This window comes from Onthophagus taurus, chromosome 7, assembly GCF_036711975.1.
Source record: "Onthophagus taurus isolate NC chromosome 7, IU_Otau_3.0, whole genome shotgun sequence".
Classification (NCBI taxonomy): Eukaryota; Metazoa; Arthropoda; class Insecta; order Coleoptera; family Scarabaeidae; genus Onthophagus; species Onthophagus taurus.
In genome coordinates, this window is record NC_091972.1 from 27888572 (window position 1) to 28176929 (window position 288358).

General features: G+C 33.6%; 8 protein-coding genes, 3 long non-coding RNA genes and 10 other non-coding genes across 30 annotated transcripts; 17 read left to right on the plus strand and 4 right to left on the minus strand.

Annotated features, from left to right (window-relative positions):
* The first annotated feature begins 21432 nt into the window (after nt 1-21432).
* Nucleotides 21433-21846, plus strand: LOC111418619 (piggyBac transposable element-derived protein 4-like). Its single transcript, XM_023051214.1, has one exon. It carries the CDS (start codon nt 21433-21435, stop codon nt 21844-21846), a length of 414 nt encoding a protein of 137 aa, XP_022906982.1.
* Nucleotides 21847-22032: 186 nt separating this feature from the next.
* LOC139430820 (uncharacterized) lies at nt 22033-22797 on the plus strand. 2 transcript variants are annotated; one of them, XR_011641186.1, is made up of 4 exons: nt 22033-22113; nt 22243-22333; nt 22398-22677; nt 22742-22797. It is a non-coding gene; the product is annotated as an uncharacterized lncRNA (long non-coding RNA). The 2 variants fall into 2 exon arrangements; XR_011641185.1 differs by having other exon boundaries at nt 22037-22333.
* Nucleotides 22798-27060: 4263 nt separating this feature from the next.
* On the minus strand, nt 27061-48780 carry LOC111418618 (uncharacterized). Its single transcript, XM_071197710.1, has 6 exons — nt 48673-48780; nt 48412-48567; nt 42759-43724; nt 41243-41755; nt 31639-32973; nt 27061-27499 (listed from the first exon to the last, which is right to left on the minus strand). Exons 2-6 carry the CDS (start codon nt 48558-48560, stop codon nt 27124-27126), a joined length of 3339 nt encoding a protein of 1112 aa, XP_071053811.1. The 5' UTR covers nt 48561-48567; nt 48673-48780; the 3' UTR covers nt 27061-27123.
* On the plus strand, nt 41463-42769 carry LOC139430560 (uncharacterized). Its single transcript, XR_011640965.1, has 2 exons — nt 41463-41980; nt 42031-42769. It is a non-coding gene; the product is annotated as an uncharacterized lncRNA (long non-coding RNA).
* Nucleotides 48781-66177: 17397 nt separating the features above from the next.
* LOC111422534 (proteoglycan-like sulfated glycoprotein papilin) lies at nt 66178-210118 on the minus strand. Of its 4 annotated transcripts, XM_023055738.2 has the most exons (31): nt 209818-210118; nt 99020-99077; nt 80187-80420; nt 79927-80006; nt 79724-79874; nt 79545-79668; nt 79395-79475; nt 79118-79290; nt 78913-79051; nt 78515-78852; nt 78278-78460; nt 78042-78221; nt 77800-77985; nt 75788-77747; nt 75530-75728; nt 75196-75476; nt 74562-75140; nt 74147-74500; nt 73905-74084; nt 73594-73764; nt 73031-73462; nt 72558-72971; nt 72298-72495; nt 71970-72158; nt 71411-71659; nt 71134-71355; nt 70935-71068; nt 67990-68143; nt 67323-67829; nt 66837-67106; nt 66178-66782 (listed from the first exon to the last, which is right to left on the minus strand). In XM_023055738.2, exons 1-31 carry the CDS (start codon nt 209844-209846, stop codon nt 66595-66597), a joined length of 8637 nt encoding a protein of 2878 aa, XP_022911506.1. In that variant the 5' UTR covers nt 209847-210118; the 3' UTR covers nt 66178-66594. The 4 variants fall into 4 exon arrangements, with proteins under 4 accessions (XP_022911506.1, XP_022911513.1, XP_022911517.1 ...); XM_023055745.2 differs by lacking the exon at nt 73594-73764; XM_023055749.2 differs by lacking the exon at nt 71970-72158.
* On the plus strand, nt 84513-85861 carry LOC139430707 (uncharacterized). Its single transcript, XM_071197919.1, has 2 exons — nt 84513-84583; nt 84652-85861. The coding sequence occupies exon 2, from the start codon at nt 84669-84671 to the stop codon at nt 85794-85796; it is 1128 nt and encodes a 375-aa protein (XP_071054020.1). The 5' UTR covers nt 84513-84583; nt 84652-84668; the 3' UTR covers nt 85797-85861.
* Nucleotides 103283-103356, plus strand: TRNAV-UAC (transfer RNA valine (anticodon UAC)). The gene has a single exon. It is a non-coding gene; the product is annotated as a tRNA-Val (tRNA).
* On the plus strand, nt 103607-103680 carry TRNAV-UAC (transfer RNA valine (anticodon UAC)). Its single transcript has one exon. It is a non-coding gene; the product is annotated as a tRNA-Val (tRNA).
* Nucleotides 103765-103838, plus strand: TRNAV-AAC (transfer RNA valine (anticodon AAC)). The gene has a single exon. It is a non-coding gene; the product is annotated as a tRNA-Val (tRNA).
* Nucleotides 107218-107291, plus strand: TRNAV-AAC (transfer RNA valine (anticodon AAC)). Its single transcript has one exon. It is a non-coding gene; the product is annotated as a tRNA-Val (tRNA).
* Nucleotides 107382-107455, plus strand: TRNAV-UAC (transfer RNA valine (anticodon UAC)). The gene has a single exon. It is a non-coding gene; the product is annotated as a tRNA-Val (tRNA).
* Nucleotides 107542-107615, plus strand: TRNAV-AAC (transfer RNA valine (anticodon AAC)). The gene has a single exon. It is a non-coding gene; the product is annotated as a tRNA-Val (tRNA).
* On the plus strand, nt 107706-107779 carry TRNAV-UAC (transfer RNA valine (anticodon UAC)). Its single transcript has one exon. It is a non-coding gene; the product is annotated as a tRNA-Val (tRNA).
* On the plus strand, nt 107867-107940 carry TRNAV-AAC (transfer RNA valine (anticodon AAC)). Its single transcript has one exon. It is a non-coding gene; the product is annotated as a tRNA-Val (tRNA).
* Nucleotides 109292-109365, plus strand: TRNAV-UAC (transfer RNA valine (anticodon UAC)). The gene has a single exon. It is a non-coding gene; the product is annotated as a tRNA-Val (tRNA).
* Nucleotides 109453-109526, plus strand: TRNAV-AAC (transfer RNA valine (anticodon AAC)). The gene has a single exon. It is a non-coding gene; the product is annotated as a tRNA-Val (tRNA).
* LOC111422562 (uncharacterized) lies at nt 192740-203935 on the plus strand. Of its 2 annotated transcripts, none has more exons than XM_023055765.2 (2): nt 192740-194802; nt 203094-203183. In XM_023055765.2, exon 1 carries the CDS (start codon nt 192926-192928, stop codon nt 194786-194788), a length of 1863 nt encoding a protein of 620 aa, XP_022911533.1. In that variant the 5' UTR covers nt 192740-192925; the 3' UTR covers nt 194789-194802; nt 203094-203183. The 2 variants fall into 2 exon arrangements, with proteins under 2 accessions (XP_022911533.1, XP_022911542.1); XM_023055774.2 differs by lacking the exon at nt 192740-194802 and adding an exon at nt 202041-203034 and having other exon boundaries at nt 203094-203935.
* Nucleotides 206177-207423, plus strand: LOC139430822 (uncharacterized). The gene is made up of 3 exons (XR_011641188.1): nt 206177-206949; nt 207004-207187; nt 207233-207423. It is a non-coding gene; the product is annotated as an uncharacterized lncRNA (long non-coding RNA).
* Nucleotides 210119-231586: 21468 nt separating the features above from the next.
* Nucleotides 231587-249405, minus strand: LOC111422589 (uncharacterized). 5 transcript variants are annotated; one of them, XM_071197589.1, is made up of 7 exons: nt 249245-249402; nt 248752-249178; nt 244531-244677; nt 240774-240920; nt 232152-232253; nt 231844-232010; nt 231587-231756 (listed from the first exon to the last, which is right to left on the minus strand). In XM_071197589.1, exons 1-6 carry the CDS (start codon nt 249290-249292, stop codon nt 231973-231975), a joined length of 909 nt encoding a protein of 302 aa, XP_071053690.1. In that variant the 5' UTR covers nt 249293-249402; the 3' UTR covers nt 231587-231756; nt 231844-231972. The 5 variants fall into 5 exon arrangements, with proteins under 5 accessions (XP_071053690.1, XP_071053691.1, XP_071053692.1 ...); XM_071197590.1 differs by having other exon boundaries at nt 248752-249087; nt 249241-249402; XM_071197591.1 differs by having other exon boundaries at nt 249241-249401.
* A 250-nt stretch (nt 249406-249655) lies between these two features.
* Nucleotides 249656-258514, plus strand: LOC111422629 (Cell division cycle 6). The gene is made up of 3 exons (XM_023055841.2): nt 249656-250261; nt 250325-250491; nt 257553-258514. The coding sequence occupies exons 1-3, from the start codon at nt 249740-249742 to the stop codon at nt 258412-258414; spliced, it is 1551 nt and encodes a 516-aa protein (XP_022911609.2). The 5' UTR covers nt 249656-249739; the 3' UTR covers nt 258415-258514.
* Nucleotides 258515-266432: 7918 nt separating this feature from the next.
* LOC111422619 (insulinoma-associated protein 1-like) lies at nt 266433-268994 on the minus strand. The gene has a single exon (XM_023055831.2). The coding sequence runs from the start codon at nt 268973-268975 to the stop codon at nt 268160-268162; it is 816 nt and encodes a 271-aa protein (XP_022911599.1). The 5' UTR covers nt 268976-268994; the 3' UTR covers nt 266433-268159.
* Nucleotides 268995-288358: the final 19364 nt, after the last annotated feature.

The following is a 288358-nucleotide window of genomic DNA, read 5'->3' on the forward strand; positions in this document are numbered from 1 at the left end:
ATTCTATTACGTTTCTCTTAATCACCTTAGTTTCTACTAAATAATTTTAATTAAAATTTAATTACTTATTTATGTTATATATTTATTCTCTTATTGTTTTGTATGTTTCTAGCAACGGAATTCGAGATTCCTACTCCTTTCACTTTCCCTATTCGTTACGAGAGGTCGCGGATGATCGGCTAAAGTTTAGATTCCTTCTTGATATATTTCACTCACATCGTTTTGGTCAATTTTACGACATTTTGGGGGTTTTTAAAATTTTTGGGTCGGTTGTTGAACGCGATGTTCTTTGACTTATTGAATAAGAACCATATTCATTTTGTTATCTCTATCCATTTTATCCAACCCCAAAAACTTAAACGTCCATAAGTCCCTACAGATTGGGTACGTTCCTAAACACTCCCCCGCAATTTTGGTATTAAAGTTAAACTACAATTGTTTTAAACGTATTCCCGTCTTAAAGTATTCTAATCTGTCTTAACCTTTAGTCACAACCTTTGTTAGTACATCTGGAAAATTTTCATTTGTAGTATGTAGTCATTTAACTTTTGTAAGATTCCCTTCAAATGTACTATCGCTCGTGCTGCTCTTGCTGCAGCTATACAGTATGTCTCCGGATCGAGTTACAAAGAGGGAAAAAAATATATTACTGATTTTTCAAACTTATCGCAGCATAAATAATGCGTCGGATATGCTCAAACCACTAAATCGCACGAACTTTATATTCTAACTATAGAAGTTTTTTATTCCCATTTTTGTGTAAAAATTATACTTTTCCTAAATTAAAAATTGTTCAAGTTCAATTTACAATATGTAACCATAGAAACCAATAAAATAAAATAAAAGTTACAACTTATGTTAGTGAAAAATATACGGACAAATCAAATTAAAATATGGTCAATTAGGGTCAATTGCATAAAATATTTTAAATGTAAATTTATGTAATAACACACTATGTTATTCCTCCCAATTCGGCACACATTTGAAGACGACTTCTAAATTCTTTATAAGAAGTACGAATTGCCGCCAGTGGTCTTTTATACCCAAAAATCGAAAATATCAAAAAAAATTACGTCTGCGCAAGATAGAACGATCATGAATTTACGACACCCTCTCAAAAGCAAAAAGGAGAATTTTAAAGTGATAGGAGTTAAAAAGAAAAAAAAAAGGAATATGGAATACTCAGAATATGTTGCTGAAAGAGAATACAATAAAATGTTATAAACAAACAAAATGTAAACAAAGTAAATAAACATAATAAATAAGTTTCCGAATGTATGCAACTCATAACCCATAACCCATTACACATAAACAAGTCACCCACACATAACATAAAAATTTCGGAATGTAACAACATTTTTCCAAATATCTTAAACACTATTTACAGTAAAGCGCTGAAATTTGGTACAGTATAAATCAATGTCATGTAAAATTTGTGAAGCAATTTATGAGTTGGATCGGTCCACGGGAACAATGCTATACAGACTGTTCCTAAAGTTTGTTTGCCCAGAACTTTTTTATTCTGTCATAACCCTACATTTATTTTTGCAGTTTCTAATAGTAAATTTAGTTTAGAAACGTTTATTACTCTTAGATAATATTGATAAAAATCACCATTTCTGTGTTAAATGCAAAAATGTTCTGTTCCGGTTTCAATAGTAGCACTAAAACAAAAGAAATCTAAGTTTTTGAACATTTCCTTTAGTATTTTTTATTACTTATCTTGTTATTTTATGTACTTTTTTTATTATTCCTGTTAGTGTTGTCGTTTTTTTGTTGATTTTTAATTTATTGTTTTTGGATTCTTTTATTAAACCAACTAAAAGAAATTAAAAATGTGATTTATCTAAATCTACACTTGGACATGTTGCATACATAATAGTTATGACAGCTGAGTTCGATTTTCACTTCTCATTGCCAATTCAGATTCAGATTTATTTATTTTTTTTTTTTAGTGTTATTGAATTCAGAGCCTAACATTTTTGCATTTAATGCGAAAACCGTGGTTTTTATCAATATTCTCTACGAGTGATAAAAGTTTCTAAACTAAATTTACTATTAGAAACTGCAAAAATAAATGTAGGGTTATGATAGAATAAAAAAGTTCTGAGCGAATAAACTTTAGGAACAGCTTGATTAGCATTGTTCCCGAGTACCGATCCAACTCACAAATTGCCTAATGATTTTCTGTGATATTAGTTTACACTGTACCAAATTTCAACGCTTTACCATAAATAATGTTTAAGATATTTAGAAAAACGTGTTAAAATTTCCTAACTTTGATGGTCTGTATCTTTGAGGACTTTTACTAATTCTTTTTTACATGAATTATCATCATTTTCACTCTAGTATATGTGGTTACATTTGTTCCCCCAGTCACCGAAACACCCTGTATAATGTTACTGCTGTGCAATGGCCTGATAGTGAAAAACTTCTCCCAAAACAATTTTTATGTGCTGTGTGCTTAGCTTCAGTAGTAACAAATTGGAAATGAAAAAAAGTCAGCAGATTAGAATTTTTATATAAACTTTATGCATTGCTTTTTTTTTGTTTTTATTTAAGAATATATTAGTTTTTAGTTACCAGATTTTGATTTTCATTTCTCTTTTGATTTAAATTATTGATTGATATAAAAAAATTACTTGATTGAAAATTCTAGAGGCGAGAAAACATTATAGAAATTGCATACTGAAAATTAAAAATTTAAAAAAAAAATTATATTTAATACATACCACTTGATAATAAACAAGACTGAATAAAAATCCTTTCTTCACTGCATTGGAGATGTCCAGAAATACATGTAGTACGGTTTCATCACTTGATCTACTAAAACAACAAAAACATTCATAAAATATATTTATAATTAAACCTTGATGATAAAAACTTGGAATATTGCAATCTTACTCTCAAGTTGCGTTGGATGATCGCTTGAAAATATCCATTTTACTTCCTTTTTGTTTGGATTTATGTAAAGGCTGAGGTCATCTTCTTTATCCAGGCATCCTTCTTAATCAATAAATAACCAGAATCCTTTTAAAAATAAATAATTAGATGGAGTTATAATTTAAAAGAAACAAATTATTACTTCAACATTTCTTTATCATACATTATATGTATGTACATCAGCAAAGAACTGTATCATTTCAGCAGTAGCTGCTTTCTCGTCCAATTCATATTCACTCGTCTCAATTATGGAAGTGGCCAATTCTTTTTAAATAAACGTAATAAAATCTAACGTAATTAATTACGCAGTAAGAAGCGTACTCACCTCAACACAATTTGGATCCATTATTACAATAACAATAATAAACGAGGTTTAAAGAAATTTAATTCCTCTCCGGTGTTTGTACTCTCAAATACTCTTTGAGGTTCTAAATGAAGATTAAAAAAAATTATTTGAAAAATTGAATTATGTAGAACAGCCTGTACAAAGAAAACTGTCATCCATTTTCGACAACACAAATCAAAGCAATGATACCAACCGTAAATAAATAAAATTACCAACCCCAACAGAATTTATAAAAAGATTTAAACCCTTTTAAACGTTTTAACGCGATCAACTATTAATCGAACGAAAACCTTTTATTAAAAAATTCTAACCTCACATCGCCAATCCTGTAGGGTTGCAATAAAATAAGAAGTAGGAGTTAGAGATAAGTAGCTTCTATATAATTAGATGCACCACTACAATTAATTAAGTCTACTTTTAATCGCTGTACCGTGCGCGTCGGGTCATATGTTAATTTTCCAATAAAATAAAACAAATAAGTTTCAAGTTCAAAAGTTGTTTTGACTTAATTTGAATTTAAATAAAATAAACTCTTTTTAAAAACCTTAACCGCTCGACACGATTTGAAACTAAGGTGAGTGAAAACTGTATACTCATGATGGAAGAATTTCTAAAAGTTCAGATAGAAAACATAACTCTCTTAAACAAACAATTACAAGATATGCAGAGCCAAATAAATAGTTTAAATTCAACAAACGAAAATACAAATGTTCCTTGGCCTAAGCCATTACAGATCGACGGAAATCTTACAGAAAATTTCGAATTATTTAAAAATAATTGGGAAAATTACGAAAAAGCCACAGGAATGGTTAAATGGGTAGATAAGGAAGGTCAAAAAGTTGGAATATTACTAGCAGTAATCGGAGATGCAGCTAAGGTAAAATATAATAATTTTGGATTAACGGAACAGGATAAAGGTACCGTAAAATCAGTTTTCAACAAAATGGCTGAAAAAATTTTGCTTAAAAGAAACACAATGTATGAAAGATACAATTTCTTTCACTGCAATCAATTAGATAATGAAAGTTTTGATAATTATTTAATTAGATTATCCCGATATATAGATAATTGTGATTTTAGTAAGGTAGAACCTACGACAATTAAAGATGTGATGTTAAGAGATGGTATTGCATTTGGTATTAAAGATCAAGAACTAACAAAGAAGTTTCTTAAAGATGATCCCGAGAAGTTAACTTTGGATGATGTTATTAAAGCATGTGAAATAAATGAAATCACAAATGACAGATTCAAGAGTCTAAATACAAATGAAGTTAATAAGATTGAAAGACGAAGTCAGGAAAATGACAGAAAATGTAAATTTTGTGGTAAACAACATCCAGTTAAGAAAGATGTATGTCCAGCATTAAAACATTTTTGTAAAATTTGTAAACGTAAAGGTCATTTTGAAATATGTTGCTATCAAAAGAACAAAAAATTCAATGATAGAAATTCAGAAAAGGGTCAAAAGAAGAGGATTTTACAGTTTATAAAATTCAAGATAATTCTGCAATTGGTGGAAACGTGACTGCAAATTTAAATTTGAAGTTTGACAACATTTGGAAACAAGTTTCATGCGATGTTGATACAGGATCAAATGTTTGTTTGATGGGATATGAATATTTAATAAAACAATTTAAAAATGAAAAACCAGGTTTACGAAATTCTAATTACAAGTTGAAAGGATTTGGAGGACCAATAACGGTTAAAGGGGAAACAACAATACCTTGCAAATATAAGAATAAAATTTATAATATTGTTTTTCAAATTGTTGATGTGGAACACGGACCGTTATTATCTGCAAATGCTAGTAAAGTTTTGGGACTAGTTATTCATAAACAGGAAGATAACCAGAATCTTATAAAGGATGCTGAAAACATTGTAAAGGAATATGATGATCTATTTGAAGGCTATGGAGAATTACTTGGGGAAGTTGATTTGGAAGTAGACCCGATGGTAAAACCAACAATCCAACCAGCAAGAAGAATTACTCTAAGTTTACGTAAAGAAGTTAAAGAAGAATTGGATAAACTAGAAAAAGATGGAATTATTGTTAAAGAAGAACAAAACACAAACTGGGTGAGTAATCTTTTAGTTGTAAAGAAACAAAAAACCTTGCGTGTTTGTCTCGATCCGATTCCATTAAACAAAGCACTCAAAAGACCTCATTATCAATTCACGGCAATAGACGAAGTACTGCCTGAGTTAGGTAAGGCGAAGGTATTTTCGACAGTTGATACGAAAAAAGGCTTTTGGCAACTTAAACTTAATACAAAATGTAGCAAATTAACGTTCTTTTGGACACCTTACGGTCGTTACAGATGGGTAAAATTACCATTTGGTTTATCAACAAATCCTGAAATATTTCAAATGAAAATGTATGAAATTACACATGATTTAAAAGGTGCAGAAGTTATGGCCGTTGATATTTTGATTTATGGAGCAGGAGATACTATGAAAGACGCAATAATTGATCATAATTCTAATCTTAGAAAATTGTTCGAAAGACTAAGAAAATACAACTGTAAATTAAATAAGTCAAAATTGAAATTGTGTCAAAATTCGGTAAAATTTTATGGTTATGTTTTAAGTAATTCCGGATTAAGAGCTGACGAGCAAAAGATTGAAGCAATTCAAAATATGCCTAAACCAGTAAATAAAGAAGATCTTTATAGGTTTTTGGGAATGGTTACATATCTTAGCAGGTTTATAAAAAATCTAAGTACAAGTTCAGTTTATTTACGAAAGCTATTACAAAATAATCAAAAGTGGATTTGGGGAAAAAATGAAGATGAAGAATTCGAAAAGCTTAAAAAGAAAGTAGCAAATATTGAAACGTTAAAATATTACAACCCAAATGAACCAATTGTTATGGAATGTGATTCAAGTTCATCGGGATTAGGAGTAGTTTTATTTCAAGAAAATCAAGTGGTAGCATACGCATCTAGAACACTTACAAAAGCAGAAAAAACTATGCTATGATAGAGAAAGAACTTCTATCGGTGGTTTTTGGTTGTTTACGATTTGATCAGCTACTAGTAGGAAATCCTAAGGTGACAGTGAGGACAGACCATAAGCCATTGATAAATATTTTTCAGAAGCCACTTTTAAAAGCACCTAAAAGACTGCAACTAATGTTAATGATATTGCAAAGGTACAATATACACTTGGTATATATTCAAGGAAAAGAAAATGTTGTGGCTGACGCTTTATCAAGAGCAACTATAAATTACAAAGACAAAGATTGTGAACAAGAAATGAATAGATTTAATATATATGAAGTTAAAGGTACAGCATATGAACGTGTAACGAAAATGGTGGAAAAGATTAAATTGGTTTCTGTAGTTCATTTTACAGACGAAAGACTTAACAGCATAAAAATTGAAATGGAAAAAGATCAGTGTTTACAAAAAATGAAACAATTCATTGTAGAGGGTTGGCCAAAATATATAAAAGACATACCGGATGAAATAAAAATTTATTTTAAATTTGAAGACAATTTAGCTTACCAAGACGGTTTAATATTTTAGACAGAGTGTTAATACCTCAAACGTTAAGAAAACTAATTACAGGAAAATTACACATAGGACACAGCGGAGTGGAGAATAGTTTAAAATTAGCGAAACAAAACGTGTTCTGGCCTGGTATGACTCAATCCATAATAAACGCAATAAGAGAATGTGAAGCTTGCGGAAAATATGCAAAAGCACAACAAAAATTACCAATGATGTCACACCAAATTCCAGAATATCCTTTTCAAATAATTTCTATGGACATATGTTTCGTCAAATATCAAGAAAAATCATTAAAAGTTTTAGTCATAGTAGATCATTATTCTGACTACTTCGAAATATATTTTTTAAAAGACTTAAGTCCAAAATCAGTTATAACTAGAATGAAAGAAACATTTAGTCGATATGGAGTTCCTGAATTAGTTATATCTGACAATGGAACGCATTTTGTTAACAAACAAATGCAGGATTTTTCAAAAGATTATGAGTTCAAACATTCAACATCATCACCATATCATCAGCAAGGAAATGGTAAAGCAGAATCGGCAGTAAAAATTGCTAAAACACTGATTAAAAAGAGTGGTGAAGATATCTATTGGACATTGCTTCATTGGAGAAATACACCAAACAAAATGAATTCGAGTCCAGTTCAAAGGTTAATGTCAAGAAAAACCAGATGTAGCCTACCAGTAAAAACATCTAATTACAAACCTACTGTCATAGAAGATGTATCCGAAAAAATTGAACTCAATAAGAAATACAATAAACTATATTATGATAAAGAAACTAGAAACTTGCCTGATTTAATAATTGGACAACCAGTAGAAAAAATAACCAAGGAAAAATAGACGAAAAACTTTTAGATAGAGCATTCATGATCGATGTGGGTGGAACATCTTATCGAAGAGACAGAATACATATAAAGGAAAGAAAAGAAGAGTGCGGGGCTAATGCTTTGATAGTAGCGAGAGGAAGTTTTAGGAAAACCAATGTCTTCAACAACAAAATTTTATTTACAACAATAATAACAATAATGTAAGTGCGGACGCGAAAAGGGTTACTGCTGACTGATCTGCCGATGGTAACTGACAACTGATAACTGATGGTAACTGACTGAACTCTCTGGGCCGATCCTGGTTCCTTTTATCCCCGAGTCCAGTAACATCCCCGGTGAAAGCTCTCTTCGAGTCCTTGTCTGGACCAAAAGGATCTGCTGTCCAGATGTACGGAGAGAGTTCTTCTAAATAGTTTCGAACGCTTTCTGGCGACCAGATGTTTGCCACGGAGAGCGTCCAGTAATATCTCCGGTGAAAGTTTTCCGGGAACCCTTTGCCTGGACCAAAAGGGTGTCCTGCCCAGATGACCGGAGAGAGATTTTTTTGAACGGTTTAGAAGGTTCTCTGGCGTCCAGATGTTCGCCACAGAGACCCCCCTGCCAGTGTTTGACCATGGATTGGGAAACACGATACTAGAGACCTGCCTGGAAATGGTCAGGGAATCTAACGCGTCTTCCATATCGCGTTGTTGGTGGAGCAAGGTCTGTCTGCTGGGGTCCTGGATTATTCCGCGTAGCCTCTGGGCGTTGTGGATCCTCCTGGCGTTGTTCCTCTCCCGACAAGATGTAGGCTGGTTTCAAGCGGTCGATTGAAACGGTAATTTCCTTTCCTTTCTTCTCCAGGGTGAACGTCCTGTCGTTCCGGTTGGTGACGGGATATGGGCCCTCGTATGGGACTTCCAACGACGAGTGGTGTTCTCCACCCAAGCGAATCCAAACATGTGTACAGGTGGCTAGGTCTCTGAAGACAAAGATCTTTTTACTTCCGTACCTGGTTCCGTGAACAGGTTGAAGCTGTTGAAAATGCTTTTTCAATTCTTGGGTGAAGTTCGTCGCACCTTCCTCGTTCCTGCGCGATTCTCTAGGTGCCAAGAATTCGCCCGGGAGTCTGAGAGGTTCGCCGTAGACTAATTCTGCTGTCGTTGCTGAGAGATCGTCTCGCCAGGCTGACCTGATGCCCAGCAGGACCACGGGTAATATATCGACCCATTTTTCAGTGGCTTGGCATCGGATGGCGCCTTTGAGTTGACGGTGGAATCTTTCCACGAGACCGTTGGCAGCAGGGTGGTAAGCGGTCGTCCGAAAGTGCTTGGTACCTAGCGTGGCGTTAAGCTCCATGAAAAGCTGTGACTGGAATTGCCTGCCTTGATCCGTTGTTATTCGCAACGGCGTTCCGAATCGGGATACCCATCCGGTCACGAAAGCTTTTGCGATGGTGGATGCCTCTATATTCTCGACGGGGATCACTTCGGGCCAGCGCGAGAAACGGTCCACACACGTTAAAGCGTACCTGTATCCTCTTGACATAGGTAGTGGACCCACCAGGTCAATGTGGATGTGCTCGAACCTGCCACTGGGTAATGTAAAGTTTCCAGTGGGGGCTGACGTATGTCGGGTTATTTTGGCTCGCTGACAATCAAAACAGTGCCGGGCCCACTTCCTACAATCCGCCTTAATCGACGGCCACACGTAACGTTGAGTTACGAGCTTGACCGTGGCGTTAATTCCGGGGTGTGATAGTTGATGTAGTGAATTGAACGCTGCCCGTCTGAATTCGCGGGTGACGAAAGGTCGGGCATTAGGCGTAGAGATGTCGCAGTACACACTTTCACTGGTTCCTGGGATTGTTACCTTCTTCAAGTTGAAAACAGAATCTGATTCCAGGAATTGAGACAGCTCATCGTCGTTTGTTTGAGCCCGTGCTAATGCCTCGAAATCCAACGCGGGTGATAACTCTTCCACTCGCGATAGTGCGTCGGCCAGCACATTGTCTTTTCCCGCCACGTGATGTATATCCGTTGTAAATTGTCCGATAAAGTCTAAATAACGGAACTGTCGCGGCGAGTACTTGTCCGGTTTCTGTTGAAAGGCGAACGTAATTGGTTTATGGTCCGTGAATATTACGAACGTTCGCCCTTCCACCATGTGCCGAAAGTATCGAATGGCTTTGTAGATGGCTAGCAATTCTCTATCGTAGGCACCGTATTTCCTTTCTGCGGCGCTCAACTTTCTAGAGAAGAAACCCAGTGGTTGCCAAACTCCATCTACTAGTTGCTCCAAGGCAGCTCCGACGGCGAAATCGGAGGCGTCGCACGAAATGGCAAGCGGAACATCCGGTGCTGGGTATGCCAACAAGGTAGCTTGTGCCAATGCTTCCTTGCAGTCGTCGAAAGCTTGAACCGCTGCCTCCGTCCAGACGATTGGTAGTTTCCCTTTTAGGTTCCCCTTTAACAAATCGTTCAGGGGCGATTGTAGTTCGGCCGCTCTCGGTACGGCCTGCCTCGAGAAGTTGAATGCTCCTATGAATCTCCGCAGTTCCTTTGCCGTCTTACTTGCGGTTTCCCGAAAATGCACTTCGCAGGGTTTATCAGGATTCCGTATTCCTTTAAGCGTTGGAAAATCTGCTTCAGGTGTTCCAGGTGCTCTTCTTCCGAGGCCGAGGCGATGAGGATATCGTCGATATACACGTAGGCGAAATCCAGACCTCGTAGAACTTCGTCCATTAGACTCTGGCAGGTTTGTGCCGCGTTGCGAAGACCAAAGGACATGAACGTAAATTCGTACAAGCCGAAGGGTGTGGTTATCGCCGTTTTTGGGATATCTTCCTGGGCGACCGGAATTTGGTTGTAGGCGCGCACCATGGTGGAGAAGATTTTCTTCCCATGTAGGGACTGCGAGAAGTCCTGCATGTGAGGTATCGGATATTTGTCCGGCACCGTTCTCGCGTTTAATGCGCGGTAATCTCCGCAGGGCCTCCAAAGGTCGCCTTTCTTGGGGACCATGTGCAGGGGCGATGACCAACTACTTTTGGATGGACGAATTATCTTCATCTGCAGCATGGTCTCGAACTCCTTCTTGGCAGCCTCGTACCTTTGGGGGTTTAGGCGTCGAAATCGACTCGCGACGGGTTGTCCAGGGGTCGTGTGGATATAGTGTTCCACTCCGTGTTTCAGGTTAACCCCTTGCGGAACTCCGGAAGGTCTCGTTATTTCGGGGTATTCGGCGAGGAGGTTGTGGAAAATGGATCCGCCCGCCACAACCCGGATATGAGCACCTTCGCCAGCCGTTCCGCGTCCCTGGACTTTCAGCGATGTTACGCTGTCCACCAGCCGTCGATTGCGTACGTCGACCAGCAATCCGTAGTGGTCCAGGAAGTCGACTCCAATGATGGGTTTCGACACGTCGGTGACAATGAAACGCCACGTGAAATACCCTCACCACCCCAAATTTTTTTTTGCAAGTACTGCTTATCAATTTTGGTGCAATTTAGCATGTGATTTCTTTATACGTTAAGTAGTACTTTTGAAAGAACTAATAAGGGTTAGTAGTTTGGTATAGAAAATATATTTCGCTAATAATTAAAAAAATAAAAGATAATAATAATAATAATTGATGAATACTAAAAAACGCTACTAAAAAAACATTCTGCGATAATTTCATTTTCCACGAGTATTTCGCTGACAACCTCCTGTTCGTCTATTTCAAATATTATACACTTTTTTTATAAAAATCTGTTCGTTGGGACCACGGTTTATACACTTTTCTGACCTGCACTAAGTTGACATGACATTGCATTGACTTACACTTCATTGCACTATGACGTCATACGAGTGCCATGTCGTGCAGAGGAGTGCAGTCCCAACGAACAAAGCTATAATAAATAGTATATTTGTAACGCCATCTAGTGGTGAATTAGTAGAATGATAGAGACAAGTTGTAACGGAAAAGAATAAAATACGTTATCGTTAAGAACATGTTGTTCTTTGTTCCTAAATAAAACCCAAAATTAAACATATTGTAAACAAGATAATACCTAAATAAAAGAAACAGTTTTGTGAAACATTTTTGTGTATGAAAAGTTTAATGATCAAGCATAGAACGTAAGCTATTTGCCTATTTCTTATTCTTTTTTTAATCATAACGAGTAATCTGCATCATTAAATTCGCGAATCCTTGTCGTGACTGTACTACAACTCTGTCTCCAACCGTGTGTAGTGGTAAAATAAGTTAATATTAAGTATTGATAGTGTAAGCATTGCAATTAATGTAAACTCAGGTGTTTTCGACGCTTCGTATTGCGAATTGAACGTCGTTGATAGACATTACATGATAGACATTAATACGTCTACAAAAATAAAACTTCAAAAATAATATGAATACGTCTACGATATAACCTCTAAAACCACAGCAAACGCATAGAGCTGGGCGTGGCAAATGGTATGACGTAGTTTGCGGGCAGGTTGTCACAACAATGGATGTAGCAGTCCTGTTAGATTCTACTGTCCTTGAAAAATATGTATATTTTTTATTCATGAAATAGTCTAGCCATATACAACACGACAATACTCGAATCTCGACGTATTGCCTTAAAAAACACCTCTCGTATTATCGAGTATTTTCGATCGTCTTGTTGTATAATATATGAATATTTCTAAAATTATAATGTCTCCTGAAACAATATAACCAGCGCAATTAAAATAAGTAATTAAATTATTTTTTTAGTAAACGAAGAAACAGAACTACGGCTGGTTTCTGAAACAAATTAACCGCTAACTAACCGATACCAGTCAGTGTTGACTAAGTAAGGAGTACGTCCTTATTCATAGTCAATGGAAACAGAGACAACGCTATATTCAATAAATATGGTTTAATGTCCAATATCTTTCGTTTCAGAAACCAACCATTGGTTTTCTTAAATCTTAGCAATAAAATTGTAACTAATGTAAACAATTTTAAATGCTATTGTAAGGTTGATATTTATTTTAAAATGTAAAATACTCGCCTGTTTCGGACAGCGTGGTTTTTTCAATTCCAACACAGAATTCTGAGTAGAACCGGTGATCAGGTAGGTGTAAACTTTGGGCGATAACTTCATTAAAGTTAGTACGGTCCATAATTTTTGTGTCTTCTATTTGAATCATTGACAACTTTTTATATCGTGGCGTACAACCATAGTTACATTGAGTTGTTTCTTTAAATAATATGCCAGCTAAATACCCTACATTCGTTTCAGAATTTATGTTTTTACACTCTCCTATATCAGATACCGGATATGTTTCCAATAAAATTTGCGCGCGCAATTTATAAATATACTGGCTAATGCCGTTGTTTATCGCATGAATAATTAATTTGAAAAACAAGTTTCTGCGTTCATTTGCGTCTATGTTCTGAAAAATATTAGACAAATCATGCCCCGCTGCAAATAAAATTTGGAATATGCTATCAAATGCACAAGTGTTACTAACGGTGTAACTGGTAATTTTGCGTCTTTATTTTATGTGGATTTTTTCCAAGGTATAAATTCTTATTTTTATTTTGTTTTATCTGCCCACGCCAATTTTCTTGTTGACGGCTTCCGATTATGACTTTCGCATTTCGCACATTATGCATATACGACATTGATCATAGCCATCTTCAAAATTGTCATACGGTGTGGAGCATTGAGATAATGCATGGACAGATTTCTTACAGATTTGACAAAGGTGTGTACCGGACGGTTTATTATTATTTTTGCATGCAGGACATGAATTATTCAGATCTGATGTTAAACTGACGTTGGAATCTTCCGAATCTGCAGGCGATATATATGTATTGTTAGTATTGCTTTCCGCGTCAACAATTTTCAGTGCACCACGTAAATATTGTACGTGTTTCTGTATAAAAGCATCAATGCGTAGTAATGAACAGTTTTTTAGTAATAATGTTTTTAATTTATTAAACCCACTTTCCACTGGTGCACTTGAAGCTGGTATGCAACCGTAACCAATTTCGTCTCTGAAAATGTTAGTCCAGAGTGGTAATAGTTTAATATCATTCATAAGATATGGGACAATTGCTGGAAAATAATGAGGATTAATTCTATTGCCCATTTCAGAAGCGACTATAGACTGCACTTCAGATAGAATATCTTGGCCCCACGCGTACCAAGTATTTTCAGGTACGATATTTAAATCAGTAGGAGTCCGGTTTTGATCGCTGTGCAAAGCACACGTGTTTTCTGCTGGTGCATTATAAATTGGGTATTTGTTTGAATATTCTTACGAATATTGGTGTTGTTGAAAATGCGTTCATAAACGCTAATTGGTGAGTGTTTCTCACGCTGAATATTCGATTTTCGAATTAATTTTCTAATTATTTAATTTTCTGGGTGAGTTTTTCCTTTTTTCCACCTCCACTCGTATTGATACGAGTGGGGGAGCTGTTTTCCTATTTCGGTGCTCTGCTGCACGTTGCAGTATGAGTTTTACCGCTGATAACATCTCCAGTCCGGTTACTTTCGTGGAGGAAGGTAACGCGGATCATTCTGAATCTATTATAAATAACCAACCATCTGATGTTACTACCATGTCTCAAAAACAATCTTTCGCAACCGTACTCAAAGAAAATAGTTTTGCTTTCCCTGAACGTGAACAAGGAATTGTCTTAGATGGAATAGATGATCACAAAAAATGAATACATTATAGCAGTGGGAGAATGAATTGGTCCAACAAAAATTATTTTTGCTTCTCGTATCTCAAATAATAGAATCTGTATTTATCTCAACTCTAAAGCTGCTGTTGATGAATTTATGACTTCCTTTGGAGGTATGTCATTGAATAAACAATTTATCGCTGCTCGTAGATTAGTTTCACCTGCAAAACGTGTTGTACTATCAAACGTTTCACCTTCATTACCACACGAAGTTATTCAAAAACATCTCACCTCCTTAAATTTAAAGTTAATATTCCCAATACATTTTATTGGAGCTGGTTTAAGTCAACCTGAATATAAACATATACTAAGTTTTCGCCGTCAAGTTTATATTGTACCTGATGAAAATAACGCATTACCATCTTCTATCTTAATAGAGCATAAAGAGTTTTCTTTTAGAATTTTTTTAGCCACTGATGACATTCGCTGCTTTACCTGTAAAAAATTTGGTCATATTGCTAGTAAATTCCCGTCAAAAAACGAAAATGAAACAATCATAACAACTATTGATCTTATATCAACCTCATCTACTGAACCAACGCTTCCTGTAATTAACACAAATATTGTACAAGAAACAACAATTAACACAAAAGAAAACGCTATGACGGGGAAAAATGATTTTATAATTGTTAAAAAACGGCGAGCGCCTTCTTCCTCCACATGTGATTCTAATAATACATTAGGAAAAAACAACTTGGATACCATTTCTCTAGCTTCCGATAACCTAGAATCATCACAGGCCATATTTATAAAACCCAAAGCAAAAAAATTGAAAGGAGAACCTAACACTCAACCTGGCAATGATCCATTATTCTTTCATGAATTTAAAAATCTTTTTGATGAAGGTTTCGACTTTATATCATATGAACACTTCTGCAATTTTATTACTGAATCCAACGGCAAACAAGACATCTTACCGGACGCCTTAAAATACTGCAAAGATTTACCCTCTTTAAAAGATCTATTAATTAGAGTCATTCAAACAGTTAAAAATAACACACTAAAATCACGCTTGAAACGTATTGCTAACAAGCTGCCTATGGATCCTTCAACTGAGCAATTTGAATTTAGCTCCCAGGAGAGCGTCTCATCGGACGCTTCTTATTATTAACTGTACCAAACCTTCCGATATCAACCTCTATTTCCTCTTCATCAATCCAATGAATAAAATGTCTAAAATAATCCTAAAATAATAAATAATAAATAAAGTGGAACTGTAACGGTATTATAGCACATTATTGCGATCTTAAATTAATCTTACACGAATATAATCCCTTATGCATGTGCTTACTAGAAACTCATTTACAACCTAATCAACTCTATAAAAGGTTATACTATATAAAAGGTTACAATATGTTTCGATACGATCATCCAACTCAAATTAAAGCTAAAGGGGAGCATCATGATTACTAATACAATCAGAGCAAATTCTTTAAACCTAGTCACCGACCTACAAGCGGTTGCAGTTTCTATTGATGTACCCTTTAAACTTTAACGATTTGTAACATATATTTACCAGATTTTGACTGGCAGTTCCATGATCTACACAATCTCATTGAACAACTACCACCCCCTATATGCCTGGTTGGGGATTTTAACACTCATGATCCATTGTGGGGTTCTAAAAATAAAGATGCCCGTGGAGCCATTATAGAAAAGTTATTGGAAGAAGATAATTTAATTCTTTTAAACAATGGTTCCATGACCCACTTATCCGCGAGGTCGAGTACGTTTTCTGCGCTTGACTTATCAATTGTATCTCCTCAAATCTCAATGCGGATGATAATACTCAACCAATTCTTTCACTGCGTAAAGAATGATGTACCAAAAAAGCTGACTGGGATCTATATAGATTATCCCTAATTATTCCTGCTATAACTAACTCTATCGATGACAATATTTTGAATCTTAACGCAATGATTAATAATGCAGCTACGAAATCAGTTCCTCGTACTTCGGGGAAAATATTTAGAAAAAGGGTTCCCTGGTGGAATGATGATATTGCCATTTCCATTCGCAACAAAATGCAACATGCTTTAAATTATTTTCGCAAACATTCCACACAAGAAAATTTAATCACATTAAAACGATTAAGAGCAATAGCAAAACGTAAAATCTTAGAAGGTCTCTTACCTTACTTTCATGGAATAAGTATGTTTCCACAATTTCAACCAGTACACCTAATAAAGAAATATGGCGAAAAATGAAAAGGGTATCAAATGCAACACCGCAGTTTGTAATAAAGCACTTAAGTGATGACAAAAACATCATCTTATCCTCCAACTTAGAAATAGCTAACCTTCAGCTGCCAGTAGTTCAAAAAATTTGAATCCTCAATTCTTGTCCAGCACGATTGATTTAAACGTCTCTCCGGATTTTACAACAGACACTGAATATGATTACAATTTACCTTTCAAATTTAGTGAATTGGAGCGCGCACTAAAAAATTTAAAAGAATCTTCAGCAGGTTTAGATGAAATATCATATTCACTTATTTCAAATTTGACATTTAATGCAAAAATTCTTCTACTTGAAATCTATAACCACATCTGGGCCGCGGGCATCTACCCAATGTCATGGAAGAAAGCTGTAATTATTCCTATTTTAAAGGAAAATAAAAATCCTACTTCACCTAACAACTACCGACCCATTAGTTTAACATCTTGTCTTGGAAAAATACTTGAAAAAATGGTTAATTATCGTCTAATGTATACATTAGAGAAACAAAATCTTATTTCCAGTTATCAATGAGGTTATAGACAAGGGCGCTCAACTATAGACAATATTGTGCTTCTGGAAAATGCTATTCAAAAGGCCTTTTTACAACGTCAAATTCTAATCGCTGTTTTTTTCGATATTGAAAAAGCATATGATACCACCTGGCGGCCAAGTATCTTGCAGAAATTACATGATTGGGGTTTTCGTGGAAATATGCCCACTTTCATCAAATCATTTCTTTCGGATCGATCATTCAGTGTGAGGGTAGGAAATTGTTTATAAACAGAACATGCATTAGAAAATGGAGTACCTCAAGGCTCTAATTTGAGTGTAACACTATTTCTTATAGCAATAAACGATATTGCCGCGCGTTTAGATCCGGAAATACAAAGATCTTTATACGTAGACGATTTATGTATCTATGCAAGTGGTAATTCGACTGAAGAGATTAATGGGAAACTTCAGGAATCCATCAATATTATATTGGAAAATGCAGTATCGGTGGGGTTTAAAGTTTCTAAACAAAAGACAGCTTACATAATATTTTCTAGATTGTATAGACACTTCGAAGAACCTTTGCTTCAGTTGCACGATTCGCCTATTAATAGAGTTTCACAAATAAAGATTCTGGGTGTTATTTTTGATGCAAAATTAAGGTGGCTTTCTCACATACAATACATTAAGGAACGTTGCCATAAAGCACTTAATCTACTGCGTATGCTGTCAGGTACAAGGTGGGGGGCAGATACTAAGATATTAATGCAACTATATACAGCAACAGTACTACCTATCTTGGACCATGGTTCCGAAGCTTATGGTTCAGCGAGAAAAGGTGTACTTAATAAACTTAATACCATACATCATTTGGGTATAAGATATGTACTTGGTGCCTTTTCTACAAGCCCTATTAATAGTCTATATAGTGAATCAGGTTTACCTCCCTTGAACTATAGACGAGATATACAATTAGTAAACTACTATCTTAGACTCCTAGCTGAACCAAATAATCCAATTTTCGCAATAATCCAACAACAAACACTTACCTTTAGATTGACAGCTACCAGACCAACTATCGTTCGTGCACAAGAATTGATACAATCTTTAGATATGGCATTACCTCAGGTATTTACCTACCAATAGGTTGGATCTCACTAAATTTTCAAAATCAAACGCCCCCCATGCAATGTTTCTTGCTGATTTTCACAACATAGTGCATACTTATCCTGATGCCTTTTGTGTTTACACTGATGGATCAAAAAAAGAAAACGGTGTTAGTAGTGCAATATCAGTCGATAATACAGAACATTCCTGGACGCTTCAACCATGTTCCTCAATATTTCTTGCAGAGTTATATGCAATATTCCAAGCACTACTATACATAAATATGAACCTCAATAACCGCAATTTTCTAATAATAAGTTTCTAATATTCACTTAGTAGTATCAAATCCTTACAAAACCTGTACACAAAAAAAGCAATACTTCAACAAATCTTAGGCACACTAGACAGTATCACAAAACAAAATCATAAAGTTATTTTTATATGGGTGCCAAGTCACGTTGGAATTGGGGGGAATGAACGTGCTGATTGTGTAGCATCCGAGGCTGCAGATAAAGCAACAATGAATGTGAACTTTTGCAAACATAAAGATATTGCAAAACATGTAAGATCCTTGATTTATAACAGCTGGGAAGAACAATGGCAAAATACTCCAAGTTTCTTGAGAAAAATCAAACCCCATGTCTATCGAATAAGTTCCGAAAGGGAATTAAGCAGGTCAGAACAAGTGAAACTAAGTAGATTGCGCATTGGCCATACATCGTTGACCTCCAAATATATGTTAAAAGGGGAGCAGAGACCCATGTGTTCAAATTGTAATAGGGAACTCACTTTAGAACACATCATTGTAGAATGTACATTATATGAACAAGCAAGAAATATTTATAATATAACAAGCATAGAGTCTGTCTATGAAAACTCATTGAATCTGATTAAATATTTTAAAGACATACAACTATTCGACCAACTTTGAATACTCTTAATGTGCTACTATGTGGTCCTGAGTGAAATTATTGTGAGTGCTAATGGCCTGACGTCGAAGCGCTTTTTTTTTTCTTTTTTTCAATAATAATAATAATTTAAATCAGTATTAGATTCATTATTTATGTTTTCTATTTTAAAAACAATACTATAATTAGACTCACTTATTAAATTTTCTAAATTTAAATTAGTAGTTCTTATTAAATTAATTAATTTTGTACGTTCCAGATCGCATTGCGTTGCGCTACCGCTTTGTACATTTCTGGAAAGCACTAATTGCCCGATTGCAAAAAAAAAATTTTACTTTTTCATTTATAATTTTACAATAATTTGAATATATTTTTAAAAAATGTGCAACGTCAATTCTTATGTAACATTTCGGTAAATTAGAATTTATAAATGCATCTGCGTAATCGTCTATGGTAAGATTTCCTGTAAAAGCTCGCGCAATTGCAATTAAAAGCGCTCAGGACGAATCGCATACAATTTCTTTGGGCATCGGTGCACCAGAACGTACCCACTCTGTCAGCCAAAAATGAATAGCATTGACGTTGTGATTTTCGCTTATCATTTGGCAAACCGATACCTTTCCATTTTTGCAATTAATCACGCAATGGTATAAAAATATACGTTTGGAAATTGTGCCATCAGGTTTACGTAATTGTTTTACGACATTTCCGGCGTCGTTTTGTGCGGAATATTTTTCCACTTCTTCAGTTCAATAGATATGAACTGCTTTTCATAGCAGTTCTTTGCCGATTATTTTCCACGTTGGATTTCGTAAATATCTTTTTCCGCAAACAGCGTTTCCTTCTGTAGAGGTGTAATTTAATTTTACACAATTATTGGCTGAATCTAAATCCTCTATAATACACTTTAGTGTACTACCACATCTACAAGTTCCTGAACAAAAAAATGCATCAATCTATATTATGTATAACACTCTTGAATTAAAAAATTTATTAATTGCTTAAACATTTATGTTAATGCAGGTGCCACAATACCCTACAAACCTTAACTCCTTTGTTTACATTTTGATTAGTTTAATTGCTATTTTTCAGAGTACATTTAAATGTTTCTAATGCCACATCTGATTTCAACCGATCGAAAACTATTTTTTTTAATTGAATGTAAACAATAATTAGTACTCTAAATACTGTTTAAGCGTTTTAAATTTAAAACAAAATAAAAAAAGAAGTGCGTCCCTGGACCTAGTTCGCTATGAGGGCCTATCATAAATCACGTAACGAGTTACAAAAGTATGCAAATGATATTATGACGGAAGACAGTGAAGAAGAAATTTTACAAGATGGCGCAATAGATACAGAGAGTTCTGACGAAATTTTTGATGAAGACAGTGAAGATAGCGTAAGAGACCATAACTACGTTTTTGGTTCCAAAGGGGTATCTGATCAACATACTATACCCGATTCAAGTAGTGAAGAGGAAAATCTTGAAAGCAATCAACATGATGCTGAAGTTCAAGAAGATATTTCAGAGTGGTCTTCCCACGTCAAAATTCTAAAGCGATTGCCCTTTTCAGGATCTACTGGTGTGCAAATTACGTTTACAACAGATGAGAATATATCAGCTTTGGATGTTTTTTCGCGTATAATTGATGATAATGTGTTGCAATTTATGGTGGACGAAACAAATCGATACGCAAGTCAATTAATTAACAGCAAGAGAGAGATACTGACAAAGATTAAATAAAAAAATTTCTTGGGCTCATAATGTTTATGGGAATTGTAAAATACCAAAAAATAGAATATTATTGAAAGAATATTGGAAGAAAGATCTATTTCCACCCATTACTGCATAACAATATGATGAGTTACAATCGATTTTCAACACTTTTACGTTGCTTACATTTTGTAGATGACAGTAAAATAAGAGAAAATGCTGATACATTATATAAAATTAACCCGATAATAGAAAAGGTCATGGCAAATATCAAGAAAAATTACATACCGGGTGATACCGTGGTAGTGAATAAAACAACGGTTTCATTTTGTGGCAGATTGAAGTTTACTCAGTACAATCCCTCTAAATTCATAAGCTTTGTACCACTAATGGTTTTGTTTGGTCTTTCCACGTTTACTCTGGTCAGGATCCATCCTTGCATAATTTAGATAAACCAGGATCAGTCGTATTAAATCTAGGAAAAGCTTTGCTCCATGCAGGACGTCTTTTTATAACAGACAATTATTATATATACCAGCATACCGCTTGCCTAATATTTAGGAACATTGAGAAAAAATACGAAAGGAATTCCAAAGCAGCTTTTGACATAAAAATTAAAAAAGTAGTAGTTATAGCAACGCAAGCCAATGAATTAGCCAATTACTATCATGAAATGGCACGATAAACGTGACGTCCTAATGTTATCAACTTGTCATAAGGATGATCAGGAAGAAGTAACAAGGGTAAGAGGTAATATTGTAAAACCAAAAATGGTGTTACAATACAATAAAGGAAAGCAGGGCATAGATATTTCTGACCAAATGAGCAGCTATTATAGTGCTCTTCGAAAATCATTGGTATGGTATAAAAACATTGCTGTCGAACTTATATTTGGCACGGTGGTAGTAAATAACCATAATATATACAACGAAGTAAATCCAAATAACCGCATAAGTCTACTTACATTTACGGAAAATTTAAGTCGTGAGCTGGTAAATGTTTCAGTTCAAAATAATACGCCAGTTCAAAATCATGCGCCGTCAAGTGCTAAACATCATTTACAACAGATTCCTACGGACTAATATGCAGAAAGAGTTGTCATAAATGTTATGAAATAAACAAGGAGGGATATAGCACTGAAATAGCCAGAAAAAAGACAAAACAAGTGTCTACTGAATGTTGCACATGCAAAAAACCGTACTGCCTGGAATGTTTTAGTAAAACATTATATATGTATATATATATATATATATATATGTTACAGGCCGTACATGAAATCAGACCGTAAGTATACGGTTTAGGCGGTATCTATACGGTCTAGATGGCACAGACCGTATGGAAATGACGAGGTATTTTATATACGGACTAGACCATTTACATACGGACTACCGTAATTTAGACTGTATGTTCAATCGCAAGTGTCTAGTTGCTGTTTAGTTTTTGTCTCGTTTTGCTCCAATTTACAAAATATTTTGCAGCAAAATAAGCACAGTGGTGACATTCGTTAAAATTTAAACGTTTTTACTGTTTAATGCAATAGATTTCCACAATGGAATTACACAAACAAAGGTACGTTAATATTATAGTTACTTGTTACATAGTAATATAACCTAAAATTAAAAAAATAAAATAGGTTTTATGAACAACTGTATGAACGAAGAAAAGACGTTGCCGATAACAACCGCGGCTTAACGAGAGAAAAATATAGTAGTCTCATTGAAGAAGTAAAAATTGCTAAGGCTGCTAAAAAAAAAGTCCAAGAATGCACTGGCTCTTAAAGCATTATGATGTGTTATCTGTTCAGGGGATAGAAAAACTGATAGTGCCTCTTAACAATGATTTAGTTGATGTAATATATTACGTCCATGACGACAAGTTGTTTAACATTCTTCAAGAACTACACACATCCACAGGTATGTTCTGTAATTGGAGTCATATATGGAGTAGGTAATTAATAAAATCACTTTTTACTTGCAGGTCATGGTGGTAGAGATCGCATGATGAAAAAAACAAAGGAAAAATACAAGAATATAATGCGTACTGAAATATTATTGTTTATTAACTTGTGCGCTCCATGTCAAATGAAACAAAAAAGGGAAAAGAAGGGAATTATATCAAAACCGATGATCTTCAATGATCTGAATTCCAGATGTCAAGTAGACTTAATCGATTATCAGTCGCATGCTGATGGTAAATAGAGATTTGTCCTGGTGTACCAGGACCACTTAACAAAAATTGTTATTCTGCGACCACTTGAAAATAAACGCGCAGAAGAAGTCGCTTACCACCTTGTAGACATCTTTACCACTTTTGGGGCTCCTGTAGTTTTGCAATCTGACAATGGACGCGAATTTTGCAATAGAATTATTGAAGAATTAAAAAGTTTGTGGCCTGAACTAAAACTGGTCCATGGAAAACCGCGTCACAGTCAAAGTCAGGGTAGCGTCGAACGCGCTAATCAAGACGTGGAGAACATGTTAACAACTTGGATGTTGGAAAACGAAACAGAGTCAAAACAGATTGGAGTCAAGGTCTACGATTCATACAATTTATGAAGAACACATCTTTGCACTCTGGAATAAAAAGGGCTCCATATGAGGCCATGTTCGGGGACAAACCGAAATATGGATTAAAAACTTTTAATATTCCATTAGAAGCAATGTGATTAATTCTATTCTGATTGAAAACACAGAAACCGTTCAACTGGAAACAGAGCAACCAGCGCTGGAAGGTGTTTCAACAGAAAAAGATTTAGAAGAAGTGGTTACGTTGGTTGTTACTGAAAACACACAAACCGGACAATCCCAATTGCACCAAACAGCAACGACCGAAAATGTACCACTAGAAAATAACAATAACACTCAAACACTCTCGTATGAAATATGCGGTAGTTGTTTCAATCCCACTAATCGTGATGCCTCACATGCTGAGAGCACGTCCTTGGAAAATATTTGCAATTTTTGCAATAGAAACAGAAACATAGCAAATGCCAGAAAGTGCGCTTACGATGGATTACAAGCACAGGCAAAACGAATGAAATTATTATCAGATAGCACCCATCCAAAACCACAGATTGGATCAACTGTGAGGATTCCTGTTCCAGATGTCGATCGTGGCAGGGGAGATGCTCGGTCAGTTTTAGCGGTAGTGTTAGAAGCTACAGAAGATGGTTTTTACCGCTTGGGTACAAAACTAGGAGTCATTTCAAAATACTACAGTCGTTCAGAATTTAGTATATCTCCTGCTAACATTTTGAAAATTGAAGAAATCACCAAAGATAAGGAAGTTTCTCTTAGATCGGTGGCTACAAGTCAATCTACTGGGCATGGGCAAGGTTTCAAAAAATGTTACTGTAAGACTAAATGTCAGTCAAACAAATGTGCTTGTCGAAAAAATAATGTATTATGTAACTCAAAATGTCACAATAGTCTAACTTGTACAAATAAATAAAAGATGCATTTTTTTCTTTGTTTAAAATATTACAGTAATATGTATATCGTCTATTTGCAGATGGACCGTTTATAAATAGACTAGTCCTTTTTCAAACCGACTTGTCCGTTTATTAAAGAACAAGCTTCTTACACATATAGACTAATAATTTCAGTCCATTTACATATGGACTAGTCCTTTTGTATACGGTCTTGTTTACATATATAGTCTGTAACATATATATATATATATATATATATATATATATATATATATATACAGCAGGATGTCCCGAAACTCAACGTCAAGCAGGCACCGCGTGGGAGACCAACCTATACCCGTTCTGGTAAAAATGAGAAAAAAATTCCATGTCTCTTAGTTAAGTGGTAATAGACATACTTTTGAAAATGTTAAAAATCGGTTCCGTACATCATATCTTTAGGTACTACGGTCAGAAATGTTCGCAATTTAATATTGATTTTTTTAATAATCTATTCCTTGCGAACCATGCTACTGCAGAAGTCACAAATCAAACAACAAAAGTCGTTAGTTTTGCAAAAAAATATATTAATTTGATTGAGTTAAGGTTGAAAGAATTTATGTCTATCAAGTTCAACACGCGATTTCTAAAAAAAAGGAGTAGTACAACACCCTTCGCAAGTTATTTTTAAAAATGGCCTGTTTAGTCAAGTTTCCAAAATGGTACAACACTTGCCATTTTTCTTGTCATAAAAAATATTATTGCCTGTTTATCTGCAAAAAAACACGTTATTTAAGCAATTGATACTTTTGTATGTTATTTGAATTTACTTTTTATTTCCTCTTAACTTTGTTAGAAGATGTGCAAGTCAATATCTACGAACTACAAAATGTGGTTTCAACAAGATGGTTGCCCTTATGTCTTGGAAAAAGACTCTTTCAAATGAGGTTAATCTAAAGACAAAATTAAACAAACAAATTTATTTATTATTAATTTTACAGTATTATTTTCTTAAAACTAAGGCAAATGCTCAAATTATTTGCCGTCGGCACTAATACAAGCTCTGCATCGTAACAGAAAAGATGTTTTTACTAGTTGTGCAAATCTCTTTGCATTTAATTCTTCTGCTACTGTATAAATATTGTGGCTCAGTTCAGCAAGATTTTCAATCGGTTTTTAACACACTGTTTCTTTTATGCAATCCTAATAAGAAAATCAAAGGGATTTAGGCCCATGAGGAGGCCACGTAATCGAACCACGACATCCAATCCATCTTTGTGGGTATTCTGTATGCAATCCCATACAGGACAAGCATAATGAGCTGGGCAACCATCTTGTTGAAACCACATTTCTCTGTAGATATTGAATGGCACATCTTCTAACAAAGTTGTTAAATCATTTTGGAGGAAATACAAATAACATATGAAAGTGTGAATTTTTTAAATAACGCGTTTTTTGCAGAAAAACAGGCAATCATATTTTTTAGGTAAAGAAAAATGGCAAGTGTTATACCATTTTGGAATCTTGACTAAACAGGCCATCTTTTAAAATAACTTGCCAACGGTGTTGTACTACTCCTTTGTTTAGAAATTGTGTGTCAAACTTAATAGACATAAATTCTTTCAACCTTAACTCAATCAAACTAATACTTTTTTTTGCAAAACTAACGACTTTTGTTGTTCGATTTGTGACTGCTATAGTAGCATAGTTCATTAGGAATACATTATTAAAAAAATCACTATTAAATTGCGAACATTTCTGACCATAGTACCTAAAGATATGATGTACTGGAACGATTTTTAACATTTTCAAAAATATGTCTATTACCACTTAACTAAGAGATAAAGAATTTTTTTCTTATTTTTACCAGAACAGGTATGGGTTGGCCTCTCACCCGGTGCCCGCTTGACGTTGAGTTTCGGGACATTCTGTATATATATATATTTGTTTGCTACGTCGAAGCTGTACATGGGCGTCCATAGCCAACGTCCCGTGCATTACATGTGATGCACCGGCCAGTGAACATGTTAAAAAAGGTATAAGCTGTATTTAAGGCATATGAAGTGGACTGATTAATGGTGGATAATAATGTACCCATCAAAAAACCTTAATCGAAATATATCTGGTTATAGACTGATTATAGAGAGGAAATGGTTGAACAACATTCTTGACATAAACGTCAAAACTTTATCTTACTTTTAACTGATTAGTCAAAAGTGTGCACCCAAGATATATTGAATCTACCAAAACGCTGGTGGACCAACCTGTACGGAAATCACGTTTACAACATACCCAACACCAAAAAGTTCATCACTACCCAAAACGAGAATTCCATTCTGCAAACTATTCATGGATGAAATGAAGAAGGTTAATTATGCAATCGGATTATTTTAAAAACATTAATTCGTTTCTTGTGAAGTGGCTCATTTCTAGTTAGACACTGAAGTTAATTTTTAAGATTATCCACTTTCTTAATGTATAAAAGACACGTTATGTCATTCACTTAATGTTTATGTTATAGGGATTCAGCTAAATGAAGACTGGAAAACTAGACAAGATTAATTAAGGCGAGAATTTCCCATGTGACTAGGAATAGTATTGATCAGTACTGGAAAATGCAGGAGTTCCGAGGTGGTGTAAATGCGCCAAGAGTATTATTACTTATTACATATGCTATTGACTCATCCAGTGTATAGGTAAATATATCTCACGGATGGAGAAGTACGTCTTATTGTGGTCGATCCGAGATTTCTGACAGTCTGCTGACAGGAAACTTCGACAACGCACTGAAGATGCCAGGTGAGATCTTTTCGAAACGTCTGCCCCTTTGCAAAGTGAACCAACAAGAAGAAATCTCGGATTGACCACAACAACATATCTCAGTATGTTACTAGTAAAAATATATTTATTATTTTTTTTAATAAAATTAAAATACTAACAATTATTGTACTTAATTATCTGACCAAATAGGCTCGAAATATTTTATCATATCTCCCAATTTATTTTTCCAATTATTCTTGTGACCTCTTTTAACCGGAATCGGTTTGATGATTCGTTCAGTTTTCCTAACGATTTCGTGTTCTATAAGTCTCTGTTGAGCGTCGTACATACGTTTAATTATTTTACCAGAAAACTTTAAACCGTACAACTCCTTGACAATATTCATTATTTCCGGTGCCTCTACAATACTTGTAATATCCTTTTTAACAGCTTGAACATTTTTTAACTCCTCCATTAGAATCTCTTTTTCAGATTCATAAATTGCTATGAGACTTTCATAGTTTGCTATTACTTGTGGTCTTGCTAGGTTTCCAAGATTTCTTTCTCTACAACAGAATATATTTAGTATTTTTAAATACAGTAATATTAGCCAAATAGCAGTAATACCGTTATAGCCAAATATCATTATCCAAATATAATTTTTTATGTATATAAAAAATTTTTAATTTGCACTTTAAACTGTTTGAATGAATAATTTGAATGCAGACAAATTCGATGCACACCATTGCGTATTTTTTTATATAGTTAGTTTTGTTATAGTTGTATATTTTCATTAAACTAAAATCGGAACTAACACTAGCCCTAGAACTAGAAACATTCGCCATCTTAAGAGACGTATGGCTAAACCTGAATGTTTCTAGTTCTAAATCTACTGTTAGTTGTACTTTTAGTTCAATACAAATATCAATCAATAGCAATTAAAACTAAAACTACCGTCCTTGCTTTATACAGCGTATAGACAACTTGGGGAATACCCCGAGTTTATCTACGATACCCAAATGTTAGACGACCATACTTACACCCATCTACACATTATTTTATTGTCGACTTGTCCGCTTGACTCGTTCGAGAGTTCTATTATGAATGTCGTTCGAGAGACACGCATTTTTGTAGTTTGGTCCTTTTATGCGAATATAATTAAGTTAAACGTGAACCGGTGTATTATTTCGACTACGAAACCTAACATAGCAGCGGTGCGATAAAGAATTCGCGAAAATTGGTGTTAAAGAGTACGTAAAAAGTGCGTAAAAGTTAACGTTGAGTGGGTCAGCGCAACGGCTGGACTGGCGCCATTTGCGTGATGTTATCGGTTCTTGGGAGAGACAGAACAAAGTTTGAAGCGGTTTTTGCGTAAAAGAATAAAAATGGATCCTGAACGAAGCGATTTCGAAGGGAACTCCCATGTTCCCTTCTAGGTGCTAATTCTACAACTTTAGATGAGTATAGAACGATAGTTAGAACTGGACAAACAATTAGTTGCATGTGTTGGGAGCGAGAATTGTTAGAAAGAGAAAGAGAGTTATTAATGCGAGAACGAATGTTGCTAGAGAGAGAAAAAGTAGCGATCATTCGAATGCGAGTTTTACCGGGAAGAGGATTTCTCAATTCAATAACATAAATAATGGGACCGTTCTGCCAGAATTTAATCCAGATACGGTAAATTCGTTGACCGCGTCACAATGGGTGGTCAAACTACAGAACACTAGCACAGTTTTTGGGCGGGAGCAAGATGTCTTATTATTTAATGATTTTGAAGCTTGGTGGACCGTCAAAATTGTGGCATGATGGAATTCAAAGCAAAATTCAAAGTTGGGAAAGTTTTGAGACTGAGCTTGTTTGTGATTTTCCTACTATAATAGATGAGGCAGATATTCATTTTCAATTGAGTAACCAGAAGAAGCGATCAGACGAATCTTATGAAAGTTACGAAGTTATGAAGTTTGAATTGAAAGCGTTTGCGAGCAGGGGATTGGTAAGCGAAAAAGCTGTTGTTAAATACATTGTAAATGGCATATAGTATATGCCATTTACGATAAAGATTTGTCGAGGGCACTTATAATGAGCGCACCAGAAACCGTTCGAGATGCGCTGGTTAAAATTAAACATTTTGAAACTATGATTCGGAGTACAACAAAACCAATTGTTCACAAATCGGCTAGTGGAGAACCGTCTATCTCTACTAAAAACTGCTATAATTGAGGCGCAGCGGGACATCTAGCAAATAAATGTGAAAAACCGAAAAAACCAAAATGTTTTAAATGTAATCGGTTGGGCCATATTGCAAAAGACTGTAAAGACAATAGAAATGTACATCTTGTTGAGAAATTGCTAGAACCGGTGGATGAATACCATAAAATTATTGAATTGGATGGCAGAAAGTTTATGGCTTTTATTGATATGAGTAGCGATGTTATCACCATGAGAAAAGTGGACGCTCATAGAACCAACCTTTTGTACGGACTTTCAGAAGTGAGATTAGGTGGATTTGGTCGTGATGGTTGTCGGGTATTGGGAAGCACAAGTTGTACTATCAAAGTCGATGACGTGATCGTTGATGTAAAATCGATGTAGTGGTATTCATTGTTCCTGATTATGCTCAAAAGAAAGCGGTTATTGTCGGTAGAAGTTTATTAGATATGCCTAGGTTGTACATCACTAAATCGTACAAAGAATTGCGAATTAGCCGCAAACCAGATTCCGATATTGAAGAATCGTTAAATATTGCGGAAGAAGCACAGCAGAAAGAAGAATCCCCCAAATTACAAGAGGATATCATGGACCTTCATGTAAATGTAGTCACCAAAAAAGAGTATGTACCCATAAATAATTTGGAGGAAAACCTTGATCAGTTGGCTGGAAATAATTATTTTACCACACTGGACCTTGCAAGTGGATAAGAAAAAAAAGAAAGCTAGAAAGGGTATTAAACATATTAAAAGAAGAAAATCTGACATTAAACTTGAAAAAGTGTAAATTTCTGATGCAGAGTTGATTATTTGGGGTTCGAGGTGAGTAGCGATGGCATTCAGCCAGGGGAATTGAAGATTGATGCCGTAAAGGGATTTAAACGACCAACGAATGTACATGAAATACGACAATTCCTGGGATTATCTGTATTTTTCGGAAGACTTATTTTGCAGTATGCAGCAATGGTGAAACCTTTAACAATCTTGACACATAAGAACATTGAATGGCATTGAAATGAAGATCAAGAGAATGCTTTTCAGAAGATAAAAGGGGAGTTAGGGAAAACCACCCATACTTGCGTTGTATGATCCTTATGCAGAACTAGAAGTCCACAGCGACGCTTGCAAGACGGGCCTAGAAGGTATACTTTTTCAGAAGAAGGGCGATGAACCGTTACGTGTGGTATCTTACTATAGCCGTCAAATATCATCTATCGAACAAAAGTACCATAGCTAGGACCTAGAAGCTCTTGCTATAGTGGAATCTTTGGATCGTTTCCGCATGTATTTTCTTGGAAAGAAATTTCGAGTGATTACTGATTGCAACTCATTAAGAATCATAATAAAGCAAAAAGAGCCAATACCTCGTGTTGCACGTTGGACACTTAGATTGCAGGAATACGACTTTGATATCGAATATCGTCCTGGAACAAGGATGGCACATGTGGATGCACTCAGTAGAAATCCGAATGATCCACCGAAAGATGTCGACACTGCCGGAATGGACGTGATGACCATTCGAATAAATGAAGATGATTGGCTTTTAACTATGCAACTTCAAGATCAGAAATTGAAAATGATTTGCGACACACTTAAAAGAAAACCAGAATCAAATGAAGACAAGCAGATACATTTAGATTATAAATTAGATAAAAATAGACTATACCGAAAAGTAGGAAATGAGTTGAAGTGGGTTGTACCTAAGGAGATACGATGGAGAGTAATAAAGAGTGGTCATGATGACATGGGACATTTTGGGTTCGAAAAAGGTATGGGATACTTGAGAAAAACGTACTGATTCCCGAAGATGTCAAAGATTGGGAAAAATTATATCACTTCATGTGTGGAATGTGCTTATCATAAGCTGAAGGGTGGAAAAGGTGAAGCTAGATTGCATAACATCGAACGAATTGCTATTCCATTCCCTACCGCAAATATGGATCATCTTGGACCTTTTCCAAAGAGCGGAAAAGGAAACGTTCATGTTTTAGTTTACATCGACAATTTTACAAAGTATGTGTACTTGAAAGCTGTCAGGGACACGAAAACAAAGAAACCTTAGATGAGATAACAGGTATTTTTATAACAGGCAGCAAGGCCGAATGTTAGTCAACAATATTTATACCCAAATGTTAGACGACCATACTTACACCCATGTACGCATTATTTTACTGTCGACTTGTACGCTCGAGTCGTTCGAGAGTTCTATTATGAATGTCGTTCGAGAGACACGCATTTTTGTAGTTTGGTCCTTTTATGCGAATATAATTAAGTTAAACGTGAACCGGTGCATTATTTCGACTACGAAACCTAACATTAATAAAAATATTTTGTCTGTTGTATCCGAAGTCCGTTCTAACGAGGTCTGTTATATGAATATCAATATCATGTAGTGTTATAATTGTAGTGTATAATTATTAATTGTTAATATTTGACTATAAATGTTATGAGGGGACGCGTGTAATACCTGTTTAATTTTTACTTCAAAAAGAACTTACTTTTCAATTAAGTAATATAAATATTCTTTATAAGCATCATTATACGGAATAATAACATTGTTACTTAAGAAATGTGCAAACTTTGCTACAGCTTTTTGAATGATATCCTTTTCCTTTTCGAATTCAATTCTTTCACCCTGATAACGTGTTAATTCTTTTTGAATTAACTCTTTTTCGCCTTCTTTTGTAGTAATTTTATTTTCGATATGTAAATCTTTTGCGGATTCCTCGTACGGTTCGGTTGTATAATAAACGTGCATATGGTGGAGAAAACTGTGCCCACATTCTTTCCAGTTGCAAATCTTCATACCATTCACTAGTGTCATCGCCGAGCAACACTGTAAACGTTCATCGCCAGTAATATTTCTCGGAACTCCACTCAAGTAACAAGGATCGTGGCAGACCTGCTTATAATGGTACGAAGTGACGTCGCTAATCGTATGAGGTTCCGTACAATTTTCGTGTGTACACACTGTTCTCGGATAAGGATATTCAACAACTTTCAAATTAATTCTTGGAACACACAAAAATTGTTTTAAATCATCGATACTTCTCGATGTATCCAATAAATTTTCTTCTAAACGTTTAATTCTATTTAAATTGTTCTCGATCAAAACAGAAATTTCGCTTAACGGTTTTCTTAAGCGTTCGATTGACCGTCTTGCGTCCATTACGGAAATTGTATTTTGTATACGATGTGGTTTTAATGTCTCCACGTACTGTAGCAAACGTTTTAAAGCGATAACCGAAGTTTGCCAACTGTCATAAAACGATTGCTTAACTCGTTCAGAAAACACACACCCTTGACGTGTTGCTAATAAAAATCGAAAAGCCTCGCTATCCATACAAAATGTATTCTCGTGCTCGAAACGTATATCTACATTTGGTGGTGTCCCTTTGATTTCCTTTAAAACTTTCCGTAAAGGACCAACAGTGTCGCCTGGCCTATAAAACGTTGCTCGAGAATTTGTGAATAAAAAAACTATATTATCGACCGCAGTTCGCTCCAATGATGATAATAATTGTTTTATACAGTATTCAAAGAAAACGGTTAATCGGGCTTCATTCGGTTTTAGCATTAGAATGATTGCGTTGATTTCTCTGAATTCGCTTAAATACTCGAGCAAATTTGAAAAATTTTCTTGGTCTTTTGTAACTCCACCTGTGTCTCCAATGCCCGGTGTATCAATTAGTCGGATGGCCACATCTTTCGTTGCGAATGTATATGCCCGGCAAGCTTGTGTCGATGATTTTCCCGTTTCAAACGATTCATTTTTATCCATACCAAATTCGATCATTCGAGAATCAAAAGATGTTTCATCTGTGATTGTAAACCTAAAAAAAAAATAAGTTCTGGTAAAAGCGTACTTTAATTCAAAAGGGATCGTTTACTTTTAAACACAAAATTTATTCTTAGAAGAGCACATAATTCGCCAAACATTTATCAGTAATCTGCAAACTTTATCAAGGATGTCGAGGAGATTAAAATGACAGGAAAGGGGAATAGTAAATATGCAAAGACAAAAACGAGTAAAAACAACATAAAGAACATAACATGCGTCAGTGAGAGAACAACTCAGATCATAAGTGTGTAAGCCGCATACAGTAGCAAGAATTATAAAACATTCTCGACAATATCAATCGAACTGATAACGGATTCCGTTATCAGTTTTTCAAAATTAGGGCTCCCTAATTTTTTAAGAGCGATTTAATGGAATTACAAATTAAAGAGATTTGTATGATGTTGTGAAATATTTCTGTTTCACTCTAATTTGTAATTCCATTAAATCGCTCTTAAAAAATAAGGGAGCTGGTGTGTCCCAGACAGTACGTCGCGCCTTTATCTTACCTATATACAGAAATAAGGCGCGACGTCCTGTCTGGGACGCACCATCTGTTCCGATTGGATGGAATCCCCGTCACCCCGCAAAGCTTATTTCTGTTTCACTCTAATTTGTAATTCCATTAAATCGCTCTTAAAAAATAAGGGAGCTCTAATTTTGAAAAACTGATAACGGACTTCAACAACCGACATTATTTGACATATTTTGGTCAAATTCGCAAGAAAATCCACCCAGCCGTTTTCGACATAACGGCGTCTTACTAAACCGCGTTTTTCCACGAAACTGTATGGAATATTGAAAAAATAAAATACTTATTAAGAACACACCAGGCTATCACCTGTTCAAGATTTAAATTTTTTCGTACGATAGTTTTCGAGAAAAAAAATCGCAAAGTTGACAAAATTGCCGGTACCGTAAAAAATCGCGTACTTTTTTCATTTAACTCGCGATAAAAAGAGTGGATCCGAAAATTTTCAAATTAACAAATGTTACGTAGAAATGTTCAGTGATTACAACAATTTTTGTCACAATTTTTTTTATCGACTGGTTGCGAAGATATTGATCTCTAAAGTGAGGGGCCTTGACTGTTTGCACGGATAGTAGATACCGGATAAGAAGTAGAAGAGAGCGGAAGAAGAGGGGATGCGAGTGTTGCATGTGAGAGTGGAGTGGAGTTACGGGCAGTGAGTAACTAGCAGTGAGAGAGAGACATTGATTCTTAACTAAACTGGTGTATTTTTGAAGTTATAGTAAAGAACTAAATATCGATTTACTGTGGGTATGTGTTTTATTTTCTCCCACAATATTCAATTCCTACAAATTTTGGGGGCTCGTCCTGGATTCTGATCAATTAAAGGAGCTGGATAGGGTGTGCAGACGGGAGACGCAGGTGTGCGACGCTTATTGAGTGACCTTGAAGTGAAGACGTTTGTTTTTTCCGAGAAGTTGAGATTTTTGAAAAAATGAATAAAAGCGGTAACCCGCACGGCGAGGGCGCTAGTGGCGATAATTCGATAATTTGATGCGATGTGAACAAAGAGTATGAGCTGTTATTGTGCGAGCGAGAACTGATACAACGTGAGCGAGAACTAATGAACAGCACGTTGGATAGGTCGATGATAATGATATCATCGTCCAACGATAAATTGCGACAGTTGGTGCAAATGATACCAAAGTTTAATTCTTCGCGACTGGCCAGCTTATCCTCAAAACGATGGGTGGCGAAGATCGAACAAATCGGGAGTTTAAACGGCGTTGACAATGATGTTTTGACACTGCACGCTTCGACCAAACTTCGTGGGACATCGCGGTTGTGGTATGATGGCGTACCTGAATGCGCCACAACATGGCAGAACTTCAAAATCGAGTTTTTAAAGGCTTTTCCTACCAACTTTGACGAATCCGCGATTCACGCACAATTGATGCGAAGAAAGAAGAAACGCAGAAGACGTCTGTGAAGTTAGCACCTCATTTTTTTAAAACTTCAAATTTCTCTTGAGTTCCCATTGCACCCCATTGAGTTCTATAGTTCTCTACCATTTTTATTAAAAGTTCCGCTAAAATAGGCAAAAACATCGATATCCACTTTTTCGGGTGCTAAGTTCACAAAACGAGATCGCAAAATTTGCAATAACTATTAAACGAATCGAAGCACGTATCTAAAAACTTTATTAAAATATCTTTTAGAACTCGTGAGGTGCTATTCAGAACTCTCGGAACTTTTCAAAATTTTCACCCCTCCGGGACATTTACGACATCTCAATGTGAACACTTGAAATCGCGCACATTTTCTTAAATATTAGTTTTACGGCTTCGAGCCTTAATCATTTTCGTTAGAACTTGTGAGGTGCTGCCAAGAACTCCTATCAGAACTCCCGGAACTTTTCAAAATTTTCACCCCTCCGGGACATTTACGAAATCTCAATGTGAACACTTAAAATCGCGCAGTTTCTTAAATATTAGTTTTACGGCTTCGAGCCTTAATCATTTTCGTTAGAACTCGTGAGGTGCTACCTAGAACTCCTATCAGAACTCCCGGAACTTTTCAAAATTTTCACCCCTCCGGGACATTTACGAAATCTCAATGTGAACACTTGAAATCGTGCACTTTCTTTAAATATTAGTTTTACGGCTTCGAGCCTTAATCATTTTCGTTAGAACTTGTGAGGTGCTGCCAAGAACTCCTATCAGAACTCCCGGAACTTTTCAAAATTTTCACCCCTCCGGGACATTTACGAAATCTCAATGTGAACACTTAAAATCGCGCAGTTTCTTAAATATTAGTTTTATGGCTTCGAGCCTTAATCATTTTCGTTAGAACTCGTGAGGTGCTACCTAGAACTCCTATCAGAACTCCCGGAACTTTTCAAAATTTTCACCCCTCCGGGACATTTACGAAATCTCAATGTGAACACTTAAAATCGCGCAGTTTCTTAAATATTAGTTTTACGGCTTCGAGCCTTAATCATTTTCGTTAGAACTCGTGAGGTGCTACCTAGAACTCCTATCAGAACTCCCGGAACTTTTCAAAATTTTCACCCCTCCGGGACATTTACGAAATCTCAATGTGAACACTTGAAATCGTGCACTTTCTTTAAATATTAGTTTTACGGCTTCGAGCCTTAATCATTTTCGTTAGAACTTGTGAGGTGCTGCCAAGAACTCCTATCAGAACTCCCGGAACTTTTCAAAATTTTCACCCCTCCGGGACATTTACGAAATCTCAATGTGAACACTTAAAATCGCGCAGTTTCTTAAATATTAGTTTTACGGCTTCGAGCCTTAATCATTTTCGTTAGAACTCGTGAGGTGCTACCTAGAACTCCTATCAGAACTCCCGGAACTTTTCAAAATTTTCACCCCTCCGGGACATTTACGAAATCTCAATGTGAACACTTGAAATCGTGCACTTTCTTTAAATATTAGTTTTACGGCTTCGAGCCTTAATCATTTTCGTTAGAACTTGTGAGGTGCTGCCAAGAACTCCTATCAGAACTCCCGGAACTTTTCAAAATTTTCACCCCTCCGGGACATTTACGAAATCTCAATGTGAACACTTAAAATCGCGCAGTTTCTTAAATATTAGTTTTATGGCTTCGAGCCTTAATCATTTTCGTTAGAACTCGTGAGGTGCTACCTAGAACTCCTATCAGAACTCCCGGAACTTTTCAAAATTTTCACCCCTCCGGGACATTTACGAAATCTCAATGTGAACACTTAAAATCTCGCAGTTTCTTAAATATTAGTTTTACGGCTTCGAGCCTTAATCATTTTCGTTAGAACTCGTGAGGTGCTACCTAGAACTCCTATCAGAACTCCCGGAACTTTTCAAAATTTTCACCCCTCCGAGACATTTACGAAATCTCAATGTGAACACTTGAAATCGCGCACTTTCCTTAAATATTAGTTTTACAGCTTCGAGCCTTAATCATTTTCGTTAGAACTCGTGAGGTGCTACCTAGAACTCCTATCAGAACTCCCGGAACTTTTCAAAATTTTCACCCCTCCGGGACATTTACGAAATCCCAATGTGAACATTTGAAATTGCGCAATTTCTTAAATATTAGTTTTACGGCTTCGAGCCTTAATCATTTTCGTTAGAACTCGTGAGGTGCTACCTAGAACTCCTATCAGAACTCCCGGAACTTTTCAAAATTTTCACCCCTCCGGGACATTTACGAAATCTGAATGTGAACACTTGAAATCGTGCACTTTCTTTAAATATTAGTTTTACGGCTTCGAGCCTTAATCATTTTCGTTAGAACTCGTGGGGTGCTACCTAGAACTCCTATCAGAACTCCCGGAACTTTTCAAAATTTTCACCCCTCCGGGACATTTACGAAATCTCAATGTCAACACTTGAAATCGTGCACAGTTTCTTAAATATTAGTTTTACGGCTTCGAGCCTTAATCATTTTCGTTAGAACTCGTGAGGTGCTGCCAAGAACTCATATCAGAACTCCCGGAACTTTTCAAAATTTTCACCCCTCCGGGACATTTACGAAATCTCAATGTGAACACTTAAAATCGCGCAGTTTCTTAAATATTAGTTTTACGGCTTCGAGCCTTAATCATTTTCGTTAGAACTCGTGAGGTGCTACCTAGAACTCCTATCAGAACTCCCGGAACTTTTCAAAATTTTCACCCCTCCGGGACATTTACGAAATCTCAATGTGAACATTTGAAATTGAGCAGTTTCTTAAATATTAGTTTTACGGTGCTACCCAGAACTCCTATTTCTTAAATTTCTTAAATGTTTCGGTTTATTTTCATGGGTAAAAATTCTGATATTTAAGAAACTGTGCGTGATTTCAAGTGTTCACATTGAGATTTCGTAAATGTCCCGCAGGGGTGACAATTTTGAAAAGTTCCGAGAGTTCTGGCAGGAGTTCTGAATAGCACCTCACGAGTTCTAAAAGATATTTTAATAAAGTTTTTAGATACGTGCATTCGTTCAATAGTTATTGCAAATTTTGTGATCTCGTTTTGTGAACTTAGCACCCCAAAAAGTGGATATCGATGTTTTTGCCTATTTTAGCGGAACTTTTAATAAAAATGGTAGAGAACTATACACTCAATGGGGTGCAATGGGAACTCAAGAGAAATTTGAAGTTTTAAAAAAATGAGGTGCTAACTTTACAGACGCACAAAGAAGAAACTTTTGAGGAGTATTTCTACGAAATGGTGGCTATAGCGAAGAAAGGGTGCATCTCTGATCAGACTGTGATCAAATACATCATTGGAGGATTAAATCAACCAGACTTAGCAAGGGTGTTAACACTACAGTTTTATTCGGATTCAATTGATTTATTACAGCGTATTAAAAACTATGAAGCTACTTTTCAGCCGGAATGATATGAAAAACCTACACTTGACAGAGATCAGCAGAATTTTAAGCTAGAGGATAATAGGTTACCCAAAAAGTGTTACAACTGCAACGAAAGCGGACACTTAGCGGTAAATTGTAGCCGACCAAAGAAACGATGCTGTTTTTCATGTAAGCAACCAGGTCACATTGCAAGCGAATGTACCAATAAGAATCCAACTGGTAATAATAGAGCGAGTGTATCTATGGTTACGGTCTTTTCAGTTGTGATGACTAACATTGACGGACATGAGGTTAAGGCACTCATCGACACAGGCAGTAAACCTTATACAAAGTAGCGTATATTTGAAAATTGGCAACCTGCGTTACAATCTGAGGAAGTTGAACTGCTTGGATTGGTAACTACAATAACTAGATCATTTGGAAGCTGTACGACATGTGTGAAGATTAATGGCGACGAATATAAAACAAAAATGCTTGTTGTTCAAGATAGTGCTTTAAGAGTTCCAGTAATTTTGGGAGGTGTTTTGTTGAAGGAAGACCGAGTAATTGTAGATTCATCCGGGGTTAAAATAGAAAATCTAGAAAAAGTAAAGAAAATTGAAATTGAAGAAGAAAAATTAGGAGACTCAACGGAAAATGACGAAGAAGCGAATGTATTTCAAATTTATTACGAGGAAGACGATTTAAATTTGGATCATGTTAAGGAAAAGGACATTGTAGAGCAAATATTACGTATAAAGAGAGATTATGATCCCGTGGAAAATAAAGTATTTGATACTGAGCTTCAGACTAAAATCATTCTAAAGGATGAAACCCCTATTTATCAACGGGTGCAACCCTTAGGGTGCGTTTACGTTGGAGCAGCGATAAACGATAATAGCGACGATACTGGCAAAACAACAAATTGTTGTAATAGTTTTATATGCAGGAGTTTATATTGGAACGAGAGCTGCGATAAACGATAAGAGCAGCAATGAGAGTACCGATAAGAGCTGCGCAAAATGAATTGAAAATGATTTGTCAGAACAAATCTGTTGTGGTGATTTTTATCTTTTTGGTCCCACAAGGGGAATCTAACAAAAATTTCACTAATTAAACAGACGATATCCATGCCGACCACACCTGATAACAGCAAAGAAAATAGGGAATACAATTAGCGTCGCTCTTATCGTTAGTCGGCTGTCAAGCTTGTGACAATTCGTCGCTCCAATATAAACACTTGCATATAAAACTATCGTTTATCGCAGCTCCAACGTAAACGCACCCTAAGAAAACAACTCCGGTAGAACAAAATTATTGCAGTTACGAACTTGAAACATTAGCTGTGATAACAGCCTTGAAGAAGTTCAAGATCTATCTACAAGGACTCAAGTTTAAAATTGTAACTGACTTTGTCACCTAAACTAGCGAGATGGGCTATGTTTTTGGGAGAGTTTCAATATGAAATTGAACATAGACCAGGTACGAAAATGGCGCATTGTGCTGCTCTTTCAAGGAATATTTTAACTGTTACCATTAATTCTGAATTAATACAGCAGCTCAAACGAGCTCAAGCTGATGATGAGTATGTCAGGGCAGTGATAAAATTGTTAGAAAATAATCAACCACACGAAGACTAGCAGTTAAAGTACGGAATATTGTATAAAACTGTACGGGGTACAGATTTGGTTGTAATACCAAATAAGATGCAAATGGAAATAATAAGGAGAACGCACGAGGGTAACGGGCACTTTTCCATCAGAAAAACTGAAGATGTGATTTTACGTGATCTTTGGATTCCAAAACTTAGAATAAAGTAGTAATACGTAGTAATACGTAGAAAAAATCCAGGTATGTTTCTGCAGGTAAGCCAGTAATTTGGAAGCACTTTAGACCCACTTTGGATATACCAGGAATATAACGGTAGTGGGCTTTAGAAATAAGATGCGACATAGTAGTACCTGCAAACACTACATAATCTGATGACTGCTGCTCGAAAATATGTCGAATTGCTTCAGAAAATAAAAGAGCGTATCGGGAAAATGTTTGCGACAAAAATGTTTCCATCGATGAATAGATTTGACCTTTCTCAGGAAGATTTAACAAAAAGCAACAAGTAGTGAAAGGTAAGCGAAATCCGTAAGAGAAAAATTGAATTAAAAAAGGTAAAGGGGCCCCAGTGAAATCGAGTTTGTATTCGAATACTTTGCACTGTTGGGTATATTTACCATTTTTAATGCTAACGTAGGTTTCAGTGCAGTATGCCCCAATTTTATGTAAAGGATATTCACTCGCGATTAGAGGAGCAAGAAAAAAGAAAACGCTTGGACTTGCAATGTTAGTAGTGAAGCTTACCTTATGCACAAAGAAAATAAAGGACCGCACTTTATTTTTTTTGTGCATAAGGTATACTTTTATTTTCTAGTAGCCAAATCGTTACTCGCATAATTGAGACAATCAAAGTTTGAAATGTTTGAAATGAAAAGTTTTCCAATCTTTCTGCTCTAAAGCAAAATTAAGCTGAAAGCAAGAGGCAACCTTGAGACAATTTTATCTAAAACATCAGCGAATTCAATTGTCATAACAATTTCAAAACTAATTAAGCAAAAAGTTGCAGAACGATACAGAAGAATAAATTGTTAAAAAACATTTTATTTTTAATTTGAATTTGGTGTATATTGTATGCACATTTCAAAAGGTGTTTAATCCAGTGGTAACCATACTGTATGATAATAATATATGAAGAATAAAATATAACCAGTATATAGCTACTACAAGGAGCCAATGGCCTCAAAGTACATTCAGATCCAAGGCTTGCAGTGGGCAGAACATGCGGTCAGAGTGAAGGGATGGATACCCATATAACTGTTTAACAGGAGAATGCAAGGAGTGAGACCTAGGAGAAAGCAAGATGGGAGGACGAGACGATCAGGGTTGCGAGGGATATACTTACTTTGATGGTATTAAAGCGTGAATTTTATCGGCTTCAAGGGCATCATCGAGTGTTGGAAAGTTAAGGTAATTCGAAAATGCGTTAATAAACGTTGATTTTCCCACGCCCGTTTCTCCAAGGAGCAAAATGTTGCATTCCTTTTTTACAATAGACGTTTTCTTTTGATTATCGTTAACGGGTTGAATCCAAGAACTAAAGAAAAATTTATCTTCATTATTGAGTTGAATCGGTTTGACGACTTTTTCTGTGTTCTTAATAATTTCGTGATCAATATTTTTCCGTTGATAGTCACACATTTCTTTAATTATATTCCCAAAATGCTTCAAATCGCACAGCTCTTTAATAATATTTACTATTTCAGGCGCCTCTACGACACTTGTAATGTTTCCTTTAGTTAACTGTATATTTTTCAATTCCTTCACTAAAATCTCCTTGTGAGATTCGTAAATAGCTTTTAGATTTTCGTAGTTAGCGATTGTGTCTTGATTAGCTTGATCGACAAGATCTTTTTCTCTATAACAAGTAACATTTTCAAATTTAAAAGAACGCTTAAGTTACAAGGAAAGAAATCATGGCATGCGACCCACCAATTTTAAGACTATTTTTCAATGAAAATCCTCAATTTTCTATTCTCGTAAACCAAGGTGTAACAAACGCTGAAAGATTATAATCGGTGGGTTACATGTCGTGACTTGAAACTGTTGAATAACTATTAGCTACAATATTTAAGAATCTATGGTAAGTTTCTGTATTGATTTGTTCATAAATTTCTAATTCTACATTTCTAGTGTATGCAGGAATAAGATTCTTACTGACATTACATTATATCAATTTGAATAATGGAGTAAAATGGAACTATTTGGAATTTAGATGCCTGAAATTGATTTTATCTATTTCTCTGTTTTTACCTGAAGCTGAAACCACATCAATCAATCCAGAAACTGGTATGAGTTAAAGAAAAAATTAATTTAGGAAATTAGTATAATGAGGTTTGTACCTTTGGTGTCAAGTTCACTTAACTGTGTTGAGAAACTATTTACTACACAACAAAAGCATATGAACGAATCTAAATTATTGCTGAATAATATGGCTAATAGTTTGTGGATGGTGTTCTTAAATAGAAAACATTAGATTTAATTAACGGTATAGTTTTTGGAACATAAATGCATGAGATGGGATACCGCTTCCGTTGTCAATTTGCATAAACTTCTGTAAGGGGAAGAGCATGGATGGATGTATACCGGAAAAGTAAAGTACATGTTAAAAGAAATGACAAAAATAAAATAAGAGTGATGTGGAAAGGGTGAAAAATTGTAAAATAAAGAAGTGAGAGAATTATTGGGAGAAACACAGATTGTTCGAAGTGAACTTTGAACTTGTTGTTTCTGAAGAAGTTATAGTTTTAATTTAATAAATTATTTACCATTCATATAAAAATAGTCATTAAAGAATTTGTTAAATTAATCTTATAACTCATTCTTGATGTATAACACTATGATATAAATATAAAACTTACTTTTTGATTAACTTATTCAAATACTCTTCATAAATATCATTAAACGGAATACTGGCACAATTACTTAAAAAATGTGCAAACTTCGCTAACGATCTTTGAATAATTTCCTTTTCTTTCTCCCACTCCATTCTTTCGCATCGATATCCTTTCAAATCTTTTTGAATGCGGTCTTTCGCGCTTTCTTCTACCGCGATTTTTTCCTCCTCTTTTAGATTAACTTCTAAACGTTTAATTTTATTCAAATGGTTTTCGATCACAAGCAGAATATCGCCCAATGGTTCACTGCTTAATCGTTTCGCATCCATAATTGAAATCGTACTTTGTATATGATATGGTTTTAATGTGGACACATACTGTAACAATCGTTTTAAAGCGATAAGAGAATTATCCCAACTATTTTGAAATGATTGTTTATCGCATTCGGAAAATTTATGACCTTGTTTCTGTGCCAATAGATATCGGAACCCTTCGTTGTCCATACAGAATGTATTGTCCGGAACGAAAAGTACATCCAAATATGGTGATATCTCCTTAATTTTATTTAAAATTTGTCGTAAAGGATGGATTGTGTGATCAAGATTACAAACATTTCCTCGAGAATTCGTAAATAAGAATATAACATTATTAATCGCGCTGCGTTCTAACGCGAATAACAATTGTTTCATACAGTATTTTAAGAAAACCGTTAATCGATATTCGTTCGGTTTCAACATGATAATGACGGCATTGATTTTTGACAACCCTCTTAAATGGTAAAGTAAATTAGTAAAGTTTTCTTGCTCTTTAATTACTCCATCCGTGTCTCCGATACTTGGTGTATCAATCAATCTGATGGTAATCTCATCAGCTTCAAACGAATATAATCGACAGGATTGGGTAGCCGATTTTCCGGCTTCAAACGATTCATTTTTATCCATACCTATTTCGATTGTTTGTGATTTCGATGTTACATCGGTGATTATAAATCTAAAAAGAAAAGTATTTTATTAGCTTTTTGAAGAAGTTTATTAAAAACCAAATTGTGAAAGATATTTTTATAGAACTTAGAAAGATGTCGTGACACTACTCTTCATTGCGACAAGATGCTTCAATTCTGCTTAGAAAACGGACTGGTAGCGACACACTATTTGATCATCATATAAGACGATTCTATACGTGGAGGTCACCGGGGGGATAGATACAGAAACCTGACTTTATTGAACTAAAATTCATGCTATATATTATATAATACAAAAAACATCAAGCAGAGATCAAGAGATTAAAAAATATCAGACACGAGCAAAAAGTTATACATAAACTGAACGAACAGCAAGTGAATACTGATGAAGGATGAAATAAACAATAACCCAAATAATAACAAAAATAATATTATTAACGAGGATAGCGAAACGTAGTGGCTAAAATTTAAGAACGTGGTTGAAGATATTCCAGATACTTAATGTCTGGAAGAACACATTGGAAATAGGCAAAAAGCATTGGATTACTGATAAAATACTGGGTGTAATCTAGAAAAGGAGAAACACAAAGATGGCGAAAAGATAAAACCTACTTTACCAAAAACATGTGCAAAGAAATTGAAGAACGCTGTAACAATGAAATTAGATGTCAAGGAGATATAGCAGGAAAGAGAGATGGCTACAGTACTGTGAAGAGCTGTATTCCGACAAGGAATATATACAGAAGGCGAGGAACAATTGGGAAGAGATATATTGTGAGCCAGATATCTTAAAAGAAGAAGTGATACGTCACCTAAAAACAAATAAGGTCTCTGGTGCAGATCAAATCCAGGCAGAAATTTTTAAGTGCTGGATAATGCTGCTGTAGAAATGCTTTTATATATATGCAACAATGTATGGAGGACGGGAAAATGACCAAAAGATTGCACAAATGTCAAGTTTTATTCTCACACACAACAACTAAATAAATAATTAAATCTCCTTAATAGCTACAATGACAAAAAATGCCGCCCGAATAAACAGGGCTTACTAATTACAAGGGAAAGGACACGAGATCAGATTTTTAATATCAGAATTAATTGAAAAATCTCGAGAATACAACTAATGAACCTAAATAAGGTGAAATTGATGATAATAGACAGAGGCAATACTCCAACACAGGAAAATGTTGTAAATGAACTAGAAGTAGTCACAGAATTCATATCAGTCATGTGCTGTCAGGGAAAATGTGACAAAGAAGTTACAAGAATGTTGCCAAACGTTGCCATGACTAAGTTGACAAACATATGGATAGATTAACAAATCCATGTCAAACCCAAGGACAGTAGAATATAAGAGGACTGCTACATCCCAAGGACAGTAGAATCTAAAAGGACTGCTACATCCATTGTATTTTTGTAGTCCACTACGGGTTGGTTGCCCGCACTCTACGTCACACTATTTGCCACGCCTGGTAACTGTCTGTGTTTTTAGAGGTTATATGATAGACATTAATACGTCTAAAAACATAAAACATCAAAAATAATATGAATACGTCTAGGATATAACCTCTAAAAATACACAGCAAACGTATAGACCATAACAACAGCTGGGCGTGGAAAATGGTGTGACGTAGTTTGCGGGCATGTTGTCACAACAATGTATGTAGCAGTCCTGTTAGATTCTACTGTCCTTGGCTACATCCATTGTATTTTTGTAGTCCACTAGGGATTGGTTGCCCGCACTCTACGTCACACTATTTGCCACGCCTGGTAACTGTCTGCGTTTTTAGAGGTTATATGATAAACATTAATACGTCTAAAAACATAAAACTTCAAAAATAATATGAATACGTCTAGAATATAACCTCTAAAAATACACAGCAAACACATAGACCATAACAACAGCTGGGCGTGGAAAATAGTGTGACGTAGTTTGCGGGCAGGTTGTCACAACAATGGATGTAGCAGTCCTGTTAGATTCTACTGTCCTTGTGTCAAACCTAAGTATTCCCTGGACAAACATATACACTAACATATCTATACTGAAAGAGCTCGAGATTAAAGACAGACTCTCCATTATTTGCCGGTACTTCATTCTACAATATTTTAGGCACATAATAATTAGAAGGGATAGAGATAACCTGCAAAAATTAATAGTCCAAGGGAAAGGCTGGACTCCGTTTCAAGGCATACTTCAAGACCGCCAGTGATGGTTAATAAATTTTAAAAAAATCATCAAATCATATGTGAAAACCATAAAAAACATCAAGTTTGACTCGTAGTGAGGAATTATACATTTTGAACAAGTTTGGACACACGGCTGAACAGCTGAATGGCTCGGAGCGCAACATCTTCAAATCACACCTACATAAGGGAAATTAAATTGTTGTGATTGGTGATAAAAAGTCAAAAATTACGAATGTTACGCTGAGTATGCCCCAAAACTAGGACCGTTACTTTTCATCATCCACTTAAATTATATGCGAAACATAATAACCAGTAGTTCCCATTATTTGTGTGCCGTCGACACTGTTAGAATGTTGATTGGCAAAAAAATATCATTGCAGGCAACAAAATATTCCTATTACAAAAAATACTACTTTGCAAAATATAATATAAGTACCATTCTATTTGTTTTTGTTTTACACCGTTTGTTTGTTTAATGTAAGTCGTTAAACGTTATTTGAATTTAAAAGTTTGTATCCAACATACCTATGAGTTCTTGGAAGAAGACGTCATAATTTAATTTTACAGTTATTATTTATCACTTTGTATACTTGTAGTAAATGAAATTATTATTATGCCACGAAACACATAAACAGCCGGTGTAAGGGAACATTATAAAGTAATTAGTGTAGACGCACCAAAAATTAACTTGAAATTAGATAATAAGTTAACAGAAATGCATAAAAATTAAAAATTAAGAATTATTCAATAAAAGTGCGATATGTTAATATGTACCTACTTTTTAAATTAGCGACATTGATTTAAGAAGTTGGGTAAAATATACAAATTTTTTTGAGCCAAATAGCCCAGAATTCAGGTAGGGAATAAAAACCTATGCGAAGTTAGCCTCCAATTTTTCTAGCCCCCAATTAGATAGGATTTTACATGTATAGTATTTTGATTATAACAAGAGAACCAGTGAACCGATTTCGATAAACAATGTCTCATTCGAAAGCTCATTCCTTGGCCAATACGAAAGTGGAAATACCCGATTCGAAATCTCTCGAATTCCGCTAAAACGCCAAAATAATGCGAAGTTACACGAAAATAACAGAAAAATGACCTTTTTTAAGTGGTGATAACTCGTAAACGATGTACCCGATGATCAAGATCTATACGTCATTCGATTCGTCATAGTTTCTTCTATCGAAATCACAAAATGCCCGATTTCAATTCTCTCCCGTTAACCTTGTACAGCCCACGGAATGACACCGTGTTCGGCTCGTTGTTTACGCACGTATGAACGCCCGAAAGTCTAACCCCCAAATAAAAAAAAATAATTTAAACTAAATCGACTATAATAAGAGAACGGTTTGACGGCTTTTAACGTTTTATATGTCAATCGATAGCTTTCGCCTAGCTGAATGCAGTTGTCGAAATGCCCGATTCGAAGTATTTAAGAATTTTGATTAAAACACAAAAAACGAATTAATCAAACACATCAATTATCTCCTTAACTAATCCGTCAAACCGTTCTCTTATTATAGTCGATTTAGTTTAAATTAATTTTTTTATATTGGGGGCTAGACTTTCCGTCGATCATAAGTGCGTAAACAACGAGCCGAACACGGTGTCATTCCGTGGGCTGTACAAGGTTAACGGGAGAGAATTGAAATCGGGCATTTTGTGATTTCGATAGAAGAAACTATGACGAATCGAATGACGTATAGATCTTGATCATCGGGTACATCGTTTACGAGTTATCACCACTTAAAAAAGGTCATTTTTCTGTTATTTTCGTGTACCTTCGCATTATTTTGGCGGTTTAGCGGAATTCGAGTGTTACCGGGGTGTTTTTTTGTGTTAAAAACAGACGGTTGGTTTGAATATGTTTATTTACAATTATGTACAAGGGATATTTACAAGGATTATATGTACAGGTACGGCGAATGACGACCATCGACGGAGAGCGTCGAAGGCAGGCGTCGTTTGAATATGAGACTTGTATCTTCTTGACGTTGTCTTGTTGTCGCTGTTCGGTTGGAACTGACTTCTTTCTGCCCTCACCCTTCTTTTAACCCCAAGGGTGGCTAGGGTGAACAAAAGCGACCAATCGCTGAGCGGCACCGCTGTCCGAACTGCCGGACCAATGGCGTGGGCCGAACAGCACCCTGGTGGGGGTTGCGGGGGTAACACGAGAGAGATTTCGAATCGGGCATTTCCACTTTCATATTGGCCAAGGATTGAGCTTTCGAATGAGACATTGTTTATCGAAATCGGTTGACTGGTTCTCTTGTTATAATCAAAATACTATACATGTAAAATCCTATCTAATTGGGGGCTAGAAAAATTGGAGGCTAACTTCGTATAGGTGGAATAAAAGCATAATAAGAAGCAATTTATTCCTTATATTATGATTTCTGAGAATTCTAGCTCAACAAATCTTTTTATTGTTTACACGACATGTTTGGACTGGTTTTAAAGTTTTTTTTTTATTTTAAACCTCAACACCTGTTAAGATTTAAAAATAAAATATAAAAATCGACTTACTTGGATGGTATAAAAGCATGAATTTCTTTAGCCTTTAGAGCATCATCAAGTGTTGGGAAGTTAATGTAATTAGAAAAGGCGTTAATAAACGTTGATTTTCCAACACCCGGTGCACCGAGAATTAAAATGTTGTACTCCTTGTTCGGCATGATGATTCTAATAAAAAAGGAAAATGTAGTTTTAAAATATTTATAAAAAAAAAGATAAGGATCGAATTTCTAGTTTATTCCTCTTTTTTTAATCTTACAATTAAAATATTACCTTTCTTTGTAGATTTTGCAGTAAGATTAGAACTAAAACTATTAATTTTTCGAATAACTTTAAAAGGACTGAACGTGACGATACAATGCTGACAACACGAATAGCACATGTGGTTGAAGTCAGTTTCATTTATATAACGGGTTCCTATGACATACAGACAGTTTTGTGAGTAGACATTCAAATTTTAGGTAATCACAAACAGTATTTTTATTATTTTATTATTTATTATTTTTCTAAATAAGTCGAACCGTTTTCTGAGTTTTAATTGTTAATTATTCTTTATTGATTTTTCAATATGTATTATCATTGGTCTATTGATTTATTGAGTATTGTTGTTATTTGTTTTTTGTAAAGAAGTTGGTATGTTTTAATTTGTTTTTTCTAAAGGAGTTTGTGCTTTAGTATAAACAGGAAATGTTAATTTAAATTATTATTAAGCTTTATAACAACTTAAACAATTTAATTGAAAATATAGTAATTTAATAATTTAATTGATAATATATGTACAATATTATCTATTCTGTGTATTAAAAGTTCTTATATTAAAAAACATTTATTGTTATTTTAAATAATAGCAAAGGTGGGCACGGGTACTGAATGAAAGTACCCGGGTAATGGGTACGGGTACTTTAATACTATTCGGGTATCGGATACTTTTTACGGGTAGTTTTCACAATTTAAAGCACCCGAGTACAGTACCCGGGTACTATTAGCGGGTACTCGGGTACGGGTATTTAAAAAAAGTTACGATTGTGTTAAAAATGAACAACTTGTAAATAAAAATGATAATTGGGTTGTACTACATCCTTCAAAAAAGATTTTCTTATATTGTATATTTTACTATTTATGTGATATATTATATTATAATAAATTAAAGTCTAATAAATGTTTGTTAGCGTTCAATAATGTTAACATTTCAAAGTTGTCGTCTGATAGCGCTTGACATTTAGGACCATGTTGGCCAATGAGAATAACTTTTCGACAGGTGCCGATGATGGTATTGTATTTTAGAAACCGTTTTTTTAATGTTGGGTACTCATGAATAATGTTTAAATTTGTACGTTTATCATCTAAACGTCGTAGTAGTTCTAACTCAACTTTTAGTTCATGATGTTTAGTTTGCTTAACGTTTTTTGTTAAGTTTTTCATTAAAATCAAAGTAGTCATCTAGGTTATTTTCGTCCCCAGGCGAGCTTTCACCGATGTCCTCTGCCCACCTTTGAATAATAGCAATATTGCTTTAAAGGAGGGAAATACATTGAATTAATAATAATAATAATATTTATTGATAGGTAATAAACGAAATACATAAGTACATAGTAATATATGAAGAAAATACAACTCCAATCAAAAAGAGTCATGTCAGAGCGACCAAAGAAAATCCGAGGTCGTCCTGTTTTTCAATGACCCATCGAAAAAAAAAATACAACAAATAATAATAACAATAATCAAAACAATATAACTATATGATTCAAGTCATAATAATATTTAAATAAATTTTAAATGAATTTTAAATGCGCAAAGTAAGACAGTAATAGTATACAAAAAAGAAAAAAAAAATCTTAAAAATCCTTCCATTGTTCACTCACCCACACAAAAACTCCTTAACCATGCCCTTAAAGGAAAGCAGACCAAGATTCTTAAATGAATCAGGTAACCGATTGTACATGTTAGGCACACAATAAGAGAAACTACGTTTAAACATTTCTAGGCGGTGAACAGGTATCGTCAAGGCATGCCTATGCCTAACATTAATGTGGTGAACATCCGTACGAAATTTAATTTTATTGTACAAATAAGGAGGTCTTTTATGCAAGATAATTTTATGGTAAAGACACAGGCAGTGAAGAGTTCTACGTCGTGACATATTTAGCCATCCAGCCCACACTAGTGCGTGTGATATGCTCTCTCTTATATAACTAATAATATAAGGTGCATATAATAATAATTTATTTCCAAAAAACTTAAAAGTTACAGGTCGTCAGATATAGTATTTGTATTTCATTATGTAATTCAGAACATTATAGAAAATATAACAATACAGAATATATGACAAGATTTCTACAGCTTCAGTATGGGTTTTCACCAAAGTGCTCCCTTAATCTCTTTTTGTAATGGAATGTTATAAAATTTTACGTCCTCGTTGGTGGTATGGAATTTGTAGAGATGCGTTGTTCCTCGTACTGTATTGATGATATTGCGCTCTATACGACACATCATTCATGATTTGTTTTATGAAACTAAAACATCTATAGATATACAGCAAATAGACAGTGATTATTTTTAATTCTTTAAACAATGGTTCAGCTCCTAGGGAACTTCTCCAGAACAACACACTATAAGATATAATGCTTTGGAAATTTGAGTAATACACCTTCATTGCTGTATGTCGATATATCAATCTCATCACTATTCTTAGCTGGAAAACTACTGAACTGAGTTTTTTTCCAACTTCATGTTTCTGTGTATTCCATTTCAGAGAACTCTCTAGGAGTACTCCCAGTAGTTTAGCTGCTGTTGCACCAGTGGATTTAGTGTGAAACTCAATTCTTTGTGTTTTTTTTTCATTCAGTTGCAATAGCTAGATGCTCCAGTAGGGTTGTACTTGTTGCAGTTTACTACTAAATATAAAATCTCTATTAAAGTCCAACCTGTAACATTATATAATTTAATTAGCTTCGTAATGTTAATAATATTTATTTTATGAATATTAACTTACCTGAGTCTCTTTCTTGAAATTCCGACATTTACGTCTTAATCTGTAACCATCTGTATCTTCGTTATTATTAACAATTAGACTAACATAAGTTGGGTTAAATAGTAATAATTTAATGTAAGGAATTCGCTGTTACTCTGTGTCCCATTAGTAACGGACCACTCTGTATAATTTAATTACCTCATAATGTCGATAATATTTATGAATATTAACTTACCTGAGTCTCTTTCTTGAAATTCCGACATTTTCGTCTTAATTTCATCTACAAATTCATTATACGTATTGTAAAGATCAAAGCTAATGTTATAATTTTATTCCTTGTATTAAATGATTTTATTTTTACATGTTCCTTAGAACTTAAGAAGTAAATTTGATAGAATCCATGTTGCAGGTTTTAATTAAGGTATTATTAATAAAAAAACACTATAAAAAACTTCTTTCCTGTTTTATTTGTAAATTTCCTCAGTACCGGTTTCGACCTTTAGATTAGGACATAATCAGCCGAATGGTCAAATCTTTCGAGTCGTTCTGTTTCGTTAAGCGTATAATGTTTGGTTAAGTATTTAGTGTAAGTAATAGTTTCTTGTAAATATTCTAAGAAGTTTTAACATGTTGTTGATTTATGTTGATTTTTGAAAAGAAAGATTTGAAATCGATTGTTCTGATCATAATTTTTGTTACCTAAATCCATTTGTAACAGTAAACTAGCTTATGGCGTATATGATAATGAAATTAGTGTTAAGTTTGTTAATCCGGGCGATGATGGCGTGTAAGACAATTAAAATGTTACACTATAATATACAGGGTCTTAATGGTAAAAACTTGCAGCTTGAAATTTTTGCCAAAGATAATAATTTTGATATTCTGTGTTTGAATGAACATTTGTTGTCAGAAGATGAAACAAATTCTTTGAAAATATATGGGTTTGCTAATACATCAAATTTTTGTCGCCATTTATAGTGACTATTTCATTCATAACGTTAACAGCCAATAAGAATTCGGGGTTTTCCGGCAATTGCCAGTATTTCAGCGGTTATTTGGCCGTAACCATGGAGAACGATAATACGAACCTTTGTATTATCGCTGTAATACGAACCTTTTGTCACAAACTAGCTCTCGAGAAGTTCTCGTTTCCCGTAGTGGGTTTCCTAGCTAGGTCCACGGAGCGGCTCGCGTACCCAACTGTCCACGCACTACCGTTTTCTTGATAGCTAGCAATGACTGAGTTAGGGTTTGGCACACTGCATTCGTTCACTTGAAAGCGAACGGCAGTAATTTGAAATTAAGAATAAAAATAGATTGAAAGAAAACGAAATTTCACTGCTAAAGAATAAGTTTGCTTTATTTTTGAACAAGAACGTATTATATTATATATATAAAAAAAAACAACTGACAAAGATTTTAAAAAGTAAAAATTACATGACATAAGCTATTCAACAACATCATTACGGAATTTGCCGAGGTGGTTAGCAGGTTCAATGAGAAATCGGAAGTTTAAGATTTTAATAACGCTTACCCGTTTGTTAAAGTAAAATATTCATCGAAGAAAGAGAATCCAATTCAACGAATTTTATAACTAAATTGCTATAAGTTCAAATCGCACGACTCGAATTTAAAAACACAACAAAAACTTTAATTTCCCGGTTTCGCCCGATGCTTTTCTGTTCCAATCCCGTAACCGACTCCCCGATTTTTTCTTCATTTCTTCCCTGCTCCATCTACTCTAACTGCCACCTCGGCACATTCCTGCCAGAACCGCCTACGTAGTATTTAGTCTGGACCCTCGGTTCTCAAGACGCAACTTCGTAATTAAATTACAAAGTTCTGCCTGTATTGCGTTTTATTATTTTTTTTAATCGCTTTCGAATCCCAAAATGCGGTTTGTTACATCCCTCCCACCTTTTTAAAAGAAGGCTCCCCTAAGAGCCTTATTTATGATACCAAAATGAACAATACAAACCGCATTCTAGTATTTCCGATATCTACTTGAAATCTTAAGAATCAACAATCTCAATCGTTACAAAAAGTCTACATCTAAACACTTCTCAGTAACATAGAGTCCAATTTTCACATAATTTTAATTACGGAAACACATTTTTATTGATATTCTTTTGAAACAAAAAGTCAATTTCTTTTTTTTTTTACATATGCATTTTAGTCACTTTCTTAAGAGTCTTTCACCGATTTTAACACTTAATTTATTAAAAATTATTTTAAAAGTTGTAACATAGTCCTTCACACCAAAACGTTTAAGAACTACCACGCACGCACAGTCAAGTAGTCGAAGTAGAGAAGCTGTCATCACATCTCGGGGCGACCTGACGGGTGCTACTACATTTCTTCGGTGGAAAATAAACATGTTCTCAGCTGGCTCCATTTATGTGTCGACGATAAGACATTGTTGATTTATTTAGAATGTTTTTTTTTTATTTACAAATGATAGGAATCGTATATTTCAGGATTTTTTTGAATGAAGGACAATTTCGGAGTAAGTATTCTTGGTTTAATAGGATCTGTAACAGACGAAGTTGTCTGAATCTTGGTTACCATTTATTTCCGCATCCAACTTGGAGAGGTCGGTACCTCAGAATATATATTTGAAACCATCACTTCAGGGCTTGTGGAATTGGTTGCCTCAGGAACTATGTTAGTCGGAGTTTCTGGCGAAGCAAGATCCTCACCCCTTCTCTGATTAAGAAGCCACATCGTAAAATTTTTCCACAACTGGCCAAGATGACGATACCGCATCCCAAGGTTTTATATATTGCGTAGCCATTCAATATCACGCTAGCGAGTCCCTTTACGAAACACAATAAAACAATCACTCGTGCGATAACGTGCTCTTAGCAAATTTACGCAACTCTTCCGCATGAAATAGTTGAATCCAGTTCTTATTTTTCTGTCTTCTTTCCCTGGATTTTTCTAATAATGACATTGTTTATAGCTGATCGTTCCAAGCCGACTTGTACTATTTCTTGTGCTTGTCTGACGTCTTCGTTGTTATAAATTTCGGCCACTCCCAAATTCATAATGGTACTAAATTTTGATTTCTGAATCTTCATAAGGTAGAAGTCCATCAGGTGGTGTCTGGGATACCTGCAGTGGTGTTAAGGCTACCCAGGGCTTTTCAATCTGATACATTGGTGAATTAATGAGGTTGCGGTCAACCTGGTCTGCATAGTCCAGGAGTACATGTGTCATTGGCGACTCAAAATAGGACCGGTTATCCGTATCAGAGACAGGAAGTTCATGGTAACAAGTATACGTTTTTCTTACTTGCACTCTCTTTGGTACACATTTCAATATGTACAGGACTTCTCCGATTGCACGGCCGACATAACTCGTTTCATTCTTAGCGAGCAAACTAACGGTGGTTGGTGATAACGGGGCCAACAATAAGCGATTTTTATGTGTTTCTATATACGATTTGTCGGTGAATCCGGGCTCTTTGGACTATTTGCACTTGTAACATGTTTTCTACATAATTGGACCTTATTTGTGAACAATCTCCAACGTTTTTTTTTTTTTAGCGATATGAGACTAATATTAACACTACGGGCGCTACAATCGTATGCGATAATAAATTGTTAATCCTATAATTATGTAGGCTCCAATCGCCAATAAAGTAGTTAAGAGCGCTGAAACAAACAAAAACAAAAATCCGATTTTCCGGTGTTTAGTAATCAACAACAGAATAGACAATAAAAGCTATTAATTATATATTTTTTTTTTATTATTTAAAAAAAAATAAATAAATTTATTTTCTTTTTAATTTTAGTATTTAACTTATTAATTTACTTATTTTAATATTAATATTTTTATTTATTTATTAGTTATTTATTTTTTTTTTCTTTTTTTTTTTACCTGTATACCTTATACTTTACCTATACCTAGCTGGAAGTTTTATGGCTCTCCTCTCCCGTCGTATTGCCAACGGTTCTTCAAGGGGTTCATCTATTAATTCTGGTGCCTTAATAATAATGCTATCGTCCTCACGTTCTCTTTCTATTTCTGAAGGGTTTTCAGAAGGTTCAGCTATTGACTCCAACAACTCCTTACTCATACATTCATTTTTCCCTTCCAGATTTTCTGCTGTACTAGTATCATCACTCTCTTCTAGAATTAATCGTCTCGGACATATATTAATTTTTGGGCAGGGGGTCTCATTTAGTAAATCTGTTACTCCTGTATTTTTTCGAAAAGTCAGATCCGGTGTATGTAAACTGATTATCGGCATATGTGGCTCAACATACCGGTCTTCGTTTATTTCTTCGAGGTGTACATTCGAATCTAGGCTTTTACACTCTTTCGGGGTTGATTCTTTATTAGTTCGAAATGATTTCAATCTATTACTATGTACAATAGATTTTAGCTTTCCGTTTACTGATGTAATTTCGTAGTTCTCTGGTCCTTTAGTTTTTGTAATCATGTACGGTCCTATCCAAGGTTGGGCTAATTTTCTATTTAGACCTGGTTTTATAGATGTGTCTTTTAAGAGTACCAACTCTCCTACGTAAAAATCTCTGTGCTTACTTCTTTTATTATAATACTCAGCCTGTCTTCGAGCGGCAAGCTGCAAACTTTCAAAAACCGTCTCATACACGTGGTTCATTCGCGCTGCCAATTCCGTCACATAGTTCTCATCACAGTCGTACTTACACCTGGAGGGTCGGAGAAAAACATCCACTGGTAATTCCATTTCCCTGCCGTATAACAAAAAGTGGGGGGTATAGCCCGTACTGCTATGCACCGTTGATCTGTACGCCAGAAGAACATAGGGTAACCATTCATCCCAGGTTCTTTGGTCCTTTTTAACATAGTGAGATAGTACGTCTTTGATCACCCGATGACTTCTCTCGATAAGACCATTGCACTCGGGATGATACGGTGTGGTTTGTATTTTGTCGATATTTAATAGCTTACAAATTTCCTTCATGAGTGACGACACAAAATTTGTACCCTGATCGGTGAGCAACTGCAGAGGAGTACCGTGGCGACTTACTATTTGTGTTACAAAAGCTCGAGCCACAGTATCAGCCTTCTGATCAGGTAAGGCTACTGCCTCTAAATATTTGGTGAAATAGTCCTGGAACGTAAGTATATACTTGTTTCCTTTGTATGTTGTTGGTAACGGACCCACTATGTCCATTGAACTTCTTTCGAATGGCTTTCGAACAGTTGTAAATTTTTGCAAGGGTGCTCTAGACATATGGGGGGAAGTTTTACGTCTATTGCATGACTCACAATTCGAACAATACTTTTTAACATCACGTGTCATAGACGGCCAAAATACCCTATCCTTAAGTAAAGCTAATGTTTTCGCTTGACCGCCATGACCTGCAAATGGTAAATCGTGGTAATCATGCAAAGCCTTCTGCACAAATGATTTCGGCAACACTAGTACTTCTTTTCCTAACTCATCAGTTTTAAATAAGAGCTTATCATTATCTATGAAATAACTATCCCTAAGATCTTTGTTTGATGAAAGCGAATCCCGTATTTCAATGCAAAACTCGTCCTTATCTTGTTCTTTCAAAATAACATTTTTATCCCAACCTGGCGTTGCTATATTTTCCTGTATTTTACATAGTGTTTTGTTTTTAACAAAAGGTAATTTATATACCATTATCATGGTATTCGTTCCCTCAAAACATTCTCTTAATTCTTCTTTAACTAGGCTCCACTTTAGTTTATCGAGACCACATCCTATTCTGGATATTGCCAAATATCTCTCCCCAGATTTATTCATTTCCTCCCGTAACGTTTCTAGACACTGTCTCAACATGTGGTACGTTGGTTTATGGTAGTATTCGTCCTTTGTAATTAAATGGTATATTTTTCGTTTCTCCGCTATTTGCGGTACTATGTCACCAACTCCTTTCTCCTCGGATCTTAATTTTTCAACGGAGCCAAATCGCTTTTTAAATTCCTTTGCAACACCAGCTCCCATCGCAAAATCAGCCGAAACGCAATGAGCTAATACCCAACCTTGGGGAGCATCAAACAAATTTCCCTCTACTTCATTAATGCATAACTTATCTTTCTCATCCTTTCGGATTAGGGAAACTATACTGTTTCGGCTGAGAGCATCCACGTTTCCATGCTTTCGGCCCGGTCTGTGGATAATCTCGAAGTCATACTCCATTAGCATTAAAGCCCATCGTGCTAGTCTCGAGCTCGGGTCTTTGATATTCATCAACCATTTCAATGGTCTGTGGTCTGTTATGATAGTGAAACGGCGTCCATATAAGTAGCACCGAAATTGCTTTATCCCAAATATGACAGCAAGACACTCTTTTTCGGTAGTCGAATAGTTTAGCTCAGCCTTCTTTAGTCCTCTACTAGCGAAAGCCACAGGGCGTTCATTTCCCTCTCTCACCTGACTAAGTATAGCACCTAATCCTGTGTTACTCGCGTCTGTAGCCAAGATGAAAGGCTCATTGAAATCTGGGAAAATTAATACCGATTCTGATGTTATCGCGGCCTTTAAGCTTTCCACCGCTTCCAATTGCTCTTTTTCGAATTTAAACGCGACATCTTTGCGCGTTAACTTCGTAATTGGGGCCGCTAATCGGGTAAAGTCCGGTATAAATTTCCTATACCATCCCACCAGCCCCAAAAATTCTCTACAATTCCTAACGTTTTTTGGAACGGGGAAATTCTGTATCGAATTGATTTTTCCCGGATCCGGTTGAACGCCTTGGGCAGATATTATGTGACCAAGATAAGACACCTTTGGGACCGCGATCTGGCTTTTCTCCATCTTAAGTTTTAGTCCTGCATCTCGGATTCTATCAAAAATAGTTTGTAGTTTGTTCACATGATCGTCGACACCCGTTCCATTGAAAATTATTATATCATCTAAATAGACGAGGCAATGAGTACCTAACAATCCCGAAAATGTAAAATTCATGAAGCGCTGAAACGTCGCGGGGGCATTTACTAGCCCAAACATCATTCGGTTGCTCTCATAGTGCCCGAACGGCGTGGAGAAAGCTGTTTTTTCTCGGTCATTCTTCTCCACTTCTATTTGATGGTACGCCGACGCTACATCAAACACGCTAAACAGATTAGTCTTCCCTAACACATCTACTGTCTCTTGCAGATTCGGCAACGGGTACACATCTTTCTTAGTTACCGCGTTGAGTCCTCGGTAATCTATACATACTCGGGGTTTTATCGATCCGTCTGACATCTGCCGGTTAACGATTACAACCGGCGCCGACCAGGGTGAATGAGATGGTTTAATAATATTTTTCTTTAACAGCTTATCTATTTCTTCCTGTAAGAACTCTCGTTGATGAACTGGTACTCTATATGGACGTTTACTAATTGGTGGTACATTCTCAGTAATAATTTGATGTTTGACCTTGTGAGTTTTCGTAAAACTTTCGTCACTATTGTCGAAAATATCTCGATAATCTAATAACAATTTTTCAACTTTCTCTTTGTCTGTTTCTGATAGATGAGCCAATGAGATCGATTCCAAAAATGTTGATGTCTCTTCGTTTTCTCTTATCATTGCAACCATCTCGCTTTTTACTTCTGGATTAACCTTCTTATTCGGTATTATACAACTATACGCTCTAGCTATCTCTGTATGCTTTGGAATCGTTATTGATTCTTCTCATATGTTTGCAACCAATACTCGTGGTTTTTCCCCTCTTGGAACAGCACATCTTCCTATTAATATATTTGGATGAAAGGGCGTTTTACTTGATTCAATTACAATGTCGTTCTTTTTATTATTATTACGCACGTCAACCGCTAACACCTTCTCTGTAAACGGTTCAACGATATCTTCTTCAACGGTGATAACAGGATTACATTGACAGTTTTTATCATTGTTTATTTCGTTTTCTTCCGTATCTTTCATATCAGTTTCATCCTTAATTTCTTCTTCATTTTCGCATTCCCTTAACTCATTATTTTCTGCAACAATTCGTGACTTCTGCGTCACTAATCCACTACTTCCGCTGGGGTCTTCTTGAATTTCGCCTTCTCGGCTCTCCCTTTGACTTTCTTTAGTCTTTAATTTCTCTGTTTTTTTTTCTTCTTCTTCTATTCTTCTATCGTGACAATCCCTGTCCACATTTACATCGATCATTCGGCGATACCCGGTTTCATAGTCATCGTTGCTATCTGAACTTAACTCCCCAAACTCTTCTACCAAAACGTTTACCTCGAGTGGCATAAACCTCGTTCGTTGATTCGTCTCCTCGGTTACGTACTTTTCTTCGACTTCACGTTTCTTTATTAGATACTCCGTCCTTGTTACTTGCGGTTCGATTAAATTTATTTCCGTTGATAATTCTGATATATAATCATTCGCGAGTTCCAAATTATCTACCTGACCTACACCCAAACCTGATGTGGTGGATTCTCTACATTCAAGGGAATCTGTAGACACAATACGCTGCGACCCCAAATTGACGTTCATGATACTTGAAAATCTAACATCGATACCTCCTACATTTAGGCTACCTTTACTAAAATCAATAATTACATTGTGAAATTCCATAAAATCGCGTCCCAATACTCCATCTGTGGTTAAAGGCAAATTGTCCAAACATACATAGCACGAGAAATCTCCTAAATTCGATTCATTCCCCAATGAAAAATTTAACTCAGTCGTACCTAGCATGTCAATTCCGTGTCCCGTTATTCCCGAAATACTAAAATCTCCCGACATAGGTTTAATTGCTTCCGAAATTACACAAGAATGTTTAATTATCGTAACAGGAGAACCGGTGTCTACTAACATCGTTATTGGTTTGGTTTTATTGAACAATTTAATAGAAAAAGGTGTTTCAAAAATGAGTCTCATATGCGGTATAATCTTATTTACAGTTGGGTCATAATTTTCGACAGGCTTTATTGACCTATCGTAACCCTTTAATTCGAGTCTCCTGCGGTTCGGGTATTCACCGCAGGACGATATGCGTTTAAAGAGTTCGTCTCATTGTACCTGTTATTTGCGGGAATTTGCGGTGATCTAGTAACCCGCGGGGGCGATTGTCGGCCCGTATAATTGTTATCGTTTACATTACGTCGCGGTTCGTTTTGATAATCTCGCTGTTGGTAATAAAAATTTCTTCGGTCGCGGTTGTTTACCTTATCGGATGAATGACCCTCTTGAAAACTAACACGGCGTGGGAGGTCACGCCTTTGGTCGTAGTTCGGTTGCATTTTATTTGAAGGTAACCTACATTGTTTACTAATATGACCGGGTTTTCCGCAATTATAACAATTAAACACGGTTGTCTGTGCATTACAAAATTTCGCAAAATGACCTGACTTTCCGCATCTGTAACATAATCTAGTAGTCGTATCCACCGCTCCTATATTAATTCGATTTGGACGATTTCGGTTTGTAGCCTGATTTAATTCTTCAAATGATGCGATCTCTTCCGCTTTATCTAGAGTTAAATCCGTTTCACGCATAAGTAACGTTCCTACCATTTGACTTAATTCACGTTTCATTCCCACTTTAAATTGACTTAGTGCTAATTCATTAATTTTTATAATAACTCCCGGTAATTCTGCTGCTGTTACTTTCGCTTTGTCCTCCTCGATAATCTCATTCGCGATAGACTTTATACTGGTTACGTAAGACGACACGGATTCATCGTGTTTTTGGAACGCGCGCATTAATTTCCCTAGTGCTTCTCCCGGTAATTTTCGCGGGGTAAACTTTTTAATTAATTTTTCCCGTAATTCTACATATGTGACCTGATTACTCTGTAAGTTTGTTTCCGCCTTATAAAATTTATAAGCCTCTCCACTCAATCGATACCTAACAATATGAAGCATTTGTGTTTCATTCCAATTATCTAAGATCGCACGTTGCTCTAACCTTTCAAAATACAGTTTAACATTTTCTCGACCTGAAAAAGATTCTACCGTTCCTGCTAACATTCCTAAAGAAATCGGTGTAACCATCATTGGTGTTGTTAGAATAGAACCTTCAGCTTCGCCCGGAATTTCTGCTACGTTATCATCGGCGTTCATAGTGATTAAGATTTTTATTATTTTTAATGATAGTCACAAAATATTCACCTACTAACCCCTGCACGACAAAATTTATTACTTTATACGTACAAACAAAAGAATGATTGACAAAACATTAAAGAAAATTAACTCGAAATCTTTAAATTTTGAAACACGAAATAGTAACAAAAACAAAATAAAAAAATAACAATTAGATTTTATTTCTACTTTTACATCAAATTGTGCCAACCCCACACCTGACACCAGTTTGTCACAAACTAGCTCTCGAGAAGTTCTCGTTTCCCGTAGTGGGTTTCCTAGCTAGGTCCACGGAGCGGCTCGCGTACCCAACTGTCCACGCACTACCGTTTTCTTGATAGCTAGCAATGACTGAGTTAGGGTTTGGCACACTGCATTCGTTCACTTGAAAGCGAACGGCAGTAATTTGAAATTAAGAATAAAAATAGATTGAAAGAAAACGAAATTTCACTGCTAAAGAATAAGTTTGCTTTATTTTTGAACAAGAACGTATTATATTATATATATAAAAAAAAACAACTGACAAAGATTTTAAAAAGTAAAAATTACATGACATAAGCTATTCAACAACATCATTACGGAATTTGCCGAGGTGGTTAGCAGGTTCAATGAGAAATCGGAAGTTTAAGATTTTAATAACGCTTACCCGTTTGTTAAAGTAAAATATTCATCGAAGAAAGAGAATCCAATTCAACGAATTTTATAACTAAATTGCTATAAGTTCAAATCGCACGACTCGAATTTAAAAACACAACAAAAACTTTAATTTCCCGGTTTCGCCCGATGCTTTTCTGTTCCAATCCCGTAACCGACTCCCCGATTTTTTCTTCATTTCTTCCCTGCTCCATCTACTCTAACTGCCACCTCGGCACATTCCTGCCAGAACCGCCTACGTAGTATTTAGTCTGGACCCTCGGTTCTCAAGACGCAACTTCGTAATTAAATTACAAAGTTCTGCCTGTATTGCGTTTTATTATTTTTTTTAATCGCTTTCGAATCCCAAAATGCGGTTTGTTACACTTTGTATTATCGCTTGTTTGACATTTAATTAAGTTCGAGACATCCATGAATGTTTCCATAACAATCAATGTAATTTATTAAAAAAATATAAAAATTCTAAAAGTATGTATATTTTTATTCATGAAATAGTCTAGCCATATACAGGGTGTCCCGCGACGATTGTACAAAACTGCATCAGCGTATTCTATGATCAAAAATAAACAAAAAAAGCCTAATAAACATAGGTCCGAAAATGGACCATTTTCGAGATATTCAAAGATTTAGTTTCATAAGTTGATATTGTTAACATCATGAATTTAGATTTGTTTTTATAATAATTAAGTCATTACTATGATTACGATAAGTTGTCTAATCAAAAAAAAAATAGTAATAGCTGATGGAAATGTGTCGTTAGCAGCTCGTCATTACGCGCAAAGGTTCCCGAACAGACGATTGCGTAATAGTCACACCTTTAGCAGACTATTTCTCAGATTAAAAGAAACGGGAAGCGTAACCCACAGCCATTCCACGGAGAGACATTACACAAGGCCGGTGGAATTAGAAGAAGCAGTTTTGAGATGAGTCGATGAAAATGCCTCAACCAGCATTAGAAGAATTTCTGCACAAGAAAACATTAACAAAACAACCGTTCACCGCATTTTAAGGGAGCAGTTGCTTTATCCTTATCATTACAACACCGTTCAAGCTCTAACAGAAAATGATGGCGAAAAAAGAGAGATTTTTTGTAGGTGGGCCATACAGGAAGAGGTAGTAAACGTCGACTTTCCCATAAACATTGTATTTACGGATGAAGCAACATTTACACAAAGCGGAATTTTTAATATTCATAATGCGCACGTTTGGAGCGATGAAAATCCCCATGCAATACTAGAAACTCATCATCAGTGGCGATTCAGTGTTAATGTATGGGCTGGAGTTATAGGTGATCAGTTATTAGGTCCATTTTTTCTTCCAAAGAGATTGACAGCCGATGCCTACATACATTTTTTACAAAATGACCTTACAGAGGCATTTGATGAATTACCTCAACAAATTCTAGAAGATTGCTACTTTATACACGATGGAGCACCAGCACATTATACACGCGCTACTCGACCATACTTAAATAACAGATTTGGCAATAAGTGGATTGGCCGAGGAGGTCCTGTCCCGTGGCCACCTCGTTCACCAGATTTAAATTCGTTAGATTTTTGGTTTTGGGGACATTTAAAACAAATTGTTTATTCTGAAGACGTTCAAAATGTGCAAGATTTGAAGAATAAAATTAGTAACGCATTTGACACAGTAAAACAAATTCCTGGTATCTTTGAACGCATTAGAAGTTCATTTAGAAAACGTATCCGTTTGTGTTTAGAAGTAAATGGTGCACATATTGAACATTTATTATAACATGAATCTTTTCCAATTTGTTAAATATTCGTTGTTTTTATGCTGGTTGAACGATTTTCTTCGACAATCTTTGTTACTTGTTTTGTTAAATTATTAATGAACTGTATTAATTAACTTAATATTATATTATTATTTATTAAACTTTATCTTAACCATCGTAACCATGGTAATCATATAATTACTGCATCTAAATCGTTAGAATTAATGATGTTTACAATAGGTCAGCTTATGAAACTAAAACTTTGAATATCTCGAAATTGGTCCATTTTCGGACCTATGTTTATTAGACTTTTCTTGTCTGTTTTCGATCAGAGAATACGCTGATGCAGTATTGTACAATCGTTGCGGGACACTCTGTACAACACGACAATCGAAAATACTCGAATCTCGACGTATTGCCTTAAAAAACACCACTCGACCTTCGGTCTCGTGGTGTTTCAACCAATACGTCTCGTATTATCGAGTATTTTCGATCGTCTTGTTGTATAATATATGATTATACAACTATATCCCCTAATCAATTTTCGTTTGATTTAATGTGTTTTTCCAAGGAAATTGACTTATTCATCACTCTGCCTCTACGTAAATCTGAGGGTGAGGGTAGACAGGGAACATACTAGAGGGTCTATTCGAATTATCCAGCGTAGTCGCAGATTGCTACAACTTCTGTAGTTTCAGAAAACGATTTTTCAATTAATATGTTCAATACTTGTCTGGTCAACTGTAATTGTATGAATCTGAATCTAGTACAGATTCGAATATGAATCTAACTTCATCCACATATATATTTATCACATACTTTACATAATAATCCCACTGATGAGCATCATCAACCTTTTGACGTTTTCCATTGCATGTTGTTTGTTGATGTCTCCGTAAGTTATCAGAAAGGGTGAACACTTTGTCACACACATCACATGTTAGCATTGTCACAGCAACATTACTGAAGAATGGCGAAAATAAAATTGTTCTTTCTATAATTTTACGTGCTTCTCTCAGGAGCACTAACTAATTTTGCGAACTTGACTCAATTTGTATATATTGTGAACTTGATAAGGTTGGAGGGTGGTAACAATATGTATTTATGGTGGCTGTTGCATTATTACGCTGAAGGTTAAGGGGGCACCCCCCTTCATTTCAATGTACCCATTGGCGAACTTACTACTTTTCGTGTTTGAAGATATCAGCAGGAATGTCATCGGTTGGGTTCAGAAGAAGATACAAAAAAAAAATTTTGTATGTTGAAAAGAAAAAATAAGTTTTGTGTGAAGTGTCGTAAGTTAGAGAAACTCATTTTGAAAAACCATCTATATTACACACTCCGCAAACTTTCCCTGAGGCTGTTGTGACGAGTTTCACGCATCGTTCAACGGCTTATGTGTGAACTGGAAATTGTGTATTACATCCCAATTAGGGGATAACTCTTAACACTCCAATAGTCGCATGTCATCTAAGAGATGACGTAGACAGTCTGTCTGGACTAATCAGTTAATACTTTTGCATGCATTGAATAGTCATCTTAGAGATGACTCTTGTAATAACCGGAGGCGCGATTACTGCAGTGTTAATAGTGCAGGAGAAGATATTATTATTCTCCATCCAGTTAATTATTTCCATGTAGTTTTGAGACTCGAAATTGAATTTTGGCGGCATGAACGTTCTAACAGTTTTTCTCATTTTGTCTAACCGCCTCGCTTGCAGGACCTCTCTGATTTGTACGATCTTGTATCATGGCTAACATTAAACGTACGTAAATCATCAAGTTTTGGCCCATTTGTAAGCATTTACTTGTTTCAATATTAAACTACCTTGGCCTGTAACAAAATAAATGCAACTATTTTTTCAAGTTTAGGTGTGAGTTTTCAGATTCAATAGCTGTTGCGCTAGCGGAAGATCTTAATATACATATAGATACCATATTTTGATTTTGTAGCTAATTTTATACCCAACTTTGAAGTCCTATAACTCCTCAGGGGTACAGCTTAGTATAGAGATAAGTTGCGTTAAATCATCTTAATTTATTGTCCTCTACATGTCCCTGCTCTGTGTCGGTTGTTATGTGAATTACCCTGTATATTGAGAGTGGAGATAATTTTAATAAGAAATGTTAAAGTAACAGGTGTTTTGAAAATAATTTGCTTTGATTATAGTAATGTAATTAATAAATATGAGAAATTACATGTTAAATAATAAATAGTGTGGTTTAAATATTTTAATTTGGAAGTAGTTTTTTAAGTTTTCTTCATGAACAAAGGTCAGAATTTAATTATTTGTTAATGTAACAATTTTATTTAAAATAATGTGATTTGGTTGTTTTGATGAATATTATGATGAAAATAAAACAGCCAAAGTTGATAAAACACAGCTTATTGTTTTCTTTTATATAATTTTAAATAATACAATGTATTAATAACGACGTATACCTGAACACACATTTTTTATACAGTTTAATCTTTATTGTTTCAAATAATAATAGAATATATATACATGATTCGCTTAGATTGATTGCACAGACATAATAGCGGGTCATTGTGAACTTACACAGGACAAAATTACTACAATTACAATATCAGTTATAATTAAATATCTATATTACAAAGTGTCGCGATTTACATCCGTTGACGATGATTGACTTACAAAAAGAACAAAAAAGAGGACTATAGGTAACAATCTTATAAAAATAGATTCTTGGGGCTTTTACTTAGTTCTGTTAATGATGGCAAATCATAGCTTTATCATTCGGACTAGGGTTTTTTAATCATTCTCCGTTAAACTAAATTGCTATCTATAAGAGATGCAGGTTGGTCGCCTTGTAGCTCATTCAATTGACCCGCTTCCGTACAAGATTTACAACAGAATTTCGCATAATAGGCATGGTTGCAGAATTTTCCCGTCACAATCAGTTTACAATTGGCAAAGAATGCGTTATCTGTGCAATTTGCTGGAATCAGTTGACCTAAAAAATATGAAATGAAAGATTATTTTTGATATGTTAAATTCTATAACTGACCTCTAATTAAAACGGGAGTTGTACTTGTTGCTGAACTATGCTCATTTTTCGCCTCGCATCGGTATTCACCACTATCCGATTCCGTTGCTTTTCTTATAATCAATCGATAATTCGCCGTTATTTCAATACGATCGTTCGGATAAATCGGCCCTCCATCTTTGTACCACTGAACGTGCGGTAATGGATATCCATCAACATTACAAGGAATATGGATGTCGGTGTTTAATGGGAACTTCGTATCTTTTAATGTGATGTTCGCTGTTACAGGAACTAAATAAAAATAATAATGTTAATAACAAATTGTTAGTAGATCATTTTAAAAGGCATCGGCAATTTTAAAAAGTTTTAGAAACGAACTTAGAGCCCTTTTAAAAATTTCCGATTTAATCAATGTTTCATAGCTAAAGCATTTTTATTTCATACAAGCAAGCAATGTTCACAATTCAAGTTTATTTACAAGCAGTTTTAAGAATTTCGAACATTTACCTATTCTAGGTCTAGGTCTTGGAGTAGTAGTAGTAGTTGTTATAATACTAGTAGTGGTAGGAACAGGACGATAAGTAGAAGGAGTAAACCCAACAGTGGGTCGATTGGGTCTAAAAGGATACATAGGATGAGGTGTAACGTCTGGCTTTTTCGGTCGATCGATAACATATTTCATATATTTCTTATCATTGGCATCTGTACTATAAACTGGACCCAAAGCTTGAACGGTTACCGACCAAGTCGATGCTTTTCCAATTCCATTATAAGCCTGACAGGTGTAGATACCTAAATTTCGCAATCTCACTGCGTTAATAAATAATGAACTATCTTTGTTGATGGTAAATTCTTCCGTTTTCATTGGAATTAGCTCGGCATCCTTGAACCATGCTACCGCAGAGCTTGGATAGCCGTATACGTAACAATTTAACGTAGCTGGTGAGCCTAAGGTAACTGTTACACTGGCGAGGCTTGGATCGTCTAGAATTCGTGCGGGACCTTCTACTGGGTCTAAGTTTATTAAGAAAGGTAGAAGAAGAAAGTTAGTAAAAATAAAAACAGAAAAAGTTAAGAATTAAATCGAAAAAAGAAAATTAATCACCAATATAAGATAATTAAATTAATACTGTACAAACAATTAGATTTTTAAGTTGAAAAATAAAAGTCTTACCTTCAACGACCAGTCTAATTTCTTTTGTTAATGGCCGTCCAATTTTGTTGTCTGCAGTACAAAGGTACAATCCTGAGTCCGTTTTGTAAAGAGAAATAATTTGAAGTGCCGCACCATCTAATGTTAACCTATACCTTGGTTCTGTTCCATCAATCTTGAAAGAAATTTTACAATCAAAATAAGTACTTATTAAACAATATAGGCTATTTGGGAAATTCGAATTTAACTAATCAACTTAAATAACCTATTCTAATTAAAATGATGTCACGGTTTAAAGTGTAAAAGTATATTTCAAGTGTTAGGGTTACTTTAAGAACGTTCTTTATAACAGGATGTAGAGTGGGTTAAAAATAATTGATTGTTCATTACAAACAGAAGTCTCTTATATCAGCATAAATAAAAAGGATTGGTGCTATTCAAAAGATAGCGAAATCTAAGTAAGTAGAATGACGTTTAAAGTTTATGTAATTTATGGTAGAATAATTAAATTCAAGAGTATGTACAAGTGTAAAGAAGCAGATGTAACCAAAGTACTACCATTTTGCCAAGTACTACGATACATTTTTTTCATTTTAAGTACAATGATACATTTTTGCGTCCATATCTCATATTTCCATGTAAAATTTTTAAGTTGTTTATGCTTAAAAGAGCTCCAGGGTTGAATGGTGTCGTGCAGCCAACTGGTTGAAACAATGCTGATAATTTTCTTAAATATATTAACACTTTACCAGATAAGTGCATGGCATTAAAGATATAATAGACAACCTAAAAGGACTACCTCCTCATTTCTGCAATCATTACAAGTGAGTTATTTGTTTCCATTCAAAACTTGAATCATTCTGGTACTCCTATGTCTACTTCTGATAACACAGATGTGGTCGGCATTGCTTTTGCTTAATCAATCTGCCATTTCTGGACAGTTGAATTTAGAAGAAGCATTAGAAGTAAAATTCGAAATAGAAAGCCTAACTGAATATACATAATACTGCGTTTTAGCAGAGTAAACATGTAATTATATTCCATTAATCCAAGCAAAAAAAGAAATTAAAGAACGTTGAATAAAGTTTCTAAAAGCAGTTATTAAGACTAACAAGATTTCACGAATAACAGTATTGCTGAATTGTTAGCATTCATGTACTATGAAGATAAATTTGTTGTTGAAGAATTTATTCAGCAACAATATTTAAAAATCTTACTACAACTGTATTTAACAACGATGATTGTTGAAGATGATAGGTGACAAGAAGAAACCGAATAACAGATAATTTTCCATGCTACTTCTTGCAACTTTGAGATTAATCAGCGTAATTTCAAACATTTTCATGTAACGTAGAGTCTGGTCAGAGTAAATCCAAATATTTACTTGCAGTTTAAATCGGAATAGTATGATTCCAAGCCTGTTCGTGAATCTGAAATGGATGCAATCTAATATTCGATTTGACTGTAAAGTTGCAGAGTGTAACTTTCGATTTGTTGCTGAAGTCTAAAACAGTTCCGAACTTCTTTTTACAGTTTATAGCGTGATTCCAGAATTTCTTCTATCAAACTACAGTTTAGCCAGTCTAGTTCTTACGATTTTCATGCATTTAAATTTTGGCCAGTGTAATTTCATAAATTAAATTTCATTATTTCTCCTGATGGAAACTGTAACTAACTATAAATTTTGAAAAATATTCTTTATTTTTTGATTATAAATTATTGCGTTTAAAAAGAAACATCGTTTTTATATCACAAAAACTATTATGTTGTATTACAATTATTCATTCTGTGTATTTTGAAATCTGCCAGTCTTTATTCCCAGACTAGTGCAAATCCAAATGGAATAAGTCTTGAATGAAGATGATATCTTGAATAGCACTTTTAGACAAAAAATCTGAACCTGCTGATACAAAGAGGAGTACTAGTTGACATCATAAACATAATACATAAATTCAACATTAACAACACGACTAAAGTAAAGCCCAGAAAAAAATTAACTGAAGACATCCTCGAACGAAGTGGCATCCGACAAGGTGAAATCCACATCACATTTTTGTTCACTTTCTTAATGGGTAAAATATCGAGAAAATGATAACCGAACCTAGGATACAAAATAGGCCAAAAGAAAATGTGCATAATATGCTATATGCTTAAAGCGAGCGGATACCTAACCATGATATGTTCTACTTCAAAAACTGAATGCATGCTGGTAGCAATGGAGACAATAAGATACAAGCTGGTAGTCAACAACACCCTATCGAACAAGTCATGGAGTTCCTCCTTGTGTGTGCACATCTCAACTACTCACGATCCCGCAATGGACCTGAGAAGTCATATGAATAAAGTGTCTGCAATTTCACGACATACTGTTTCGTAGAACAAATTCATGTATATGGATAGTAAAGCACAGATATATTAAACTACAAAGAAAAAGATTAAAAGTTTAATTACAATTGAATCTAAATTACACATCGGGTCTAAATGCAATCTTTTCGGGAAATCCTCTCTTCCTCATAAGAACCGTGTAAAAATTATTGTTTTGGTCACTAAGAATATTTCTTAGTAGGTGTAAGAGAGATAAGCAAATTTGTCTGAACATGGCTAGATAAATCAACACGTCAGTTAAGCAAATGGCGATAAATTTGTATGACTTTGATTATGAGACGGTGATACAATTATACTGCTTTTATCGCTATATTGCCATTAACATGTACTGATTAAAAATTTGATAAGCAGAGTAACTAATTTGAACGTTTGTTATTATTTAAAATTATTTCTCTTGCTGAAAACCTTAAGTTTAGTAAACGTTATTCATTTAACACTGTAACTACTAAAACAGGTACTTGAATATCTACTCATAACGTGTTATAGTTAAAATAATTGGACATGGGCATCAAAGGAATATCATGAATTACTTCTGTATTTAGAAAGTTACGTAAAAAATGGTTCTTTTGACATGACCTTACCATTAAATCACCTCTCTTCCATGAAATAGTGGGATTTGGATTTCCAGAAATGGCACATCTTAACATCACGTAATCACCTTCACCAGCGGTTATTTCCGGTTGGAATTCACTTTCGATAATTTGAGGAGGGTAATCTAAGTAAATAAATAAGCAATTTTATAATTAACACGCCCCTCTCTTCAAGTCACCAACTTCTTACAATGAGATGGAATAGATGGAATTTCTGTGATTGGTGGTATTTGATAAGAAGGTGTCTTAAGTTCTGCAGGAGGTGTGACATCATCAATTGGTCTAATACATTGAGTTCCACATCCGTTCGAGCAACACTTCAATATCGAAGGACACTGGGCGTCAGTGTAACATTCTCTGTCGCAAGCATTTGTGTGTTGTGGTATAGGTGGACATTCGCCAGATTTATTAACTAGAAACGGGAAAATATATTTAACTTTAAGGTTTATCAGAATAATAACACATACACTCTCTGCATACTCCAATAAAGTTGGCATCATTTCCATCTGTTTTATGTAGATTCACTTCAACTACACATAGGGATCTATCTGGACATAAAAATCCTTCACATGGATCATCGCATTTACAACGATTACATTGATTGTCATCAACATAAGCTTTAACTCCATACGGACAGTCCATCTTTTTACATTGATCAGTGTAAATTTGGCATGGGTTTTCCATTGATGTTGGTTCCTGATGTGTTGGTGGATGAGCTAGAAATTAGGAAAGCAGAAATATTTTAGATTTGGTTTAAAATAGTCACTATAGTTAAACATATTATATTTTATGCGACAAAGTTAAAGAGGTGATAATTTGTAGAAAATTATTTGTAATGTTATAATTTTATGAAACTGTCCTTAATTTTTGATAGAGTTCCATACAACTCCCTCTTAAATTTGTCGCATTTATACTGAATCACTCTGTAAGTACTAAGATAAATACACTTAAAATAAAAGATTGCGTATTATTGTTATAAAAAAAGCGATGAAGCTGCAGCAGTAGTAATTCGCCCAGAAAACTTACGATGGTAGACGGGGGTCATATATTCCTGACACGTTTCCTGACACTCCTGCAAACTTGTAAACCTATTAAAGTTACCACCACATCCGCTGTATATGAAAACCATGCATTCGCCTCTAGCTTCATCAAAGAACCATCTCTTATGATCACCGTTCTGACAATTACCAATTGCGGCAGGTAAGAGGCATATTTCTGTAGAGGTGTGTTATTTTTTATATATATTTACATAAATTAACAATATGTACATATTTACAAAGGGGCAACATCGTTTGGAATTTTATTATATTCAGGCGGAGTAATCGCAATTACTTTTCTAAGATTTAGTACTTACCGCTGCTTGGTTTTTCCGGTTTTTCTTCTTCCCTTGCAACACAAATAGCTTGACACTCTTCTGCTGTACTAAATCTATTTCCGTTTCCTTCGCAACCACCATAATAAAACGGTGCGCATTGACCAATTGACGTATCGAAGAAGAATTTAGGAAGTAGAGCACGACATGGACCTACATCTTTAGGTAAACTACACACATCTAAAAACAAAAATTTAGGTTTTAAAATAATTTAATAATACTTGCGTTGTATTAATATTTACCTTGTCCTCTAAAGGTTCCGCATTGTCGTTCACATTGTTCTGCTGTGTTGTATCTATTTGCGTTTCCTCCACATCCGGTATAAGTGAAAGCTAAACATTTACCAGTTCTTGCCTCATAATAATATGCAGGGATGTTATCGGTACAATTGCTAAACCCTTGGTCAATAGGTTTATAACAAATTGTGCTTAAATCTATATCTGATTCTCTTGGGCCAGCATCGGGTGGTTCTTGGGTGACGGTAGGAGGACCTCTTCGGCATCTTTGTTCACAGGAAAGTTGATCTTCAAATCTATTTTTATTACCAGTACAGCCTCCATAAACAAATTGTTCGCACATATCTGTACTTTGATTGTAGTACCATTGATTGTATTCTCCGTTACATGGCCCAACAACTTTTGGTAATGAACACAAATCTAAGAATACAATTTTAGATTATTAAAAGGACGATTTTGAATAATAACAAAAATGTTACCTTGTACATTATCACATTTCTGTTCACATTCTTCGGCAGTTTTAAAGTTATTCCTGTTTCCTTCACACCCTCCATATAAGAAACGTTTACAAGCTCCGTCTCTATCATAATACCACCGAGCTTCGGATTGTCGACACGGTCCAGCTTCATTCGGTAAGAAACAAAATTCTGATAGGAATGGTTCACTATGTTCAGTTTGTTCACTCCTTGGTTCTTGAGTGGTTACTTTTGGTTCAACTGAAGTCGATTCAGGTTGAGTATCTTCAGGACATTTTGCCTTACAAGTTTCCTCAGTTTCAAAGTTATTTCCATTTCCCCCACATCCACCATAATAAAATCTTCTACATTCCTTCTTTGTAGTATCGTAATACCACCGTTCGCGGTAGTCACTACAATTTCCAAGGTCAGCAGGAAGATGGCAAGTGTGTTTAACTATTTAATAATATGAAAACTATTAGAAACTTTAATTTGTAATATTGTGCTGACAACCATAACCATAACATAATAAAGTTTTTATGCAACATTATGTAATATTTAGAATCATGCTATAAAAGTGTACCTACCGATATCTTTTGGACAATCAATTTCACATTGATACTCGCTGTCAAAGTTGTTATTATTACCATTACAACCGGAATAATAGAAGGGCATGCAACGTTTTTCCGCCGTGTCATAGTACCAGCGGGACACACGCTCTGTGCAATTACCTTGTACTCTTGGAAGCGAGCAGTGCTCTGGCAAAATTCAATTAAAGATAATGTTAATTTCTACCGTTAGTTAAACTACGCATTTCACAAAACATATCACCAAAAATTATTATTATTGTTTATAATCCATCAACCATAACTTAGTGTTAAAATAATTAAAAAGGTACCTTTTTTCCGGCCTGCTTGATCACATTTTTGTTTACATGCTAACTCAGAATCGAAATTGTTATTATTTCCATCACAACCACCGTATCTAAATGGTTGACAAGAAGATTCTTCTTTATTAAAGTACCATTTGTAGAAATTACCACGACATGGGCCTTCTTCGAGAGGTTGATCACAAGCGTCTGGTGATAACAGGTAATTAGATAATTATGGTTTGTATGAGAATATATATTTTTTATCTTACCAATGTTTCTATCTTTAACACATAAATTATTACATTCTTCAACAGTTTCAAACCGATTATTATTTCCAAGACATCCGCCATAAATAAATTGCGCACAATGATTTCGTTCTTTGTCATAATACCACTGAGGATAATATCCTTCGCATGGGCCAGCAACCATCGGCAGTTTGCAGCGATCTTTTCCTTTGGGTTCGACGCAAAGTGTGTTACATTCGCTTTTATCTTTGAATCTATTTCCGTTTCCTTCACAACCACCGTACCAAAATCTTGAACATCCGCCGTACTGCATATCATAGAACCATTTTACAGTATAGTTTCTGCAAGGACCTCTTTCTTTTTCTTGACTACAACTAGCTAAAGTATAATTTAATATAGTTTTTTTAATCAAACATTTTTTGTATTTGTATTATAGTACCTTGGAGATTTTCTGGTATTTCTTTACAACCGTCAAAGTTTTCTCCTTGGGCTTCACTAACCCCATCTAAACAACAACCAAACTTAGAGGATGCACAATTGCATCCTTCGAAGTTAGGTCCTTCCGCAGGAGTTTCATCATCGGAGCAACAACCGAATTCAGTATCTTTACAACCACAACCTTGCTGATACATTCCTTGGGCGATGGTGACACCATCTGCGCAGCAACCGAATTGATAAGTGTGGCAGAGACATCCTGTAAAGTTAGCTCCAGTAGCAGGAGTATAATTGTCAGGACAACAACCATGAGGAGTATATTGGCAACCGCATCCGGTATTGTCGGGTCCTTTAGCGGATGTGGTGTTGTCGGGACAACAACCATACGGAGAATTTTGACAACTGCATCCACGGAAGTTGGGTCCTTGGGCTTCTTTAATATTATCTGGACAACAACCGTAAGCAGAGGAAAGGCAACACCCTTCTTCAAGATAACCGTGAGCTGGAGTGATACCATCTTGGCAACATCCGAATGTAGATTTAGAACATTCGGTTTCGCAACCTTTATAATTTGGACCTCGAGCTAAAATCACAAAATTAAATACAATAACAACTGTAACAATTTCTTTTATTCTTACCTGAAGTAACTCCGTCAGGGCAACATTTATATAGAGATTCATTACAATCGTCTTTAAAGATATCGCATCCTTTAAAGTTTTCTCCTTGAGCGATTTTAACTCCATCTGGACAACAACCAAATTCGGAAATGTTACAATCGACGGATTCTTCCGTAGTCTCGGTGCTGAGACTTTCCGTTGTTGAAAGAGGATCTGTGACTTCTTTATCTTCTTTTTCTTCGGGACAACCTTTTTCATTAGGACCCGTTGCTTGCGTTGTATTATCTTTGCAACAACCAAACCTAAAATTTATAAACGCAAGGAATATATCACTACTTTTTTAAAATAAATTTACGGTGATGATGCACATAAAGGTGGACATCCTTCATTGTCGTTTCCTTCGGCTGGAGTTCTATTATCCGGACAACAACCAAATAGGGTCTCACTGCATTGGGAATCAGGACAACCTTTGAATCCTTTTCCTTCAGCTGGAGAAACACCATCTTCACAACAACCGTATTTAGTTTCATTGCACGTTTCATGAGTTGGACAACCTTGATGGAAAGATATAAAAAGATAAATATTTTTGGTAAGTAACTTTATGAAATCTTACCTTGATTAAACGGTCCTTTAGCAGCAGTAACTTTATCAGAACAACATCCAAATTCAGTTTCTTTACAATGAGACTTCTTCCTTCTCTTGCACATTTTTTGTTTGGGTTTGGTTGGGAAGATTTCGTCAATTCCTGGTTTAGTGGAACGAGGCATAGCTGTGGTTGCCACAATTGGAATTTCAGTTGTGATTGTGGTGGTACTCGGCAACTCTTCAGTAACATCAGTACCTATTGATTCTTTTGTAACTTCAGACCCATCCGTTTCAATCGTTGTTTTATCAGTATCAACAGTGGAACTTTCTTCAGTTTTTCCGGTCTTATCAGTTCCTTCAACTACAGATGTAACGCTCGTTTCTGTACCCACTGACTCAGTTGTTACTGTTTTATCAGTTACATCTTCTTCTGAAGTTACTTTATCTGATGACGTTTCAGTAGGGACACTTTCAGTTGATCCTAACGAAGTTTCTGATTCTTTAAGGGTTGTTTCAGTTTCTTTTGTTTGAGGAGTTGTACTTTCGGTCGATCCTAATGTACTTTCAGATTCTTTAAGAGTTGCTTCACTTACTGTTGTTTGAGCGTGATCTGTTGTTCCCGTTGTTTCTATGATGGTCGTTTCTGTTTCTGTTGCTTTTGTTAAATCTGAATCTGTAGAGGTAGGAATCTCCGACATAGCAGTCGATGTTTCAAGTTCTTTTTCAGATACAGTTGTTTTTGGAGTGTCTTCTGTAATGTCTTCTGGGTCGACTTCAACTGGTATATTATCATCAGTTTCTTCTTCTATTGGAGTGGTAGAATCTGTTTTTGATGTAGTTGTTATCTCTTTTTCCGTCGTTTGTTCCGTTTCATGTGTCGTGGATTCCACTTCTGTAGTTGTTACGTCAGTTGGTTGTGTTACTTCAATTGTTGTTGTTTCAGTAATTCCTTCTGTCGTTTCAGATTCACTTATACTTGATAACGTTGTTTCTTCCTCACTATCTTTGATTGTTGTCGTCGCATCAGTTGATTTAAGAGTAGTGGTTTCATCTGTTGATTTTAAAGGCGTGGTTTCATCTGTTGATTTTAAAGTTGTTGTTCCATCAGTTGATTTTAGAGTCGTTGTTCCATCAGTTGATTTTAAAGTCGTTGTTCCATCAGTTGATTTCACAGACGTTGTATCATCTTCATGGCTTACATCAGTTTCTTTGGTGCTTTCTTGAGTCATAGCGGTTACTTCATGAGTCGTGGTGGTTTCAGCTTCATCAATAGTCGACAAAATGGTTTCTTTTTCCGTGCTGATTTCAGAAACGCCCTCTGGTTCAACGGTCGTGATTTCCCAACTAAGAGTTGTCGTCAATGCTTCGCTAACATCCGTAAATACGCTACCGCTTCCTTCAAATTCTGTTGTACCGGTGAATCCTGCAGAAGATTTAAAGTAAGTTGTGTCATCTCCAGAACCTTCAGATATGCTTGTATCGAAAGCTGTCGATCCTAAATCTCCGGTTGTTGACTTTGTGTATTCATAATCACCAGAACCATAATCTGTACTAAATGAAGAATGGCTTACGTAAGTGGAGTCACTCATCATTATATAATCTGAGGAGAGAGTGGCTTCTTTCGTTTCTACGTGCGATTCAACAGCTACTCCAATTTCTATGTATTTTTCTTTATCATCAATCATTACAAATTCCCCATCCTCGCAAATATCGTCATCTACTAATTCGTAGTCGTCTTCGACAAGTTCAACATCTCTATCTGTGGGTTCTTTTTCTGGGAGGGTCGATAATTCAGCTGGAGCTTCAGAAATTTCTATTCCTTCCGTGGAACTACTTGATGGTTGTTGTTTATCACATAATTGTTTATTACATTCTTCAGTACTAAGCGGTGTGGCATCTACATCGCAATCTTTAATAGTTACCACTGTTTCCCCGTGCATGCAAATGACTTTTCTTGCTTTTACACCACCTCCACACTTCTCAGAACACTAAAACAATTTATTATGAAAAACTTGTCTTAATATATAATGTTTGGATTACCTCAGTCCAAGGCCCAGTAAACCATTCGCCTGGACACACAGTTTCTTTAGCTGTGCAATTTTTACTTTCGTCGTACTTCTTTCCTTCATCGCAGTTGTTGGGGTCGACTTTTTTAAATCCGTCGTCGGTTTCTTGTACACAAACCACTTTCCTGGTTTGGATTCCACCACCGCATTTCGCCGAACACTAAACGTACAGACCTTTGGAAAAATCAAATTATCAATAAATATAAATCCACTTACATCACTCCATTGAGATGCGTGCCATTCAAATTCGCAACCTTTGGCTTGTTTTTCGCATTTTCTCGTAGCCGCCGGCTTTATTTCGGTTTCTTCGCAAAGTTTATCTTCGTAAACATCTCCGCTTGCAGTTGCACATTTTACAAATCGCGTTTCTTCACTTAAACCGCATTTATCTTCACACTTAAAGAAAAATATTTGGTAAGTTTTTAAATTGTTTGTTGGAAAACTCATCTTACCCCGGACCATTCAGAAGTAACCCAATCAACTCCTTCACAAGGACGAAGCATGCATTCTTTTTCTGTTACTGGTTTTTCAGTCATAGTACAGTCGGAATCTGGTAAAGCTATGATTTTGTCTGATTCTTTACGGAAGCAGGTTACTTTTCTGGTTTCTTTGCCTTTACCACACAATTTGTTACACTAAAAACGATTATAATGAGAAAATAATATTTTGGAAAAAGTAAAGGTAAATACTGGTTTCCACGGTCCTGTGTGCCATTCTGCGCAAATCACTCCTTGATTACAGGGTTGTTGTGAAGGCGGTTTTTGAATGTTAGTACATTGTTGGTCATCAACGATACTAGGAACACCGCCGGAGATAATTTGTTCGCAATATATTTTTCTGGTTTGAACACCATTTTCTCCGCAGGATTCTGAACATTTTTCCCAGTCTTTTGCTACCCACATTGGATCGCAAGGAGATTCGCCGCATCTTTGAGATTCAACGGGTTTGTTGTTGACATCGCATAAATTGGCGCTGGCTTCTTCAAGAGACATTCTTCCAGCACACGTAACATTTCTGTATTGATATCCTAAATATTACGAAAAAAAATTAAGTTTTTGTTATACCATATTAAGTCAAAATTAGTTACCTCCACCACAAGATGCAGAGCATGTTGTAAATTGATCAAATGTCCAAGCATAAGTTTCTGGATCTTCTAAATGATGAATTGTTTTCGGTGTACTATATTCGTATTCAACACCTACATTATCTTTTTGATTAAATAAAAGCTAAAAAATATGGTAAATCGATAAATAATTATGATAAAAATGTTATGTATCTTTTGTGATATTTACAACTATGAATAACGCTTCTTCAGTGGGTCCTAAACATGTAATGCTATCGGGAGCACTGAAACCTTGAGGATAACGATCGTAATGAAATTTTGATCCGGCAAAATCTATAGTCCTGGGAAAATCAATCCTCCAGTTGCCATTTAAATAGTAATATCCAGATGTGTTTCGGACAGCTGAGAAAATAAATAACTCACTATAGGTCGCCGTATGTTATAACACCAAAGGAATTTTGTAAATATACAATAAATTTACTGGTAATAACTTCCGCTTATCTTACCCAAGTAGCTGTCTGACGGCGCGATTTCCCTTACTTTGATGTTTACAGCACCCGCTGGTATCAATAAGATATCGTTATAACCTTTTCAAAAAAAAAATTAATTAAAACAATGAAGATTTTAATCTTATTTAATTTTTTTAGTTTTCTTACCAGCCTGCAAATCTTGCATATCCAATAAATCAGTAAAGGTATTACAGGTGCTGCCGTCGCCTCCGCACACTCTACACTTGTCTTCTTTCGCGCTGGACCCAAGCATCATGTCGCAACCAACAGGCTAAACGAGATAAAAATCTTTAAAATCGAACCGGATTGATCGAAATCTCTTTCACCTGACACTCTCCGTCCACGCACACGTCTAAGGATTCATCATTACACCTCGTACCATCAATTACTTGTAATTTGTGTCTGTAGTAGAATCTTTCACCTCGTGGCATACAATTTAATTCACAAGGTTGTGGAGATTTTGTATAAGGGACCCATCTGTTATTTTAAAGAATTTAAATCGTGATCATTAAGGTTTCAAAAAACTTACTGATAATAGACATCTTCAAATGGTATCGCATCGTATTCCGAACATTGCTGTGACCTAAAATCTGCTAAATCTGGACAATCCTAAAAAATATTTGTTCGAAATGGTATCACTTCCTTCGTTCTATTGTATTCAAAACTAATTTAACTACTTACATTAACTTCTAGTTTACGTGGGCATTGTAAAGCATTCATGTTAAGTTAGTTATTCAACACCCACGTGGGTTTTAGAGTTATACTAAAAGTACGAAGCAACCGACTTACCTGCGTGTTACATGAGAAATGTCTCTTCATCGGACCCCTACACGAGTACCCTGAAGTGCATTGCCTCTCTTGCGTAGATACACCACCTCCGCATGTCCTGGTGCACGGACTAGGCGATGACCAGTCCAGCCAAGGACCGGCATCTGGTTCATCATTATCGGTTACATAGCTTCCTGGTAGATAAAGCTGACCACCTTGTTGTCGTTTAAATCGATCTCTATGATGTCGAACGTGCTAAAACAACAATATAAAAGATCTTTTAAGTTCTTGTAATATAATTTTGATTGGAATTTGTTTAATAAGCGCGGTAAATTCTAAGCCATCCGTTGTTCGAACGGACGAATAATCAAACGTGTCAAACACATGTCCGGTGGATCGCACACGAAGCCCACCGTAGCCCGGACAACCCTTTAATTGCATCTCCATCTATAAATACGCGGCTTCGACCAGAGGCCAGTTCTAAACATTACAGATTCATAGCGAAGAATGGTCCGTCGGCACGTACCATGCAAATGAGTTCAAATAGGAAGACGTCAGTTATTAGATGGCTACTGCATTATAATTCTATTTATAAATAGTTGGATGTAAACAAGCTAGACGTGTAATACATGAATGGATAATCATTTGCATTCATGCTGATGACACATCTATGAAGATAAACTATAAATTATGACACTTATTTATAAACCTTTCATTAGGGTTAATTACGATTTGTTTGAAAAGATTTCTAAATTGCAAAGATGTTATAGCACTATTATAGTTCATTCTAATTTTTTTTCTTAAACTGCAGAAAAACTTAATGTTCGATCGTAAACATACTTGCACTTGTGAAAATCAGTGCTGTTTGTTTGATCGCTTGGTGACTACCATAGAATCTCTAAACATAGAAGGTTTTACATTAGTCTCTTGAGTAACTGTCGATTACAAGCTTAAACTATAAATCTGAAACTATAAATTAAAATCTATAAGGGTTTTGTCTCGCGATTGAAAAAGTTGTCCAAAACAATGTCTTTATGGATTAGGAAATGAAACTTATCAAACGAAATGTAATTAGAACATCAACTTTTATGCCATTCTATAAAACGGAGACTATTAGCCGGGGTTATGATTTTAGAAATATTTTTAATTTGATCAATAAGGTGTTATCTAAGGAAGTAATTGACAGCAATAATCTATATTTTTGAGTTTCAAACAAAGGTAAGAAACTAACATTCTAATACAGGGTGTATCTGTAAGTCGTGGCAATTTTAATCACAAATATTTGTAAGTAAAAATGATTATGATTTCTGTACACATTTTTGGTCTAAACTCATAAATGGCTAAGATATGGACCTATAAAGTTAAAAAATTTTTAAACTTTTTCTTAATTATTTTCAATATGGTTTGTCTTAGAAAAATTCAATTTGGCAAACAGTGTAATATTATCATAAAAAATCGTTTAAGATCACTTTTGAAACTATGTAACTACGGCATCAATACTATACACAATGTTCGCAAAGGTTACTTCCTTAAAACATTTTTTCATTATGTCATATACCGTTAAATTTTCCAATTGATTCTGAGAGTCTATTTCATTTTAAAATTATTTACTCTTAGAAATTTTTGATTAGACGCATCGTTTTCGAGTTATTTACATAAAGATTCAAGGTTTAGATTTAGACTAAAAATTTTATACGAATCTTCACCATTTTTACTCCAGTATTTATGATTAAACTTATGCCACGACTTCCAGAGACACTATCATTTAAAGCGACTAAAATGAAGAAGTTTTTCATGATAAAACTGTCTGGATTCGCAGCATACTATAAAAAACCTCGTACAAGAAAACTTGCAGTAAATTTTATTCAGATGCATAAATATTGAGAAAAATACGATAATATGAAAATTATATGAATTCGTAGTTTTCTATATTGTTAATAGTAACGCTCGGGATTCTGAGCATTTTACAAATAATGTGATTTATCGTAGTAACTAGATTTATTTATAGTTTTATAATACGTATTAAAATTGGGTATGTTCCATTTAAAATTTCAAATGTATTCGCTATATCAAACACATTTGATGCCCACTTGCTTTTTTGAGTATGCCAATAGGAATTTGATACATTTTCAGGTTCATCCGACGATTATACACCAAATAGTGACGATAGTGTTTCAGAGATTGAAAGTAGAAGAGCTTTTAATTTTGCTAAACTATCGAATAAGCCAATACAAAAAATGTGTAACGGCCCCATTGGCTTTTAACTTCGGAGACGTCAAGAACATATCCGAACATGTGGAAAAGATTTTGCATTATTTGATTGATGAACTGTGTCAGAAGATTCATGATCATGTAAAAACTTTTCTCGCCAGAGAATGTCATCACATGAGTATATAAGTCTTCATTTCTACCAACGTTACTTTCGTGCAAACTTTAATATCAAATTCGGTCATACAAGGTCTGACATGTGCCAAATATAGAGGACAGGCATGTGATATTCAACAACGTTGTCACTCTATAACTTATTTAAAACCACCTTAAAACTAGTTTAAGCCAGTCAGACTGCCCTGTAATTTTCGTAGTTAGTCGTTTCTCCATTTTGTGGTTTTTCACGATTATGTTTTTGGGGTATTTTTTCATATATTCTAAGCCTGGTGGAACATCTTTTCTGCCACCGTTCTACTGTTGACCCCCATTTTTTTTTGGCTTTGGTGGTATGTTATCATCGCCCGCAGCTTTCCATTTTGGGCTTAAGTCACTATCCTTTGTTCGGTATCTCCTTCTTTTTCTCCTTCTTTATATCTTGCAGCGTAGTTGTCCTTCCATGTTTTCAGTATGTTTTTGCATCGTATTGCCCTTTCAGCTTCTTAACTATGTTCCAAAACTGTTTCTGTTCAAACTTTCTGAAATTAACGTTTAAACATTTTTTCTAGAGTTGATGCGTGATTTTAGGATTCACTTCAATTTTTGTGTTCAATACTATTTTGCAAAACAAATAAACTTGAATTTGTCACATTTATGTAAATAAGAAGTTGTTAATTTCAATTTCAATCTTCAATTCACCCTGAAAACCAGTACAAGAAATTCGATTGCTTTTCTTTATTGACTTGTGACTATAAAAGCAGATTAGTCGATTTTATTTCATTAGTACCTCAAGCTTCTTACATTTTTCTATATATTAAGATGGCTTATAATCATCTAAACAAAGCTACACCAGTAGCTTTGTTTTATGGCTACAACTTAAAATTTTTTTTTTTTAATTTTCAGTTTTTACACAAATGCAAACCTAAGCTCCAAACCAAATCTTTTACTTTCAATTTAAGACTAAAGTCGTTGCTTAACTTCCAAAATATCATATTATATCATATCCCCTGGAAACATTAAGTGAAGATTGTTGGCCCATTCCTTCAACAATAACGGATTTCTTGTTTAAATGGTTAATAACACTTTGTGTTTTATGGGTTTGACTGCCCACAGTATGGACTTTGTTACCAGAAATCTTATTGCATCACTTTCGACCTCTTCAATTTACTCTTTGTGATAAACCTCTTGTGTACAAAGTCTAACAAACAACAACATTAAGGTTGTCGTTGGTTACTCCGTGAGGTTGGACAAATACTGTCAAACATCTAAATTATGATGGCACGTCCATGAAGTGATTGATCCCCCTGTTTTGGTCTAATCTGATTTATAGGGTGATTATATTAAATCATGGTCTGTCAACATAATAGAACTGAATGAAATTAATGTAACAATTCGGCTTTTGTAAATCCTACGACGGTGATGTAGGATTATATCAAATTCTTTATGACGAATGACAGTCAAAAACATCAAATGATGATTTGTATGCTAATTAATCAACAATCTATTTTAACACTTTTTTTATAAATAAGTGAAACGATATTCTTTGTTGTCACAAAATAATATCTATTTTTCAAAGTGTATTAAGCACAGATATTCTGAAAGTATCTATTTAAAAGCTATGACGTGATAGTTTTAAATTATTCGATTGCATCGTGATGAATGCGTATATCAAAATTAAGTACGATGAATTAAAAACAACAAAAGATATAAACCATAAAATGGTTGGTTGTGACATCTATTATGCATAATTTAACGAGCTCGTTCTTGGTGCAGTTAAAGTTTTGTGATGATCATCTCGTTATACGACCACTAAATCAAAATACGCCGTGTGAAGCAAATGGAATTTATGGATACGATCTCCGTATGCATACATAATTCATCTCGTCCGTTAACAATGGGTTGGCGGCGCTTAGAAAGACCGTCATTTTGACCATTCCCTTTCAAGTTTTATTACGTGGAACCTGATAAATGAACCAACGAAAACCTACTTGTACAACATTAACTATAGGACCAAGAGAATCATTGTAGAGGTTTCTGTTCGATTTCTGTCAAATGTATTTGTCAAAATCAACGTGTGTACACAATTATTAATAATTTTTTTTATCATTTTAAATTATTAAAGGCATCAATTTTACTATAATGTCTCACGGAGATGATGGTGTGAACGGTTGGCAGAAAATTGTAGAAAACATCTCATTATCGGATATTCATGACAAAAGAAGAGTTCATGTGCTGTTGGTCGTTGAAAAAACTGCAAGTGATTTAGAAAAATTATTAATGATAAAATATCATAGTGAATCTGATGGCAAAGGTACCTTAAAATTTATATCGATGAATGACCTTTACGATTTTATAATCAGTTATGAGATTAAAAATTTACATGTTGATGAATTTGTAATGAAAATTATAAGAACTGCTTGTAACGATGCCAGGAAATATTTGCAAAGAGGAAAAGATTTACCAATTGATTTACTTGGAAGAATTATTAAATTAAAAGTATTAACCGTTGTAACATGTGATATTTACGAACGGCATCAAGAAATAGTTAATTCGCCTAATTATTTACACAAATTAATGTTTATAACTCACTTAGATGAAGCGGAACAAAAAAGAAGAAAAGATCAGCTTAGAGATCCTTTTAGAGAGCTTTACATACTTTTGATTCAATTTTATAATCCTAAAATTATATCGAGTTGCTGTAAAGGTGGTGTTCCCATAGACGGAATTATAGAATTCGGAGACAAAAACAAAACATTTTCAGATTATCCTTTAGAAAGGCGAAACTCCGATATATTTCGTGAAGAATTTTGGAAAAAAGTCCCAAAATTTTATCAGCACCATGGTCGAATTCTAGAACCATTCCTGTTATTTTATCCCCCAATTACTTTTAAAATCTTTAAACGAGATCCCCACATCTACGCCAACCAATGTTCAAAGCTTTACGACGACTTTGCTAGATCAATCGACGTCGAGAATATTCACAATATGAGAAAAAAATTTCTTCAAAATCTCGATATTAAAACACTTCTAAAAGCAGAAGTTGTTCAAAATTACGACACCGATGACGAATCTGATTATGAGACGCCTACATCTTTAAATTTTCCCATATTTAATGATCCCAGTTTAATTCCATTAAACACGATGGCTCCAACTTCAACCACCATTGATTGGGTTCGAAATTTTCGACCCAGAATAAAAAGGGTCGATAATGAATTAGATATAGATGGAAGGATGCGATTTTCGAAATGGAGCACTTCACATTGTTAATTATTTTGAATTTGTCTGATTTTTAAACTATTTGTTCTGTACTTTCAATAAATACTTTACTTTTTTGTTTTTGTGTATTTCTGTATTTATTTTAGTATGTTTGTTGGTGATGTTCTTTTTTGTAGTTATTTTAATTTTGAATTATTACCATTAATTGTGTAACATATGATATACATATGAAGAATAAACCAGATGGTCGTTATACAATGTGGAGAGAGCTTTGTCGGTAAAGACATCTACACAGATGGAAACTTAAACGAATACTTGAGTTTTTGTTGGCTCGATATAAACGACGAGCAATTAATTAAGTGCGAATTGTTCGAGTTGAACTGCGTGCCCGGCGTAACGTTGCAATAAAATTAAGAGTAAGCTCGCAGATGATGATCTTAATTGACGGATGACATGATTTTGTATGGCTAACCCAACCTAAACTAACGACAACGATGAGTTATTAAATGGAATAGAAGCCAATTATTTAAATTTTTATTTAAAAGTTTAACAACTTCAATAAACCCCAATTCTTGTAAAAAAAGGAATCGTGTAAAAATTTGTGTTATAATAAAGACATTCTCTTCAAAATTCTCGTGAGAATTGTTTTAATAATTGAGTTCCCTATCTTTTTCGTAATGAGAACGAAAGAACGAGACAAAGAATGGTAATACTAAGAAAAAAGAAACGGCCAATTTCTTCGCCGGCAGCCGCAACAGAGAGCTGAAGCTCTCTTCGAGGGACAGATAGCAATCTTACCATTAACGTAATCGTGATTTATAAGCGGAGTCATCGAATGGCTCTGAGCGGTTTTAAGAGTTTCTCAGTCAGAGTCGACTTTACGGCAGACGGACCGCCAGACGCGTAAGAATTTCTGCTCGTCCGCAATTTAAAGACACGTGCTGTCTGCTGCTAACTTTCAATGCGAAGGTTTTAATGGAGACACGCAGTCGACAACGTTCAGAAAGAAATCCGGTCGGTTGAATAATAGATTAAACCATAGATTAAACAACAATACTATATTGATTTTTTTCATTTATATGATTTAATTTTCATTCAACATCACGAATGCTTTTATTTTTACAAATAATTTAAAATATTTTAGTAAGTATTTATACTTTCAAAAATAAAAACTTTAATGGTTTCTTTTAACGTAATTAAAAGGTTCTCAAATACAAAAAAAAACTATAGTTTTTTTATTTCTCGTAATTCTTTGCTTGAATAACCCGCACTGGAGCAAAGTTAGAATTATAATGCAACATTTCTTGATAAAAAGTAAAGCCAAAGAATTTTTTTATGATTCTCCAGCGTCGAACCACTGCATTGTCTCTTTTGATAACTTTGTAATAAAATAGAATAAACGACATACATATCATACAGAAAAATTTGGATAAATAGACTTGACTGCTGATTTCATGAAAAATTTTCGTCATTAGAGATTCACGATCTGACCGCAATAAAATTACAGAAAATATAAATTAAAAAAGATTACATACTAAAATAAGAAAAAAAAACAGACTTACAGTTACTTAACCTATATCCTTTCAGTATTTATTTATTGCATATCCGGGATGCATACATTGAGAGTATCCCCAATAAAGGATCCTCATAATAACGAAAATTAATGTAAAAATTGTGTCAAACTAAAATAAATACAACAATAAAGCGATCAACAAAACATCCGCTATACGTTAAAGAGAGATACATGATTGAAGCCCTGGTTATATGCATTGAGAATTCGAACTAATGGCGAGTTTTGATAAAAGTTTGTGTTAGATACAAAAAAAATCATGAAATTCTAACTGTCCCTGATAACAAACCCCAAGTTACGTAGATTTCTTCACCATAAATTCAATATGATGATGAAATCGCAATTTGGAATCCAATATGATGCCAAGATCTTTTGCTTTATCCGTGGACCGGATAGCTGTACCGTTAAAGTTGTAAGGAAAGTTGAGAGGATAACGTTTCCAAGCAAATGTAATTTTTTGGCATTTGTCGTAATTTAGGTAAAGTTTTGAGGCGACCGTAGTCATGCAGGCGGTCAAGATCTTCCTGTAGTCTAAGACACTCCAGATTAGACTCGATTCTTGTGAATATCTTATTATCGTCGGCATAAATTAAAAACTTAGCAAATTTAAAACAACAAGAAATATCGTTTATGTACATTACAAATAGTAAGGGTCCAAGATGACTGCCCTGAAGCACACCGGATGTGAACCAAATACAAAGCTACCAATCCTGACCGCCTGACTTCTGTTAGATAAATACGACATAATCCAGTGAACAAGACCATCTGGAATATTAAAGGAGAAAAGTTTCTATACAAGAATAGTATGATCGATTTTGTCGATAGTTGAAGTAGTCGATGTAGATTGCGTCAATCTCAGTATCCTCGTTTAAAGCAGAATGAATAAAGTTTACATAGGACAAAACATTAGACTCCACCGATCGCCGAGACAGGGAACCATGTTCATTGAATATAGAGTGAGAAATAGAGAGACTAAGATATTCGTGGATAATTTTTTCAAAGCCCTTGGGGATAGCTGAAAGTATAGAAATAGGACGGTAATTGGATACCAACTATTTAACACCGGATTTAAACATTGAAATAACGAAAGCTTGGAAAACGGCTTTCGTTATTCCAACTTACTTGGGAAAACACCTTCAAGTAAAGACTTCGAAAAAAATACGAAACAGTGGCGTAGACAGCTCAATAGCAAACTCTTCTAAGAATAAAGTTGGACCAGGACTAGAAGACAGGTCAAGATGCAACAGAATATTATAATAATAATAATAGTATTTATTGGCACAACTCACATACTTTACATATTTAACATAAAAAAAATATCAAAAATTAATATATAAAAAAAGGAAAGAAGAAACAAACAAACAAAAAAGAATTTTACAAAAGCAATATATGTGTATTACAATAGAACGGGGTTGGGTTGGGTTCCGCAGCCCGGAAAAAAACTCAAACAATATAGATAGATAACAATATAGATAGATTAAATACCTCAAACAGCTTTTGACCAGAACCACTAATTGACCAATTTGAACACATCGAACATTGCCACACCCAACGAACCCACCCTGACCGCAGCTCAGATAAATATTTTATGACGGCCTTTTTAAATTCATATCTCGACTCAAAACAAAAGCAACGATTAAGATCAATGAAATACTTTGCAACATTGTATGACAATGATTTCTTAAATAGTTGAGTCCTATGCCTTGGAATTGCGACCTGAGCCCCGAATCGAGTACCGAGATTGTGAATATCAGTTCTGTAAGTTATACCGGTAAGGAGGGATTCGCCAAGTCACCACACTATGAAAAAACAAAGCGGTATGTAAAAACCTTCATATCCACATATTTAGCCAATTGGCGGCTTCTAACATATGAGAAACATGCTGACGACGTTTAATACCATAGATAAGCAACTATTCTGCACTCTCTGAATTCTACCAGCACTAACTTGATCTATAAACGAATGATAAAGTGCATCACAGTAATTAAAATGTGATAGTACAAATGACTCACATATCAATTTTCTAAGTTTGACATTTAAAACCGCTTTGTGTGAATATAACAGCTTTAAACTGGCAAATGTCCTCCTGACTAGGCAGGACACAAGCTTCCTCAATCTTAATTCTGAATCTATCGAGACTCCTAAATACCTGGCTGAATCCTGATACAATAGCTCAGCCCCCCCAATAAGCAATCCAAGATTCCACTGCGCAGCCAGTTTATTTCTTCCATTCGCAAAGACCAAACCTACAGTTTTATCCGAATTCACCACTAAACCGTGATCATCCGCCAAGCGGAGAATACCGCTCAAGTCCTGATTGATTTGACTAGAAGCCAACGCAACATTCGATGGCTTAAAGGAGTAATATATCTGTGTATCATCCGCATAGAAATGATAGCGACAAGTACGAATGTATTTTTGAATATTCAGTGTATATATCGAGTACAGTAGTGGACCAAGCACTGAGCTTTGGGGCATGCCCGATTTCACATTTAAGATGCTGGATCGACTGCCCCCACACAACACACTCTGTGTACACATAATGAAGCATACACAACAGCAACCTATGATCAATCGTATTAAAAGCCTTTGAAAAATCCAAAAGCGTAAGCACTGTAGTTAATCCCGTATCCCTAGTCGTAACAATGTCATCGATAACGTTTGTCAGCGCAGTGGCACAACTGTAGCCAGATCTAAAACCTGACTGCAAATCGGGCAAGATTTCAAACTAATTTAGGTGACCCGTTAACTGTGATGCCAGTATCTTTTCCAGTACCTTAGACAGAACCGGAAGAACCGATACGGGTCTAATATAATTTAAAGTGTGGGAACCAGATTTTTTGGGTAGTGGTACCACCAGTAAACACTTCCATTTATTATTGCATTAGCGGAAAACCTCGGCAAAACTCCAGAGCCATGGGCAACCACTGAGCTGTTGATTGTGCCATCTATAAAAACAGATGAGAAGTAATCCGGGAAAGCACAAGAGATCGTAGGACACGAATCAATTATGGTTCCATCAAAGGAAGTCATTGAGGCTGGCATGCTGGATGAGGAACCTTTTTTGTTACTAACAAATGACCATATCTTCTTTGGTTTCCCCAACACACCTGACTGAATAGAACACAGATAAGCTCTGTAATCAGCAGGTAATAATTTCTTAGATCTACGGGGCAAAATTTAAAAAGATAGATAATCACAGTTCTGTCCACCGGACTTCCACTTTTTGTGTGATTGTAGCTTTTCCTTAATAATACGAATGGTAGAACGGTTATACCAACAAGGGAAGCGTTATTTAGGTAAAATTCGTTTCGGAACATATCTATCAATAGCAAAGTTAACATGCGCGTAAAAGATCTCAAGCATGCGTGGAAGGTATGGTTCTTTATACCCAAGGAATTTGCTTTCTAGTAAGAAAAACTAATTTTCGGGCCATCAGTCAAGTAAGTTGACTTGACTGATATAACAAATACAAAAGGCGGGTGGTGTCTGTCAGGATCAATTAAACATCAGATTCAGATGAAGTTCATATGATGGATGGATGATTAAAGTCACCCACAATAATGATCATAAGATCCAGATATTTATCGCACACAGTAGATACACTGGATAAGACGAGATCAAGTAGCTCCTCGGCATTAGGAGGGAGATAAACACAGCACAAAAGAAAATGATACTGACCGCAACGCACTTTTAACCACAAGTCTTCGGCACCGCAGTGGAGGCTCTTGACAGCGACAAGGTCCACCATCCCGCTTGGTAGACGCTGTTGATTCTCTGTCAATACAATATATGAAGAGTTGACAAGTTCCGCGTCGGACACCGTAGGGTTGAGAAAGATCTCGGTAAGACAAATAAAATCCGTCGATAGCGCTTAAGAATTAACTGCGATAGTATTCATTTTGGAACGTAGGCCTCAGACATTTTGGTAGTAGAAGTTAAGGCCTATGAATAGTGAAGTGATACTCCCAAAGAAAACTAAAGCGATAAAGAGTCCTGTCTTGTAATTTATTCAAGTCTCACAGGGATTTGACTACCAATGCCTTAGCCGTATCATCTTTTCTTACGTGAATCAAACAGCTCTTCGTCCAAACGTACTTATATTTGTTCTCTCGTGTGATTTTCGGTACAAATCCTTCTATTAATATATCAATAAATTCCCTACTCTGTACTAATATGTAAACCATAATAAATTATGTACAGAAGATCAAACAAAAAAAATGATAATTGAAAAGTTAACAAGTATCAGTTAAAAAACACTCCCAAGTTGATAACTAAAGCACAAAAGATGGCATACCATCACCTGAATATGAAACACACAAAACAGAGAATAAGCTACCCCACTACAGCTGGCCACTTTAGGATAATATAACCAACTCCAAAGTTAAAATATTTATTGAGCTTTATTAATGCATGAATATTTGCAGCAGCGGATAGGATGATAGAATTGAAACACGATAGTTTATAAATTACATGAGAGATAATAGAAATATCAGAATGATCAAGTTGTCAGTTATTGGGCTGTAAATTATTTATAGAGGTTGTTTCACGTAACTTGTTCGTTAAAATTTTTTTAGGTTCCACTATTCGTATAGTTTTGAAATTTTGGTAGTAAGAGTTAATCATCTGAAATTTTAGATCTAAGATCTGAAATACTTTCAAGATGGTCGCTACTTTCGATCTACCGGAAGTAGACCACAACTTCTTTATTTTACAAAGTAAAATTGATTAAATCCATGTTACCAGTGGAGAAATAAATGGTCAAGAGAAAAATATAAATTTCAATGTACTTTAACTGGTTAAAAAAATTTTATTTATAATTCGTCTGACTAGTATCGCCTTATAGGCATCTTCAGAAACCCTACAGTGAAAAAATATTTGTTTTACAATATTGTTTTAATCCAAACTTAAACTAATTAAAAGTTAACAATAATGAATTTATTTTAATGTTATTTACTTACTCGTTAAAAGTTAAAAGTTACATCCAACGCGAAAATGATCACAAGTGTGTGCCATTCTCAGTGTAGTGTGCCATGCACCACACAAAGTGTGCAATGAAAAGTTGTTTTTAATAAAATGATTTGTTATATAATTTACAAGTGTGCCATGCACCACACAAAGTGTGCCATGAAAAGTTGTTTTTAATAAAATGATTTGTTATATAATTTACAAAAAACAAAAAACAGATTTAAAAAAATTATCGATTAACAACCTAAAACGTGGTAGAATAAAAATAATTTTTAAAATTTAATAAAAATATTGTACATGATATTGAACCTCATCGTACACTCAGCATAGGAGAATTCTGAAAGACATTCGTGCGAGGAATGGGAGTGTGAAATATATAATCTAATCGAAGCAATCGGGGAGGAACGCGAGGTATATTAATGGTTTCCAGAAGTGCTGGTGAATCGAAGCTGCCATTGATAATTTTGTGGTATGTTAAGGCATCACTACAAAGACGGCGTTGACGAAGAGATAAAAGATTGAAGGATGAGCATGTGGAATCGTAATCAATATAATTAATTGCGGACTTATGACAAAGGTACTTTACGAATTTCTTTTGAATTCTTTCAATTCTCGAAATATATGTTTGATATTGCGGATTTCAAACGGAGCTATAAAAATTCAGAATTCTATGAACATAAGCAAAATACAGAGTTTTTATAGCATTGACATCCGCAAAGGCTTGAGTGGTTCTCATAACGAATCCAAGCATGCGCCATGCCTAGGCGACCACTGCACCAACGTGGCCCTCAAACATCAGTTTTTCATCATATATGACTCCCAAATCTCTAATCTGAGTTACTCTGGGTATGGTTATGCCACCGATGTCGTACTCATATCTCACCACATTCGCCTTCCTTGTAAATGAGAGCACATTACATTTTCCAGAATTAAGCGTAATAAAGTTTGAACTGCAGTAAGGGAGCAACGCAGAAATATCGCGGTGTAACCTAGAGCAATCTAGAGGTGGGGACAGTCTAGCAAATAATTTTAGGTCGTCGGCATACATCAAACACTGTGCACTATGAATCACCTCAAAGATGTCATTAATGTAAATATTAAATAGGAGAGGACCTAAGTAGCTACCCTGCGATATGCCAGAAGGAACCATCATAATGTTGGAGAAATAACCACCGATCGAGACCATCATAGTTCTTCCACGCAGATAGGAGGCAAACCATCGAATCCAAGTATTCATCTATACCGAACTGTCGAAGTTTTGTAAGCAAAAGTTTATGATCGATACCCGGTCGAAAGCCTTACTGAAATCAGTGTAAATAGAATCAACTTGATAAAAATCATCAATTGACGTTAATATGTAGTGCGTATATTCCAGCAAGTTACTCTCGACCGAGCGTCCCGCAAAAAAGCCATGCTACCTGCGGTCTAATCTACTTTTCACCGTGAAAAATAGTCTTTCATAAATAAGCTTTTCAAGTATTTTGCTGAACAGAGGTAGTAACGATATAGGTGTATAATTCGAAACCTCACTACGATCTCCAGATTTGAAGATAGGAATTATATTAGCCTCCTTCCAAACGTGTGGAAAAACCTCAGATTGAATGGACCGGTTGTATATAAAAGTTAAAGGAAGCGGCAATGATTCCGAGCAATTGCTAATTATAATAGCTGGAATACGGTCCGCTCCCGATCCCTTGGACACATCGATACCTCTCAACACCTCCTCAACCTCTGAACGCTCAAAGTACATCGCATAGACATGGTCAGTATCAAAATTATTGTCGGAAGCAGTTCCAGGCCGAGCTGGGATAAATACCGAGTGAACGGAGGTGGTAAACAGCGAATAAACACCAGAACCATCAGTGGCAACCACACCGTTATGTGAGACAATTACTGGAATATTATTCTCTCTTTTTCGTTATCTAACAAATGACCAGAAAAGTTTTGGGTTTAAAGTAATGTTAGTTTCCGCCCGGCGTGTGTAATTTCGCTCTCCCTCTCAAAAGGGAGAATGTGAGGTAATCTATGAGATCACCAAACCGCCTCCATCGCCTATCTTCAATCACCCGTACAGCATCGGACGAGAACCACAAAGTATGGTCACCCTTGTGTCTAACGATAAGTGATGTGGGAAAAAATTTTTCAATAGCGTCATGAACATAACTATAAAATAATTCAACGCAGCCATCCAAGTCACCTTCGCTCAACACCATCTTCCAATTAATTGCAGCGAGATAAGCATTAAGAGACCCAAAATCAGCCTTACGATAATTGTAAAAAACCGAGGTTCTGGAATTGAGGTTAGGTAACGAGGCGACCGCACAGGAAAACACAATTGTTGTGTGTGCAATATCTTCACGAATAAGATGGCTATCGCACAAGGTTAGTTCAGTGGTGTTATAAAAATTGGCAATTACCAGGTCCAAAGTATTATGAAATGCATTAACGTGATGATTGAATTGAAACGGACCACATAGGGACAGAGCGTCAAGAAAATCCAAAGATCGGGCGCTACCATTACATCGTGAAGCAACACATTGGTGTACATTGGGATCTAAGGCCCATTATATCTCCGGTAAGTTGAAGTCTCCACACACCAGGAATTTATCGTTCGGATATTTCTGAATAATTGCGGAAAGCTGATCAATAAATGAATACAAGACTGAATTATCTGAAGGCGGAATATAGATACAACAAATATGTAACAACGAGCCGGGTCCGCGTATTGTTATGCTTACAGCATTAATTCCGACAAACTAGTCACCATGAGTTGTCACAGAAAACGCAGAGGTAATGGCGATCAGAGCACCATCACCCAGAATACTACAGGCCTATCACACCTAAAGACATTGTAGGAGTCACGAAAAACCTCCGCCGAATGTATGCAATTGTCGTGTTGTATATGGCTAGACTATTTGAATTACGGTTTCTCTATATTCAATTGCAAGAATGTCGAAAATTTTAAATGGAACGCTTCATACCTTTTTAACCTATCAGAGAGAGAATCTACTTCGCTACAAATCATCTATAAACATGCCTATGCCTATTTATCGTAGTTTCCCTCATATTGGGAAATTTATTAAAACATGCACGGAGTGCCAGAAACGCTAGGAACCAACCTTTATCAAAGTCAACATATTTTTTCGCATATAATTAAAAGGTGCAATGAAAACTAAGTATAGAAATCCATTTAAAATAACGAAGTTGTGGTCTATTTCTTGTTTCTTGTAGACCGGAAGTGGCGGTCATCTTGAAAGTATTTTAAATCGAAAGTTTCGGATGATTAAACCCTACTACCAAAATTTCAAAACCGTACGAATAATGAAACCTAAAAAGTTCTAATGAATCAGTTACGTCGTACAAGATAAAACCCAACAATAAAAAATTTCTGTATTTAATATATTTCATTTTCAGTTCAAGTATTAATTGTGTATAACCAGCGATAATTAAACTATAGGTAACCTTCGTATAACAAAGTATCTTTATAAAACGGTTTCACTCTAACACGATTCGAGAATTAGGAGGAATTTTCATATAACACAGTTTCTTACAACACGGTTTCGCTCTAACGCGGTTCGAGAAGTAGTGAAGATCACTGTACATATAACACGGTATTTTTATTTCAACTATAGGGAAATCCCCTATTATTTCGTGATGTGATATTTCTCATTCGAGCGTGTCAGTCGTGTTAGCTTTGCGCATCTAGACGTTTGATAATTTTATTTTTATTTATTACATATATGTAATAGAAAGTATGTATTGTTATTGAAACTTTGAAAAATGTTAAATATTATTTTTTCTAGCTTCAAACAATGTTTACTATAAAGAAAAAAACACCTCTTAAAAGAGATTTCATTTCATTAGAACAAAAAATTCAGATTTTGGATCGCCTTAAAAAGGGGGAGAAGATATCATACGTTGCTAAACCCCTAAATTTGAATGAAGCTACAATACGTACTATACAGAAAAATGAACAAAAAATTAGATCTTCCGTTACTGCAGGTTGTTCCGTCTCCGCAAATATGACAGCTCGTCGTAGAGCACCAATTCTTGAAAAAATGGAAAAAGCACTTAGTGTTTGGATTGACGATTGCTCAAATAAACGAATGCCACTAGACACAAATATTATTAAAAATAAAGCCTTAAAAATCTACAACTTTTTAATAGAAAGTGGAGAATCTGCTACTAATCCCGATTTTGTTGCCAGTAAAGGTTGATTCGACCGTTTTAAAAAACGGTTTTCATTGCAAAACCTGATAATACAAGGAGAGAGCGCATCTGCTGATAGTGAAGCTGCTAAAAAGTATCCGAAAGAGTTGGAAAAAATTATTCAACAGGGTGGATATACACCACATCAGATTTTTAACGCAGATGAAACCGGCATTTGGTGGAAAAAAATGCCCAAAAGAACGTTTATTTCAAAAAATGAAAAAACTGCACCGGGTTTTAAGGTAGCAAAAGATAGACTACTAACACTACTTATGTGCAGTAACGCCTCAGGCGATCACGTGGTTAAGCCCATGCTAGTTTATAAATCCCTCAATCCTCGTGCATTGAAAAAACTTAATAAAAACGCTTTACCGGTATATTGGGCTGCAAATAAGAAAGCTTGGGTTACATATGGTTTTTAAACTGTTTTCTTTCAAGCGTGGAGAAGTACTTAAAGCAAAAAAAATAGATTTTAAAATTCTACTAATATTGGATAATGCACCAAGTCATCCAAAAAATTTTAGTCACCCAAATGTTGAAGTAATATTTCTACCGCCGAATACAACTTCATTACTTCAAAGACTAGATCAAGGTATTATATCTACGTTTAAATCTTATTACATAAGAACATCTTTGCAATGGATTTTGATTAAAGTTGAAGATGATTCTATTGAATTTTGGACTGTATTAATCACATATCTTCATCCATTAAGGAATTAAAACCATCAACATTGAATAGTTGTTGGAAAAATCTATGGACAGAGGCAATTGAAAAGGATAACTTAATTGATCCAGATCATAACGAAGTATTAGATGCAGTTGTAGAAGTTGCTAAGTCTGCAGGAGGGGAGGGTTTTGACGACATGAATGTGGAAGATATTCAAGAATTACTGGTACAAGAAGAAATTGATATGGTAAGTTTGCTGGAAATGGCATCAGAAACAAACACAACTGATTTTGCTGATGACGACGATGAAAACAATGCAGACATGTTACTGTTATTGTAAAAGATTTTACTGTAAAAGGTATAAAAAAAGGCCTAGATATTGCTGAACAATTGGAAAGATATTTTGTCAGTGAGGATCCTTCCACTGAAAGAAGCACAAAATTTAAAAGAGAACTTCACAAATGCTTGGCTCCATACAACGAAATTTTTAAAGATCTGTCAGCCAACAAGAAACAACCCAAAATAACAGATTTTTTGCAAACAAGAAATAATGAAACATCATTCTCTGCTGAACAAGGAGCAGAGGATGATGTTTCGCCAAAAAGAAAGCGCCCTCGCGTGATTCGTAGTGATGAAGACATGTAATATGTAATAATAATATTATGTTAACATTAATCTTTTTGTAAACTTGCTTTAGTAAGTACATTTAATACTCCTTTATTTATTAATTAAATTAGTTTATATATTTTTAATTGCGAAACCTAAATAACACGGCGTCTTTTAGGAACGTATATACCGTGTTGTACGGGGGTTACCTGTATGTTAATAGAACGAAGATGACTTGGTCATATCTAATTTAGTTATATTTTACTTCGAGAAAAAAATGATATTATATTTCAAAATTATAAAGATTAATTTATAAGAGTGACAATGCGAAATTTATCGTAGAAAAAAAAGCTGTTAAGTCTTTTCTTACTCGTTAGCTAATACAGAAATTACTAAGCAATTACCGCAATGAGGCGACAAAACGTTTCATTTGCCGTTCGGTTGTAAAAACGTGCGCTTTATGAACGGATAAGTTAATGAATGGAATAGTAAAAGTTGCATCATTAATACTTTGCTCGTCGATGTGTGTACCGTAAACTTTTACGTTATACGACGGTTAATTCGAGTGACGTAACCGTTTCAAGTGAATTGCATAATAAACAGCGAAGTAAAAAAACGGAAATGAAGATAAAGTGAAGGTGTGAGCTTTGAAAATTTATTATGTTATTATTTGTGGAAAGATCCCGATAGAGACAGGTTTTGTAAACATTTCTTCGGAATCTAGAATTCCGCATCATGAATGAACACTTTATTTTCAGGCGTACTGGAAATAGAGCCATTTGTCTGTTTAGCGTAAGAGTTAATTTTAACATTTACAACGTCGTTTAATCGCGAATAGTTCAATCGGTTGTTTATACAATTTGGTTATTTTTTTATGGTGGGAAAGATCAGCGACCTAGTTTTTTTCTTGATAAAAAATTTAATCAACCAATATGAAATTTTTTAAATAAACCTAAATGACCTTGATTGATTCGTTGCGAAAAAATCGATTTAAAATTGGTTTTTAAAATATTACTCCGGCATGAAGTCAACGGTTTTATAGGTACAATGAACTTACTTGTCGGGTACGTTGTAATGATTATGTGAAATATTTTAAGTACGCACTTAAACAACTTGAAGAAACTTGAGAACTTGAAGAAAATCTTTCTTTAAGATACTTTTTAACCACTTTTTTAATTAACAACCACTTTAACCCGTATCTTAAACTGTGTAATTAATTTACGAGGAAATAGAAATTATTGCTTTTCTACTTACATGACTTTTAGCATGTGATGATAATGTGAGGTAGACGAGAAGAATGAGTAGCGGCGACCTGCAAATAGAAATAAAAAGGATTAGAGTTACAGAAAAATCAGTTTCCCCATAAACCATACCGCACGAACGATATTTATTGCCGATCAACTACGATAATTACATAGCTTAACTGCATTAAGTATCGGTTTTGCAGTATGAACACGTGTACTTGTTCTTTCAAACCTACAGTAGGCGTATTCAATTTAATATTGGAGGAACGATTTAATTAAACATCGATCTTGAAACTTACGTGAGGTCTCTTTACACTATGATGTAGATAAATTATTTACAGAATATACAAGAAATTATTACATTTTTGAGATTTTCTTATAATTGCTTTATGAACTTTTGTTTGTCGTTGTGTTTTATCGCATTTTGGAATACATGCGATGATTGGTTTACAATAAATGATAATGGCAAATTTGCGTCCATCTAAGAAGTGCTTAAATGCAAATTCAAAAACAATTTTAATCAATGTGTTTGAAGGATTAGTGGTAAAGTATAAATTTAAATGTTGGTGAAGAATTTTTTTGCTTGCAATAGCCGTTTTAATGTTTTTAAAATTGCACTAACATATCTTGAATAATGTAATACAAACCTTTAGTATACCATTAAAATGTTATAATTCACACACTACCTTAAAAAGGCTAATATTAAGGTATGTTGCAACTTGTTTCTCATTTTTACTTGCAATAAACTTCAATTCAAATTTGATTGTAAAGTCTTAATGAATCTAAATCTACATTTAAAAAAGTTCTGGTGTCGCGAAACCTCAAGTTAATAATAATAATAATCTTTATTAATGAAAATATGCTATTAAGCATTATCACAAGTCAGTAGTACAAAATGCTGTATAGTAATACATATTACAAGTCATATATAATCTACTTATATACATATATATATAATATACAGACTTACATAACACGAGATCACTAGAACGCGAAAAGAAAAGTAAAAACACAACATCAATATACATATAGAGACCTGAGGAGTACAGGCAACGGCTGACAAAAGCAACAAAATCATACAAGATCCCCAAAACCATTATTCATGTATTCATCTAAGTGATAAAATATTTTATATTAATAAATAGTTTTTAATCTTCGTTTTGAACGTGTTTGCACTCAAACTTTTGACGTGACCGAGTAATATGTTATAAAATGTATGCCGTAATAGTTGATTCCATCTCTCACCCTAAATCCCCCATCACCCAATTGATGATTGATGCACTGCGAGTGTTATAAACATGGTAGTTACCATTAGTTTTGTAATTATTAAAATTTTTCTTGACATACATCAAATATGTCAAAATATAAGTACAAGGAAACGTCAATATTTTGAAATTCAGAAACTCATTTCTGCAGCATTGTCTGTACCCAATGCCACTCATCACTTTGAGGCACCTCCTTTGAGTTTTAAATAATAAAGTGGTAAAAGTCGAATGACGCCAACATAACGTGGCATATGATATATGACGGTGGAAGTGGCTACTAAATTACGCAACAAAAATATACTGCGATTTAAAGTCTTGTTAAGACTAATTATAAGGTCCTTCCACGTCAAGCCCGCATCAAGAATAATGCCAAGATATTTAATAGAAGTCGTTTTAGCTAACAAATTTCTCAAGGAGAAGTTTACCATTTGAGTTTTTGTTTCATTTATACTTAAACGATTATGGGAAAACCATGTCAAGACATTATGAGTAGACTCATCGACTTCTTGCTTCAAATCAGCTTTTGATGTCGCACTACTAAGAGTACACGTATCATCAGCAAATAAAATAAGTATACTACTATTGGGTACATAAATTGGCAAGTCGCTTATAAAAATGAAAAAAAGTATGGGACCCAACACTGACCCTTGAGGAACACCATACTTTATTAGTAGTTTAGCAGACGTTAGATTCTTATAATTTACGTATTGTAGCCGATTTGTTAGATAGGATTTTATTAGGTTTACACTTTCCGTGCCAAAGTTAAGGTTATGCAACTTTCGCAGTAGCAAGCTGTGTGATACACAGTCAAATGCCTTGGTTAAGTCATAGAACTGCGCATATGATTTATCCTCAAAACAATCCTGAACATAACCCGCCAGACAGTTTACCGCAGATGTAGTAGAGCAGTTCTTCCTAAAACCAAACTGCGCTCGGTCCAAGAGGTTTCCACATTCAAGAAAATCAATTAATTTATTTTTTAATATTATTTCGAATATTTTGTCTATGATAGAAATTATAAATATAGGTCTATAATTCGAATCGTCTTAAAACTTCTTAAACACAGGAACACTCTTAGAAATTTTCAGGCAATCCGGAAACATATTAGAGGATATACATTTATTTATGAGATTACATAATGGTATACAGATAATATGCCTTATTGTTTTTATTAATTTGCTATTAAGTGAGTAAAAATCTTGACTACTATTATTTTTCAGATTTCCCATTATGTCTCTAATTTCTTTTCCTCTCTAAAGTTAAAAGTTACCTGACCAATCAACTCGGGACGACACTTATTTATATTACCGTCGGATATCGGCAACGTTGAAATAATGTTCTCAGCAACCCTACTGAAAAAGTTATTAAAAACATCCGCACTCAGGGAATCCGATTGCGGGATTATATGAGGAGGATTGTTATTTCTTATTACATTCCATGCTGCCAACGGCTTATTTTTTGGGTTTAGGATATAATTATTATGGGCATTACGTTTATTTTCAACTATGAAAGCTTTATATCGTTTTTTATACTGTTGCAGAAATTGCTTCGAAACCAATTCACAATTGCAGTTATGTAGCTCAGAGAGAAAATGTAAAGTTTCCCGTATTTCACGAATATCATTATTAAACCATTTAACTTTAACCTTAGAGCTATTGTTAGTAGTATAGCGGGGTTTTTTCCGAAAAACTAATATCAAAAGCATTACTCTATGTTTGCATGAATCAAGCAGCAATAGTATTCATATCGGTTGTACTATCAGAGATGAATTCAAAATTTGCGTCATCTACAACATTATGGAAATGCATTAGACCTATTTGTGTGATAGGACGGATATTCATCAGTATTTCATCTAATCATTTTTAATTAGTTTTTTTTAATGTATCACACATATACCATAGGTTGAAAAGGTAATACATTCAAAAATATTAGTTAAGTGTTTTTTCTCATTCGTCGTAGATCAACCCCAGCGAATTACGGGAATTAGCATTAAAACACTTTTCGTAAGAATGATGTGATAAAACTATCAGGTATTTTGATAATATTTTAAACAGAACCGTAAATTAGTCGCACAGTAAAATTTTTAGTGTAAAGTAAGGCATATACTACATTTGGGGGTAGTGGCGGTTAAGTACTTGGGGAAGAGGTAAATATAAAACTTATACATAAATAAGTCATATTATTTATTTATGAGTTGAAAACCAATTAACAAAAGGAATGGATGAATAAACTTTAGCGAAAGATTTCATTAAAGAGGCAAATGCGACTAATTTACGGTTCTGTTTACAATATTATCAAAATACCTGACAGTTTTATCACATCATTCTTACGAATTGCATATTTAACGCCAACAAAATCTATAGGGTGGTTTTTAAACAAACCCGAAAAAATAAGGGTAGTTCGCCCATTTTCACCCTGTGGTATGATACATCAAATAAAAGCTTATTAAAAACAAACAACAGTTTCAATTTACCAAATTTTGTTAGCACTTTTTGTTTTCGAAATATATGCAAAAAATGTACTTATACCCCAAACTTTCAACCCCTAAAATTCTGCTCAGGGGCATTTACCGCATGTATAAAAAAATACAAATTATACAAATTTCATCGAGATCGGTGTGCTACAGTTGTGTTACTTTCCTTGTTAGAGGTTGTTAGATTTTTGGAAGGAAATAAGAATGTGTACTTATGAAAAAAAGTCACAACAAAGTTTTAAAAACATTAGAAGTCTTAATGATAAACAGTAGTACGAATATTCTTAGAAATAATATCAAGCATAACTGCATTGATAATTATTGGTATGTGATTAGCTTCGTTGATATTAGTCTTTTTCGATTTGCTTTATTATTATAATTCGCTTGAATTTTTCTTTCCTGGAGTTTTTTATTAGTTTTGGAAGAGATAGAAAGCCACCTCGCTGTTTTACAAAAACTTCTTTTTTAGTTCACTGATCATACTTTTAGATATATATTTAGGTAGGCCATAAAAATGTACTTTCGAAATTATATAGTTTTCGTAGTGTAGTCGGTTATCACATCCGCTTTACACGCGGAAGGCCCCCGGTTCAAACCCGGGCGAAAACAGTTCTAGAACAAATTTTTTGTTCGTTAATGATACCTGGAGATGTATGCTGGGGTAGGCCATATACATTCACTTTAAAAATCATGCAGTTTTCGTGGTGTAGTCGGTTATCACATCCGCCTAACACGCGGAAGGTCCCCGGGTCAAACCCGGGCGAAAACAGTTTTGCAAAAACTTCTTCTTTAGTTCACTGATGGTACTGTTAGATATATATTTAGGTAGGCCATAAAAATGTACTTTCGAAATTATATAGTTTTCGTAGTGTAGTCGGTTATCACATCCGCTTTACACGCGGAAGGCCCCCGGTTCAAACCCGGGCGAAAACAGTTCTAGAACAACTTTTTTTATTCATTAATACCTATAAATGTATGCTGAGGTAGGCTATATATATTCACTTTAAATATGATGTAGTTTTCGTGGTGTAGTCGGTTATCACATCCGCCTAACACGCGGAAGGTCCCCGGTTCAAACCCGGGCGAAAACAGTTTTGCCTAAAACTTCTTTTTTAATTCGCTGATGATACTTTTAGGTATACAGGCTGGGGCATAACCCTGATTTGCAGGGTTAATTGTAAGACAACGGTTCGAGATAAATAAAAAAAAGGTTTTATTGCTCAAAAGTACATATAATACCGTTTTTTTTCACGATGTTTTAAAAATAATAGCGTCCAAGTGGAGGCCTTGGCGAGCAACACACATATTAAGTCTTTCAAAGAAGTTTTCGGCAACTCTTCCCAGAATATCTTGCGACATTCCAGCGATGACGTCCTCAATCGCCACCTTCAGTCCACACAACAGTGCCGGGGGGTACAGTAGTTAGGATTGCATTGCAAGCGTCTCCACGTTTTACAAAGTCTTGTGGGCTCAATTCCTGTGCACATATCATCTTATAGGGGTGCAGGTAAAGGTCTGAGTGTAAGATTCGCCTTACAAATCTGGACGATATTCGAAGCGCAGCAGCATGTTTTCGCGCAAATCGGGTTGAAGATTGTTCAATTGAGTCTTAGTGCCGTGATGTTTTCGGGTGTTCGCACACTTTTAGGTCGCCCAACGGATTTTATAGGAACTGCAGATCCTGTCGCCCCTACATTATTGATCCATTTCCGAGTGGTTTTAGGTTTTAAGCCCTCTGCGTCGCCATAACACTTTCCCCGTTTTTAAAGAACGTATCCACAACAAAGTCTCGTTGCTCACCGGACCTCGGCATGGTGGATATTGATAACGGTATTGTTCCCCTTACCTAGCGGCACCTGCCCCACCCCTCTGTTCGGTCTGGCCGCCCTACAGTGATTTTTTGAAACTTGGGACTGCATTCTGCTCCACCCTGTATATTTAGGTAGGCCTTGAAAATGTACTTTCGAAATCATATAGTTTTAGTAGTTAGTTATCAGTTATCACATCCGCTTTACACGCGGAAGGCCCCCGGTTCAAACCCGGGCGAAAACAGTTGAATCGCTTATTGCTGAAACAACCTAAGTCACTTTTTGGCCATTTTGGGTTATCCATGTAAACTTTACAGTTTCGACCATTCCCCAGGCTGAAGGAACTTATGTGCTGATAACTGTTATCGAATTACAGCCATGTCGCCACAGCCGTTTACTGCTTAAACAACATAAGTCGCCGACTTAGGCTGTTTCTGTTCTAAATGATGATCTGGTGTGCCATGCCGTGCTCAAACTTAACCTCAAAATAAGTTCGCGTTGTTTATCGTTTGACAAAGTTAACTATTAACAATTAATTATTATGAACGGTAATAAAGCAAGTTGTTCTCGTGACAAAGACAATATTCCTATAGAAGTTGCAGAGAAAGAAGACGCTATAGAGCAACGGTGGGCAAATGCGGCTCCATCTTTGTTACAGGGACAGTATATTATAATTTATAATATAAAATTTATTACAATAATTACTATTTTACGGTATATAAATAGATTTTTGCGATATTCATCTATAATCTAATCTGTAATAAATAAAACTAATGAGAATAATTTAAAATATGAAAAATCTGCAGACATTCAAGATGTTCCACAATTAGCGATTTTTGTCCGCTACGTTTCTGAAGAAGTACATATAAAAGAAGAATGCTAGATCTTGTAACTCTTACAATTCGAGGAACAACTCGCGGCATCCATAAAATATTGATAAACTTGTAAGCCTTGCGATTGACGGAGCTACTGTAATGTTAGGAAAAAACCAAGGACTTATTAGTCTTTTGAAAAGTGATCCAAAAAGTTTGTACCAGTTCATTTTACAATTCATCGCGAACATGTTATAAGTAAATATTTAAAATTTGAAAACGTGTGGAATATTGTTTTGAAAATAATAAATTTAATTCGTGTAAATGCAAAAACTCATCGTCAGTTCAGGAATTTTTTAGAAGAACTGAAACAGGAAGGAGATGAATGGGCAAATGATATATCATTTTACTGTATTGTAAGATAGTTATCAGTTTATAATGTTTTGAACCGATTCAATGCATTACTCACTTCCATTTGCATATTTTTCAAAGAACAAGGAAGGCAATGTCTAAAACTGGACGATGAAAACTGGCCTCAAGATTTAATGTTTCTGACTCACACCATGCAGCACCTACAAACTCTTAATTTAGCTTTGCAAGGAAAAGAAAAAACTATAAGTGATTTGTCTCAAACTGTATTTAAACTTCAATCAAAACTTTAGTTTTTTCAAAATGATCTCAACAATATCAAGTCAACAATATTTAAACATTTTCCTCGATTAAAAGCAAGGGTTTTTAATATTACGGAAATTAATGAATACCAAGAAAAAATTGAAGAGTTGAAAACGAATTTTAAAACCAGATTTGAAGATGTGAGAAATTTCGAATCAACAATTTCATTTTGTGTCAATCCATTTGCAATTCCTATAATTCAAGATGGTTTTTCAATTTCCGATATACATATTACTATCCGACATAGCATCGGGTGAAGTAGAAGTACTAGAAATGAAGGAGGAGGCATTACAAATTCAGCACAAATCTCTTTCCCTGACCATCCTTTGGAAACTGGTGCCAGAAACAAAATATCCTAATTTAAAGAAAGCAGCTTGTCGACTATTTTCAATTTTTGGTACAACATATTTTTGTGGGAGTTAATACTCACACATGAAATTAGTTAAGACAAAATATCGCTCACAATTAACTAATCAACGTCTCAAAGAATTCTTGCGAATCGCCTTGACAAATTATATGCTGCATTTTAAAAAATTATCAAAGAAAAATCGGCTGAGTTTATAATTATTAAATATTTTGTATTTTGTTTGCTATTTTCCTATTATCTTTAACTTTTCAATAAATATTCCAATAACTATCGAATCCAATTTTATTAGATATATGACATGAAATATTAAACCTGCATAAGGCTCCTGTTCATTTCACCTCTGCCCACCCCTATCATATAGTTTTCGTAGTGTAGTGGGTTATCGCCAGAGCCGCGACGTTGTCGGGCAACTCATTGGCGACTCGTCGCCTTACGGTAGAGACTCGGGCCACATGGACCACATCACGCCACATATAGTATACCACGCCACTGGTTGAGTTTTAGTCGGGCAATCGGCCAAACACGGATTGAATGCTGCACCGCAGAGAACCCTCTCAAATTTTACATGGGCCAGCTTTCAACCAGTATCGTTACGTTGCGGCACATCGATGTGCTCGATAGAAGCATGTTACTACTACGCTATAACCCGTTCGCTGCTCTATACAGATGGTGACATCAACAGCCCGAAACGTCGTGGCTCTGGTTATCACTTATCACATCTGCTTTACACGCGGAATGCTTTTTTTTGTTCGTTGATACCTGGAGATCAATGCTGAGGTAGGCCATATACATTCAATTTAAAAATTATGTAGTTTTCGTGGTGTAGTCGGTTATCACATCCGCCTAACACGCGGAAGGTCCCCGGTTCAAACCCGGGCGAAAACAGTTTTGCAAAAATTTCTTTTTTAGTTCACTGATGATACTGTTAGATATATATTTAGGTAGGCCATGAAAATATACTTTCGAAATCGTATCGTTTTCGTAGTGTAGTCGGTTATCACATCCGCTTTACACGTGGAAGGCCCCCGGTTCAAACCCGGGCGAAAACAGTTCTAGAACAAATTTTTTGTTCGTTAATGATACCTGGAGATGTATGCTGAGGTAGGCCATCTACATTCACTTTAAAAATGATGTAGTTTTCGTGGTGTAGTCGGTTATCACATCCGCCTAACACGCGGAAGGTCCCCGGTTCAAACCCGGGCGAAAACAGTTTTGCAAAAACTTCTTTTTTAGTTCACTGATCATACTTTTAGATATATATTTAGGTAGGCCATAAAAGTGTACTTTCGAAATCATATAGTTTTCGTAGTGTAGTCGGTTATCACATCCGCTTTACACGCGGAAGGTCCCCGGTTCAAACCCGGGCGAAAACAGTTCTAGAACAACTTTTTTTGTTCGTTAATGATACCTATAGATGTACGCTGAGGTAGGCCATATACATTCACTTTAAAAATGATGTAGTTTTCGTGGTGTAGTCGGTTATCACATCCGCCTAACACGCGGAAGGTCCCCGGTTCAAACCCGGGCGAAAACAGTTTTGCAAAAACTTCTTTTTTAGTTCACTGATCATACTTTTAGATATATATTTAGGTAGGCCATAAAAGTGTACTTTCGAAATCATATAGTTTTCGTGTTGACCTTTTGGATCGAGCCGTTTTTAGTTTTTGAAATATAATTTTTCGTTTTTTGCCTATAACTCCTTTATTTTTCGTTTTTTCATGAATCTGAAAAATCATTCTTAAAGCAACTTTTTATGAAAAATGTCATGACATAACTAGAAATTTTCTCCGACGTTTGGTTTTCGTGAAACTATCATCAGGTTTATTCTTTTTTTTGAATAATTTAATGTTTTTTTAAATGAAATACATGTGACATATCATTGAAATCAGAATTAATTATCCTATTTTTTTGGTGCTTTTTTTTTTTTGGAAAAAGGTGCATTTTAGAGAGTAAGTTGATAGAAACTTTTTTACAAATTTTTGGACAAAATTTTAACACATCCTGAACTCCTGCGCATATATTATGAATAGAGCTCGGATTCTTCGGTACCCAAGTCCAGTCGCCCAGTTCACGAATGTTGCGTTATTGACCAGCGACGCATAGCCAAGGTCCAGAGTTCACTGGTCTGCAGCGTTGTCATGGTAATCCATAGGCGCGCGTTAGCAAGAGTCTGTATTAACGCTAAATAAGCAAGTAATTATGTACTTTATTATAATTTCTTTCGACTCTCAGTTCCTATTTGGCGAAATGATTGAATAATAATGACTTTTTCTAAATTTACTTCAGAAATTGACGACCTAACTCGACGTCACAACTGGTAACTGGCACAAATGTAACTGCTAGAACTAACAGGCCATATTTAGAAGATATTTCTTTTTTGCAAAATGCTACATTGTTGTCAATTAATGTGAACGTATCGCCAAAAATCGCTATTGAGTGTGCCATTGGAATAAGTTATAAAAACTAAAACAATAGGGTAATTCAATTAATAAAAATCAAAATATTAACTCTTAATAGAAGTAGTTTTAAATTATAAAACCTAAAACAACAAGGCACTTTTAATTAAAACAAATCAAGAAAATATTCGATGAAAATTAAATAAAATATTCAATACACTCGGTTTGAAATTATAAAAACTGAAACAATAGTACAATTCTAATTCAGAAAATGATGAATTTAACGATAAATAAAAAGGATATTAAATGAATTGGTACTGAATTCTCTGAACGCAACACGGATAAATGCAGGCCTGGCATTCTTATAGATGTGTGAGCGATCGGAACGGTAGATCGCGTGGTGAGACGGTACCGAAATATCCGAGCTTTGATTATGAAACACCCTGTATATTTAGGTAGACCACGAAAATGCACTTTCGAAATTATATAGTTTTCGTAGTGTAGTCGGTTATCACATCCGCTTTACACGCGGAAGGCCCCCGGTTCAAACCCGGGCGAAAACAGTTCTGGAACAATTTTTTTTGTTCGTTAATGATACCTAGAGATGTATGCTGAGGTAGGCCATATACATTCACTTTAAAAATTATGTAGTTTTCGTGGTGTAGTCGGTTATCACATCCGCCTAACACGCGGAAGGTCCCCGGTTCAAACCCGGGCGAAAACAGTTTTGCAACATTTTTTTTTGTTTATTGATGATACCTAGCGATACATTTTAATTAAGGTCTTTCCTTTTTGGATCAAGATAATTGATTACAAATTGTTTTTAACTGGTGGATCTTATAGTAAGTTGGTTTGTTCCACAGTGCTAAACGATATTGAAATTAGACTTACTCATAATTTATAATATTACAAGTGTTACATTAATCGGACTAACAAGTTGTTTTTTTTGCATACGTAATTAGAAGAATGGTGTTTGTAGTATCAAGTTTCGATCACCTGTACGTTTTATAGTTATAGTTATTTATGCTGTTCTTCCAGACAAGTGGGTCCGTAGATCTTTTGGGTTCTAGTCAGAGGCGGATTTCTAAATAGGCTAGGTAGGCTGTAGCCTACGGCGGCAAATTTTCGTAGGCGGCAACTTTTCGAATGGGAAAATTTTTACGCGGCCAGTAAAATTTTACTTTTAGACGGTCAACATTATTCGGTTAAACTAAATTTGATTAATCAGGACTCTACCATACTTTTCTACTCAGAATTTTTTCAATTTATAATTTATATTTTTTTTCTAAATTTTTTTGTCAACAAAGCGTTACACGGCGCCACAATACGACTTTAATACGGCTTTGTGGCAGAATGTGGCGTCGTAGAGCCGCGTCGGCCGGTTATTTTTCTCTTAAAAATCATCGATATAATATTGCTTCAATCCTTGTTTGATCGCAAAGCAGGATCATACATGATACACTTAGCGACTTTAATCTGCAGATTTTTATAAAAAAGTTAATTTAAAATAATTTAATGCATAATTGAGCTATTTAATAACCATATTACAAACAATAGAATAGTCTCGATTACTACAGGCCTTTTATTTTATTGATTTTTTGAGATCGCACTTGTAAGTATATTAAAATTTAACGCATTTTTATTTTAAATAACAATAGTGTTATAGATTACGTACAAATGGCAGATGGTAGAAAGCGTTTAGGCGGATAGGAATACAAAAAAATCGCAGAGGAGAAGCAAAAAAAAACAAACCGAAATCTTGAAAAGAACTACAAAAAATGATTCTTTCTTCAGCAAGAGTATTCCGGAACCACCAATTGAAACATTCGCAGATAATGTGCCTTGTGCATCAAAGGAGACTAGTGTTCTGTTGACCTCGTCTGCAGATGAAGATGTTCCAGAAAACAGTGATGAACGACAGGAGAAGAAGGATCAACCGCTATTTCTGCCTCCACCTTTTCAATTTGAGAAACATCCTGCAAGTATTAATGTTGAACTCATAGACTTTGTTGCACGTAATGGCTATTCTCAAAATGCAGAGTCTGATTATCAAAATTCTAAAAGAGTCTACAATGATCAAATACGTCTTATGAGTTCATCAATTTTTAAAAGAGAGCTTCAAAATGGTGAAGTTTCAAATCAACAATGGATAATATATTCTGAAAAAAATGGTATTTATTGTGGGCCTTGTCGTTTATTATCCAAAGCAGCCACATCTTTTTGCTTCAATGATTGGAAAAACCTTAAACACTGCGTCGAATCGCACGAACGATCTATAAATCACAAAAATTCTGTGGTTGCTCTCAGGGCAAGGACTTCGAATAAAAATTTAAATAATATAATATGCTAAATGCAGAGATTGATCAAGAGAAACAATATTGGACTGAAGTTTTACGTCGCATTCTCGTTATCATAAAAAAAATAACAAGTCGTGGTCTTCCATTAAGAGGTTCTGATGAAGATCTTGGATCAAGTCATAATGGAAATTTTTTAATGGCAGTGGAACTATTAGCCGCATTTGATCCGTTCTTGAAGGAACATATAAAGAATTATGGAAGACCAGGTAGCGGGTAAATCCACAATTATTGTGGATTTAACACCTGACATATCCCACGTCGATCAGTTGTCGATTGTCATAAGATATGTCCAAGAATGTGGATCACCAACAGAAGTATTCCTAAAATTCGTACCGACTAGTGGTCATAAATCTGAGCAACTGTACAATATAATATCGGAAACTTTAGCATCTTTTCAAATTAATTTGGATGATTGTAGAGGTCAGTCGTACGATAATGCTGCGAACATGTCGGGACTTTATAGCGGCCTCCAAGCAAGAATTAAGAATATAAACAAATATGCGGAATTTATACCCTATTCAGCTCATTCTCTAAACCTAGTTGGTACGTCGGCAGCTAATTGTTGTAATGAATCAACAAATTATTTTACGTTTCTACAAGATATCTACAATTTCTTTTCGGCATCTACGGTACGTTGGGAAAAATTGAAGAAGAATGATGTAAAAACAACACCAAAAAGTCTGTCATCCACGAGATGGTCATGCAGAGATCATGCCTGCAAGGCTTTAATGAAATCTTGGAAATGTATTTACAATACTCTGGAAACTATTTCCAATGACAGTTTAGAGAAGGGGATTTCGAAGGCAGAAGCAGCGGGATTAATTAAAAAGATGGCCAGATTAGAAACTGCGTTCATGATTGTTTTCTGGAGCACTGTTCTCAATCGTATGAATATAGTAAGTAAAAAACTACAGCAGGAAGACGCAGATATTGGATTGGTCATCGATTTGTATAAATCCCTGATTTCATTTATTTCATCTTGCCGCGAAAACTTTAAAATCTATTAAGAGGAGGCCAAGAAATTAAATGGTACACAGAATTACACCGCAAGCGAAAAACGTGCCAGAAAAAGGAAGCGACATTATGATGAAGACGACGATAATGAAGAAGTTCTGTTTGCTGCTAGGGATGATTTCAAAATAAACGTATTTCTTATAATTGTGGATCGATTAATTTCGGAATTAGACCGTCGAAAATGTATGTACGATAAAATATTAGAAATTTTTTACGTTCTGTTTAAATTTCGCGAACTAGTAGTTGAAGAAATAAAGAATGAAGCATTAAAATTATGTAAAATTTATTCACAGGATATTTCAGATAATTTTATTGAAGAGATGTTACATGTTAAAGAGTATTTGACACAAGAAGACAAAAAACATATAAATATCAACAACATGTGCAACTGGATCAGAAATCAGAATCTGCTTGATATTTTTCCTAATATTGATATAATTTTAAGAATTTATAAATCAATGGCAGTAAGCAATTGCTCTTCTGAACGGTCGTTCTCATGCTTGAAACGAATAAAAACATACTTACGTTCAACTATGACCGAAAATAGATTAAACGATGTAGCAATTTTATCAATTCAATCGAAAACTGCAAATTCGATATCATGTGATGATGTAATCAAAATTTTCGTTGAAAACAAATTCAGGCGAAATTTGTGTTTTTTTGTTATATGAATTTTTATATTAATTTTTATTTATTTGAGTGAAGTTTTTGTTGTTTTTTTATTTGACTTTAATACATGTTTGCACAACATTCGCAGTTTTTATTTCATTTCCTACTTTTTGTTCTGTTACGGATATTCATAGGCGGCGAGTTCGTTCAGCTTATAGGCGGCACATTTGTAAATCCGCCACTGGTTCTAGTACTCCTAAAACTCAAACCGTTAAAGATAAACATTTTCGGTCTGAATGTTTTTAAAATGGCCGTCACTGCTTACCGGAACTGATGATGTTGATACTTGGTGCTTTTAGTTGTACCTGATCAGTTCAAACTAAGTTGAAGGAAAAAGTGTTATAACCTTAATTGCAAATAAAATCCAAACCTAATAAATACACACTTTTACCAAAAGAAGTCTTGCTTACCTATTGTTAATACTGCATAAAAAACGATTGCACTACAAAATTAAAAAAAAATCATTTCTATAGCAAATTAATGTGTATTTAGCCTTCAAAATAGTTACAATTATATACATTCAACGACTCAAAACTCAATTTTCTTACATTTTTCTTATTGCCACACTTTTAAAGTTACACACATTAGCATTGATTGCTTTAGATTATACTTATGTAGTGCCCGTTACGTTACGAGTAAACAATTTGAAAAGCGAAGATAAAACACTTTTTTTTATAAAAGTCTTTGCGGTTTTTGAATTTATTTATACTAGTAATTTATTAATACCGCGATCGCACCAAGAAAAAGTGGAACAACTTATGTAAATAAATAAGGGCGTTAAAAATATGGGGCGAAGATGCGGAGATATTTTTATACTTGGTTTGAAAAATTTTAATGCTAAAGGTCTCGGTCTAAATATTTGTACAAATTGCTTAACATTCGTTATCGATTTTACTTACTAATCTCATCTTATTATTTTTAGATATACTATTAGATATAATAATGTTTATGTAAGTAAAATCGTTTTTCTTTGTATTACAATGGAGAAACAAAAATTGTTTACTGTTTAACTCATAATTTAAATGTTCCTCTCGTAACTTTTGTTTACTTTCACTGGAATCATGAATTGCAAATAATCCGTCACCTGTTGTCATTCGAGGTTCTCGGGATCGTTTTACGGTAGAACATCGAACGTGACAACGAATAAATATAATTTCATCGCTCGAAAGAGTTTATTACTGACAGCAAGCAATCTGTCTACTAATTTATTTTTACCGATAGAAAGAACCTACCGGTTTTTTAGATTTTTGTTTGATCATTTTTTACACCCTTTTTTAATTGTATCAAATAACCTTGTATGGGGTTAAATTTCGGTTTATTATTACTTCTCACTACCAGGAGACCATAACCACCGGAGATAGATGCCACTTACACGGCGAATTCGGCAATACAATGCCGACGAGAATCGGGGTCAGGTCATACGATATCGATCGGAGCTTTAAAAGCACGTTTCAAGAGCTTACCAGTCTACTTTCACTTTTAACTTTCCGAAACTATTATAATTTTTAAATCCTGACGTTGACCTCGAGGACAAGTTTAATAACCTTGACATTCTGGTGTTAAGAAAATTTCGTTGAAATTTTAAGTGTTATCGAAGAAATGGAATTAGTGAATTAAAGCAAATAAAAAATTTATACTAGATAATGATGTAAATATCATTAAAAATTTATTTCAACTTACAATTCGTTGCCAATTTTAGATGGATAGAATTAAAAGTGAAGCTCCATTCGTTGAATGGAAAATATTAATTCTTTCTACCACTAGAGAAGCACGCTTTAATGTGAGTTTAATGTACTCTCTTGGCAGAATTGAAAATATGGCTCCAATCAGACAATGAAATTAGAAATTAGTTAAATATACTTCGTTCTCTTCATACGTGCTTTTTTGAAATTCTATTCATTAATGTATTACTTATTAAAAAGAACATGAACATACAAGTATAATGATTAATAACAATATAAAATAGTAATAAAAAATCGTTGACAAAGCATATATAAAATGAAAGGAACTAGTTTTCTAATTTATTTCGTATAAATATACTTTATCTACAACTATTGAATTATCTATTCGTTATACAATTGATTTTTGACGGGTAATGAGACGCATTACCCACGACTGACAAAGTGTTGAATAATGAAGCCATTATTCCACAGTTCTGACACGGCCTACTAATCAAAAAATAAAATATTAACAGAAATGACAGCTTTCTTATATTGAGGTTATGTCTGAAATGTCTATCAAGTTTATTTTTTTTCCTTTTTTTGATTTTTTTTTCAAAATTAAATAGTTGTAGATAAAGTATAGTATTCAACTTGCGTATAATGGATGTTACCCACTCAGATTACAACACTCGCTCGCTTCGCTCGCTCGTGTTGCAACTTCTTCTTCGTGGGTAACAGCCGCCATTATACGCTTGTTGAATAATATACTATTATCCGCAATCACCTTATAATTGAAGTTTTATCCACACTTATGAACCGTATAAAGTACCACTTTATACACTAGTGGAATAAAGTTACTTTATTTCACTTAATATATGCCAGGTCGGCACCTTTATTGGCTAGTAAAGTTGTTGAAGTGCGCTTCATACTATGGCCGCTATAAACTTTTGCATTTGCCAGATTCAAAAACGAAGCAACTGTTGAAGGAACTTTAGACAAAGTGTTAATTCCAACAGGTTCTGATCTCTTCACAAATACGATTATTAGCAAGACTTCCTCATTTATTGTTATTACCCCCGTTTTTCTTTCCATTCATTAAACTCGGAAAATACTTTTTCGTAATGTTCCCTAGACTATGCAGGCAATAATTGGACAGTTGCTTCTTCAGCTTTCTCAAGAATTATCTTGGAAACATAATCACTTTCTTTCATATTTCACCAATTTTACCTTTACAACTTTCACACTTTTACAAATATATTACAAATGGAGTCGATAAACAATCGAAAATAAATAGCAACAATTCAACACCTCCCAATGTTTTTTTAGTTAATTGTAATGGTAATGATTTTTGAGGTGACAGCCGCTATCAGAGTAAAAAGTCAAATCATTTTTTGATAATCTCAGCAAGGAAACATTCTGCGTGGATAAAATGCTGTCTAAAACACTTACACAATAAATAACTATTAATAATTAAAAAATCATTATAGATATTGAGTTTATATAAAAATGTGGAGAGTCGCAAAAATTTGTATCGTTTGATGTATAATTTTGAGTTGCCTCAAATTTAATCATGAAATATAGAAAACTGTCGTAAATTTAAATGTAAAAAGCAGGACGACTCGCAGTGTTTTAAACTACATTAGGTAGGATAATCACTGATAGACGTATCTGTCTCGCTTGAATTGGCGTTATTCACACGCTTAGGAAAAACGGTGCATATTGAATGCCTTAATCACAGCAAGATCACACAAAAAACTTCCATTTAATTTTCTTCAAAATGTAAAGGTAGTCCCCAAAATAGTCGTTTCTAGATTGAACACCATTGTGGTCACTAATGATCCCAATTATGTTATTTTGTACTTGAAATATCGGTGTAAACGTTTCCTGAACGGTATGTCATTCGCTTTTTATATGATGGCAATGTGTAGTGTTTCTGTAAATCCCTAACCTTTCTACCTCTCCGTCTGTTCGGTACTTTACCTAATCCTTATATTGAACTGGGTAATATTTTAAGAACGATGTTAAGAACATTTTGACCTACAGTATCTTTTTTGTGTAGAAAACATGTCCATGTCCAGTGGCGTAGAAGTTGGGGGGAAAAACAACCACTACCCCAATTATAACCTTAAAAAAATATTTTCTCGCACAAAACTTAGCATATAATGAGTAGAAAATGCTTACAAACACTGTTTTCTGTACGATAAACGGTTCCGGAGATATTCGCAAAAAACGATTTTTTTTATTAAATTTCGTCACAGAAACTTGCTTCTGGGTAAAGTTTGTAGCAATTTATGACGAGTATTATATGATAACATTCGCATAAAAACATTGTTAGATCACCAGCAGCCTTTGCTGTAATCTAGCTATGAACGTAGTGAGTTATGTCCATTTCCACGAAAAACAAAGTTACGCCGAAACCACTGTCGATAGTTTATACGTGCTCGTAATGTTCTCGATTGGAGTAGTCAAAGCGTTAATCTTTGGTTTAATTCGTGATTTTTCTTGCGGAGAGTGTCGACTTCGATGTACCACATTGCAAGTCACTGATTAGTTGTTCGTAGTCAATACAACCATTTAAAGAGTGATAAAGAGAAGATGATATAACATGTTTTTCTAGGTTACTTAAAATGGTATGCAACCAAAACTTTTTCATTTTTAATAATAATTATTACCAGATGAAAGATGGTCTCCCTATGGGTTCGCCCATCTCAGGTATAATAACTGATATTTATGTCAATCATTTCGAAAACAAGCTTTTCTCTGATAAATATAAGTAGATATCTTTATCATTTTTGAAGGTAATGCAGCAAAACTTTCTGCATTAAATAATATTTTTAATAATATTAATAACCTGCAGTTCACATCTGAAATTGAAACAGACCGTAGACTGAACCTTTTAGACTTGGTGATTTCAAGAGATCCTGATAATAGCTTGAACTTTGATATATTTCGCAAACATACAACCACAGACGTAATAATTCCCAAACATTCATTCAACTCTACTGAACATAAACAGGCATCATTTCGTTTTCTTTTCAATAGATTACAAAAAGTACCGTTAAATGATTCCAATTATCTCACAGAACTCCATAAAATTGTAAAAATCGGTTTGAATAATGGATACAACATCAAAGACTTACAGGACATTCATAACATGGTACATAAATGTAACATCGTTAAACTAATATTTCCGCACTACAAGAAAAGCGTTAAATATATAACCTTACTATTCGTCCCTTCCATTCAGTAAAAAATCAGGAAAAATCTTGGTAAAGTTGACATTATGCCAGTTTTCTCATAGAATGCAAAAATATCTAAACATTTGTTAAATAATAAACACAAATTTGATAATACGTCATTGAACGGTGAATTTACATTTGAATCGAATGTTCAAATTGCAACATGTACTATATAGGACAGACTGGAAGAAGTATCCACACTAGATTTAAAGAACAGCTAAATAGAGATACTTCAGCTGTTTTTAAGCATTTAAAACTTAATAACCATACTACAGACATTAATAATGTGGGTCTGTTGAAAAATATAAAGAAATCGAAAAAACTTGATCTATTTGAGGAATACTTTATATATAAGAATAACAACAATAATTGTCTTATGAACGACCTAGCGGATGTTAATAATTATAGACTTTTCATCAAATACATGTAATAAGTGATTTCCATATAATTCATTGATAGATGTTTCATATTTATATAGATGAGAAATAGAATTTAAAAGTTATAAAATAGATACAACATGTTTCCGCTTTCTAGAATAAGATATCGCCTTTCTTCTCTCTTCAATAATTCTTTAACGAAACCAGTTTTTTCGTCCTTTTGTGTGAAGAGTACTCTTTTTGACTTGTTATATTTTGTTGTTAAACGTTTAGTTTACTTTCCGACATACATCATATCGATTTTTAAATATTCTTTAACGGATAATTATTGTAAGTACACTATTTGTACAATTGACCATTTTGTATTCCTTTTTTATTGATTTTTAGAACAACTTTGAGTCAAGATCATTCATCCTAAAGAAATTGATGTCATTTAATATTTAAATTACATTTTGACAGTAATTATGTTCTTTGCTTTTATATTTTATATCATAATATTTAGGGTAATTTCTGGATTGTTCTATGTTCCTTCTAATACATTTTTGTTATTATAGTTGTGCCTCAGGAAGACCATTATATGGTCGAATACTATAGTAAGCACTGAATAATATAAATAAATAATTCTATCATTGTTACACGAATTTTATTTAATTAATATCACGATGATCATTGAATCAATTTTATACGAATTTAAAGAGTGGCATACTTGTCATAGGTACAGTATTAGTTGCAATAAAAAACAACCTAACCAAAAGAACATGATAATATGAAAGTTTTCATTATGAAAATCCATCATTACTCAAACCTGTGGAGAAAAAGATATACATCAAGCTTAGCTTTCATTATCAATACAATTGTACTATGCATTGTTGCATAATTGTTGATTGTTATTATTTGGTCTTACTATCAATAAATATGTACTAACGATTACAACCGATTTTAACGGCTGCAGAGTAGATGTTGATCGAAAAACTCAATCTCAAATGTTCCCGATCATGGTGGAAGTTCTTGTAATGCTTCCATCATAATACACAGAATGTCAAAGAGAGGTATTCATAAAAGGTACATTCTGTAATTATGCCCTATAATAATACTTGATAATTGGTAGAATAACAAGTACTCACAATCAGTTGTTTATCATTTGCTACCTATTCGTCAGTACCATAAATTATAAGGCAAATATCTATATTATTCTAATGATAGTTTAAGTTCAACGCCATTTTCAAAATCTTGATCGTTTTAACAAAACCTTCAATTTTAATAGGAATTGGTGATACTCATTAATAACTGTTGGTGGTTGTCGAACTTCCGTCTTATTTCTACGTGCAAGAAATTTACTATGAAACTGGGGTTAACATTATGTTAAAGGCGCGACACTGAAACTGTATTAAAATAATAATTACATAATTGCACAAAATGTTTGAAAATTAATTGAATAAACCTTTACCAGAGGCAATACCTAATAATAATAGACAAAGGCCTGGAATTATAAAGTTCGATGTTAAACTATGAATAACCTTATAAATATTTATAATCTGGCCGGAACGAACCAAATCAATTCAGAAAAAGTTTAAATATAGAATAGAATGAGGATTATTCCCTTTTCTGATGAATTAATCATATATTTTCTATTCCACAAAAGATGAAAAGAACTAATCCACTATCAACTTATTTTGTCTACTAAAGAAATATTATAGTAATAATTATAATCTTGAAGATACGTTTAATACCGTTGAAAATCAAATTTTATGATACATTTATTACAATGAAAGAAATGTAACAATGGAAGGGTTTAGAAATTGTGATTTATCCATATGGTAATCCGACTATTTGTGTTAAATTGGTACCTTGTTAATCCCATCAATTATAATTAGAGGCAAATCAGACAACCGTAAAAGTTCCCGACAAACGGCTCATCGAGTTCGACATTGTTAAAAGCGATCACGGCTTTTAACAATCGACCTCGAAGTCACGAAGTCGATCATCAAAATGAATGTTGGATATGAATCATTAGACGATGCGACGGGTGAAAGTTTTAATTGGGATTTGAAACAAGTTTTTTTTGAAAAGTATCCTGCAGTCATTTTCTGTAACAGGATCCTAATTTAATGATGCATGCTATCTGTAAATAAAACATTAAATTCTCCAAACAAACTGGATTTATTTGTTAAAAGTTTTCTTTTTAAATTTGTTAAGATAGAACACATAATTTATCTTTTTTTTTTAAATGTCCTTGATTTTAATTCGGAAGACTGTTTGTAATTCAAAGTAAACTCCAATAAATCATGAAATTTATTTCAAGGAATTTTTCAAAGGCATAATTTTTATTTTCTCAGTCACATCAAAAAAAAATTGTTTGTTGATAATAAAAATATTCTTGGGACAGTTTTGCTAAAAAGTTGTTTACATTTACAAGTAACATATCAAAAAAAAATTGCTTAACCGGATTATATCAACGAACGGTGTTCATTTACACCGGAAATACCCGGCAATGTCTAATTTTAAATCAGCACATGTTAAATATTTATAAAATGGGTAGAACCTATACGAAAACCTGCTGCTAGCTTTCGATATGTATGTAATTCAGTATCGAGATGATTCACAGTTTATGTTAACGTTACAATGACCTAGTTTCGATAAAAAAAGATGTTACGATCACAAAAAATTATGTGAACATAAAACTATTTTAGATAATAAAACCACAAAGCAATTAAAATCCACATTAAAAGAAATAAAAGAGATGAAGTAGTTGAGTTTAATTTCAATGATTACTGGGACATTAAGTTGGGTTTGAATGAGATGTCATCTGTTATATTTTAACCAATTTAGTCGTTTTCATCATGAAGCATAATATCTATAGTGATGTAAAAAAAACTCTATTAGTCTCTATTAAGGGATTATGCCACCTTGGAAACCCGAAAATAAAGATAACTTGAAAATTTTTTTGCAATGCGAGGAAAAAAAAATTCTAAACTTCTAAACTTTTTAAACTATATAGATAGAGTAGTGCGAAGAAACGCACTACTCTATAGTAGTGCAAGAGTTGCAGAAATGAAGTTTTCAGACAGAAAAACTTTCAGTAAATTTTTTCTATCAATGAATTCTCATTCTAGACAGTCTAAAATACACTTTACATTTTCCGTTTCTTTTCTGTTTATATCACTAATAATATCTATGAATTATAGATGCAACGAAAATAGTCTATTGTTTGGTGAAAAACCGAAACGAGTTTATTAACACATCTAATCGATGCAAAAATCTGAAACGAACCGCGACCTATTTAACCTTCTTAAAACAACAGAAACCCGTAAATAAACGAGCGGCTTAAGAAATCGATCTTTAACGGTTTCTTAAGAACCGATAAGACTTTGATTTTAAGCAAACTCAATAAACGCTGCCATAAAACTGTAAACACTGAAAACACATTTTCCTTTAATAAACCATTTACTGTTTTTTTTAAATTTATTTTATCTATTTATTTTTCGATTTAATGTTGTCGCCATCAGCCAAATTACAGAGAAACTCGTTTGAAGAAGACACGTTAAAAGAAAGCTGAAAATCGTTCGTCGGATCGCATAATAACACGGCACGACCTTAGGAAAACTATTAGTTATTACAAGATAGCACGAGTCTGAGGTGCAATTACGTTTTGGACGTCCGTCGAGACGCCGCCGCCACTCGATGGGAAAACGGAGCCGAGTAAATAACCGGAGAAGATGATCCCAACGCTAATTTCATAATTAAAGAAGAGGATTTCTAGATTAAACCCGTATAGAAACGAGAACGGTTAATTTATTTATTGAAGAGAACTATGTATGTGCCTATATTTTCTAAACGAGAAGGGATACGGAGATAGATCAACGGATACCTTTTTAATAATTTTGAAAATTACTAGCCTAGGTAATTGTTTTTCAAGTAATGTTATACCCGCCGTGTATCTGAAGGTATTTATGGTGGAAAGTTGATAATGTTTTGGGTAAGGTAGATAGTTGTTAGTAAGATGGTAAGCCATCAATATGATTGTTATTATTAAGTCGAGTCGACACCGTTGTCAAGACGTTATTGTCTGTATTATTAGTATCTAAACAAGACCGATAAACTTGAAGAGGTAATCATAACGTCTTGTTTGTATAAGCTATTAAAAAGTTAAACGATATTTCAAGAATGAAATATTACAATGTCTTAATATAAACTGAATTAATAAATTATTTTTTAGAAAGGTGTAATTCTTCCAAAATATTGTTGTAATCCCAAATGACATGATTGTAACACTAAGATATATAAGCAATATGATTGGAAAAGACTGGAGACTCACGTTATTCATCTTTTAAAATTCCTTACTTTCTTATTAAATTAATACATTTTTTTGTCCATATACTTATATTTAGACAAGGTTCTATAAATCGTCATCAAGCTAATGACATAAGATCTTAGTGTATCATCAAGCTAATATGTGAATCTACTTTTATAAAATATGTTTTTACTATATCTCGTTATTTCAACATTTTAACTGTATCTCACGGCACAAGATGTACACTCTATATCAATAAGTTTTTCCTGTAACAAAATATTGCTGAAAAACACGTACTTTTCTATAGCAATTTTTATGGACGGAGTTTTGGGGTTGTTGATATATGTCCTAGTCTTAGAAAATGAAATTTATATGTCTTAAGTCGCAATTTCGTGGTGGCCAATTCTTATAAGTAAAATACGAAATAACAGGGCTAAGATGATCCTGGCACAAGATCAGCAATATGTCACCAGCGGTATGGCAACGGCACTGAACTACTAAAACCATATGCCTTCAATAGCAATATCTTACGATTGAAGTACTAAGAACTGGGTTATCATGTCACGATTACGTTCAGCAGCTTTTGTTAATACATTCCCTAATTTGTTGCCAAAGAGAAATGCTATAAAAATTACAGTTTTGACATCTAAGAAAACGTCTAAACCGTCGAAGATACAAAACAGAACATAAATTGGAAGAGAAACTGGACAATCGGACTACTAAAGATGTGTCCAAACATAGAGCGACAGTCGAGCTCGGGGTGCTATATGTTGCTGCAGCACACTTGCCGCTCTATGTTTGGACACACCTTTACAGATAAAACAATAAACCTATATCCTGGTGGGATCTTTTCCATCTATCTTCCATTCTGTCCTCTCCCCATACAACCACCTCTACTTCCTAACTCCCATTCTTCTCCAATCTCCTTTCACATCGTCCATTTCTCTTTTTCTAGCTCTACGTTTTGCTCTTCGATCCACCGGTCTCCAAACTGCAACTTTTCTTGTTATCTGTCACGTCTTACAAACGTATGACCACTACTTTGTCTTGTTTTGTTAGTACCAGTATACCCACATGTATCTAATTTTCTGCTCGCTACTTCCAGCACTACATTCAACAGTGTAACCGACAGTGCATCACCCTGTCGCATTCCAGTATCAATGCCAAATGTTCCGTCAACTCTTACTGCAGCTCTTTAGCTGGCTAAAGTTTCTTCTGTAAATGAATTTTGATTTGACATTTCTTACCTCCTAACACTTAGAAGACTTGTTTAAAGTCTCCATATAAAATATATGTAAATCTATGTAGTATACGTAGGTATTTGTCCTAAGACGAATATTTGAATAGAAGTTGAGCGGTTAGAGCGAATACCGGGCTGATACTTGTTATTAAATGATCTATTGGAGAAGACTTTTTGTTATGCATATTCTACTAACAGAACCTAACCTTAGGCGAGAATACGGCAAAGAACGGTTATCCAACTTGACATTTGTTGGAGGACAAATCGAGGTACTTGGTAAGCAAGCTATCGTGATAATTTCGTCCGAAAGACCATCTCGAGCTCGTGTTATATAGTGACTTGATATAATTTTTATACCATCTTACGTTTTTAAGAGATCGATAGAAATTATATTATCTATCGATCAAAAATTAAGCTACAGAAAGCACAATCAATTGAAAATAATAATAATGCACCTTTATTGAGACCACAAAATAAATACAACCAAACAATAGTAATAATAATACTTTTATAATTAAAATTGTTGTTTTGTTACTCCACATGGTCGAAGAGCATATATGCTCTCAGCCAAAATGTAATATCCAATTTTATAAAATTATCTTCATGCTAACTCCTAGTGTATATAGAGAATCACAAGAAGTTCCAAAAGTATCATATCAGACTGTGAATAATGCATAACATTATAAAAGATTATGACTTAAGTGAGTCATTTATATCCATTTAAAGTGGCAGTTTGTAAAAAAGAAAGGGATCTGTGTTCCTAATAACGAACTACTTCCGATTGCTCAAATTGTTTAATGAAACATCAATTTAAATTGCAAGTTTATATGAAATAGGTTAAATATTTGTACAGTTCAGGTGCCAATTGCTGTTGACGGATTTAGACCAGAAGAAGTTGATAAACAGTGATCGGTGAAACAGATCAAAAGGTTTCTATATTTCGTTAGATCTTATGGATTAATGAAATTAATATGAATCATTTTATTCAAATTAATTATTTATATTTAGAAATTAGAGTTTAATTATTTAAAATTTGCTGGAAATGATAATAATAGGTATAACCTGTTTTAAACAATACAAAGCATGAAAATAACAAATTATATATATAATTAGAATAGAGTACTAACTTCTAACTTGACAGTGATTTAGACGATTTTAAAATTTATGTTAACAAGGTCCATGTTATTAAGAGTTATTTTCAGAACTTCTTCTCCTACTCTAATTGTAAGTTAATTCAAGCCTAGTCATTGAAGCTCTCTTTATCACTTCTTGATAAATTTATAGCTGAATCCAACTTTTAACCAACGAGAGCGCTTAAAACCGGTATAATCACGGCAACTATCCCCTATATAGTTTATTAGGAGGATGGTTAAAAGTGGACGTAAATGGAATAAACTTTACTTGTCACATATTAACTCAAGAAACAGTGAGCAGAGTCAAATGTAGCGTACTCAGTGGTGAGGAATCAATATAGAGATATTATAAACTTTATATGGAGCTATCTCGATGCAGATTTAATAGAGAGTAGATGCACGCACAACAGAAATTGAAAGTAGAATGATGGTGAAATTTTTAATGAAGTTTGATGCAGACCCAATATATATTTGGTGTGGTCTTATCGTTAGTGCAGAGTTGATAGAGACATGACTTGTTAGTAATAGAGGTATGTTGAAGACTTTATGTAGACATGTACATTTCAGACGGATTATTTCAACTAAGACTGAATGGAGACTTGATGTTCGCATGATAAGGTGCTTGTATTCCGAAACTATTAACACAGATTTTTTTTAGCGATGCACAATTTTTTCACGAAATTCAGTTAGATATTTTTATAATACTACGTATGGAACGAAGAAAAACAACTTGTGGGTTTGATGACAGGCAAATTGGAACTGTATTTCTTCCAAATGTACAGTTGAAAGCAAGTTTCTAGATAATTCCCACTGGCAGTAAAAACTACAACGTAATTTGTACACCACACAAGCACATTTTAATTTTTTAAGCGTAACAAATGGAGGTAGCTGAATTGGTAGCAATAGACCTCCTGGATAATTTTCTTTATAAGTAAAAACATTAGTATGCACAATTGCAGTCATAAGTTAGTTTCAGCATAAGAAAAGTTTTGCATAAATAAGCAGCCGTTGAGTTTAAGAGTAAATCACAATATTGATATGTGTCTAAAAAAATAATATCCCATAGCCGATGTTGAGTAATGAGGAATAAATCAACAATAAGATTGTATCTGTTGCTTGTATTTCAGATTAATCATTAGGTAAATGTAACATAGAACATCACCGTAATTAAATAGTTACAATACCAAACTGTAGTATAGTAAACATTGCGTTTTTTGTTTGTGACACACAATTAAGAATTAGAAAGTCATATTTAAATATACTTTATTCTTACTTGGAAGTCATTGAGGAGGATTAGACCTTACTCGGAAACGTTACGGGTTATTAAAAGCAATTAGAAATCATACAGAACCATTCGGAATAATTGAGAGTCAGTGAAAGGTATTGAAATAAACTGAGGTCCTTTGGGAGTTCTTAATAAATAATAAAAAACATAAATTTTAATGTGTTTTGTCTAAAAAACAATTTTCTGTATTTTAATTTTTTATACTTATAATCTTTAAATAATTCTTCAAAATTTTGTGTATTATGACACATTAAATAAGTTATCCAAATCAGTGAGTTTCATCAAAAGGTATTGTAGATAGATTTAAGAAAAAACGCAGTGCGCCTTCCATATAAGCACTTAGCAAGAATTCAATCAGTCTCATGTAATGAAGTACTGCGGCGGAACACCTATCGTGATTTACACTAATTAATACATTTGAATATGCAACAGGATGACCAATGTCTAGACCTCCACTCCGTGTTTCGGGAAATAAGGTATGATACTGAAAGGCAGACAGATAAAACGTTTCTATAATATCTTGTATTCAGAATATTGCTGCTCAAATGTTCAACATGGTGAAGTTGAATTCACCGACATACGACGAACAATAGTAACTACAATTTAGTTTGTTTAAGAGACAGTAATACCGCAATCATCTTCGTTAAACATCTAACAAACGAGATTGTTTGCGGGCGAGGACTCTATAATCTATTGCTTGGTCACTTGCAAGCGACGTGCCACAATTTTGATTTTAAAAGATTCAGGTGCTACAATCAACTTCATTAGAGATATAACAGCCGATGTTGCTTGCGGGCGAGGCGATACAATTAAGATTATTAAAGTTAAAGAGATAATAGCCGATGTTGCTTGTTGCCGAGAAGCTACAATCTGTTGCATTTAAGATATATTGTAATATCATCAAGACGGCACAGTCCACTCCATTAAAAAGACAGTAGCTGAGGTTACTTGCAGCCGAAGTGATATAATTTAAATTGTTAATGAAATAGTAATTGAGGTGCCACAATCAATTTAGTTAGAGATATAACAGTAGAGGTCATTTGCGGCGGAGGCGCTGCAATTTAGATTGTTAAAAACATGGATACCAAGGCGGCACAGTCCACTCCGCTAAAAAGGCAGAAGCCGAGATTGCTTGCGAGGCGCTACAATTTAGTTTGTTAATGAGGTGCCACAATCAACTTTGTTAGAGATACCCGAGGCCGTTTGCGGCCGAGACGCTACAGTCTAGTCTAGGTTGTTAAAGAAATAGTAACTAAGGCGCTACAACCCACTCCGTTAATGAGATGGCAACTACGGTGCCTTAACACACTCCTTTATAGAAACAGAAGCCGAGACTGCTCTCATGTCAGTCGAGGCTCTAATGATAGTGAGGTGCCATAATCTACTTTGCAAAGTATTTTAGTTTTAGTCATAGTCATAAGCGTTTGCTTTAGCTGTAGCTATAAGGAAAGGGATCGGTTCATGCAATATTTAAGCACAGCACATTAAAGGAGGATTTTGACATATAAACAGTCGTGCCACAACTCGTGCTAAATTAAAAAAAAAAAGAAATCGGGAGTGAAATTGTTTTGTGGTTGTCGTTCGAAAATGTTTCTAGAGTAATGTGCTTGAATGCAGCTCTATTAATCGCACAAAGATTAAGAAATAAAAGACGACGGCGTTTTGGCAGAAGACCAATCAATAAAATAAATTAGAGGGAAATTATGCCACTCTGATTAGAAACATGTTGGAGAAAGAGGAAGACGATTTGCAATTTTTTAAATATGTTCGCATGTCGTTCGAAGAGTTTAAGGAATTGTTAAGACTGGTTGAACCTTTTTTAGCCAAAACACCAAATAAAGGTGCAATTTCACCCGCTCAAAGGTTGATAGTAACCCTACAATAAAATACAAAACCTAACTGACCTAACCTCTATAAAATAACAAAAGACACAAAAGAGAAAAGTGCGCATGCGTTACGTTACGACCAATTGTTTTAGCTTTAAGAAGTTAAAAGTTGGGCAACTCTTGGGACTAGGACAAAAACCATTTTAGTCGTAAGGTGTTGCATGAACAGTACTACTATAACCAGAACCCACCTTTATACACCACGCGTATTAAAACACAAACGTTAAGTTGACGACAGTGACTTGTTGTAAAGTTGGCAACATTAACAGAAAATTTATATTATTGTTTAAAAATCAAACTGACGTTTAAACTTTCGTTATTCAAAAAGACACCATTCAGTTGTTGGTGCAATATTCTACACAAACAATCAAAATAAAATAAAAATTTCTTTAGCTCAACTATCTAACTACTGAAAATCATGTCATAATGATAGAATAATCTTCTCTGAATCTATATTTTCATTCGAGTAAATCGTATGTTTGCGGTTAAACTGTTCATCTAATTAACTAAAGTGCTACAAACTTTCTTACATTTTTATATGACCCTGTTAGAGGAAATCAGAAAATTATATAAATAGACATTCAGTACGGCTTGAATCGAAAAAGAAGAAAATGTCCCGACTTTGATTGATTTCGATTCGAACTTAATTAAATTAATTAAAGTAATTAAGCGACTATATTATTATTCAGTTTACTTTAACTTTTTAAGTGTTCTTTTTCAATGAATCATTATTTTTGTGATCGTAAAATTTATTAATGTTTGATAATTGTGTAACTTCAATAAAATCTGGTGTTCTTCCGGGTAAATAAAAATGTTTAAAGCCGACAATTTAAAATTGACGTTTGTTGAAAATGGGTTTAAAGATAACAAATATTTGAATTAAATTAAACCTTGCATAGAATTAGAACTTCCATGGTTTATTATAGAATAAGTTGTTCCAATTTTAAGTACTTTCTACTTTCATCCTGAAGATTAAATTATTTTTATATCTTGTACAACATAATAATGAGATATATACCTATAAGTATACCTTCATAAGTAGCTACAAATAAGATTCTGTACATAACTCTCAAGATTATAGTTAAAGTATGCAGTACACCAACATAGTAAGGATTACAAAAAAGCATAGCTCTTCGCACGAATAGATTCAAAACCGAAGTATTATAAAGCGATAAAAAAACATTCAATTTACGTTTGCCACGCCCGTTACGTTACGACCGCTCTATAAGAAGCTCCACAGTCCATTTTTTAGACTTAGCAAGAACCTTCTCCGGCGCGACCTCCATTATACTTACCAGGAATAATCATAAGTTGATGGAAATTGTCCAAGCAACATCCATGTCTTTACTTACATACCCTTTTACCATTCAAAAAAAAAAGCTCATCCCATTTTTATTCATATTTTTCCTTTTTTTTTAACTTTTTTTCTATTTCTTGCCATGGCGACGAAGTAATACTTAATCGTTTCCGGATTAAAAAGTGTCGTTGTCCTCGTCTTCTTCGAAAGGTACATTATTCAATAAAATTCCGGTGGTTTCACCTGTCGCGAATGAGCGTCGTTGTATCAGGAGTTCAAAAACGTTTAGGAGATATCAGACGCCTACCTGTTGCTTTGAAAACCACGCATATCGCGAAAGGTGAGACGCGAAACGAAAAGGTAGACGTAATAGGATACCTGGAGTTGGCGCCGGGATTTTTACCTGGCTTCTTCTGGTGTCCTGATAGCGTTTAGTCAATGTTAAAAGCGAATTCTACCAGGTGCTAATGACTAGGCATTATGCAATTAGCGGTTCGGAATCATCAGATCGTCGACGGCGACGACAACAACAGGAACGAACGGTGGAGCAACCTCTACGCCCGCGCTGCCCGTGAACCTTTGAGGAGAAATCGCTTACGTAACGAGAATGAATGGTGGGTTTTCGGCGACAAAAGGTGAATGAACAGCAGGAATTCACGGTTATTGATCGAATTTTATTATTTTTAGGTTAAGGTCTGTAGGTGAGAAAGAAATTGATGTGTAAAAGTTGGTTAAGTTTCTGATTTCTTACAACAAAAATTACATTAAAAATTGAAAGTTAGTAAAACTAATATAAACAACATTACATTAATTTCAAGTAACATATCGAGTAGCCGGAGTGGACCAATTATTCTTTGCACGCGATCAATATGATCTATTGTACCTTGGTAGATAACCATATTAGATTACACCTTGCAAAACAATGATGACAACAAAAGGTTAAATCTTAAAGCACCATTCAGATCTGTAGAAGAAATAAATTACAAAGTCAATATCTTGCATCTAACACTACAAAGCACAGAATAGGAATATAAAATATGACTATTTCCACGTCCTTCAAGCATAGCATCTTTAAACGTGCTCTATAAAGACACCCATTGGAAGACGATCTAGTTTTAATATATCCATAATTTTATCTGAAAAGATGTCGATAAATTTCTTTTGCAGGTTTAGTGGTAAGACAACAGGTAGTTTTTCTACCAATTCTTTATTCGCATTCACAGATGATTGTTAGTGAATGAGTTTGATCTCACAAACATTTTAGCTCTACTTATTTGTGATAACTAATACAATTATTGCTAGCCACACCTATAGGTATAGCCTCATATAGAAAGTGCATTTATATTAAGTTCTCTTATAGTTTACGTAGCTCACTATTAGTATAAGAAAGTAGCAGGAAGGCGGCAGAGTGAGTTGAACATAGTTTTATATGAGTGTAAGCATAACTCTCTATCTGTCAATGTAAATAAAAGGTAATTGACATTTTTCACTAGGAAACGAATGCTGGGAATAATATGTATGTAGTGACCAATTCTTTATCGGCAGGTTTATGAATTTAGAAGAACCTCTGCAAGGGTAATTTAAATAGGCTCAAATTAAATAGGTACGCTGCTACATTTTATGTAGTATGTTGGTGGTATTCTACATCTATAAAGATCCCTTATTATAAATCAGGTAATTATATCTGTATAATCTGGTTGAATGGTCCAAACAAAAAGAACCTTAAAGAATAATTCTAAACGTTTAACGTGTCTATAAGTACTTATTAAGGCTGAACGAAAATCTTGTTATTCAAGATCCTTCAGGACTAAAAACAGATATTACACAATATTTACTCTTCCAGATTTAGGGTAACATCAAATTTCTGTTTGTAACTTTAAAGTTGATACAATTCCAAACGTTTTCATGAAATATCAGAATTTGTCAAGAGTAATTTCTTAGATTTTCTGTGCAATCTAAATTCTAGGCGGAAACATTCCAAAAATTTTCTTACAATCTCACATTTAGTGAGTGGAATTTTACACCATTTTTTGGAAGCTACCACCTGTAATGTCGTGTTATTTCAGGTCACTTCATAAATTTGAATTTTACGCAGGGTAAGTTTACACTTGCAGAAGTTTCTTACAATTTAAAGTTTGGCCAATATAATTCGAAACTATTTCTTCAAATTTGAAGTTTGACTAGGGAATTCTAGATTTTTTCTTGCAGTTTAAAGTTACATTAATACCTTGCTCGGTGAAAGGTCATTCAGATCCTTTGGGAAGTAAACTGCAACCCAAATATCGAAAATCTGATACGGTTAACCGCAGGGCAGTGGCATAAAACATGCTCAACCGTCTCCGCTTCCTCCGCACATAGTCGGCATTCAACATCGTCGGCTAAACCCAACAAATTGAGGTGTGCTAAAGGCACCCATTATAACTTTTATGCTGCTACGAGCAAGTCCTAAAATATTCCCGAGTTTGACAGTGGCGATGTTAATAAACACCTTAGCATGTCTCATTCCAGGCGAACTGGTCCACAGTAGGCGAAGTCTTTCTTCAGCCCACAATCCAATCCTATGTTTGGCGATCGCAAATAATACACCAACTACTGGTTCTGGCCCCACAAACGCTTTAGCGCTACCCTCTCGTGCTAGCTCATCTGCCGCTTCATTACCCCAGAGTGACCTGGGACCTAGATCAGAGAAATTCTATTATCACAACTAAGTGTGTTTAATGTTCTCTTGCAGTCAATTTAGAGTTATTCCAGTGTAATTTCAACCATTAACTTGTACTTTAGAATTTGGCCAATGAAATTTTGGACATTTTTTGGCAAATTAATTTACATAGCTTAATTTCGTTATCCTTTAAAATGCATCAAGACCTTGATTAAGATTATTATCAGAAGAAATATAGGCACTAACATCCCTGACTCCCTGTGGATATCCTCTTTACTATCACATCTTTACTTAAACTTATATTGTATTTGATTATGGATAAAATGATTATATCGGTCAAGGAAAGAAGTAGAACAGTACCTCAAACCCAAACCACATAAATGAAAATTTAAAGATTCGGTAAAATCATGTGATGATTGTTAACTCAAATTTAAAATGTAACAATGTACAAAAAAAACTGCTGAAAAATAAACTATTTTTGGACAATCTTCTTTACATTTGTAAGCATTCGGTTTTCTACAAAAACAATTCGTCCTTATATCATGACATAACATAATCGTATTAGGTTGGTACCGATATGACAGATGGAATGATTACGTTTTTTTGATTAAGTTTTATTTAAGGATTACTTTTCGTTACATACATTTTAGAAATGTTAATTTGTGAATGCTCTTTAGGGAGCCTAATAATAGCAACTTGATAATTGTTAAAATTCAAGCTATTTTCGTCTTCAGAAAGAAAATCTATATGTTGTGTAAATCTGTATCTTATAGGCATGGATCATGAGTTGTATAGGCAAACATGCAGAGTTACTTAGGCGTTTAGACAGATTAGATTTCCTTTTTGCGTATGCCCATGCAATTTACCTTCAACACATGCACCTGATAGCTTCTTTTTGAGAATAGTAATGAAATTGTTCTTTTGGCATACTTGAATACAGTAGCGCATCAGTATAATTTTTGTATTGCTTTAAAAGAATATCAAAACATAAACAACGACATAAAAATATAGTTTGGAACATTATTTTAGGGCAGCTATATTAAAACAAAGGTTTTCTTGTAACATGTTCTATTACAATCATATAAAACCCGTAAGTTACATAAAGGTAATATTCATTAATAGGTACGTTATCTATCAATACTGATTTACATTTTAGATTTACAAATTTATATTGTTTATAAATACAATGAGTTTTTTATGGTGTATACTTATCCATCGCAAATTAACTTATATAAAAGGAATAAAATAGTAAGTTAATGCGAAAAGAAAAGTTAATGAAAACTAGAATTCTGTGTACTAAGATTAAATTGGAAACACTTTAATCTTTTTATATAATTCTCATTTGGAATGGATATAAAAAGAAAATTGAGTTCGGTTTGATTGAGTTTAATTGCTCTATATCGATCAATTCAATTGCTTTAACTGCTTCATTTCATTACATTCCGTTATAGTTTTATGTGCTCTATTTCAGATTAGATTTGCTAATTTATCGTATTGTTTCACATTAGTGGAAAATATGAAATAAACAATGAAAGCTATCCACACAACATACGCAGAAATCTACGTCTATCTATATCTATATGTAAATAGTAAAAAGAGTTTGTAATTCAATATTTTTCAAAGTTTATAAAAACTTCACTCAACATCTATTGATGTAATTGTGGTATATTTACATTTTGAAATTACGAACCGTTAAGTGAGATGTTATCTTCAAAATTTAAACACAAAATAAGATTAAAGAAGTTAGTGAAGACTTTTACGATATGACTAAATAATTTGATTATAATCACCCAATCTATATTTAAACAGATTGGTCCAATTAATTTTATAGCTTGATTCAGACGATCAACAAGTATTAATATAAATGCGCATTTGTTTTTATAATAAGCCGTTTAAAATTACTTTAATGTAATCTAAAACTATAATTTTGTCCTCTGAAAATATACTCAAAAAGCTCAAAGAAAACGAAGTATATTATATGTATATTAACTTTTGACAAAACATAGATTTTTATAAAACGTTTAAAACAGGAATATTAGAATGTAATCCTATATGTGTTAAATGTGTAGGAAATCACCTAACTACTGCTTGAACAAAGTCAAAATTGCAAACAAGAAAATGTGCAAATTGTACTGGAGCTCATCTACCAAGTTATAGGGACTGGGACATTGCCAAATTGGTTTACGTAGAGAAAAACGACTGATCAAATGACCTTTGGTGATGCAATACAAGGAGGTAAAAGTAAGCAAGGAACCCAGTCACAACAAAACAAAGTAATCGAGGAGAAAACCATTCAAGAGATGATGAATCAATTTAATGAAATGTTAAATCGCTTAGAAGCAAGATCGGTACAATTCCAAAACGATCCTAATGATCCAAGAAAACCTGATGATTGCAGCATGGAATGTCAATTGCATCCTTAATAAAAAATATGAATTGCAAGTATTTTTCACCATGGAATATATTGACGTTTGCCTAATTTCCGAAACACACATAACGAACCGAAAATAGTTATTTATTTAACGAAACAAAAATTAGGAAATGGAGCAATTTATTGCCCACCAAAATACAATTAAAAAAAAAACCTATAAAAGATTCTTGTACCATATACGTGAAAAAATTATACTTCCTCTGTCCGATAATAGTTGCTACATTTCAGTTTAATGTAAAAATTATTGTAAATATGAAATGCACAAGCGATTTATCTAGATACATAAGGTAGACAATATAACAATCAAGGTGTGCCATGGCCAAAACCGACTTAGCTATTGCACTTGTTTTATCATAATTAGTTTCCTTATGTCAAATTTGACTTTTTGAGCGATTTAACCGCTATACATTCAAAATGGACAAAAATATTTCGGAATACATTTAAACAGGTGGCAAAAACTGTAGAAAGTTTAACAACGACCAACGTAAACAAATCTTACATTATTTGTTACAAAATGTCAGTCAAGGAAAACTTAAACGAGGAGCGATAAATGCCGCCGCATGCAAGTTTTCTTGCAGTCGTTCAACGATCTTCAAATTGTGGAAACGAGCTAAAGATTGTCAAAATAACAATTCTGTCATTAATGTTGATTCCCTTAAAAAAAGACATGGACCGAAAGTCAAAGATTATAGCCAGCAAATTGCAAACATTTCTTCTCTTCCTTTGTATAAATGAACTACATTAAGGTCATTAGCTTACGCATGTAAGGTGCCAAAAAGTACATTGCATGACAGATTAAAGAAAGGAAAGGAAGTAAAAAGAATCACTAGTTTTGTTAAACCATTGTTAACTGAAGAAAATAAAAAGCGACGAATTGAATTTTGTTTAAAGTTTTTATTACCGTCAGGGTATTTCGAAGATTTGTTGAGTTATATACATATTGACGAAAAATGGTTCTATATAACCAAACCTAAAAGAAGCTTTTATATCACTCACGAAGAAGAACAGCCTTATAGACCTTGTAAGAGTAAAAAGATTTATTACCAAGGTAATGTTTATGGCGGTAGTTGCTCGTCCACGTTGGGATTTTCATAGAAAACCGTATTTTGATGGAAAGTTAGGAATTTGGCCATTTGCATCTTCTTCTCCAGCTAAGAGAAATAGCAAGAATCGACCAATGGGAAGTTTCGTAACCAAAGCTGTGGAAGTTGTTAACAAAGAAGAAATAAGGAAAATGATTCTTCATAATGTAATTCCTGCAATACGGGACAAGTGGCCTGTTGGTTCTAAGAAAAACACAATATATATATTCAACAAGATAATGCAAAGCCGTATTTGTACAGTAACGATTCTTCACTAACTATTAAAACCGCAACCACCCAACAGTCCCGATTTGAATGTGTTGGATTTAGGTTTTTTCAATTCCATTCAATCAGTTCAGCATCAACTACCATAAAGAAATATCGATGAATTAATTGAAGTAGTGAAAAAATCCTACTGGAGTATAAGCAGAGAAACTTTAGATAATGCATTTATTTCACTGCAAAAAGCAATGGAGTGTACATTATTACATAAAGGGTGTAATAGTTATAAATTAAAACACCTAAACAAAATGAATTTAAGACGCAATCATTCTAATTGGACCTATTAAATGCGATGAAAATGCTATTAAAATGGCTCAAGAATATTTAAATAATAGAAGTAATTAAGTATTACAAATAAATAGTTTAAATTATTGTTTTTTTGTATTTTCAACTTAAATAAGTAATATAGTTTTGCTTCCTAAATCTTTATTTTTCGCGTTTCTTTGAAATAAAACAAAGTGTAGCAACTATTCTCGGACAAAAGTTAAAGTCAAATGTAGCAATTATTTTCGGACAGAGGAAGTAATAGATAGTGACATATTGGTCAGGATATTGAAAATATGTGACCTGGTTAAAGAGCAGCAAAAAGACATTGGCAACAGAGTCGACCCAAGAGATACAACTATAGTAAAGTGAAGTTCGTAAATTGCAGGATGATTCTGTGAATTCATTTTTACTCAGACTAACAAGTGAAAAGGTGAACGATTATTTATTGTGAAATAGTACTAAGCGAATTAAAAGGCCAAATACGTCAATTTCTACCATTAGAAAGGAATTAGGTGAATAGGCTAATTCTTTGCAGAATATTTAGCAGACGTCTTTACACCGAATCTTATCAAAAAAAAAATGTTAAAACTATAGATAGTTGAAATTCAAACAAATTATTTCAGTTAGCCCGATCACAGGACAAATACCGCTTTCAAAAAAAGATTGACCTACTCATCAACCTCTAAATTTAATTACCAGGCAAAATCAACCACTTCTTCAATGACGTAATCAATTTGATCAAGATCTGGCGTTGATTAAACCTCTTCGATTTTCTGATAAAGACACCAGCTGCATTCGAGCCAACCAACACCATCAATCAGTCTTTGGCGGCTTTAACACCTGGAAAGGCTTTCCCTTCGCGCGCGGTAAAAGTTCTTTTAGATACCTTTTTCCCGAATAGATTAGTTTCATCCTTGTTGAGTATAGTTTGCCTTATATAGTCACCTTCTTCTATCATTGCTTTGATTTTCTCCGGACAAAAAGACTTAATTTCTTTATCAACATTTACCGCCTATCCATTTTCTACGATGCTAAGCATAATCATTTCAGCTTTGGCCACATTCCCAGCTTCTTTATTAAAACTCTCAAAAATCAGCTTAGCATGAGGTTACATAAAATCTTGCCAAAACAATATATTTATAGATATCTTAACATCGTACATAATCAACACACTCTTTCGACTTAAACAAGAAGATGTATATTCAGACTTAAAGAAAGTCCTTCATTATTTAGTGGTAAAGTTTAGTAAACTCTAGTAAAATTGGTTGTCAGTAGAATCCAAACATTATCTGATTTGCTTTCTAAGTCGTATGTGAAAAAATTAATGTGTTTCATTGTCAGAAAAGAATCCTTGAATTCATTCATATACCAGTTTAAATTTCATTAAGAATAACATAAATAAGTGGAAAACTAACAGCTACAATTACAATTACCAAACTAGGTATAGAAACAGTTTGCTAAATAATTATTGTCGCACAGCAAAGGCTACTTATCGAGTAACGTAAAATCCTTAAATGAAAAACCGTTTGCTAGTAAAAAAAGCCTTTCGTGAGAACAATTTTGATGACGTGGTACAACCGTTTAGAACAAAATCCTGTGGTTGAAATGTGTTTGTAAAATATTTACGGACATTCATAAAGATATTTATTTGCTAAGAAATTGTCAAATTGATGAGTTTTGTAAGAAATAAATTAAATTCAAAACCAATTTGCAAAAAGAAAACATAAAAGGCTAAACAAATTAACAACTTTTTTTCATAGTGCGTTTGTTTATAATTTATTTATACAAGTTGGAATCTTGGCAATACTTCAAATGAAACATTGAACTTTAAGGTTTTCACACACATTTTAATTCCGTTTTTCTTTGCTATCTTATTTTCTTTCATCTAAATTCATAAATAACTTTTAAGATGCTTAGAACAAATTCTTAGAACATGTACATAACCACATATTATTTAAGTATTCAAAGAATCAGCTGGAATTATAGGATTTTATCTTTAGTAAGTTTCTAAAATAGACAGAGCTTTAATGCTATGACAATTGGCTATTATTTCGCCGGCGAGGCGGTGGTTATAGCTTCCAGGAAGTCCTTAATCCCGTCCTCTCAAGATCGCTATCGGGCGAATCCTTAGGAAAACACCGGCATTATTCGGTTTTAGAGGCGCCGCTGCCATTGTTGAACCGTGTAATTGTCATCTATAAGATTTGCATAAGCAACACCGCTGCAGAAAACCAGCAGAAACCCACCTAAAGCTTCGTCCGAGCGTTTCCATAAGAAGACAACGAGTTAACTCGACGTGAACCTAAAATAATCCGCAAGTCTCGGGATATAATATGCGATTATGAAGAAGACGGTCTATAATTTTGTTTAGCTTCGTGTCTTGAAACGCTTTTTAGAAGAGCAAACATTTTGACTTTGCACGTATCAAAACCTCTATAAATACACGTAGAGCTCGTTAGTAGGCGCTTTAAATCGATATAGTTTACTAACCTTTTGGACCAGAAGCTTTCGGTTTCGGCGGTTTAAGTTTAAACGGAATGACGTAAGTGTATACGAGATCGAAAATAGACATTATAACCATCCATTATGTTTCTCTTTTAACTATGAAACTTTATTAGCGTGGTAAATAAAAATGTAAAAGCAAACTTTTAAGGCGCAAGAAGAAAGGAAAAAATAAAAGAAGTTGCAAATAATCGTCTTTGTATGACGTACTGATCGTGGACACCCCGCAGGTGTTCAGCAGCAATAAATATTTAGCGTATATATGGGTCTTTTTGCTTAATTTGCACGCGCTTTCTTGATTTATCGTCACGTTCGTAGAGAGAGCTCTTGCGATCTTGAAAAATGTCGCGTACCTACGTTATGCGGTAAGTGAGAGAGAAAATCCAAAAATGGTTAGCGAGTGTTGGAAGATAAACGATTCGAGCGTTGCGTCTTCTTTACATAATTAACTGCCTTATTGTTGGACAAATTGCTTCTCATTATATCTATGTAGGTACCTTCACTTTATAACATGAAAAGATAAGGCCTCAAATTTATTTGTAATAAAAAATATTTTTACTACATTTCAATCATCCTTTGTAAATAAATCTACATATAATAAATTGCTTCAAACTCCAAGGTAGACACAAAATGTAATAACAACAAATATATAACTAAGAAAACCTCTATAAATTCTCTTAAATAACGGATACAAATCCTAAATAATTGTTTTAGCGTTGATACGATCAACGTAAAGAAAACGGATAGAACCTTAATGAACTAACAATTAAATTAGTCTCATCTAATCTAAGACTGGCGCCTGAAGAGGGAAAAGATGTATAATAAAAAGTTAAGTCTCGGTGATAGGAAAATAAATGGGTTCCCATAAATACACGCCCCCCTTCGTCTTCTTGTTTTCCTCCACCCAAAACTAAAGGCTGCTAGTGAAAGAAATGTGTAGAGACGAAATCGTGCGAGGAGGGTTGGTTCCCACATAATCTTTTTTAGTAGTTAAACCTCGCGCAGGAATGCGCGCTCCATAATGGCCGGGAATTAATTATACCTGGATCTTTGTTCCCTGATTACACCTGTCCAGCGTTGCCCGGACCCATTCATCCTAGCGGTAAATATGCAAGAAAGGATCTGAAATATGCTGTCCGGTAAGCGCATAAAAGAGCCGCTCGTGAGCTGAGCTCAACTGAACCGAGCGTGAACCAACTCTCTTTTGCTGCTACTTCTTCGTCTTCTTCATAGTCTTCCTTACCGTGTTTTTCTCGCGTCGCAGTCGTCTTTATGAACGAGTGACCTTCAACAAAACAGTGGCACCACATTTTCAAGGACAACCCTAATGGATTAGAAATTAAATAGAAATCTGAAAGAGAATTTTGTGATCACATTAACAAAATTGAATTAAATAGAGAAAATAAGATGTGATTAAGATAATGCTCGTCGAATTCTAAAAAAATGTCTAAGTTTGAAGAAATGTAAATAGTTAAACTTTAGTTTTTTTTTAAACAACTTATAGCTACTGAATAGTGTATATTACAAAAAAAACTCAAAATAGCCTCAGACATTTTACTCGTTGACTTTACACCATGTAGAGAAAACCTATTCGATTTAAAAGTTTATGTAACTAGATTTTCGATATCTCGGGTAGTGTGTTAGTCGAATACAAACGGCATTCATAGTAACCCACTCTCTTCCACTTCAGAAGAGAGACACTTAATGCATTCGGAATACGGCCATATACGGTCGAGTAAACGACGTCGTAGGTCAGAGTCGTAGGCATTGTTCCCTTCCTGTCCAACTACACAAGAACCACACCAGGACAATCTTTTAGACTGGTTTTTGTGGTCGAGAGTGGGCCGCGTTCAATGGCATTTTGAAGACGAACTTTTTTGTTTTTTCCCTAAACATCACACGAACTTTGTACGGTTTGAAACATTTAAAATTGAACATCTTATCTAAATCTAGTACTTTAGACTTAACATTTTATCTAAATCGAATTTCATCGGTATTGTTCCAAAAAGAATTGAATTGTTTACAAATTATTTAAACATTTCAACAATTCCAATTTGTTTTTTTTTGCTCGTTAATAAAAACAGGTATAGAAGAGTAGAATTTACAAAATGATTTTATTATGTAATTGTATTACATTAAATTGATATAAGGAAGAGGTTGAAAGGACAAAATGTGAGTGTAATATACTGGTACAGAATATGTAAATTTGAATATGTGGTAGGCATGGAAATATTTATATTATAATATAATTAATAGAAAATAGAATATTTTATACAGTGTCTTAGTTTAAAAATATTCTTCCGTTATGTGGGCTTCTAAAGATTTAGATACAAAAGTGGCGTATCAAGATTTTTAAGTTTTATTTCATTATTTCGTATTTTTATTATTATTTCAGGATTTTTCACAATTATTAAACAATAAAAAGGAAACCAAGGGATTATTATTTACACCATCAATGCTAAAAGCTTTATGTCGTAACAAAATTCCAAAAATATTAATCCCATTGATTAAAAAATCTATATTTCATCTGACTATGGCGAATACTATCCTGTAGTAAAAGAAATTAATGAAAAATCGTTTCGAAAACAGATACATGAGAAATGTATCTGGATGTTAATGTTTTTAATTTATGCAGTCAAGTAGACTTAATGGCCAGAATTGAGTATTGCAAAAATTGACAACTCACTCAACGTGATCTAAAAATTATGCCTAGAAAATTGTATTAGCTACAATGACCAGGATATTAAAAAAGGTTACGACTATACCACACAATCACAATTCCAATAAATGATGTTGGGCTTTGTATAACCTAAAGTGGAAGTATTGAAGTGTTAAATTTATAATGCTGAAGTCTACAAATGATCTTAATTTATTTATGAACGAGTTGGTTGAACACGAATATCTGGGAACCATAATTAGTAAAGATGGCTACATAAAGTAAGAGATATACAACAGTGTACCACAAGCCGATAGAGTCAATTATCAGATTAATAATATTCTGGTAAGAAACAGAGAACTAAGCACTAAAGCAAAGTTACATCTATACAACACCATCGGTATACCCACGCTCTTCTAAGAGTACGAATCAAGAGCGTCTTGAGAGCACCAGTAGAGGAGATTGAAAAGAAATAGCTGAAATGACCTGAACAGAATGGACGAGGAAGAAACACCAAAGAAAATGTTTAATAAATTTACCAACAATCCAGTGGGAAGAAGTAATACAAGAAGTACTTAAAAAGGGGGAAAAGTGTCCCCAAAGGACGAAGAATGGCTAGAGATAGGAATACTTATCGGAGATGAATCCGAGATCTAACACCAAGTAATAAAAGAGGATAAAAACGATGAATTACTTTATTTTATGGAATCGGTACTACATATGTTTCGAGCAAACGGTTGTTCTTTTTCAGACAAGACGTCAATTATAACACTTTCTTGAACATAAACGATATATTATACAACATAGAGTGAGAAGTATACAAAAATCATCATTAATCCATAACAACAAGCGAATAGGATGATATATTTCTTTCCAGAGTAATACTTGGTCCACATTATTGCAGTCCAGTAATCCAGCGAGTCAATCCAGTCCAGTGCTGGCCTGGATCATATCATTCACATTATTCCAGTCCAGTAATCAAGCGAGTCAATCCAGTCCAGTGCTGGACTAGATCATATCGTTTACATTATGCCAGTCATTCAATCAGTACATTATAATAACTGATGATAATAAGTAATGATTTCAAGAAAGTAATTCAAATATTTTCTTAAAACTGTTCAATTTCTACTGTCAGAAAAACGAATTTGGGTGACAAATTAGATAAGCGAAAGAAATAAAAAGAGAGGTGCAATGTTTTTGTAACAGCTGAATACACCCTCTGAATACTGGTTGGCAATGAGAAACCTTCTATTCTTACTGTGAAACCTTCTATTTGCATATTCTCACAAATTTTTTTCAGGGTGGATTGGCGCAAGGCTTTGTTTTTTTTTAAATTAGGATGAGATATACCATTAACATACTTGTTCTCTGTATAAAGAAACAGTTTAGTTTTCAGCTAACTTTATTATGCAATTATGGAACCACAACAATGTGTGTTCCCAAAACACAACGACGCGTGTTCACTGTTCAACTTATCCACTACTGGATTGACCGTCTACACTATTCCAGTGACGCTGGAATAGGTGAGCTGGAGTGAAAAAGTAAACCGTTCAATCTAGTTACTGGACTGGATTGTTCACCGGAATGAGAGCATTCCAGTACCGGTTCATATTATTCTAGTGGAATTTCAGCACTGGATTCGATCATTAGACTGGAATACTACTGGAATAATATGAACCGGGCGTAGTAGTAACAACATTGTACCTGTCTTAGTTAAATAGCTTAATCAAGTCTACCCAGCAGTAGAATTGTTATGCAAATAGTAAATCGTTTTGATAAGTAATTGAAAGCCAAAAAACTATATTTGGTTGTTTATTAGATATACCCTCTAATATAAGATCTAACGCTATAAATAACACCAAAAACATCGAGGTTTAGTGTACATCTATTAAAATAGTGATTGATGCTTCCGCTGCTATGTTGCAACATTCTGTAGAAACAAGTTTAAAAGTACAAAAATATAGTGCGACACGTGCGTGGTGATTGTTAAATAGTGATTACTTCTGTAATTAGTTAGTATAAATACAGTGTGTTAATTAATTATCGTACCCGACGTCATCATTGTAAGTATGCAACCAATATCACAGCATAGGTATTGCAATACGCGATTTGCGATATTGGTTGCATACTTGTAATGATGACGTCGGGTAGGATAATTAATTAACACAGTGTATGTATTGCCAACTTTCCAACAATCGTGAGACTTTTTTAGCTTGCTTTTAAGGGAAGCTCGACAATGCTGTGTTAATTGTAAAGAAAATAATCTCCTGACTGCCTTTACTACGATTTATAGAAAAATATCCCTTATAACTTTACCACCTGTCTTCTACCAACACCCTTATACCTTGCTTATCAGAGTTACCGAACTCCACCGGCTCCGATTAGCTAATCGATGTGTAAATGTGGATATTACAAATTAATATATAAACCCTAAAGTTAAACTATGCTGTTACAATTTTTTGCAAGTTTTTATGTGTTCATGCTATAATTATGCAGCATATAATTACAGTTTAGTAAAACTATATATTTTAAGGAAATGAAAGTGGAAGAAAAACATTAAAGTAGCAAAGCCGCGGTTCAGTACCATTCTTAAAATTGGTACCCACATTGATCTCACGCATCAACTTAACTGTAATGTACTATGCAGCACAAATAAAAAGTTACATAAAAGTTTTACTTCTTCACTTTTATTTTTAATCCTAACACAACATACGAGATGCTCTTTGCAATACATAACTATTTGGTTGTAACGTTTTACACTACAGAAATAAAACGGGATCATATTCATAACGATTTAGATAACGTTATAAATGTGACAACTTTTATCAACATCAGCAATTATCATGTGGATAAAACAGTTAAGAATTTATATTGATTTGATTGCAAGGTTGAAGTTAGTTTAATAATTTAGTTTTTAGTCTTCGGTAAAAGGGTAAGAAATGCGATTATTTTTTTCTTCAAATCTCATTGATTTTATATAGAAACAGTTTTAATTGGTTTACACCGAAACAAACCCTACAATTGTTGAAATAAAAACCGTATTATATAACACATTAGCACAATAGTGTATTTAGACCATATGTTAATAGTTAGGACTTATTGTTAAGACGATGTCAATTATGCCTAGTTAATTATTTTTAGTTTCCATTTATCGTTTGAAAATGCGTTTATTTTTCTACATAAGGTTTGGGGTACTACTTTTGATACACACTGTATATATCGGGATTTCAATTATGTTTGTGTACCCATAAAACGAAAATTTGCCGGGAATAATTTTAGCTTTAATGGGTTACTATATTTATTCCCGACCCTTATGTTCCCCGTCCATTAAAATTTATTCCTTTCGGGCTAATATCTTAAGAATTTTCATCGTTTATTTCGATTGTGTATCTATAATATACAATGTATATTTTATATATGCATATGTTTGTGTTTGGGTGAGGCAACAGAAGCGGAAATTCTAATTTCAATCACAATATATAGGTCAAGATCGATTTTATATTAAAACCAAGTGTGAGTTTCACGGAAAAGTAAATAATCATTTGAAATTCTTCTCATAGAAATTTGTATTTGTTCCAAACATTATCGGACTGAAGAAGTTCCAGCAAAGATTCTAACGACAGTTTGCTTAATGTAAATGTCATTTACCTTGTCAACATTATTTATGCGATTCTACGGTTATTCAAACATCTCTTCGTCTTTAAATAAATTTATTTTTGAATTGATTTGGTATATAAATTTAGATTTTTTAGTTAGCTTTTGTTCGAATGTCTTTATTTGAAGGTTTTATTAAATACTTCTTTTGGGTTCGTTCACTGAATGATTCAAAAGATTAACGTGGGTGAACTTGAAAGGTATTTCATTCAAGGCTGGAAATTTTTCACTATGTAAATAACCGTATGTAGGTATACCTTAACACAGAATATATTTCTTTTAAAATATTATTTACACGTAAATAGCACGAGATGCAAGTACTAACTTTATAACTGTTTTAAAGTAAGTGGTTTTACATCTTTGTGTTTAAAGGTAGTAAATTTAACCGTCCCTACATAGTTTTCTGCATACACTAGCTTATGGTGAACTACGTAATCACATAATTTACAGCACGACCCGTTATTCAATTTTCGAAGAACATCTATTATCAAGGATCGTTTCGTTTAATACTGAGTCGAATGATATTGTTGAAAATTATGGTTATAACATTTGTGTCTTATATTCATCTTCATGTTAACATTTTGTACTTGAATATTCTCTCCTACTGTGAGTATAGGAGAATACTTTAGACTTCAATTCATTCTTCCATCCAATTACAGGACCGAACTTACGTCTTTATTCGGCGTATATAAATTATGGTGCGGCGTCGCCAAAGGAAAAAAAGGGCAAAAGGGTCCCCCTCAATCGACCACCAACGACTTGCCAATTAACTGAGCAGTTCCCGGGCTTATCTCTTGCTGTGACTTTGCCAGGCGACACGGTGAATCAACCAGATTCATGCGTATCGTGCTTTCTTCTTCCGTCTTTTTCCATTTAACGTTTTCCTATTTTCTCTCTTGCTCATCTTCAATATTCGATTCAATTGAGAACACACAATGTATAATACAGAAACTTCTAACTGCAGTAGCTAGAAACGAATCCGTTTGATTTAATAGAGATTAAGGTGGAATTGATGAGAACGTTTACGTTTATACGTGTTGAAATCGATTGAATTTTTCTGAGGTTACCATCTTATTACTGGGTGTTGTTGATGTTATTGGGGATTATTTAGTGACCGCAAAATCGTATTTTCCGAGTTGCCCGACGTGCAATTAACCTTATATTCGGTGAGGTGTTATGGTTATAGGTGTATTCTTTAAGAAGACCCGTTGAGTCATAAATTTTTTTAAAGACCCATCATTGAATAAATAAGAATATAAAAAGAAAATAATACTCAACATACCTTTATAGCATTTCCATCATTTTAAATTATGAGAAACTACAGGATATGAAAATAGATAAATTATATTAAGTTTCAATATAATATATCTTGATAACATTTAAAGACTTCTTTTTATGTTATAAAACACATACGATTTATGATATCTTGATAATCCTTGATCTTATTTTTTGTTTCAAAATCTGATATTGAGGATCATCGGACTTTAAAAGAGAGGGCGAATTGAATACCGTCTCGGATGCGATCTGCATCGGATACGGTAACAATGCGGCCCGTTACCGGGTTATTAAAAGGCCGCGCTTTTGCACAATGGGTTCGGTTCGAGGCCGCGGGGCGCGAATCGCCTCCTCTTCCGACATTTCAACCCATCTCTCCAGCTTTACCTTTTTGTTTTTAAATTTTATTTCTTGTTTTTGTTTTGTTCTTCTTATGGCTGCGGCTGTTGTTGTTGTTACTCTTGCTCGCTTCGTGACCTTTACACTTGAACTTCGCGCGATGGTCTGACTCCAAGAACGAATTAGCGTGCCCGAGGGCGCCTCGCCGATTTGAACAAATACGCGCCCATCGCGGTGCGTTTATTGTCAAGGTACGTAGAAATCGTTATTCACGATCTCAACTCTTCGTTATCGAGTTCCATGAAAAAAAAAATATTTATAGGAAATCGACTATACAGCGTGTCCCGTATCTTCCGCATCAGAGCATTATACGGTTGTAGAATACATTATTCTGAAGCGATCTTTCTAATAAATTTTTTTCGAAATGTTTATAATAACCGCACGGGAACTGTTTAACAACGACCAATAACGGACGACTTTGATTCACCGAAAAAGTTTATTTCTCTTTCCGTGACGAATCTATTGGTGAGTACACGTGGGAAACGAGTTATCATCGGCGTAGCGGACCGGCCGAAGGAGGCACCGACTACCTGAGGCTGATTTGCGATCTGCTGATTGGACGAAAAACAGTTCGTTTAAACAGTTCCCGTGCGGTTATTATAAACATTTCGAAAAAATTTTATTAGAAAGATCGCTTCAGAATAATGTATCGTACAATCGTATAATGCTCTGATGCGGAAGATACGGGACACGCTGTATAACAGTTGTAACACTGATTTCGAAAAGGCACAAGTACATGCTAAATATCTCGAAGAATGTTTTAAAAAATCTGAAAATCACTTTTTCGATAAAGACCATCACGATCAGATTGAAGACTGGTTTACAGCGTTTAACAACTCTGCACAAATTTCTAGTAACAGATTGAATGTCGACGAAGATGAATACTGGGAATTGTTAAGCAAGGGGAAAAATACTTCGGCCGGTTATGATAAGCTGTCACGAACAATTTTTAGACAATTACACCCTAACATTCATGCATTGTAAAAGACAATATACTTTTGTTTCCAAAATCAATACTTTCCTACTATCCGTGCAAAAAGTCTAGGCCCCTCACTTTAGAGATCGATATCTTCGCAATCGTTCGATAGTAAAAATTGCGACAAAGTTTGTTGTAATCACTGAACATTTCCACGTAACATATGTTAATTTGAAAATTTTCGGATCCACGGTTTTCTTTTTATCGCGAGTTAAATGAGAAAAGTACCCGATTTTTCACGGTACCGGCAACTTTGTCAACTTTACGATTTTTTTTATCGAAAACTATCCAAGAAAAATTTTTAATTTTCAACAGGTGGTAGCCTGATGTGTTCTTAATAAGTTGCATATTTTATTTTTTCGATATTTCATACAGTTTCGCGGAAAATCGCGGTATAGTAGGACGCGTTATGTCGAAAACTGCTGGGTGGATTTCCACGCGGATTTGACCAAAATATGTCAAATAATATCGGTTGTCGGATTCCGTTATAAGTTTTTCAAAATTTGAGCTCCCTAATTTTTTAAGAGCGATTTAATGGAATTACAAATGGAGAAACAGAAATAAGCTCTGCGGGGTGACGGGGATTCCGTCCAATCGGAACGGATGGTGCGTCCCAGGCAGGACGTCGCGCCTTATTTCTTTATGTAGGTAAGATAAAGGGGCGACGTACTGTTGTGTAACGAAATCTGACAACTAACATTATTTGACATATTTTGGTAAAAACCGCGTTGAAATCCGCCAGGTCATTTTCGAAATAACCGCATCCTATTAAACCGCGATTTTCCGCGAAACTATATGGAATATCGAAAAAATAAAATATGCCCCACATTAAGAACACATCGGTTTACCACCAGTTGCAATTTGAATTTTTTTCGTCAAATAGTTTTGGAGAAAAAAAAATCGCAAAGTAGACAAAGTTGCTGGCAGTCTCAAAAATCGGGTACTTGTTTTACTTAACTCGTGATAAAAGAAAAACCGCGTACCCGAAAATTTTTAAATTAACATATTATACGCAGAAATGTTCATTGATTACAATAAACTTTACCGCAATTTTTTACATCGAACAGCTACGAAGATATCGATCTCTAAAGTGAGGGGCCTTGACTTTTTGCATGGATAGTAGTGAATGGAAAACTGGGACAGTAGTATGCATCCCAAAAAAAGACTCGAACCTACGAACGCCTTCTGGTTATCGTCCTATAACGTTGCTTCCTGTCATCGGGAAAATGTTTGAAAATTTTATTAAAAAACGACTGCTAATGTATGTTGAAGATAAGATTCCACATCATCAGTTTGGATTTAAACCAGAGAAATCAACTATACATCCACTAGCTATTCTTACTTCAAATCTACACACTTGTCGCTTGCAGCAAATAAAATCAGCAGCTCTTTTTCTAGACATACACAAAGCGTTTGACTCAGTGTGCAATAATGGTCTGATTTACAAATTACACAAATTAAACGTTCCACCTGAGTTACTTACATTACTGTCAAATTTTTAAAAATATCGTTCTTTTTGAGTAAGAACAAATTAAACCTTCTCGGATGAATACTATACAATGCTTTTGCATATGACATAATGGAAATTTCCGCGCTGTCTACCGATTTATATATGCTGCAATATGCCGACGACACTACACTAATAGCGCATGGGAAGAAACTTGAAACAGCCATAGTAATATTACAAGAAGCAACTAACAAAATAACTAAATGGTGCTCTTCCTGGAGAATTAACATAAAAGCTTCAAAAACACAATTTCTAATACCATTCGATAGGATAACAGATAATTCTCCAACAGTATACATCAGACAGACGCAAATCAGTCCTTCAGCGAACATCAAATAACTGGGTATAATCTTTGACAGCAAAGTGAACTTCCACATACACACAAAAAAGAAGGCATTCACATCAAATGCGCTGCGCATATTTATAAGACTATTTGTAGACCAATTTTAAAGTATGCTAGCCTATTGACCTATGATAGCAAGCGATGCACACTAAGAAGTTTGGAAGTTGGCGAAAGAACAAGTTTCCGAGCTGTAACGAAAATTAGACACCCAAACAATCCATTGCACAACATCGCAAATAAAACGCTCTATGAAAAAACCGAAATAAAGCCTTTGACGGAGCGACTTCTGATTTTAGCAAACAAATCTAAGAGCAAGATGGCTGAAGAAATGTCACACCTATTTACAAAAGGATTGTGACAAGATAACAAGATGTGGCTGATAAAATTTTAATTATTATTGAGATGGGGCGGAAGGAAAAGGTCGATAGCCCTTTTTAGACTTAATATAGAATGTTGTTGTTTATGTTATATATTGCTTTTAATTGTCTAAAATATCTAAAAAAATCCATTGTCTCTCTCGACTATATAATTTAAATATATATTAGATTTATTATGCTCATTATGCATTTTATCAAACTAATGAATCGAATCATTGCAAATTTAATATGTATTTAATACAGTACGATCATAACAACAGAACGATCGAGCTAAGAAATATCAACTTTCATTAACCATACTATTAAGCTTTTTTTGTCAAGATTTAAACAGTTGAAGGAAAATTTATCACATTTATTGTGTGTATTAATTGATTTAAAATTAACTTCATAAAATTACACCTTTTATATAAACGTTATAATAAAAATGTAAATATTTCGATTTTAATCCGTAAAATATTTATATACTTACATTCGGAAATTGCCATCGTAAATTTGGTTTGGGGGCACTCTTAATTATCACTCTCGGTAAGTATTACGGTCGGACGTTTTAATTACAAGACCGAAAATTCTCGGAATCGCCCACGTTTCTTCGGCCCGTTCTGATTTATACTGTCTGAATCTGAAACGTGATCTTGACCGAGCTCGTGTTTTAGAGTACTACAGCAGGTGCAATTATTGACGCGATGCGATCAGCTCAAATTGCACGACCACAAAATTTATGTTACTAATGTGCTTTTCTTTTTAATCGTATTTTTATCTCGCGTCGTTTAATTTAGGTGTAAGATTCGTGTACAATTTAAACAGAAATAATTTAATGTTTATTTTTAGGAATTTCTTAATATACCTCCACAATAACTTAAATTCTTAAACATTAGGGAAGTGCCATACGGCGATTTTCTTGAAATTTGGCATACAAGTAGTGTATGGAAAAATATTCGACACGTATATCGTCATATCTGCCCAATCGCCGTTTTAAGGGTAGAAATCGCCCTTTACGATTTTGGAGATAAGGTCGATTATTTTACGAATTATTTTTACGATTGTTGCAAAATCATGTCACTTGGGGTTTTTGGGGTCGCTAATGACGAATGGTTTTCGGGAATTCAAAATGGAGGGCACAGAATAGGAGGGCGCATTTTTTAAAAATTGTACAATTAAATTGTAAAAATTGTAAAATTGTGTTAAAAATGTAAGAAATGAGGATAATTGTAAGGAGGATTTCTAGAAAAACGGTTAATATCAAAAACTACCCCTAACAGTAACGAATGGAAACTCATCGCTGTAAGTAGTGATGCATGTAACAATCAAACTTTTCTTTTTATTAGCGCTACCCAGGATGAACGACGTGGACGTGATAGAGTTCTTATCCCTTGCCTCTCACTAATCGGGGTCCTGTTTTCATCTATACTTTAGTAAATTAAAACAGTAATGTGGAAAGTTGTCATTTGTTACCGCAAAGAAGTGCTCCATGAACATTGATGTCAAACACAGAGTTCACACAAGTTATTGCAGTTCCTGAAACAAAAGTCTGGAGGGGTTTCGCATTTGTCGGGTTCTTCTGCAATATACCCACACACCAAGCGTATCGTAATATATTTTTAAATCTCGGTGAGAAAAACTGGATGTGTATTAACGATTGTGTTTTGAGGATGTTGTTCCGTAAATGTAAATTTACATCATAATTATACCTACAACGTAACAATATCAGAAAGTTGTCTTAAAATATTCTTCCAAGGCCTAAAAGTATAAACGTCCAGAGGCTGAATGAATCCAGTGGTTCCAGCGGGAATCGTAAAAATTGAATTGGATGTTTTTATTGCTTTTATTAATTTATTGTTAATTTTGTTTCAGTCTGGCCAGTCCAAGAATCTAACAAAAGAACAGAGTTTTCCCGGGTGTTTGGTAAAAAACGTGTTTAAACCAATTAATGGCAAGATCGGATGTTAATTTGCCTGATTTTGTTGCAAATACGGCAATATTGTCTGCTTTGTTTCAACAAAAGTTTTTACGTGCATCACTACTTATAGTTATGAGTTATCATGATTCGTTACTGTTAAGGCTAGTTTTGGATATTAACCGTTTTTCTAGTAATCCGCCTTAAAATTATCCTCATTTCTAAAATTTTTTTAAATTTTTCGCAACTTTTAAGAAGGGTATACAATTTTTAAAAAATGCGCCCGCCATTCTGTGTCCTCCATTTTGAATTCTCGCAAACGGAATCAGCTACCCCAAAAACCCCTAGTGACATGATTTCGCAGCAATCGTAAAAATAATTCCTAAAATGATCGAACTTATCTCCAAAATCGGAAAGGATGATTTCTACCCTTAAAACGGCGATCGGGTAGATATGACGATACACGTGTCGAATATTTTTCCATACACTACTTGTATGCCAAGTTTCAAGAAAATCGCCGTATGGCACTTCCCTAGTGGTACTTGTGAGTGAGACTTTTGATTGGGAACTCACATCACATTACCCAGAAACAGGCGAGAAATATTGGTTTAGAACGTATAGGTAATACCTTGGACAATGCAAGCACAAGGTCAATGAAATTACAACGTTTATAACCTTTTTGGGAAAATTATCTAACGTGAATTGAAGAGGTCGATGGGACACTTCTCAGAAGTTATTACCAACGTGTAGAGACATTCTGTAAACATAGGAGATTTTCTATTCACATTTTGACTTCTGCGATATCTTCAGGTATTTTTACAAGTTTGGAAGCTACAAAGCTGCATTGTTTCCTTTATCATGCAAAATGTATTTACATATGGTTGTGTGGGTGTCTATAAATTAATAATATAAAAATATATTGCTATAAACAAAGAGTCCATGCAAGAGAAAACTGTTAAACTGTCTTTTATATAATTTTTTGTGGAAATCTTGCTCTCCATTATGCCTATATTTGATCAAGTCATGCCACAATAATTTCTCTTATATCTCTTCAAATATGTATATCACATCCTTCAGATTGAAGGATCTTGTAGTCGAACAAGGTATGCGTATATAAAAAAAAATATTATAATTAATCATGTTGGTTAATGGTATGAATAATTCTGGTAAACTTATAGGTTTTTTCGAGATTGTTTACACCAATTTGTTAACAATTTCATGAACAACCATCTCACTTTAAATGTTATGGCAATCAACCAGCGTCGAGAATAACGTCACATTCCTTCCAAGAGAGATTCCAAGAGATGTCTCCCATCTTTTCGGTCATCTTTTTCTCCCATTAGCGCTTCATTTCCTTGGTCTCCATGCCAATATCCTTTATACCGCATTTATTTCTTATCATCTTGTTTGTTTGTCAATTTTGTAATGAAAATCCTAAGATTAATTCTACTGTTCTTAGTTTCTGCTTTGTTCTCTGTGTTTCTGCTCTGATCTCCGTTCCATAAGCTAGCACTAGCCGAAGTACCGCTTTGTATATTTTGACTTTACTTGTAAGTATTTGTTTCTCCAAAATGCGTACGGAGAAACTCTGCGAAAATCTTTAATGCTTTTGTCTCCCTGTTTAGCGCTTCCTTGTATAAGTTGCGATCGCTTGAAATTTCGACTTCCACATTTTCGAGGCTCGTTGGACATCGCTACTGATCATTCTTATATTGTATTCTTTGATGTTTCATAAAATGTATGGAGATAGAAATAGAACATCGTCATAGAACAGATTATATTTATAGAACAGATCATATTTATCTTATCGTTTCTCATTTTGTATCCGTGTAAATATTTGACCTCTTCTATTATCTTTTCCATAATTAGTTTGAAGAGGAACAGAATCAGTGAATTGCTTTGTGTGGTTCCCTGGGAAATCTGAGTTTACTATATCGGGCGTGACCTTTAACCTCTCAAAAGATTCTAGAGTCTACCTAGAATAGAGTCTCTCTTATATTAGAGTCAAAAATCTTAGAGCCTTTCTCAAAAGAGTCTATTAAAAGCTGTTGTTAAGTCCAGTAATAAAAAGTACGCTGGGCAATTGAATTCCATAGATTTTTCTGCGATCTGTCTTATCTATCGTCAGGACCATTCGGTGTATTATATTAGATGATAGTTTCAGCGTGGTGTTTTGTTCAATAGGATTATGCTTCTATAAGCTTATGGTTTTCTCTTATCTGCCTTTTTTAATATCAGGATTGTTATGTGTTATGTCAAAGAGACTCCTTAACGTACATGTTGACATTACTTTCTTAAAGGGTTTCTATGTTTGTATCATGTGCCGTTAGATCCGGGCTTTTTCTCCTTTTTAATTTGGTTAGAGCCTTATATTTCTTTATTCTGGTTATGGCATATTAAGAGTTGCTGCGGTACTATTACATTTTTAAGTCTTTCGTCTGTGTGGACGTCTGCTTCTCTTCATGTGGCCTTGTAAAGTATTTTTTCTACTCTTCTCTATTTACAATCATCTGTACCCAACCACATCGGATTTCATGTTCTTCGTAACATTTCCCAGTGTCTTTCTTTAATGTTCTTTATTTCGATATTTTATTTCGTACTCTTACATATTTTTCTATTTCCTCTTATGTTTGTGAGCTTCTATACTTCAGCGCATTTCTCTCTCTTTTGTCAGTTTTTTAACCTCAGGTGTATAACAGAGTGTTCTTGTGTGCTTCTACTGCTTATATTTGCTGAACTTAACGTTCTCGTTTATATTCATTTTAAATTATTCGAATGGATTCAATTAACGCAACAGTGTAAACAAAGACTCGATCGCATTCACTTATAATTTAATTCAATACTCATTGTTTAATTTCAACAACGTTAAAGTTCAAAGATTTCTGCTTCTAGATTCAAACGATTAAAATTTTGGCATAAGAAAACTGAATTAGGATTTGTCATCTATAGACCGCCGTATTGTATGCAAATTTTTAATGAAACTTGGCATATTTTTGTTCTGCTATCCATGTTGTAGATGGGATTTATTTGGCGTTTGAATGTTACTGATCAACTTTATTGATAAATCACAATTTTTATAGTATTTTTAAAATTCCTGTAGATAGAAAGGTTGCGTTGATTCTTTATAAACATTTAATTGTCGACGTCAACTAAATAGATAGGTATAAGAAGAACTCGAAGTGAGCACTGCGAAGAACATCTCGCTATTTGCATTATCGTAGATCTTAATCCTAACAAGCTTTTAAGAAGACGACAGACGGAAAGCGAAAGTGTACTTTATGAAGAAGAAAAAAGAATTAAAAACACACACACCGTATACTTAGCAAAAACGAGTTCTTCCAACACGTGGGTAATTCATATCTCTTAACTCACTTCAGTGTCTACCAACCATAAAAATAAAATTCTCGTAAACCCTATACACCTAAACGATTTCCAATGGAATGAAAGTTGGTGATATTACTTTTAAATTTTAAACTAGTTGATGTAGTATATAAATGTGAATTCAAATAGTCCTCAGGAAATTTATGCCGACAAATTGCGACAAGTACGACCCTTAAAGCGGACCTTAACCGTTCAAAAAAAAGTTTTCGCAGTTGGAAAGTGATTGAAGGCACGATTATTTTATTTTTAAAAGTCGTGTATTTATTTCGTTGTAAATCAAGGGAGCAGTAAAGTCTCTCACTGGTCGAGGTTTTACTGTCCCAGTTGGGTTTCCTCTGCGGGTCATCGAAAAGGGCACACGCACTTATTCGCTTCGATTTGCACGGCAAAAGAAAGAAAAAAAAATCAAAAACAAAACTTCTTCGTCGGTTTCGATATATGCAAATAATATTTTTGTATCCCTTTTTGATAAATCGTTGGATCCTTTTGAAAAAAACCTGTTATAATGAGTGCCACTGTGGTGTAAATTATGTGCTGTGCATGTTATAATGAGCATAACTCAATAACAAAACTGTTGATTCATTTTACAATCGATTCAATTTCTTTTTAAATTTATAATTAACTCAAAAATTTAATCTTTTGAAAATGGATGTTTTTAATAGAATTAACAGAATTTGTTAATGTTATTAAAGATTTATTAGCTATAAACCATTCAATGGTAAGTTTTTAATTAAATTTGTATAATTTGTTTTCTAATGATTTTCATATAGAAAAGGTTTTAAAAACATTATATAAAAACATTATATTTAAGAAAAAGTTAATTAAACGTAATTCAATTAACAAAAAAAAATATGGATCGCTAATATACAGTAGTAAAGAGTAACTTGCATCCTCTAAGATCATATTTTTAGCATCCTTATCATACTTGCTATAAATTAACCATACTTGCTGTTGATTTATGAGATAGATTCCTAATAATAGATACCTATAAAAATCTCTTGTACCATATGGGCGAATGATTTATAATGGGCAATGACCTAGGCGATTTTGGGGAGAGAGTAACTACTACTAAAGGAATAGAACTGAGAAAAGCTATTGGAGAAGTGGGTAGAAATTTCCATTCCACAAGTGAACATATTGATCCACCGATAGGAACAAGATCCCAGATCCGCTACACTTCTTCATCTCAAGGAAACTTGTAATCCCTAAATTTCAACATTATTATACCTAAGCCAAGTAAATCGTCGTATGACGTCTAGTCATGTAGGTACACCTATATAATCCCTGCCAATAGTTTCCAAATTATTTGAAAAGCTGATACTAAAACGAATTAAATCAATCATACAACACACAAATTTAATACCTGACCACCAGTTTGAATTCAGACAGAAGCATTCAGCAATCGACCAAGTAACACGAAGATCAGATGTAGAAGTTTTTGATTTAGAACCAACACTCTTTAGAGTTAAACAAGAGGATTCAGACTTAAAGAAAATGCACGGTTGAATGGAGGAACCACAGGAAAGTTCCCTGCTGTATGTCTTTTATACCAAACCTACACCAGATAACATTGGATATGTTCGGAGACTGTACAACATTGCTTGCAGTGAAACTAAACGTGACAGCTTCTAGTCAAGTATTTCAAACTGCCAGCCATAGTATATGTGAGTTATAAAATGCCCCATGGCATGTAAAGAATAATAATTACATCCAGGCCTAATCATCCCAACGGTCAAGCAAGAAATCAAAAGTACAATAATACAGATGTACTTCAATTACCGGATAATCATCAATTGTACTACCATACAAATAACTACAAAGTATACAAATAAGCATAATGAAACGCGTGTTATGTTGCGATTATATTTTCTTTGTTTGCCTTATCACCGACCGTACGGAGAATGCGGCGAATGCATTCTCGTAGGTTAAATTTTATTGCAGTTTTTAATAGTAATTTTTAAGAATAATTGCTGAGGAACCGTAGTATCGTATATAACGGGAATAAAGGGAAGTAATTTTTAAACGAAAAATTATATCAAACTTTGTGGATCTTTTATTTGCAAAGAAAACTTTGGTCCGATTGTCAATTTCTCCGGACATAACAAAAGTCACGTTCAGATTACTCGTGTGAGAGAGGTTTCCAATACAGAGACATAATTGAAAGCTGATTATGGTCAATGTTGTTTTATTTTTTTAATAATGTTTTTATTTAATTAGATTCAGTGGTGATTTTACAGTCACCAGATAAACTTCACTTAAGTGTATGTTACTATAACTCAAAAACTCATTTCTTTCTAATTGAAGGATCGTAAGAAACAATTCTTGTAAAGTTTGTTGTAATCACAAAAGATTTCTACGTGAAATTTGAGATGTAAATATTTTCAATTTGGTGTTCATAGCTAGCGGGCCAAGTTAATGATTTACGGCTCTTTGATATTGGGTGAGAAACTCCTGTATTCATTGATTAATTGAGAACGTATATTGTCCGTGTTCAGTTATCACTTCGCAAAGAATTTTCTAGCGGAAACCTTTATGTTGTAACTCGTTGTCCTAAATTATGTAACTACAATAATAATACTATACAGGATGTTCCTGTAAGTCGTGGCGACTAGAGTTAAAATGATGATGATTCGTATAAAATTTGTTGGTCTAAACCCATAAATCGCTAAGATATGAGCTTTCAAAGTTAAGAAATTTTTAAACATTTTCTTAAATATTTTCAATATCGTTTGTCTTAGAAAAATAAAACTTGGTAAACAGTGCAATTTTATCATGAAAAATCGTTTAAGATCACTTTTGAAAATATGTAACCACGGGGGGATCAATGCTATACAGATGTTCACAAAGTTATTTCCGTAAAACTTTTTTATTATATCATAAACCCTTATATTTTACAAGCCTATTTCATTTTAATATTATTTCCACTCTTAGATACATATTTTTGTTTAGACGCATCGTTTTCGAGTTATTCGCATGAAGATACAACCTCGATTATGAAATGTTGTCATTAATCGTAGGTGCCTATGAAAACAAATTGTAACTGGAGCAGTAAGGCAACTGTCAAATCATTACCCAACAGTTTTAGTGAGCACGTTTTTAACATTCGGAGAGTGTTTAGGCAATGCTAACGCAGTGGTGAGATGATATTGCAAATAACTGATGATACTGTTGATATCAACAGTTGAGACATTTCTGAGTATCCAAAAGTACGGCTTGGCGTGTGCCACACGAACAGCAATTGTATCTATACCACTTGCCAACCTTATAAGAATTAAAAATTGCTGATCATCCGTTGCGAGTACAGGTTTGCCATACTATGATGGAAAAATGTACTGTTGATGTTGCGTGTTTAGAAAAAATACTTTTTATTGATGATCATTAAATTGACATATTGCTTTAATGCTTTAATGTTATAAAATAAACGTAAAATTTTTTAAAATCTTTATAGATTTAACTCCGCATGGACGTCTTTTGTGGCAGATGTTACAAGATGGTCTGAATTTTAAGTAAATTATGTGACAATAATAATTTAATTTGTTCACCGCTTTATGTTTTCGATGTTAATTTCCTGTAAAATTCATTGACTTTTGTCTCTGATGATGGCATTTTGCCGAAACTAGTTAGACAACAAAAATATAAATAAACCAGTAAAAGTACAACAAAATTCGAAATTTTTTCTATCACATTTATCATTAGAATTTAATTTTATTATAATTCAATTTGAATTAATATTATATGTCAATGTGGCACAAATCCTAAAGAGTTAAAAGACAGAATCGCAAAATAGTATGTAAATAGTACAATTACAAATTTAATTGAAAGCACGGTACTTCTGATTAACTCACTTTTGTTGTATGTAGTTTAACAGGTTTCGGTAATGGATCTTCATAAGAGACTTGTTAATTAATTTGCCTACATTCGTGAACATTAAAATATGGATGAAATAAATGTAAAACAAACGGTAACAAAAGTTTTTTTTATAAAGCAGTTAACACCAACAAATAATAAACAACAAATAAAATGCTACAATTTTTCACTTTCCCCAAATCACTAAATCCAGGAATGTCCAATACATAAATAATGATTTGATCTCTAACGATACTTGCGTGTGTACCAAACGTTTATTATTATCATGGCATTTCATACAAATTTACTCTGTTTCAATTAAATATAGAGGACTTAGAAACTGCAAAAATTTGCTGCTTTTTTAAACTTTTTTTTATTTAACATTTTTTAACTTAACTAAAATTAACTCTTCTTACTGCATTTCCTTTACCGCGTTATTCTCTATACTGCCGTTTTGTTGATTAACTCGTGTGTTTAGACTGCTTTCTGGGAAACTGCTTTAGATAGTAGGATTGTTGAAATACGATATTTGTACGTAAACAGAACATGTAGAAATTAAATTATTTTTCTGAGACAAGACGGTAAATTGGTCTCAAGTAATTAACCTGAGCGAGGTTAGATGAAGGACGTTCATTCACACATATGAGTTTATTTAAACTATTTCAATTTCAGTGAAGTGATCGACAATACCAGATACATATTTACATACAATATTTCGAATAGCATAGTGAAAATAATCCTGCAATACCTAGCCTCAACAGATTCGATTTGTCGACAACAGCACCGTTGAATAACACCACTGAAAAACATAAACGTAACGAATATCAACCAAGAAAACGAATCAGGAGAAAATCAATCTCAAGTTGAGAACTTGGTACGCAAGATTACGAATAAACAAAAAAAACAGGTGAATATAAGAATCAGATGTGCGAATCCAAAAAATCGTTAATAATAATATGATTGGGTATGATATTTCGATACATTGACAGGTGTGTTTCATTGAGGCAGCAGCATTCCTTTCTTTGCACGCATTACTTTAATATGATCGTTTGCAGATGTTAAAAGAACTGTTATTAACTTGAATCCTCAAAATTTGAAATCCTTACTCATACGATCCAGTCTTTCTTTTGTAGAACTTGTTATACTTTAAACTCTGCAGTTAATTTTATATTATTTATATAACATTCATTTTCCAGCTAGGCAAAAGCCAACAAGTTTTAACATGTTTTCTTAAACATCAATTATTATTTGTTATGACATTCAAGGTTTCTACTTTTTATAAAACATCGGATGATGTTTCGCATGCTGCTTTAGTTGGTTATATTCCTTATTTAACACTTTTATTTTTTTAACTGCTTTTACTTTTAATTTAATTGTCTTCAATCTTTCGCATAACAATATCTATAGCTTTCTGAACATTATTGTAAATTAATAATTCTCCTCATTGTTCAGAACATTAAGATAATTAAATACTAATATTATACAGTTCCATACAAATGAAGTTAATCGATTGATGAGGTTTATTTTATTTCAATAAAACCAAAACCACTCATAAGAAGAAAAAAATCAATTGCATACTTTTGCTTGATTACTTACCAAGAAAAAACTACAATCATTAACATCAAATCTTCCCCAAAAAACTTCTGGAATTAAAGTATTAAATTACATGGAATTAGGGTTGGGAGGAGTGTTACCCGAGAGAGAAGCCCTTGGGTAGTTCTTCCTCTGCGGCTATGAGACCACACACCAAAAAACCTGTCTCACAGTCCCACGAAGTGCACCGATCTCCATGTAGATCGTTCGCTTGTATTCGCCTTTGCTATGCTGCTCAAGACGGTTTTTAAAATGTTCCAAGGAGAAGCAAATAACTTAACGATAATAATAATAATAATGCATGTAATATTAACGTGTAAGAGCCGGCGTACCCTTTATCCTTCCTCTTCACAATACCTCCGAGTGCTTCCTTCATTAATCAAGCGCATCATTAGACGGTCGATTAGACACGCAAAGCCCAAACAAATGACAAGGGGCTGTCAGAAATGTTAAAGGTCACAATCGTTTCTTTTAAAACCACCTCGTAAAAGAAATTTTTTTAAATTTTATTTGCAAGAGAATTGACTCTCGTCTTAATTATCGATCAATGAAACTGATTGTTCTCTAACACAAGAACGAGGCCTTTCTGTTCATGTTTTTGACTTCTGAATTTTTTGGGGCTTTCAGGACGAAGAAAGACGTCTTTGTGTACTATTCATAATTTTTAAACATAAAAATTTCCGAGATAAGTGCGTTTTAGTTTAAAAACATAAATTCTGTCGGCTATTATCGTTACCGTCGAAGAAATTCTCCGTTTTGGTAGAGCCTTTAATTTCGGACGCCGCGCGAAATTGGAGACGGAAGAGGAGCACTTTTCCGTTCAGGGTCTAACCCGAGGGCCTAAAAGACTTTTGCTTTTATTACCGCGGTCGTTTGCGTCCGATTGTTGACGGGACTGATGTTCGAAATCTGGCTGTCGACCAGTTTTTCAAGAAGGAAGAACAGAATAAGGGGGCCGAAGACTTTGAACTTGACCGTCACTGACACTAACAATGCCCTTCTCTACACGATGATGATGGTATCTTCTTTTCCTCCGGTTATTTCTTATTCATTTCGGAAAACGAAACGATTTTTTTAAATATATTTAATAGGTTATTATGAATATTTTAAATTATAATATTATAAATTAAAATATTTGTTATTTAATCATTATAATCTGTTAAGAAAATACACAAAAAAAAATGTTAAGAAAATATTAGAAACGCAAACGGGAAAATTTGAAACACTTATAAATGTCAATTAAAGTTCGGGTGAAAAACTGTCAAATAAAGAAAATGAAATATAAACGTCTTACAGTTCTTGTAGAATCTTTTAGTGGTTGTTCAAACAGAAAATAAAAGTCGAAACACTTTTAACGAACATCTATTTGAAATAACACGGAAATACTTTAAGCACAGAAAATTGACGCGTGGTCTCTTGCACGTGAACGTCAACTCTTATAGAAAAAACAACTGAATTACAAAACTTAAAAAATACGGAACGGCCGACTAATTAAATTATAATTAACAAAAATAACAGAAACTATTAACTTTTAAACATAATCATTATCTACTAAAATAAGAGAACACTGAGATATTAGTTTATATAACTACAAAGATTAACATTATTTTTAAATAGTTGATTATTATAAGTAAATGCATTACGTATTATTGTTATTTGTCAAAAAAAAGATAACCCGAGGTCTGGTGGGTGGTAAGAAAAACATGCCAGAAGAGGTCTTTGTCCTAAGGGAACAACACCAGCTGTTACGACATATGTCTTCCGGATTTTTAACTAGGTTACCAGGAATCCCACGAATATCTATACCATTGTTACTTATCCCTTCTTAGAACTTTAAATAATTAGAAAAAAGTTTGTATAAAATTTTAATTTTTCCAATAAATAAAAATTTCTAAATCTCGCGGAATTTAAATGCGACAAATTATCACTTAAAAATTAAACAGTTATTATGCTGCTATTCCACCAAGGATAATGGTAGTGAGGTCTTTTTGCTGTAGAAGGCAATTACAACTCGGTGACGCCGCAAGAAGCGTCCTCGGCAACGCTGGAAGCCACAAGAATTGCAGACCTGCGCTTGCATAATGACCGGCTAAAAGCTCGGACGCCGTGCTCCGTCATTTTCAGTTATTACTTCTACTCGAACAGGTGTAATAGAATTACGCAATTGCACGTTGCTAAATAGGAAGTGGTCGCTTTTAAAAGCTCTGGTTAGTTTAAACGGTATTAAAACTGCTTTTGTACCCGAAAAAAATAAAACCACGAAAAAATCTTCAGGAAACCTACTTTAATTTAAATATTTTATGATAGTCCATAATAAACGGTTGTTATTTCTAATTTCATTTCTAATTTAAATTTTAAAAGTTTATAACGACCCTACTAAAAATATATGACATCTTTCCGTTTCTGAACATGTGAAAAACACCAACGGAAAAAAAAATTTCATTTCTGATTGATTTAAACTGAATAAAAAAATATGGAGATAATAAACCAATATTGAATATTTAATCGCGTTGATTGGGGTATGTTTCATACGAACCCGTACTAAATCGTTTCGAATACCAAAGATATAAGGGCCCCAAAATTTCCATAAATCCTTCGCCCCAGGCATCCACGCAACGCCGCCGCCGCAACACCTATAATATATAATAACCTATAATATATTCAAGAAGAATGAAGCGGTCAAGCCGTCTTTCTTTCTCCCGAACACGCCTTCGTTTGTTAAGCCCTCAAACACGATCGAAGAACGTCACAATTAGTGTCACCGAGCGAAGAATGGTTTATTGTTTACGAACTCCGATGGTGATTACTGTTAATGATTTTTTTATAGATGATGTTAAGCAAACTAGCCAAGGAACGAGTTCATAAAATATATAAGGGATGAAGTATAAAAGTGTTTATTAATAAATACCTAACACATAGATTTTTCCAATTAAATATCAGTTTAATATATATTCGGAATAGTTTTGAAACCTTTTAATAATTGAGTTTGAAGTTTTAAATGTTTAAATAGTTGTTCCCAACCAACTCAGGGTGAATATAAATGGTGTTTTAATGTAGAGGGCGATCTGTTAAGTATCCATTGGTGTTCACTTGCGCAGTTGGGTTAAAAATTATCTTTAACCGGTCTCATTAGCTGGCACTTGAGGAGGCAGCAAAACACAAACGTGTAACAGCTTCAGTGAAACAAAGGGCACACTTTGTCCGAACCCACAATTGTCTACTTTCTTTGTTTTATGGTTTATTAAAAGATGTGAAATAGTAACATATCTATAAAAGAACTTCATCATTTACAAATAAAATTTCATTAACAAAAAATTTTAATTTTTTTCATGAATATATGTTTTGTGTGTTAGATATTGCATATTCAAAAATCCTATGCAATCATATCCCGCTATGATTTTAACAATACAAAGCAATAATCCTTTATGAATTTAATTCTAAATTGGCAATTACTTATAGATTCGGTTAAAAGCAGTTTGAAAGCGTCACTAATTAAAATTATCTGTGCCAATTGTACTGACACTTGGAATGCAATTCACAGATTATCAGAAAAATATGTGATTTATGTACCAACTGAACCTGTTTTACTGTTGGATTGGTATTCATGTGAGAAAATCTTATTGCGTCGGAATAAAATTATTAAATTTGCACTTCTTTCAATGGAGAAGATTTTGCTACTACCGCTCTACATCAAACAAGGAACTCTCAAGAATCCTTATGAAAGTATTGAACCTAAGAGGAAATATATTCAATGAATTGCACCATTTTATACGGTTAAATGGTGTGGAAGTAAGAGAATGAGTATGAATTCGAATTCTGATTGATTTTAGATATATTTGTGCTCATAATTCATGAAACTATCAATGACTTTGTAAGATTTTTCTTCGTTTTTTTTTTAAATCTTTAGATTCATTTTACATTACAAAAATCGGAAAACAAGAAACAAAATAGCAGATATGTTTATAATGTCAGCTTTGTTTTTAATAATTAGGATACATCGATATATTATATTTCCATAAAACACCTTTTATGAGCTTTTCTTTTATAATTTTTCAAGGGACAATCTCTTTTTAAAGACCAGCAGTAATCATGTGACAATCCCAGATACCTTTCTTCCATAACTTTTAAATCCTGGTGGAACCGCTCTCCCTGTTCCTCACTATAATTTCCTAAATTATCCGGAAAAATATCCAGATGATTGCGGAGATAGTGTAACTTGATACTCATATTTGCTCCTAGAGTCTGAAAGTTTGTCAGCATATTTTGTACAATTTCTTCATAATTTGATGCTTTATGGTTACCTAAGAAATTTTCGACTACCAACACAAAACTTTTCCAACCTTTACTTTCCGGAACAGTCATAACTTTAATAAAATCTGTGTCTTTCATCAATTGCCTTAATTGAGGACCATCAAATATTCCACCTTTCAACTTTTCCATACTAAGCTTCGGAAATTTTCTACAAATGTAATTAAAACAATCTCCTTCCTTGTCCAACGCTTTTACAAATTGCTTTATCATTCCTAACTTAATATGTAATGGTGGAAGTATGATTTTGTCTCTGCTCACCAACGGCTCCCTTATTACATTGGCGTTACCGACAGTTAAAGAATTTCTTACAGGCCAAACATCTTGTTCCCAATGAAGTTTCTTTGTTCTACTGCCCCACATACAAATGAAGCAAGGTTATTTCGTGTATCCACTTTGTCGACAAAGTAAAAAATTAACTTTTTACGTTTTTATTGATGCTCCGAGTAATTAATTTTTTCTAAAACTAATTTTACATTTTCATATTCTTCTTTGAGATTTGTTGAATGAGAGCAATTGGAATTGATGCAAATTTATTTCCATTGTGCAGTGAGACGCATTTTAAACTTCTTTTACAACTGTCAATAAGAAGGCGCCACTCAGTAGGTTTGTATTCTTTCAAACCCATGTCTAGAAGCAGCTTCCCGATATCATTACAGTACACCAGTTGTTCATTTTCACTTAAAAAGTGTAATAAGTCACTTTCTCACGTTCTGTATGTTGTAATTATTACTGTTGGAGCCAATAAATTTTCTTCTTTCAATCTTGAGGCTAACAGTTCTGATCCTTGTTTTGATAAATTGAGATCACGTATTAAATCACTGACTTCATTTTGAGAAAATAATTTCGGCGTAGATGTTACACCCTCCCATTCACTTCCAATGGTAGATTGTCCCGATTTCTGTGAATTTGGCAATATCATTGTTTCTGAGGGCATGCGAATTACTTTTGAAACGTAAATAGGCCTAGGGAGATTTTCACTGTGTAGAACAGGACATTTTGTAGACTGTAAGTCTGGACATCTCCACGATTTCGATTAAAACCTTTAACATATACTACGCAAAAGTAACAATCATCGAAATGATTCTTAGGCTCTATCCAGATCATAGGAATACCAAAGTCTAATCCACAACGTTCTCCTTTTTTTCACAACTGGAAAGACTCAACACAGGACTTACAAACTTTATGAGGAACCCATGATTTATCTAGTTTGTCTATTTTAAAACCGAAATATTTAGCATAAGTCTCCTCGACAAAGTCTGTGATATTTCTTTTTTGTTTTTTTGTTATATAAACACCGCAAATATAACAAAATAAATCATTACTATATTTACACTTTCTTCGTGACGAATTCATGTTTTAAAAGACAAGACAAATATATTAGAATGGACATTCAGTAATTGAAACAAAGTATTAACACATAACAACTTATCCAGATTCACGTATAAGTACTTCAATATTGTCAAATAACTGAGATCTCAGCTGTTCTGCGGAGCAAGGGGTCTGAGAGTGGGGATCACGTGATGTTTGTATGCGCGAAAAAGTTGCGCAGAAGCCTAATCATGACTGGGAAAATAAATTTTATTACTAATAAGCCGATAATTGTTCAAAATATAAGATATGTAAAAATCATAAAAAACAAGAGCACATTCAGTACTTTCATGAATATATTCGTTATCTGGGCACTTGAAAACATACAAATTTGTGTTATGTTTGTTTTATGCGCCCGACGTTCTTTATTTAATGATAGAACGATGATTTAAAAATGTATTGGATGAGATGGAGTTTGTGAGACAGAAAGTAACGTGGACGGTGAAGACTGCTATTATCAAAACCGCCATAATAGGCACTTCCAAAATTAGTGGATTTTTTTATATGGGTAGGAGTGTGGAGGAACTAGGAAGATTCAACGCCGGAACCAGAGAGGTTGAAGTCGGCTACGAAACGACTGATAAAGCAGCCTTGTACAAAGTGGATGTGAGCGAAATCAGTATTAACGTTATTATAGAGGGAGGTTACATGTCTGGGATGCGTAAATAAAGAGCATTCTGATGCTAAGCATCGCGTTCAAATTGGCTCATCGGCGGAGATGCTGTTTCGATTAACGGGACGTTAACTATCATTAGTAGTCATCCGTGGGATAGGGAAGACGCACATCTCTCTCCAAAGATAAGTCTTACGCCACCTGAAAATAATGGATGTGACTTTATCATCAACTCACTTTACGGTGCTACAAAGATGCTGAACCCACTGTTGTGTCTAATACCAATTAAAGAATAAGTAAGATAATCTAGATAGGAAGGAATTCCAGGATCGGTTGGTTTTTCAGCAGAGGTTCGAGCTGATAACGGCCAAACGTCCATTTTACTACTTCAAGAAAATGTTTGGAAAGATCCTTCTACCACCATCATAGCTTCCAGTAAAAAATTCGCTGGTATGAAAAGGCTCAATCTCAATTCCTGGATGACAGAATTAATGTCGCCTTCATTGAGGAACCAGAACTGGCAAATGCCGGATGTATTAGTGGTCTCGATAATTTACTTCGTACCATTCTCTTTTGTTATAGTCCTTATAACAATATATGTCTTATCTGCATATGAGAAAAAATCAATGTTTTTCTGGTTTCAGAGTACCGTGGCCATCATTGTACAGCTGCACTAGAGAAAATTCTTGGTAAGATGGACTGGACACAAAACGTCATTTATTCCATGTACTTCCACCAAGCACCAACAATTATAGAGTTGAGTATCTCTTGAGGTACTTATAAGGTGAAAGTCTTGTTGTTAGTAAAGTAAGCGACGAAACAACATTAGTACCATAAAGGGAGAAACTAACATAATATTCAGCTTAATTTTATTCAGCACAAGAATATCGTCATGAAGGATCTTTTGTTAACTGTCAAACAGTAAACATCTTTAAATTTTAATATACTTGTGGGCTAAACCGGATACTATGTAACGAGACTCAAGAAATTGCGTCCCCTGACCGGGTAATTGTTTCGTCTAAACTCTAAACCGTACTCCTGTACTATTCTGTACAGGAGGTACAGGAGGTAAATCCTTCCTGTACTATGATAATAATTTTTGGTGGTTTTTGACACTGGCTGTCCGCTAAATCTCCTTCAGTATGCATAGCATGTAGGAAGGTCAACTAATCCAGCTCTATATAATCTGAAGAGTGGAATATATAAATTCTTTAGTGAGAAGTACATTTAGTAATGCAACACCCCAATTCAATGTGTTGACAGGTTGACATATTTATATAATTCAAATCGGAAGGTTATTGATGCGGAATATATGATATTGCTGTTATGGTTAAAAGAGCTCTGTATACCGAAGAAACGAAAACTCCTCCAGATAAAGCTAGATACTATTTACGAATGGGACAAAAGAGATAATTCGGTTAACAATTATTCAACGTAACATATTTAGGGATCACTCTTAAATATAATCCTTTCTTCTAATGCTCATTCTCAGAAAATCCTTCAGAATGCAAAGCTATATTTGTGGTCTTGCTGAAGTCTCTGTGATATGTATTGGGGCTTGAACCTTGAAAGGCTACAATGGCTCTATATCACTGACTTTTAACTATAATCAAACAAATTTCACGTGCCCAACCATATATTAAATGGCTAATTTTAAATTTAATAGGTACCACGGCAATTACAACGCTGGACATCTTGCTATATTTTCTTGCTTGGCATCATTATGTAAATTGCGCCGTCACTAGATCGATGATGGAAAGTCCAACTACTTTTGAAAAGACGAGTTATCTCAACACGCTTTATTATAACTGCTATTGGGGACTGCTTTCTGAAAGGTAGGTCTGGACTGATAACTTTTTTTTGTAACAAACTAACATTTGTCTATATACTGATGGGTCAAACAGCGCCTGCGAGAGTAGAAGCAGTCAGTAAACTACTGATAACTTTTGCGGACGTATTTGCCAACTGCATAAAGAAGATTCTTTTAGATGGTCGCTCTCCAGACGCTGGCTGCCACTAGAATGGGTTCTACTTGAGTTCTAATAACAGAGTTGCCCCAGTCACACCGCTTGGCAATGAAGCCGCTTATGACGTACCAAGAACTGACGGAGAATCAGTGCTCGTAGGACCACAACTTGCAATTAATATATTGTCTAGGACGGTTACGAAAAGAACTGCAAAGCGGACTGAGAGCAGACTTAGACTTCTAAGAACCAATTTTTCTGGTATGAGGTTTGCCAAGAGGTTTAAAATAGATGATATTCGATTAGCACTAAAATTCCAATAAATATGCTTTATGCCTTAGTACATTGAGTTTGTCCCATGATGTAAAATACCCTGACTATGTTTACATAACTTGGTAGTATGATAGTAAAGTATGTTTTATGTCACTGCCGTCGTATCAAACCATTGGCATCTAGAAAACAATTTATATCCCCGAGGATCAGGGTAAGAACTAAGATCATCAGGCGTAAAGTTCAATTTAATGAATGGTTAAAAAATGAAGAAAGATTTTTTGATATTAATATTGAATTTCAAATAGTGTATAGTGTTGTATAGTTCGAGAACTATACAAACAAAATAAATTTATTTAATAAAAGACGAAGAAATAAACTTAATAATTTATTCTTTATTGTGTTGGAGAGTTTTCTTTCAATCGAATCATTTTCTTTGTTGTCATTTAAAACTGCATCTTGTTCGCTACTAGAAGCAGACTTTTTGCTAGACTTCTTTTTTGACTTCTTTTGTGAAGAATCAGACGTTGAACTTACAGCTGAAATATTAACATTTTCAGCTTTATCATTTTGAGGATCATCTTCTGATACACTACTTCGTACTTCCGCATTATTCTTTAACTTCTTTTTATTTTTAGAGGAAGTTGATGAAGTATCACCTGAAATGTTAGCATTAGCTTTCTGGTTCTTATCCTTGTGTATTTCATTATGGTCAGTTGGATGAAAACTTACTGACTTTGATTCATTTTCATTATTTTGATCATTATCATCAAGAAGACTACATGGTATTTCAGTACCTTTACAATCTTCTTTACATTGTCCTTTTTTATGCAAAAATGTCTTTCTATCTTCTTTAAATTTATGGCTCTTATGATGCGATTCATCTTCTGGTTGTCCAGTAAAATTTTTTTTTATTACCCCGAATAAACTACATCTTGATGCTTTATGTTCGTCTTCATGTTGTTGTTGTTGCCCATTTAATTGTCCAGTACATTCTTTAAGACACATTTTTCTTCTTGTCCCGAATAAACCACTCCTAAATGTTTTATCATTGTCTTTTTTTTCGCTTTCGTGTGAAATTTGATCGGAATCTGGATCGCGGTGTCCACCGCATGGCTCTTCGCTACTTCCCTCGCAGTCTTCACTGCAAACCATTTTATTTTTATGGAACGGACTTTTTATTAGGTGATGTAAACTCTTTTTTTCCTGATTCTTTTCCTGGTTGTCGTCTTTACATTCATGTTGACATTTTTTAGAACGAATGCCAAGGTGGCTTAATACACCTGAACAATTAATTGGCATTAGCAAATTTTTTCTTATGGTGAAGATCGAATCATTTTTATATCATGTGAGTGTCGCATGTAACATTGCGATGTTGACATAGATTGACTAAATCAATCAAATTTCAAAATGACGTTTCTGTCATTTTAAGAAAAGTTTAAATGTTTAATTTAAAGTTTAGGTAACAATGTGAAATTCTTCTTCTATCTTTTCAATATCGAAAGTGTAAACAGAAAAGGTGAAATCGTGTGTTAGGAAATAAGAAGAATAAAGTTTGTCTACTCTCAGTGAATATTTCGCAGAAGAAGACGAGTCGTGACTCGTAAAATAGCCATTGTCCACCATTCAATTAAATCACCTCTTCGTCTCTCGGACATTTATGCAGAGAGGAGAGCCTTTGGGCGTCCCGTGAAATTGAATCCGTCTCAGAGACGTCTCAAGGTTTCTGTAACTATTCTTCGAAGCTTTTCGAAGGCACAAAATAAAAGTGATTTATCCCTCTTATCCGAGACAAGACCGTAAACACGAACCAAAGATCTCATTTATTTTTGGCGAGCTTTCTCCTTTCAAATCGACAATTATCTCGTTCACACCACACAATTCTAACTTTCCCGATTGTTTACAAATGCGGCGATTGTTTTACAACCGTACCCCATAAAAATGTTTCCGCGAGCAATAATCTTAATCTTTTCCAAGCCACTGAAAAGAACACACATCCCGCGGCGACAGTGTTAAAATATTTACCCTCGAGTTATCACTTGAAAACTAACCCTCCTCTTTTTGAATGTTTGCCTTTTTCGGCATAACAAGGGCCACTTCATTTTCGAGGAGGAGGGAAAAAAGTAGAAGAAAAGATTAAACGTGTGCCGCTAAACCGGATACGTGAGCTGTAAATAATTTGTAACCGAATTCCTTTAGTGGTGTGGTTTTTAGTGTCTTTGTTTTTCGTCGTCTTCTACTTGTTAGTTTTACCTGCACGGACTTAAAACGACCGAGAGAATGGACGAACGTGAGCTATTATTCGGATAAGATCTGGTCGATATCAGGATGATCGTTTGGGGTTCACCACACTACTTAGAATGTAAACCTTTCTACAAGGAAAATAATGGACTATGAAAACTTTAATAGTTTTAGAATTATAAATTGAATTATAAAAGGTATTATAAAATAATAAATGAAATGTCTATTGTTACTTGCGCAATAATCCAGTTATGATTTGTGAGAAATAACAAAACTTTATCTAGTTATGATGTCGTTAATCTGGAGATTTCAAATCTTACATTTCAAGAGTGGAAAATTTATTTTTTACTGTGTTTGGAAGTTAATGTAATACGTTCGGTATTCGTAAATTAAAATTCCTTTAGAGATTTTGCAATAATCGGGTTAAAATCTGGGACGAATAACATTAACGAACTCAATCTTATTAAGTTTTAAACTCTCTCTAATTGATGAGTGTCTAAGATACCCGTATATTTGCTCCAGATTGTATCTGATAAATTTATGTGTCTGTTCTTGTTTTATCTGCATAGAAAATCCCTTTGTATTAAGCATGCCTGGAAACCTGGCAAGATACTGAGGATATAACAAACCTAAAAATTGGTTGGCATTCTAAATTATATGAGTATATGTCTACCTTTAGGAAGAAACTCATTTGTTGTTAGTGGAAGTTCGATAAAAACAAATATTTGAATACTAGATATTAAAAATACTATGTACTAATTAATTATATATAATTATCTACTTTAGTCGACAGTAATATCTCTGCTATAATTATAATACATTTTTTTAAAGTAATTTATACCCAACGACCCATTTATTTTCTCCCAATTGCTTTTTATTATAGTTATAAAACAATGTACAATTAGTGACAGCTGTTGATGAAGAACAATTGCTTCCAGAATTTAAACAACATACTATTTCATATTTTATTTGCACTCATCTACAACATACCTACACGTGTTATACACGGCTACTAGTTATATAAAAGTGTAATAAATAAAAAATATATGATAGTAACTATGTGCAAAATTTGTAAAAAAAATTAAAAAAGAAATATGTATAACCAACCAGATAAAATTAATTAAATTCGCAACAATATTTGTTAAGAAATATGTAACGCCACATACGCACAGTTTGCAAATAATGTTATGATATGATCCATATAGGCTAGATTCAGCATAAAGAATATTAAAAAGTTAGAATGAAGATGCCCTTAATAAGTCTCCTAAGTAACTGAAGGTCTTTCAAGATGCTACTTTATCAAAGGTTCTTTTGATATTATATTTTACTGTTGGAATATAAACAAATGTATATAATAGGGACTTTAAATAACTCCAAAAAAACCTTAGGAATTCAAGTCTGGTGAATTAGGTGTTCAAGCAATTGATCTATCATGTCTTATCTAACTTCAAGGAAATATTCTGTTGATATACTACCGAACTAGAATACTGTAATGAGGTGAGCACCATCGAGCATGAGTTACATAGACGGTCTCGTTTTAAAGGATACATGACTTAACCGAATCATGTCGAGGAAATGGTTATCGCCCATTTTAGAACCAAACAATGGCTAAACTATAAACTTCATTGGGCATCACAAAGCTTTAGAACTTGTATCTTTTGAAGAGAATACAGTAAACTTGATGTAATTCCTCCCAAATAGATAAATAAATAAATGCGAACTTTCCCGTGGTAATCATAATATTTTCTTCAACAGTTTACTCTTTTTTCATTGATCACCTTGCTTGCTGTTCCTTTTCTTCTATAATCGTAAAATAAACCTTGCTCTGTAAACTTCCAATACAATAAAGAAAGCGTTATCAGTTCTTCCGATTGGAAATTGTGTCATGAGAAGTCTTTGGGCTTCACATGAATTGCCATCGGCTTTTCCATACATGTTAACCATTTCCTCAATATACATAGCGCCACAGTGTAATTTGTAAACATCATTTCGACCCAATAAACTAACTAAAATGCAGTACCTAACAATAACCAAAGAACCAAGTACACATTCTTGGATATCAGTCGACCCATAGAATTAGATACATTATATTATATGTTCTATTTTATCATTTTGTGTTTGAAGTGTTTGATGGGGTTTCTCAGATCTTGTCGCAATGATAAGATCTAATCGGAAAGCTATAATGCACATGTTTGAAAGGTGCTAAAGATATTATTGAATGATTTGATACGTGGCTGTTTGAAATAGTATCACAAATTAAACAGTCGATTTTAAAGTTTTGGAGATCATTTAAATCATAAGAAACTAGAATTAAATTGTCTGGAGTAATAAATTCCAATTGGATCTCCGGGGGCAACATCGACGATTAAAACTATGAAAACAGACAAAATTAAAATTGGCACATGAAACGTGAGATATGAACCGAGAAAAATATATGTCATACGCGAAATGCAAAGACTGAAGCTAAACATCTTGGGAATCAGTAAAACAAAATGGTCAGGTACTGACCAAGTCCTTACCAAAGACAAGCATGCTGTACTTCTCCGGAAATACAGATAATCATCGTGTTTCATTTAGTCTTGCAAAAGATATTATGGCACCCGTCATCAATTTTATCCCTTTCTCTTATAAGTGCAGACCAAAAACAAGGTCAAGAGATATCACAAGATACCTGCGAGATGTGACAAGTACGTGGATTAATTTGACAGCGACTACCTTCTACGAGCTTTCGAAATGACGACTATAATCACGGAGTATAAGAAATCAAATAGACTACATTTTAATAAACGCAACAAATATGAATTGCATCAAAGCGCGGAAATCTCTTCGGATCACAATCTGCTAGTGGTCTAAATGCGCATCATACTTAAAAGATTATGCGGGAAAGAAGAAAACCGGATAAATGTAGAACTCCTAATGCACCATAAAGTTTGAAAATATTGAAAAATAACGAAAAATCCGAAACTGCAGAAGTGTAACTGCAAAATGTTGCGCCATCAAATCAGTCTTCTACCTGATATCCATTCACAAGAAGGACAGGTTTAAAGCAAAGCAGAAATGCATAACTAGCGAAGCTTTTACTTTCATGGATAAGAGATGAAACTTCAAAGGAAAGAGTGGTCAATGGTATAAGGTAACACAACAGATATTCAGTACGATGATCAGGGAAAAACTGGCAGGCACCAGTAAAAGTAAACAACCCAATGTGCTGTACAACGACCATGGGAAAATAATCACAGTAATAAAACAAAAACTAGAAATATGGAAGAATAGTATTGACAATTCTTTAAAGATGAAAATTAACCTTGAAAATATAGAAGGAAAGTTGGGCGCGAAAATAATTAAAGACGAAGTAATATATGCACCAACTGCCTCAGAATTAAAAATAAGTCAGAAGTTGTTATAGCCGAAGCTGCGAAATGGTTTGGGACCAACAGCTTGAAACTTAATGTTGAAAAGACGCAAAAACTACTATTAACAACTAAAATTGAGGGACAGGAGCAAGAACCTATTAAATTCCTGAAGATATATGTTATGTCAAACCCAAACTGGCACACTCATGTTGAATATCTTCAAAGATGCCTGGCTGTAGCAATATTTACGGCCAGGGGCATACGGGCTATAGCTAGATATGAGGCTGCCAGAACAACCTACTTTGCCAACTTTCATAGTAGGGCGTCGCGTCGTATGGAATACTGATTTGGGGGAATTCTCCGGCGGCCAAAGATATTTTCATGCAACAAATGAAAGTATTACGGGTTTTAGCAGGTGAAAATAGTACTACAAGCTGCAAACCACTTTTTCAACAACATCAGATACTTACCTTATCCTCTATCTTTATCCTAAGGAATCTTCTTTACGTGCATTCCTCTAAAACCTCATTTCTAAAAAGTTCTGATATTCATATTTACGAAACCCGTTATAAATCACATTATCAGATTCTCTATCATCGCATAAATACCTCACAAACACTAATCACTTAGCCGTAATGTTGTACGGCGTATCCTGATGGCTGGCGCTTTCTATGCTTTGGAGGAGTTTCTTCAACTACCACCTTCGGAGATGGAGTTTATGTTTAGTTTTGTAAATTATATAATTTTCTTTTCTATTTATATACATTGCTTTTGTTTTGTATATATTTATATAATTTTTCTTTTTTTTCTCTTGACGGTGCTTTATCAGTTTTTTACTTTCTCTTATTACTTGTAAAACATTTGAAAGCTCAATAAATGTTATTATTATTATTATGAATTTCTTAACATTTTGGAATAACTAATAAATACCATATACAGAACAGAAAATATACCAAATGAATGGATGCTCTTAACTTACATTACCTTACCAAAAAATAATAGTGATCCATAATAGAATATATAGAAAAACTTGTGTGAGACATCAGCGATATAAAATTTGGAATCCTTAATGGTCTAGGAACAAGGAAAGCTCTGTTTGGATTCAGTGTCATGGCACAAAGACGCCAGACATAAACCAGAACCTATACGTATTCCTGCTAGACTATAACAAAGTCTTCGATAAAATTAGACACGACCAACTCATACAAACACTAATAAAGAGACAGACCTTAAAGACATAAATAGAAATAATGAGAGAAGTACATCAAGGATGTGTACTATCAGTAATACTTTTTAATTTGTATGCAGAAAACAGTAAAAAAGTAAGTGAATGAACAAGAGATAGGCATTAAAATTAACTTTATTGCAATAAATATTTTAAGGTATGCCGACGATAGAATTCTTTTAGCAAGAACTCTCGTAGACATACAGATTTATTAATAAAATTGTCACAGGGAGTGAAGAATACGGACTATCGTGGAAAGTAAGCAAAACAAAATATATGATGATACAAACAACTCAAGACAGCCGTCTATAACCGGTAATCCAAATATTATATGAATTAGAATCGAAGGAGAGAAAAGTATACTGAGGCAAAGAGACTGAAAGCAAGTTGGAAAATACTGAGGATATGATGGGTGGACAATATAACCAACATAGAAGTGATGAGACGGGCGAGAAAAAAAGAAGAATTAATTATGACTGTGAAACAACAAAAAATACATAAGATAAGACATATAATAAGAGGAGAAAAATCTCTAATGCTCCAAATTACTGTGCAGAAAAAATCAGAAAAAGGAATCCATAAGAAGAAGACGAAACTCATGGCTTTGGAATCTTAGGGAACAGTTGAGATGCGCCAGTAACTATTTAGAGTTGTAGTCTTAAAAGTTGATAAAGTTTGCCGACTTTCGGAACGGAGAGTATACCTGAAGAAGAAGATACATATATCTAATTCATTATTATTTATTCTTGCTCTTATAATGTGAACATAGTCGGAATAGAATGGTGTATTTCTTTAAATAGTTCGTAAATCACGAAATAGACAACATTTTTCTTTCACGTTGCAATTTTAAAGTATCTAATGATTAATATGCTTTACGTAACCTATTATTTCTCCAAGCTTATATCAAAATTATAAGAAGGGGGATTTGAAAATGGTGACGATATAGCGACGAGTAATTTACAAGAGAACTTTGATAGATAAAAAATATAGAAATTGTATTATTTTATATTTATAACACTTTGTTGACTTCCTCTAGTTAGCATTATTTTAATTTCTATATTTCATTGTCAGGTTTTATCGCACTATGTGTTTCCGTTTATGTGTTTGGTAGATAATGTTAGTTCTATTAGGCTATCGAAAAATTTTTCTTTTTTAACTTTTCTATTACAGTATTTATAAATCGAAATATACCAATTGTAATTGAAGCTTTGAACGTTTATTGGTAATGAAATAAGTAATCGACTAACACAGTCAAACAATTATAGAAACAATAAATTCATTAATCGTAAATTATCCTTTGTTGGTTTTGCAATAACCAGGTTATAATCTGTGACAAATAACGTTAACGTGTGACAATCTAGTTAAGTCACAAGCTCCCTGTAATTGATGGGCTTGTTAGATACCGTAGATTTGCACCAGATGCTATCTTTCAAAGGTACGTCGCTCGTTGTTTTATCTCCAACGAAAATCCCTTTGGACGTCAAGGACAATGTGGTGGCAAACTGCCTCCTCGCCTTTGTGCCCGAAAGAAAAAAGTAAAACGTAACATGAGACGTCTTTGTGAGAAACCAAATACACGAGTACTTTGTTCCCGATTATTTTTAATCACACACATTCAAAAAAGAAGAATTCTTTATCGTTCTTGTGTTATTGGTTCGATTTACTAACGCAAAATGTTTTATATCATGTTTGCGCAAATTTTTCACTGGTGAAGGTCAGGTTGATTCATTCACAACGACTGTCGCTTAAACGAATTTAGGATTGGTGAACGTTATATAATCTTTGCTAACTCTAAACTCAAACAATTTGGTGTAATCTTTAAACTATTCAAAATGGGTATGGCAAACAAGATCGTCACACGTTCCGAAAATTATCACGTACGCGAAAATGGATCGACCGTGTCTCTTTGTCGATAGGTAACGTTCGGACGTAGAAAAATGTGACCGAACCTTTTTCATGGTTTTCTGTGGTGGTCATTAAAATTCTTCGGTCATCCCTGACTGGGCACAGAGAGCTCTTTCTCGTTTTTTTTGTCCTACGTCCAGCATCTCTGGTCGATCTCAAAGTCGTGTACACACAAATCTCTCTCTCAGCCTCCTCCTTCCCAGGATTTCATATCTTTTTTAAAAACCGTTCTACAAAGCTGGAAAAATTTAATCTAGAACCGTTAGAAACAGCTCAGAGGATCGAAAAAGCCGCATCGAACCTTCGAGATTGATACTTTTAATTACGGGTCGATGTAGTATCGCCTCGAGGCAATCACCGTCCAAAATATTCTTTTAGTGCTTTTTGGACTCCGGTCGAACTCAAGTTCGACCAGAAATAATTAAATTTCGCACTTTGAATTAGATATGGTACTTTTTCTATGTGTTAATTTTCTTATTAAATGGAATTTTTAATTTATAATTTAATCATATCAACGTAAAGAGTAAAAAATTGGGAACAATAACCTTTAGAATAAAAAACGCTTATTTGCGTCAAGAAAATAATGCTTCTTTGAAATGTAAGATTGGAAACTTGTAAAATACCCAACCTTGATAAACAAATACCGTAATAAAATCTTGAATATAATGAAAGTATGTTTCTATAAAGTTCATGAAAATATCTATTAATAACTCGAGCTTATTGTGTTAGTTTTTATTATAATATAGCTTACGTTAGAACCTTCGAATATATTGTTTAGCATTAGAATGCGCTAAAAAGAAGTTTACACAACGCGCTATTTTTAAAAGGAGTTATTCATGGTTTTTAGTCAAAAGTTAGAAACCGTTAGATGGCATTAAATATCAATTTGATTCCATACAACGTCAAAATTGTCAAAAATGTTTCATAATCGCAATAAAAAATTACAGTTTTAAAAACCAAAAAATATTACATCACCCCAAAAAATGTTTACGCTTCTAAAACCACGTTAAAATGTTAAAATAAGAATGCAAGAAAGTAACCCACCTGAAGAAGTACAATATACTACAACGAAAAGACCAGCACCAGCTCCGCCGATTGTCGTAAAAGTTGAAGTTCATACTCCAGCAAATCAATATCAAAAAGGAATATTCTCTTTATTTCCAAAAAAGGATTCGAAGATAGAAGCGGTAATAATAAAATCGGGAAATTCGAAAGGAATTGAGATTCAAACCAGCCCTATAGATATTAAGCAAGTGTCGTTTTCTGATGTTAAACCTAAAAAGACAAAGAAAAAGGGGGCTAAGAAGAAAAAAAAATTAAAAAAGAAATCTTCAAAAGATTCGACAAAATCAAGGGAATCTAAAGATTCGAGTGAAGATTCGTCGGTATCATCAACGTCGAAAGAATCAATACATGTTGAAGGTTTGGATGGTTTACAGCATAGCCACTCTTTTCATCATAAAAAAAGAAAATCTAACGATCATCACAAGTCATCAGACACCCATGAACTTGACAATCATAACAACAATATTGATCCAATAGATTCAGAAATATCATATGAAATTCCACATGAAGAAGATTTACATGGTTCGAAGCACAAGCATTTATTTCACCATAAAAAAAGCAAATCTAGCGATCATCATAAGCCATCAGACAACCATGAATTAGACAACCATAATACTCAAAATATTGATGCAAGAGAATCAGAAATATCACATGTGCAAGACGATTTACATGGTTCGAAACACAAGCATTTATTTCATCATAAAAAAAGCAAATCTAGCGACGATCATAACGAATCAGACAACCATGAATTAGACCATCATAATAACCAAAATATTGATACAAGAGAATCAGAAATATCACATGTGGAAGAAGATTTGCATGACTCAAAGCACAAGCATTTATTTCATCATAAAAAAAGCAAATCTAGCGATCATCATAAGGCATCAGACAACCATGAATTAGACAACCATAATAACCAAAATATTGATACAAGAGAATCAGAAATATCACATGTGGAAGAAGATTTGCATGATTCAAAGCACAAGCATTTATTTCATCATAAAAAGAAACATTCCAGCGAACATCACGGTCATCATAAGTCTTCGAGCACTCATCATGGTAGTCACGATGTTAATAGCATTGATTCGCTTGATTTACATAAAACAACGATAAAACACAAACATTCTGATGAAAGTTTAGTTGATGGTTCCAAAGGTCATTCACATACTTCTGATGGTAGTTCTGATGATAAAATAATTCAGCATAAAACAAAAAAATCCAAAAAACATAATAAATCATCAAAACATGGTGATGATGATAGCAGCATAAAAACTTCTGATGAAAGTACTGACAGTTCCAAAAGTGATGCACGAAAGTCTAAGCATACAAAACGTAAAGTTTCTCCAAAACATAGCACTGATAGTACAAAAAGAACTTCGAAAAAAGGTAGAAAGCGTGAAAGGATTTTGGATTCTAATCTACCTCTTCAGCATTCATCAGACTCAATGGGATCAAGACATTTCAGACATACTGGTTCATCACCAATTAATATAAGTCAAGAAGATTTACATTATTACGAGGAAACTCCTGAAATATGCACCAATTGTTCTTGTTCTTCATCCGAAGAAACTCACAGTATTTTCGGGGAAAGTAGCAGCACCCAAACAGAAAAGAAACGATTATTTAAACATTCAAAAAGGAAAAAATACACGCATACAAGCCATACGGAATTGCATAGTCGCAAACATTCACCGTCCAATTCAAAATGTTTAGGAGTTTTTGGTAACTTATTTGTAAGAAAAGAATGCAATGATAGTTGTCTTGGGAAACCTCATCCTTTTCAACAAGCAAACCACGAAGAATTTCATGGTAGAAAGAATAAATCTGTTAGATTGCATCGTAAAGCGAATAGTCAGGAAAATATTGGTCCTGGTAGTTATTGTAGACCTGGTTGTGATGGAAGAAACTCCTAATAAAAACTTAATAAAACAAAAATTTACTGGTAAAAATTTATTTAATGTTCATTTTATTGTGATAATTGATTGTAATTTTAATAATAAAAGAAGTAAAATAAATTACATTTTAATGACACTCAAAATGGTGATTTTAACTCAGTTCGAGTTCAGTCATTTCATGACACTTAAATTTTAGTAGTTTGTCTAAATACAAAATTATTGCATAGAGAACAGAAAAAAGTTATGTTTAGTAAATGTTTTCATGGCATTTTCTTAAAGCCTAAAAGAGAATGTAGTGAAACTTGTCCAGGAATACATCATTCACAACAAACGGAACTAGAATCTGAGGAAATACCTGAAGATAATCAAAATGAAGGAAATCCCAATGTAAAAAAGAAAGAGTCATCAGATACACCAACCGATAAGAAAAAACAAAAAACGATGAATCGTTGTTTCAAGAAAGAAAAGTCTTAAGATTACCCAAAAACGTTTTCCATGTTATATAATTGTCAATTAATCCGTCATGTGGTGTCTTAAAATCTCGTTAGAAAATAAACCTAAATTTCCATTCATTTAATGTCAGAATCACCAAAATCATCAAATACTCGTAATGAATCCCCGAAACAACACAACCAATTTTCAGCTAATACTTTTAGAAAAAAATCGGCCACAAATTCGAATAAACCCAAAGATAAAAAAAATAAAAACAATGAATTATGCAAACCGGGTTGTCAAGTAGTTCAACCAAAACGTCCAAAAACTCCAAAACCGCCAAAATTGATCTTACACGGATTGTTGAAACGAAAACGTGATGATCCTTGTAAACCTGGATGTAGAGATGGAAGTTCTAAACCCGATACGAGAACTAACAAATAATCTACTGTTGTCACTTTTTGGTTAACACTGACATTTTCTGTCAACATGTAAAATTGTATGTAAGTAAACCAACTCTTCAAATGGCGCAAACAACTTAAGATTTAGACATTTTTGGCGGTAATGTCACCAGGGGCTCCTACAGGGACAGAATCCGAGGTTGGATTCTGTGCATGTTGCCGAGGAATATGTTCGCCACTAAATAAAAAGCATAATCATGTAATACCTCAAAAACCAAGTACAAAAGATAAAGCAACCCAATATGACCCACATTTAGTAGCGAGCGATAATAAGAAACAAGGAAAGAGAAAAGTAGTACATAAAACTGAATCGCATAAAGTTATTCACAAAGATGATCACAAAGATACCCACAAAGTTATTCACAAAGATGATCACAAAGATACCCACAAAGATGCCCATAAAGATACGCACAAATCTATTATCAAAAATGTCCTAAAAACTCAAGATCATCATGAGACACCAAAGAAGGATAAAATGAAGACTCCTAAGAAAATAAAGCTGAAGAACTATTTAAAGCATCAAAATGAAGGTGATGAAGATAACCAAAAGAATCTTGTTTTAGTCATTACTAAATTGGGGAAGAAAGGTGTTATGTGTTCAGCATTAAAATTAGATTCTAATTCGAAATCTAATAAGAGTGTGTAAAAATTTGTCAATTAAACAACCATCAAACAAACAATTTTATAAGGTATTAATTAAATTTGTATAAATAAAAACGGTTTAAATTTCCAAACAATACCGGCAAAGAGGGTACGAGTCAATAATAAGCTTGAGGAAATTGCGGTTGTTCGTAAACTTTTGAAACCATATCTTGCTTTTGTTGGAATGACAGTCCTGTTCTTGAATCAACTCTCGGTTGACTATCAATGTTAGGATTTTTATTTTCCGGTGGAGGTGATCTTCTTGCTATTGGTGGTGCTGTTTTATCCTTATGTTTCCACTTTTGCGTCGTCCCTTGTTCCTTTGGATATTTATGTTTTTGAGATTTTCGAGATTCTTTATCTTGACTTCTTGCTTGTTGATCTGCTGCAATATGTCTACCAACGTCGTCTAAAACATCCGATTTTGCTGGACAATACTCATCCATACGAACCGCAGACATGTACACACCCTTCTTCGCCATCTTACTTATGACAATGACAAGCATCTTGTCCTTTTTCCTGTCATCGGCTTCTTCGTTCGTACACATACCAGTTGTATCTGCAGATTCGTGGCATTTTTTTGTTTTAGCTGTGGGACAAGCACATGTTTGCTTCGATTTAGAATCTCCGATGCAGCAGATTCTTATTAAAGTTTTAATCATTTCGTAAAAGGAAAGACCAGGCTGGTGGTTAAGACATTAAAAGTGGTCTAAGAAGACTAAGATCATGATGGTTGTTGTATTAATTTTTTGGGGGATTATTGATGGTTTGATTGTTGGTAATGGATTTTGACGTAAATGTCTTAAGTTTTTGACGCTTGACCAAAGCCAATTTGGTAAATTGAACATCATGTGGCTTTTATCATCTGATATTGTCCGATAATGATTAAATCAATTATAAAATTTTGTTGTATTGGGTCGAAACAGTCGAAATCAAATGTATATTGTGAACCATGCATGGATAAACAAGCTAGAGCCGATGCCGAACGGGAAGTTTCTAAAAAAGATAAGATGATTGTAATAGTTATCAGTAAAATGGCTAAGAAAGGTGTTTATATGTCGGCTGTTAGGATGGATCCTGTTTCTGCTAATGTCAATCAACCAGAGTCCCCATTAGGAAGCTATCAAAGCGAAATTTCAATGAAAGAAAGGGATTCAAAAATTGCCAGTGTAGGTATAGCAGAAACTCAAACTAGACACCATGCTTTTCATAAAGATGCACAAACCGGCGATTCTATAGCAAAGCATTTTCATCTATTTGAAGAATGGTTGAAAGAAAAGGAACATCATTCGAATGAGATACCTCAGACGCATAGAAATAAAAGGAATAAAGAAAAGGGGAAAAAAGGAAAAAAAGTTAAATTAAATAATTTAAGGTAAATGTAATTGTAACTAAAATAAACAATTCAGCCTTTTTACTCAAATACATACATTTAATAATATAATTTAACATCGAGAGTTCAACTTGTGCCATCAATATAAACTTGTGATTTTCTTGTATAGAGATAAATTCATTCAACCATATTGATTGTCAAATTATGTCATATAGAATGTAATGATTAGATTACACATTAATTTAAAATTCATAGGTTATTTTGTGAATTAAATCTAATGTCAAGGTGACATTGTGAGTTTGGTTGTATGTATATATAGTGACTTTTTTGTACAAAATAATATCGATGGCAATGCTGTTCTTCCCTCCATTTAACTTATTCTCAAGCATTTTTGGGTTGATTTGGGTTGGCTTCGATTCTACATGGCGATCAATTTTTATTTAAATGAGTTATCAGTACAAACATATTTGAAATTTAGGTAAAATTGTTTTCAAAGTAAAATCATTAAAATGTGAACGTCCATTTAGCTACCATGTCGGACAATCACCTTTAATACCAAAACGAGCTTTTTGTAAATGGTGATTTTGTTTAAATTTATAAACAATTATCGCTAAATGAAATATTTCAAAATAGCCAAAACGATAAAGAAAAATCACTCAATCAGAAGGCCGTCCAAAGAAGAATTCCTGTGTAGCCGGATGATGTTCCACATCGATTAATGACAAGAGCTGATTTGATTTTTAATTTTGTTCAAATTTAGTACTTAATATCAGTTCAGCACTCTTTATATTCCTTGAAATGAGTAAGCTGGTTAAGAGTTGGATTAGCGAAATTATGTCATATCTATAAGCTCTTTCGGTGATTGAGGCTAAATTTTGACCAGTAACTCTGTTGAAATATCTTTTGCGAACACAAAACATAGACACCGAAAAACTAACGGAGTTTTACCACATTATATATTTTCTTGTCATGAGTGAAAGAGTCAGTACGTTTTATAATTTAAAGCTAAAATGGCATGTTTAAGGTTGTGGATTACCTTGACATGTAATAATATTTATTTTATTATTCACAAGAATTCGACATTCAAAAAAGATTAAGTATTTTATACAAAAGCTGGAGAGTTGCTAACAGAACAGCACCATGAGACTCATTTACTATAACTTCACCAACCTTCATTACATATAAACGCTTGTCCTTAGAGGCGGTTAACATAATATTTTCATTATTGTGTATAATTTACATAGTTACACAACATTAAATCATTTTGTTATAACATGTATCTTGAAAATGTTGTTATCAATTATCACAAAGCTTAAGACACGAAGCCCTTAAAGTTAAGTTTAGCATGCGGGCTGTTCAAGTTTTCTCCAAGTATGGGTAATAACAATAACCAAGAATATTTAACAGTGGTTTTAAGTTTCAAAACTACTATTCAAACTTATGTATGGTTAAGGAGATACAGGTTTAAATGAGTATTGCGAATTTCATAACGAGTTTTGTACACGAAATCAATTATGTTTTTCAATTCATACTATTATTGATTTAACGATATAAATAAATCATTGAGAGAAAATATATTTACGAAAAGCTGCCTTCGGGCGTGTTGTTGAATTAGTTATCGACTGTTTGTGTGCGAAAAATGAGGACCGGATCAATTACCACCATTAGAAGAGAACTCTAACCAACGTTATTCCTTTGATTCACAATATATTACCGCATAATAAGTATGTCATTCGTCTCTCTACCACACATTCCTAAAATATCGCCTCTTTTTATACATAATAAAACGATACATAAAACAATTATCAAGGATATCAAACTGTTTAAGAATAATTCCATAAAAATCATTAAATTAACTATAAGATTAAAATTATAGCTAAATATTATACAGAAACTTAAATTTCATAATTTTGAAGATAAGTACAAATAATGATCAGGGTAACTTTGCTAGCCTCGTAAATTGGGGGGAAAACAAAGTAGTTGTTATAAGTTATTTGACTGGATTTTCAGGCTGAAATCAAATATGTTTCAGACAGCCATAATCCTTTTTAATAAAATATAACATTAGTAATGTCTTTAATTATCTGTAGAATGTTAACCCATATAGTTCACTTTAGTGGCGATACGAGAATCTTTAATCTACACGAAGTTGAGGTAATTAGATTAAAAATTCCAAAACTACTTTTTGCTAAAAAGAGTAGATATTCATGCTCTACGTGTTTTGGAAATTGTAAAAGAGAATAGAATGATGGTAAATAGAGACCATTCCAAATTCCAGTAGCGACAAAATGGAGAATATATTCATAAATTATAAGTACGAAGGCTTTCACAGCCGGTGTTAATTAAACTAAAACTAGACCTATGTATGTAGAACTAGAAAGAAACCAGCAGAATGTTTCGGGTTAAGCCGTTTGAAAAAGTGTTTGATGTTTCGGATGCCATAATTTAGTAATACTAATTTTAGATTATGATCGAGTCGTAAATTCTTGGTTGTTACATCACTCAGATATACTTATTATAATTTATAAGATGATAAAGCATTTAAGTGATCGTCGACTCCAAGTAACATCAAACTTGTGTTCAATAGAATTTTTCAATCAACGTTTCAAATTTTCAATTTTGTGGTTCAACTTAGCAGCAACAACTAGCGTGCCAAAACTTTGTCAAAAAAAAATAACATGTAAGCAAGAAAATTAAATGTTGATTCATTTGTTGTTCTTATATTTACAGGGTAGATTTCAGAGTTTTATGAAAGTTTGTTTGTTCACAATGACACGAGACGTTGTGTGAAACGTCTCGTGTGAAATCTTCTACATTCAAAGAAACAAATTTCCATCCATATTTTCACTGCAAACAACTAAAACTGTTTTTGTGAAATTCTATAAAATTTGATATCAATTGATATCTGGGATCAGACATTGTTGTAAGAATTATTGTTGATAATTCTTGTCCAAATAAAATATTTTCAGGATACTAGGTGTGTTGTTTTCTCATCCTGCTGGGATTTTCTTTTGCTCAATACCGACAGTTTATTCAAGAAACAAATTTCCACCCATATTTTCTCCGCAAATAACTAAAACTATATTTGTGAAATTCTATAAAATTTCTTCTAAAATATTACATTATTTCCCATGGTAGCACACATTGGACTTACTAGTGATCCCAATTATTAAATAGCTCATTTTTATAATGTACCTAATCTTAATGTTTCTTTCTTGAACGATGCTCATGCAGTGTGTGTGTGTATCGATGGCGATGTTAACGTTCACTTTATTATTAAGAAATCCAGATAATTTAACATAAATTGTTGAGAACTTTGCGTTCATTCAATTCATAACGCTTTACACAATCGATCTGTCATCATGGTTGGATAAAGTTCGATTCGTTAACTAATAAAAGCAACATTTTTCGACGGCAATTTGAAGAAGAAATGAGGTGGATAGCAATGTATATTAGCAATCAAAAAGATTTTATTTTACACTTTCGAAAACATGTCTGAAACAGAATATAAATGCAATAACAATGATGAACAACAAGACCTGATGAATAAATTTTATTTGAAAGTTTTTCCTTTATGTAAGATTATTTATTTAATACCAGAAAATATAAAAAAACATCGGATGATCAATATACACAAAAAAGAGATGTGAACATCATAGTCATAAATTTGTTATAACTAACAAAAGAAACAGAACATCAATTATATATCATCACGTAAAACATGATTATTTGTGGAAAAAACTTGATACGGAGGAGTTTCTACGTTTTATTGGACATTTGATAGTAACAGAAAATTGAAAATCCCATAATCAAGGATTTACGAATTTATGGAATGTAATGAACGCTCTATATTCGTTAAGATCATGGCTAGAAACTATTCATTTTTGATGATATAGGTTTTCTTCTTGTTAAAGAATTAGAAAAGAAAAATCGGTCTATAATTAGTCACTGCATGAGGAGGAAAGATAAGTATAATTTAGATATAATTTTTGATGGTAAAAGTATGACAAGTCAACATCTTGGACAAGCTTCTTCGAATACAGCCAAGTGATAAACAAAAAGAGAAGATGGCTTGTATCGATTTTTTACAATATAACATATACAGGCTGAAGAATGCCAAAATTTCAAACGCTTAGCCATTTTTTGAACCTATCTAATCAATTTTTCAAACAAAAATTATGATTATCATGGATTTACCTAATTTTGAAGTTATGAGCTTTGTTCCTACAGATAATCAGAAATAAATTAGTGCCTTGTTCCTGATTGTATCACAAGACACAAGCATCAATATGATGAGATTGTAATTTGCCAACGATTCTTGTACCACACTATGTTTCTAAACTTCTTAAACCAACAACGTAAGCTTTACATAGTAGTATCGCACCAAATGTCCAAAATAATCCCTAATATGAAAGAACATAGATTAGAAGTTAAATTAAATTGCATTTCTAATATTTAAATGTTAATTAGTCCGATTTCAGTTCTAAAACAATTTTTAATAATTCCTTGGCTGCAGTCCTATAACTTCCGATTATGTAATATAGAATGTTAACTAAATAAAATCTATGATTTATGTTTGCTCAGTATTTTTTATGCACTGTGTACATAAAGTATGGAATAAATTCGATAAAAATTCGGGGAATATTCTTCCAGATAAATGCTTGGTCATCTATGTAATCCTTTTCAAGGCCATTGATTGAGATAACATTGAAATGTACAGGTGTCCCAAAATTGAGATATGACCCCCAAGTTAACATTTTTAATATCTACTAATAATAAAATTATCTGGTTAATTAAATTTTAAGACTGAAAACTACTTGTGCCTGGCAGTATCCCAAACAATTGATAAATTCATGCGGAATCATAATGATTGTATCTTTACTAAGTCGTCAAACGATTTAAAATTAGTTTTAAGATAACCCCATAAAAAATAATCCAAAAGATTGAGATCAGGGTATCTTAGTGGTCATTCAATTGATCCATGCCTTCCAATCCACCTATTAGGAAATACTACTTTATCGAGATATTGCGTAACCTGAACTGGATGATGTGGTGGTGCACCATCTTGCATGAACCATGAATTTTCGTCATGTAACATCGGGTCATTACCACTGGGAAATGAATTTCTTAAATTGGGGACCGAAATATCGTAATTTATTGTTAATAATTTCTGTCCAAACATAATTTTTTCAGGATATGTTGTTTTCTTATCCAGCTGGGATTGTCTTTTGCTCAATACCGATAATTTTGTCGACATAGGGTGTGCTAAATAAAAAATACTCAAAAATTTACGTAGAATCCATAAATGCAACAAAATCAGGAGAGTTCCTATTTAAAAATGTCAACTTAGGCATAATATCTCAATTTTACGATTTTTTAAATTCCCTTACAATACAGGGTGTAAAAGAGACAGTTTCATACTGTATCGATTTGCCAAATATCGAATCTGTAGTAGTTATAGTTTAAAAGAAAAAACGTAGAGTCCCAAAAAATTTGAACATCCTGTATTTCGAAAACGGTTGATTTGCGGACACTTGTCAATTTATTTGCGACTGTAGTACTACCTATAAATATTTAAACATTGTTTTAAAATACCTGTATATTTCCTTAAAAAGTTTAATAATTAAATCTGTAGAGGTGAGTTAAAAAATCATAAGATATCTGTTTATAAAAAATAAGGAAATGTTTACGGCACTATTCAATTAAAACCTCAAAATAGTGAACCATTTTAATCTAATAGTGCAGCTCAACAACAACAAAAAAGTAAGACACTGCGAAATTTCGAGATTATCATGAGAGCTTTTCTATTTTTCTTAAACAGGCACATTAATTCTGAATCAAATTTGCTTTAAAATGTTCGTTATTTCATAACAATATCTCAATTCGTTCTTACGATACGATTTTTTAAATTTATTTTCTAAAAATTTTTAAATAATCGAATTTGCAGAGGTGGGAGAGCTTATCCTGTAGGAACTTAATTAGGTGGAGTAAAATCTTATAGTTATTTGACAGCTCAAATGCAGTACTTGTAACTTTCAGGTATACAGGGTGTTAAATAAAGAATGTAAAATATTTAAAGAGGTAATAGTATAGACCAAAATATACAAAAAAGTCTTAAGAAATCTCGCAAATGAACAGTTTCAGCATGAGAAACTGAGAACATTTAAATCAAACTTTTCCACGTAGATAGACAGGAAGAGGTGATACTGTACTACGGCCTGCAAGATTGCCTGATTTACACCTTCTAGACTTCTTTTTCTGGGGATATTTGAAAACATTAGTTTATGGTACTACTGTGAATACCTTCGAAGAGTTGCCGCTACGAATTAATCAACAGTGCCAATGAGGAGATTTTAGAAAGAGTTCGTGCCTATTTGGATAAGGAAGGAGAACATTTCGAACATCTTATTTAACTTAATTTTTTGTTTTTGTTACAAACTTCTTTTATTTGTTTGTACATAATGAATTTTTTTTTAAAAAAAGTTATTATTTAACATTTCATTTGCGGGCCCATGTTTATTCACACTTTTTCATACTATTACTTCTTTAAATATATTATATTCTTTTTTTAACACCCTGTATACCGTAAATTTTAAACATGTCAAACATGTATGTATATAAATAAAACTAATACTTTTATAAAGTTGGTACTAAAATATGACACTCGTGACGTTTAAAACATTCCATTGTGATGAATATCTCAAAATTTCTGTAAAAATTACCAACGATGCTGTTCTTGAAATGGTGCCTTCCTAACCCAGATAAATTTAAGAAAGACATCAGCGACACCGCACTTCCCGGAAGGATTCTCAGTTACTCGCTTAAAATCACTAACAGGTCACGTACGATGTATTTTTTTCGTGAAATCTTGGGAATGAAAATTCTTAGACATAACGAATACTCAGAAGATAGTAATAGAAACGAAGGAGTAGGTGGAGGTTACGGTGAAGCTCGTTGGAGTAAAACGATGGTCGGATATGGTCCTGAAGATAAGTTTTTTGCCTTAGAATTGATTTATAATTATCCAATACAGTATTACGATAAAGGAAATGCTTTAATTTGTATTACAATAAAAAGTAGTAATTGTTTGAAAAGAGCAAAAAAGAATGGATGGCCAATTATTGAGAGTAACAGATTAGAAGCTCCAGATGGATTTAAGTTTCAAATTTTAGACGAACCTCAACCAACTAAAACAGATCCTATTATAAACATTGTTTTGGCAGTATCTAAAATTAAACATTCACTTAAGTATTGGCACGATATGCTAGGGATGGACTTAATCGAAACAAATATTGTTGGATATAATCATTGCGAAACGGTGGTTGTATTAAAACAAATTAAACATCCTATTGAACATGGTGATTCTGGAGGAAGATTGTCTATATCTCTACCGGATAAAGATCAAGAATTTTTAGAGTATAAACTTGAAAAATTTGGATATAAAGTTGTTGTTCCTGTTGTCACATATGAAAATGATCTTTTATTGTTGTTGTTGCAAGACCCGGATGGGCATGAACTTGGTTATTACAATAAGAAGGGTTATGGTAAAATTGCGATTTATTCCCCTAGCGATGAAAAAATCTTGGACAGAATGCTTGCCGTAGAAAAAGAAATCGAGGTAAAAGACGAACCGGCAAAAAGGATTGAATCCAGAAAAATTCTTGAATCAATGAGAAGAAAGCAAGTTTCAGATCAACTATTAAGACAATGCGAAAATGATTTAATGCGAAGTTATTGCAACAAGTTTAAAGAGTTCTATTCTAAAAAGAGATTTTTAATTAAAAATATTTCTAAAGATGTAATTGTGACTTCTGTGTCATCTGAAGATTCAATTATTAAAGAAAAAAAATCAAAAAGTGAAACTAATTTATTAGAAACTAACGAGAGAGAACAAAAACAAGAAGTCTCAGAAAAATCTATTGAAGAGAAATCAGAAGATCTTAATAAAACTGAAGATAAATCTGTACTTGTTATGTTGACATCCGCAACTGTAATTTATAAGCAAACCCCCAAAGATGAAAGTATGACCAATACTGACTCAAAAAATGCTTTAATCGATTTGGAGGATAAATATACAGAAACTCAGAATGAAGAATTTAATAGTCAATCAATGGACGAATCTAATCAATTATTTGATGACTTAACTTTTTGTAAAACAAAATTAAAAGAGTATAGATCGAAATCTCCAGATCCATCAAGAACAACTCCTACCTTTAATTATTCTCAAGTACATAGATCAAAATCAAGGGATTGTGCTGGTACTTGGATCAGAAATGATAATCTTCAATGTTCAAGATTTGATAAACAAAATGTTACATTTTCTAAAGATGTCAGAAAGTGTTCTAAACCTAATATTCAGTGCAGAACAAGGACGCCAAATAAAAATAACGGTGGAATTGATTCAGAAAAACTAAAAAGCCCCCATGAAACAAAGAAAAATATAAAATCTGAAAGAAAAGAAAAAAGTGCGAAGCATTATGAAAATTATTCCGGTTTTCAAAAACCGGTGCAACAAAAAAAATTAAACAATGAGTTCCACGCTAAAAAAGATGAAAAAAAGTACGTTAAAAACACAAAAGCTGGTGGTTATGCAAAGGAACAGTATCAAAACGCAAATCATAATAAAACAATTAAATTAAACGCAATAAATTTAGATAGTTATCAACCAAAAAGAGTCTCTTCAAAATATAGTAACACTTCCGAAGAATTTATATGTCTTACAGAAATGAATGTTGACTTAGAAGAAGATAAAATATTTGAAAACCTCAAAAACAGTTTTATGGATCTAGACAACAAGAAAAGTTTAGAACTCTCCGATTATGAAAAAGCAAGAATTTCAGATTTTAAAGTTAGCGATTTATTTATTTTCAATGACGACGCCAATTCTAAAGAACATAACAAAAATAATAAAGACGATAAATTCGAATATAATAACTTAGAAAATGAAAGAGAAACTGAAACGATTAATGATGGAGCGAGAATTAAACAAAGCAAAGAAATGATAACACGTAAAAGTATTGAATCAATTTTGAAAGAGGATAAAAAAGAAAATTTTTCGGCAAAACTAAAAGGTTGGGTAGAACAAAGTACATATAAAGATATTTTATTGGAGAGTCAATGTAAAATCGAGAAAAATCAATGTAGAAAAGTTAATAACGAAAATAAAATAATTGGTGATGTTTAAGAAATTATTATAAAATAAATTTAAAAGTGTTTGTCAAAAGGACATAATTAAAATCAAGACTAAATTGAGCGTGAAACAAAACGTAAAGAAGAAAATATATAAAAAAAATTTTGTCAATGTCTAAAAAAAATTAAAACCCACAAATTCCAAAAGTAGATTCTTTAAGTTACTTAATTGACATTTATCTGTCAGCTAATTTTGTCAATTTCATTAACCATACATCAATTTGAAACACTCTACATCAAAATTAAAAGTATTCATGTAATCAATACAAAGTAATAAAAAAAAATGTTTAAAGGCGGTTTTTCAAGATTAGAAAAAGGATGTGGAATAGGAGAAGAACTCGATGGATCTATCGTTTCATACACTCTAAAAATTATCGAACGAAGCAAATCGATTTATTTCTTTAGAAATATCTTAGGAATGAGAGTGATATGCCACCGGGAATACGAACAAGGAAACAATTTAAGAAACGACTTAAACATAAACCACGACAGTTGTTGGAGTAGTACAATACTTTCTTATGGAAAAGAACATAACTATTTAAATTTGGAATTAATTTATATTTACAACAAAAAATCTTATTTAACGGGAAATATATTTAAAGGAATGACAATAAGATGTAGTAGATGTTTAAAACGTGCCAAGACCTTAGGATGGCCGGTTCTTCCGGGAAATATCCTACAATCACCGGGAGGTTACTTATTTTACATCCTCGACGAACCCCAACCGATTCGAACGGATCCTATTGTTAAAATTAGTCTTGCAGTAGCCGATTTGAAGGCTTCGAAAGCGTTTTATAACGGTTTAATTGGATTCCGATTTTGTGAGAATTATTATCAAGCTTCTAATCCAAACATAGCTATTCTTGGATTACAACAATTTGATGCAAAATTAGAACTAACACAAAACGAAGGTGCCATCAAAGGTGAAAACACCGGTATTTTAGGTGTTGGAGCTGAGTACAACGAACAAATAGCTCTCGAAGAAAGATTTATCAACAAAAAAAAGGAAAATATAATTATCCCATTAATTCCAATGGACACTCCCGATAAATCCACCATGGCAATTTTTAAAGTAAAAGATCCCGACGGGCATGAAATTATCTTTTACGAATTCACCCCCTATCAAAATGTCTTTCAATACTCACCCGAAGACGAAAGTCGCATGGTTAAACTATTCGAAGATGACGAAATTCCCGAGGACAATAAAAACTGGGATTCTAAGAAATCCTTTGGAAAAAAAACGTCTAAATCTCGATTAAGCAAAGAGGTTTCTTGTGAAGCGATTAAATTAAAAATAAAAGAAATCACCAGGTCTTTAGGATCGATGCGCCCACATAAATCGAAAGATTCACAGGAAAATTTAGAGGACGATGAACCAGAAGCAGGGGGAAGTTCAAAAGTGGAAAAATGTCCAACGACTGTTTTAAAAGGAATCTCGAGAAGTCTTGGTTCCATTAAAGATTTTGGGCGATTATTAAAAAGTCGATCAGATATGATTTGTTGTAAAGACTGTAAAGATAAACAAGAAAAACTCTCGATTAACAAAGATGAAGCAAATCACTTAGGTGATAAAACAATAAGTAGATCAGAACAAATTTACCAAGAAGATGAATCGAATGCCCAAGATTCAGTGGCTACTCAAGAGCCGGTCGCAATCGAAGTTCAAGCATCCGCTAAAAAAGAATTGAAAATGAATAGGGGTGTATCAAACGAAGCAAATAAATCGGCTCAATACACTGGATTAAGAATTAAAACAACATCCAGAGGGACAAATTCGGAACAAAGATTAGTTGACTCAACAACTGAAGATGACTTAAATCAAAAAAGTTTTAAATCTACTTTTACTTGCGCAAATAATCCGTTTAAGGAAGATGTTAAATGTGTGAACATTAAATGCGATGATACAAAAAACATTGTTAAGGATAGTATTAAAAATCTTTTACGAAAAACTTCTTCGTTGATTCGACGATCCAATAACGAGCAATGCAGAAAATCTGAAGACTTGATGGTTGATGGCCATTTATATTTTAATGCTAACTTCGATATTATTCCACCCTATAAAATTCCTAGTTTTGTAAAATCAGAAACTTCCAAAACAAGTGCAGCTGAACAATCAGAAAATCAAGAAGTGGAAAAAGAAAATTAATAATATGAATATTGGTAAGTTTTTTTGCAACATTTAAATCTGGTATATGACTAACAAAGTCAGATGGTGTTTTCTTAGAACTAAATCGATTTGTTGGCATAAGTTTTAATAATCATAAGAGTTTTGTTATACAGGGTGATTCTCAACCTATACGCTTAAACTTGGGGATTTACTCCTCAAGACAAATAATGACTAATAGGCGAAAAATGTGTAGTAAAAGATTTTCTGTTTCATAGATATCTGTGATATCTACTTAAGAATACATAGAACATTTTAAAATAACTTCACACCAAGTGTTTAAAGTTATATCCCATCTTTTCTATCAATTAGGCTGCGAATCCACGATCTCCCACTAGCGCAGCCTAAAGCAGGGTGTTGGCGGATTGTCTGGGCAGCAGCATGTATCTGATTTTGCAATATTTGCTCAGTATTAACTTCTGTGGCAAACACTATGCTTTTTAAATGACCCAAAAAGTATAAATCAAGAGGATTGAGGCCGGGCAATCGCTGTAGCCAGGCCATTGGACCATCTCGACTTATCCATCTTCCAGGAAACACATTATCTAGATGTCGCTGGTTATATCGGATAACTAGGAAACTAAAAAAGTTTTACTACAATTTTTTTTCATCTTTTAGTCATTATTTGTCAATCAGCCTGTATATGTATATGCGCATACAGAGAAAAAATTGCATCAATGCAAAAATTTTACATTGCGATATAGATGAATCAACATGTATATGTACTATAGGTGTATGTAAATGTGATAACTAAAAGACGAAATTAGCTATATTGTTCAAATTTTCCACATGTCTATTAAACTTGAGCAATATTGCAATATTGTGAATGTGAAAATGCATTCCAACAATATGTTTAATAGGTTTTCAAAAGCCAAGATAAATAGCAAGCGAATAGAATAGCAGAAAATATGAATATCTTCCTAAGTCATAGGAAGTTATAGGAAGCATCCTAAAGTATTACCTACAATTACTCAATTAGTGATGGTGAAAGTGTAACAATTTGCATGATGTGGAACGAATCTAAAAAGATAAGCAACGATGATAGGCTGTCTTTGGATATTAAACTAAAAGTCCCATTTATAAATTATTAAAAATAATTACTAATTGTAAATGGCCATACACCATTGGCTGTAGTGGAAATCACTCGTTAATTGAAATAGAAAGAAGGAAAACTTCGTTTCTCTTATAAATAATAACGCCCTGGGAATTCCACTAATGTCATAAACAGATGCATCATTCCGAACATGTACAAGAGTTAGCCCAACAAATTTGGTTAAAGTTTAATGAAAAATTTGATATTCTTCAATATTCATCGAAGGGTTATCATTCCCGCTTGCTATTCCATTTCTATATGATTCACGCCTTATTTCGTTTTTAGTCGTTGAAACAATTCATGAGTAATATCAAGTTCCATCGTTATACATAATGTTTTTTTAAATTTTATTGTAAACAATTTTTATTAATATCATTCTCGTTTCTCATATCAACCATTTTGTTGTTAAATGTTACATTTTGTTTATAACTATTTCACAATTACAGTTATACAAGAAATATGAAATAGTTGGAATTAAATCGTTTATGGATTATGTTTCTCTTATTTATTCTAAACAACTGTTAACATTAGTTTAATGCATAATACTCATTTTCTTTGCCTTTAGTATGAGGTCAAGGTCACATGGGAGTATGATACAATCCCATACCCATCCCCAGCGGTACTGTTACCGCTTTACATCAGCCATAGTAAGCCGTAGGGGCAAACAATTACTGTAAGCTGTAGTATTCCTGATATCATAAGCGACAATTAACAACAATTTCACATGGGAAGCTGATTTTTGCTTTCTTGGCGATCAGAGATGATTATTCACGAAAAAAATAGTTACTGTTCTGTAATTTAACTTCCGTCAGGGAACCTACTTCACTACAACATTCCGCAAGTACTGATTGTTTTTCGAAATCCGAAGCAAAGCGAGTCCATAACTTAAATAACGTCGATCGTTTGTCTCTCTCCTGCGTTATCAACTGGAAGAGCTCTATTATGAAACTTTACGATATGGAAGGTTATTCTGCTCAACAGCATCCGCCCATCCGCTATGATACCTTTGGGTATTTTCCCCATGAAAGCAGTCTTATTCAGCGGTAACCAAAGAGCTGATCAAAGCATATCGTTCATGTAGAAAGACATAACATTCTCCAACCCTATTAGAATGGGATCACTTCAACTTGTCTAGTTTTTTAGAAAACCACTCTATACCACACAGGTTCGACCGCTTCGACTCAAGATCAATATATTCTACAAATTAGTATGATGCAATGTCCTTTAACACAGTTTCTTTGAGACTTTATTTTGCAGATGCATATAATAATACGGATTTTCCAGTTTATTAAGGGATGGGATACTTTACCCTTAAAATTTTTTGAAACTTGACAAAATTACCAAACTTAAGAATTTTCGTTTTAGGCTATATGAAATTGGGACATTCGGATTTTGACATTTCTTGCTCATGAACGAATTTGTACCATGCTTTGTCATTCAGAATTTTTTAGTTTCTTATAGGGTTCATCCTCTCTTGCTATGGTTGGTAAAAACGACTAATTCTATGAACAAGTAAATAATGACATAATAAGAGTGGTGAGATCATAAGAAATCGAAATAATTGGAGATATCAATGCAACACAGGTAAAAAAAACAGGATAAAGTGGTAGACCAGAACGAAGAGGAAACATAAAAAAATCCATTATAGAGTACACAATAACGAGATAAAAACAAATCTAAATGTACAGGATGTGAAAGTGTATAGAGAAGCGACATACGGTAGCCACAACCACCTGATAAGAGCAAATATAGTGAACCAAACAAATATAGTTTAACTGATGAAAGCATTCAAATGCTACACAAAACTAGAAAACATGCAATATAAAAACAACGAAGAACCGACAAATTAGGGAACCATATTGCTGGAACGAAGAAATAAACGATGCAATAACAGACAAGAGAGAAAAATACAGCAATAACACTCGGAAAATGGGACGACTACTTTAAGCAGTTACTAACAGAAGATATACCGAACTTCTTTAAGAACCAGAGAAGTAAGTCTATACCTAACGGCACCCCAATCGGAATAACCATAAAGAATGCATGTAAATCCAAACGAGGAAAGCGAAAGCAACGACCCGACCCTCGGTAACATCCCAGCAGTGCTTGCAAAATGTGTAACAACAAAACATTACAAAACTTGAGGCACTATTTTAAAACTGTCTTAACGGTAAACCAATTCCAGAATAATTGAATACAGGTGTTATATCTACCATACACAAAAAGGAGATGGGCACGTTATATAGAGTATATGACAAGATCCCGCCTAACAAAATAGACCTAGAACACTAAGATATGGAAGCAGATGAGCAGACAGGATTTTGCGCAGGAAGATCAACAAGAGACAATTCTTAATCTCCTAGTTAGTAAAAAAACGTATGACAGCATCCCATAAATCAAGTTATAAGAAGCAATCAAAAAGAACAAGCAACAGCTAATATCAAAATTGAAAGTTCAGAGTGGTATACAGGAAATGGGGCCTACTCATGGGAAGAACATCAGTAGAACGTTCACCTGAATGTTGGGATGTGCATAAAATATACCATGAAGTACAAATATTTGGGAGCACAAATAATCGTGCTTTTTACGTGTCTTTTTTGTAGTCCACAGCCGGGTTGGGGTCCAATAACGTTAGCCAAGTTGCCCACCTTTTTATTGCCCTCAATATATTTGTGATCTGCAACCCGCCATAGAGTAACTTTATGACCTCTGGCGAATTTTCTTAGGTTATCGGTACCTGAATTACATTTCCGACTATCCGTAAAGATGTTTATTGATGTCCCTTTTTGTCCCTTTTCAATGTTCAAAACGGTGCAGAAGGTTATAACAAGAACCTCAGCTTGAAAAATGGTTATATTTGAGCCTAAGGGCATCTTAATGCGGCTATTTGGTCCGCTTATAGCTACTTCGAATTCACTGTCTGTGACTCCTCTTTTGAGTTGAGGCTCACCCTTTCTTATATGGCTGGTCGAAATTATATTCTGTCGGTATATGATCCATTTTAATTTGAATGAAGTGGTTTAGACATGGGTCCCCGAGGATTTTGACGTGTTCTCTAAGGTTACCCTGCATCAGCTTGAGTGAAGAATATGTCTTCATTGATAAGGCACTCAAAGCTAACAGAGTTATATACGGTATTATATACAAATTCCTTATATACTTTATATATGCCAGAATCTAAAAAAATATATATTTTAAGCAGTAATTTTTGAAATATAATTTTTTTGCTCAATGAAAATGAGTATAAGATTTCTTTTCAACATTTGTCGGTGGTTAGAAGAGGGTTAATAAATGTAGTTTTGAAGAGTTGTGACATCAAAAATACCTAAAATGATTACATTCTTGACGTCAACGTTTTGATAGTTTACGACATTCTATCAAAATTGATTTGTATTAAAATTTATCCATCAACACACTATTTCAACAATTATGATTATTTACAAGTAAAATAAACTAAAAATTTAACTAATAAAAAATGTATTCGGAAAGATTACTGAATTATTCATTAAAAATCATCCATAGAACTGAAACCATTCATTTCTTTAAGAACATCCTCGGCATGAAAGTACTAAGACACACGGAATCTTCGGAAGATGTAGATTTGTGTGAAGACCGTTGGAGTAAAACTATGGTTGGATATGGACCCGAAAATAAATTCTTTGCCTTAGAATTAAATTTCGATTATAAAACTGAGAATTATTCAAAAGGAAATGCATTTATTGGAATAACAATTAGAGACGTTGAATGTTTGCAAAGAGCTAGAATTGAGAAATATCCCATCGTTGATGGAAACGTTTTGTTCTCACCGGGAGGATACAAATTTATCATAATTAACGAAACGCCATTACCAAATGTCGATCCTATTGTTAAAATATCTTTTGGAATTAATAACATGAAAAAAGCTATAGACTTTTGGGTTAAATTGTTAGGTTTAACGGTTTTTAAGGATAATCCAGATAATTTATTGGTAGGATTTAATGGAACAGAAACTAAGTTGGAATTAAGACAAATTCATAGTTATATTATAAAAGGAGAGAATACAGGAAGATTAGCTTTAGGGATGTCTTACGATCGATTAAAAGATTTGGAAGCAAAAGCTCATAAATCTAACAGAAAAATTCTTATTCCCTTAACTTCGATTGAAACACCTGGAAGAGCTAAAGTGAACATCTTAGCTTTAGCAGATTCAGATGGGCATGAAAATTACTTTTTAGAAAAGAATGAATTTTTAAGCATTTCTAAATATTCGCCGAATGATGAAAAATTATTAAATAAAATGATGGGCGTCGAGAAACAAATTTGTTTGATGTTAGCTAGAGATGTAAGAGATTCTCCATCAAAAGCTTCTTATAAATCGACTGAATCGTTACGAATTCGTGCTGTAAACTTATTAAAAAACAAAGCTCATTCTCTAATTCAAGACATTCGAGAAAGGAAACAATCCAAAATAGTTCCAAGAAAAAACACTGAAATTGGTACTACAAGTGAAAAAGAAAATCTATTGGGGTTAACTAATTTAGATGTAGATTCAGAAAGTGATGGTGTTATAAAAAAGGGTTACTACAAACAAAATAAAAATATAAAGACTCCATCTGATTCTGGAAATTCATTTGAAGAATATGATGAAGATTCGCCAGACATACAATCTTCAAAAAGCGATTCGATAACTAATATAATTAAAGAAGGATTTAAAAATATGAAAGAACATTCTGAGTTAACAAAAAATAATTTAAGTCCTCGACAATCAGCATCATCTAAAACCTCAGCTAACATAGTAAAAAAATCCGAAGAAAATGATGCGAATAAGAATAAAAATACCAAAACATCTAAACCTCCCTTAAAAGCTGAAAACATTCAACAACGATCAAAAAATTCAAAAAATGAACCGACCTCATCACATATGCAAGCTGCGATTAATCCGGATGATTTAAAGAAACATAATCTTGGTAAAAAAAGGAAAGAAGCTGGTAAAGACACTGAAGGTCGCGATATGAGGTCAGATAACGCTGAAAAGGTTCAAGAAACAAAGAAGGAAGAAAACAAAACTTTGTCGAAGTTCGATGACACGGTGAGAGGACTTAAAAGCGTCACTCTTTGTGTCGATGATTCATTTAGTGGGATGGAGCTAGGAAAAATTAATGTCCAGAAAGAAATCAAAAAAGAAAATGTGCACAACAAGAAGAAATTGAATGAATCGATAAAAAATAAGAAAGATTTATCTACAAAAGATTCAAATTATTCATCCTCTAGTAATAACACGGATATTGAAAAAGAAAATGACCCTAAAAAAGAAAAAATAAGGCTTATTAAAAAAATACTTAAAGAACAGAATTCTGAAGAGACTTTAAATACGTTAATTTCTGAAAAATCGTCCGAATACAATTCTTTAGACAGTTTCAGTTCACTTCAACAGCCTCGCTTTAAAAAGTGTACTTCGAATAATTCGAAATTGGATTTTAAAACACCTAGTGATCAATCTATAGCTTCTGCAAGAAAAAGAAATGTTGATAAAAAACAAGAACCACTAAAGGAAAAAATAAAGATTGTTCCAAAAAAAGTTAAACCAGAAAATCAACAAAAAGATCTTGAAAGAAAAAAATTAGAATTAAAAAAACCACTTAATCCAAAAGGTGTTAAGGCAAATAAAGATCCACAAAAAAATAAACAACTTCTCCAAAATGCATCGAATTCGTTTCGTAAAAAAAGAATTGCTGATGAACTTGTTGAAATGGAATCAAAGCGAAGAGATGAAGTCTTTAAAAGTATTGAGGATATTAGAAGTAGCTCTTCAACTATAACCATTAAAATAAAAAAGAATAAATAAGAAAACTTTGATGGAAGTAGATGTTGAGATATCTAAATGTAATAATACAAAACGTTTTAGCTACTGTTCAAGTTAAACCAAGAGACTTTTATTATAAAAATTAAGTATTACGACCAGCTTTTGGAATTGAGGATGTAAAAGTGTTAAAACTATCACAGAAATAAATCGAAACAATTTCGTAAAATTTTGGCGAAGAAGTTGGGTTGTTTAAAATTGGGATTTAAAATAAAACTACAAATTTCTAATTTGACAAAAATAACGTCAATAATGTCAACCTCAACAATTCCTTTTGGTTAAAATATCGAATAAAATGTATAATGAAAATTAACTGTTACTTATTACTGTACGAATTATTAAAGACTAAATGGCTCCCAAAAGAAAATTTAAGCTCAAGTATTACAAACATCCAAAATTCAAATAGTTTGATCGATCAAACAATGTGTAATGGCAATTTTAAAATTCACGGAAGAAATTTGCACTATTCCTTAAAGATCGGAGATCGAAAGCGAACAATTAAATTTTATAGAGACATCCTGGGGATGAAAATTTTAAGACACGACGAGTCTATTTATGATAATTCAAGTGGAGAATTAAGTCACGAAGAAAGATGGAGCAAAACGATGGTCGGTTATGGGGCTGAAGATGATTATTTCGCTTTCGAATTGATTTATAATTACCCGATTCATAATTATTTAAAAGGAAATGATGTTATTTCGGTTACCATTAAAAGTAAAGAAGCGATTAAAAGGGCTAAATCGCATCATTGGCCCATTTTAGACGGAAACGTTCTCGAAGCACCAGGAGGTTACCGATTTCACATTTTAGATGAACGGCAACCGAACAAATACGATCCAATTGTTAAAATCACTTTAGCTTGTACCGATTATAAGAGAACCCTTTATTATTGGCATACAATTTTAGGCCTGATTCTTTACGAACGAGATAATAAAAAGAAATCTGTTACCGTTGGATTTAAAAGTAATGAAGTAAAAATTGAATTTCAAGAGATCGATCAAAAGATACAACGCGGTGATGTAGCAGGAAGAATTTGTTTTTCTTGTCCGTATTATCAACAACCGGAAATTGAAGAGAGAATCCGCGACAAACATTACAAAATTCTCGTTCCTTTAGTTCCCTTAGTAAATCCTGGAAAATGTTACGTTAGAGTTTTAATTCTTGCCGATCCAGATAAACACGAAGTTTGTTTTGTTGATGATTTAGCTTTTAGACAATTATCCCAATATGCACCCGAAGACGAAATCATCCTCGATAAATGTCTCGAAATAGAAAACGAAAAATATAATAAAATCGGTTTGTTTTAATTTACCAATCTTCTAAGTTTATTAATTATTTTAAATGTTTGTTATTAGGTGAACCAGCCAAATTAGCAGAAAATAAACAAATACGAGATTCGTTTAGAAAAACACAAATATCCCAACAAAACTATTTGAAGAAAAATGTCTCAATTCTTTTACCGGTAACAAATGTTATGTCAAGAAGCAGTTATAACTCGAACGAATCTAACAGTTCGTCAAAAACTAAAGAAACCAATTACACGAGGAGCACTATACCACAAAAGCTAACGGTGAAAGTGACCAAAACGAAGAAGATATCTCAACCGCTTTTACCATCATCGACAAAGACCAGGGAACCCAATGTACAAAAAGAAGAAATCAAATTATCCGACACAAGTCAACCGATTACAACTTCAAATTCGAATGTTGTTCAATCTAATTCCACTTCAACCTCCTCTAATTCGACTACAAATTCAAGATCGGAATTAAACACTCATGAAAATATTGAAAATTTCATAAAAACTATGATGTTGAATAAATTGGAAGAAGAAATTTCTTCAAAAGTCGCAGGAAAATTAGATGCGGCGATTAATAAAGTTATCGCGGAGAAAATTAATGAAACTGTTAATAAAGTTGTCGAAGAAAAGATCCTCGAAAGTGTAACTAAGGCGGTAGCGCAAATGGAAGATTCGATGAAGCTGACCGTACCGAGATTGCTTCCAGTTATTCAAGAGGAGGCTGAAATTGTTCATAGTTTTCCTTGTTTGTTGTATCACAAAGAGCCGACGAGGATACCAAGGAAGTGTGGAAAACGTTATAGAAGAGGAAGAATTGTGGGTTCTTAAAAAATAGGAAAATTTGTTTTTGTTATAATAGAAACTTGATTTTGAAATAAATACAATGTCTTGAACATGAAATTCATTTTATTTATTTTTTAAAATAAAAGATAATCTTTAAATCTAATAATATTAACTGTGTACAAAACGTGCCTCTTGAAATAGTTAGGTGAATAACTTAAAACTTAGGAGTTTGTTTTAGGCTCGTTACTACCATGTTCTGGTTAAGCTATCTAAGGGATTATTACCACGGTTACGGCTATTTTATGCGCTCTGATTGGTTAGTAGATGGGTTTATCTATAAGATAAATTTATTTTATTATAAATTTATAGATAGATTTATAAGATAAATGGACCTAAGGTCCATTACTACCATCTTTTAGATAAATTTATCTTATAGATAAACCCATCTACTAGCCAATCAGAGCGCGTAAAATAGCAATAACCTTGGTAATAATCCCTTAGATAGTTGAACCAGAAGATGGTAATAACGAGCCTTAGGTCCATTACTACCATCTTTTAGTTAAATTTATCTTATAGATAAACCCATCTACTAGCCAATCAGAGCGCGTAAAATAGCCGTTACCGTGGTAATAATCCCTTAGATAGCTTAACCAGAAGATGGTAGTAACGCGCCTTAGGTCCATTACTACCATCTTTTAGTTAAATTTATCTTATGGACAAATCCATCTACTAGCCAATCAGAGCGCGTAAAATAGCCGTAACAGTGGTAATAATCCCTTAGATAGCTTAACCAAAAGATAGTAGTAACGAGCCTTAATAGGTTAAATAAACTGCTTTCTCAGTATTATAAAAACTAAATAAATATAATTAATCCTTGTGTTACATAGGTTAGGTAATAAATAGGAACTGAAGTAAATATAAGAAATAATATAAGATGTTTAGAATTTTTTGCCAACAATATTCAGATAAATGAAAAATGATATAAGTTAAAATACCTGAAAGAATCAGAGAGCAACCATGTAGCTCATATATGGGAGAAATGTGAGAGCCAATTTTAACGAAAAATAAAGTAGTGGGCAGAAAATGGAGGAAAAAAGACATCTGCACAACACTACCTTCAGACTATTTGCCTGTAAGACAATGTGCGAAGGAAATCCATGAAGATCGTCTACTACTTAAAGTGTGATAGCAGAATGGTCCACTTATTGTCAAGTTTCCATAGATATATTTTTTATATCTTAAAAGATAGCTTCTGTATTCTAACATTCATATCAACAACATTCTAAATTGCTATCATTAAATAATTTAGTGGTTGATCGCTAATATACAGGTAGGTAAGTCGGAAAGCAATCTTTGAACCGATAAAGTAGGCGTCATAATAAGACGATTCAATATAACGTGTCTTACACACAAAATGTTCTGAAGCAGGATTGAAGCACAATTTTCGAACGGCTATAAAGGCATAATAAAAGAATGTAATTTTCTTAACCAAAAAGGCAATATGTTAAAAGTGTGTATAGAATGAATGTATGTATAGAATGTGTATAAGAAAATTAAATGAAGAGATTTGATTTGATGCAGTTGATTAGATGGGATTCTGCTGATTGACTTTGATTGAGCTTAGTACATGGGTAGACGATTAACGAAATTGTAACATTGACTGTGTTTTTGTTTTGCTTTTACAAATACTTATATAATTAATCGGAAAATGAATAGCGGAACCATAACATTGTAATAGACCATGTAATAGACATATTCAAAAAAAAAATTAAGTATAGCTATAGCGCATCAAATGATGTAAAACTTAGAAACAGAGGATTTCTCATTTTTACAGGAGGGTGGAGTATCACATTCTAAGTGCCAGTTTATGCTTTTACCTGTACTTCAGTACCACAAAAGTACTGTTTCTTCTAGTACCATGATGTAAAACTATTTAAAATGAATAAAAACACTGAACTATGATTTTACCCCTCAATAAAATGTTTTTTTTTGAATTTGATGGAACTTTTATGACCCCATCCCCAACCCACTTACAGAGGTGACAAAAAATACAAACACATATAATTTACAATGAATTATAAACTTCTATGCACAAATTATCGTACTTTTCATTTTTTTCAATGCTTGGAACGCCAAGGGTTAATGAATACCTTGCTACATCATTAATCATTAATTATACCGTTGGGAATAATGTAAAACTTATGATTAAATTCAGAAATAAAGCATTATAAAGGTGATCCTGAATATGGTGAACAGGACAGCATCTTACGTAATCTTACTATTGATGCTGCGAGATATGGGCAGCGAGCTTATTCCAAACAAAATGTAACTCGTTAGAACACCTGATGGTAATCTCTCATACGACACCGTTAGGCACAGAAAGCTATATTTCTATTATGTCGGATTCAACAATAATGTTGTTAAATTAATTAAGTCTCTCTCTTTAAGTACCATGTGTACGCAGATGATACATTTATCTATTGCCCATTTTATTTGCAAGAGGCTGAAGGTGTTTTAAGCCTATGAACAATCACCTTGGTCGCTTGGCTTTGCTGTCTGAACTGCATTCATTTCACTTACGGCCTTTGACAAAGAATGTCAAGTTAATATCATATGTAGAGAATAAAGAATGTTTAAAATGTTCGATGCCCCAGAGGTTTTACTTAAAAATTTATAACCTCAACTTGTTTGGCAAAATGATATAAAGGACATCTTACTTATCCAATTCTAAGTGTCGACACGACCATAATAGCGGTTAATTTTATATTATATCAGCAAGATACTTTTTCCTAATATAAGAATTGTTTATCTTTTTTTGTAAAGCAACTTTTAGTATCAATTGGGTAAGAAATATGGCTTACATCTTAATATTTTGAATTACTTTGTAAACACACTATTTGGACAAATAGCAACAAAACCATAATATCAATAGCAATAAGAATATTTTAATGGTTTTAAACATGAGCTCCAGTATTCGCCAAACATAAACTTAAACGCTTTTTCTGTCATTATTGACTGTGATTTTTTCTGTCATTATGGCACATTGTGATGTTCAGCAATGAATCCCGAATTCTATTGGAAATTTAGTCGAAGACGTGGAAACACCGAAATGTTGAATTTTCTGTTGCGATGTATGTGCACTAAGAAACTATGAAAAATATGATATAGAGTGTTGTAACTTATAGGAGTAGGTCCGGTTTGGTATTTTGTGAGGCAATATAACCACCTAGCGATTTTTGGATGAGATGGTTGAGAACTCATATTCTTTTATTTCGTCAGAAGTTGGAAGCTTCACTTTTCCAACAAGATAATGCTAATCCTCATTTTCTAAGATGTTCAATTTCAGATGTTCTAACCGATTTATAGAGGGTAACATCAATCTCTTATCATGCTCACCTCGATCTTTTCGTCCAGTATTTTTAGGACAGTATTGAGAAGCTCTACAACACGAATTACTTGGAATACAATATCTCAAGAAGAACCCAAGAAGATCTTCTTGAAAATTGAAAAATGTAATATTATTATGATGAAAATTTATTGATAAATTTCAGTGCTACAATATTGTTTCGACTCGAACGAATGAGTCGTCTTCAGGCACGACTGTAAAATTAAATTATAAAATAATAAAATCTTAATTAAAGAAAAATTATAATAAAAATATTTACCGCCGTAAATTTAGGAGGAAAACTTGCGTAAGATGTACGTACATTGGATTGGTAACAAAAATCTTCAGTAAAATAGCACAATGTTGCAGAGAGAAAGAAAGAAAAAATTCAAAATATTCTAACAAAATTGAAAATATAACAAGTTAAATTTTAAAGGGTTAAATATTAAAAAATGAAGTTAAGTGAAAAGATAATGAAAATTTGAACTTTATAATAAAAATTTGGAAAGTTTACGAAAAAGATATAAAAAAAACAAAATGTAAAAAAATAAAAACTAATTCGGAACGATAATTAATAAGTTCAACTTTAAATGAAAAAGAATAAATAATTGAACTAAAAATCTACTCAAAAATGTAACATGCGCATGTTTTAAATGATTAAAATAAAATTAAAGAATTCTGAGAATTAAAAATAAAAATAAATGTTTAAATTTCTTTCCACAACATGATGTTACAAAACAAAAAGAAAAATTCTGAAAACTAGATGAGAATAAAAATTAAAAACGTAAAAATTGAAATTAAGAGTAATTACCTAAATTCTTCACCGAGTCATGTTATGGAGAGAAAGATAAATAAAACATTTAGAAATAAAAATTCACTACGAATGCGAGCTTGACAAAATAAAATTTACTGTGTGACAGGCCAAACACGTTATATGGAGATTTAAAAAATCAAATAAATTTCAGATAGAATCTATGGTTATCGAAATCAGTGACATCATTTAAGATTAAATCAGGAAATGTTTTTTATATAGGTTGATGTACATTTCTTCATAAAAACCCATAATCTTTGATTTTTTCAAATTTTTGGTAATATTGATATTGTTAGGGTGTGGTGAATGGTTTTTTGAAATTAAATGTTTGTAAAAAGCTGAATTTTCTTTTTTTATGTGTTCTTTGTATCTTATGTTGATGTTGCGTCCTATTTGTCCGATGTAAAAACATTCGCATTCATTATACTTGATTTTATAAATACCACTTTTCTCCTTTTCCTTAAATCTGTGTTTATTGTTAATTAAAATTTGACTTATTTTATTAGAATTTGAAAATGCGGGTGTAATATTGAATTTATTAAGGTTGTTTTTGAAAACATATTGTAAATTAGGGTGAAAAGGGACCTTTATGTAAAAAGTATTCAACCTAGTGGCTGGAAAAATCAATTTGATTATATTATTTCTATGAAGTTTGTCGTAAAAACTTTGTATTTCGTCGATGTTAAAACCGTTCCTCAAACCAATCTCAGCGATCCTACGTATTTCTTTTGTAAAGTTAGTTTTATCAAGGGTGTTCGTACAGCACGTCTGAAGAAAAAGTTGAACAACTATATGAATGTTTAGGAATGATACAGTCAATACTGGTAGGTTTACGGTTTGGTTTATCTTCTTGATGTTACGATTTCCATGTCAGTAAGTATATAAATGTTGAGCATTTCTAGTATTACTTTCTGTTGTCACCTAACACAAAATTTAAAGTATGTATTGTTTTTTTTTTATAAGTTAGGTATTTTAACTTTTGATCTGGAGAGAATAATAAAGAAAGGTAAACTTCAATGAAAAATTGCTCTTAGAAACCGTTCTCAAATGTAAATACATAACTACGAAATGCTAATATTGACGTTGTATCATTCAGCATCCACAAAATATTAATTATATATATATATTATGTAACGATTTCTAAGTAAAATTAATAATGCATGGATTTTCGAGAACCCCGAACGTTTCTCCGATCAAATTAAACAAGCCGAGCATACTCAGAACAACAAGATGATATATTCACTTAAGTAAATCATACTAAACGAACAAAACGAACCTAATTGTTCGTATTTCTTTCATTATTTTTTATATTATTGCGACGCCACAACTGACATGAAAATGGCATCGTACTACATAAACCATCACTAAGTAGTACGAAGAACGCTACTACCAATGTTATCGATATAATCATCAAATAATTAACAATCATTAAAATGTATATAGATTCACAACATATAGTTTTAATATAAAAAAGAAACTAGTTTTTGTAGTAGTTTTTGATAATGTTCTAGGAAATATTTTTAAAACCGATTTGATGTAATAATTCATTTTCCAATACAACAATCTTAAATATTATATTCCCATACATTTCCAAACTATCCTAACATTATTATTATTTTTTCGATATATTAATTATTTTTAATTTGCAATAATCAATTTTTAGATAGTTTTCTAAATGATTTTTTTCTAACAAAAATATTGTGTTAAGAAAAATTCAAACTTTATAAATAATAAAATCTTAATCGCGTTATTTCTTATATTTTATAAAAGGCAAGAAAAATAAAAATTCAAAGAAAAACTTACATATTGGGTTTGCCGAAGAATAATCCCATCCTCCTTCAGTTAAAACAAGAAGTAATTATAAGGTCCTGTATGAAATGAACACGAAACTGAATTGATTTAAAACGAGAAGAAGTCTTAAAAAAAGTAATAAAGTAATAAAAACTGCCGCCCGCCAAAGAGCCGGGTCGCGCTCCTCCGCAACGACAAACGCACCGCAGTCTATACTCCCGCAAAAGCGAAAGAAGCACCGAACACAACCGGACCGAACACGACCGGCGTTTTCTCGTCCTCTCTTCGCGGTGCACGTACGAAGATTAAGCGTGGTCCGACGACGTACACTGTGTTTATATGAGGAGGCGCGCTTATTCACAGCAGCCCCAGCAAGCCCCAGCCTCTTTTGCCTGCTGCTGGTCAGCGATGATGTTGTTTCGTTTCGGTCGTGCGAGTCTCTTCTTCGCGTGATACGAGGGCGAACACGCGGGGCTGAACATTTCGGGGGCCCACCAATTTCGATTTACCGTTAACGGTAAAAGTGACCGGGGAACGCGGTGGCGTCTCTTTGGTTGGAATTGGAACTGAAGACGGTTGGAATCGCACGTGGTCAAAAGAAGTTTAAAGAGTTCAAAAAAAATAAATAATTTATGTTAAAAAATTAAAGAGTTTAATTAATTCTATTCTATAAAACGCATTTTTTAATGGAACATTGTTAACTTATGTAAAGATTTTAAGCTAACAAGTGGGTGAGCTGAATGACATTTTCTTCGATGAAATTGGTGATAGTTATTATGTTTTCCATATAGTTGTACATCGTACATATGCAGAAATGTAGAGTTTTGTACTGTACTGTTAATATTGAACAGCTGTAACCACTTTTTGTCTTTGAAACCATGTACAATCTCAAGTATAGTATTTATTTTGAACAATTAAAAATAAAGTTATTACAATAAGAAAAAAAAATACAAAGAAATAAATTTAGTCTTTAACTATCAAGATCAATTAACTATCAAAAGAAAAGCTTATGCATTATCTCCCCCAGTAGAATGGACTCAAAAAAAAACATTGTTGAAATCCAACTCAAACATCTACTTCCAGTAGATATTTTCTGCTACAAGATTTTGAAGATAGTGTGGAAGAAACGTAATCAGAGACTCCACCAAAAGGATTAACAATAAAAATACTACCGATATACGGGGTGTTTCATAATATATGCGTAGGACCTCAGGAAGTAACAGCTTGGTACTGAAGGTCATGAGCTCTAAAGTTGACCGTTTTCGAGAAAAATCAACTTTTATGCCGAATAACATAGTCAATTTTTTGAAATAAAAATTTTATTTTACTAAAACGTTAATAAGTAACAAAAGCAAACGTTAACTTCATAATTGCACAATTAAAAAAAAACAATTACAAATCATACACAGTCAAATTAAATGTTGGAAATGTCCGCCGTTAGCTTCTATGCACGCAGCAATTCTTCGACGCATTGACTGTCTAACACGCAAGAAAATTCCCGGAGTGTTCCGAATTATGTCACAAGATACAACAATACGCTCTCTTAATTGGTCAACATTTTCAACTGGAGTAGCATAGACTAGGGTTTTCAGATGGCCCCAAAAGAAAAAATCTAAACAATTAAGTTCGGCAGATCGCAGTGCTTAAGACCTCCTCGACACATCCAACGGTCTGGGTATTCGTCGTCCAAGTATTGGCGAGCAACCAATCTAAAGTGGACCGGAGCTCCATCATGCATAAAGTACATGTTTTGTCTTACTTGAAGCAGTACTTCTTCTAGAAATTGTCAATAATCTGCACCGTTTAATCTGTTCGGTAAAAAATGTGGACCTATCAAATAATCACCGACGATGGCAGCCCAAACATTTACGGAAAATTGTTGCTGATGATGGCCTTCTGAAATTTCATCTGAATTTTCTTCTACCCATATGTAGTTATTGTAAAAATTGAAAATACCATCCTTCTAGAAGGATGCTTCATCGATAAACAGAACTTCGGCTCTAAACTCAGGATTTTAAGCTATTTTGACTTGCATCCATGTACAAAAATCCAATTTTGGCGGAAAATCTCTTGGCAATAAGGCGTGTAGTCTTTGGATATGGTAGAGATACAAAAGTTGCGTTTTCAAAATTCTCCAAACCGCCGAGTGAGATAGGTTTAAGTTGTGAGCAATTTTTCTGGTACTTGTGGTCGGATTTCCATCAATTTCGTTGAGGACAGCCTCTTCTACTTGGGGATTTGCAACTTCCATAGGCCCATTATCAGCAGTATTCCTTTTAAAACTTCCATTTCCCCATAGTCGTTGGTGAAAGCGTAGAAACAAGTTATGGTGTGGTACTGGGCGATCAGGATGCCTTTCTTGACACATCTGCCTTGCTTCTGCCCAATTACCACACGCCATTCCGTAAAGGTAATGCATTTCGCACATTTCAGCGTTTGTGTAATTAATTTTTAATTTTGTAATACAAGTTTACTTTTTGCAGGTACAAACTAATTGTTATTTTGACAGGAGATAGCTTTTTTAAAATTTAAATTTGTGTAGGTCCATGTTTCGGAAGTGGAATATAAGAATTGATATATAATTAAGAAGAAACTCTTTGCTTCCGGTAATATTTATTTATTATATATTTTTGATATATACATATCAATTTCGCTTTGAGCATTTTAACGTGTTCTGTACTTGTGTTGTTTATTACGATAAGACAGCTGATGATGAACATAGTTCGAATCTAGTCCTGTCATTTAAATTAAATAAATGTTACCGGAAGCAAAGAGTTTTTTCTTAATTATACAGGTGTATCTGAATGACTGCAACAAACTTCAAGGGGTGATTCTTTAGTGAATTTTAAGGGTACTTTGATATATGAACCATGGGCGACTTCGGCTCCCCTAAGGAGCTACACCCCTCCAAAAATGGCGGAAAATTTTGGTTTAACTTTTTTTTCTCAAAAACCATAAACGCTAGGAAAATGAAATTTGGGGAATATGTTTAACTCATAATAGGGCATGTTTTGACCCTATTTGTATTTTCAACCTACCCCTCTAAACTACTAAACGTAACCTCCCCCTTTACATTTTTGCTAATATTTTTTTTTATGCAGATGATAAATACATTAAAAAAATGTTATCTAGGTAGATAAAAGTATCCTAAAACTTTTTTTAAAATAGTAGCAAAAATGTAAAGGGGGAGGTTACGTTTAGTAGTTTAGAGGGGTAGGTTGAAAGTACAAATAGGGTCAAAACATGCCCTATTATGAGTTAAACATATTCCCCAAATTTCATTTTCCTAGCGTTTATGGTTTTTGAGAAAAAAAAATTCCGCCATTTTTGGAGGGGTGTAACTCCTTAGGGGAGCCGAAGTCACCCATGGTTCATATATCAAAGTACCCTTAAAATTCACTAAAGAATCACCCCTTGAAGTTTGTTGCAGTCATTCAGATACACCTGTATATCAATTCTTATAAAATTTAAAGCCTACTTGTTAAAAATAAATTATACAATTTTTTACACAGTTTGTTTAATTGTAAAATAAAATTTTTATTTCAAACAATTGACCATGTTTTTCAACATAAAAGTTTTTTTTTTTAGAAAACGGTCAACTTTAGAGCTCGTGCCTTTTTTGTGTAGAAAACATTGACGGTTCAAATCGGCGTCTCAAAACCGTACTTTTTCCAGTGGCGTAGAAGTTGGAAAGAAAAACAATCACTACCCCTTCAAAATCTTCACCAATTATCACATTAAGAAAATGTTTTCCCGCACAAAACTTAGCTTATTATGCCAACAAAATCTAGAATCTAAAATATCTATATCTGGGCCTCAGATCAAAAAAAAAAGGGAAAGTTTCTTTTCAAACATAAATAAAAATTTTAAAGGTCGATCTTGGTATTTATATAAAAAGTCGATTTTCATCAAAAATTAGTGGACACCATTGTCCTATCCCGATACAGCCCCAGAAATTTTGCAGTAGCAGATTCTCTCTTATGTCGAGTGGGCAGATAATAATGTGCAATAATTAATATTGCAGGACAAATCACAAACATGAAAGAAGGTTCAATAACAGACAGTGCCTAAGAATCGTCGTGCTTGATTTTTACATTACACGATCATCGATTATTCTTAACATGTGCTTATCTCTCATTTATTAACATGTATTGAATATTTTATTACATTTATTTGTTTTGTAAGCCTCCAGTGCCATAAAAGTAAGGTTCAAGCAGAAGACTGGAATGACAGATCGTATCAAGGTCCAACAGATCGATCTGAATCATATTTTGTTTCATGTCATTACCGATTTGCCCGAATATTAAATTTTACCGATAAGTTAAACTGTTACCGATCATAAAGTATTTTATTTGTTGGTTTTATTGTTCCATCTACCCCAGCGTTTCTCAACCTGTGGGGCGAGCCCCCCTAGGGGGGCGGCATAATTCTACATGGGGGGTGCCAACACATCAAAATGAAAAAAAAGATAATTACTAATAAAAAATTAAGTAAGTACAGTACACGTTTAAACTAATACACTCGTACTATTACCTAGGTATTTAATTACTATAAATATAATTGTATCAGTAGGTACTGTCAAATGCCAAATGAAACTAATAATGACTCATCAGTACTAAATTAAAAATAGCTATAATGATTATAATTATTAGTGACTCCCTTGGGGCTGTCTCGCACAGCAAAGTTTGTCAAAGGAAGGTTTATATTACAAATAGCCACTCTCAGTTCTTTGGTCTATATTCAGTCGAGACCTATATTTTGTCTTTAAAGCAGCCACCGCAGAAAATCCGGCTTCACAAAGGTAGGATGTTGAAAATGGTAATAATATACGAAATGCTCTTGTTTTCAGTGGAGAAAATTCATCATCCAATCCAGTCCAAAATTCAAGAGAGATTTATTACTAAATTCTCTCTATTACTAAATTTCGCCGCTTGCAGTAAAGTGTATGAAGATTTCTTCTTCTGCAGTTGAGAGACCTTCGTGAGTAGTTCGAAATGGATCCCTAACCCATTCGTAACTTGCTACCAATTTGTCGTCAGCAAGAAAATACTTTTCAAAATTCTGTGCCAACATGGCTAAATGACTTTCTATTGTTACAAGAACAACTTTCACATACTGTTCTTCTTCCTTGTATGTTTTGACATACTCATTCACATTTGCAAACATTTCTAGTTTTTTTTTGTTTCACATTTCTGCTCCACAGCTCTGCGTGTTTGCTCCTTGGAGTTGTAGATTCAGGGTATTTAATTTCTCGAATATATAACCAATTTCATCACAAATAAAGCATCTCGAAACAACAATGTTGAGACCAAAACTCATTTCTTTGGAAACCAGAGCCTTTCTATAGATGGTCGGTGTCCAGGCACATTGCGGAGATTTTTGTTTCACAAGTGCTTGTACGCTTTGGAATCTTCCAGATATTGTACAAGCACCATCGGTGCATATTCCAACGTAATTCTTCCACTCTATGTTTGCCTCATTAATATAATCAATTAAAATATCAAACAAAGCGAGTGCTGTTGCTTTGAGTTATATCGATATGCGATCACAAAACCAGACATCGGCAATTAAATGAGCGTCTTTATTGCTATCTGTTGCGTCGTCAAGCTGAATCGAAAACAATTTGTCACACAACTTTTCAAGAAGCTGATGCTGTACATCTTCGGCTATATCACCAATTCGGCGGACAACAGTATAATTTGAAAGAGATACCTCTTTCAAAGGATTGTAATTGTTTGGCAAAATTATCTCTAAACATAGTTTCTACAATCTCCATCGCAACTGGCAGAATAAGGTCTTCACCAATGGTGTGAGCCTTTTTATATCTGGCTATTTTATATAATACTTTGTAAGAGGCAAGTAAAACTTTTTCGTTCACAAACAAAGTTTTTTTGATGACTAATTTTAATTCAAAGAATTCTCGGGGCTTGTTAACGTACCCACTATGAAGTGTTTCCAAATGGCGTCTAAGATTATTAGGTTTCATGCTGCCAGCTGCCAAAATTTTTAAATAAATGACTCAAAAGAAAGGTAGAGGGGCGCCATAAAAATTGTTATTGAAAATTGGGGCCCGAATACTGAAACGTTGAGAAACGCTGATCTCCCCCTGCTGTCCATTCTATCCAATATACTAATAATATAGGTACTCTTTTTCTATATATCCATTGCTGCCAATATTTTGTATGGTCTAAAAATGATAGCAGCAATTTTGCTAGCTGAAAATAAAAAATCTATCGCTATCACATTTCTTGAATATTTATATGGTCTGATATGACAAATTACATATTAACCCATGTTTGTGTATTGCGTGCCTACTTTTATTTGATGTACTGTTGTCATTTATTGAGAAAAATGAATTTACATTAATTTGTTACTTTCAAACTTTTTAGACAGTAATCAGTTAATTAACAGGATAGCATTTATACATTTTTCAACCACTTCCACAAAGTATTTTTGTAAGCACTGTTAATTGAGCTATTCTTGATGCCTCTTATTATTTTCCAAATCAAACGTTATTTGCTGCCCGGATCATTGATAATAGTTTCATTTTCTTGTCGCGTATTGTTCAATGGTACTCTTTTTTTATGGTCTGTACAGTCTTCTCGTGCCAATATAAGTGTCTCGGTGATTCGCGAATATAAGATAACAGTTTCAAAAGTTAGATGGCTGTCATTATCGATACATGTAAAACAAGCCGGTTCAATTTCTAAACAATCTATTGATATTATTTTTTTAATAAATCTAACAATAAGAACACTTCCGTCTTATTTTTTTATTATTTATAAATATAGTCATTTCGTCAACGTTTAACGGTGTTAAGTGATTCACAACTCTATAAAGCTACATTAAAAAAAAATTAGCACTATAGGAAAAAATCCTTATTTCTGTGTACCGCTCCATTCAATAGCAACTATTTCTAAATCCATATGAATGGCAAACTTTAGATATCAGTTCATTCTTTCGCATTTTAAAATGTTTCAATGCGTATTCTCCTTAAATATCCCAAAACGTATCCGTTCTGTATACACGGTAGCGCAAGTATTTCGATATAATAACTAGTACACCTTTTCATAACTCTTCAATTGCTATCGCCAGCCTTTCTCTCTTGCAAATAGCGGTACTGTCACTAATTTCTAATCTTCAATGATACTTTGATTATTCATTTCCCTGTAGTAAAGAATCTATTTCTATCACATTTCCCCGGATTTTATTATCGAAATTTGTTTATATGGATTTAGTTTTTTATGAAGAATAAATAAAGAACAACCTATGATTCAAAATTATTAGCGGTTATTTCATGATATCATCTTATGGGTTTTTCGGTTTATAATTACCTACTAATTTGGTTTCATTATATTCTCATTTTTTTCTAGCTTTATTCATGCTGTATTTATGACACCTAATTTATGACGTTAAAGCTTTGTTCCAACAAGCGTTTCTGAGTGGTTGAGAACCCGTTATTTTAGTTGTCCATTTCAAATTATGCAATCAAATCTGTCGAAATGTGACGGCATTATTTAATATGTATAACTTGAATGGTGAGTTTCCTACCAGTTAGAAACGCTTGTTGTAATAAAGCTATTAACAACTTCAAAATGTCTATTTTATTTTTCCATTTAGATGCAACAAGTTTTCGCTGACTTAATTTTCTAACAATATATTACCGTTCTTTCATTTAGAAGTCATTTCTTTTGGAAAGTGTCCCCTATTTTCCTACGCGTACCTTTTATATTACTCGATCGAATCAAAACTTCGTTTTTAGTCCTAGTAAACTGTATTTATATCATGCATTAATACAAAATTTTTTCGTTAGCTCATTTCCAATTGAATTTTTTCCAGAGAAATGTTTTGTCTGGTTTATACCCCTCAAAATTTTAATCCATTTCTAAACATTTGGAATCCTAAACTAAAACTAGAAACTAACACTAGACCTAAAACTAGGAACTTTCTGCTCAAGCTGTGAGTCTTTTGAAAAAGTGATTGACGTTTCGGATGCCATGTTGCAACCTTCTTCAGAAACAAATTCGACGTGATTTCGAGTTCACTTCGTTCTTGATTAACAACTATGAAAACCTTCGTACTTATATTTGGTATCCTAGTTTCATCAAAAGCTTTAATTAAATACGGTTTCATGTTTTTCTGTCACCAACATATTTTCATGATTTCAAAAGTTTCAAGATCGAAAAAGGACTTTAAATCTGTTTTTAGACATAACTGGTTATTAGGAATTTATTGTACGTATTCTGACTATCGTCACTATCTTCTATCGATATTCTCTTTGATATTTTTAAACATTGTCGCTATTTTTCTCAACATCGTCAATGGCATCTTCCGACATAATTGTTGACATCTCTTAATACTATCTTTTCCTCTCTATACATATATAGTTCCTTACCATCATCGTCTATTTATATTTCTCAATATAAGCCCTGTTATATGTAAACATCATCTCTGATATACATATATTTCAATATCACCCTTGGTCTCCCTCAAGATTGTCTATGACATCAGAATTTCCCTTACGTGTCGTTTAAACATTATCCTGACAGCCATTAACAGATTTTCCAAAATCTATTAAAATCACCCTCCAACATCCTCACTGATCTTTCGCAGCATCTTCTATAGCATCTTGAGATTTCTCGACCATCTCCTAATAATATATTTCTTGGCATCTCCCAATACTATTCTATTCTCTTTCATAACCTTTTGTCATCGTCTAGCAGTACGATCTTTGGTTTCCTTATTATTATTATTCTGTCGTCACCTCAACGTATAAGATCTATTGTAACTTTAGCCCTCCAAAAGTTTAGGACAAATATAGGTCCTTAATGAACCTTAGTATTGCTCCAAGGTCTTGTTACTTTATGTCAGTAGGTGTCAAAAGTGCGTTACCAAAAATTTTGTGTCTTAGACAACGTAATTACACAGTATATGTTTAGTAGTTTCTGACTCGTCGTTGCAAAGTCGACAAGTTTGATCCTCAGCTTGTCCAATGCGAAAGAGGTGGAATTTTATGGGCGCATGACCGGCCAGGAAACTTGAGAGCGTCCTTAGATCTCCTTTGCTTAGACATAAAACCTCTTTGGTTTTGTTTTGCTACGGAGTCATCATACTCCTCGCTTATCTGTGACCTGGAATTCTTTCCAGTGTAAGGCTACCTTTGTGTCCTCTCAACTGTTGATTATTTGTTTTAGGTGACTTTTTTGTAGTTCATAACCGGGTTGGGGTCCAATGAAGAGCGTTTTCGGTGTCTCTTTGGCCAGCTTGTCCGACTTCTCATTACCCTCAATGTCTCTGTGACCTGGAACCCACCATAGAGTAACATCATTGCCCCTAGCGAGTTCTCTTAGGTTGCTGGTACACTCTCTGATTAGTGTGGAATCACACGTGTAAGCCTGAATTGCCTTTAGGACAGCCCGACCGTCTGTGAAAGTGTTTATTGATGCTCCTTTTTGTCCCTTTTGTAGGTTAAAAGCGGCGCAAAGTTTATAGCAAGAACTTCTGCTTAAAAAATGATTATGTCCGAGTTGAGGGACAATTTAATGCGGCTATTTGGTCCACTAATGCCCATGGCTACTCCGGATCCAACTGTCTTTGAGGTCTTTATCTTTGGTTAGCCATAATGGCTATTTTCCTCACCTTGACTATGTGGAAGTGCCAGTTTAATTTACTGTCTAGTATAACCCCTAGGTATTTGACTTCTGTTTTGAGGTTAATAGTTCTGTCTTCAGTGGAGGTGCTCTTAATTGTAGCTTCCTTCTCCGAGTGAAAGGGAATGTTTCGATTTTGTTAGTCATTAATATCCTCGAATATCAGCTATGGCGACAAATTTTCCATCAATTATCAACATAGCCCTTGGTATTGCTGAATGGTGTCTCTGAATCTTTCATCATTATTCATGATATCTATCAGCATTATTTCTAATATCAAAAATTTTCATCACTTATTATCCTACAGATTTCTCGGCATTATACTGATCGGTCTCAACATCTTCCCCAATATCAACTTTATGCTTGATATCATTAAGCATCATTCTTGATCTCTCAATATCATCCCTGATTATAGATATTGACATATTTTTACAGCTACATCTTAAGTGTGATTTTAGTTTTTAGTTAAGTTGCATTTCTACTTGCTTCGACTACAATAACTTGGAACCATGAAAAAGTGTAGAATAGAACAACTGATTACTGCTTTTAGTATCATCATCAAATAAAAATGCGGTTTGGTCGATACCAATGATATTGTCTTAGTTCTTGAAAACAATCGCTCCCTATAATTCTTTTTTTTCGTCTATATTATTAATAGTTGCTCTATTCAAGTCTATTCACTGAATATGTTTAAAGTTCACCATTTTCTTAAAAATCTTAACAGATCGGTAGTTTCTTAAGGATCTTTCTTATTTACTAAGAAACAACTAACAAAATAACAGAATTCTTTTTCAAGGGTTAAAGCATGCAGTTTAATTATTGTTGCTGGCATATGCTAGAAATGATGATCGTTATGTGGAATACGTTGTAGTCATCCTGGTAGCTTGAAGAAGAACTTATGTGGGCCTCTAATGTTATTATGTTTTAAATTTTGATGCGAAACGCATTTAGGTAGTATAAAATGACTGCATTAGCTACTGCAATATTAGCAAGTAGTATTTTGTTATTTAGATTTTATAACTTATAAAGTAGCTGCGATGGTGTGGTTATCTATAGGAAATACAAGGCAATTTTAATGTTTTATAACAAATTAATTAAATGGGAAACTTTACATGTACTACCCTTCATCGTCTTGTAGGCATAGTCAGGTTTGATAAAAAGAATTACCATCAATAGAAATTTCAAATTAATTGTGCATATTAAAAGTTTAGGTGGTGTATAAAATCACTAAGACCGTTTTTAACAATTTTGACAATTTTTAAGATGTAGCAAAAACATTCATTATTGGATAGATATCAAGATTCGACGTCACAAAAGGTATTGTAAATGTTCACAGGATGTAGATACACAATATAAAGATACACAGAATGAGCACAAGTAGATATCACACATGCTCTAACAAACTAAGTGCTTTCACTATAACTTATTGTAGCAACAACATCTCATTCAGAGATTGGATGGACAATCTTATTACCGTAGAGTATATCCAGTTAACATACATTTAATGTAGTAAAGCGGTTTTTTTGTGATGTCTTACAGCGAATTTGTTATTACATTATTCTTACATTGTTCTAAAACAATTTCTTTTAATGATTCATGACAAAATTGTTATACAAACATCTACATATCTACAAACTATTTCTAAAAACAGCCACTATACAGCAATTTTGAATAAAATTAAGAAATAATTGTCTAGATATTAACTTGTACTTTTCATGAATCACTAATTATTATTATTATCTTATATACTTTTTCAATTTTTGACATTTTCAATCTTGGCAAGTTTTGTTTTGTTAAATGTTGAGGTAATCATTCAGTTTATAAAATTAGAAACACCAACCTTATCTTAATAGGAGCGAAATTTATTTTTTTCCACTTGTGGGTGGTATTCTATCAACATGGTGGGAAGTATATGAATTCTATTGTGTTAATTTAAGTCGGCGTTGTGAGGGTTAGGTTTGGTTTACGGTCAATGGATGAGGTGGTGGATGAAATATGGTCGAACATGGATAAATAGAACTCCTTTAAAATTTCACTCATACAGGTATGTCTTTGGGGGTTTGATCGTGGTAGCGAGAGTGAAAGAATCATTCCAGGTTGCTCTTGGTGAATATTTATTTACAAATGGTTACCCTCGCAAATCACGTTAAATTTACTTTTTCGATATGTGGTGTATTTTTTGTAGCAATCCAGATAAACGCTACAGAACCAGATATGTGTTACAATACCAACAATATAATGGTTCAACCCCCTTTATAGATTCTTTCAGAATAAAAAAGAAATAAAACCAAATAAATAATGTTTTCTCTAAACTATTTAATAAATTACAAATTAGATCAGAGACAGACATTTGAAAAATACTCCAACAACCCAAAAACGTACTAAAAAGTGTTTGTTGACTTAATATCTTTTCTGATTCGAATTCCAGGTGCAAATATATATTCGCAAATGATCCGATGTTCAAGGCTTTAGGGTTGGATTTGGCTTATGTTGGTTGCTTCACTTCGATGATTAAGTTGGGAAAAATTAAATTTAGATTCAGATAATTGAAACAGAATTATTTACGTTAAATTTACTTTTTCGATATGTGGTGTATTTTTTGTAGCAATCCAGATAAACGCTACAGAACCAGATATGTGTTACAATACCAACAATATAATGGTTCAACCCCCTTTATAGATTCTTTCAGAATAAAAAAGAAATAAAACCAAATAAATAATGTTTTCTCTAAACTATTTAATAAATTACAAATTAGATCAGAGACAGACATTTGAAAAATACTCCAACAACCCAAAAACGTACTAAAAATGTTTGTTGACTTAATATCTTTTCTGATTCGAATTCCAGGTGCAAATATATATTCGCAAATGATCCGATGTTCAAGGCTTTAGGGTTGGATTTGGCTTGGTTGCTTCACTTCGATGATTAAGTTGGGAAAAATTAAATTTAGATTCAGATAATTGAAACAGAATTATATTTTCAAATGACTTTTAATACCAAATTTGTGTTTTAATCGTGATGTAGGCAATTTAAATTTCAATAAAAATTTAATAGTATTTTTTATGAAAAGAAGACTATGGCATTTTCGACTATTCATACATACTTGGTATGCATCAATGCAACCAGTCAATAACACTGTTTATACGTATCGTACTCGGTCGTAAACAATGACGGGAGCTTTGTTAAATATGAATTGAGACTTACAGTGAATGTTGGTGAAAGTAATATTAAAAGCCAATTTATTTTAAATTCCTAAAACATCACAGAAGTTACGTATGTGAATACCAAATCGTTAACGATTCGCCTGTCATTCTTTCTTCGAACAGCGCTATATCAATTTGCTTTATTACCCCAATTAATACGCCCATACACAAACTAAAAAAACTTAAAACATCGGTTATCCTGTTTTTAGATTTAGTGGCATTACTAAATGCTCAAGTTTAACCTTTCAATAAGATCAAAATCAAAATGTTCCCAGATGTTAAAACTAAAAACACATCATTCATAAAATTATATTTGTTACAAGTAATTGTTCATAAAAATTTTATTATGTTCATCAGGTGTAGTACCAATTAAAATGAAAGTTAATTAAATCTTTAATTAAATTTTAAGGAAAACCATAAGTATTTTCCTCAAAAAACATTTAAAAACTATACCTAATAGTCGAAAAGCTAATTTATGTATAGACCGACCATCTTTTATTTAAATTAGCTATTAAACTGTTTTAAAGATAAGCTATGGTAACATGCAAAAGATGATTCTGGTCATTTACATATTAAGCATTTGAAATCTGATACTGACAGCTGATTTACATAAGAAATAGTCCCAATGTATATGACTAAGTAATGTGGAGACCGATTATTAATATACAGGTACGCCATAATCAATAATCTATACGTTTTAACAAGTTCAATAACTTCATTCTGGGGCAATCGTAATTTTGTGAAGGTGTACTTTTATACAGCTCGCAATGTTCGCCTCAGCATACGATCTGATATTCAAATTGCAAAGGCATGGTGCTGTGAAAATATCTTTAGACACTACTATATTGATGCTCTAAGTGATGATTTTGTATTGTTTTTTAGAGTTTACAAATCCGATATGTAAACATTTTAGACCAATTTTAAAGACGTTAACCAATTACAAACTATTTTAACGTTTAGTTTTAAAGCGCGTAGGTTGCAATCATAAACACAGTTTAAAACATTGTGTTTAAGCACTCACTGAAGTACAGAAGTTGTCAGTAAAGTCCCAACAACGAAACTTTATCTTCATCTTAACACTGAAGACACATTTTTAAACCTTTTCCAAAAAAACGGGAGCCATTGAGCAGTTGTCTTTGCATTGGAGAGCCAAATAACACAAGTTTACAAATTCGGGTCAACTTTTGGACCCGAGCAGATGAGAACGATTCTTAACGTTATTTCGTTATTTGATGCCCTGAACTCAGATCTTCAATCTGTGTGTCCAGATTGGTTCTAGTTTTCGAGTTTGCGCCTGCGCTCTTATAACGGCTGTCAGCTGACCTTCTGTGATTTAGCTTGGGAACGTGTGAAAATGCAGAGACAACGTTGCAAAGTCGCTTCAAAGTGTTTTTGTTACGTTTGTAGATGTTCTATGCTCGGAAAACGTGGAAAAATCATGACAAATGCACTCAAAGATGCGTATTTGCAGTACATTGGTTTTGCTGTAGTAAACACTGACAAGCCATGGGTATCGAAATTGTTTTGTAACGCGTGCACAACAAAGCTGTACAAGTGGTCACTTGGTGAAAAATGTATACTTTTCATTTTCTGTGCCAACGTTATGGAGAGAACAGAAAAATCATCTAGATGATTACTACTTTTGCTCGATGAATGTCGTCGATATAAATGCAAAAAAACTAGCACAGTATAAATATCCTGACGTATCATCAGTGTCGAAGCCAGTTCCACGTACGGACAGTGATCTATTGCCAATTTGTCTAGGTATAAGTGCAAAAAATGCCCTAAGAACTACGTCTTCATCACTAGCGAGCAAAGAAAGCGATTTCGGTATGGAAAAAATGCATTTAATTTTGCAAAGTGAACTGAGTGATTTGATTCGCTATTTGAATTTATCGAAACAAAAACCAGAGTTGCTTGCATCACGGTTGCAGGAATGGAAACATCTTGACCCTAAAACACAAGTCACTATATACAGAAATAGAAACCGCGCGATTTTACTGTTTTTCAAAAAAGAAAACGACATGTGTTTCTGCAATGACATCAAAGGTGTATTTGATGTGATGAATACACCATATGATCGAAATGAATGGCGTTTGATCATAGATGGTTCTAACTACAGTTTGAAGGCGGCTCAAACCATCCATTCCGATTGCTTATCATGCAGTACAAACTCGGGAATGCTATGAGTCATAGCATTCCCGAGTAGGCATTGTGTCATAGCCTATGACACAATGCGTACAATTTTGGCCAAGATCAAATACAATGAGCATCACTGGAAAATTTGAAGCGATCTAAAGGTTGAGAAATAAATTAATTGTACTTAATTTCGAAATATATATTAATCTATTTATACATTCATTATGGGTCATTGGTCTATTGGTTGGGATGCAATCTGGATTCACGATATTTTGCTATTTTTTGTGTCCGTGGGACAGCCGTGCAGTTGATCATCATTATGTGAGAAAGGTGTGGCCGAGTCGTACCCATTATGAGCCAGCACCTTTCTACCTCCCACCACCAACCCTCGCATTTGCCCCTTCCCCAATCTATCCTCCAGGTCCGCCGTATACAGTGCAAACAGACTTGGGCTCAGCGGACATCCTGGAAAATGTAGTTAGTTAAATCACTTCGATCTTATTTCTGAAGAAGGTTGCAACATGGCATTCGAAACGTCAAACACTCCGGGAATTCTTGAGATATAGTAAATGTTATACTGAAAACGCCTGCTAAAATGCCTTCTAAAGCTCGGAGGAATTAGGAAATGCTTTTTGGTCCTACTCCTAGTGAAGGAAAAGTTGAAACTAACACCTCCACGCAAAGAGGTGAGTAACATTAACGCAAGTAGAGAGCGAGCAATCACCGATATAAGTGATCCAACTTCAACTATGATGCACTACAAAAAAGTTTGAAGTAGGTATTATATGCGAGCGAACGCGAGTGATCCCTAGAATCTACATACATCACGAATTTTTATTGCTAATGACGCATAGTTTGTTTATGCATAACATAATGGTGAATATTTCATTTGAAGTTTATTTGAGTTTTATCTATGATTTTAACTGTTATTTAATATGGTTAGTTCAGCAAAAAAACAAAAAGTGCAAGATAGAAAGAGTATCAGAGAATTTCAAACTTGGTGGACAGAGAAATATGGCATGATTAGTAAAGGTGACAATGCGGTTTGTGTTTTATGTTCTGGAACATCGTCTGTGAAACGGCATTTTGAAACAAATCACAAATCCGTTAGTCAAAAAAGCGAACCAGAGCAAAAAGAATTAATTGCAAGTGCATTGATAGACAGAAATAAACAGTCAACATCTATGACTAAATATGTTCGCAAAAATTGTCATACAAGCGCGGCAAGTTACGCGGCTACAAATGTCATTGCTCGGCGTAAACCTTTTCAAGAAGGAGAGTTTTCGAAGGAAGTCTGGTTAGCATGCGCGCCCTCTCTTTTTTGATGATTTCGATAATAAAGAGAAGATAATTTTGCGCATCAAAGATACTCCTCTGTCCAGAAACACAATAAAAGAAAGAATCTTAAAACTGGCCGAAAATGTAACAGATCAACAAAAAAATGACATTAGCTCTGCTTCTTTTATATCGCTATGTCTCGACAAAAGCACTGACGTCGCTAATTCTGCTCGTTTAGCTGTTTTTGCTCAATATTACGTTGGAAAGGAAGAATTAATTGCGATCAAATCGTTGATGAACTGATGTTGCTCCAAGTATGGTGGGTAAAAGAAATGGTTTCATAAGTTTATTTCAAACAGACGTAGGGCATTCGATTCTTCAATTATTCCACTGCATCATTCACCAACAAGCCTTGTGTGCTAAGAGTGGTTTAACATCTCTTGATAATGTAATAGTGGCAATCACAAAAATAATCAACCTCATCTCGTCGCAGGCTTTAAACAGGCGAAAGTTCGATGCTTTATTAGATGAAGTCAACTCGGTGTACAATGGCTTAATTATGTACAATAATGTTCGCTGGTTGAGTCGCGGGAACGTACTTAAAAGATTTGTTGATTGCTTGGAAGAAATCAGACTGTTTCTGCAAAATGAGGGAAAAGTTGAAGAATAGTTGTGGCTTTCAAAATTGATATTTTTTACAGATCTATGCCAACATTTAAATAATTGTGAGTTTACACATGCATGGATTTAGTGGCGCCAATAAAAACTGGCGCGCCAGTAAATTTAAATTGCATGTGTAAACATCAACTGGCATGCAAGTTGAAACCATGCATGCATGGATCGGAAAAGTCTGCACCCTTCTGAAATTACTGGCACCAGTGATGAGTCTAAAACATGTAACCATGGCAACATAGGTGAGTGTCCACAAAAATACAAAATTTTTTAATGTCAAATTTAGGTTATGTTTCATTGCATTCAAATTAAATCCCAATTACGTTAACACATTCAACGATAACGTATAATTATCCACCTTAAACCTAGAATATATCTATTTTCCTTTCGGTTTAGGTTCTAATTTGTGTATATAGTTGTAGTTTATATAATTTATATACATTTTATTATACTGTAATAAAATTTCTTGAAAACTATGAATCTTATCCGTGTTTATGGGATGTACATAGCAGTGCTTATAAAAACAAAGACGGTCGAGAAAACGCGTATCAAAAACTTTGCGAATTAATGGATATTGAAGGCTTTGAAATTGCTGAAGTGAAGCAAAAATACGTTCTATTAGAAATGCGTATGCTTTAGAATTAGCGAAAATTAAGAAAAGCCAACATTCCGGAGCAGGTACGGATGAATCATACAAACCAAAAGTGCCATGGTTTGCGGTAGCGGACAGAATTTTGAAGCATGTTGTACAAATAAGAGAAACACAGGCATCACAACAATTTTTTAACAAAAAAAATTTGTTAAAAATTTAATTATTTACATTCTATTGATTATTTATGATTTTCATTTGCCAAGGGACAGCTCCGTCACCTATAAACCAATCAGCTAACTTATTTCTGAGCTCTGCAGCTTTTTTAGAATAATTACGGCTCTCCGCTCTGATCTTAAATCTGTGAGTCCTTGACTTTGAATTTCGTGTCTCCACAGACCTTCTACTAGTCTACCATTTTCAAAATCTTCAACGGTTACACTGTTTCTGGTTATATATCCATCAGATGCTCTTCCGTTTGCACCCACATCTATATATTCAAAACAGTATTGGTCATCAACTAATGCAAGGAGTATAATACTGAACGTTCCCTTGTAGTTGTAAAATTCTGAACCTGAATGGAAAGGTCTAAAGCTTTGGAAAATTCCACCGTGTGGAAAATCCTTGAATAATATTCTTCCATTCTTGTTCAGAGCTTGGCACCTGAAAATAATAACTTTAAAAATACTTACTAAAGTTTATTTTTAAAGATATCGAGTTTTTATTATGTATTTATTTTTAGGAAATTGAATCAGAATCACAACTGAATAATTTTCTAGAAAATACGCAGTCAGCAACTATCGAGATACTGCCGTCTTCCCCGAATGAGTCATCTGTGGCCAGAAAACCAATCGCACAAAAACTAACTTCGAACTTTGCAGTCCCAAAGAGAGTTCGAAAAAGGACAAGTAGCACCGATCGGGCTATACAAGGGCTACAGGAAATTGTACAGAAATTAGATGAAAAGCCTAAGAGAGAAGAGGACAATGAGTTTGATTGTTTTGGCAAGTCAGTGGCTTCTTCGTTGAAAAAGCTACCAGAATCAGTTGCTTTGGAATCAATGGAGTACATACAATCGTATCTTGTACGACGACGGTTGACGATGACTTTAATTTACGTTTCAATCCTCAGCAAGAACAGTCAGATCTGCTTTTACAGGCAATAAATACTTCATCGTATGACGACAATAATTAAGAAATTTTTGTATTTGTTAGCATTATTTAACCGCAATTACAAACGTTGGATTTCTATCTTCTGTGGTTTATTATGTATCTGCTTACCTTAATAAAGTCTTTTAACGCATCATAAATGGCTTGGCAAACTTCAGGGATAAAATTTGAAATTGTGGATTTTGGGACACGATACAAATATTGCAATGAAGCGAAAGAATCTCCTGTTGCGAGATATCTTAATGTTACTTCCAATTTTAATTGTGGTGTTAACGCATCTCTCATGTGGGTATCCATTTTTATAATACGTTGCGTCACACAATCCAGAAGAATATCAAAATTTTGCTTCGTTATTCGTAAATGGTTTTTATAGCTTGCATCTTGAATCTTCTGCTGCGAGTTCTGGTAAAAGTTTTGCAGAAGCACCCAAAGTAGGTCGACGACCAATCCATGGTTTAACCCAGACGACCTTTTCTTCGTTTCTTTTTCTGCATTTCCTTTATCTTTTTTTCCACTAAAAGTTTGGCTACTATTTTGCATGTTTCGTAAAGCTCATTCAACATATTGCACTCTGTGCAATACACTTTAAAAATGAAACGTATTTTTTACATGTGCCACTAGCGTGGCACATCTAATGTAAACCTTTACTGGCATGCAAGTAGAACTGGCGCAACTACTGGAGCCACTAAATCCATGCATGTCTAAGCTCACCTTAAGTTAAACATTCAAGGCATAAATAAAACAATTATCGTCATGGTAGATCTCACTCGCGCTTTTGAGACTAACCTGCAAGTTTTCAGGAACGATGTTATCAGAACAAACCTAAGTATTTTCCAAATTTTAAAAAATATATCAACGATTTGGAAATACATGAGAAACCACACGAAGAAAAAATTGGTGAACAATTTATTTCTGTGATTGATTCTTCAATCTGGGAATGTTCATCGAGATTTTCTTAAAGAATTATCGGAAATACTCAAGCTTATTATGTACCCTGATGTGACGTCATTGGATAAACTGAATTTGTCCCAATTGGATTGGTTGGAAATTGAAGAATTTGAAATGCAGCTGATTGATTTCCAGTCTTGTTCAATATGGATTCAAAAATTTATTGAAAAAGTTAGAATTAATTGAAACAGAAAGAGTGACAAGTAATATAAGTGAAAATGCTAATAACAAAATTCTGGAAATATGGAATGCGTTACCAGACACATTTAATTGTTTGAAGAAGCTGGCTCATGCGAGTCATTATTTTCAGAGATAAATAACATTAAAGACTCGGTTAGAAACTGTTTGACAGATGACTCCAGTTCAGCAGGCATTCTGCTAAAAGTAACATCTTACAACCCTAACATATGTTATTTGTCATCTAATCTGCAACAACAGAAGTCACACTCATTTTACTTTAATTTAAATTACGCGTATAATTAAAACATTGCAAAATGATCCTTTTTTTTGTAGTAAATAAAGAGTTTTGAGTTGACAGTATTTATTACTATTATATTCCCAATAATCACAGTCAAAATTTTTTATGGCACGTCTATAATCACATTAAACATTTTTTATACGTAAAGGTGCGCCATCCCTAACCTAAGGGATGGCATAAAAGCTTGACAGAAGAAGAAAATAGAAATCCACAAAAGATGTGTTATGGTATTATGATTTCCAATGCAATAGAAACTTTTCCATGTCCTAAAAGAAAAAAATACAATATTTAGACTAAATTCATTTCTTGTTAACAGGAATATAACAACCAGCTATAACTTTCTTTGCTTACATTTTCTGACAATTTTGCCTTATTGTTCACAAGAAATACTAGAATTTGAAGATCTTTTAAAGCTGTTAGATTCTCTTTCTCTGTTAAAATTAATTACCACATGTTTTTCTTATAAAAAGAGAAAAAGCAGTATTTGGTCAAAGAAAGACACCGTATTATTAGTAAAGTAAATTACTTACCAGTTTTCCAGTATATTAGGTTTTAAATACACTATTTAAAGTCACAGTAACACACCTAAAATAACTCGTAAATCGAAAAGAAACAATTGGGTCCTCTCAACGTTTTATATAGATTGTAATCTGACTCCAAAATGTATTGGACAAATTAACTTTATTATTAATTGCTAAACAATTAAATACTAAAATTGTATAATCTAAATAACGAAGTATAAGAATGTTTACTATTATACGTATTCGTTTTAAAATCGCAACATATCATTCGCGGAAATATGAAAATAACCAGAAGATAGGGATAGGCGAATACAATGATAATTAAAATTGTATTAATAGGAACGAGGATGATATCGAGTTAGAACCGCGAACACGCGCCACCGCCTTAATAAGGAAGTTTGAAATGAACAATTTTAAAACGAGGCGTTTTAATTTTTTTAATTATTAGATTTACCCATAAAAAGTGTCATGGTAAATCAACTAATAGAAATATCTTTAGTATAGTACTTTTTAAAAAGTAAATGCAAAATATAATTATAGAATAAGATTAAACGAAAAAAGAAATGTAAAAAAATAAAATCTAAATAATTGGTGGTAGAAGAAAAAATGTAAAAGCGAAACGGTTAGTTTTTTTTTGTGTAAGGATCTAAAAATACACTCGAACAAACAATTACAGCTTGTAATAGCTGATCTTTCAGTTCTGGTGGTCTGGTTTCTTTTTACTGTACACGAAATCTGCGCTTTGGGTTTCGTAAAGATTTAAATTTAAAAATAGATAAACGCGAAATTTTTATGGCTTTACGGTTTTTGTATTTCTTTAAGATAAAAATGTCGTAAATTGTTAGTAAATGAGTGAGTAATGAATGAATTTGCTATCCCCTTGTCGTGTATAACAATGTTTGTGTTTCAACGGATGCGTAGACAGGATGCTCATATCTACTTCCCCATCCTACATGACTGTGTAATCTTTTTCCTATTTTGCAGGTCAAACCATTTCTCGTGTCAATCCTTTGCTCCAGTTTCGTGCTACTATTTTTAATACGAACGGTTTGGAGGTCACCTTTGAGTTGGAACAATAGATATTAACGGAAATTTAAATTGGGTTGTTGAATTTATCAAAGATCAAACTAAACGTGAAGTTTTACTTATTATTATTTATTTAAACCATATTATCAAATTAGTGAACTTCATTAACAAAGCTAACGTAATTATTATAAATACATTTTATTGAAATCAAATATAAACCAGCATTAACAAAAATGAAAAAATACTTCAAACTAAATAAAACTGATTGTACCATTTAACTAAAATAAAAAATCATGTACATTTTAGAGATACTAATATATCTACTAATTACTAATCCATATTTATTAACAATGAAAAGTATGTACCTTATAGAAGGGTATGTTGAAGCGGCGATCTTTCGGTGTTATCACAGTCGTCACTTTTAATTTTTGTAGTATTTTTTCGATAAAATATTAATAAAAACTAAAATAAACGAGAACGAAAAATATCTTGAACTAAATCGAATTGGGATTATACAATTTCCTTCGTTTAACTGAAATAAAAATATTAAGATGTAATCTGGCAGATATGAATAAATGTTAAATTATTCCTTTAATAAATACAGAAAACAAAAAGTTTTTCACTTAGATTACTAAAAATTCTTTCCGTATTTATTCCAAGAAAAAATATTTACTTTTTGGAACGGTATGTGTTAACTTCTTAATCCTTGAAGTATTTTCTCGTTCGCGGACAGTATCATCGGGTAGGATATAAAAAACCATAGCTGGTTTAGTTTCTGAAAACATAAGACAATAAACTAATATAGTAAACTATATCCGCCAAAAATCCGCCAAAAAATCAGCAACACCCGTTTTTTTTTGGACCATTGCATCTACGTTCATACCGATCTTCCGATCTAAAATATTTTCAAGATGGTCGCTACTTCCGGTCTACTGGAAGTAGACCACAACTTCGTTATTTTAAATAGAATGCTATAGTTTTTATTACACCTTTTAATTATATGCGAAAAAATAAGTAGACTTCAATAAAAGATATTGGTAAACACCCTTTTTACGTTTTCGATTTTAAGTTTTTTTTGCAATTATCAATATGTGTTTTTTATAATCATATTTCTCAGCCACTGAACAGGTCCAAATTTCGATGGGTTTGCAGGGTATCTCAGTTATTATGAAATATAGAAAGTTGCGGTTTTGATATGTGTTTCAAAATTTACGATTTTCAGACACCCCCTGTGCCTCGGCTATCCGCAAAATTAGTAAAAAATTAAAAACGGGTTCTAATAGATTTCTTTACGTAGAATCCAATGGTGCACGTAGATTTTTTTTAGTCATCACTGTTTTTGAGTTATAAACACAACTTAGTTTTTTTTTAATGGAACCACCAATATTTTATTTTTCTATTGAACTAAATTTTTTTCAAGCTTTTCAAAGATGTATAATACTCTACACTTACCTTTATAATTAATCTCGAAATTAAAAAAAATACATTATTTATAAGTAAGCTATGATAAATTAAGTGATCGCGTTGCTAGAACACCGGAATAAACAAAGAATTTTGAAAATACTATAATATTTTTACTACTACGAGCCCTAACAACTATATATTGGGACATAATAGAATTTATATACAGGTGCCCATTATGTATGGAATATAGTATACAGAGTGATTCACATAAGCACCGACACAGAGCAGGGACATGTAGAGGACAATAAATTAAGATGATTTAACGCAACTTATCTCTATACTAAGTTGTACATCTGACGAGTTATAAGCCATCAAAGTTGGCTCTTAAATTTTTTAAAACTTCAATACCTGCGTAATACATTAAGCTAGAAAACCCAAATTTGATATACGTTATGAGTGTACCCAGGGTATTAATGGGTAGCAGATTGAACTCAATTGAGGCATTTTAAAGGGTTGATTAAGGGTAATGGTACCCTAAATTTTGACAGATTTTTTTAACCTTTTGGCGGATTTAATACATTACTACTTCACTTCATGTGGAATGTAATTCTAAAACTTTTCTTACTTTTATTATTTCTTAAAAAACTTTGTCATTTTTATATAAAACTTAAATAACTAAAGACACGTATTTCGTATTGATACTTAAAATAAGCGAAAATTCAAAGTTATTTGACGACAAGGTTTAAATTTAGGGTACCATCACCCTTAATTAACCCTTTGAAATGCCTCAATTGGTTTCAACTTGCTACCAATTAGTACCCTCGGTACACTCATAATGTATACCAAATTTGGTTTTTCTAGCTTAATGTATTACGAAGATATTCAACGTTTTAAAAATTTAAGACCCAACTTTGAAGGTCTATAACTCCTCAGGGGTACAACTTAGTATAGAGATAAGTTGCGTTAAATCATCTTAATTTATTGATTTTCTGATATAAGGGTACTAAAATTTTACGTCATCGTAAAGAGAAGAAAAATCTCTATCAAATGAGCCTAACGAAAGGGTACATGTCATTGCCATTTAAAAAAATTCAAGTGTTATTCGTGACTCATTTGTTTTCTGAATTAAAAACAATTGAATGCAGTCTTATTATGGCAAATAAAATATTAAAGAACTTTCGCATAAAATATTTTTTTATAATGTTGATACCTACCAAGATATACATATGTTATATTCCATATATAATGGGCAACCTGTATAATTAACAACAATTAAACAGATTATTTTGTTTTAATAAATTTTTAAAATGAATATCATTTGATTAGACAATTAACAACAGTTTTGTCTAATAAACAACACAAAAAACAAAATACATTTCCTATTACTTCTAATTAAACTAGAAAAAGGTACATTTTGCCTGACAACTAAATAATGGGACATGGCACGATTTGTATTTCTAATATGGAGTAACATCGCTTTTAGATTTTATAACCGCTTGAATCCGGTTGGGCATTGAATTCACCAAGGTTCTGCACTGTTCAGGAGTAAATCCATCCCAAATTTGTTTTATTTTGGCTTTAAATTCTGGCAATGTGCGTTGTGGGTTGTTCCTCAAAGTTTATTTCATTTTGTACCACACTGTTTCAATTACATTCAGATCTGGACTGTTGGAAGGCCAAGACAGAACATTAATATTTGAACCACTTTTTTGTAGTTTTGGCTGTTGACAAGTCCATCCTACTGAAATATGTAATTTTCGGTAACACGATACTTGGTAGTAAGCGGTTTTGTAGTATTTGTTGACATTTTGCGGTGTTCACGGTGCCATCAATAAATTCAAAGCATCCTAATCCCGAAGCTGCCATACAGCCCCAAATCATTACTCCCTTCGGAAATTTTACACAACGTTTTAAACAATATGAAATGTTTATGTTTATTGCGAATTACGCGTTTACGGTATCAAATTTAAACAAAATTATTAAACAAAATAAACTGTTTAATTGTTGTTAATTATATGTATACACATTTTATTTTGTTCGACTTATTGTGAGGACAGAATCCAAAATCAAGTTTGACAGTAATTAACTAAATTTACTGTTTATTCCGGTATCCTAGCAACGCGATCACTTAATTTATCATAGCCTACTTATAAAATAATGTATTTTATTAAATTTCGAGGTTAATTATCAAGGTAAGTGTAGAGTATTATACATTTTTGAAAAGCTTTATAATTCTAGTTCAATAAAAAAATAAAATGTATAGGTGGTTCCATTTAAAAAAACCTAAGTTGTGTTTATAACTAAAAAACCGTGAAGGCTAGAAAAGTTCAACGTGGATTCTATGTGAAAAAAGCTATTAGAACCCGTTTTTACTAAGTTTTCGGATAGCCCAGATACAGAGGGTGTCTGAAAATCGTAAATTTTTAAACACTCCCTGTATATCAAAAACGAAGAGGGCTAAGAAAATTTGGTTTGCGGCATTGTAAGCTTCACAAAAAAGTAGCAAAAACCGCAACTTTCTATCTTTCATAATAACTTAGATACCCTGCAAACCCATCGAAATTTGTACAAGCAACAAAAAAAAAATGTGAGAAAGAAAATTTGTATAATTACGCTTCAAATGTTCAGAAATGAAACGTAATTAGTTGACCGGTCTATCTTATACAGGCTGGTCAACCAAGCCAGTGAGTTACCAATTTACGTTATTCAATTGCAAAAAAAAATAAAAATTTTAAATGAAACACCCATACGTTATTAGGCTCTCAAATGCAGAATTTAATTCTCTACAACTTATTAACAGCAGCCCGTACACCTATCTGTTACAGTTATTATTTTATAAGGGATTTATCAAAATCATACGAAATGTGTCAGATATTGGTTGCATTATATGGTTTGTGTTCTCATTTCTGCATTTTCAACAAATGATCCAAATAATTTCTTACATCTTGTGTACTGTGCGCTTGGAAACCGTCTTGTTGAAAATACATTTTGCGTCTAATATTTAATGGCATATCCGTTATTATATTAAACAAAATATTTTCTAAAAATTCTAAATATCTTTGGGACTTGAGAGTATCACGAAAAAAAAGGCCGACAACGCTGTTGTTAAAAATCCCACACCAAACATTTGTTTTAAAATAATATTGGTTTCTTGCTTTTATGACAAAATGTGGATTGTCATCAGCCCACCAACGACAGTTTTGTGAATTTACTATTCCGTTCGACGAGTACCCTGTTTTTCCGCTAGAAGCCCGCGGCTTATTAAATGTTATACTTTTTTCTACATTTTATCCCTACTAAGCCGCACTCAAATACAAGCCGCTCTCGATTATAAGTCGCACACATTCTGATGTGTTGAGCAGTAACACGTTGGCCACAAATAGAAATTCAATTAAAAAATTGGATAACTGAAAAAAGAAAGGATGGAATACAAGTTACTGGTAAACAGGTTCTGCGACAAGCAACATTAGTGGCCGAGGAGTTAGAAATTAATTTAAAGGATCTCCAAAATGGGTATATAATTTCATGAAAAGAAATGATTTTGTAAGAAGAGTTGCAACATCGGTGGGACAACATTTGCCTGCAAATTGGGAGGAAAATTTAATACAATTTCAACATTTCGTAACCGAAAACAAAACAAACATGGACTTACCTAACATTGGGAATATGGATGAAGTACCAGTGAGTTTTGACTTACCATCAAAATTTACTTTTGCAAAAAAAGGCAGTGATGACATAAAAATTGTAACTACTGGACATGAACAAGCTAATTTCACAGTGGCTTTAAGTGTTCTTGCTAGTGGCAAGAAACTGCCACCGTATTTAAAAGAAAAACACGCCCAAAAGGAAATTTTCCAAAAAGTGTTATTATTTTGGCTAATGAAAAGGGATGGATGTCTTCGAATGAAATGGAGCTATGGCTAAATGAAATTTGGAATAAACGGCCTGGATCATTTTTTAAAAGGAATAATGGCCTATTAATATTGGACTCCTTACCTGGACATCGCACCGATGCTGTAAAAAATAAATTTAAAAAAAATCAAATAATACCTGCAGTTATACCTGGAGGATTAACGAAACTGTTACAGCCGTTGGATATTTCAGTTAATAAATCTTTTAAAGCAAAACTAAGAGAATTGTGGGAGAAATTTATGATCAATTCTTATAATGCTTATAAAGAAACAGGAAAACCGATAAAGCGAGTGTCTTATGAAGAAATCGTTAATTGGATTGACACAGCATGGCAAAATATTTCTGACGACGTCATTAAAAACGGATTTAGGGAGACTAAAATAAAATTCTACAATGAAGAAATAATTCCAAATGAGCAACTACAAGAAGATGAACCTATAAATGAAGTGGAAGTAAACGATCAGGAAGAAAGACATGAATGACATGATGAAGAAGACATGGATTTTATGATTTCATAGAATAGTTATCTACCTACACATAGTAGTAGGTACATAATTTGTTTTATTTCTCATAGAATATATCTTTTGTTTTAATGTAGAATATATCATATTGTTTCATTAAAATATATTTGGGTTTTTTTAATTACTTAGATATCTACGTAAATAAAGTTTTATTAAAAATAAAAAAGTACTATTTTTGAAATGTTTTGCAACTATTTGCTATATTTTGATATTTAAATTCTAGCCGTCAAAGAAAACCGATCAGAAAAACATTTTTAAAATGAATGACATTTTAAATGGATAAATATAATGTAAATATAATTCTAATAAATACTTAGGTACATTTTGTACATATCTACAAGCCGCAACCTTTTATAAGCCGCATTTCTTTATAAGCCGCGCTTTGAAACCACTTTTTCTTCATACGAAACCGCGGCTTCTAACGGAAAAACAGGGTATGTGGACTCATCAGAAAATAGCACATGTCTTATGAAAGAGCGGTCTTCTTCCAGTTGCCCTTGCAACCAAAAATAAAAATCTAATTGAGAACCAAAATCACAATTTTGCAAGGTATTGACAAATTTTGGCTTGTATGCTATAAATTTGTTATATTTCAAAATCCTTCTTCCTCCTGTAGATGCGCTAACTTAGTTTATTTCAGCAAATGTGTAATTGATGGTTGTGGCGTGGTGATGTTTTGTGGCACTGTCTGCATAATAGCCATTCGCCTTTCTTCCACCTTACCTTACCACCTTCATGAATTAATTTACAATAGTCTCAAAAGATTTAAACTTTTGTAAAATTCTAGCTACCGTTGATGGGCTAATGTATCTCTCGGGATGTCGTTCATTAAACACTGCCGCAGCCTCTCGATAGGACTTGTAGTTGGCACCAACAATTAAAACTATTTCAATTTATTCATCTTGGCTTACAAAATTAATTTTTTCCGAATGAAATATGTATGAACTTACGACTTACGATTGCTGTATTTCATTGGTTTAATTTCACCAGATTATTATGGTTTTTAATAAATAGTAGGAAATATATCAATGTAATTAACAAATTTTACTAGCTTTTATAATTCGCCATAGCTTTTATAATGGTAATGAGAGGGCACAAATAAGAACAACAACAATACAAACGTCAAAATTCGATGGCCAATAACAAATAAAAACATTTTCTGAAATTTTATATAATACAATTTTTGACCACCTGTATAAGATAGACCGGTACAAATAATTACGTTTCATTTGTGAAGGGAACGTTCTGGAAATGTTGCTCCTGTAAAGAATCTGATCATTCGGTAATTATTAATGAAGTTTAAACAGCTGCAACGCCGGCGTCCACTTCTTTTCCGCCATCATTTGAGGTAACATAACTTTTAATGTCTGTTCAGACAGAAGTTAAACAGATCAACACCGAATTGGTTAAATCGATTTCCGTCTATGATAAAATAAAGGATTTTGAAAACACGCTTAGAAAATTCTGGGGTAAGGTGAACCGGCTTGGGTCTGTTACCGCAGAAAATGTAAAGCTTAGATCTGTAGTAACTTTGTGGGTGGAGCATCTGGAACAGTACTCCAAATTAAACAACTTAATCCTGTCCGGGTTTGCTGAAAAGCAGGATGAAGATCTTTGTTCCACATTATCAAAAATTGTCGAAGTAATAAACTGTCAAGTAACCAAACGGCATTGCTGCAATTCACCAAGCGCAAAAACAGTGTGGTTAAACTCCTATCGCTTTCTCGCGGCATAGAAGTAGTACCGCAAAAACAAACATATTGGCTCCCCTGGTTTAAGCATTCCCAATATTTTTGAAAGGTTATTCGTCAACGCACATCTAAATATACATAATAGTGGACTGTTGAAGTCAACGAAAGCGGCTTGTCGTAAATATGTGTGGTTGAAAAATTGCGTCATTCAAGTATGTCGTGGTGATCAAGTAAAAGCTACGGTAATCAAGTCTGAAACTGATTTGCTAAAACTTTAACTCTTGGATCGTTGTATTATGGTCCTGCTGGTCTATTTTATGTCTAGCGCAGTGAAACGGAAACAGCTTACATGAATTCGTTAAATACCACCCCTTAATCAACTCCCTTGCTTTGCAGTGATTATATCATTTTTAGATGAGACAGAAAGTCTTTAGTTTCTTATAAGGGGGATGGTGGTAGTGTTCTTGCGGCTTGTAGCTCTATCAGAATTAACTATCGGTGCTGAAGATTAGTGGCTGTCCGTCTAAGTTGGTGATAAACGACTGCTCTTGTGCTCCGCCCAGTGATCCAGTTCCTTTTATTGTGTTTTTTGAACAATTGCAACACGTTGATGACCTTTATCAAAGTACGTAAAGTACTATACCTTACCTACTATTTCGTGCCGTAAATCTTAATCTGGAAATCTGGTTCCTTTGGGCGGTAATAATGCTCGTTCACGGGAATTTCTGTTAACGTTATCTTATGGTAACCCTGTATAATTAAATAATATTGTTAACTATAATAGTAGAACGCTTGATTTAATTTTGTGTAATGTTGATACTGTATATTCTGTGCGTTCATGCGATGATCCGCTTGTTGGCATTGATGTCAATCATCCTGCCTTGGTGATTCTTTATCAGTTTAATTATCGACAGCTTTTACGGGTTAATCTTTTACAGGCTTGGATCGGGGTCCTTGAGAGTTACTTCTAATGTGAAAAATGATGCCATTTTCGACTCTAAATTACTTTAATCATTCGTAAGAGTTAATCTCTAAGCTTAATAGGTGTTTAGGTTTCATCAACAGAATTTTCAGACCTTTTAGTAACCTACAATGTATAAGGGCCACACATGGATTATGTTAATGATATCAATCGAGGACGACCGCAACCCCAGCCCGGCTGTGAACTACAAAATATCCACTTAAAACAGGTAATCAATAGATGGGAGGCCTCAATGGTAGCCTTACGCTGGAAATAACTTCCAGGTCACAGACAGGCGAAGAGTATGATAACTCCGTGGCAAAACAAAATCAAAGAGGTTTTATGTCTCAGCAAAGGGGTTCTACGGTCGCTTTCAGGCTTCCTGACCGGCCATACGCCCCTAAAATACAAGAGGTGGTTTTTTACATTGGAAAAGCTGAGAATCAATCTTGTCGACTTTGCAACTTAGAGACTGCCTAAGACACAAAATGTTCGGTAAGGTTCTAATTAGATTTCTCATATCGATAAAACTACACTTTATTAATGTTGGGACGTTGAAATTTTGATTGTAAAAACTTTGTACATTTTTATCCTTAAAATTACCAATGTTTCTACAAATATACAATGCTTGTCAGCACATTTAACCATGTGTCACAATTTTATCTACACCATTGTGTGCTATAAAGGTGAGAAGTTACTTTTCTTGTACTTTTTAACCTTTTAATTTAAAGCACTTTTAGTTTAATCTTATGTATATAACATAAACTACAATTATTTTTTTGAAATATTATTAAAAGATATCTTACGAAAATATCCTGGGGGATGTGTGGACAATCTCAATGATCTTCTTCTACCCTTATTATCATTTTCATAAAGTGATGTTGGCGTTTTGGAAGTTTTTGGCTGGTTATTATTTCCAGATGTTGTTGTCATAGCAGGTTTATCCTCTGAATCTACAAGAAATGTGTGCACTAAACTTTTCTTTTATGAATATTCTCATTACATATATTCTTAAATACTGAGTGATAGACAATTCAACCAATCTGAATATTTTTAGTCTCGTTTGAAAGAGCATTTAATGTTTTTTTAACCCTATTTTTAGTAAGACCGTTTGGTTTAACACAAATAAGCTAGATGGCGTTATCTGCAGCGATAACATATTTTTGTGATTTTTGAAAAAACTTAAATGGAACGCTACTATTAACAGACCATTAGTTACCGTAAAATTTGCTAAATATTAGTGAAAATCGCATCCCGAATATAAAAGAAAGTTGAAAATTCGTATACTTTAATCGGATCAAGATACTTTAATCAATCGGATTTGTTTACTTTAGCAAACAAATCACAGAGTACCAAATGTTATTACCTACAGCCTTCCTTTACACTTTATCCAAGAATAGGACTGGTTCAAAACTATTTTTGTGGCGTGTTTAAAGGCCAATAAATCATCAACAATGACAAAAAACAAAATTGGTTGTTGGTTTTTCTCGAAAAACCCGATGTTTTAATTCACCCATTGATAAAATCACAGTGTTAGGAAGTTATGTATATCAGGCCAAAAATCTAATTACAACTAAATTAAGTTGAAAAGGTTTAATACCATTATAATATCTCCTTAATGATTAGATTGATTAGTTAACATTTATTTCATCTACAAACAGTGCTTAAAACAAAATATAGGATTTTGAAATAAATATTTGTAAATAAAAATGAAACAAAGGTTTTGTTTAAGCTAATATACAGGTGTCCCGAAACACAACGTAAAGCGGGTAGCGGGTGAGAGGCCAACAGACCTTTTGCAAGACATAAGAGCAACTATTTTGTTTAAACCACATATCTCCGTAAATATTGAGTGACACATGTTCTAACAAAGTTAAGAGAAAATACAAATAGCATACGAAAGTATAAATTTTTTAAATAACATATATTTTTGCAGAAAAACAGGCAATAATATATTTTATGAAAAGAAAAATGGCAAATGTTATAACCATTTTGGAATCTTCACTAAACAGGGCATCTTTTAAAATTACTTAGCAAGGGTGCTGTACTACTCCTTTTTTTAGAAATCGTGTGTCAAACTTAATAGATATAAATTTTTTCAACATTAACTCAAACCAATATTTTTTTCGTTTCAAAACTAACGACTTTTGTTGTTTGATTTGTGACTTCTATAGTAGTACCTAAAGATATGATCTACATAAACGATTTTTAACATTTTTATAAATATGTCTCTCACCACTTACCTAAGCGACATGGTTCTTTTTTTTATATTTTTACCAGAGAAGGTATGGTTTGGCCTCTCGCCCGGCACCCGATTGACATTGAGATTCTGGACACTGTATGTTTTAATGCCATATTTGCATAAGTATTGGTATATGTGCAGGTATGTTTTAAGTCATAAGCAAATTTAGTGCTTTAACATACTATTTTTTCTTTATCATCACTCTGTTCTGCAATTTTTATAATTGACGATAAAAAATCATTTGATGTAAAAATGACATTGTTGCCCATTTTGCCTTTAAACTATGTCAGATAATAGTCAAAGCCAGTAGGTAGATGATAGCATCCAAAGATATTAGATACACTATACAGCGTATTCATTAGCGTGTTCATCTTTATAAATTTTGTTGTTTTTCAAATGGCTTTTCCATAATTTTTTTAAATAGAACACCTATATATTATGTGCTGGTTGAACTGCCCATCAAGTTCCCTTTAATTAATGTTCAGTATATCATCATATGTCTAACTTAAGTAGTTTTCGTGATATTTACAATTTAAAGAAAAATGTGTAATAAAATCTGCCATTATTGTACTTAATATTGCATTCTGTCTATTTTGGCCAGATTTTTGTTGTTTCTTTTTTGTTTCTCTCTCATTTATAAATCAGTACTTTAATGATTACTGATTTAGCTTAAACAGTACTTTAATTTAACATTAATTCATCCTATTAGCATTTATTAAACAATAAACTCCTTTTTTATTCAGTAAGCTATTTGAAGCAAATGCAAAAACAAACTATAAACATTGCACAAGTAAGTACAGGGTGGTTCAAATTCGATGTCCGAATATACTCGGAAACTATAAGAGTTAGAAAAAAATTATCATGACAAGTAATCATGATCTCGTTTTTCGAGAAACTGCTAATGCCGAAAACCTCAAGCGCTATTGCCTTTTGTTTTTCCCCTAGAGGCCAAAATTGAAAATATCGTAAAACCAACAAGTGCAATTATCTTGGTTATTATTATAGGTGGAGTATCATAACTAAGATATTATATGAACACTTTTTTGCAGAGAATTTCACGACGTAGTCAAAAAAAAATGTTTTGCATTATTTCACATTTTTTATTAATATTATTTAATATTATTAAATGACTTAATAAATTATTGATAGATGGCGTTCATATATTTATTTAATTCAAATAAACATAGTAACATTTGTTTGTATTCAAAAATTTAAGTGTCAAATTAAAAATCGTGTTTTTTAAGATGAATTACGAAAGTTACGAAAAGTTTAACATGTTAGAATGTTACATATTAGAAAATAAAGTAAATTTTATATACATTTTTAGTAGAATAATTTTTAGTTATAGTACCGTAATTTACAGGAAACTGTAAATTTAATTTCTTTGACGACACTAAAAGATACTTTATTTTTAGTTTTATTCTAAAACAATAAAAAATAGACCTATATAACCCCATATTTTTGTAATCAGAAAAAAATAAGGAATTTAATAAGCCAATAATCAGTGGTTGTTTCCATTTAAAAAAACGAAAATTGTCATAATATCTAGAAATCTAAAACTGAAAATTTTTTTTTGACTACGTCACCAAATTCTCTGTAAAAAAGTGTCCATATAATGTCTTAGTTGTAATACTCTACCTATAATAATAACCAAGATAATTGCAGTTACTGGTTTTACGATATTTTCAATTTTGGCCTCTAGGGGAAAAACAAAAGACTATAGCGCTTTGAGGTTTTTGGCATTAGCAGTTTCTCGAAAAACGAGATCATGACATGTAAGCTACCTTTTTTCGAATTCTTATAGTTTCGGAGATAGCCTATTCAGACATCGAATTTGAACCAGCCTGTACATAACTATTAATATAATTAATAGGCAAGCCCAAGGCAAGCCGACTTAAAATATGAACATAAATAATGAGTTATTAAAAAATTATTTAAGTATTCATAAAACGAATATTTGAATTTCATCGTTTTTAAAAAGATCCTGCAACGGGCGTATTTTGGAAAAACAATCGAATATCTCAGGAAGTATTAACGCGTGAGTTTGCAACATATACGGTTGGATATACAAATTTGGTTAGATTCATAATATGATAAAATATACAAGGCGTTTCATTTGAAAAAATGTACATACTTGACGCTTGAAATGAAAATTTTACGTTATAGAAAGTAGTAAGTCAAACAACTTTTGTTTAAAACATTTTTTTCTATCTCAAATGATTAAGTAACTATCGACCGCAGGGATACTTATAACTCATGCTGTATATAACAGACCAGAGACTACAATAATTTTTTTGAAATATTATTACAAAAAATCTTACGCAAGGATCCTGGGGGATGTTTGGACAATCTTAATGATCTTCTTCTACCATTATTATAATTTTCAGAAGATGATGTTGGCGTTTCGGGAGTTTTTGGTTGATTATTATTTTCAGCTAATTTTATCGGAGTGGATTTATCTCCTGGATCTACAAGAAATGTATAGGAGTGTATATTCTTAAGATTAGTTACAAGTTACAAATGTGACAAACTTAAGCAGTAGCAATTCTGCGATGGAAATTAATGTGGTATTTTATATTTATGAAGTGTAAGATAATTGGCTTTTTATGGATAATCTGAATATGGTAATAAATGCGCAATTGATGATGGGGTGGGTTAGGCCACTCTTCTAACAGGACAAAGATGTGGCAGGAAGAACCAATCAATCAAAGATGTACAAAGAGACAACAAACTTAAATGCACAAGTTATCGTACGATATCTCTTCTCTAGACAGTCTAAAAAATATTGTCATATATTATCAATATACTACTTAATCCTCTAGCGGGGGATAATTGGTAATTATCATAACACACAAACATGGTTTAAACATGACAGGTACATGAGGCAGCTTTAAGTGCCTTATCACTGAAAACATGCTCTTCATTCAAGTTGATGCAGTTGATTGAAATTAAAACGGACCTTATACCGACAGTACATAATTTATACGATCAGCTGCATAAGGTCATATTTAGAAGGAGGGATGATTGGGCGAAGGGTGATCCTCAACTTAAAAGAGGAGTCCTTGCCTGGTATAGCGATGCAGATTTGAGGTTATAATTATAGAGTTACGTCCATTGAGTTCTTATATATAATCTAGAGTGCGTATGCTGTTGTCCCCACCACGCCTAAAATGAAGCCAGAAAGGTCGCCATGTTAGATGTACCAACTTAACGGGAAATTCGAAATTCTTATATATACTTATGCAAGAATTTACATTATTATAAACTGGAAAGGCAGAAAATAATAACCATAACAAAATATTAATTTTTTATTGATAAATAATTATTAATTATATGATATTTTAAAAGAACTTAATAATTTTTAGCCATAACCCTTATAATTAACAAAAACTAAAAAGAAAATATTTAAAGCAATTCCGATTGATCACGTTAACCTTTGCTTATAAATAATTGTTAGTTTATTTAAAAAAAACTGAACAGTCCTTAATAATAAACTTTACTTGAACTTCAATTGAAAGACCTTGCTGCAAGAAGGGAGTAGCTCCATTTATCAAGAGAAGGAGTTGTCCCCTTCTTATACCGAGGTCTTTAATTGTTAATTCCAAGTCAAGTAACCAGAAACATTTTATGGACTGTTGTAAATAATCGTCCAACCTATCAAATTATAAAAAACATATGTGAAACGAAAAGAATTCGAAAACTTTCAACAAAAATCAAATTTTAATAAAAATAACAATATGTTTATGAGAATTGTGAGGTTATAATTGTAGGTACAATAGAGACTTGAAACTATAGCTAAGTTCAGGTCGGTACATCCAACATGTCTGACTTTCTGATTACCCCCACCACCACCACATACGCTCTCTAGATTATATATAAGACCTCAATGGTTACATCCCTTAGAAGAACAGACGTACTTTTTCGACGTGGCTATTTGAATTATACAGCAGACATATTAAACTAATGCTATCTCTTTCTAACACACATTACTCTCTAGCGGTTTGTGAATTTTAATTTACTACGTATGGCATTTGTAAGAGCGGAAAACGATGATTTACTGCCAGCTCTCGTTGCGTCTACTATACCACCTCTTGATAAATTTAGCCGATAGGTAATTACCATGGTTACAGCGGTTTTAAGCGCTCTCACATTGGCTAAGGGCCGGTTGTACAATATGCCGATAAACTTCCCGGCGTTATCTCGCCGATAAGTTAGTTTGTACTGTATTACAATGTACGGATATTTTTGTTGGCGAGATTATCGGCAGGACAACTTATCGGATACTCAGCAGTGCCGATAAGACATTAATCTGCCAGATATACATATATGGTTACCCAGGATTTTATATAAAAACTTTGTATGGTTACTACATAGGTTTACCTATAACCATACCTATAACATCCTATACGTACGTTGCCAGTTGTGTGTCGTGAAAAATTTTTTTAAACAATTATTATTGTCAAAATCATAGTTCAAATTTCAAAGAATGACATTAGAGTTACCAAACTAGGGCACAAATTACTAGAAATGGGGAAAAAGTACTACCAACCGACTCTTATTTCGCCGATAGCAATCATACCGACAAAAACAGTTTATACAACAGCGACTCAGGTAGATTTAACAGTATATTGTACAACCGGTCCTAAGAGCGCCAATTTATCTATCGGATAAATTTACCAAAAGGTGGTAAAGGTGGGCCTTAGAAGGTTTCTGTTTTAAATATACGTATTAGATAGGTACATTGCTAATGTTTTTCTTTAGAGCTGAAATTCTACTAATTTTTCTCTGACTCGAATTCTCCATAACTCGAAGTTTTCTTCCGCTCTGTTAGGCCCACTTTTACTACCTCTTGATAAATTTATCCGATAGATAAATTGGCGTTTTTAGCCAATGAGAGCGCTTAAAACCGCTGTAACCATGGTCATTATCTATCGGTTAAATTTATCAAGAGGTGGTAAAAGCGGACCTTTATCTTATAGATAAACCCATCTACTAGCCAATCAGAGAGTGTAAAATAGCCGTAACCGTGGTAATAATCCCTTAGATAGCTTAACCAGAAGATGGTAGTAACGAGCCTTAGTGATTCGAGATAGGGGAATTTCACTGTAATTGTGAAACCACGTGCAAATATAAATCAGTTTTGGAATTTATTACCAGAAGAAAAATATCCATTATTGAGATCGGTGGCAATGAGGATATTTGCATTTTTTGGTTCCACTTATCTATGTGAAGCAGCGTTTTCTCAAATGAAAAACATCACATGGCAATATATGAGTTCTCTGACTGATGACCACTTAATAGCATCTATTCGATTAAGGATCAGTGATTACAAACCTAACTTTACAAGACATGATGATGAAATGGAATGTCACGTATCTACACCAAAAAATTAATCCAAAACATTTATCAATAAAGTACATTGCACAAAATAGTAAATACAATGTATTTAATATACAGGGTGATTCACATAAGAACCGACACAGAGCAGGGATATGTAGAGGACAAAAAATTATTTATAAAAATAAATTAAGATGATTTAACGTAACTTACCTCTATACTTAGTTTACCTCTGAGGAGTTATACTTAATTTCATGTGGAATTTCATTCTAAAACATTTTTTACTCTTATTATTTTTTAAAAAATTTTATCGTTTTGATAAAAAGCTTAATTAACTGAAGACATGTATTTCGTTAATGTTGCTTAATATAAGCGAAAATTTAGATTTTTTTTGTTGTTGCGACAACGTTTTATAATGAAATGAGGTAATAATGTATTAAATCCGCCAAAAGGTTAAACAAATCTGTCAAAATTTGGAGGACCATCACCCTTAATCAACCCTTTGAAATGCCTCAATTGGTCTCAACTTGGCACCAATTAATACCCTTGGTACACTCATAACGTATACCAAATTTGGTGTTTCTAGCATAATGTACTACGAAGATATTGAATGTTTCAAAATAATTTAAGACCCAACTTTGAAGGCCTATAACTCCTCAGGGCTTCCACTTAGTGTAGAGATAAGTTGCGTTAAATCATCTTAATTTATTGTACTCTACATGTTCCTGCTCTGTGTTGGTTCTTATGTGAATCACCCTGTATTATTATCAATAAAGACTTTAATTAAATTTTTATTTGTTTCTAATTTAACCCATTTTTCAAAGTTGATCGCGCATAAATATGAAAAATTAATGTTGATCATACCAGCATTAAGTTTGCCCACACCTGATCTATAGGAACAACTTTTAACATTTTCAAAAACATGTCTATTATCACTGAATTAAGACATGGATTTTTTTCTTATTTTTACCAGAGCAGGTATGGGTTGTAGTCTCGCCCCTACCCGGTTAACATGGAGTTTCGAGACACCTGTATATGCAATAATCCCAACAAAAATAAGCTACATAACCCAAAGTATTTTAAAACATTACTACTCTTATTCTGAACTATTAATTAGCCATTAAGAGTCAATCTCTTGAATTACCATTGAAATTTCAAATAAAAGAAGTTTGTCACATTTACAATTAATCATATGTAATACATACCTAATGCTTCTTCATTCATTTCCTGAATAAAAGCTCTTAGCCTAATTTTAAAATACTTATCATTAGTGGCCATAATTATATCCACAAGTACACGCCTTGCTTGAGGTTCTGCTAACACATACTGCTTTAAGGTATTTTTAATTGTTTCCGAATAATGTGTCGTTTTTAGTTTGTTAACCAAATATTTTAATTTCTCAATAATTTTCTTTTTCTTTTTTGCAATCATCTTAAAATTGTCTCCATCCTTGTTGTTTGTCTCATTTTCTTTATTTTGATTAACCACTTCTACATGTTCACCCTCTTGCTTTTTATTTTCTTGAGCCTTATTGTCTACGGCTGTTAACATATTAAGATAGTTATGAATAAGCCTTTTTGTTTCAACTTCTGTGTCTCTAAAATATCTATTATACTTTTCTTCTATAGGTTCCTTCGAAATATGATTTGAAATTTGTCATTTATTTTAATGATTTTAACAATTATTACACTTACTTACGACTGGTAAATCCGAAAGGCTCATTTCCTTCTCCACAGTTCTTGCCATTTACGTTGAACGGTTTTCTATACAGATTTGGCGTCAAAATCTTCAAAATAAATACAATTCACCTACAACGGCTACAACTAACCTATATTTTTAAAACATTATCAGGCGTGATATACTAGTGCCACCTATCAACTAAACAACAAAATAAAATCAGGTTATTCTAACATTTCATTTTACTTAGATTCGTATTAGTATTTTTTAAATTCCTTTAAGATTTTGTTTAGTTATCAACATATATTCTCAGTGATCTAAAGTATTAACAATAAAGAATTAAAAAATAATAAATTATTTTAGAATGTAAGCGACATCTATTATTTAGTAGTTTAATCTTTTTGAAAAAAGGCGGCATTTGTGTATCATACCATAACCTCTAAATCATCTGTCTATCGATCACTTTGACAATTGTGCAGTTCGTTTGCGATCCAAATATAATTGTATCATTTAGAAATGCCTGTTAATGAAAAAGAGGTGATAAATACCAGATTGAGGCGTTCAACACGAAAAACAAGCACAACTTCCATAGAATTTACGGAACCGAAAAAATCCACTAAAAGAAAACAAACTGTAAAAAAAGACATTTCATCGGAAGTTTTGACTCCTCGTAAAGTAAAATTAAAAGAAGATTTGGATAGTCCTGTAACTCCACCAAAGCAACAAAAGGTAGTAGAGAATGAGATTAAATCTCCATCCACATTGTTTCAAAGTTTAAGTTTAAACTCCCCAAAAAAAGTTCTTAATGAAAATAAAGAGGAAAATAAATTTGAAAATAAAACGGTTTATCAAAATGCAAGAAAGGCATTACATAGTACAACACCAAGCGTTATGCCTGGAAGACAAAAAGAATTAGAAGAGTTACGCTGCTTTATTCTTAAACATTTAAAGGAAACTAAGTCTGGAACTATGTATATTAGTGGACCACCTGGCACTGGTAAAACTGCAGCTTTAACTTCAATTTTAAATGATTCACATGTAAGATATTTATTCTTTAAAAACAGGTCTTATTTTTCTTATCATAATGATATGTTTTAATAGATAACAGCGTCCTTTCAAAAAGTTTATGTTAACTGTACCAGTATTAAATCATCAGGAGCTATTTTTGCTAGGATAGTTAAAGATCTTAATATTAAGGCAGCTGGGCGGTCAGAAAAGGATAACATGCAAGTGATTGAAAATTACCTTTTAAAGAATCATAAAATGATGTAAGTATATTAAAACAAAGAATATTGTGAGTGTTGAATTTCATGTAATTAATTTAAAAGTAGGACATTCAATTAGTGGAATGTTGATTTAACAATTTTTTTTTGCATATTAGTTAATTGTTTTAATAACAAAATTAATGATTAATCATTAAATAAATCATTATTTAAAATCTTAATCCTTTGTACCACCGAAAAAAGAAAATTATTGAATTATAAGGATAATTTTGCAGGAAGATAACACACTCTTCATGGATTAATTATATTTACTCAAACATGTTGAATGGACGTTTTGGGCTATTATAAGCCCATCATCAGGATTTTAATATAAATCTAAAAGATAAATTACAATTTTAAGCCAAAAACAACGACGAAAAATTTAGAAATAATACATTTACAATTTTTTTAAATCCTACACTTATAAATCAGTATATATAAATTCAAAAATGTACCATTGTTGAATAAACAGTGGGAGAGTTATTATTTTCATAAGGATTAGTCTAGTATCATGTGGTTCTCAATTTATCTATTACTTATTTGTTTCAATTTAATCTAAATATCAAGCTTATCAACTATTCCCACGTGTATTTTACCTATATTGCCTGTGTCTGATTTGAAGTTGACCACATTATTCATATTTTTAGTAATGTGAATAGCTTCTATTGTTTTTCTATTGAAACCAGGTTAAGAATACCTATTATCAAGTTGATTAATGGCAGATTGAAGTTGCTATTTCTCAAGGAATCGTTGTTTAGGAATTATATCCCTAATCATATCAGTAAAAATCTACAAAACATCAATAATCTGTTCTATAGAGAATTTATACTTACCCAAAAACACCAGATAAATTAAAAATCTAGCTCGCAATATTCTTAAAGACGAAATCAGACAAACTTATTGGCTTATAAGTCGAATTGAATCACATATATTCGTTGATCAACGAATTCAAATTAACACGAAATATAAAAAAATGTTAAAAGACTCTTTAAAATCATTAATCAATAAAAAAGCGAATATTAAATTTCAATTGATGAAATATAAACTAAATCCTAAATCATTAAAAGATAATCATAGAATTACTTTACCCAATAACGCGTGTGAAGTTGACCATAGATTTTAAACTGAAAAAAATTCACGATCGGGGTATTTAATCGATCTAATTTCAACGGCATCGTGTTCATGGTCGCCTCTTGTTTCAAATTCGCAAAGATAATTTTCTTAACCATTTCCTATAGTCCGGGAAAATCGATTTTCTTCAAACTTTCGCAAAATTCGGCCCGTTCGGGGTTTTTACTCGATCTAATTTCAACGGCATCGTATTCCTGGTGGCCTCTTGCTTCAGATTCGAAAAGAAAATGTTCCTAACCATTTCTTATATTCCGGAAAAACCGATTTTCTTCAAACATAAGCAAATGTCGGCCTGTTCGGGGTTTCTAATCGATCTTATTTCAACAGCATTATATTTCTGGTCGCTTCTTGCTTTAGAATTAAAAAGAAAATTTTCCTAACCATTTCTTATATTCCGGAAAAATCGATTTTCTTCAAACATAAGCAAATGTCGGCCTGTTCGGGGTTTCTAATCGATCTCATTTCAACGGCATTATATTCCTGATCGCTTCTTGCTTTAGAACCAAAAAGAAAATTTTCCTAACCATTTCTTATATTCCGGGAAAATTGTTTTTCTTCAAACAATCGCAAATTTTGGCCTGTTCGGGGTTCCTAACAGATCTAATTTTAACGGCATCGTATTCCTGGTCGCCTCTTGCTTCAGATCCAACAAGAAAATTTTCCTAACCATTTCTTATATTCCGGAAAAATCGTTTTTCTTCAAACAATCGCAAATTTTGGCCTGTTCGGGGTTTCTAATCGATCTAATTTTAACGGCATCGTATTCCTAGTCGCCTCTTGCTTCAGATCCAAAAGGAAAATTTTCCTAACCATTTTTTATATTCCGGGAAAATCGTTTTTGTTCAAACAATCGCCAATCCAACAATCAATAACACAACAATTGGATTGGACAATTGTTCATAATAAGTTTGTGCTTTTCTAGTTTCAATAGTTGGATCAAAATTAAAAACTTGCTGATCTTCAACATTTGCTACCATTAGCATCCAATGACTACTACGTAATATAGGGAAAAAATATTTTTGGAATTTGCTAATTGTTTTTGGTAAAAATCCGTTTATAATATTTTCTACTTCTCCCTGACGAAATATTTTAATGTTTTTATCCTTTGCCAATATTCTCAATGCATAATCAACGACTAAATTATCCAACCACATGTCTTGTTTATTCATTTTGCAATTGATTGTGTCAAAGCTTTCGTAGCAAAGCTTTGCGTTATTAAATTTTGCAACGACATACGTCTTTTTTTTTCGTTTTACCCAAGATTCTTCAAATTCTTTTGCAGGCTGTCGTGTGCGCGTTGCTCATTTAGTTTTTTTAATATTATATCTGACTTCGTTGTATTCACTTAGAACATAATTTCTGATTTTACGAATAAATCTGGACGGTTTGTTTCTTAATTCATTTTGATTGAGAATATTGCTTTTAACTTTTAACAATGTTGAACCAGTTTTCAACCAAATTGTTGTGTCGTATTGGTTTTAATAAACTTGTCCACATCGGCATATATGGAACATGCTGTAAAAACGTCTGTCCAAATCGACTTAAAAAATAATCGTTTTTCTTTAAGTATTGTTCATTTTTACACTGATTGCAATTGTCCTGAATTTTCTTAAAGTAGTATATTATTTCTTTTTCGTAGTCTTCAGCGACTTACAGCCAATACATTTCATGTTACCAAAATATTTTTGTGTATGTATGACCGTGTTTTGTTAAACCCTTTATCGAAGACTCACATTTCAAGCCCACCACTTTTTTCTTTAAGAAGAAACCCCGAACAGGCTTCGGGGTTTCGAATCGCAAAATTTGCGATTGTTTGAAGAAAAACGATTTTCCCGGAATATAAGAAATGGTTAGGAAAGTTTTCTTTTTGATTCTGAAGCAAGAAGCGACCAGGAATATAATGCCGTTGAAATGGGATCGATTAGTAACACCGAACATTTGCTTATGTTTGAAGAAAATCGATTTTTCCGGAATATAAGAAATGGTTAGAAAATGTTTCTTTTCGAATCTAAAGCAAGAGGCCACCAGAAATACGATGCCGTTGAAATTAGATCGAGTAAAAACCCCGATCACGCATTTTTTTCAATTTAAAATCTATGGCTGAAATCTATGGCCAACTTCACACGCGTTTAACAATATAGGTTTATGTGAAAATAATGAAACATTCTACAAATACGCTGCACTATACAAAAAGAATAGATGTATCAATCTAACTAATTTAGAGATACCTATTAACATACAGAACTTACTGTCGCTATGTGAAAAATTCTGTTATGACAATCGCAGAAATACTAACCATCATAAAGACATCTTAACCTTAATCACTGATATCTAAAAGATATTTACTAGTTTAAAATCATCTGAAAACCATATTAACGTCACTAGAAGTGCTATTATAAACGAAATACCTAATTGTTTAAATAAAGATAATCATAACAAACATTTGATAAATAATAGAGAATTAGCTAATTTTCACAACATGCTCAACAAAGACATTCTTGAGTCTAAACAAATTGCAATAATATATAAAACAAATTATGAAAATAAAATGAATTCCTTGGTGAGTGATAAAGACACATATAGAGGCACACGTGTTGATCCAGGTCTACCCTTAATTAATAAGATAAATGATTATCTAATATGGTTTCATCGACAAAATACAGAAACTAGGGCTGGCCCCGACTCATTTCGTTACACCCAGAATACATGGCTTATTAAAAGCCCATAAAAATGACAAACCATTAAGACCTATTGTTAACAATATAAATAGCCCTACTTACGCGTCACAGAAATTCTTCAACAAATCATTGAATGATTTCAACCATAGTAATGATTTTGACGTAAAAAAAGAAACTAACTTGAATATTGAAAATGTCAGTGACTCATTGAGGAAAATTGACATAGAATTGAAAATCATCCCAATTAAGAATAAAAAATTATATATACAGGGTGATTTATTAGCTCACCATCAAACTTTGACATACATATGATAGCTAATCCAATTACAAAAAAAATGTTAATGAACATATGTCCTATTTCAATTATTTACGAAATTATAACAGTTTAAAGTTTTCTGCAGCGAATTTATTAATAGTCAGTAAAATCAAACATTCAACAAAAAAAAGTTGTCATTATAATATGTCAGTTTGCTGTAAGGTTTAATTATTACATACAAGAAGAAACTCAAAATGTACGCTTATAGCACTGAAGAGTATGCTGATATAATTTTCGTGTACGGTTTTTGCAATGGAAATGCTCGACAATCAGTACGAGAATATCAAGAAAGATTTCCACAGCGTCATTTGTCATATTATTCAGTTTTTAGCAATTCTTTCAGAAGACTTCGAGAAACAGGTAATCCTGCTCTAGCAAAACTATTCGACCGCATGTACTTAATGTAGAGGACGAAGAAACTGTAATTAATGCTGTCATTGATAATCCTTCCATCAGCCAAATGGGAATATCCTTCCATACGGTCGGCACATAGACGTGTTTTGAGTCCTAAAATATCGCTTGAACCTCAAGCTGATGCTTCACAGGAGGAGCCTATGCATTTTGAGGCGAAAACTGACAGTAGTGATAGTGACTTTGAATGTGACCTGAAAGCGTCAAAACTATTCAACCAAGATGATTTAAACGACCTTGTCATAGATCTTAGACAATTTCTTTTTACCGCACAAGAGAACAAAATCTCCTCAAATATTTTGCTGAAGAAAATGATTTCGTATTTTGTAAAGATGTACCTGTTTCAATGGCTGCAATGGGACTTCAAAATTACGTTTCTAGTGAGTGGTGTCTATTCATAGACTCATCAAAATGTAGTCTAAAATGTGTTCTCTTACACAATGGGAATAAATTAGGGTCGTTGCCTATTGCACATTCCACAAATGTAAAAGAAGAATATACAACTATTGCTCTAGTTTTAGACAAAATTAAATATGTGGAACACAATTGGCTCATATGTGTTGATTTAAAAATGGTCAACTTTCTTTTATGCCAACAAGGTGGTTATACAAAATATCCCTGTTTTCTTTGCTTGTGGGACAGTAGAGCTAAATATCAACATTGGATTAAAAAAGATTGGCCTCCTCGGGAAGCGCTAGTTGTTGGACAACAGAACGTGATAAACCCACCTTTAGTATCAAGGGATTGTATAATTTTGCCCCCGTTACATATAAAACTAGAACACAATTTATAAAAGGTGACAAAAATGGAAATTGTTTCCTTTTCCTATCAAAAAGGTTTCCAAAACTGAGTGCAGAAAAGATAAAAGCGGGAATTTTTGACGGGCCACAAATAATGTTGAGGAGTACTAAAATACTTTAATTTTATAAAGATTACCTCACCACTCTTCAACAAAGAGGCAAATGGCATAGAGACACCGCGGATCCAGAAGTTGTTATATTGTATTGGTAAAACAATTAAATTCACCGTCACAACATTGGCCATTGGGACGAATTATTGAATTCCACCCTGGCAACGACAACAGAAAAAGGGTAGTAATAGTTATGGTGAATGGAAAGGAATACCTAAGAGCAGCGGCTGATATCTGTCCACTACCAGGTTTGAAGGATATTGAAATCAATCCTTTCATGGCGGGGGAGAATGTTGAGAAGTACTAAAATAATATATTTGTTACTAAATTTTTCATCTTCTGTTTTTGTAAATAAATAAAATAACAATTCTGTCATCTGTCCAGAATAATAAAACACTCAAAAAAAACGTAATAGTATATTAATAAACAAGTTTCGTAAGATTGAAATGCACGAATTCAAGTTGAAAAACGAGTGGCGAAGCCACGAGTTTTTTAATGAATGAGTTTTGAAGTTTTGTATCGCGTTTTTATCCTTTTATTTTCTAAAAATAAAATAAATTTTGACAATGTAGGAAAATAGGTATATATAGCAGTTGGTAACACCGTAACACTTGAAAATAGAAATTTGAATTGACAATTAGAAACTGTCAAAACACAAAATGTATTCACCTAACAAAAATGTTTCATGTACACCTCCCAAAATAAGAGAAATTGCTCAGAGTTCAATGTCCTCATCATTATGGACCTTGTATTCGATGCTAAGAACGTGTTTAAACATCCATAGACAAACTATGGCTACCACATTGACAGCTAGAAAAATTAATGACCCAATGTCAACAACTTGAACTGGTTCCATAAAATGTTACTAAAATCTCATTACAGCATCGGATGCTGTAAGGAGTCTCATTACAGCATCCGATTGAGTTCTGTTATAGTTTTCATTACCGTCACGAATTAGAAAATGGTATATTAAAAAACAAGTTTCGTAAAACACGCTTGAAAGGCACGAATTCAAGTTGAAAAACGAGTGGCAAAGCCACGAGTTTTTTAATGAATGAGTGTTTTAAGTCTTATGAAACGTGTTTTTTATGCTATTTTTTGTAATTCGCGTTTTTATCCTTTTTTTTTAACAAAAATAAAATAAATTTTGACAATGTAGGGAAATAGGTATGCAGCAGTTGGTAACACCGTAACACTTGAAAATAGAAATTTGAGTTGACAATTAGAAACTGTCAAAACACAAAATGTATTCACCTGAAAAAAAATCATGTACACCTTCCAAAATAAGAGATATTGTTCAGTGTTGAATATCCTCATCATTGTGGACCTTGTATTCGATGCTAAGAACGTGTTTAAACATCCATAGACAAACATTGTCACATTGACAGCTAGAAAAATTAATGACCCAATGTCACCAACTTGAACTGGTTCCATAAAATGTTACTAAAATCTCATTACAGCATCGGATGCTGTAAGGAGCCTTACAGCACCCGTTTGAGTTCTGTTATAGTTTTCATTACCGTCACGAATTAGAAAATGGTATATTAAAAAATTTTTTTGTTATAATTAGATTCACTTAATTTCATAATTTTTATGACTTATATTATTCTTTTATTTACAGACTCTTAGTTTTAGACGAAATCGATCAACTGGACAGTAAGAAACAGTCAATTCTTTACACAATATTTGAATGGCCTTCAAAAGAAAACTCAAGAACCGTCCTAATAGGTATAGCAAATGCTTTAGATCTAACAGATCGAATATTACCTCGATTGCACTCCCGATGTTCCTTAAAACCACAGCTTATGCATTTCGCTCCGTATTCAAAACAACAAATAGTTCAAATATTTACTGAAAGACTCAAGGAAGCGGGCGTTACGAAAGTATTTAATCCGGTCGCTTTGCAAATGCTCGCTGGAAAAGTAGCCGCGATTTCGGGTGATGTTCGTCGTGCTTTGGATATTGGAAGAAGGGTCATTGAATTGGTGGAACAGGATAGCAAACGGGATGTATTAAAATGTCTTGATAATTTCGATGGGGACGTAAAGTTGATTGATGAAACTCAACCAAGTGTTGAATTAAAACAGGTTATGAATGTTTTAAATGATGTTTATGGGACGACAAATAATTTTAACAAAGACGATGGGGATGATACGTTTCCCTTACAACAAAAGATTATTTTATGCACACTATTATTGATTTTACAAAAAGCTAAGAATAAAGATGTAACGATTGGAAGATTGCATGATGTATATAGGAAAGTTTGTAAGAAAAGAAATATTTTAGCGGTTGATCAAGCGGAATTCGGCGGGTTGTGTTCATTAATTGAAACTAGGGGAATTTTAAAAGTTACGGGTAAAAAAGAGCCTAGACTGCATAAAGTGAACTTGGAATGGAATCAAGAAGAAGTTACCGATGTTTTAAATGATAAAAAATTACTTTCTGACATACTTCAGGATGATACTGCTATTGGGAAATTGTAGTATTAATATTTTTTTAATTGTAATGTTAGTTAGTGTAAAGGTTAAATCAAAAACTATGTATAATCTTAAGTTGGAATTTTAAATACAATATTAAACTTGATTTTAAATAATTATTTTTACCATTAAACTATATTACATTAACACGATGAGTAATCTATTAGTGAGCCACCCATAAAAATTTGTTAAATCGCTTGATATTCCTTCACTTGGATTAAACCTTGCTGATAAAAAGAAACATGTTTATAATAATAATAATAAGTTTATTGCAAAAAAAATCTTTTAAATGTCAAATTAAAAAAAAAATTCAAAGTTTTATAATAAATTGTATAATAACGAAATTAAAGATATTATTCTACACAGAAGATTTTCTCAAAAAATTCTTGAATGGTATAGAACGCGTTTTGGCAAAGGTGGTTCTTTACAGCATTCTTCATTCTTGCAAAGGGTAGATCTCGTACCGACGCAGTAGTGCCCCAATAGTTGGCATTGTTTTGGGTTTTAGACAAACGATGTGTGGGGATACGCAGTTCCTTTTTGTTTCTAGTGTGATAGTTATGGGAATCACAGTTTTTTGGCAAAAGGTATAATTTCTGGTGAACGTTCTTTATACAGTTGAATATATATAATGAAGGTAAGGTAAGTATTTTATACTGAGCAAAATAACTTCTACAACTTTCTCTGCTTCCCAGGTTGAACAAAGCCCTTATCGCTCGTTTCTGAAGTGTAAATGCTCTTTCGGCTGCCGAAGAAGCTCCCCAGAAGAGGATACTGTAGGAAATCAAGCTATGGAAGTTGGCATAATAGATGAGTTTTACAGTTTCTAAGGTACTAATGCTACGAATTCTACGAATGCAGAAGATCGCGCCATTAAGTTTCTTCGACAGATGTTCAATATGTATTGACCACTTTAGTTCTTCGTCAAGATGAATCCCCAGAAACTTTACCGATCTAATATGTGAACTGCCGAATTCTGTATGAAAAGTACTACATTGAGTCTTATCCTCGTTTAGTAATAATCTATTGTGGTGAAACCATTGTTTCTTGTTACATATTGATTCATCTGCATTATTCTTCAAGTCTAAGTTCGTAGCACCTTCCGAAAGTATGGTGGTATCATCGGCATATAAACAAAGCCTACTGTTAGGTACGTTGTAAGGCATGTCATTAATGAAAATTATAAATAGCAGTGGGCCCATAATTGATCCCTGGGGAATCCCAGTATGAACTTCGATTTCTCGTGGCATTCTCCCGTCGATTACCACAACTTGTTTTCTATACTGCAGATAGGACTTTAGGATATCACATGCAATTCCGCGCACACCATAAAACTCCAACTTGTTTAGTAAGTGATCCACACTCGCTAGTTCCACAAATTTCCTTTGATCAAGTGCCTTCAAGATATCTTGAATTGTATCATCTAATGCAGTATTTACGGATATACCTTTGCGGTATCCATGTTGGTAGTTAGTGAAAAATTTGTTTTTCTCAAAGAAATTCGAAATTCTGTCTGCAATCAAATATTCTAGTAGTTTGTTACAATAATGTCGAGAAACCATAATAAATAGTTTCCCATTGGTGTCACCTCTTACACATTTAATTGGCATTCATGGTAATTACAGGTTGGTAAAAATTTAAGAAGAGAAAGCACTTAGAATATACATCATTCAGGCAACAATGAAACTGTTATTTTATGTACGTGAGAGATGGCTGACAAGTTATCTAAACAGACGCGCATTTTACAATGTAAACAGGAAAAGCATTCTCAGATACGTACAAAACAAAGGATCATCTCAGATATTAGCAAAAATTATTGAATATGGCGATTATGCTCTAAATCAAATAGTTAATGCCGACGAAACGGGATTATTTTGGAACAAAATGCCAGAAAGAACCTACATAAATCAAACAAAAAGGATGGAAATTCATATACTTTTGCTCGTTGATAATGCGCCCATCCACTCATTGTCAGTGTTAGATCATGTACCTCGCTGATTCAGCCACTCGATTACGGTATTATAGCAGCATTTAAAATGTACTACATAAAGCAAACGTTTAAATATACAGGGCTTCCTAAAACTCCCGGGATGGAGCTTATAAGTTTTGAACGAGTGAAGAAACAACTTGAAAATTTGAGGATCACTAAAGAGTCATAAAAACTACATTCTTAGACAGTTTAGAACTTCCATGCAAAATGGAGATTTTTTAGCGGATGATCACCTCTACATTTTTGAATAGTAACCCCTGTCGAGTTTTATCTCATTTTAAATGTAATGGATAAGAAATACAACCCCATAAACCAATAGTGGATATTTTAATTCTTTCAATAATTAAGAGTCCATTTCACCTCTTCTACCAATCCAACGGTTTGGAAACGTGCGGCTTGAAAAGTCTCAGACTGCGCGACTGAAATATGGAGGAGCATCATCTTGTCGGAACCACTTATTGTCAATACCATTAGAACGTGCCGTATGCTCTTATCCGTACACTTGGAACCACTTGATTTTCTAACACTTGCAGATATCTGTCTCCGTTCAAATTTCCATTAATAAAAAATGAACCAATTACATTCTCTCCCATAATACCAGCCCATACATTAATTTTCTGCGGTCTCTGAGTACGATCTTCTTTTGTTAAACGTGGATTTTCTTCACTCCAATAACGACAATTGTGCCTATTAACCTTACCATTCGAGTAGAAAGTAGCCTCATCAGAGAAAACAACATTCAAAAGAAAATTTCTGTCAACATCACATTTTTCATGTACTATTTCACAGAATTCCAACCTTCTTTTGAAGTCGTTCAATTCCTGAACTAGATGAAACTTATAGGGGAAATACTTATTTCTTTTCAAAATTCTGTGGACAGAACATTTACCAATTTCATATATTTCTTGAGACGCTTTTAATGAGGAACTTGAAGGTTCTTCAATAAAAGACAGCAACACTTTTCCTTTTTTTTCTGGAGTTGTTGCAGATTTCGGTCTACCAGTTCTCGCAAGATCCTTGACAGTTCCCTCTTCTTGAAATCTTCGAACAGTTCTTCGACTGTTGATTTAGAAATCGGTGGTCGTTGATGAAAAAAATCATTGAAAACGTGCCGCACTTCATCGTAAGATCTTGTTTTATCCCCAAAGTTACGAATCATTGAAAGCGCCATTTTTTGGAGTTAATAGAAGCAAATTTTAGAAAACAAGTTTGTTTTAAAAATGTTTTTAAAAATATTTATAAATATGTTTTTAAAAATGTAGGGGTGGTCATCCCTTAAAAAAATTCCACATTGCATGGAACTTCTAAACTATCTAAGAATGTAGTTTTTATGACTCTTTAGTGATCCCCAAAATTTCAAATTTTTTTCTTCACTCTATAGCTTCATCTCGGGAGTTTTGGGAAGCCCTGTATTTTTGATTCAATGGAACGAAGAAATTTCACTGTTGTGAAAACATGAGGAAAGTTTACAATTATGTATTATACATGTTTCTTTTGCCATCAAACAGTTGCCCAATCGACCTTAACTGCTTGTTGGAAAACATAGTTGCCAACATACTTAAAAGTGGAAGTTTCGTAGTAGAAAAATCGGTTGTATGTTCTGAAATTATAACTAGCAAATATAATTGGTGGCAAAGGTTTTAATAACATACAAACGATTGACATCGATGAATAGGTACGAGAAAATTCCTTTGGATGAGGACGATTGGGAAAGTCGAAGGTGAAGTTCAGCTATTAACAGCAGATTTAATGCGCGAGGGCTTCAAATTTGCTGCAAGTAACATTATTTGTTGTGTTTAAACATGGATAACTTTTCGACCGTCGAAGTCGAACAATTTGTTCATTTCATATCTCAGCATCCTGAGATATATCATATGTTAACAGAGAAATCATATGTTCAGTAGGTAGAAAAAATGGGTTTTCTTCCTAATTTTTTTTGATTTATAAGTATACAGGTGTCCCGTTAAGCGTACGGAGCGGCTGTATCTCAACAACGGTAAGGCCTAGAGGTTTGTGAAAAAAATCCTTATAAGCAAAGTGGGCAAGAGAAATACCTGGAAATTATTTTGAAGTTCGTAATTCGACCGCTAGGGGGCGTAACTGCCATAGAGAAACATAAAATTCCCGCTATCTCAGAAAGTTAGACGATGAGCTATAACTTTGACAACATCATTTAGTAGCTTGGATAATACCGCATCGGTTTTGTTTTGCGATATTTCTCATATCTGTCATAATAAGGGAGGGGGAGACCAATGCGTTTTCAAATGTTTACCGATGAAATGTTTACCGATGAAAACCGCATCTCGATATCTCCATCTGTTCTCGAATTATAAAAGAAAATGTTAAAAATTCGTATATCTTAATCGGATCAAGTTACCTTAGGAAACAAATAAGAGAGAACAAAAATTTTATTATCTAGAACCTTCCTTCACACTTTATCCAAGCTTAGAACTGCTTCAAAACTACTTTTAAGGCGTGTTGAAAAGCCAACGGATCAATGAAACATCAACAATGATAATAAAACAAAATAAACCAAAACACTTAGAATAACTTAAATTTTTGGCAAAAATAACTCACTAATGTACGAAATGCCTTCCATAAACCTCGATGCATTTATTTAAACTAGTTTCGACGAAAAAAAAGCGCAGCTTAAGTCTCGCCCTGGACACGTTTCTACTGGTATTTAGTGTTTTGTCATATTTTCCCTGGTTATTGGTTTTTCTTGAAAACTCAGGTCGTTTAGTCTACCCAATAGATAAAGGGGTGAAAGCAATGTGGGTTTTGCTCGAACCAAGAATGCATATTATGCAAGTTTACATCAGCTTGTGGACAGATGCTTCATGCATCCATAGCATTTGTGATAAAAGGTTTGGATTTGCTCAAATCATATTTAAAAGTCAATGGTAATAGTTCAGTCTGTTATCATAATCGGTATTTGTTAAGGCCTGATGTAAAACAACGTGGTGGAGATATTATTCTCTTGAGAAATCTTGTGGACAATAGTTTTCGGAGTTCCCAGATTATGTGGGATCACATTGCGCACCAATGTGATTTACGAATTGATAGAGATGTCTGAATGGGTTACACGTAACCAGTTTTTCGTAATCGCTAAGTCAATCTTAAAAACACTTCTAGAGAAAAATGTCTTTCTTTGTCGTAATTGCATTGCACATTTTTGCCATGCAGTTGCATCGTATTCAAAACATTGAAAATAAGTCATCATACGCTCTATCATACGCTTCTGCGTTAGTAAATGACATGTTTACAGTTACCATGGTTATGTGATTTGTTTTTGTCGATGAAGTAACTGGATCCGATTGATGGCACTCGAGTTTTTAACATTTTCTTCTATAATTCGAGAACGGGTGGCGATATCGAGATGCGGTTTACACTAATATTTAGCAAATTTTAAGGTGACTAAGGGTCTGTGAAGTAAATAGTATCGTTCCATTTAACTTTTCTTCAAAAATCACAAAAATATGTAATCGCTGCAGATAACGCCCTCTAGCTCATTTGTTTTAAAGCAAACGGTCTTACTGAAAATATCTTTAAAAAGAGCATAAAATGCTCTTTCAAACATCACCGAAAATATGCAAATCGTTTGAATGGTCTAGGAGATATTAAAATGTAAACATATGAAAACGCATTGGCCTCCCCCTCCCTTACTATGACAAATATGAGAAATATCGCTAAACAAAAGCGATGCGGTATTATCCAAGCTATTAAATGATGTTGTCAAAGTTATAGCTCATCGTCTAAGTTTCTGAGATAGCGCCCCCTGGCGGTCGAATTACGAACTTCAAAATAATTTCCAGCTATTTCTCTTGGTCACTTTGCTTATAAGGATTTTTTTCCCAAACCTCTAGGCCTTAACGTTCTAGAGATACAGCCGCTCCGTACGCTTAACGGGACACCCTGTATATTTGTTATGCAATACATTATGTAGACAACAAGCATTAACAATTAGATCAACAGTAGTATGTTTCATATTTATAGGAAGAAAAAAAGTTCTAAATACGTGACAAAGTATACTACAGGCATTTTCTGTTATTTATTGAGCTCGAGGAAACTGCTATATTTGGTCCCTCAAAAATTTGCTTTTTTAGGTAAAGTTCTATAATATGTTTATCCAGTTTAAATACATCATCTCCAACAATAAAATACGACAGAATAGTGTTTTTAGAACGGGGAAGGAACGCAGGTGGAGGTAAATTGAAGAAACTTATAATTAGCCCCAACAAAAGCCAAGATCATTGTTGAAAAATAATTTTGATAGTTAAAAAAAAGTGAACCACCGCTATCTAGAGTCATAATTTAAAATTCTTCTGTCTTCTCTTTTAAATCAATGTCTGAAGTTGGTGTATTTTTAAATCACGAACTTTTTATTAGTATAACTTTTATTTCTGGCTGATATTGTAGATTAAGAAAAATATAAGTAAATATTTACTCTACCACTTTTGGTACACAAACTTCTTGATGGAGTAGATTCTAAAAGTTTACATGATGAGAGGCCTACATCTTCTTTTAATGAAAAAAATTAAAACGTTGAATGTAACGAGCGAAAACAAGCTTAAAGAAAGCCACCTTTTGCGAAGTATTATCAGCATCTATGAAACTGATAGTTTTTTTAAAATAAGATCTAATAACACAAAACAGAAACCATATTTTGAATGGTTATTATTATTATGAAATAGAACCTATTAGAATACAATAACTCTTCATTGCAAATAGAAAAAGAGTACTCTTCCTATATTTGTACACAATGCCGGGAATCACAATGTTATATACATAGAAAACAACTTAGAAGTCCACAATTTCCAAGATCCATCAAAGAGAGCTCTCGTCGTAGTTCTTCGCACCACTCCCCCTTTAATAACAGAAAACGAAATCAAAGACGAATTCGTCTCCCATAAGCCATCAATAATAACAGTGACCCATTTATTAAGCAAAACTAAAAATCCGATGCCGCTATGTGCAGTTGAATTAACACCTACAGCAAACTCTAGGTATTTAACATTAAAGAAATGTGTAATGCAATCATCACCCTTGAACCAATGTTTTAACTGTCAATGCTATAGATGCGATGACTCTCAAATGTGGAATCTTGGGAGAAGCACATGCGACCAAAAAAGTGAAAAGTCCGTACCTCGTTATGGAACATTCTGTATGTATACAAATATTTTCCATTTATAGTGTGGTAAAGTTCCTACATTTCTCTAAAGAAGAACTGTATATCTCGGCTCCTTAATGTCATTTATTTACTTTGCCGCTTACGTGGTATATTTGCATAACAGAATAACCCATGGCAAGTAAGAAGAACACAACCCCAACCTTCACTCATGCCAAAAGCAAAAACAACTTGCAAACACAAAATGAATTCTTCCTCGAAACTCCATCATTAACTTTACAAAAAATCACCAATCCCTTAAACACAAAAATTAAATCATACTTCCTCAATAAAATACTTCCAACAATTCTCCATAACCGCTAAAAACTCCTTTGATTTATCATCAATTCCCTTAATACCAAGGGTATTAGCAAAGACAACTACTAATAGCGTTTAAGTCGTCTTACAATGTCGATCGTCCTTGTATATCAACACAAAGAAATAAAGACGCGACGTCTATTTCTGTTTCTCTTTCATTTATAATTCACGTAAATAGCTCCAAAAAAAGGTAGAAAGGCAGAACTTTAAAATTTCTTTGGAAATGTTTTTTAGATATCGGTTACGCAATTATTTGAGGCATTTCCTTCAAAAGCTTTTGGAGGAAAAAAACTTAAGCTACGTTGTAGTAGGTTGTTTTCTCGAGGACTTATTTGTTCTTCGGCATTCGTATAAAATCTTAATCACCATTCAATTAGATTTGATTTATTGTAGTAATTTATCTTTTGCATCAACAATACCGATGATATTATCTAGTAACCAAATTTTAATGGTATGCCAACCCTGGCATAACAAACGTAGAAGGATGTCTATTAATTCCGGGACACCTGTATGGGTTACTTTATTTATGAGAAATAATAAAAATAAATGTTCATATTTACGTTATTTTTTATTTAGCTAATATACACTGCATAAACTATTTTTTACAATTTTTCCACTCGTTCAATCTAAATATTAACTTAATACATTAAATTTACAATTCTTTAATAGACTAGAAATGACAATTAATTTTGTACACAGCATCGTTATATTTACAAGATACGTTCCTTTTATACATATGACGTGATAATACTATGCTTAAAATCTAAGGGCCTGTCCACAATGAGATCCTTTTACGATTAGATTGGCTATTAAAAACCGATTTGCGTTTGTGGCAGATGACTAGAAAAAACACTCGTACAGTTTCTCTGTTTAAATTTGTACAATATTACTGACTAGAAGATTTGTTATTATAATCAATTATTAATAAATAGATTTATTAGTACATAATGTAGTATTAGAATTAATATCACAAATTTCTTAGAAGATAACTTTAAATAATGTACTAGCATCGTCATAAACAAGTTCATTTGATTACTTCTTTTTGTCAATGCTAGTAAATATAAAAATAGAGTCATAAACCTAATCGTATACTTAAGTAGAGCAATAACTGGCGCTTATCCCAAAAGAAAGAGAATACTTTATAAAAAATATGTTATTATTAAATTAAGCGGACACAAAAAGTTTTATGGCGAGCTTATTGCAAACTCTATCCCAAGCCCGCATATAATTCGGTTGAGCTTAAAAAACGTATGAAAGTGAAGATTAAAAATTAAATCAACATTTTTACAAAAGTGTTGAGATCTTAATCTCGTGATTACTTAATTAAAGGAACTGAAATGTAATATGACTTTTAATAAGTAAGACTAGATTAAAACTTAAAATAAATTTGTTTAAATTTAAATTATTATAAATAAAATCTTATTTTACATTAAGAAAGACTTGGAATAAAAAAAATAAATCTCTTTGATATGCCTATAAATGACTAGAAGCGTTTAACTCTAAATTTTATTGACTAGAATTAATAACATACAAGTGTCCCGTTTCCCAATGATGTATCAACATTTTTTAACACAAAATTGTTTATTGTAAATTATTAAATTTTATCGGTAGTTTTTGTTATGTAGTATTTGAAAATATGTTGCAAAAAACATCCAGAATATTATTTATTGGGACACCTATAAATACATAATAAATACCTAAATATAAAAATAAAATAATAAAACTGACTTATAGTTTGACTAGAAAAAACTAAATTAATGACTAGAAATTTTATTACCCAGACTAGAAGATGACTAAATTATATCCAAATCTTTCTTTATTTACATTAAAATCTACCTTAATGATTGTTTTTATTTTTTCTTATTATTAAAATTTAGTTTAAAAGACTTTTTATAATTAAAATTTATGATCATTAAAAAATATATGTACTATGTACCCATTTTTTGTTAATGACTAGAAATCGACTAGATTATCCAATATGGAAGAAAAAAATAGAAATAGATTTTTAAAACATCGCCTTTTTTAAAATTTATAAAATCAATACTTTTCTATAATTTACAAGACAGAAATTATTCTTAATATTTACAAATATCACAATTAAACTTTCTTCTTACAAAAGTTTTTCAAAAAAATTGATTTTCTCAATAAGGAGAGATCCAACTCATATTGGGTACATACCTCTCAATCCCAAGAAGCTCGGACGGTGATGGTAACGGGGGAGGTCTCCATAATCTCGGTGGCATCCTCGGGATTGGTCTTACTGGTATCAGTCTTTGTCAGTCAGCTTGGTGAGTCGCTTGATGTTTTCTCAAGTAAGCAACCCTTCGGAATTTTTTTCCGCATTCGTTGCACGGAAACTGTTCCGAATCCGTTTCTGAACATTCTTCCGATTTCGTTTCTTTCGGCGGTCTTGGTTTGTGCCATCGTCGATGTGACGCTAAATTAGCGGGACAATTGAAAACTTTGTCACATTCCGGACATTTATACTCAACATGAACGATTCTGGAGCAGCGGTGTTGAGCCAAGCCGAAAGCGTCTTCGTATAATTCCTTGCATAGTCTGCAAACGTAATCGCCGATGTGATTTTCAATTTTGGCTAATTCGGCTTTCGCTTCTTCGGTTACTTCGACTACGTTAAATGCCGGATCGATATCTCCTTTACGAACCACTAAAGTCTCATCCGGACGAAGTTCTCTGATAATAGTACCGGAAACCGGCGATGTGTTATCTTCGTCAAAATTTAACTTTCTGTTCGCTTTTGATTTTTTTGTTGTAGTTACAATCGGCGTTGGTTTTAACTTTTTTGATGGCTGTTGTTGTTGATCAGGAACTGGCGAAGAATTTCTTTTGGTATTCCCAGGAGACGGCGTACATGGTGGTGTAATTTGTGCAGACGATTTCAACGATAAATCCAATGGACAAGGCGATAACTCCAAAGGTTCGGAATACCTCAAATACTGTAGATGATGTTGAAGAACCGCCGTGGCGGATAGAAGAGGTTGTTCGAACCCCAATCTTTGCAAAACTGACGGTTGGTAATGATAGGGCCTGTAGGCGAGTTCCATTTCATGGTGATAGAGGGCCCTGGGCATGCCAGTGCTACCAGTGAAAGCTCGCCCGACGACTGAGCTTTGGCATTGCTCCGGTCCGATATAAAGTGTTCCGGGATCCAATGGTCGGCGAGGGGAGGCTTGCTTTCGGTAGGGAGGATGCGCGAGGTGGGGCGTAAGCTCGACTATTCATTGGAGCCCAGCTTTGGTATCTTTTACCCCATTGGCACGCCGAAAGCTCGGGACAAATGCGAACGGCAGGAGAAGAGAAAAGACGCCGTAACGGATCGCCGATCGGATACGCGAATTGAAACGCAGCATTCCGACAGAGTAGAATTTATATCCAATAGGATAGAAGTAAATTATTCAATATATCTTTCTTATAGTCATATTACTATACCTATAAATCATATCGAAAAGTTTCGTATCAACTGAAAAAATACAAATAAAAATTCCTGGCATGTTTAGTTAAATTGTATTATCATGATGATAAGATTCAAAAGGGTTCTAAGCATAAAAGGAATATTCGATTATACCAAATATGTTTCATACTATTACGTACTATTCACTACTTTACGTACTATTCAGTTACAGTTAAAGATCGATTAGATTCTGCAGAAAGGAACGCTCGAAGCAAGCTCTGTCACGGATCCATGACTTGGAGAATAGTTTACAAATTTTGTTAAATGAGTAAATACAAAGTAAATAGTAGACCTAGTAGTTGATAGTAATAATGAAGTTTGGCTTGATGAATGATGTATCATAATTTTATAAAAAATTCCACATTGATAGTAAATAATCCAAACTCTGTTAGACATAGGTATTAGTTCTGTGTTAACTATCAGCGGAGAAGTACGTGTAAACAATTTGTTTATTATATATCTATGGATATATAATAAATATTGTTATTAATAAATATAATTCAAACATGTTGCTAGATATACGAAACTGGCTCTAGCCACCATACATTTATTCTTACACCATACTTATCAGATTAATTAAGTATATACGAAAGAATTTGAAGACACAGGATTTAAAAATTTTTAAAAATTAATGCAAAAACGCCAACATATTCTTAAAATAAAATACGTAAGCTAGAAAGCAAGGGAAAACAGTATTTACTTTGGATTTTTTTGGACTTTGTTACGACAAAGTCTTGTGTTTTCTGTGATAAAGTATTAAGCCTCCTGAGACGCGGATGAGCAGCTTTCATGCCATCTCGTACCTGGTTAGCCAGGAAATCTCTTTGATGTGGGGTTTTCCTTTGCCCATTTTACATATCTATTATCCTCAATTCTACCGATATCACCTCTCCAGTATTTTCGTCTTGATCTTGTGAGTCTAATATTGTTTTAAATATCTATGGAAAGGGCATGTGACGGCACTCCTAATCTGGTCACGAAACATTGACTTTTTGTTTTAGAAGTCTACGCCCGAGTTTCCAAGGCTAAATGTCGTCTGCCCAATAGCATAGTATTTTTCTAAACATATGGTTTCCACCTTAGCTTAGGTTTACTTATATTCGGCATATACAGGGTGATTTATAACATACGGAGCAGACTAAAGGGTAGGTACTTGGGGTCAAACTGAAGAGATTTTCTTAATAATGTTTTGTTAAAAACTTAATAGTTACATAGATATCCCATGTTAATTTTTTAAATAAGTTATCGTCCATTTTTGAGAACCGCTGATATACAGTAAAGAACAATTAAAATACTTGCTAAATGACATGACCGCTGTTAGGTAGCCAAATCAACGGTATTGGCAGCAATAAAAACATGGTATCAGCGGTTCTGAACATACAAACACCAGTTTTTGCGCGTTTTAACAAATTTTTAAATAGCCCTAACTGCCATATTACAAAGATTTTATTATTGGTGGTCATTATGCATTGTTTAAGTAACCCCGAAATATTCGCAGTTTGAATTTAAACGTAGTGTAATAGCGTATATCGTAAGAAATGCTCAGCCATTAATACAACTTTAACGTTCTATATCTTGATGATTATTACGTTGTAGTCAAAACATTATTAAGAAAATATCTTCAGTTTAGCTCCTAGTACCTACCCTTTTAATTTGCTCCGTATGCTATAAATCACCCTGTATACTAATTAAGTATATTTTTTCCTGATAAAACTTTACCTGATCAATGATCAGTAAGGGCATGAAACTTTTGTAACAAAACGATACGATGTCCCCATTTGTTTTCTAGGAAGCTACTGAGAACAAGTGGAGGGGGGAAATCGTATCCTTTTGTTACAAAAGTTCCGTGCCTTACTGATCACAAGCATTTTCTTTGTGTGTTGCTCAAATCATTCATGTACAAGTATTCATATACCAGGCTGAGTTGTTTGGTTTTTATTTTTCCGCTGAATAACTGTATGTAGTTCTGGTTCCTAATATTTCCCTTTCCTGCTTTCTTTTATTCCCATATCGCGCGTTTATCAATTTATGTTTATTTAAGTCATATATTATTATATTGTTTGATGATTTTCTTTCCATTTTATGTCTAATAAATAAAATTCGTTTTTGCACTTAAATGGTTTTTTATTTAATTTTTTTCTCAACCGGTTTCGCTATACATTTACAGCATCTTCAGGAGATTACGTCATTTTGTTACAAACGTGTCCTATAAAATGAGTCATTTGGTATTTCTTTTTATATTTGTATTATTGAACCACGCAGAGAATTTTGTTGAATTATGATTGAAGAGGATTAAAAATTGTGTTAAGAATTGATGTGTCATGCGAGTTGTTGTCAAAGTTGATTTTGACAAAATCAACAAAAATCCATTTAAGTGCAAAAACGAATTTTATTTATTATATATTATTATATTCCAACTGCCCATTCATAGTATTTTAGATTTCCAAAGTAGTATTTTTCTCTGTTCAGCAAGTTAAGCAATTTTTTATTCACAAACCCTCCTCCTTTATCTAGGCATGTGACCGACAGTGACAACTGGTAAACTACTCAATCTACACTCCAGCTCCCCACGCGATGTTGAAAATTAAATTAAATGTTCACATACACCACCCTGCGTTTCAATTCATTTGTGAATTTTATTGCTAGATCATTGCAATGTAAGATGATTTTTGATTATGACTGTAAAATGGCTGTAAAAAATGACAATTTGATTGGCTTTTCTCTTAGACTCTCTTAAATTCACGTTTATTGTATAAACTAATGATTTAAGCTATCCCATCTATGATTAAAAGATGCATAGGAGTAAGATAGGGGTTTTAAATGTAGTTGGGGTTGATAGTATTGACATACATAGTATTATAATAATCGTGGTATTACGATAATCATTCATAACAAAATTCAATTAAACTGTGTAGCTAAACCAGGACAACAACAAAATTGTATTACAATCGTCTAAATAAACTTTCCTTATTCTAGACACTTTGGTGAATGTTTTGAGGTTACGTTCATTTTTATATACATATTTTTGTACATACGTTACGTTCATAGAGAATCTAATATAGTGCAGTAAACTGTTACTATATTAATCAGATTATTTGCAGATATCCACACCGATAGATTACAAATATGCAAAGACTAACATGCCTGAGATTCATCAACGGTATAACATAAGTCTCTCGTGTCATAATTCTAATAAGAGTAAGAGTTTACCCTCAGTTTTGATTGAGTAATAAGGGGTAGTCGCTAGATGGTAACTCCACAGCTTTCTAATTAAAATCTTTTTAATTTCTTGCAAGAAGGGTATTTCTTCCGTAGTCTGTCAACGTGCGCGAACCTTGCCTATATTTAAAGGTATTAATTTCAGGAATATTATTTCGGATTGTCCATCATTTTCTACTCATTAATCAGAGGTAGCAATCTAAGCTACTTCTGGTGTACTCTAATTCGTCCCACAAATGCTCTATGCAATTTAAAGCGGACTACTGGATTAGCGAATGCAATTGATGGGGCACGTTATAGCTTAGGATTCTTATCTAGTAAAAAATACAAATGCCGGGGTAAATACATTTTGTTGATGACTGCTCCCGTTTTTAACATTTAAATATGTTGAGTGATCTTTTGTATTCTCTACAAATGTTAAGTTGCTTAACCCAGGCGCCGTCGTGCAACCCTTTTCTGCGTCTCATCTTTATTCTCCATTAGATCTAGAATCTTCCAAAATATTTGTATTTCATTACAAAAGCGACACATCTTTTCTTGTTAGTTTCATTAACATTTGGCTTCTTCTAGACAAGATTAGTCCAGCACCAAAAGAAAAAAATTAACAATATTCCAGACGTTTCTGTGTACTCAACGATAAACTACAAACTGATAACCTTTACTGTATTTTTAGCGATTACAATTTTCATAAAGTGACTTTAAACTCTAGTAGCAACATAACTTTCCAGGAATCAAGCTGTCGTGGACTGTGTTTCAAATTAGTTATAAAATGCCAATCATGTGACCGGAAGTATATAAATTCCTGCCCTTTAATTGGTAACGCTTACGAAGTAAATTATAGATTTATATTCGCAATGTTCACATTTTGTGCGTTTATGGATATGTCGAGACTAGTTTTTCATTAATTTTATGATACCGTTGTTCATAGTATACATACTATTTCGACAGCAGTAGCCGAAACATTGATGCAAAAAAGTATCGAGGAAGAAAACAAAATTACGAATGAAGCATCAATACAGAATACGGAACTAACACCGTCCATGATACCTGGACAAAACACCATTTAGCCCAAAAGGTGTAAATTCATGGGATAAACCATCATTGCCGCAGAATGTCATCGACGCAATAGCCCCATTTACACAGATTTAAGCAAGCCAGAATTACTACAACGTTGTTTAGAAGGATTTACCCAAAACTGCAATGAGAGCTTTAATGCTAGAAGTTTGCTCCGAAGACATCATCAAGTGGGGCTATTATTGTGCAAATCGCTACTTATTTAGTGGTTTGCGTTTTTAATAGCGGAATGTTATCTTTAATACACGTAGCAGATCCAATGCAAGTTAAGGTTGGACCTCAAATGATTACATTTTGCACAACGAAGGATGAGCAACGTATGAATTAAGCTGATGCGTATTCAAGTAGAAGCGAGCCAAACGTCCACCAGGGGCTAGATTTACCTTCTACTAAAACCCAAATTATTTATTATGGATTAGGAATTGATGAATTGTAGTAAGTCTTAAAATTACCTACCTTACTATTGTAGTACTCTTTGACGTCCTTTATTTACATAAAATTATCTTCAGTTAAGCGTACTGATTTTTTTGTATATTATTATTTACTATATGATTTTGCTCACTGATAAGACGGAATTTAACCGATTTTTTGAACTTTTGCTTGACGATCTGCAATTTTGACATCAATTATTATTGTTTAAATCCGATATGTTTAACTGAAGCCACACTAATAAGGATTAAGTAGTCATTGTTAAGCGAGTTATGGTGACAACCAGCAAGATGCTTCTTTCCTGCAGAGTGTTCTGGCTACGTTTATAATTGTACTTTAAAATAATTATTTTTTTGTACAATAATTCCTACGCGAAATTTAAAGTATGTACTTTTCAACCCACTGACTTCGACATTTCTACAATGTTCTACAACATTGTACTTATAGAACAATGTTTGAGGTATACCTATCTTTAGAAAGCAAGGTTCTGACGCGCTGAATACCCCTGGATCAGTGCTTGACATTGAAGATCACTGAAATCTATATCTACCATACACATGGTTTCGACTTTTTTATTCTAACAGACTCCCCGTACAGTCTAGCATATGGTAAATTTCTGGAAGTTGGAGCAATGAAAATATTAACTCTATATCTTTCTTACTGGACGAGGGTACAAGCTATGCCTAAACAGTCCCCTGATGGTAATGATGCGTGAGAACTTATATACATATTTTTTAATTTTTTGCTAAAATACTGTAATGTAATCCAGAAACAAAATTGTTTGCATTTCTTAGCAAAAAGAATTCTTTTAATGACTTCGTCGTGTGCTTAGGAAGAGTTACAGAATCCTTAAATATTATGTTCAAGATAGACTTCCGATCTTGAATTAATTTTATTGTTCTTGAAACAATTTAAACCTCCGGAATCTTTTTCAATGAGTTAGATAAAGAAAACTGCTGAATTTGTCACCCAAAAATATAATGGACACCATGAATATTAAGAAACGTATCAATTTTATTTTTCAGAAAGTCTCTCTGAACTTCTTTACACATTTCCTCAAGGAATTAATCTTGCACCACTGTTATATTTATTATTTACTGATAATAATTTGTCCAATATTGAACAGTTGTTCAATCAAATATTTGCAGGTTGACATAAAAGTAAGAGGTATACTGTGCTATAATACTACCTTTGAGAAAAGCTGTCAATTTTAAAAACGATGAACGATCATCATCAACTACTTTGCTTGACATAACCAAATCACGAAACAGTTTGACTTGTGCTATGAAGCTGTAGTAGTAGAGTTCTAACAAAAAAGCCATTCATATAATAAATGGAAACAAATAATCGTCTCTAATTAGTAAACATGTAGTGTTCATTGCCTGAAATTAGTCTAAATAGAAAAACATGGCTGATTTTTCAGGTTTTGCAACGATTTTTTAATGCTGCACAAACATCGTGATTTTTACTGTATCTTTTCGACTTTAAAGTAAAATGGTAAAATTGTAATGGTAATTGACATTTGCATAAATATGTTTTAAAATCGTGTTATTGGTGTTTAGCGACAATGCCACGACAATAGTATAATATGGATAATATGGCAGCTGTCAAGATACTGTAAAAATTAAATACAGTTAGTCACAAAAGTCTACATACACCACCTAAAATAGCGATACCGCAACAAAGACCATTAAATTCATGTTGATACTATTCATACTTGTATGTATGTCCATAAAAATGATATATTATCTTTTGATTATCTACAGTGCATTCAAAAAAAAATTAAAGTTGTTTTTAATTCATAAGAACCATCACTAATTATCAAAATACGCTTCTTAGATTATTAAGAAGCTCTCCTTATAACCCTCTATCTACACCACCCAGTTACAACAACGTACCCTCTTATACTTTTCTATAAGGCCCTCTTTTAAAGATTTGTCGTCGCCCTAATCGACCACCTTACCAAACACCTTCAAGGCAAGCGGCTTTCAAATCGTTCCTGAATAGGAACGACGAGAGAAGACGTCGCCCTTTAGGGGTGTGAGTCGTTCTATTGAATTTTGAACAAGACCACCCCAAGAAATCCCCGGTCCTTAACTTGTTTAAATAAGGTGACGACGTCGGCGCCTACAGACGACACCTGTTGAAGAAGCCGCCGAATAATAAGCTTCCTCGAATTTAGAGGGCGATGATAATTAGGAATATCGTTAAGGGTTTGGATTTTAAGGAATTGTACATAATTGGGGTCTCTGAAAATGACGTGAAAGATATACCATTGTAGGTTGTTTAAAGAAAATGCACAAAGATATTTAAATAACCAGCTAAAAATAAGTAAGGACTCTTGAAATTGCTTCGACGTGAACTTATTGAAGAATATTATTTGAATTATTGATTGAAGCTTGATGTTTGAAAATGTTTAGCACCTGGCGGTGAATCATAAAATAATACCGGAAGTGATATTGCACGTAGAAAATTAAACAACGGAAAATCGTCGGTAAATGCTCGATATGGGGTGGAGAGAGTGGATAGATAGTGGACATCAATAAAAACGACCCTAACACAGGAAACCGGTCGACCGTTACTCGATTAAATCCAGTTTGAGGTACGGATTCGTACATAGAAAAATTTCCTCTCCCCCTTATTGGGGTTTTGGGGGTGTCGGGCCATCTGCTCAGGAATCTAACAACTCGATTCACCCTTACTCGAATCGCGACGGTCCGTTACGCTACTATTGTTTTGCTTTTTGCTACCCTAATAGTCTATTCGCTTAATAAGTACATATTTTTATTTATGTTAGTAGCAAACCTATCTTTACAGAATCTACAGTTAAATTATTAACCAAACTTAATAATTTTAATTGGCTCTCTAGAGAGTACTATAAAAACTAAAAATGAAATTTCTCCCTTGTTTGCCTTTTCTCAGTAATGTACGCAGCTGTCGTGTCTTTGTGTCACCTTACCAAAAGGGGAAATTGAGTTCAAAGGGTGTATAGCCACGCGACCCAAAGCAATGTGCCTTTTCACCCCTGCTCTATTTTTTCTTTTTTTTTGACAACCTGCGCATAAATTTTATCCCTGACAGCACCGGGTTACCTTAAGCCATACAAACTAAACCATTTGAAACCAGAAAAGTACCACTAACCCTACACGAAATTTCTATAGTTTATTGAAAACTACTTTTCTAATAATATTAATATTTTTATAAGGGAGAGATAAATGAGAAGCTAAAGTATTTGTTTATTTTGTTCTATTAAAATATCGACGATTTAAAATAATATTTCTATTTGCGTGTTTTTGTTTCTTCAGGTATCAAACAGGGTTAGGTCAAGCTGATCGACACAGCTAGATGATGATATTAAGAATCCAATCTACCAGGAGTTTTATTAATACAATTTAATACTATTTAGAATGTTATTAACGGAAACAAGACAATAGGGCTGTTACTCGAGAGAAAGAAGTGTATCTGTTAGATAAACTGGTTATGATAGAATCTGTGGTTTGGTGATTATCAAATACTCTACCCAAAAATCTGAATAACGCGGTGGAATTTAATGAATACTTTTGGATGTTGAATTTAATAATGAATTTCATGAATATAGAATAGTATTTAACTTTGTAACAGTAGTTGAAGCAAGATTTATATTGAAACTAAAGTCCAAATTAAGCCATCGGAGACACTTTGTTACTGCTGTTGGCAAACTCTTCCGGTATTGTTGTCGTAAAAATATCCATTCCTCTCTTGTTGGAAATATGCCATAATAATACCAATTTCAACCCCTTTGTACTCAAAATTTGAACACTTTTCGGATTCAATTCACGATACTTTCAATAGTAAAAAGGCAAATCGTGTTACTTTTTTGACAAAATGAACCATTACTAATAAAACTCGCTTTTGTGTTTAATCGATCATCTCTTGTCATGTCGCAACTAGATTATCCAATAACAGTTAATTGCCGGGTCATAATGAAACGAAATTTCAGTGCACATCTTCACGAAAGTTTTTAGTTTTCTGCATATATGAAGAGAAAGTATTGTAAGTATCGTGAAAATATTCGACCTCAAGGTTTTAATGGATCCATACGTTTTGTCTGTATCCGTTTTGACAATTTTTGGCACAGTGGACTTTATTCTTAAATTCAGCGGTATTTCAAATGCTATAGAACAGCTGTGGATTTCTGTTCTGGTGGATATATTGCGTTTTGCTCTTGGTGTAATTTACAGACCTCCTAAATTTAACTACTCAATTTTTGTTGATGAGCTGGAAAGTACTCTTTCCAATGTGGTGTCAACGCACGACAGAGTAATTTTGATGGGTGATATCAATATTAATTTATTAGACTAGTTCAGTTGCTACAGACGCATTTCTTGACTTATTGAGTTCTGTTGGGCTCTTTCAAATAGTCCCTTCCGCCACAAGAATTACAGCAAGTTCACAAACTTTGATAGACATAATTTGTGTTCCAGATCTAGAGATTGTACGAGATAAGGTATTTAATATTGGTATTTTGCGATGTCAGGTTTGTATTGCCACCACAGTTTCCGTTATATAAAAATGTAAGATGTTTCAAATATTTCAATGATGAAGCTTTTCTTGGTGACTTATATTGCATTCCGTTCTTTTTAATATTTGATTTCACTGATATAAACGACAAAGTAAATTTCCTCACTTCTAGTATGTTATCGGTTATTGATTGTCATGCTCCATTTAGAAGATACAGATTTACTAGACCCGCAGCCCCTTGGATTACGCCGACTATTAAGGAGATGCAGAGACTTAGGGATAAAGCCTTTAAAGACTTTAAAGCAACAAAAACAAAACAAGCATGGGATTATTACAAACGGCTGAGTGGTTTGACCAATGCGGCGATTGATGAGGAGAAGAAAGTTTTTTTGGAAAGACGGATACAATGCGAGCGCAATAATCCCTGGAAGGCTCTGAGAGAGACCAATGTGAGTACACGTGGAAATTATGTAATACTGCAACATTTTGATCGTCCTAATGATTTAAGTTATTATTATAAATTCAACCTTGGCTGCATTTTCACCTGATGGAATTGTTAAACTATTACAAAAACAATAAGATAGGTGATGCACATTTTTCATTTCAACCTGTAAGTAATCTGGATGTGCTTCAGACAATAAACGCAATTAAAACAAATGCAGTCGGATATATTGTAACGTATGTTGACATATGTATGCTTGTTTGTCTGAGGGAAAATTTCCTGAAGCTTGGAAGATTGCGTTGGTCAAGCCTCTCCCAAAAATTAGTAATCCTTCTGCATTCTCTCATCTTCGACCAATAAGTATTCTTCCGGTGCTGTCGAAGGTGGCGGAAAGGATTATTATTACTCAGAGGCTTATTATCACTCTTATTACAGAGATATATTTATGACAATAATCTTCTCCCGGACACTCAGTCTGGCTTTAGGAATGGTTATGGTTCCGCCACTGCACTATTAACAATAATTGATGATATCGTCACAGAGTTGGATAAGGGGAAGGCCACTCTCTTATGTTTGTTAGATTTTTCAAAGGCATTTGATACCATAAACCATGCAATGCTGCAATCTATTTTAAATTTTGTAGGGTTGGATGACATGGCGGTTAAGTTGCTGTATAGCTATATATCTGGCCGTACACAGCATGTTATTTTGAATGACAATGTTTCTGATTCGCTCAAAATAGGATCAGGTGTTCCCCAAGGTTCCGTCCTGGGCCCGCTTTTGTTTACCATCTATATTAGAAGTTTTCCGGAGTCCTTGCATTATTGTAAATCACATTTCTACGCTGACGACACGCAGTTGTATTATTCTTTTTCGCCGAGTGATGTGGCAGCAGGCTGTGATCATGTTAATAGCGATATCCGGGCTGTTGTTGACGTTTCTCGGCGGCATAGTCTAATGATAAATTCATCAAAGACGAAGTTGATCCTGTTTGCAGCTAAAAATAAACGTGAGTCAATATTGTCCCATAAATGGGATGAAATTCTCCATATTTCTCTAAATATAATAAAATAGGATGTATGTAAAAGTAAAAACTTTTTTGAGAAATACTAAAATGTTTTAATTCTATTCAAGTAGACATGTTTCGAAACTAATGTTTCATCTTCAGTACATAAATTTACGAAAAAAAGAAACAAATTAAACAAAGGTTAACCGGAACGTATTAATAACGGTAAAGTGAAATCGGAAATTTGAAAAGGTGACCTTTGAAAAAAGGCTTGAATCACGGACCTCTTCTGTTGTGGGTGGTGATGGGATGAAGCCTGCAGATACCTATTCGTATATGTCTTCTTTCGATATACCAGTTTCATGCCCCTATCTGTCTTCCTAGTGACCAATATATCCAAGAATGGTAACTGTTTTGCAGTTTCCGTTTCCATGGTAAATTTTATCCTGGGGTGTTGTGAGTTTAGGTGGTCTAGAAATTCCTGGAGTTACTCTTTTCCGTGTTACCAGATCACGAAAGTGTCATCCACGTAACGGAGCCATAGCTTCGGTTTCCACGGACTCTTCTTTAACGCTTCCTCTTCAAACATCTCCATGTAAAAATCGGCGATCACAAGTGACAGAGGTTACTGCCCCTTCGCATTGCTCATAGATGAAGTACAGTTTGCCAAAATAGTTATTAGTTTAACGAAATTGGAAATTAGAGGAATTTATTTCCAAACAAAATACAATTTAAAAGAAACTTATAAAAGATTCCTGTAGCATATGGTTGAAAGATTTATAACAAGACTAACTACTATTATAAATAGGCGAATGAGCAAGAATAACCAAACAGAAAGCTGACATCTTTTAAAGGTACAGATAATTTAAATTCAAGAAACATTGCTCCAGTTACCACGGAAGAAGTAACTAAAGGGATAAACTCTAATCTAAATACAAGAAAAAAATCGGGCTTCCACCTTATCACATGGAAAATACTTAAGCAGCTCCCAAAAAATTACTACGTTGTAGACGTAAGCGATTTGGTTCAAAATAATTCTCAGGTGGCGACATATAAATTTTACAAGCAAAAAAGTATTTAACCTTTCACCAAAGTCACCTGCATGTTAAGGTCAAACCGCGTAACCTTAACCTTAAGATTCCAGGAAGAGGTTTATAGCAAAAATCTTACTACTCCTATGTTATTTCATTGTTGTTTAGACATCTGTTAAAATTAATAACTGCAAACTAAAGCTACAAAGCAAGGAAGATTGTTAAATTCATCAAAATGAAAATTCGCATGGGAAGTATAGAAACTTGACGAGCAAAAATAGCCAGTTATTTTACTTCTTCTGACAGAATCGAATATATTAAACTAAATAACATTGGTAACAATAACATACGTGTGATGGAAAGCGAAATCTAATGGGTTATTAGTTGCAAAAGAAGATTTTGGTTAGAAATGTTTTTGCATGGGAAATGTTATCACGAGATAGATGATAAGGATGAGAGAGAAACAAAGGATTTATATTTAGCCCACTATTCTTCAGTTAGTGTAACTTTTCTTTATCCTTAGATTGCATAGTTGATTCGATAGATCTTACAGGTAGCTTGTTGTAATGATACTCTATTTAATAAGTCTTTAAAAATCTATTGTTTTTAAATTTTGCGACAAATACCTAATTTTTATTCACTTACTTAATATAATATTCTTACTTTCTCATATTTACCCTTCAAGTTGACTTTGAGCAACCTCATTTTATAAACAAATTTCAAAATTTGAATTTTAAATGTACTTCTCTTTAGACAGATGTTTTTAACAACTTAATAATCATGACATAACCGAACATAAACCACTTTAAAACAATCTAAAGACAACGATCTAAAAAAGTTCATACGGGTTCACTACTTATTCTTAAAAGTACTCTTGTTCACCTTTCATCTTACTACTCAAATATTCATCTCTTTTAAATAATTTTCTCTCAAGTATTTTTTTTTTAATTTTCCGATGAGATAACAGTAACAATTCCCCTCGAGTTCTGCTACAATACACGAACCCTTTTGTGAAATGAAAAAGAGTAAGTAGCAGTGCGGGTATCTTGAATTAAACACAAATTTCTTAAGCACTTAGGAAACAATAATCGCAAATATCCCGCCGCGGGACATTTTAAGGAGACATGTGAAAAGACCCTTCTTTTTTCAGTTAACCCTATCTTTTATTTTTAGAGTCCAATGCGGGTAATAAGAAGGGCAGACGCGGAATGATTAGGCTTTATTATTTTCGTTCGAGGGGACTCTTTGTTTGCTTTTCGTCGGTTATGGCATGAAGAGGAAGCTTGACTTTATTTTTTATGGTTTCCTTAGAAAAAAAATATGTTTGGTTAAGGGAATTTATAAGATTTCTTTTAATACTTTTGTTTTGTTTATAACGGTAATGTTTGATACATGAAATGTTTGTGGAGGATTTATATTTTAATATTTTATTTTTGAAAAAGTCTGTATATACAGGGTGATTTATTAGCTCACCATCAAACTTTGACATATGATAGCTAATCCAATTACAAAAAAAAAATGTTAATGAACATATCCTATTTTAATTATTTACGAAATTATAACACTTTCAAGTTTTAATTTTTATATCATAATTAGCTACATTTTTTTTAAAACACAAATATTAAAAATATTGTTCAAAATAGCCTCCTTCTGCTAGAATACATGCTTCACAACGACGAATTAAAGAGTTCTTCAGCCAAATTAAAATGTCTGGTTGATTTCTTATTTCAGTAGCAGCCATTTGTATTCTGTTTAATAACTGTTCTCGTGTGTTAATTTCCACTTGATACACAATTTGTTTCACATGACTCCATAAGTAGAAATCCAATGGATTAAGGTCGGGGGATCTAGATGGCCAAGCAAATGGACCATTATTACCAATCCACTTGTTTGGAAAATATTGGTTTAACCACTCGACAACTACTCTTCTGCGATGAGGTGGGGCACCCTCGTGCTGGTACCACATATTTTGAATTACATTAAGAGGTATATCTTCAAGTAAATCAAAAAGTGTATGGTTCAAAAAAAATCTGTGATTTTTCAGTGTTCAAACATCCATCAAGTACATGCAAATTCAAACCTAGTAAATTGTTGTTAAATATTCCACTCCAAAGGTTATGTTGAAACGTTCTTGCAATTACCTTGGTCTAATCGCATGCGGATTTTGTAATGCCTAGATATGTTCATTGTGGTAATTATTTATACCATCTCGTGCAAAACATGATTCATCCAGAGAACATTTGAAATGAAGTCATTATTATGGGCATGTTGCTGCAATAACCATTCACAAAATATTAACTGTTGCTGATTATCTCCTGGCTGTAGAGCTTGAACATTCTGTTTACGATGCGGATGAAGGACTTCGCGGTTCAATACGCGCCATGCAAAATTTTGACTTACATGTATGTTGTGTGCTATTCTTCGAGTGCTGATGGAAGGAATAAATGACAGGATTAATTACTACATGCGGTCGACTAGCTTTTGCTGGAGCAGGATTACCTGTGCCTCGAAGTCTTCTGAAAGAATCGCTAAAAACTGAATAATATGGTAAATGACGCTATCTTTCTTGATATTCTCGTACTGATTGTCGAGCATTTCCATTGCAAAAACCATACACGAATATTATATCAGCATACTCTTAAGTGCTATAAGCGTACATTTTCACCTTACAGCAAACTGACATATTACAATGACAGCTTTGTTTTTGTTGAATGTTTGATTTTACTGACTATTAATAAATTGCAGAAAACTTTAAAGTGTTATAATTTCGTTAATAATTGAAATAGGACATATGTTCATTAACATTTCTGTGGTAATTAGATTACCTATCATATGTCAAAGTTTGATGGTGAGCTAATAAATCACCCTGTATTTATTAACACCGCACATTTTCTATTAGTAATTTATCGAGTTTACACATTTGTACCTAAAAATAAAAAATCAAAATGCTAATGTATGTAGGTGTCGGCGAAGCGTGTAAACAAGCACGCGTGCCCTAGAGGTTATCATGTGCTGGTTGCACGGTAGGAATTTAATCGCGAAGTAGTAGTAGCCCTCACGGCAGCTGCTAGTGACGTCATCCACGACACGATGTACCGCGAACGCAGCTGGCCCCAGGTATCGTCGTCGTCGCCCCAGACGCCGCGCGCCGTTCTTTTTACGGGTGCAGGTGGTAGCAGCGTTCATATGGGGAAACCCCCTTCGAATTAAGCGATCTATTCAATTTAGTTTTTAGGAAGTCTTCTTTATTTTATATCAAACAAATTCATTCTCTTTTCAAAAAAGTTTGATTCGATCAAAAATACCTGATTGATCAATATTTATAGCATCATAGATATCAAAGATTGTCCAACGGAATGAATACTATAAAATTGTATGAGAAAACAGCTATTTATATTACAAGTGGGCTAGAAATATAGTTACTGTACGAGTGTGGAGAATGTGTGTAATCACACGAGTACTGTAATTATGTTCTAGCCCACGTGTGATATACAATATTTTATCTACGATTACTAAAAATTATTTAAAAATCAATTTCTTTCAAAAGGTCTATTTTGACATTCATAAAAATATTTTGAAATGATTGTTGACAATTTTGAATTAATGTCAGTTTCAATAATATGTTTACTCATCTGGAATAAGTGTTTCGAAATGTAAAAGCATTACAATTAATGTTTATAATAAATAGTATTGTTTCTCCTTAAATAGGTAGCACTTTTTCTTTTGTATTGTTGCTCGTTCCAATAAATTAAGTCTGTTCTGATTGGGCTAAAAATGCGTTGCGTAATGAATCCAGTGCGGTAATGAACTTCATTACGTAACTCAAATCACCTCAAATGAGTGGGGTAATGAGTCTTATCCAAACAGTCCTAGATAGTAGTATATTATTCAACAAGCGTATAATGACGGCTGTTGCCCACGAAGATGAAGTTGATTGTTGATTAGTAGGTCGTGTCAGAACTGTGGAATAATGGCTTCATTATTCAACACTTGTCGGTCATGCGAGTAATGCGTGTCATTACCCGTCAAATATATAAGGAATAGATAATTCAATAGTTGTAGATAAAAACATTTACGTGATACTGATGTAATGTTGGAAATTTCATGCAATATTCCATAGAATTGAGTTGATATTATGATGACTTCATGATATTCAAAAAAATAAAGTTGCTTTTTTAATGTCGATGTCGTAAAAATGGAAGATGAAATTAATTTAATACCAAGTTAGGTATTGGCTGAGTTTTTCGATTTAACAAAGAATGTTCTTTTTATACCCTTGAGAAAAATTTCTCCAATAAGGATTGGAATGTGTATAGTATAACAGCTCAATTTTCTCCCCCAAAATGAAAAACAAAATCAACTACGCTTATGATCGTCTACTTTAACGTAAACTCATTTCATTGAACTTGATAAAAAATAAGATAATGTAATAAATTCACGATTCTAAATCAAAGTAACTTTTTGATGAATAAATCACTTCTCCCTCATCGAAATTCAAACAGTACATTTGCATAGGTTAATTCGAACGAGTAGGAACCGGTCCAACCCATCGGTTCGTGAGGGTCTTTCTCATTGTTCTTCTTGCGGAGAGCGGTTTCTGGTTAGAACATCTGTCGTTTGTATAAGTTTCCCCTTCATAGAGGCGTACCGTTTAGTGAAGGAATGAAACTTGAACGGTGGTTGAATGGTGTGACGTCACGTCGTAGTACTACTGCTGCTTACGACCTTTTAAAGTCGAAGGAGTAACCGCCGAGACATAGGGAATTCCTTTTGAGATAAGACGGACCTGTTCGAACGGGTCGTGCGTAACGGCACATGTTTGCAGGTGCTAAAAGGGGCTACAGGTCTTATACAAATTTGAAACGGAAGAAGCTTAGATGGTTTTAAAAGAAATTCTTAAGAAGGGTGTTAAACCCTTTTTTGTCAAGCTCGATTTTTATGGTTTCTTTTTTAATACATGTAAAATAGGTGAAAAGAAATGTTTTTTTTATAAATTTTTTATTTGTTTTGAAAGTCTTGGTTTTAATCAACGGTCTTGTGGAATCCGATTATTCTTTTTATCAGAAATAGGTAAGGCAACATTCTGGTAAATCTAATTACATCGTATTTATAAGTAAGTGGTAATTCGGGTGGAGGTTATGTGCATTCATATAAAGCTAGTAAAGAAGAGGAACTTGTTATAATTAGTATGCTCAGAGAGCTAGTTAAAGCTTGTACAAGAGGAAGTACCTTTTTATGTTATTTTTATTTTATTATATGTTGTGTTTTAATTAATTTTAAAAAATTAATTACATTCTGTGCAGCTTCTTGCTTACTGTTTAATAAATGTACTACAGCAAAATGAGAATAATCATCAATTAGTGCTTGAAAATTAATTCTCCAATTTGTCAGGTTTCTTCAATGAATCTCGCGTATGCTTTTCTTGTCGATTTTTCTTCTATACATATTCTGCATCTTTCTTCACTTACTGGTAAATTTAGTAACATAACATAATTTTATTTAGGTGTCCTAATCTTCTATGCTACACATCTTCATTTTGTGTTATATTACAACACATTTCTGGTTGAGTATATTTATTTTCATCTTTAAATTTTAATTCTAATATAAATAACCCTTTTAATGTCTTGGATTCAATTTCGAATCCATTTGAACTTTAGAAACTTTAGAAATTTTCTTGTAAACGTTATTTTTATTCCTTTTTTAATTAGTTGTGAAACTTATAGCAAGTTATGTTTGAATCCTTCTACTATTAATGCATTAATTGCAATTTGTCTTTCTTTGTAATTTACGTTTAGAGTTGCTTTCTTCTTTGCCAAAGGTTTCCAAATTTTAAAAAGACTTTAAAAATATTCAATGCAATAAAGGTGCATTTTGTAAGATCAAGACTGTTAGATGAACAATTAAAACAGAAAAGTAAAGGTGAATCAAGAAATAGTGAAGAAGTAACTTTCAAAACGTTTCCTTTTTCATGTTATTCATATGGTAAAAGCGGACATAAAAGTAATGAATGTAAATAACGAGCACAATTCAATTTCAAAGGAAGGAGAGATGGTAGAGATTTTAAGTATAGTAATAATATCACCTTTATTGCATTGAATATTTGTATAGAAGAAAATGTAATAGAACTGATTTAGAGTGCATTTATGTTGGGCCTACGATAAACAATAACAGCGGGTACTAGTAATGCTGTAATCTGTGAACAGAGTTTCCAGGTTCAGTGTAATTTCTTAGAATCTTTTGTTACATTTCTTTAAATTTTCTTACATATCAATTGACAAATAGTTGAAAGTTCAAAAAAATCTTATATTAAGAACTATCCTCAACATTTATGCGAATATATTGCTGCTAACAATAAGCTTTCGAAATTAAGTGGGCAATGATAAAGTGTAGAGAAAGAAATAAAACTTGAGTATTTTTTTAATTTTCAAAACATTTTATTTTCACATATACAGGGTGAATTATTAGTATCCCGGCGGGCGATAGTTGCTAAACCGTTTGAGAAAGAAAAAAACTTTCTGTTACGTAAAATTACTTTCACTTGTACAGGGTGTTCCATTTAGGCATAACGGAGAGTATGTCGATTTTTTTTAAATGGAACAGCCTGTATATTTTATCATATTATGAGAAGCATTAATTTTTTTTATATAGCCGTATATGTTATTAACTCATAGCATTCATAGTTCTTAAAATATTCAATTGTTTTTCTAAAATGTGCTCATTGCAGCATCTTTTTAAAAACGATGTAAGAACGACATTTTTTCCAATTTTGCCTTGAAACTATGTCAGATAATAGTCAAAGCCAGTAGGTAAATGATAGTATCCAAAGATATTAGATGCGCTATACAGCGTGTTCATAAAGCTTAGTTACTTTTGATGTTTTTCAAATGGCTTTTTCATTAGTTGTTTAAATGGAACACGCTGTATATCGTGAGCTGGTTGAATTGCCCGTCAAGTTACCTTTAATTAATGATAAGTATGTCATATATCCAATTTTAGTACCTTTCCTGATATTTAGAATTTAAAGAATAATGTGTAATAAAATATGCGTTATTGTACTTAATATTATATTCTGTCTATGTTTATCAGTTTTTTTGTTCTTCCTTTTATTATTTGATTAATATTTTATAATGTAAAATAATTTTGCTGGCATATACCAGATTTTAATGCGACTTAGTACTTTATGATATTTTAAAAAGATGTAAGTAATAAAATATGCAATTGTTCTGCCATATAATTTACAACTTTAGAGAAAATAAGATGCACATGTTAAGAGATACCTCAAGATCTTTTGAATGGGCGGTA

Bases quoted from the DNA above. Each gene is read 5' to 3' on its own strand.
- LOC111418619 (XM_023051214.1), top strand. From the start codon at position 21,433: ATGAAATGGCACGATAAACGTGACGTCCTAATGTTATCAACTTGTCAT.
- LOC111418618 (XM_071197710.1), bottom strand. From the start codon at position 48,560: ATGCCGAACAAGGAGTACAACATTTTAATTCTCGGTGCACCGGGTGTT. The intron at 43,725-48,411 runs GTAAGTCGATTT...TTTTCTTTTTAG, and splicing joins CATGCTTTTATACCATCCAA to ATTTATAATCACCGATGTAA. The intron at 32,974-41,242 runs GTAAGTATATCC...TTTTTTTTTTAG, and splicing joins CACGCTTTAATACCATCAAA to GTTTACAATCACAGATGAAA.
- LOC139430707 (XM_071197919.1), top strand. From the start codon at position 84,669: ATGTCTCACGGAGATGATGGTGTGAACGGTTGGCAGAAAATTGTAGAA.
- LOC111422562 (XM_023055765.2), top strand. From the start codon at position 192,926: ATGTTTAAAGGCGGTTTTTCAAGATTAGAAAAAGGATGTGGAATAGGA.
- LOC111422534 (XM_023055738.2), bottom strand. From the start codon at position 209,846: ATGGGATTATTCTTCGGCAAACCCAATAT. The intron at 79,052-79,117 runs GTAAATATCACA...CATATTTTTTAG, and splicing joins AAGAAGCGTTATTCATAGTT to CTTTTATTTAATCAAAAAGA. The intron at 73,765-73,904 runs GTACCTTTTTAA...GAATTTTGCCAG, and splicing joins TCAAGCAGGCCGGAAAAAAG to AGCACTGCTCGCTTCCAAGA.
- LOC111422589 (XM_071197589.1), bottom strand. From the start codon at position 249,292: ATGGCAAGAACTGTGGAGAAGGAAATGAGCCTTTCGGATTTACCAGTC. The intron at 244,678-248,751 runs GTATGTATTACA...CATTTCTTGTAG, and splicing joins AATGAATGAAGAAGCATTAG to ATCCAGGAGATAAATCCACT. The intron at 240,921-244,530 runs GTAAGATTTTTT...CATTTCTTGTAG, and splicing joins ACATCCCCCAGGATCCTTGC to ATTCAGAGGATAAACCTGCT.
- LOC111422629 (XM_023055841.2), top strand. From the start codon at position 249,740: ATGCCTGTTAATGAAAAAGAGGTGATAAATACCAGATTGAGGCGTTCA. The intron at 250,262-250,324 runs GTAAGATATTTA...ATGTTTTAATAG, and splicing joins CAATTTTAAATGATTCACAT to ATAACAGCGTCCTTTCAAAA. The intron at 250,492-257,552 runs GTAAGTATATTA...TTTTATTTACAG, and splicing joins TTAAAGAATCATAAAATGAT to ACTCTTAGTTTTAGACGAAA.
- LOC111422619 (XM_023055831.2), bottom strand. From the start codon at position 268,975: ATGCCCAGGGCCCTCTATCACCATGAAATGGAACTCGCCTACAGGCCC.